The sequence below is a fragment of the Plectropomus leopardus genome, chromosome 9, assembly GCF_026936395.1.
Source record: "Plectropomus leopardus strain MGB_pleo_1.0 chromosome 9, ASM2693639v1, whole genome shotgun sequence".
Classification (NCBI taxonomy): Eukaryota; Metazoa; Chordata; class Actinopteri; order Perciformes; family Serranidae; genus Plectropomus; species Plectropomus leopardus.
The window spans coordinates 21,541,206-21,776,961 of record NC_142184.1 but is presented as its reverse complement, the minus strand read 5'-3'; the positions used below and the strand labels follow the sequence as shown (position 1 = coordinate 21,776,961).

General features: G+C 39.4%; 11 protein-coding genes and 1 long non-coding RNA gene across 17 annotated transcripts; 6 read left to right on the top strand and 6 right to left on the bottom strand.

Annotated features, from left to right (window-relative positions):
* Positions 1 to 902: 902 nt before the first annotated feature.
* Positions 903 to 31,818, top strand: kcnc4 (potassium voltage-gated channel, Shaw-related subfamily, member 4). Its single transcript, XM_042491640.2, has 5 exons — positions 903 to 989; positions 3,583 to 4,899; positions 21,779 to 22,715; positions 24,937 to 25,107; positions 28,818 to 31,818. The coding sequence occupies exons 2-5, from the start codon at positions 4,288 to 4,290 to the stop codon at positions 28,883 to 28,885; spliced, it is 1,788 nt and encodes a 595-aa protein (XP_042347574.2). The 5' UTR covers positions 903 to 989; positions 3,583 to 4,287; the 3' UTR covers positions 28,886 to 31,818.
* Positions 31,819 to 36,346: 4,528 nt separating this feature from the next.
* LOC121946735 (uncharacterized) lies at positions 36,347 to 69,931 on the top strand. The gene is made up of 5 exons (XR_006106037.2): positions 36,347 to 36,487; positions 40,506 to 40,603; positions 58,203 to 59,003; positions 63,434 to 63,611; positions 68,481 to 69,931. It is a non-coding gene; the product is annotated as an uncharacterized LOC121946735 (long non-coding RNA).
* slc6a17 (solute carrier family 6 member 17) lies at positions 52,089 to 78,676 on the bottom strand. The gene is made up of 12 exons (XM_042491460.2): positions 78,331 to 78,676; positions 72,733 to 73,147; positions 68,089 to 68,246; positions 65,504 to 65,630; positions 63,471 to 63,652; positions 62,603 to 62,713; positions 61,237 to 61,478; positions 60,923 to 61,115; positions 59,721 to 59,913; positions 59,472 to 59,631; positions 58,224 to 58,386; positions 52,089 to 58,072 (listed from the first exon to the last, which is right to left on the bottom strand). Exons 2-12 carry the CDS (start codon positions 73,031 to 73,033, stop codon positions 57,710 to 57,712), a joined length of 2,193 nt encoding a protein of 730 aa, XP_042347394.2. The 5' UTR covers positions 73,034 to 73,147; positions 78,331 to 78,676; the 3' UTR covers positions 52,089 to 57,709.
* Positions 78,677 to 87,001: 8,325 nt separating this feature from the next.
* alx3 (ALX homeobox 3) lies at positions 87,002 to 111,013 on the top strand. Of its 2 annotated transcripts, none has more exons than XM_088081481.1 (7): positions 87,002 to 87,148; positions 100,285 to 100,626; positions 103,012 to 103,166; positions 105,123 to 105,438; positions 109,610 to 109,884; positions 110,022 to 110,147; positions 110,288 to 111,013. In XM_088081481.1, exons 2-7 carry the CDS (start codon positions 100,602 to 100,604, stop codon positions 110,633 to 110,635), a joined length of 1,245 nt encoding a protein of 414 aa, XP_087937607.1. In that variant the 5' UTR covers positions 87,002 to 87,148; positions 100,285 to 100,601; the 3' UTR covers positions 110,636 to 111,013. The 2 variants fall into 2 exon arrangements, with proteins under 2 accessions (XP_087937607.1, XP_042348382.2); XM_042492448.2 differs by lacking the exon at positions 87,002 to 87,148 and adding an exon at positions 98,343 to 98,504.
* A 2,713-nt stretch (positions 111,014 to 113,726) lies between these two features.
* On the top strand, positions 113,727 to 124,324 carry rbm15 (RNA binding motif protein 15). Of its 3 annotated transcripts, none has more exons than XM_042492319.2 (2): positions 113,727 to 114,078; positions 118,899 to 124,324. In XM_042492319.2, exon 2 carries the CDS (start codon positions 118,960 to 118,962, stop codon positions 121,510 to 121,512), a length of 2,553 nt encoding a protein of 850 aa, XP_042348253.1. In that variant the 5' UTR covers positions 113,727 to 114,078; positions 118,899 to 118,959; the 3' UTR covers positions 121,513 to 124,324. The 3 variants fall into 3 exon arrangements, 2 of the variants coding, with proteins under 2 accessions (XP_042348253.1, XP_042348252.1); XM_042492318.2 differs by having other exon boundaries at positions 118,882 to 124,324; XR_015777517.1 differs by lacking the exon at positions 113,727 to 114,078 and having other exon boundaries at positions 118,796 to 122,959; positions 123,025 to 124,324.
* A 6,014-nt stretch (positions 124,325 to 130,338) lies between these two features.
* slc16a4 (solute carrier family 16 member 4) lies at positions 130,339 to 186,998 on the bottom strand. 2 transcript variants are annotated; one of them, XM_042491268.2, is made up of 11 exons: positions 186,360 to 186,998; positions 186,011 to 186,087; positions 182,800 to 182,938; positions 175,018 to 175,150; positions 174,286 to 174,418; positions 173,345 to 173,488; positions 173,000 to 173,161; positions 172,206 to 172,862; positions 166,552 to 166,763; positions 162,694 to 162,787; positions 130,339 to 134,053 (listed from the first exon to the last, which is right to left on the bottom strand). In XM_042491268.2, exons 4-11 carry the CDS (start codon positions 175,132 to 175,134, stop codon positions 133,845 to 133,847), a joined length of 1,728 nt encoding a protein of 575 aa, XP_042347202.1. In that variant the 5' UTR covers positions 175,135 to 175,150; positions 182,800 to 182,938; positions 186,011 to 186,087; positions 186,360 to 186,998; the 3' UTR covers positions 130,339 to 133,844. The 2 variants fall into 2 exon arrangements, with proteins under 2 accessions (XP_042347202.1, XP_042347203.1); XM_042491269.2 differs by having other exon boundaries at positions 186,011 to 186,084.
* A 1,137-nt stretch (positions 186,999 to 188,135) lies between these two features.
* On the bottom strand, positions 188,136 to 195,003 carry lamtor5 (late endosomal/lysosomal adaptor, MAPK and MTOR activator 5). The gene is made up of 4 exons (XM_042492553.2): positions 194,845 to 195,003; positions 194,693 to 194,754; positions 190,404 to 190,521; positions 188,136 to 188,576 (listed from the first exon to the last, which is right to left on the bottom strand). The coding sequence occupies exons 1-4, from the start codon at positions 194,877 to 194,879 to the stop codon at positions 188,516 to 188,518; spliced, it is 276 nt and encodes a 91-aa protein (XP_042348487.1). The 5' UTR covers positions 194,880 to 195,003; the 3' UTR covers positions 188,136 to 188,515.
* Positions 195,004 to 198,406: 3,403 nt separating this feature from the next.
* On the top strand, positions 198,407 to 201,026 carry prok1 (prokineticin 1). Its single transcript, XM_042491112.2, has 3 exons — positions 198,407 to 198,589; positions 199,869 to 199,994; positions 200,336 to 201,026. The coding sequence occupies exons 1-3, from the start codon at positions 198,407 to 198,409 to the stop codon at positions 200,453 to 200,455; spliced, it is 429 nt and encodes a 142-aa protein (XP_042347046.1). The 3' UTR covers positions 200,456 to 201,026.
* Positions 201,027 to 203,116: 2,090 nt separating this feature from the next.
* LOC121946912 (pepsin A-like) lies at positions 203,117 to 206,476 on the top strand. The gene is made up of 9 exons (XM_042491738.2): positions 203,117 to 203,225; positions 203,472 to 203,613; positions 203,777 to 203,894; positions 204,931 to 205,049; positions 205,154 to 205,350; positions 205,443 to 205,559; positions 205,641 to 205,785; positions 205,979 to 206,077; positions 206,178 to 206,476. The coding sequence occupies exons 1-9, from the start codon at positions 203,170 to 203,172 to the stop codon at positions 206,313 to 206,315; spliced, it is 1,131 nt and encodes a 376-aa protein (XP_042347672.2). The 5' UTR covers positions 203,117 to 203,169; the 3' UTR covers positions 206,316 to 206,476.
* A 504-nt stretch (positions 206,477 to 206,980) lies between these two features.
* LOC121946420 (uncharacterized) lies at positions 206,981 to 211,137 on the bottom strand. Its single transcript, XM_088081489.1, has 7 exons — positions 211,121 to 211,137; positions 210,919 to 211,039; positions 209,482 to 209,809; positions 209,174 to 209,300; positions 208,962 to 209,080; positions 208,812 to 208,858; positions 206,981 to 208,684 (listed from the first exon to the last, which is right to left on the bottom strand). The coding sequence occupies exons 1-7, from the start codon at positions 211,135 to 211,137 to the stop codon at positions 208,514 to 208,516; spliced, it is 930 nt and encodes a 309-aa protein (XP_087937615.1). The 3' UTR covers positions 206,981 to 208,513.
* A 259-nt stretch (positions 211,138 to 211,396) lies between these two features.
* Positions 211,397 to 224,128, bottom strand: LOC121947066 (zinc finger protein 335-like). 2 transcript variants are annotated; one of them, XM_042491951.2, is made up of 28 exons: positions 223,988 to 224,128; positions 222,223 to 222,416; positions 221,786 to 222,062; positions 221,581 to 221,658; positions 219,858 to 220,988; positions 219,573 to 219,758; positions 219,294 to 219,458; positions 218,905 to 219,163; positions 218,627 to 218,804; positions 218,429 to 218,541; positions 218,323 to 218,341; positions 218,070 to 218,186; positions 217,471 to 217,547; positions 217,109 to 217,269; positions 216,782 to 217,002; positions 216,575 to 216,674; positions 216,402 to 216,490; positions 216,024 to 216,280; positions 215,757 to 215,871; positions 215,471 to 215,668; positions 215,026 to 215,168; positions 214,745 to 214,884; positions 214,504 to 214,601; positions 213,525 to 213,611; positions 213,319 to 213,402; positions 213,161 to 213,220; positions 212,932 to 213,037; positions 211,397 to 212,120 (listed from the first exon to the last, which is right to left on the bottom strand). In XM_042491951.2, the coding sequence occupies exons 2-28, from the start codon at positions 222,412 to 222,414 to the stop codon at positions 211,999 to 212,001; spliced, it is 4,773 nt and encodes a 1,590-aa protein (XP_042347885.1). In that variant the 5' UTR covers positions 222,415 to 222,416; positions 223,988 to 224,128; the 3' UTR covers positions 211,397 to 211,998. The 2 variants fall into 2 exon arrangements, with proteins under 2 accessions (XP_042347885.1, XP_087938340.1); XM_088082214.1 differs by lacking the exon at positions 223,988 to 224,128 and adding an exon at positions 223,353 to 223,835.
* A 1,041-nt stretch (positions 224,129 to 225,169) lies between these two features.
* mmp9 (matrix metallopeptidase 9) lies at positions 225,170 to 230,102 on the bottom strand. The gene is made up of 13 exons (XM_042491877.2): positions 229,756 to 230,102; positions 229,236 to 229,474; positions 228,935 to 229,083; positions 228,676 to 228,804; positions 228,390 to 228,563; positions 228,088 to 228,261; positions 227,821 to 227,994; positions 227,568 to 227,723; positions 226,822 to 227,029; positions 226,600 to 226,733; positions 226,358 to 226,508; positions 226,032 to 226,135; positions 225,170 to 225,920 (listed from the first exon to the last, which is right to left on the bottom strand). The coding sequence occupies exons 1-13, from the start codon at positions 229,891 to 229,893 to the stop codon at positions 225,796 to 225,798; spliced, it is 2,055 nt and encodes a 684-aa protein (XP_042347811.1). The 5' UTR covers positions 229,894 to 230,102; the 3' UTR covers positions 225,170 to 225,795.
* Positions 230,103 to 235,756: the final 5,654 nt, after the last annotated feature.

Here is a 235,756-nt window from a genome sequence, read left to right as displayed (position 1 = left end):
TAGTTCCACTATTCTTAATTTAAAAAGTTTTCTCTCAGATATGTTGCGCCAGTCTCCAGGAATAATGTATAGAGTTTAATACTTGATGCTCTGGAGACTGAGCAGATAAAATAAAAAAATAAAACAAACAAAAACTACTAAAAGGGGATATTTCTAGTAAAGATGCTGGATTGCTATGTTCCCCATACTTCTATTTCAACCCATTTCTTTGACTGTGGTCTTCATGGTAGCCCATATTAAAAGTACCAAGCTATTTTTAAAACACAACATTTTATGTAGATGTCCCTTTTTTTGATTGATTGGAGTTTACTTTTAGGTATTTCACTTATATGCCCATTTCGACGTAAATACCAGTATATATTTCAGTAGAAAATATTTTACTTCTTACCACACTTGATGTATCTGAGAACTTATTTTGCAAATGAAAGGCTCTGCAAACCCACACCGGAGCTGTCAATCATCTGGCTAATTAGACCTCTAGTGTAAATTAGCTGAAGGTATGCTGGGTATTATGAGATGCCACCAAGCTGTTTAGACTGGTAAGAGGAGGGTGAGATACACTGTCAGTCAAGAACAGTTTGTAAGTACAGTACACATACACACACGCACACACACACACACACACACACACACACACACACACACACACACACACACACACACACACACACACACACACACACACACATACACATATATAGTCCACTTGTTCTTTTACTTTCAGTAAACTGACTTACAGTATTTTTTTATGATATCTTAATATTTACATTCATTAATAAAGCATTAGTGTACCTTTTTTGTATAGGAGTGCAGCAATGTTTTTATTTTTCAATGATATTATTTTATGCATTCTCAAAACCAAACCTGCCGCCTACATAACCCACAATGCAAGTCGACCGCCTACAGTTGAGTCGTCACATTTTCAGGTGTATTTGTAGCTGCTAAGGTAGCCTCGGGCAGTGAGAATACGACCAACCCAAAGAAGTCTGGTAAGATAACTTCTTTCTTACTCAAAACCCACATATGTTTTATTTTTTCATTTTCAGACTCGTTGTCTCCAGACACGACCATTTATCAGACTTTACACGGCTCCTTCAGGGGCCACAAACTTTGTACAAGTTTTTTTTTGCAGTAAGCTAGTAGCCTAACATTAGCCTAACGTTACTCCCAAACACCTGTAAACAGGCTTCAGTGAGTGTTTGATGCGTAAAATCAGATATTTCTAACAGTCAGTTGTAACGGAGATTTGAATTTGTTCATTTATTTATTCTGTCGTTAATCAGCTGAGCACTTTTTACACCATTGTTAGCCAAACTGAAGGGTGACATTTGACCAGCTTTACAGGACAACCAAAACAGCAACACATTAGACAATTCTTTGCCCTGACTTAATTTATTTTAATCTTTAATATTAAAACTCAATGGCTTAATCATGTAACTGACAATAAACATGATGAACAAATTTTGACATTTATTGGAAAAACATATAAGCTCTTTTTTTAACTGAATAAGTGCCAAAGGTGGGACCAGGTCTGTGTTTTGCTAGTCACAAGTAAATCTCGAGTCTGAGCACTCAAGTCAAGATCAACAAGTCCAGAGTTAAGTCCCAAGTCACGGTGGACAAGTCCAAAGTTCGCAACTTTGAGTTTTGAGGCCTAAAAAAGTCATAATGTGCTCTCTGCCCAATGTTATACCAGAGTAGGCTAATACATTAAACTTGCTAAAATGATGAATGCTTTCTAAAGCCTGTATTTACTCATCAAAACAAGTTTGTCTAAACAAGTGCAACTAAACATAATAATAAAAAAAGTTGTACTGACATTGCACTTTCATGTGGCACTATTAACCAGTACCACAACAGAATTACTTTTGTATGTTTCTGTCCTGTCTTGTTGTATTTAATTCATCTCATATTGCAAAAATGGCCACAACTTTCTCCACCCCACATTGTATTGGGAGAGGTATTAAGTATTTTTATGTCAAAAGGCTCAAGTCCAAGTGGAGTCATGAGTCATTGGAATAAAGTCCATGCCGTAGTGATCAAAATGCACATTTTAGAGTTGCCTTTTATTGAGAACATCCCAAGGCACAGCTGTGTAGTGTTGATGCTCTTTATTTTAATTTAATTTTATTTATTTGAAAATTTTATTTGAACATGGAGCATCAAATAAAAACAAAAAATAATGCAAACAAAAAACAACAAACAGCAACAAAGGATGTGAAAAGTTTAACAAAAACAGTCCATGCCCATCTTGATATGCCGCACTTATCAGGTGGATTGACTGTCTTGGACAAAGAGATAAAGAGAAACCGATTTTAAGAAATTTGTGATGAAAATTTGAGAGAAATATAGATAGTGAATGCTTGAAAATGTTCTTTAATTTCTAAATTGAAGCACAAACAAAAGTGTTGTTTTTAAATTTGTGTTTAGTTTATATAACTCATTTTTGCCCCAAATTTCACTCATTCCCCTTTTATTCTCATCGGTCTTAATTCTCTGCGTCTGAATGATTCACTGAACAGGCTGATCATGTTGTCACTGAAGGATCCACTAGGTGGCAGTATTAGTTTGTGCAGAAACATGACTCCAAACACACTGGAGGCTGCAAAGCTACTTGTTGGATCACATTTTGTAGCTGCTCGATAATAAAAACAAATCATGGGCTGCTCATGGAAATGACAGTAAAATCACAGCTGGATCTTTCAGTTGACCTGCTGTTGAAGGTTGAGGCTAACATTAATCTTAATATACACTTTGACGAAATGGCCTAATTTAAATTGTTAGTCTGTGTAGTTGTCATGCAATGAGACAGCAAATATTCAGCACAGTGATGTCCTTTTTTTCTCTATAGTGGATTTTTCTGTGTAGAGGTACCAGTGCTTCAGTCAGTGTTTGCAAGACCAGTATGTCACTTACCTTGTCACATGCAGAGTTGGACTTATGAATAACTGTGCAACAATCCCTTGCAATGAAAAATGGGGATGCAAGATAATATCGGCATGTCTTGAGTATCAGCAGATTTTGGTTTAAAAAGGAAATTTCGGTTGCTGGTTTCTGATGATATTTTTTTTATTGACAAAATGTACTAAACATCAACACAAATTTTATTTTTTTTCCTTATTTTGCACAATGAATGAATGTTACATTACACTGAAAAGCACTGTATTTCATGTCCATCTGCCGGTGAGCCATCATGATAAGTATGTGTAATATGATGTTTATTCTGCTACAGAAGAGACTTGATGATCACTTAATTTGGGTGGAGAAAAGTGGATTTATGGATATCGGTTATTGTCCAAATTAGTTGTTATATAATGGCATATCGGATTTAAATCCAATGTTGTGCACCCCTATTGAGAAAAGATACATTGCAATATAGAACAATTCACATTTTGGTATTTTATCTTTTTGCTATTAGTCTTTTAAACGGCTCATACAATCTTCAGCTTTAATTTTTTATGTGATTTTATTTATTCATTTAACCACACATTGTTTTTTTTATCATGGTGCAGTCAAACTTGAATATGTAAAATATAACAGGCTACAAAATTAAATTAAAGGTTGAACATCTCTCTCATATAGCCTCATCAGCCCATCCTCTCGCTCTGATTAGAGGGAGTTGTTCAGTAATGCGCCAGCCTCCGCCAGCAACCAAAGAGTTAAACCGGGGAGCCTGTTGTTGAGCGCACCATCCAACCGGGCTGTGTCGCTAAGGGAAGACAGGCTACTTGTGGAGCAGCAACAGATCCCCACCTGGAAAACAACCCCACATCTGGCACGCGATCTGAGCGCGAAGGAATATCTCTGCGCGTTATTAAATGCGCGAGCGGACCGTTATCGAGCTTTCTTGTCTCGCGTGGAGAAGGGAAAAGTTGTCAGGAATAGTTGTGGATTTTGGCGGTGCAGAATTTGGATAAGGTTTGTCAGAAAAGCTGGTGAGGAGTGACACGTTACTTCATCCTACTGTGCGTAATTAGCCAATTTTAGGTGGAAACAGCATTGTTTTCATGAGCAGGAGATAAGTGCAACATCTAGAGGAACTGATGTAAGAAATATATTAAAGGAAAATCACATCCAGTGAGCTTGAGCACCTGCGTTTTGAGGCGTTTGCTGAGTTTTGTAACAGGTGGTTTTCACTTTGACGCTGTCTGGCTGTTATTTTCTGGATCCATGAGACGCACGGGTCAATATAATGACAGGGGTCTGAAATTAGGGCGCACTTTGCGTTAATTTTGAGATTTTTGTTCGAGTGGACAGCAGTGTGTAACCGAGACAGACGGCTTCTCAATGATAAGCTCGGTGTGTGTTTCGTCTTACCGGGGGCGCAAATCAGGCAACAAACCTCCGTCTAAATCATGTCTGAAGGAAGAGATGTGCAGAGGGGAAGACTCGGACAAAATCATCATCAACGTGGGCGGCATTCGACATGAAACCTACAAGAGCACACTGAGGACTCTGCCGGGGACCCGCCTGGCATGGCTGGCAGACCCGGACCCGCAGGTCAGCTCTGACTCGGACGCTGCGCCCCCGAGTGCCGAGTTCTTCTTCGACAGGCACCCGGGCATCTTCGCCTACGTGCTGAACTATTACCGGACTGGCAAGCTGCACTGCCCGGCGGATGTCTGCGGACCGCTCTTCGAGGAGGAGCTGGCGTTTTGGGGGATCGACGAGACCGACGTGGAGCCGTGCTGCTGGATGACTTACCGGCAGCACCGGGACGCGGAGGAGGCCCTGGAGACGTTTGAGCCGCCGGACCCAGAGGACACGGACGACGACAAAGAGATGCCGAGGCGGTTTGGCATCGAGGACTGTCCGGACAGGTCGAGGGGCTGCTGTGAAGTTTGGCAGCCGAAGATCTGGGCCTTGTTCGACGACCCGTACTCGTCCAGAGCAGCCAGGGTGAGTCCATCAGCTGTTTTGTCCTCTGAGCTCTTTAATGTGCGCATGCAACTGAGACCATTAAACCTGCAAGATATTTAACATTTAGGAGACAGAAAGGCGCATATGTCCTAATCAACAGGTGTTCCTGTACTCTAAAATCTGAGTGATTGTTCGATTTGGTTGATTCTACTTTAAAAAAATCTAGAAAACGGATTGCCTTGACAAATGTAAGTATATATAACTTTTGATCTTCATTTACAGTACTGTGCAAAAGTCACAGGTTAACTTAAACTTTGTTATTTTAGCAAGCTTATAATGATCATGCATATAGTATCTCTTTACTAAAACACAACCGGAACATCAAGGAAATATGTATACAGTGTTAAAAACACAAATATTTCAGAAAAAAACAACTTCAACCGGCTTAAGATGCAAATATTTAGGGTGACCTCCCTTCTTACTAAGCATGTCTTGAACTCTCTTGGGCAGATAAAATGAGATTTACAATGATAATCTTTTGTTGTATTAATACCAGGTTGCATTCAAGACATGTCCAAAGCTCAATATTTATTGTTTGAGTCACCTTCGGTTATGGTTGTATGATTCCACATTCAATATTGACTATATAAAGAGAGAGAGATGAAACAAATGTATGGTGGCCTAAGACTGGCAATCCATTTCAAGGATTATTGCAAGCAAGATCAACTTGTCAGATTTTACAGTGTGCAAAGTTCAGCCAATCAGGTTAACCTTATTTCTCCAGTATAATTGACTCAGTATTAATACTGCTCTCTGCGTCCTGCTGAGTACGTCCAATCAATACAGGAAATAATAGGCAAGGCAAGTATATAGCACATTCAGTAACTAGGCAAGTCAAAGTACTCCACATTAGTGATGTCACAATACTGGATTTTGTGACTTTGATACAATATTTTGAAAGAATCAATACTTGTTACCATCTTTGTTGCCACAACAACGTATTATTCCTTAGCAGTCTCAGTGATATGTTACTGTTTTGATGTTTAGCTGTCAAATCTGAACATGATCAGGTAAGTGTAGAAAACTTCAGAGATTCAGTTTAAGATCCTGGCAACACCAACATCCATGTGACTGTGACTTTTAATTCTACATGCATGCTGGATTTCCTGCAGTTTCAAACATGTCTGAAGTTTCTGGCAGGTTTAGTTTAGGCTTAATGTGGTTCTTTATACAGAAACAATTTTTTTTTAGAACATGTCTGCTTTCTGGCTACAGTTCATTTCTTCACATCTGACTGTTTCCAGGAACAGACGTAGACTCACCCACGCATCTACCAGGGACTGAATTTCCACATCCTAAAAAGAGAAACACAAGAACACCCTCTTTATCACTTTGACTTGCTCACTTTTTTATCAACAGAAAACATCGAGCACAAACTAATTTATTTGAGTTGGTTTAAAAAGCACATAGTTAGTGGCTCTCTGTGTTGTTAATGTACCACAGATCCATTAAAAACATAAATGACTGATTTTGTGAATTCTGATGAGAGAAAAGTGATGAAACAAACTGAATACAAACTGATATTAGCACCAACCTGTGCTTCCACCTTGTGATTTTCCACCTGGAAGATATGTAATTATTTTTATTGTGCTACAAGATTAAAACACAAAAGCAGTCCTCCCACAAATAGCTCCTGCAGTCATACCAAAATCTCTACCTGTGCACACATTTCTACCATTGCATCATATATTGCCCAAAGTTAAACCCCAGACAGGTCTAACTTGCTGGTAGACCTCTTATAAACAAACTGGTCAAATCCAAATAGATGTACAGTATTTGGGGTTTGGGAGGGGTAATACAGAGGTAAGAAATACTGTCAACACCAATCACAGAAAAAGAGCACTAAAATTCAATTGAGGCCCTCTGAAACAAGTAATCAGTTCAAAATTAAGTTAATGACCAACAAAAATTGTGAAAAGTTATGATCTATCAGACTTATAAAACAATGTAAAGTATTTTTTTGTGACTGTCACTCCACACATTTGTTGTTTGGCTATAAACTAACTACACCACAGTCGCATAACTTAACATTCCTACTACAGCCAGGCTGTAAAGCCGTGTTCGGCATGATAACATTCTGCTGTCACAGTATTTACTGACATATTTTATATTGTAGAACAAAACATGAAAGTCTCTTAAGCTTAAGCTGACCTTATTTCAGGCATCTAACCAAAAACCCATTAAATAAATCCTCAGACTTTGAGATGAGGGAACTAGAGGTGCTGAAATGCTAACTCATTTCTGGTTTTTGGGACTTATTCCAGCATTACTGTTTCCTCACATTTAGGAAGCATGGAATTACTAAAAAATACTTAATAGTTGCCAATTAATTTTTAGTTTTTTTTTTCAACATAACTAATTGCTGCAGCTCAAGTTGTACTTAGACACAATAACAAATGTTTTATTCAGCTCTGACTTAATGCAGATAATACCTTTTTTCTTTCGTTTCATGTAAATAGCAGATTTTTTTGTTCTCACTTAAATATATGTTATGAAATTGTGCTAAAACGCTGAAAATAGAGAAAATGCTGTTTCATGGCAAAAATACAGTGCAGCTGAAGTGTTCCCACACATCCTGTTCAGGGTCTGCACTCAGAGGTCCTCAAAACACGAGTGTTTGAAAGGCTGCAGCAGTGTACATCCATGTACAGTAAATCCTGCTGTATATTAAACTGAAGCATGGGGTCCAATTGGCAGAAATAAATGCATCATCCATTTATCACAACTTAGAGAATCTTGATTGACAATGTGGAGAGAAACACCACTGCTCTAATATTAGCTTCTTTTTGCTCGTTTGTATATATTTTATTCAAAGACTGTCATCATGTCACAACTTGTTTCGCATGTATTCATGATTTTAACATACATGACCACCCCAAAAATCTAATTTTATTACAGTGAAAATGATATACTCCTATTTGGTTCATCAATAAAATAAATGATTTTGTTGTAAATTAAAATGAATTTGCCCTCATGTCGTCCACAGGGAATATCAGCCTTTTGTAAGCATCTGAAAGTGTGCTTTGCCTAATGGCTTTGCAACAAAAGCAGCAGAGTGCCTAATGAAGTAAACATGGAACCACGTATCGAGTGTCACTATAGCAGGAGTTGTCAGGCAGAGGGCCAGGAGCTTTCATCAGTCAAAAAAGAAAAATACATTTAGTCCAGAAAGAGCAAGGATGATGCTCACTCTAATTTCTGTTTACCCATTTGTGTTTGAGCTGAATGGTCTATTCAGGGGCTCCTGCAGTGTTGCAGAACTACAGTGCTCTTATTGCATGTCAGTCACAATACAAATAGTCGTATTTTTTTAGCCTCTCGTCCAGGTGGCATTTGCAGGCTGTCACTGCAGAACAGCTGACATCTCTGAGTCACAGCCGCCATCTGAGGATGACCGCGCTGTGCCTGCCAGTTCATCACGCCCGTCTCTCACCACTCAATATTTGTAAATGAATCAATCAGGATCTGGGAAGTTCTGCTTCAAAACCGCAGTGTGGATTTGAATCTGGAAGTGTGTTGTAAGAATTAGTGCGGGCGCTTTCATATTGACCTGGTCATAATGTTCTCTGTCCATTTCCGCTTCAGATGGTCCATGTATGCATGTCGGCTCTGTGTGCATTCTGAGAGGATGCAGAGTGCATTTTGAGGGACTCACGTTACCTTTATGGCCTTTATATTTCAAAGAGCCTCTGAGCTCATCTCAGGTAATGTAATTCTTGAATGCCAGAGGGAAGTTAATCTGTCCATCATTTCGGCCACATCCTCCTCACCATCAACCAAGACTGGAGGTGCAGCTCTGCGGAGGTTTGCACAGGAAGCCTTTATTCTGATGATGGCACCAAGCTCAAATCAAAGAAGTGAGAGGAACATATAGAGCTGCTTATACAGAAGGTACTAGAACAGTAATGGTGCTTTACAGCATGTTAGATTTTACATGAATCAGTGGCTGTAAGATTCAAGTGCTGAGGCTATATTCACATCAGATGAATTTTGTAGGTCCTCGTTGGCGATGCTCTGCGCCATGGAATTAATGGTGATCCTCTGAATTTTCCTCTAGTGGTTGACATGTCATGAGGTTGACATTTGTGGTTTTGATGTACTAACATGCCAAACAAAGAGGGTGGCTGCTAAACATCATCATGTTAACATTGTCACTGTAAACATGTTCGCACACATGTAAGTATTCAGTGCCAAAATCACAGAGCCATTTAGCCTGACATAACTAGGTTTATGTGTCCAAGGGTGTGCAAGTCAAAAATGATGTCATTATAGTGTTTCCCAAAGAGTGTCAGTGTATGTGGCGGTAGCTGTCGGGGTGGTGGTGGGGGTTTTGTTTCTTAATTTCTTCTATTTTTTTGGCATCTTTTAAATGCCAGTGTGTCCCTCTGTATCATCTCTCTCTAAATTCAAATGTTTTTGCTTAACTTTTAGGGAACAGAAAGTAAGGCATTATAATTAATATTTGTTGTGAATCTTTTGTAGTGTAGAACAACTGGCTGAAGTTTGACAGAGACATCAGCAGATCTTCGTTATGATGCTTTGCCGGGCATGTTCTGCAGCTATTATCATATCTGTCTTGTTCGTGGGCTTGTTGACTTCAGTCTGGACTCCACAAGTGAAACTGGTGATCAGATACATTGAGATCAAGTGAATGACTTTGCCTGTCTTTTGTGTTTGGCCTGACAACCACTATGGATGACCACTTACCTGTTGCACTGATCCTGCATTGGTCGCTGCATTGGTCCTAAATAGTCCTAAAAAATATTTAAAGGGGTACAATTTCTAATGTTCCCCAAATATGAACATGAGCACTCTCAAATGCCTTCAAAGCTGAAAGCTACACTGTTGACCTCATAGTGATCGTTTCACTTTTTTAACCAAACTACTAGAGCATGGAACCAAAACAATAAAAACACATCATCATTAACAATAGAAATTAGGAGGAAACAAACATGTTCTTTCAGTTTAAACACCCACAGAGCTCCATGACTCTGATAGAGTATGAGGATTTGTAATCTCAGTTTCATTACATGTGACAATTAGTCTCAAACCTAGACATTATTAACATTAAACTCAGACTAGATAACTTCCCCATGTGCAATATTTCATTAATTTCACTGTGCTGCTGCCTGTAATTAATCACCGCTGTGGTAATGGGCTGCAACTTGTTATCAGTGGTGAGCAATTAAAACTGCCTTTCCCACAGAAAGAGCAACGTATTTTATCCCACGTAGGGCAAGAAATCAATTTGTCTCTGTTGTGAGACCGAGGGATTGACTGATGTGGGATTCTTGAGGTCTGATGCATTTTATCTGGAGTCCTAATTTCCAATAACCTATCTGTTTGGCAGTATAAAATGCGTTTTTTTGTTTAACTTGGTCAGATTTTACATTAAAGTTTTGTATACATTTCTTACATTTCTTCTTTTTTGACATTTACATTGAGACTTATTAACCAGATTAGAAGAACTGGCAGGATTTTTGTTAGTTTATTGTCAAAATACTAGATTTTGCTTATATTGATGCATGTATAAAATACTGATATTGAGTAAAAAATGTAAAAAAGTCCTTTGTCTTCACTTGCAAAACAATGTCACCACATCTTCATCAAAACCTTGTTTCTTGTTTTAGGGCTGAATCAGTTAAAATTGATTTAAAACAGAAAAGATTGGTCAATATCTTTCAATACGCTCCTTTGTTCACCGCTAAATATGAAACTTCTCCTCACACGTCACATTTAGTCTTGGTGTGACACCCAGCTGATAAATAATAAAGGAGTGCTGTGTGCAGAACCTCTTATTCCTCGGGGCCCAGCTCTCATAGAGCTGACACCTTTCTCTGCTGCTCTGTGAATGGAACACAGGATTTGATTTTTCACACATCATCAAAGCAGCGAAGCCTCGTTAAGGAGACTGTGATAACACTGAATTCTCAGAGAAAGAGGCATGTAATCCTCCGTGATTATGTTGCTTGTTTATTCTGCTCGATTCCAAGCTGTTTGCTGAAAATAGATTGGCTGTGTTGCTGTGAGGTCAGCGAATGCATGACAAAGTATACACAGAGTTGCAGACTTTATTTTGCAGACGAAATAAAATCAATAAATGCACATTACAAAAAATATCATCTTACTCCCACCTAAACCAAAGAGCAATTATCAGCCGTGCGGATTGTTGGTATTTTAGCTGCAACTTAACCATCAATTGTTATTGTCTTCTTTGGCTTAAAAAAAAGGTTTGGATTTGTACTTGATAAAATAACGAATTTGATGTGGGGCATTCATAATGTATACAAATATACAAATTACAGACTATTTATCCTTTGCCAAGCAGATTAAATAGTGTTTTCATCAGCTCCAAACCTCAGCAGGATTGTAGAAAGTATATTTACATTTCACAGGGAAAGAAAAACAAAAAGCTTTGTTTACTTCTCTTTTAACTTAATACATTTGCACATTTGTCAACTAAGTGTAGTCATTACTTTTACTGGCTGAATGGATTTAAAAGTCTTTGACTGATGATCAGTGCTGAAGGTTCAATTGTTATTTTTCCATATGCTGAGATTTCTTGCTCCATTAAAAGCCTAACTAGGGACAGGCGTTGGGAACTAGCAATAGCTATAATCTCTATATGTGAGGCATCAGTTTCTTCAGCTTGTCTCTAGCAGGTGGAAGTTGTGCTTTATTTATTTGCATTGTCCCTATCAAATAAACTATTTAAAACATTTTTTTTTAAAACTATCCAGCCTACTTTGTTTTGAGACACTTCTTGAAGTTTCAGCACACTCTTACGCCACCAGACACACATGCAACTTTATTTTGACTGCGCATTTTTCTAGCAACTGTGTCTTTAGTCATATTTAGATTTTGACAAAATAAGTTACAGCTCAAGTTTCATTTACTGTCTTTTGTAGCTGAACTTATACAGTAAATTTCAAAGTCTTCATCAGGTTGGCATATCATCAGTTGTCATGGAGATGGCTCGGTTGTCTTAAGTCACATCATAACAGCTGGACGTGTACGGGGTGAGATTGTAACCTCTGTAAATGTTCAAAAATAGTCTCTGCTGTCATATGTAAATGGTCTTTCTCCGGTCGCCACTGATTCCTGAGTCCTGGTCGATGACCTTAGACCTATTATCTGTCTATGTTTCCACCACCTTTGGTTAGGTTTCTACAAGCAGCAGATGTTGTCTCTTGTCCAGGGTCTTCACTTCCCTGATGTTGTATGTGGTGCGCCTGTCCTGGTCTTAAAGGAATATGTTTTCCCCTCAAAATTGCCGTTTGGATATCAGTTACACACCTTGTGTTACGTTGAATTTGTAAAGAAAACGTTTTTCTCGCATACCTTCAATGAATGATGAAGCCAAAAATGGAGAAAATTCGTGATGAATTCAATTCATAGGCTGCCACATTTAACAACAGCAAAACTGTCAAAACATGCACAATAATCCAAGTCTCATTTATCATATACTCAGTACTTCCCAAACAGCCCTTTCTGAAAGCAACTGAACTGAAAGTTAAACTTACCTATGCTCTCTTCAAAGCCAGACCACATTTACATAAACATTTCATTTTAGCTCGCTAAACACAAGAGCCTCTGGTCAACGACTGCCTCAGTCACTTAGCTTGTTTGTTGATTTTAGTGTGATTTGGGTTTTTTAAAAGGTAGATTTAGATTAACACAAACGTACTGAGAGGCAGCAGTCGACCAGCAACTCCCATGTTCAGTGAAGTAAAAGTACTGTTTTTGTCAGTGTAGTCTGGCTTTGAAGAGAGTATAGATGTGTTTAACTTTCAGTTCAGTTCCTTTCTGAAATGATTGTCTGTTTTGCAAGTACTGAGAGTATGATTGGATTAATGAGACTTGGATTATAATACAACACGTTGTGTGAGAATTTATTTTGATATTGTTTTGCCTTTGTTAAATGCAGACCCCCATGAATTAGAGGCACGCAAAAAAAACAAAAAGTTTCCCTCACAAATCCAACGCAACACGGGTGAGTAATTGATATTCGAATGATCACTTGGGGGGTTTCATTTTTCCTTTAAGGATTCTCAGCATCAGCTTCTTGCTCTTGTTCTTCTCTGTGTAGGAAGGTCTTCACTACTGATATTTTATCCTGTAAGTGTTGTTTTATTGATTAGGCAGTACCCTCTCCCTGCTTCAATTCACTGACTGATAATGAAGGTAGATTAAAAATGAAAGTCACTTAACTTCAATAGCAGGAAATCACAAGTTAAAACTGCAAAAATGTATCTTGTTTTGTATCAGCTTAGATCCTCTCTGTTTTTCACTTACTGTTTCTGGTTGCCTGAGTATAAAGCTGTGAGAATGAATGACTTCCCCACAGACACCCAGGAGAGTCACAGCTGACAAGCTGAGTAGTGGACTTTAATTTTCCCCCGTCCTCAGGTGTACTGACTTGGAATCAGTGTGACATGATAAATTTTAAGAAATCATCGCAAGTGGCTGCTCTCATTGGCTTTGCAGCGGCTGACGGCTCAGAAGGCTCCTTGTTGTGGTTTTTGCGCGTAGCATGTCGGTGTTAGTAACAGAGTGTGATGCTGAACAGCTGGAGGTGATGGCTGTGGTGGGACTCCCCAGCTGCTACACACTGACGCACAGCCTGCTGCCCGTCTTGTCTCGCTCGCTCTTGCTCTGACTTTCCCAGCTGGGACTGACGGCTGTCCCCTGGGGGGAACCTTTGCTCTGTCTGCACAGTGACACCTGATGACCTTGAATCGATGTCTCTTTGGGCACCAGTGTTTAATGCTCACAGACTATTGCATCAGAAGTATCATCATTCATATAGATCAAGCACTCTTTCAGTGGGAGATTTATCGGCTGTTTATATGTTTTATATTAACAGTTTATCAAATATTTATTTCTAATATGATTCAGAGTGATGAACTCAGATAATTATCACAGACTCTGTGGTTTTCTTCAGCTCTATGGAAATTAATTGCATCATTGAAGTCATTATTGATCTGTCTGGCCTGTAATTTTACGGTTTAGGTTTACTCTCATTGTTCTCGTAGCGTTATTATCAGTTAAAAAAACTCTAAAATCCCTCTGTGCACTACCTGCAAAGCAGCGAACTGCAGACACAGTTAGCAACTAGGTGCTGAACATATAGGACCATTTAAGAGTGAGTATTAGACTGTTGTTTGCCATGGTGGACACAAACAAGACTACCAGTTCATGCTAATTTTACTCTGAAAACACATGTCAGTGCTGTGCTTGAAAGTCAGTCACTGCACGTTTAAGTAAATTACAGGTGAAAGTAATGTATGAACATGTAAATAAAAGGAAGGAAAGAATAAACATATTAACAAACACAAACATGCAGACATATAAAAGGAGTGGAAAGAAGTGCAAACTTATTAAACCCCACCCCTTCTCCATAAGTTATTGGGGAAGAAAATTGCCACCACAAGCCATCTAGTTCCATTATTTTGGAGAGACGACAGATATCTCTATGACGGATATCTCCAACACTCTGCAACTCACACCAGAACTATCTAGACTGATGAATGGTACTACAGGTAAGAGGAAAAATTTCCTTTTTGGATTTTGAGATGACTTTAGAAGTTAAATTTACAAGAACTGAAAAATAAAAAGCTCAGCGTTAACATTTGTCATAACACCAGCAGGCTCAGCAGACCAACATGGATACACTCTGAGGTGGCAAAGAGACATCATGGCAATTACTCCAACACTGACTGTGTTTAAAGTTCCCACCACTCAGCTGTAAACATGATATTGTGGTCTCACTTTGTGTCAGGCCTTAAATAAACCATACAAATGCTGCAAGAAGTATCGAACGAGACAAACACTTACAGACATGGACACATGAAAATAAGACAACAAACAGCCAGAAAGACATACACTTCACTAAAAACCACATTGTGCTTTAAGCGAGAGAAGTGACTGTCATGCAGCCACCTACAAGCACACACACACACACACACACACACACACACACACACACACACACACACACACACACACAGACACACACACACACACACAGAGACAGACACAGACACAGACACAAGTGTGAGGTGTCGTGTTATTGCTAGACTTTCATGTTGAGCCTTTTATGAGCAGAGCAAATTGTCCTTGTGTGTGCCAGGGCCTCCGGCACCTTTCCTGCAGAGGTGCCCCTGGCTGCAGATATCCGGGTCTGTTTAGTTCTTGGATAAACAGTTTGGCATTTGGGTAAACTGAACGCTGTCAGGGCCTGTCGGGCTCATCACAGGCATCTGAACAGCAGCAGGATGCACAGTTTTCATTTCGGTGCCTGCTGGTTTGTTGTCATACAGAAGGAGCTCTTTCTTTGTGATGTGTTCTTATCAAAGGCAGAAAAGTGTGATAATGTGTTCGGCTGTAAGAAGATTTTTATTTATACCCACTAACATGATTAATGTGACTTGGAATGAATAGATGCATGCGATAAATACAGAGAACGATGATGAAACAGCAGGGCGGGTTTTTAGAAATTGCACAATTCCTTTAGGCTTGTGTAAACTGAAGTGAGTTATCCAAAAAAACACAACATGCTGTGTTCCCACTGGTTGTTTAAGGGGTTGGAGGTATCGTCAACGTCCCATATGTTGCTTGGTGTAGCTCGTTGAGTGCTTATGCCACTAGTTGCTTTCACACAGAGATAGTGGTACAGGGTCATAAAAAAGTCCCCCCCTTTTTACACAGAAACAAACGACAGCAGCATCATGCTGCTCCAGTGTGTAATTATACACTGCATCGTGGCATCCCGCAATCAAAAGAGGCATCATGTCATAACACACGCATCAGCAACGCTTTCTAAACAATAACAAAGGCATAAAACGTCACAATCACAATCATTTACCTTCTATGTTATATGGCAGCTGATCTCATCCTTTGCTTGGAGGGTAAGGAGCTCCCAAATTCTCATTTTCCCAATTTGCGGACATTTACGGTCACTGTTCATCTTCTTTGAATTAGGCGCTATGTTAACACCTGCTTTTTAAATTTCTCGGGGTGGGTTGCACATATAAACAAGTGTTAAAACGTCACACCCACGGTCACATTTTTCTAGCTTTACATTTAACACAGACCTCATTTTGGGGCTGTTACTACCGCAGTTCCCGGCTTGGAGGCAAGACCACTCTGTCCCCCCTTTCCATGATTGGACGTTATATACAAAGCGGCGAGGAGCATAACGGCATGATATATCTGCCTCTAACAGGCAGTGTAAATGCAGCTACTGTTTCACAGAGGTAACCCCTTTCTGTCTACACTAGGGATGTCAGTTTTGGTAAATTTTGCTTTTGCAGAGACCCATTAACTACTAATCAGTGAATTTTTAAGGAAAAAAGAAGATGTGATATACAAGAGGCTTTTGTTTTTAGTTGCTGACATGTCTATTGGGGCTAAGAGAGTTAACAGTGATAACATAGTCAAATAAGGGGGTTTTAGGGGGGGCTTACTCACCAAAGTGACCTGGTGGGAGGCCGGAAGGTAAGCACAATATTTCCCCAACTGTTGGGTTGGGACAGTGTTAGTAGCGGTAATCGCCCCATGACAGGCTCCAGTAGCTCACTCCCACCAGACCCGGATGGTGCGTTGTGCAATAAACTGAAGGGTAGTGAAATTAAACAATAGACTGACATGTGTAACCGGTCAAAAATATTCTCAGTGGTTCACCAAGTGGTTTGGTTACGGACTGCAACAAATATAGGGAGTCATGCACTCATAATCACGAGAAAATCTGCACAGTTAAAATTTACTCAAAGTACTTGCATATTGGCACTGTTCTTATTACAGATAAAAATATGTCTGAGCAGTGATTTATTTCTGGAAGCTTCTTCTTAACTTTGTTCCTTCTGATGTTTACTTTTGGGCTCCACTATTCAGGTTATTATTCAGGTCCATTGTGCAACAAGTGAAGAACCCACTGTGCTACTGTGAAGTCCAGAGAGGATTGAAGAAAAGTAGCTTTGTCATGTCTTTATTAATTTACTTTGGGAATGTTCTTGCTGAGGTGCTTCAGCAGAGTCTGAACCCTCTCGTTTGGTGCAGCCCACCTTAATTATCCCGCACTGACAGAATATCTGGCTCTTTTGTCTGAATAGGAAATCATGGATGAAAGAACACAGTTTGCATCTGTGTGTGTGTGAGTGTGTGTGTGAGTGAGTGAATGTGTTAGAGAAATGGATTTCATGTAAATTAGTACTTAATTAATTTTGGGTGAATAAAGGCTGGTAAAACTCAGTGTTTTGTGCCACAGTACGATTTCAGGTGAAGACACCAAAGAAAATGTGTAGTCTGTTTTAGTGATGCAGGATTTAAAGACAGATTTTTAATAATGAAAACCTTTGCCCAGTGGTAACTAAGTAATTTATCTACTGAAGTACATTTTAGGCAGTATTTACATTTTCAGCTACTTTATACTTCTTCTCCACTTCAATTCAGAAGGAAAAATTGCTTTTTACTCCACCTCATTTATCTGACGTCTATACTCACTCAGTTACCTTGCAGATTAAGATTTTACGTACAAAACGTGACCATCTCATAAAATGTATTGTTACAGATTAAACACCCTAACAGTATATTAAGTAGATTGACTCTGTTTGACCAAATACAATTTGAAATGTAAATGAATCAGTAACAATAATCTAATATAATATTTGTATAAATCATTTTCATTTTCTTGTTTTCAGTTTTTTTTCTATCCATCCTAGCCACAACCCAAACAAGTGATTCTCTCTTCTTTGAACCCAGATTTAGAGCATCAGATTTCCGCGGTTAACTGTTGCCTGGAGATTAATGTTTACTTGTGAAAATTTTATGTACGTTATAGACATCTAAAATAAGTCAAAATCAATATATTATTGGGCAGGACAATTTTATACTCTCTGAATCTTGAGGGGGGTTCAAATTTGACTCAGTGTGTTCTGATCACGCCCCAGTTTTATTATGTAGTGCAGTTACAATACTTTGATACTTTAAGTACGTTTTGCTGAAATACTTATGTACTTTTAGTAAAGTAAGACTTAAAACGCAAGACTTTAATTTGTCATAGATTTTTTTTTATATTGTAATAATCCTACTTTAACTTAAGGAAAGTAGGTGAGTATTTCTTCCACCACCAATGTTGACTGAAAGACACCAACAGAGGAGAAAAGACTGATTGTATACAACCATTTTTCATGGTTACTCAACCTCAGCCACTGTTATGTGCTGAGTTAGTAACTAATTCAGCGGTGAGCTTCTGTATCTGTTAGTTTCTCTGCTGTCTGGCTTGTTTTGATATTAACCCGTGACTCAGCTCTTTAAAACACACACACACACACACACACACACACATTGTACACACATTGTACACAGTTGTCTCGGTAGTGTTCAGGGAAACCGTTTCCATGCGACAGGGGGACCTCTTAGGTCCTCCTGGGGCCGTGTTGAGGCTTCACGGCCTTCCCTCTCGTCCTGCGGCTCCTCTCAGGGGATCAGAGCTGTAGGCGGAGCTCTGCAGGGACGAAGCTGAAGAACGTTGTCATGGTAGAAGGCAATACATTATCAGGTGCACAATAGAGTACATGTGTTATACTGTATATGTGCAGTATTGCTGTTTTCAATATGGGCTGCTATTCTTCCAAATCTCTTAACTCCATAAACTGTCCCGTTCATATTTATTCTTTTTGTTCCACAGTGAATTAGTGTCCCCATTGGACATCTCATGCTTTATTTGTGTTTTCTAATCACAGACCCAAACACTATAAAGCAGATTGATATGTGAGAGGTCCCCGCAGGGACAAAGTAGCAGAGTGCATGCAAGGCGCAGGTACATATTTATCCAGCTGAAAGATTTGAAAGGTTGGAGAGGCATTACAATAATTTGTCCAGGCTTTAGTAAACAATAAAGACAGGTCGGATATTAGTTAGCACACAAACACAGACAGGCATGGCCATTGTCTTGGATCAGGTGAATGCAATGCAGCCACATCATTTAATTTACCTCCTATCTTTTGTAAAAGCGGTTTGACTCACTCCCCTTTTGGTTTGGATTTGTACTTTTAAGAAAGATCATTTGTTTTATATAGCCTATTGTATTTGTATTCAAGGGAATACTGACAGCAGTGTTTCACTCACTGAAACAACAGTACAGGTGACTTTTATGACTCAGCTCTTGTACAGAGTCTCTTATCCCTCTCTGCTCTGTGGCTCTGCTCGTCTCTTCACTTCCCTCTCCTCCACTTGTGGTCCGAGATGACACATGCTGTTACCAGATTAACCACAAAAAAACCCCCAAACAAATCATGAGACTGTTTTCTGTGTGATTTATACGAAACACAACTCACACAGTAACCCAATATTTGGTTTAGTAAGTGGGTTCACATGGTTTCAGTGTTGGGACCATGTGAGCGCCCCCTGCTGTCTGCAGCTGGCCTGGCTAATGGTTAATGGAATCACGTTTTCTCTCAGCATGATGCAGACTCTGTGTTCATGGGAGTAATTGGTTTGAAATTGGTTTGTTCTCTCAGAGAACATTGTCCAGGCTCTCCTGCGGACAAGGTGCTTTTTCAAATAGTAACAAAAAAGATATCTTCGCTCACTAATCTTAAAACTAGAGTGGCATTGGACAATCAAAGGAATGAATTATATCCTGGCAGGTAATAGGATGTCATGAGGAATCACACTGGCAGTGCAGCTGGAAAAAAGTAGATTATGTTTGATGGTCCTGGGCTGCATAATTGGTGCAAAAACCCAGTTGCTAGAATAAATGTAGGCATTGTATGTTTTTCAAATCACGGACATGTTATAATTGTATGTTTCAATTGTAACAGATATGTTGACACTTTATGTGTCTTGATGTTTCAGTTTTCAATTTTCATGTTGTGACAATGCTAACAATGGCAACAATGGCAACAACAATGCTAACAATGGCAAAAAACACTTGGCATGTTCCATACATACCATATCAAAGTGACATAATATAAACGCTAACTTTGTCTTTGTCATCGAGATGAAGGGGGTGGTTGAAGGCATGTCACCCAGGCGAGATGCCTGCGAAGCTGCAGCCCACTGCAGACAACAGTTCGAGACCAAGAAAAAAGGCTGCGAGTTAGCAAGTCATTGCTTTGTTTCAAGTGGGTATTTTTGAGAGACTTATCACTGTGTATAGAGTAGCTTTTAAAGCTTAAAAATTTGCTGTTTTTTATGAATATCATTGCCTTACCTGCATGGGTTGGTGGTATTTTAAGCCAAAACATGATCTTTTTCTAACTAGTGGTTTTTATGCCTAAATCTAACCACATGTTAACCACAGCATTGCTGAAATGTGAAGTATCAAAGTATCTGCTACATAACATGGAATTTAGCATATCCATGGTTTACAGAAAGGTTTAATATCTTTAACATTTTTTGGGCTGATTGTGTTGGCTGCCACGTTTGTTGCTCATTGGTCTCGAACACTGGTCTATCTGCTGCTGTCTGCTGTCTCGCCTTGGTGTCATGCCAACCACCATATAGAAGAGTTGTTATGATACATATGAGTGTATCATATCCATCATACATTACCAACATTTTATTCTGGCAACTGTGCTGGATGAAATGATAAAATCAAAAAGTTGCCTTTTATGAATTTAAATCATTAATGACGCTTGTTTGTTTTGGTTCCACTGAGCAAACATTTAAGTGTATTTTTTTGTATCTTTTCATACATTGTGACCTTTTTATTATTTAGACATGTTAGTTGCATGGTATATGGTTGGCACTGTCAGTCAACCAGCTCTGTGGTCCAGACTGAACCTTCTGAACAAATATTATGTTGACTGCCATAAACAGTGGTTCAGAGATTAATTTCCACCTGTGGTTTAAAACGTGGTAACTTTTGAGATTCCCTGATTTTTCATGTAGTGCCATCATCAGGTCAAAATTTATATTAGTTGAATACTTTGGTTTTCAAATACCTGCCAAACTAAAGACAGTCCTTTAAGACTCAGCTGTGCATAATGTTTATTGCTAACTAGCACATGTTAACATGCTTATACGCAAATTAAGACATTGAATATTATACCTGCTAAGCATTGGTATGATGTTTGTATTGGCAGGTTTGTAAGAGTGGTCTAAGTAACCCTCCTGCTTTGTATAGTTAGTATTTGGTATATTTGCATTGTATTCCTACATAGTTAGAGATAACTGGGTTCGTTTTCTCTGCTTTAGATAAAGCTTTGTGTAGTCATTTATTCATGTACATGCAAAACTTTACACTCAGTGATTTAATACAGTAATACTACATCCTGACTTTGATGCTGTCAAAGTTTGTGTCTTATCATATTTCTTTGTGCCTGACATAAGTGTTCTCATATCAGTGTTTTCATTTTTTTTAGTCTTTGCTTTCTGTCCATCAGCTGACACTCACTGCCTCCACCAGAAAATAATCCCTGAGAACACGCTGCTTTACAGACATAATTGACACATCCATGTCTTTTATTGTTGATGCTGTGGAGTTTGATAAACACAAGTCTTCTATAATTAATTATGACATGGATTGAAAAAGTTTTCTGGAGGCACACACCATGCAGCCTTTTCCAAAACGATACTTGATATAATAATTATATTTGTTTTTCAATGTATAATATAATTTATTTATAATTTAATAAAATTTTATTTTCCTTGTTTTTAACAACATAGCAACCGCAATGCAATCAGCTTGGAATACCAAAATACAAAAGCTTGCATGTCATGTTTTTTTTTCTTTCTTTTTTCTTAAATTTTTACTTTTTTTTGCACTCTTTGATGAATCAAAGAAGCCAATTGTGATCTGTAAAATAATATATTTGCTTATTAATTAGTGTGTTTTTTCTGTCTCATGCAGGGAGTGGCGTTTGCCTCTCTCTTTTTCATCCTGGTGTCCATCACCACCTTCTGCCTGGAGACCCATGAAGCCTTCAATGAACTGAAGATGAGGACGGAGCTGGTTTTTGAGGGCAACAACACATACGCAGTGCAGAAGCTAGAGTTGGTGACCAAGCCTATCCTCACCTGGGTGGAGGGCGTCTGTGTGATCTGGTTCACATTTGAATTTCTGGTGCGAATCATCTGTTGCCCAAACAAGGTGGTCTTCATCAGGAACACCCTCAACATCATTGACTTTGTGGCCATCCTGCCATTCTACCTGGAAATGGGCCTGAAGGGTCTGTCATCCAAAGCCGCCAGCAACGTGCTGGGCTTCCTCCGCGTGGTGAGGTTCGTCCGGATCCTCCGGATCTTCAAGTTGACACGGCACTTTGTAGGCCTGCGAGTGCTGGGCCACACGCTGAGGGCCAGCGTGAACGAGTTCCTCCTTCTCATCATCTTCTTGGCACTGGGGGTACTCATCTTCGCCACCATGATTTACTACGCTGAGCGCATTGGAGCCAAGTCTGATGACCCCACAGGCTCCAACCACACACACTTCAAAAACATCCCCATCAGCTTCTGGTGGGCAGTGGTCACCATGACAACACTGGGCTACGGAGACATGTACCCACAGACATGGCTGGGCATGATGGTGGGGGCGCTGTGTGCACTTGCTGGAGTGTTGACCATCGCCATGCCGGTCCCAGTCATTGTCAATAACTTTGGGATGTACTACTCGCTGGCTATGGCCAAACAGAAGCTGCCGAAAAAGAAGAAGAAGCACAACCCGAACCCAGACGCTCCAACTGACTTGGCCTCGTTTGTGAAGTCGGAAACAAACTCACACAGAGACAGCACTCAGAGCGACACGTTTCCACTGGCTGCTGAGGAGAGCATCAGCAGGAACCGCTCAGGTCAGCCCGCAGTTTTAAAATAAAGGGCCAGTTCACCCAAATTTTAGGAAAAAACATTTTCTCACTTTTTTTGTGTGATATCTAGCCACGCAGAGAGCTTTGGTATTATTTGCTCAAGTTTCCTGTTTTCTGATGCCAATTCAATATAGAAATATAATTTGTGATATTTCTATTATCATCATTGACTTATGTCAAACAGTAATGTCCCCTTCTGGAAGGACATGTTTGAAATTTTTAATTTAATTGTAATTTATATATTATTGATGTTATTGGCAGCACAAACAAAATTCCATTCTCATGATATACTACATAAGATGTTCCTAAAAAACATGTATAAACTCATACAGAAATAATCCGTCTCATTCATCACTTATGATTCACTAGTGGTGATGTATTTTTCTGCATAGACTCTTCCATCTGCCCGTATTTTCTTTTTTTCTGTGTTTTAAACATTTATGGCTGCCTATCCCCACAATGCTCAGGTGAAGTCAGGACTTTATACAACAGTAGCTACTCGGGATCCATGATAATATTGGCATGTTATCAGTATTGGGCGATATTGGCTTTAAAACCAAATATTGGAAATGGCCAACAGCTGATTTCTGCTGGTATGACAACCAGATATTTCTATTTGTTTATTCAATTCACACAGTGAATATGTTAAGAACATCAACCCTAAGTTGAAGTGTTTTTCTTATTTTGCACCTGAAATGAATACTACATACTTTGAAAAGCATTGTATTTTATGTCTCCATCTGCTGATGGGCCATCATGATCATAGTAATATGATGTTTATTCCGCCACAGAAGAGACTTGATGATCACTATAATTAGAAGGGGGAAAAAGTGGATATGTCAACATCGACATCGGTTATCGACCTACGGGTTGTTTTATGTCAGCATATCAGCCAAAAATCCCATATTGTGCAGTAGCAACCACATGCCAGTCTGTGAGCAGCAGGCATCCATGACACACAGTGCCAAAATAAAACACAAACACAGCAAGGCGAACCATCAAACTAGAATTAATCTGGGATAGGCTTTTACTTTCACTTTCTCTGGCAAGCGTGTTTACAAAAAGTAACCAACAATTCTTCTATAGTACACATTTAATTGTATTTAGCCAGAAATCTCAGACTACATCGACACTAATACATTTTTGTTATAAAAAGCATAACTGCTTCTAACATTTTGGAGTCCTTAAATGGTGACCTGTTAAAATGCTGTTGACCCTATATTAGTTTGGAAACTGGTTGTTTTAGTCTGGATGGTCTGATACAGAGACTGTTGTAAACGGTGACACCCACATTTGCTTCCTGATTGGGTCTTTTTAGTCATGACATACCAAACCAAAACAGTAAAGCTTCGCTAGCATTTCTTTTTTGATTTCATCCTTCTTGTGTGGGTAACGCCATGCCTTCCATCTGATAATGGATAATGCTCCTGTCCAATACCACGCTAATACGTCACTGTATTAGCTTTGTAATGACTATCCATCTAATTGACGCCACCGTGACCACCTTATACTCGTGTCACTTTTAGTAACCGTTGTACTTTGTCATTGGTTCAAGCAAAGAAATCTCCGATCTTACTTTTTGCTATCTATGTAGTATTTTCTTTAACTAAGCATCCAATCACATCACACTTCATTTTAAAATTGGCACAAAAATGTCCAGTTTACGTGAAATATCGTATTTTCAGGCAGCAACTAATTCTGAAACTATTCTACAATACTTGTCTGTGTGGACATTGTTTTAAAATGGCAATGGCAGACAACATCAACACCATGTGCATGGCTGAATGCCACTTGAGCTAAGTTAGAAAATGCTTTTTTTTGTAATTTTTTGAAGTGAAACTTTAAGATAATGTTCCTGTTAACTGAATTTATTTTTTAGGTTTTTAAATCTGACAGATTATTTTGTGTATCCTGTTTAATTAATTGATAATTATTTAATTGGTCTCAAGTCTAACAGAAACATAGCAGCCACTTTATTTCTACTCTTCTAGTTCCTGAGCCTTTTGTCTGACAGATGACCACACTCAGTCATATTGACAGTAACACACTGGGATCAAATCGCTCCCTATAACGTCTCAGTCAAATTGAATTTTGAATTGAAAAATACAGATTTTATGCTTTATACCCCTGCCTGTCTGGGCCCTCGAGGCAGTCTCAGTAAAAGCTTTGGCATTTACGTCACCGGGTGTTTTTGTCTTCCTGTCAGACTCCAAACAGAACGGGGATGCAAATGTGGCCCTTTCAGAGGAGGAGGGCTGCAGTCTGACCCAGCCGCTGTCCCCCAGTGAAAAGTGGTCCCTGCGCTGCTCCCGAGGGCGAGACAAGACTAAGCGAGAGGCCACCTGCTTCCTCCTCACCTCTGGAGACCCCAATACTGGTGAGTTACATCAGCACACACCTGAACATTTTCCACATTTTTGTTGCACATACCTGCTTTTTATCTGTATCTGTAGTTTCATTTAAGTTCTCTGAGATTTTAGTTCTCTTGGTTTTCGGGTATTTTGAGTTCCTTCACTGGAGCTCTCTGGAAGTTGAACAGTGAATTTAAAAAAAAATTCTATTTTTCAAGATCAAGGTTAAGCGATACATGCAACAAGATGTTCCTGACAGTTCGATTACATGTACTTAAAGGGATATGCTGACTCTTCATGAAATGGGGTTTTTTTTCCGCTAAGAGTTAAGACCCTTGCACACCAAGTCTGAAATGATCAAGCATTTAAAAATAAATACAGCTTGACATTATGTCAATTATCTTTACACACAGACTCCAAAAGTTTTAGAAACAGGTTTGTTTTTGTGTGTTTTTGTAAGCTGGACTCAATCAGTCACCTTATACATCCTGACCACTGACTGTCTTAGTCATTTTTAAAGGGACAGTACAGCCCAGCATCAAAAAACGTATTTTCTCATACCTGTTTATCACACTAGTTTATTTTGGCCATAAAATGAATAACTGGCTTAAATACATTTGAAAAATCTCAACAGTAATATCTCTTTTCAGAAATAATGACCCGGTTACTAATAATCCACAGATAATCCACAGACCTTGTTGTGAGCAGATTCTTGTAGGAACTATTTTCTTTCACTCGAACTAAACCTGCCAAACGTATCACAGCGCAGAAGGAAGTGTACATCTACAGCTAGATCTCTTAGACCCACTGAGCTAGCTAACGTTACACTCACAAGCCAGCGTATCCTCATAAAACGGTTTGTATGATATCCTACGAATTAGCGCCCCACGGATAACGTAACACACTTAATGTTAAGTTACATAATTAATGTAAAGTTACGGAGGTTTGGGTGGGTTTAGGAAAACACAGACATGGAGAGGACAGACCTTAGAATGGCTTCATTTCCACACGGTTTCAAACACTTGTCCTCTGGGGAGATTCCTTTTGTTTGCGACCCATCAAGTGCCCCAGCCTGCCTCCTATCTTGGCCGCTCATGACTGCTTCCCTCTTTACTCCTGTCAAGGAATTTGTCGCATGATTGCAGCCTTCCAAAGTACGTGGCTATGCACAAATTGGCTCGTCATTACATGCAATATGTACGAGTTTTGGTGCATTATTTTTTGTAGGAGAATGTATGAACAGTGCATAAGAAAAGCGTTCATTAGGACAAGCCTTTTGTCCATGAGTAGATGCACACTTCCTTTCGCGAGGTGATACGTTTGGCGGGTGTAGTTCCGTAAAGGGAAAATAGTTCCTACATGAAACTGCTCACAACAAGGTCTGTGGATTATCTTGAGTAACCTGGTCATGATTTCTGCAAAGAGACATTTCTGGTGAGTTTTTTAAATGTATTTTTTTGGCACTTTGAGCAACACACCATAAAAGCCCTATAGTTCCATTATATTATTAGATATATGTATTGTTAGATTGGAGAGAAGATAACTGATATCTTCAACACTCAACTCACATCAAAGCAATCTAGATTGATAAATAGCACTACAGGTATGAGGAAAAATATGTAATTTTTATTTTGGGGTGAAATATTGTTAACATGTAACACAAATATTCTGTAATTTTGACTATTTTAAGAGCCATTTGAAACAGTATCATAAATGCAAAGCTGCTTTTAGTCTTTCAATTGACATCCGCCGTCAGCCTGCCATCGCTCTCTGCTTGAATGGCCGCTGGATCTCACATCTGAGCTTCCCAAAGTACCCAAAAGCCCCTTGTGGGAAGAGGCTCTATATTTGGCAGTCATGGATTCATTCCTGGCGTCCTGAGCACACATCCCACTGTGTCAACATCCTGCAAACAGCCCAACAACACTGAAGGTGTTTTCCTGCAAAACTGCACTTTACAGGGATGTATTTTTCTACCAAAGCTCATTAGCACATCACTGTCGAGGAAAAAAACAACACATAAAAGGGGCACTTACTGTAGCTCAGTTCCTATGAGACTATATACTTCCCCCATTTTTTTGACAACCCATTACAAGTAAAGTGTATTTCAATGTGTCTGTTGACAGCCTCTTCAATCCCTGAATGTGTTGAGTGTTGTAGATTGGTGTCGGTTAATGGCATGTTGTCACATGCAGCTGAAGAAAAAAAAAGCCTGTTATATCTGTCAGATAAATTAGAAGTAGGGATGTTTGTGGACATGTTGTGATGCTCAGGGGAGGAAATCATCTGTCAAAGTAAAATCTACAGCCTCACAGTCACAGGGGCAAAGACACAAACACGGAGAAACACAAAATCGTCACCAGCCTGCTTTCATGCTGACCTCTCCAATAATACACCGAATTATCTGGTCAGCTCATGAAATTGCCGAGCGAGGTTTCTTCTGATCGCAGAGACAGAAACAACGGGAGGCTGAGCAAAGCCAGAACACCTCAAAACTAATCTTTGAGAGAGGGAGGAGGGGGTAATTCAATCTTGAGCCCTGTGTCTGGTGAGTATGTGGATAATGACATCCCTGTCTATTACAGGGGAATATCACACATACACAACACATTTTAGTTCACATTACCTACAAAAAGGCCTCAAGTGGACTTTTGCTGTTTTCCAACAGTTGGAAACTGTTCAAAATAAAAAAATACTGCTTGTGTCTATCCAACAAGCACGAGGCTGCCTCTGTTATCACAGCCATTTTGAGCTTGTTAGATGGAGATTATGACACAGTGGCTCTGCTCTTTAGCGCTATGCCCACAGGCGATGGCGTTGGGTTAATTTCAGGGTTACAGGATATAAGGTATGGATCATATTTTACAAGGGCAGTATGGCAGGAAGCAGAGAAGAGGACAGATGGATGCAGCAGGTCTGAAGATGCTCAGATGGTTATCAGTGACAGGAAATGGTCGCCCGCCCTGTAGTGGGAAGTAAAATGCTGGTGGATTTAAAGCGATTATGGTTGTCACTGGGAGTCTGCGACAGTGTTAACACTCACTGTCACAATTTATACATGCAAACACTCTCCCGGTAGAAAGCACACTGCCTCAAAGACATGACAGCCACCAGCTCGTTTCTTTACGATGAGTGCATAATGGTGTGGCAAACCGTTCAAGTGCTGCTAAGAGGAAGCAGCAGGCGGATATTCCGACAAGCGGAGAAAAGGCTTCTGAGCTTGGAGGAGCCTCAATATTCCCGAGTGACTCCTCTGGATGATGTTACTAATAGGTTTCCATTAACATGGGTGGTCGTAGCAAAAGCCTTTTGCTGGCTTCTGAAGTTTAGATCTAAAGGATTTCTCTCTTTCTGGTGGACAGGTAAAATATCAGTGATTTAATCAATTACCAAATACTACCCACAAAATGACCATTTTTATATCTTTCATGTGTTTTCTTGAATTTTTGAAAAAATGTTGTTTTTCTTGCATGTCTCCGGTGAATGGAGAATCCAACAAAGGCAAACATTCTTCAAAAATTTAAGTAAACTGGTTTCAAAACCAGTTATATGCGCAGCTGAGTAGTGTGCCATTAGTCCTATAGTGGCAGGTTCACAGCCTGAACAGGGTCAGCAGACATGTGTCATTAATATGCCAAAAATCTTTTATACTCCATGTCCATTTACCAGGTTTTTCATGCCCCTGTCATAGGTCACTGTGTTTCATCGTTTATTTCTCCTCTGTGTTTCCTAACAGAGAGCTGTAAAGACATCCTCGCTGCCACTGGAAACTACGCTCAGCCGGAGGTCACCACGCTGACCTGATGCTGATTAGCTAAGAAAAGGAGAAAGATCATGAACTCCTGGTTGAGTACACGTGCAGAGCTTCAGCTCTGAATGAACTGCATAACGGATTCTGTTCATTCAAGACAAGTTGGTTTTTATTTGTCTGTCAAACATCAAAAATCCTGTAATAGAAAATCAGTTGCGTAGGAGATTTAACATATGTACGCTCATTTAAATGTTACAAAACAGTTTGCATGTGTTGCATGATCTACCATATAATGTACTTTAGAAAGTGGCTACCATTAATATATCATTTAGTTGACATGTCGTAGCCTGTCCTAAAGGCCCTGAAGGCATATTTTTTCAATCAGCTTTGTTTTGTAACTGTCTCACTCTTCCTACTTTCAATGAACACATTTTCTGCCATCGTAGGAGCACTTCCGGTTAATTCACCTCACAGATTTCTTTCTGTTTTTTGTTTGTAATTTTTCCTGGCTTTTCTCACAGGTTTGAAGAGGGTTGGGCTCGATTACAAAATGTGATGTCATGTATGTAAGTGCGTCAGTCAGGATTTCACTATCAAGGACCACACTATCCACGTGTTTACAGTTTTATTAACAAAAAACTGATGTGCAAAGCTTGGACTGGTTGTAGCTGATCCGCTTTGCTGATAGCGCTGCAGGGAAGCTTCGACAGGACGAACACCCTCAGGTCCCAACAAAGAGGAGAAGAAGAGAGGGAGAACAGGGTGGGAAGGAAGGGCGAGGAATACGAGAGTAGAGCAGGAGGAGTGGGTTAAGGGGGAATTTATGCAGGAAGTAACACTGATGACGTTTTGGTCCTGCTCCTGGATCGGTGTCAGTTTTTATTTTTTTTCTGCATTTAGACACCGTTCCGTAGAGCATTTAAATTTCTAAAAGAGAAAGAGAAAATTGGTTTTATTTCTTTCAAATTGACAACAAATGTCACACAAACTGCAAAGAATTATTAAAAGGTGGCAAGGAAACGATCTGAAAATTAGTTTTTTTTGGGGGGGGGGATATATAATCAAAAAACAAGAGAAAAAATGTTCAGAAAACTATATTTACAATTCTCTTAATTATATAGTTACTTATAATTAGTTACAGAACAAAAAAAAACACATTTTTTTAGCACTTTTTGGTCTGTTTTGTTTGTTTTTATCTTTCTGCTTATTTTCAGGTCATTTTCTTGTAACTTTTTTGTAATTTTGCAGATTTTTTTTATATATCTGAATATATATATATTTATATATATATATATATATATATATATATATATATATATATATATATATACACACCTGTTTGGTTACTCATTAGACCAAATTGTCGAATGGAGCATTAGAAAGTCAAGCGCAGTAGAAAGTGAAACTTGAACTGTTCATTGCGCTGAGTCTAAAGGTGTGTTTTCACTTTGTCTGCAGCAGCTGCTCCTCTCATCCATCAATCTGTCCGCAACACATAGATTCGAATTCTGTGGGAAACACTGAAATCTGATCAAATCACGCACACAAAGTCCTGATGAAGCAGATAAGCTGAGTTTTGGGTTGTCAAGTCTTAATGAATTCTGCTAACTTTGGTTAGTTGTTATTGGTCAACTTTGTATTAAGTCATGAATTTGTAATGTTATAGAGGAAGACTTTTCATGGGTTTTAATCTGAAGTGAGCTGTGTAATTCATATGGCAACATGTTGCATCTATTTGCATGTTTGTTTTTTTCACCTTTGGCATAAAATGTACAGAAACCGTTTTTGGAACTTAAAAAAACAAAACAAAAATCATTTGGATTAACATCTTAAATCCATATACAATGTTAACTGTCAAGTGTGAATACCCAAATACTTGATAATATGGGATTTGTACAGCAAAACTGTTACTGTGAAGTAGGATTAGATGAAAAATTGAAGTCATTGTCTGGTCCTCAACAAAAACAGACACACAATCCTTTGTTGATCATCCGGTCTCTGCCTTCTGTCGTGCCACTACTTTTTAACACTGACCACGGGGACAACATGCACATATTCTGTTGGGACACAGCGTGGTATGAATGCTGCTCAGGCAACACATTGTTTGTAAATCCTTGTACAATAATAGAGTTTAACAAAAGAAATCAATGGAGCAGTATTGTCTCTCTGTGACATTATTCAATTGATACATCACTGCTGGTTGAGTCAGGACCAAATGTAGACTCTGTCAGACTGCATGGTAGATTTTTAGTACCATCATTAGTAAAAAAACACATACAGTGCAATGCCATCAGTTCCACTTGTGCCTCATGTTGAGTAATGGAGCTTAAATGTGTGCAGTGATGTAATTAGAGTTGTCGGATCTGTAGAAACCCTGTTAAATGTTTCCGTGCGGAGAGAAGCAGGAGTGTGGTTTCTTTCACTTGTGACTTATAATCTATTCCTCATGGTCTACCATAGTGGCCTTATGTTTAATAAACAAAGGGAACGTTCATTTCATCCTCATTAGCTCTGTTTCTATGCTGACCCCAGAGGTCTGTAATTATGTATAAGCACAGTTGTAGGTATGTAGCACAGTAGAATATTCTGGATCTTCTGTTCTCTTCTGTATATGACATGCTTAGCTGTAACCCAATAATGAAAGATTATTATTTTGATAATCCACATTTTAGCCTAATTTCCTGTTTTCCCTGTTGTGTTTACACTTGAATGTGATGGAGAAGCACACATCAGTTTCATATATCCCCATTATGGATTGTATCTGCAACTGTGATGGATTTTAACCCCAGTCCACCTGTCAGGTGTGTGTGTGTGTGTGTGTGTGTGTGTGTGTGTGTGTGTGTGTGTGTGTGTGTGTGTGTGTGTGTGTGTGTGTGTGTGTGTGTGTGTGTGCGTGCGTGCGTGCGTGCGTGCGTGCGTGCGTGCGTGATGTAACATGTAGGCATGTGTTTTTATGCAGAACTAGAAATAAAATCAATTTCCCCTCCTGGTGTTGAAGATAAAATCTTATCATTTCTACATTATGGAATCTGCATTTTTTTTTTCCATTAGGTGCTCAGTTCGCAGCTGCTGCGTCACCTACTGTATGGCTATTTATAGTGGTGACACGGGTGTAGTCTGGTGGTTGATCTTGTGCTCACTCAAAGGGGTGTAACAGCAGTCACAGCAGTGCCTGCTGCTCTCCTGTGCCACCATGATTATGTACTGAAGGTGTAGATGGCATACAGAACACATCACCATGGAGATTTGGGATGACAGGCAACACTAATTACTGCTCGGCTGCCTGCGTCTCCCCCTCCCTCTGTCTTTCACACGCAAAGAAACACCACTCTCCCTCTCTCTCTCTCTTTCTCTCGCACACGCACACGCGCACACACACACACACACACTTACGTGTACACACCTCAGCTCAGCGTGATCATTATTACTGTTGTTGCCCATGAGGAACGTTTTGATGTTCAGGGATGTATTGTGCGGCGCACTGTGGCGAGCAAGAGCGGGGGGCAAGATGTCAAGGTTGAGTCTATGCCATCAAGGCTGCATGAATATGAAAGCAAACACCATGTGTTCATACAAAAGCAAAAACCGTCTTTCAGTGAAGCTAAATGTGGACTGAGATACAGATTGGTCAGATAGAAGCGGAGCGATGAAGGGAGTTTGGCTGCACTGATATTTAAGGGAAAATCAGCCACTTTTATGCAGATGTCCAATCAGTGTTGATGATTAAATGTGGTCAATTAATGCAATTAATTCCTCAGCGTGTGCTATATTGAGCAGGGAAGTTTTTCTGCTCACAGACAGCATGCCTAGATTTACCAGGATGCAATGCACATGAGCTTCCTATACCTATAGCTAAAACATAGTGGAGCCTAGGTGTATAAGTTGGGCCTGTACAAACCAGCATAAACTAAAATGGCAACACTTTATTATTTTTCATGCATTGCAGCACAACACGCTTCCCTCCTGCCCTCCTTCCCTTTTTTTTCACCTTTTCACAATAAAAATTATTACATTTTACTAAAAGGCAACTCAACAGAATCGCTCAATTAGCTCTACTGTCATTGTTTGTTTCTGCAAACTACTGATGTGTTATATTTGTATGTTATTATGTAGCGGATATGTTCGAACTTTACATTTCAACAATGCTTTGATTAGGTTAAGGCAGAAAAAACACCTGGTTACGGTTAAAAGGCTCTATTCCCACTGGAAAAAAAAACAAGTGACAGGTCGCTAAAAAACACCCACGCCTAGTGGCTAAAAAGCCACTTGAAACACAGTGACTGGTCGCTAAAAGAGTCCCTTTTTTTGTTTGTTGGTCACAAACGGTGATCAGCAGCTTGGAGCGCATTTGTGGTTTGCAGAAGCGTACAATGCAAGCGTTTGATGACAAAAGTACTCGGTGGTTATCTGCCCCCTCTCTCCTGCTCATCTTTGTTGCCTTTTTTAAAACTCTAATGCATGGTAACGCAGAATGCATACTAATGCAGAAACACACACACGGGCCATGTTGGGGACTGGCGATGGTGACAGCATCCAACAAAAACTTCCCATGCTGAATTTCCCTGCAGCAGAATGGTTCAATTTCAGTTGACATCAGAGGGCAATTTGGGCAAAGGCACCACCAGTCGGTGTTTGCTCTCAGCAGCTCAGGTTCTTGAGGGTTCCTGCCAGCGGTACCCTTTGTATGAAATGCGGCCGCAACACCGGCCCCTCTACACTGTATTTCTTTGACCTTACGCTTGAATAAATAGGTCTCAATATACGAGTTTAGCAGTGTTAACCTGTCACTTTATAATTATAGAACAAAGTGCTAAAAGGACTGCTATTGAATATTGTGCAGCTGTTGTCTGGCACTTGCACATTTACAAAAATCTTGATTATTGTGCTATGTACTTCTAGAGATCTTAGAAGTCAATGCTTTTAGCAGCGCAAACAAAATTCCATTCACCTCCATTGTTTGATGCTGGAGGTAGAAATCTAAGAGATGGATATTTTTAAAAAATTGGTAAACAAAAATATCTGCATGGCAAGATACTAAAGTTAGTGTGAGGAAATGGTTGTTTTTAAAAAAAATTATTATTATTTTATTTAATTTTTTAAAAATTTGGCTGAATTGACCGTTTGATTGCACTGAAAAGCGCAAAAGTCTCTTTCAGTTTCACCTTTAGAAATTAGAAAAAAAACAATTCAAAAACAGTTTCAGGTCACGTGTTGGTTGTGTTTATTCCAGGTTTCCATTTCTATATTTCAAATCAAGCAGCAGCAAACAAGAAACATGTCGAGTTCTCCACACAGTGGATGTTTGGCAATTATTGATGAATGAATCAAAGTGTTTTACAGCTCAGTGTGTAGACAAACTGCTTTTAAATATGAGTCACTCCTGCCTAATTGCTTTTTTAAATGCCATGGTCATACATCACAGGTAACATCATAATAACCTGAAGCTCACATTACACTGAAGACAACGTACAATACAAATGATTTCCAGAGGGAAAAACCACCTCAGCAGTCCTCTTTAAACTGTTGTATGTCCCCTTGCTCAGAGGTGATAATTGCACAGCTGGATCCTTTGATTTGGTTGAATGCTGTATTTTGATGACTCCATCAACACAAAGCAACCAACATGCTAGAAGCTGATAGTTTTCCACACCTGAATAACTCCATTAGTGTAGCAGTATCTCCTGCTCAGGGGGCCCGGAGGAGAGATGATTGACAGATTTGCGGGGCTGTGATTCATGAAACGAGATGGCTCAGGCAGAAGAGAAAGAGTCAGAGCTGGAAGTCGAGAGAGAAAATCTGTCAGGGCTTATTCTGTCATCCGTGATTACTCCCTTTCATTGTTTCCCCTCATTCCTGTTTTTTTTTTTTTTCCTCTGTTGAAGGTTGTCATGACAATATTGAACACAGTTTCCATGGAGAACGGCTCAGTCGTTTCACCATTTTATTCACTGGTGTGACGCTGTGGAAAAAAGAACCATCTTGACGTCTTATCATGTGGAATAACAAACTTTCACTTATTTATGTATTTATGAGGATGTAATTAGAGAGTGGCCCATAACAGGCGATGCTAACTTTCCACTATACATATGAGATAAGAAGCTTCCGTTTAACATAAATTATGTATCATTACTGGACTGTTGCACCCTGCAAATCCTAGATACATGCAAAGTGAGCTTTAGATCAATATATTGAACTCACTTTGTGCAATTCATAATTGAAAAAACACTCCATTATTCTGTTTTATTAATAAGATAATTTCAAAGAGGTTTGGGACTTTTACTTTTCTCTCCTATGACAGAAATGATGTTTTAAAGCAGAATTCAGAAACTTCAAAAATCATAATGAAGCCGAGTCAAGAGTGTCTGAATCCTGAGCAAACACCGTCCAACACTTCTGGGAAGTTGAAATGTTCTGATATCAGCACTTAACCTAAATGTAATCAATACCTGTGAATTCTGAGTGACCTTGAAATTTTGTCCAATCATTGCAACTTTTCTGCTTATTTCACCAATCATTGTAGTCTGCATGAGTTTGACAAACTCATTTACTTGTTTCTCATTTTAAAGATGCAGACCACTTTATGAAAAGATGGATGACGCTTCTCCACTTACTCCCCCTGCGCACAAATGAAACCAAAATAGTGCCGCTGCCATCTTGCACCGGTGATGTGATTTGGAGCCAGATTTTGTGCAGTAGTGATTTCTGTGGTATCAAGTCTCCCTCCTTTTCACCTGTCTGACCAAGCACAAGCAGCGCCATTGATTGTGAGCACACCGATTGGCACAGCTGGAAATCAGGAAGTCAAACCCCGTTTATATGGCATCTAATTTAAAGAAAACTTGAACACGTGAAAAAAGTTGAGTTTTCATGACCTATACTACAGCCAGCCACCATGAGGCCATCAAGATGGTTTGGCTTTTGAGGAGCTGTCATGTTGTCCATCTTTATTTACAGTCTGTGATGCAAAAACATCTCATATTTACCGACAATAATTTATGCTAAAGACTGTGCAAGGGAATTTCCTGATATTCTGCCCAAAAGCGGGAGTCAAACTTACTTACACTGTGTGCAACATTGTGGTTGACAAATGCACTGTTATACTGCTAAACACACCAGAGAAGAGCAAAGATGCATGTACAACAGACAGGACAAATCATCATGATGGAGGCTGTTACATCCTCATCTATTGCAGGTGCTGTGTTATGTGGTGCGGAGAAGGTGGAGCCAAACTCAGGTAACTTTAAAGATCAGTCTTTATTTCAGGTCAGAGCAAGGAAAAGAGCAAACTGAAGATTGCACAACAAAATCACAGATCCAAAAAAGACTGAACTGAATACAAAGACTTAAATACAAACTAGTCTGACGTCAGGAGGAAGTGCAGCTGGAGAGAAAGGGTAGAGAAGCTCAGGTGAGGGGAATGAGGCGATTAGGCAGCAGAACAGGCAGGGAGCTGATTGGCTGGGAGTGACTGAGGAGCAGGGAGGGACTAATGAGGCTGATGAAGCGCAGGTGTGTAGATCTGCAAAAGAGGGAAAAGAGCACTCAATCACAGCAATCTTCCTATCAATGACCTGACTGAGGAAAACAAAGACAGACTAACTAATACAGACGAAAGGAGCCAGGGACACTGAGCATGACATGCTGGAAGAATCAAGGTGAGTTGGATTAAATGCGCTCAATTAGTGGTAACGTTAGTGTAATACAAACTCACAATGGTGTGGGTTTTGATTTTTAATATTATGCACAAAAAGTTTAAACTTTTTAAAAAATGTTTACATCCTCCCACAATTTCATTGCCAACAAAAGCCTGAAAATACTGCAATTATATACATTACAAGTTTTTAGAAAAACTGCCATGAAATCAGATTTATTTAGTCACAACAATCCAAAAATCGTGCAAATTCCTGGAGGGACTGACTGACAGGCTTTTTTAGTCCAGTTCCACCAGCTTCCTAGGGCTGGATGACACAGTGTGGTTGCTATGCAGATGGAGGATTGGGTCTCTCTTTTTTTTTTTTGTTCTTTCTTCTCTCCACTTTCCACATTCGAGGGTCGTCCCTATCTGGAGAGCTAACCTCTATTAGCCCTCAGAACTTGAGTGGATGTGGAGCCACAGGGGCTCTTCACTGCTGTCATTATGCAGAGCAGAAGATCCTGTGTCATGTTGTTTCTGAACTGAGCTCACAGCTCATTATCAGGGATGTTTGATACTCGTGTTTTTCACAGATCTGGTAGTTGAGTTCCAAAATGAAAAAGAAATGCACAAAGAAGGAATCTTCTTACAGGCTCGAATGTTTGACAGCCCTGATTATAAGACATAAAAGTAAAATATGAAATACTTCTATGAAAGCATAATGTAAATCCCACATTTCTGTGCCTTGTCGTTCAGTCACACACTCTCACCCTCACACTCTTGGAAGGCTCTTGGAAGCTGATTTTCTGTCTGTTTGCATTTTTCGGTCTCTTTGTCTCTCTGAGCTTTTCCTCTGTGACAGTCTTAACTCACAGCTGCTTGGCAGATGATTTGGTCCTTGGTCTTTTTCTGCAGGAAGATGCTTTCAAGTCATTTTCACAAGTCAAGGGTTTATTTTCTCAACATTAAGGCTATAAACAACCCATAAGGCACAATCTCTGTAGGAGAAACTCTCTCTGTTCCACAAGAATATCCGATATTGTGAAGAATTCATAATTGTCTGGTCCTTTATAAATATAATTTGCAGAAAAAATACTGTGTTAAATTCTGGCCAATGCATTATTTTTAGGAAGCTGATTTCGCCCTGAAGCACCATGTGTTTCTTCAAAAGTACACATGCACACAATGCACAGACACTACAGATATAATCTACTTAAGATATAACCTTTAATTTGACCTCATTATATTGTATTGTCTGTTATCAGACAGGATTGTCAACTGGTTGCCAGTTTCAGTCTAAAATTGCATCAACTCTAACCAATTTTAATGGGGGAGCAGGATTTGATTTTCCCAAAACAATTACGAGGGACCCTGAATCTAACGTAATTTAAACCCACACTGATATGTTGCAATGCCAATGTATCTCTTCTGCCGGCGATTTAAGAGTGAAGAAAAACAAACTACGATATCCGAATTCAAATGGAATTGATAGCATTGCTATACTGTCTGTAGTACTTGCCGATGTTAATACTCCTCATTGGTTCCAGGACAACACTTGACAACGGTATGACCACAATGTTGGTCCCGTCCTTGGCACTGATTGCCCCCCCTTCCCTGTAGCGCTCCTTGGATTGTTTTTTATTCTAATGTTTCAGGCGACGATGTCAGACGAATCAGTCATCTTGATGAAGTGGGTGGATTCAAAGATGTGAATCCAGGCAAGATATTGTAATACATGAAAGATGTCAATCAAAGTCAATCAGTCAGTCTAGTGCAATAAGTGTCTATATAATGCTAGCTAGCGATTCTCTCACTGAACCTGCAGTGTTTTATACTGCTGCTCTGGAGTACAATTAAAAGTTAAAAACTGTAATTAATCTCAGCAGTTTTGACCATCATTCTCACCTGCAATAACAACATTGTCTTCACCCAGTTTATTGAAGAGATTGATAGCAAATGTTGCTAAAAGCAGATAGGGTAAGAAGGCAAGCGGTAAAATGATTATCAGAGCTTTCCATCAAAAAAACAACAAAAAACTCTGTTAAATTTTTAGTTACAGACAAACTTCTAGGTTCAACTTTGACCTGCCATACATGCAAACAGTTTTCCTGTGCATTGTTAAGGATATTGACTTTGACTTTTAACTTTTAAATAAAACTGATAAAGATTACAGACAGCTGGGTGGCTGTGGCTCCGGAGATAGAGTAGGTTGGAGGATCAGAGGTTTGGTCCCTGGATGCACCAGTCTGCATATCAAAGTATCATGGGAAAGACACCGAATCGCTCTCTATGACTGTTGCATTGGTGTGGGACTGTGTGTGAATGTTTAAACTGAGTGGCATCTTGTATGATGGCCTTGTGTGAATGTAACATGTAGTGATAAAGTGCTTTGAGTGGTTGGAAGAATAGAAAGGCTCTATACCAGTGCAGGTCTATTTTTTGGGGGGTTGTTGTTTTTTGTCTTCCTGAATCTGCAATTACCTCTGTGAGAACAATGTTATCACAGCCATTTAAATAATGGTCAAAATCATGAAAATACCAAGCTGCAACAAACCAAAATCATCCTCAAAACTTTGACCAAAATATCGATTTCGACACTAACAGGGCATCAGATATCAAAACTATTAACAGCTGCTCACAGCCGTTCTGCCCGAGCGCATCTTGATCATGACCGTCCTAAAGTGAAAAGCCCACTGACCGTAACAACAAAACCCCAAATAATAAGTGGAACCAATCCAGCCCTGTGAGCGGGGATGGAGACGTAATGATCTGTGAAGAGCAGGAGAATTATTTCTCAGTCAACTATCCTAAAGGGAGTTTGCCCTCGCCACAGAAGCATTATGTGTTCAGCATAAGGCCAGTCTCCTGTGGGCCGCTAATGGACAACACTCTCTCAACACTCCTGTGCCCCAGTGTCTGTGTGTGTGTGTGTGTGTGAGAGAGAGAGAGAGAGAGAAAGAGTGGGGTAAAAAGTGAAAGCTCCATCAGCATTGACCCTGTTGGACAATAGATCCCACACGTTCCTCCACTCCTGCTGCAGCTTTCTCCGTCAACCTCCTTCAAATTAAGAACTCTGTAATCAGAAACAATCTGTGATCCTGTCTGATAGACTTCTGGTCTGGTTAATACAGGTCAATTTATCTTTAGCAGAGGATGGATCTAATGTGTGGTCACTATAACGTTTAAAAGTACTGATGAAGTTTACTGTTCGCAGCGCCAAGAGGAGGCCAGGAACAGCCATTAGGACACACAGAAAACAGCTGAGTCAATTACAAACAGCATCCACACAGAGACGTAAAATAATTAAACATGTTCATGAAGCCCAGTAAATTATTATTTTTTTGTATTTTTATATATCAAATCCTGGCTGTTTTCTGTTTAATTCTGCCGTCGAGAAGACACAGATGTTGCTGTTTCCACATGTTAAGGAGTGATTGAGTACCACACCCTAATTCAGAATCAGAATCAGAATCAGAATCTGGTTTTATTGCCAAGTACATTTACTTATACAAGGAATTTGACTGGGTGTTTTGCTGCAAATCAATTAGCAAAAAAGAAGAATTAAAAATATTGAATTTGAATTTTAATAGTAAAAGATGAGTATAAGTTGTCTCCATTGTTAGCCCATCCTTGGGTTAACCTCCTTCTGCCGGTCCCCGCCCTCTCCAGCTGTGTCTCCTTCAGCTAATTAGTTCTGTGTATATATACACCTTTGTTTTCTTGTGTTCCTTGTCAATTTGTGGTTAATGTTTCCTGGTGGTTTTGTTTTCTCTTCTTGTCATGGCTCAAGTCAAATAATTATTTTCTTCAAGTTCCTGTTGCCTCACTGTTGGTTTTACCTGCCTGCAGTGACCACGACAGGCCACTGTCTAATCCTATTGTAGCAACCTTATACTGGCTTCGGAGGCCTGTGAAGCTTTCAGAACGTGGGAAAACGCCAAAATGGGGAAACTGCAAGTCCAACAACAGTTGTCCTCAAAGTTTAAAGGGGGATATTAATATTCTTGTTATTTCTTTTCTTTTTTTTGGCTTTTCAAAAGCTAAAAACACAGGAGGAGAGATGATAGACTTTGCCGTGTGGGAGACCTCTGTCGCAGCTGAAACCTTTGAAGATCAACTGAAACACCTGTAGTCCAAAGTAAGGTGCTATCTTATGTTATCTTGATTCGCAAAATAGCAAACAAAGATGTTTGTATATTAGTAATAAGTTACTTTTGATTGTACTTCAAGTTTGGAAGTTGTATTCCATTTAAGGCTATTTGCACTTTGAGCAAATGCAAAATCAGTATAATTTGGTTTTGCTAGCAATGGGCTAAAACATAATTAAAGTTATAGGGCTGGGTTGTCTAAACTTTTTTGAATGGAGGGCCAAGTGCTTCTCACATCAAATGGCCTATTAAAAAAAACAAACAAACAAATGAGTCAAATGCAATTGTTTAATCGCTTAGTGAAAAAGTATTCAACTTTCAGCTGCTCCTGAAAGTGGCTGTTCTCACTGTCGAGTTTATGCCTCTTTGCTGTGGCCATGTCTGCTACCTACCATGAAATGTCTGCTCTTAGGTAACCGTTTGCTTGTTTACCATCAAAACAAATCAATTCTGCCTGTATAGTTCCTACTTGTTGTATGTCTACAACCTGTATGGAAGTCTTGCCATTGTGAGGTGAAGGGAAGAAATGCAAGGTTGATATTGCTTGATTGACCAATTTTGTATGGTAGGCCACATATAGTATTATTTTTTTAAAATATTTTTAAGGCCCTCAATTGGCCTCCTGGCCAAAGTACGGATATACCTTCTATAGGTTTAACACAAAACAATGTATTGGCATGCACAGGGAGGTTTTAAAATGTCCTCTTCTTTCACAAAAATCAGCAGACAAATGAGGCTATATTGTAAATTTAGCTCTCAATGCATATTGCAGGTCTCTCTGGCTTCTTCTCTCTGATAATTTCGGAACTATTATTCCATAAATTTGCTTTTATTTCCTCTGGAATATGTCTCATATTTATTGTACATTTTTCCTTTAACTTATTTCTTATTCATTGTAACATAATACACATATTTGTATTTGTAAAATTTCACATACTATAGTTTTATGCATTATAATGTAACGTAATGCGTGGTGGTGCTGGCTCAGGTGGTGGAGTGGGTCGTCCCTTGATCGGAAGGTCAGTGATTCAAGCCCCAGCACCTCTAGTCTGCATGTTGCTGTATCCTGGGGCAAGATACTCAATTCAAAATTGCTCCTGATGGCTCTTCTATCAGTGTATGAGTTTGTTTGGATATCAAAAAACAAAACAAAACTGAGTAGCAGGTAGCACCTTGTGCAGTAGCCTTGGCCAGCGATGTATAAATGTGTGTGTGAATACATGAATGTGACTCCTGGTGTGAGAGCCCTTTGAGTGGTCGAATGACTAGAAAAGCACTATACAAGTGCACGTCCATTGCATTCACATATTTTTATATTTTTTACAGGCTTTAAATACTTAGTATATATAATATATATTTTAAATATTTGCATAATAATGTTTTATATTAAAGCATAATTTACATATTTAAAATGTATATTTCTATGTAGGCTACCTTTTAATACTTTCCTGTGCTTTACATCAGAGGGGCTGTGACGTATCAAAAATTTGCCCCAATGAATAAAGTATTTCTGATTCTAAACAGTAACCAAGGTGCAGGATTTAGTGAATGGTCAAAAGGCTGATATTTACATATCATATGTAAGAATGTACTGTAGATTTTAACATTTAATATCAGATGAACTGTATGTTTTACCCATTTCATTATGGATATTTGTGAAATGAGGATATACATGTAAAAAGGATACATCAGTATTTCACATCACATAAAGGAATAAGCTATATATAATCTGGCATGTGTGTACGCACCTTTTACCTCTCAAGTTTCCTGACTACTGAACTTTTTGGTCGTGTTCCTGCTCTGGAAGTCCCAACAATCAACCTTCACCACATGACCCAGATGACTGGATTTGTGCCAGCGGCGGGGAAAAAAAGCTGCTTCTTCTGAGAAGCCGATCCCTCGTACACAAATATCTCCCAGGTGTATTGTGCAACAGTTTGAAAATCATGGAAACATCCTATATCCAGAACAAACTTGAAAAAAAGTCATCAATCACAGTGACAAGTGACTTGCTGAATGATAATGTTTGGGTGACATTTCAAACTGTGGCTGTTTATCTTTGTTTAGAATTTGGAGTTGACTAAACAGCAGAAAAGTTTATGAAACTTTGAATGTTTTCTGGACAGCCTCTCTTAAAGCTCTTTACTACCATTTAGTAAATTCATGTTGCTGGTGGATGAGATTCCTCTCAGACGGGAGGGATGTCTTGTGTAAGAGCTTGGCCATTATGTCTAAAGACAGGCAGGAAATAACACAGCCATTAGTAGCCATATGTGCATTTGCCTCTTTGCTATGCAAGTCTCTGAAATACTTGGTCCATTTAGATACCCATACAGTAATTTCCCAACACTTTGAAAGGCAATAATTAAAAAACAGAAAGAAGTGAAAAGCAGGAGTTCATGAATATTTATTTAGCTTTGTCACATGCTGTAAAGGCCTCTGTTGTAACATGAAAGACTCTTCTCTTTACAGTAACACTGCAAACATTCACCCGTACAGGACGTCATTACTAATGTACATGAAGTCTTTACATCTTTCAGAAATCAATGAGGAGTTGAAGAATGAGAACATGTGTTCTTTCTCAGCAGTGGTCTAATCAGTGCCCGCTGCTCTTCAGCTGTCATTTTAGAGTTGCACTCCAATAGAATGGCCGAATGAACAGTCATCCCTTTTTCACTGGGCCAGCACACACTAAATGGCTAATGCATTAGTGATGAGGCCTCCCCCAGTTAGGTGAGGAAACATAAAGGCGCCGCTGTTAGTCATCAAGGAATCATTGTGCTACCTTCAACTCACAATGCACACAATGTAAAGTTGTTAAATATTTGATATTGCTGTCTATTTGCTAATTGCAAGTGGGTGGATTATCTGACTTCATGAGATTGCTGGAGGATTTTCCAAAGTGAAAAAAAGAGCTGTTGGCTTGAGACTTGGACTTGAGTCGGAGTTACATATAACGGTCTGTTCTTGCAAATTAGAAACAAGAGTCTAAGGCCCTATTGGCAGCTCTGTGAGGCTGTACTCGGCAGGCCCCCAGGCTTTGAATCCAATTTTCATAGTGGCCAAACAATGGATATACATCCGTCATGTGTTGCCATCTGGCCCATTAAGACCTTTTCCCATTGACTCACCAAGCAAAAGAGACTGAAAATTAGTGGACAAATTTTTCACCTGCTTAATTTTTCATTGACAGTGCAGCCAGGGCATAAATAAATGGTTGATGTGAATGGCGAAGTTTTGCCTGTACACTTTCATCAGACTTAACTTAAAGCAGACTTTTGGTTTTGTCTTGACTCCATCTAGGAGTGTCTTAAATATCCTTTCTTGCTTGTAGCATTTCTTGCATACAGGCAAATGGCTACTACTTTGCCAGGTTTGGAACAATTGCACAATTACCATTTCTCTTAATGCTGAACTGCATTTTTTTTAAACTTCTGCACTGGCTTCACTTTTTAGCCATGGAGGCTGCCACTAGTTATTAGTCTCCAGTCATGTTAGCAGCTCTGTGATCTCATAGCTTACTCAGGCACAGCTGAGCTATTAATGTGTCCACATTGAGACCTGATTGAGATCCCATCACAGCCAACCTATGTTTATCATTGATTCCATAACCATTGTTCTTGTAACAATTGGCACAGTTGGAGTCCATGCTGAAGTTAGCCTCTTCAGAATCTATGATATCCCCTTCATCAGGGCAAAAATGGGTTGATAGCCGCAGCTTCATCCAGTCTAGTTAAAAGGGACAAGTCACCCTGCCTGTTACACTTTATTTGTAGTTGTTGTTGGCTTTTCTATATGCCAGATTCATGTGCTACAGTCAGGACCAGCAATTTCACTGCTTCATAAGTGATCGGTCGCAACATAAAATGCTAAATTTTGCCTATACACTTCAATTAGACCACATTGAAAGCAGACACTTGGTTTCTTCTTGACTCTGTCCAGGGGTGTCTTGAATTTCCACAGGCTTTCTTGCTAGTAGCTAACTGGGTAATGACTGCTTCTTCACTGGCTTAGAACAATGATGTGATTACTTTAGACTGTATGAATAATGAACATAGCTACTGTGACATCCCCCATTGTGTTGTGGATTCCCCTTTTGAGGCCTTGAGTCCAACATTTTGGCCAATCCCTTGGTTATTTAGAGCCAGAGGTGACCATATTTGGACAGGAGGGTGGTGCTATAGAGGAGCAAGGGATGTGTCTGACTCAGAGACTTTAGCAACATCTAACAGACATATTTCTGCTTGGAATTTGGATGTTTGAACATGGAGGACTATGGGGAATTACTCCTGGAGCCAGCCTCAAGTGGCCATTTGATGAACTACAGTTTTGGGCACTCAGACATTGGCTTCATTTTTCAGCCCCAGAGGTTGCTGCTTGATGATAACTCATTTCCACCCAGGTTGTTGTATGTGAACTGAAAGAGCAACTTTATTTACACGTGTTCAGTGATGTCAGAATGCACCCCTAACCACCTTGGGTATATTCGCATCTCTACTTTCATGTGATCAAGAATGATCCAATTTCAGTCCGATCACCCAAAATCGATTTTAATGCAAGGGTGTCAAAAAAGTCTGACAATATCCTTATACACTAAAGAAATAGCGCACAGCAGCAATAGACACAACTTGAATATACTTTTTCCATGTTAGCTCTTAAAACAAAATATTAGTATAACTATTACTTCTATAAACGTATTGCCTCCAACAAACTAGACATGCAAGTTCGCCTGCAGCATCATGTTTGTACATTAATCATCACCAGCTGGGTGATTTATTATCGGTGGTGATTTCCCGTCCTTCATTCACACCAACCTGCCTGGTGCGATCAGAAGCATCTGCGAGGCAGCGTCAACAGACGGATTCAGCATAGACCTGAAACCATAGCAACCAATGAGAGTCTCTATAGGAGCAGCTTCAATCAATGCTGTGATCAATGCAGCAAATCACGCTTCACAGTTATCCAAAGACTTACAATGTCTCACACCCCCTCCCACTGTGTGACAATGGTCTCCAGCTTATCTGTTACAGAAATTGAAAAAACGTAATTTCTGTGTGCATAGTTCACATTTAACACCTGAAGTCATCATTCAGCTGCAGCTCTTATCGGTGTGTGTATCACTGTTTTACAGTCACAAATCCATTTCTTGCAGCAAAATGTCATTTCTCACATTTTTGAAGCAATGCCCTCCAGGAAATCAGAGGCAAAGATCGCTCAAGTGGGAAATACAGTATGTCTGCCTTGGAAATTGGTGTGAGGCATCACTGTCACAGCCTGTGATAGTATGTTGTATTTTCAGCTAAGTGAGATCAATATCACAATATGGACTTGCAAGATTCCCGCCAAGTGCTGCCGGAGGAAATCTGAAAGAATGAACTGATTCAAAATTATTTCCAAAGATCCTTCTGCCTGCTGCCAGATCGCTCCCCACACTCATCCCAGGAAGCCTTGTTGATCCTTCCATCTGCTCAAGCGTCTGGCCTTTGCTCTTGATAAGCATGTTTAGTTTTTGGTGGAACGCTTCACTTTGTCTCTTGTAAATCCATCATTCAGAATTTTTAGGATTTCATCAGTGACACCAAAAGTTTTATAAATGTTTCGCTGTAAAAGAGGATAAAATACACATCACAAATTGAACTGCCAAACATTGCTGATACCCAAAGGTCTTTATTATTTTTTTAAAATTCTCTAATGAAATAGTGAATATGTTGTGCAAAAAGCATATTAATGGTGCACAAGGCATTTAGAGTATTTCCATTTGATGGGTTTGTATATTCACAGTGTAAACATCCCATAGCTTCAATGAAGAGATTTTAATTCAAAGAATCCTTTGCCACAAAAAAGGTGACATTTCAATTTGTACAGCAGCAGAGCTTGTTAAGTTTAAGGTGGTTTTCATGGCTAAAGCCCCATTTGCAAGGGAATAATATTACGGGGGACGTCTGGCATTATGTAGTAATTGTGACATTATGTAGTAATTGTGGAGATTATCTCTGATCCCACGTAAAATCTGCCATGTATGTTATTAAGTAAATATTTCACTGCAAATTACCTCTCATATTTCCCCAAACACAGAGGTTGTGTAGTCCTGTCTGAATCACCACCTCTGTGATTTGGGGTCGTCTTTAGTTTTTCTGTTTTCTCTGTGCCTTTTTTCTGAGTAGCAATAATGGACAAAGCTATTGTGACGTCACCCGTTGGTTTGTGAACTCACCTTTGAAAGTGTTCAGAAGTTTGGCTGTTGCCATCTTGTTTTTTTGGAGCCAGAAGTGACCATATTTGGGCAAAACCAAGGACATTGTCAGCAGACAACCTGTCAGTCAAAGTGGCTTGCCCTTAATAACTTTAAGCCTTAATAAAATGTAAACAGATGAGTTATATAAATTTTTCCTCCTGTACAGTTATTATGAATGTTGAAATTGGGAGAAGAGACCAAAACCATTTTTATACCAGACTGTAAATGTGTTTATTTCCGAATGTTGGGCATTTTAACATGGGTGTCTAAGGCGACTGACTATGTTTTGGAGCCAGCCTCATGTGGCCATTTGGGGAACTGCAGTTTTTGGACATCAATCTTGGCTTCAACTTTGAGCCGTGGCTGTCACTTGCTTGGCAATTATAAATAAAAGTTTTGACAGCATTTTGGGTGCATCTTATTTGCAGAAAAAGCAAACTCAAATCCATCTGAACATCAAAATCTTGAAAGATGATGACATGGATAACATGACAATGCGTGGGGGAATCGGTTCTGTTTGTTAAACCCACATTTAAAAGTAAAACTGCACATCATAGTGCTTTGTGGTGTTTCTGTGTTGTGTAGAGTTGTTAAAGACAAATCATATCTGGGGGATAATGACAGTAAATTTGTGCTTTTTTAAAACAATACCAAAGGAATATTTCCTTTGACTAGTACTTTTATCACAAACCCTGTAAAATGGTTACTTATTTAACCATTTGGTGGCTCTACAAATGTAGCTTACCAACACACAAAACCAAAAGATTCAATCTAGAGCCACCAGCCTTACAGCTACTTACAGGGAAAGAAAACGGCGAAACTGGATGTTAAGGGATTCAAACAGAAACACGTTATGAGAGTTCATGGGCAAATCTATATATTATACTTTTGTCTGTTTAGTCTACTCTCAAGACAGCTTGCATTTATCAGTGAAAATCACATGTGACCTACTCCATCTAAAAAAGGTTTGCTTTTGGCTTCTTTATAAGCTTCACAACAGATATTATTCCATAATAACACAAAATGATTGATGCAATCAGGAGGCAGTGTTTGTCTATGGGCTTGTTTGTTTACATTGTATTCCTCTGATGGATCTTGTGACCTCTGCTCTCCACCTCTCTTTTCCTGGTGCATTTTTAACATCTTCCTGTTTACCTGTGACCTTCCATCCTCAGAGACACAGATAGCTTTTATACAAAGGTGAATGTATTTGAACATTTCTAAAAGATAGGGGGAAAAAAAGAGTGTTGTTTTGTTGCACTTCCCATGTTCTGAAGGATAAGAAAGTTTTACATACATCAACAGCTGCTTTAACAAGCCTGCTTTGGTAAAAGGCCCTTGTTGAAAACAGTCATCTGTCTTTATTGTCTGTCCAGATATATTTCTGCCTCTTCTTTAATGCAGCTCCAGAGCAACTGAAACATGAGAGCTTCTCCTTTTTACAGGAAAGGCTGCAGTTGTTAAAGGTAGCTGGTTGTCAGCGGTGAAGCCACAGATGTCTCAACCATCTAATTGGGTTTCAGGAAGACAAGGTGCATTGTGGTCTAGCCAGGCTTGAGTGTGGAGAGAAATGCTGCTGTCCGTGTCCTCTGCTCTGAAGTTTTTTTCTGTGAGACAGTCTGTGCAGTGAAATCTTTACATGTAGGCAAACATTACTGTAGATTCGAATGTACAGCTCACTGTTTTAAATAGCTCTATGTCAGCTTTAGAAAAACAAATGCTCCAAGATAAATTTAGGTGTTCCTTAAAATCATCTAATTTCCTCCTGCTTTCCTTTGCTCTGCGTCAGATAATTGACCTCTCCAGCTCTCGCAGCTGTGCATGTAGCCCTCCACACAACTTGTTGCTCATCCAACAGGAAAAAACAAACGGAGCGGAAACAGCTGGCTCTCACGACCTGCTTTACCGGTTTCTCTGTCCAAACAGCCTCCCAGCTGATTATGAAAGAGCTGGCCAGGTTTAAAAGTTCTCAAAAGAAATTGATTTTCTAATAATGCAAGAGTACACTCAGGAAAAAAATCTCCATCCGGTGTTATTGTAATGGTTCAAAAACCATCTGCCTGGTGAGAGAAATTTCCATTTCCCTTCAAGAAGTCAGGTGACATAATAGAACGAGCAATAAAGTATGCACATATGGGAGGTTGTGATTCTTGGATGGGTTAAACACAGGATTTTCACCCAGAAGACTGGGGTTTGTGTCCTGAGAGAAAGTGTTTCTTTTTTTTTGTTTGTTAGTTTTTTTTGTTTCTGTATTTTGTTTTGCAGTTTTCAGTTGCAGTTTGGTTGTGATTAGGCAGCAAAGTCACTTGGTTAGGTGTAAGGCCATGACACGGCAAGCCAACATCAGAAAACTTGCAGCAGGAAAAGCCCTCTGTTGCATCGCCCTCACGTCGCAGTGTCTCTAAAGTTGCACAGGAACACAGCAAACCGACAGCCAACGTGTATGTTCTGCGCCTGCGTGAGAGGAGATTCCCCGTCATTGAAATTTGCAAACCTGAACACGGCCATGACGCTAATTTGCCAGTTAGTGAAAGAACAAAGCATATTAATTGTGACGTTTGTGATGAAATTTTTTGGTGAAGAGCTCAGTGGCTAAAGGAAAACAATCTTACCTCATATAACAAATTTGTTTTGACCACACTCGCTCTTAACTTTAGCTGTTTGTTTACACGCTGAGCTGAGTGGCCAATCAGCGTGATTGTTAGTGTTAAGTGGGTTGCTTTAAATCTGCATGATTGAAATTCTACGTGTTGGAGCTTTTGCCATTTTTATCCACTGAGCAGACAGTCAAAGGATTCAAGCTAACAACAGTTTGTTGTAAACATCTGTCCAACCTGTTGCCTTGTTACCTTGTGATGCTAAAAACAACCACATTTAGCTGAGATCAGGGTTGAGGTCTTTGAAGTAGAATAAAAAACATTCTCCACAGCATGAAATCAATGTCTGCCTTTCTACAGAGCAACATGTGACCTCCCTCAGTGACAATGCTGTGAGGGCTCAGTGTTGTTTGCACTGAGACTAGCAGGTCAAACAGTAATGAGCTGTCGCGGCTGTCGGGTCAGTCCTCTGAGCAGGCCTCACAGAAGACCATCTGGCCTCCGCTGTGGAGGCTGGCAGCAGCTGAAACAGCCATGTGAGAATATGACTGATGGATCTCTGCCCACGCAATCTCTATCTGCCAGGAAAATGCTGCTCAAAGTGTGAAAAATATCCCCCGACACAGTCTTTTCCTGGATCAGGTGGTGGAGTAGTGGGAAAATGGGAAGCGGCCTCTTGGCTGTGTGTGCTGTTTTTAGATAAGTATCTGTAAGGGTTCCTGCAGGTGGGATTCCCATTAATGCACGTGGAGTTAAACTCTCTGTGTGTATTATCAGGTCACCACAGGCTTTTTGTGTGTCTCTTGTACTGGTGGGAAATGATTTGTTTACAGGATACAGAATAGTGAGATATTCTTCAAAGTGCACCGGACAGTCGAGTCAAGAGAGGAAGTGTGACGCAACCTGGGAGACAAATATCTTGACATTCATGCACAACAATCTGTGATGTCCAAACCAGCACAACAGCATCCGTCTCTGCTGTATTTGGACTTTGAGTGCATGCTGTCCAATATCAATTAAAGTAATGTCACTATGTAGACTCCAAGATGGCCTGTGGGAGTTGAGGAGCATTTTATTAAATCCACTACTCAGCTGAAGCAAAGCCACAATTAGACTGGAATACTGATCTCGGTCGTTTTTCAGGCTGTAGTACATGAGGACACCAGGAGCCACGTGTGTAGAAACAGGATGTTTTCACACGTTTGTGACCACTGATGTTCAGCAAATGTGTCTCTTGTGTGACCCTGATGTAAATCTGTAATCTGACTGCATTTATATAAATTATGAGCCACTATGAGCCAGCAGGTGATGGACCTCTCAGCTCAAAAGAATGATGATGTGTCCCTGTCGACAGCCCATAATAAGTCTGCATTACGATGGATTAACAAGCGTGTGCAAGCTTTTCTTGGCAGGAGGCCCAATTTGTGTTAGTGCTCTTAGAGGCTGGATCCGTGCTGCAGAGCTCTGCACATGCAGCAGTTTATCTTGTGGCTGTTTGGTAGGCTAAACTGGACATGGCGCAAACCACTGTGGGCTACCAGTCCAAATTGCTGCGTCCATTTCCGACCAGCTGTCTGCCACCGCAGGACAAGAGATGAGCAATTCAGGCAATTTAGTTGTGGGAATATGTTAAAAAGACACTGCATGAATAATGTACTCGAGAGGTGGGGACTGAAAGCGCAGTTAACAAAATATTTCTTCCTTGCTATTGAATGACAATAGAGCAATTATTGATTTTCACTTTATCATTTAGAGTGGGCTAATAAACGTTCTGAAAGGCACCTGTAAACTTCATGTAAGTAAAAAAGTACTTCTTCCTGTACTGTTATAGCACCACCAACACCACTTCACACGAATGCTTTATGAATGCTTTTATACTACCAATTCACTACATTTTGGAAGCCAATAATGTACTTTTTAATGCACTAATTTTATTTGACAAAGGTAGTTACTTTGCAGATTCAGACTTACACAAAATAAAATCAACTAATAACTTTTGATGTATTACAATAAATTAAGCCACCCAGTAATATATAGAGTCATTTTAATGAGCTCCACCTTTAACATCTACAACATTAAAGTTTAAAAAGCACTGATACAAACACTGTATTACAGTCAGTGTCCTGAGGATGTATATGAAAACTGGCGTGTGTATTTGAGGAAAACTTATTTAAGTTGCTTATATTAAGACGGATGACATTTTTATCTGTTTTGTTAGTTGACACTTGCATGGTTTCTGCTGCTGGCTGACAAATTACACTCTTTTTAAACAGCTTTGCCGGCCCTTGCCATCACATGTTAAACTGTGCACCGGTGCACTGAAATTGAGCAGACTTGGTCTTCTCAGTCAGATCCATCCCATGCTCCTCCACAGCCCCAAATATGGTCACTTCTGGCTCCAAAAAGCTGAGATGGCAACAGCCAAGATGCTGAACTCAAGGCTTCATAGCTGCATACATAACTGCAGTCCACAGCTCCATCTATTATTATCTACAGTGTTTAGTCATTTTACCATGGATTATCATAAAAACGGTAACAATTTCACACCTAATGTTAAGTCATGTTAGAATGAACAAAACTTTGTCCTGATAAATCTATTGCATTTAAACTTCCAAATCCAAATAACTGAGACAAACAACATGATCTGTTTCATAAAAGTGTTTATTTTAATTTCCTGTTGACCCCATCATGTTTGTACAGTTCAGCACTCTCTTTAACCAAAAAACTTAACTTACTGTCTCACTGATATATTGAACATTTCCTGCTGATTGTGTTGTCAGTTTTGTGCTGGAAGCTGCTGCAGTTCCAGTGAGAAACACAGAGGAGAGATTGCTTACATTAGTGGTCCCAGTTCACTGTAACAACAGGAGTTAATCTACTGGATTAGATCAGCAGCACACAACACTGAGAGGAGAAAAAAACAACACATTTAAACACCAAAAAACTACATATACTCTTACTTTACACACACCCGTACACACACACACACACACTCTCTCTCTCATACTCACACACACACACATGCACACTCACAGTCACTCAGCTATTTTGATTGAACACAACCACACACTAACACCAGACACCAACAGACGCCAAAGTAACATTACCTACAGTACAAAAATCAAAAAATATCTCAAAATATACAATTATTATTTACAGCTCAAGTATACACCTTGTCACTCTCACTATAGATACTCAGTGTGAATTTATCAGAATGTACATCAATATGTACAGATTAAATACATCCTCTTAAATACTATAAATATAACTATGGGTTTGGTCACATAAAGACTATTTGCACAGCTAAATAAATACACTATTACTCTATTTTTGTTGAGTTAATCACAGTAAATCAACTGAGTTAACCTCTAGAAGTTGCTTTAAAGTACATAATGTAACACAGCGACACATGGACAAGACAAAGAGACCCTGGAGTTTTTTTTATTATTTTTTTTAAATAAGATATCTCAGATATCTAAATACCTTGCTACTGATCAAATTTGAACCAAGATAAGGTGGCTAATGATTTTCTACTGTGCAGAGGCGGAGACCTGCTGTGTCTGGAGTGGAGATGTGAGAACTCCTTGGCAAAACTGTGCATCATGTATTGAAATAAACCAGAGGTTTAAACATAAGGATGCTGTTTCCAAAAGACGATATAAACATGTTTAGATTGTGTTCTCTCCTCCACACCAGTAATAGCTAAGGTTTGTCACCTCTGACATTTCTCATGTATTTATTGTGCTACAGTACAAACTAATAGTGCAGTTTAGCTTCCGGTGAAGATGGCAGTGCATTCCCAACCCTGTCTCCAAGAAATTATGCTTGTATGTTCAAAACAGCTTTATTAATTTCATTGTTTTGGCGACGTAAACTCTGCCTGAATTATTTTCAGTTTCTTTCAGGTAACGAAACAATACATCCATGTACCGCGTGGCTTCGGAAAGGGGGTGGGGGGGGGGGGGGTTGGAAGAATGGCAGGTTTTTGGTTTTTGTATGCAGTTTGGTTAAGGTTATGGACGATTGTGATTTCTATTAAATGTTAATAATCAGAATTACCACTTTGTGCCTGAATGCCTCTACAAACCAGTCATGTTGCAGTTACAGTTTAGATCCATGTCTGTGAAAACATGGATGCTTCACACATATCCTTCTCCTGGCAGCACAGAAGATCTATACAATCAGCAAACTTCAAGGTGGACACCAAAAATTAGAGTCATCAATTCAGTATCTGACCAAATGTCTCCCCTTCTGTTCCTGCGAAGACGTTGAAAAGTGGCCAGAAAAATGTTTTTACAGAATATTATGATATCACAGTTGACTTCTGACCTATCCTATAGACATTTGTTTGAAACGTTGCCATAATAAGGGTATGAATTCTTGAGTTAGGGCCAAAAATCTTTTGTGAGGTCACAGTGACCTTGACCTTTGACCAAAAAATTTTAATCACTTCATTCTTGAATCCAAGTGGACGTTTGTGCCAAATTTGAGGAAATTCCCTCAAGGTTGTTCTTGTAGAAGGAGAACAGATGAGATCACAGGCACCTTGACCTTTGACCACCAAAATTTAATCAGTACGTCTGAGTCTACCTGATGTTTTTGCCAAATTTGATTAAATTTCCTAAAGGCATTTCTGAAATATTATGTTCACAAGAAAGGGGCGTATTGACAATCCAAAAACACAGCACAGAGGCATAGTCACAGAGTAGATACTTTTTGCAAGATTGCCTATTTATGTGGAAAACAAGTGAAATAAATTATCAGTGAACAGTTTGCTATGTTCACTATTAACATTTTTGTGCCTTTCACATTAACACTTAATTAATTTGCTTAGCATTATGTTTCTGCAGTTGTATATAACAGTAACTTCTAGCAGACAGGGCTGGCATTTCAGTGTGCAGACTTCTCCTCCAGTGATCCCTCAGAGGATGCAGAAATCAGACCATAACTAACATAATCTACAAGTTTCATCATCCAGTTCACCCACACTGGCTCTATTTTTATCTCATTGACTGGTGCTTACTCACCAAGACATCAAACTCCTTTGTGCTCACTTTCCTGTGCTTCCATAATGTGCTTTAACTCTCATACAAAGCTGCAGGTGATTACAGGTGAGCGCTTTCACCTGAAATATGCGCCGTTTGTGTCACAAGCCCATCGGCCAAAAAGATCTGGTTTCTTGTGCATTTTATCACAGTAGTTTTGCACAGTTTTAATGAGTATTCTGGTCGTAATCTGACTGTGACGTGTATACATGTTAGTCTGGAACTGTAATTTATGTGGACATCAGTATGAAAAGATCCCTTTGGTTTTCTATTGTTTTTGTATTCAGTATTCAGCATAAGTTCAGACTTTCTAAATGCTTCATTCATTCACAATTCTTTCTCTTTCTCATTCCCTCCACTTCCTGCAGTTGACTGATCAGTGGGAGTTCGCTCTTCCAGTTAACCAAAGTTTGCCACTATCTTTATCAATCAATCATGTTCACCACCTTCCTTAAATATATGACATCATGTTGGGGTCTAACTGCCAAAAGAATATTCACATTTCTCAAACTGATGTTCACATGTAAACATTCATTTAGCTCAGACTGAGTCTCTACTGACTGAATTGATATCGGTTCCACTTTAAGGGTACTGGTATTGGTACTGGTATCATTATATCTAAACAATACCCAGTGCTAATGAAAACAGAATCTTACAGAACATACAAATCTATGAAACACGCGAGGGAAAGTAGATCATATTAAGATGTTTTGTGGCAGACTAGTCAGGAATTAAATAATTCATTACTTCATACAAAAATATACCAAGCAATATATCACAGCTACTCTAGGCACTACTTAGTACTGAGAACTGCAGCCTGAAACCTGAGCAGATGTAAGAGCCATGAAAGACGTCACATGACCACATATGACAACAGCGTAGGCATGGGTCAGCACTTACATAACATAATATAGGAAGGACCTGGCAGTGCCAGCTAATGGCTTGGAAGCATCAATCAGCACTGATGTAATAAAAAAACCACATCAGCATGCTTTTAACGTACTAATATGAAAGATTATAATTGGTTAAAATGCTCAAATTTTAACACCAAGAAACCAGATGTTTTTGTCAAAGAGGCCTGTAACAAATTTGTGTTTTTTGTGCATCTGAGCCCTCGATCTCTCTCTATATAAATATTGCTAACCAATACACATTCTGTGACGGCATTCTTGAGATTAATGACAAAGATTTTGTCAAGTCTGTACTTAAACAACTCCAGGGTCTCTACCTAATTAAAGTGCTCAAGTGAATGAGACGAGACGTTGGTCCAAACTCTACACAGACGCACCACGTGATCGAGAAAACCAACTGACAAAAGCATAAGGCAAACAGACAACAGAGATGCTGTTCAGGCACCAAACAATGTGACTAACTGTGCTTCACACTACATCTGTTCAGTCTCAAGTATTGGTGATGTCTCAGGGAGGGGCCATTAGACAGAGAGGCTCCTCCGCTGGCCGGCAGAGACATCCAGTGGTGAATCTGCAGTATTACCACTTATTCCAAACATTAATATCACTGCACGTTTTCCACATTACACCCCTAAACATACATTGTCATACAGATAATACATAAAATAAAGGCTTTAAGTTTTCACACCTCAGTTCACAAAAAGACATCAAAGTGTAAATTGTAGTGCTTATGAAATGATGTCCGTCGTGGTCACAATTTTAAGGAATGTACAACAATTAAACCCAAACATCTTCCTCTCAGAGATGACGTATGATAAATCCTCGGCGCGGCATGGCAGTGAACATTAGAGAAATAGTCTTGTACAGTAAAATGTCTCCTCTGTGTATTGCTGCACAAACAGCTGTGCAGGTGGAGCAGACAAAGCAAGGTGTCCACTCTCATCTTCCTCCTCCACATTTCAAGAGGATCTGTATCTATGGTGCGTTACCACGGCTTCCCCTGTGTATGCAGCTCTATTTTTAAAGAGCCAGGGTCACCAAGAGCTCTCATTCAGCGGCAGACGACAACACGGACGCGTGCACACACATGCACATCTGCACAAACACAGAGACAATAGTCAAATTTTCCAGTTCCTGCCTAACACACACACACAGATGAGCATGAAGCCGCTCTGCTTATCTGTGCTGGTGCACTGCCACCTCTGTCCTTCTAAGGCGCTGATTAAAATGGAAACGCTTGATTAAAATGATTGATTCAAATGGAAAGCTTTGTCTGGACCAGCTGCGACTGGAACAGCACAGAGACGACGTTTGCAGTACCGCTGGCTCCAGAGCCTCGTTTGTCAGGAGAAAGGTTGTTTAAAAGAAAAAGTGCTGCTCTGTGTTAAGGCTCAGAGATGCTCTAAAACGGTGACGGGCGTCTGTGCTTCGGTGGAGAAGAAATGAAGAGGTGGAGAAAGTTTCCCCTCGTTTTTGCACTACTGCAAGTGTATATATGCAATTTACGGTGACATCTCAGACGATTGCACGACACATATGTACAGTATTCTACATTAGTGGGGAAAGGAGGGATAGAAGGAGAACCACAGTTTTACGACTTTGACTGGTTATTATTGCTGATGCATGATAGGCACGATAAAGATGTGTTTGTGTGCTTGTAACACTGTTTATCAGAATAACTAGTTACATACTGGTATGGATTCATTTCTAATCATTTTGTTGTCTAGGTGAGAAATTTTCTCAAACAATGATACAAATCATGAAAATATGTTGTTTTTTTTTTTAATCTGAGTCTCCTTCCATCCTGTCCCCACAAGTAACAAACCTCTACAACCAGAATGAGATGATCTCATAGATCTAGGAACATCCAGCTGTCTCAGAAATAACCTTCTCCAAACTAGTGAACACAGGGTTCAGTAAAGCATGTTAGCGTTGCACACACCTTAACCTCAACCAGAGCTTATAATGAAACAGCCTGTATCTAAATCCTCAGTGGACCTGTCTGAGTTTCCTGTAAAATGTTGACAGATGGAAAAATCGTCACCTTAGTTGGGACTCACATTCCGATGATCCCTTTGTTACAGCAGGCAGCATGGATCCTACGGTGGGAAAGAAGGGAAGAACTGTTCGTGAGGAGCACAGGGGCAGAAAATGGGGGATAGAGGGACTCGGCTCTGTGGGTTAAGGTGTGATGAACGCTGCAACAACCGGCAGTGGATTTTCTCTCCCTCTTAACTTCCTCTGTTCCTCCCCTTCTTCCTCTGTCTTCCGGAGTTTAGTAGACGGGAGGATCTATGAGCTCAGTGGATCATAGCTCAGACTCGGGCGAGCCGATGTTCTGGTAGCCCGTCTTGGTGCTGGTGCCGTAGTTGGTGTTGGTCATTTCCTGGGTGCCGCCGGGCCCCAGGTAAGCCCGGTGAGCGGGCATGGGGGAAGGAGCCTCGCTGGGGTTCTTGCTGAGGATAAAGCGCTGCTCGTCCTGCTCCTCCAGGTTGGAGATGTCCTTCATCATGCCTTTGCGGTAGGAGACGGACAGCTTGTTAGAGCCGTCTGAGATCAGGTTGAAGTGGCGGGCGATGAAGACGAGGGGTAAAGGTAGCATGGCCAGCACAATGAGGGAGTAGGCCATGCCTAACGCCCAGGGAGGGTAGCTGTGGAAACTCTCTGCACCCTGGAAAACAAAGCGTTCAGAAAGGAGAGGATGAAGAAAAAATGGGTATACAAAAGGGGGCAGAGAGGAGAAGGACAATAATGGAATAATTATGCAAGTTTAGTGGTTCTTTATTTCTTTCTTTCTTAAGATAAACAACAGCAGCACTGACCTCAGCCTCCACCCAGGCATTGTATCCTGCAGGACTGACGGCCATCTCGATGACGGTGGCGATGATGAGCACCACTAGGACAGCTGGTGACACGTACCTCCACATGTAGTAATAGAAGGAGTACGGCCTGAAACCAAGCATGTCCTCCAGGTCCTGCATGAACCTGCGAGGAGGTGAGAGAGAGTGTTGGCAAATGAGCAAGCACAGTACCATAATTCTGGGACAAGTTTAATCTAAAAACGATGAGCATCGTTTTGCCATGGTTTTAACGACATATTCCCTAAAAACAGCTTGCAATGGGTACGTTTGCTCTTGTTTTTTGTGTGTCAGAGGCGTTACCTAATCTGGAGCAATGCGTATACAAACTAAATTCTAGTAGATGTGTACTTATTGTTTAATTTTTGTTTTTATGTCACGCTTCCTTCGGCAATAAATGTATATTTCCCTTCCAATATAACCCCTTTGAATTTAACTGAATTTAATGAAACCCCCATGTATTAAATGGCAGTGTGACTGCGTATAAGTTCATTTCTGTTTAAATAAATGTTTTGCTACCATTTGTTGAGGCTGAAAACAGCCCAGGACTCCACCCATCGTTACAGTTATTAATTACACCTGTGCTGAATGTCTGCTGTGAAAAAGCTCTGTTGTTTGTTGTTATCTGTCCTGATTGTGTCCGCTCACTCACTTGCTACTCTTTGGATAACAGACATTCAATAGTGAGCAGTAAATTGAGATTTTGGACTCCTATGAATCATCATTTTGCATCATCACTCGCAGGTGAGTAATTTTCACATCTATGAAATGTGAGGCATTGAACTGTGAGTGGGATAGGTGCACATGCCAGGGACATGACTAATTTGTTCAGTTGTTTCAATTTTGAGAGAACTATATAGAGCATACATTTGCATTCAGGATCATGCACCATATATAGTAAAAAGAGGTGATTTTGGACAAGACTGAGTGTCTACAACCATGTTAGTGTCTCTGTGTTGCTGTACTAAGGCACAGTGATGTGTTGAGTCAAAAGCTAATGTGGGAATGCTAACATGCTCACAGTGACGAAGTTAACATGCTGATGTTTTGCAGAAAATGTTCCCTCTGTTTACCATCTTAGTTTAATGTTTTGGCATGCAACATTTGTTAATTGAAACTCAGAGTATAGCCGAGGCTGATATCATTAGATTCATCATCATCTGAGCTGCTACAATGGTTAAAATCATTTAGATTTTTATCTGGTTGAGTTACCTCTTAGTGCCGTAGATCCAAGCGACAGAAACGTTCTCCAGGATCACCACCACAGTGAGAGGCAAACCAGCTGAATAGTCATCAAACATGGTGACAAAATAGTTCCCTGAGCGCTGAACAAACAGCAAGCCTAAGAGGAAGGCGATGATACAGCAAGCCACTAAGAGACGGAGAGGAACAAAACAGCCAGTGAGAATCACATATACTTTAATTTCACCAAGAGATTTGAGAGCGGAGACATCACCTCACCACATAGTATTTCTTTGCGGATCTTGAAAGCATCCAGTATTGGCGTGGTGATGCCGGTCATGGTGCCGATCATGCTGCCCAGACCCAAGTTGATCAGCATGAAGAAGAACATGACTGACCAGAAGGGACTGGCAGGGAAATGTGTCATGGCCTCTGTGAAGGCGATAAATGCCAGGCCAGTGCCCTGAACCGCCTGGAGGACAGACAGAGGGAGGTGGAGGTCAAAGGTGGCCAATAATGGACAATGTGCTGAATGCAAATGAGTGATTCTGAATAGAAAATCACCCACTTTACTTCCATTTCTAGGGCCATTAATTTAAGTGCAGCCATTTAAGGCGATGTGCTCATCCAGAGACACTTTAAATGAGATTATCCTTAAAATTCATCACCAACATAACAGGACAATAAAAAAAGTATGAATTATCCCCTTTTAAATCACATAAATCACATTTATAAATGTGGATGGCCAAAACTCATTTTTATCTGTTCGTCAATTCCTAAAACCTTTCTCTCCTGTATAACTCATTTTGTCGCAATTTATTTTTTCACTGTCTAAATTTTTTTTTATTTTTGTAAAGCTCTTTGGAAGTGCTATAATAATATGGCATGGCAATATTCCTGTAACTTTTAAATAATCACTGGATGGTGATGACAGCTTCTTTTCAAACTACACAAAATATTGTGTATATTGCCTATGGTAATTCTATAGGTGCAATAATACTCCTGCTATGCAAAAAACAACAGACATGATAGAGGAATCTGGCTGCAACTAACGATTCATTATCGATTTGTCTGCCATTTTTTCAATTAATCAATTGTTTACTATATAAAATAAAATTTAAAAAAAGAGTAAAACATGGTCACTATTATTTCTTAGAGTCCGAAGTGATTGTTGCTTGTCTTATCTGACCAAAGGCATTTCATTTACTATCTCATATGAAAAAGAAAATCACCACATTTTTACATTTTTGCTTGAAAAATGACCCAAACAAGTAATCCATTGTCACACTGATTGGCTAATTATGGCCGCTCTAGAGGAAATTCTTCTTTGCTACACATCATGGTGTTTTTTAACTAACTCCTGTGTTATTTTTTATATATAAGGACAACTTTTGATGGCTTAACACACTTCTGATTATTCAGAAATACTCAGAACAATTGTATTTTTCCACATTCCAGCTTGTAAATTCTCCTCCTCTGACCTTGTTGAGTTCATCCTCGAGCACACAGGCATCCAGGCCCAGCTGGCTGAAGCTGTCCTCCTTCACTGTCTTAATGACGCCGTACATCTCTGCGTAGTCCTGGGCGGACAGGTGGGAGAAGTTGATGTGAGGAGGGATGAGTTCTTTGCTCAGCACACCTGTGTTCAGGTAGCCTAGAATCTTCTCTGCATTCCTGCACATGTAAAATAGTACATGTGGAGAGGAAGGACGTGTTAGTGAGTAAAGGTTGCAGGAAAAACAGCTGCCCAACAGATAATGGTCCGGAGGCATCGATTACAGTACGACACACTCACTCGACAACACACTTCTCGTTCATGACGTTGGCCTTGAACCCCAGAACAGCAAAAACAACTAAAGTGGCCAGGATAGAGGTGACAAAGTTGATGATGGAGACCAGTGCTGCATCAAAGTGGCAGTTGTTGTCTCTCTTGTTATAGCTGGAGAAAGCGATGACGCCTCCAAAGCCCAGACCGAGAGCGAAGAAAACCTGCGTGGCTGCTTCTCTCCACACCTGTGGCTCCAACATCTTCTCCAGCTAGAGAGAAGAAAGAGAAAAATTATTCATTTTATTTGGTGCCTTTGGAAACGTTGGTAACAGAATTTTAAAAGTTCAGTGTATATGTGTATGTGGCCGTGCAACATGTGTTTAACAATGTATCTTAGATGGTCTTTTTCTTTAATTTAATGTGCTATATATAACATTCAAAGGTTTTCTTTATTTCAGTCTGAGCCCCGATTGTCTGCACATGGCTCTCAACATGGTTATCACGTATCAGTGGTAGCTGCTGTATGAAATGCAGTGCAAGGGGGTCCTTAAAGAAAGTTAAAAGAGAGGCAGTTAATCTTATAATTAGAGTATAAGATAAGTCACATCTTCACGAGAATGAAGTAAATGGATAAAGTTTTTGTTACATTTGGCCTCATGTTTAGTGACTCCAAGTGGTACTGTAGAAAAGTTCAACTAACCATCGTGTTAGTGAGTTTGGCTTGTTGTGGTAGAAGGCGTGTCGTGTATGTTACAAATGACATGTGGCTGCAGCTATACATGTCCCAGGGCAGTGGAGATTAGCTAGCCAATGGGACACTCACACTGGGACTCACATTGACTGACATGTCAACCACAATAGCCACAGAGAAGCTCAGATTACAAAACACAAGTGTGACTTTCAGGGCGCTATACTCCACCATATCTTGTTTTCTGCTACATTAATGCTCTGAATGTGTATACAGCTCTTTTAAGAACTCATAATGCAATATTACCTGTGCTCAGCACACCTGTTACAGTATACTGAACTGACATTCGATGTTTACAAAATAATTCATATTCATGTCAAAGATGGCAAATAATATGGTAACTGCAATTTTTTTTCACAGTTTGAAATGATGCCACGCAGGTTCCATTTTTCTTTGTAATTATCTATATTCACCACTAGAGGGAGACTTCAACCCAACTCATGGCATCATGTGAATATTAATGACATTTTTGTTGGAGTGGCCTTGGTGGTAAATCAGCTAAAACCATCAACCATGGCTGAGCGGCTTGCATAGACAAAGTGCCACATATGTTACATATGTATCTGTCAGGCAAACAAAAATCTCCTCAATCCTGTTGACATCAGCTGGTTTTATAATTACTTAGCTTTCGTTTTTCTTTCTCACCTTTGGGGTGAACATGTGAGCGATACCGTCCACCGCTCCCTTCAGCATCAAACCTCGCACCAGGAAACAGAAGAGCACCACATACGGGAAGAGAGAGCTGAAGTACATCACCTTAGAGAGAGAGAGAGAATGAGTCAAGTCTATTACAGAGTGTTGCCATGGACACGCTTTTCTGAGGCCTCACACATGAAGGAAACTGCAACCATACACACACATACACACAGACATGCAAACACACAAGGAGTACTTCCCAAAACTGCTTTGTGTTTGCTTGGCACTCAATCTGTGAAATCTTACCAAATGTGGAGAGGACTTCTTGAGGTTTGGAGAGATGAGTCAAAAATCCTTCCTACAGCATTTCGGGGAATCATTGCAGTACTGACGATGATAATTGGATTACTACGTTTAGTGTTTAAAAAACCGTGTCAGACCTTGGCGATCCGTGTATTTTCCTATTGAAAATGTGGGCTGGATGTCGCGCTGTGGCGCATGAGTCACTCTCTGGATCGAGATTACAGGATGTTTTTGCAGTTGTTGCCAACCGAAGCATTTTCCATCTGCATCCTGAACCGGCCTTTGCTTGGTTCAGTTTAAGCTTATTAATGTTGCATGTGTCTCTCTTTCATAATATAGATGAGATCCAAAAATAGACTACTGCTGATGAGAGGCTTTAGCATCTCACCTTTGACTGAGGAGCATTAGCAAAGTGAATAAAACACTCAGTGATATGGAGGAATCATGGATTACAAACAGAGTTCTAAAAGCTTTTGTTAAAATGATTTACTGTGTACATCTTTATATGGCGTCTATGGTAATCTCTACAATTTGCAGGCACGACCCCTGCTGTAAAGTCACGGAGACCCCATACCTTCCCAGAGGACTGGATGCCCTTGATGACAGCGAGGCAGACCAAGATCCAGGCCACCAGCAGGGACAGGGTCATCTTCCAGTTCAGGCCGCCGGTGTCGTCGATGGAGCTGGTGATGTTGAGAGTCTGACGGTACCAGAAGTAAGTGGTGGCCGAGCTCTTCTCACACTCCGGCTCCACAACTACAACAGAAAGGAAAGGGAGGGACATGGAATAAACAGTGGAGTCTGCACATACACAAAATGAATGATGTACATCCAATTTAGTTCAAAGTGTTAACAGGAAAGTTGAGGTATTTCTTAAATTTTATCAGCCAGATAAATGTATTTGTAAATAGCCAGTGATGGAAGAAGTATTGAGTATATTTTGCTTAGTAAAAGTAACCACACCAAAGTACATAATCAAACTTAACTAAAAATTCAGGTGTATGAGAAGCAAAATGTACTGATGAAAATGCTAAAAGTAAGATAAACATCATGCAGAAAGGTTCCCTATAAAATATTGTATTCATTGGTTTCAGATGACTAATGCATCCATGTGCAAGCATTATCTTAATGTTGTTTCTTTTCAAACACAAAACACTGCGAAATCCTCCATCCGAACAACTTTTTAAAAGACCAATTGACTCAGATTCACTTGAGGTAAAAATTCTACCTTTTTTTTAAATTAATGAGAGTATTATCTCAAAATAATGAGAAAAGTTACCACAGAAAACAAAGTCTGCTCTTTATTTTCTTAATTAAAAGAAATAATAGAAATAGAAAAATAGCAGTTGTTTTTTTTCTCAAGTGAATGCATTATTTTTTGTGTGAAACAAGTCAACTTGCTTTAAAACGTTTCTAAAATCAGAGCATTTCAGTGTCTTTTTTTTTGTTTCAGCACTATTGTCTTTCTAATGTTAAGATACAGACACTCATCTATATCTGACACTCTTAAAATAATGGAATTTCGTATTAGAGAAGAGTTCGGTGAGAAATCACCTCACTGCATTGTCAGACTCAAATGAATGAAATAAATTACTGTCTAATTTTTGTTTATAGGTTTGAATGTAAAATCTTAAAGGTGCCCTTTGGAGTTTTCTTGAAAACAAACAAAATGTCTGTTTACATTCAGTGTCAAATGCATTCCCTTTTTCATAAAACATCTACAAAGCCAGTTTCTTGAATAACTGTTTACATCCATGTTTAGGACTGACGTGCAGTCTTCTTCTGCCCTGCATTGCTGTGTTTCTTGGTGCATGATAGTCACCTGTCGTTCAGTGGAATAGAGTGAAAACCATCAGCAGGATCGTGTATCATGTCATGCTTGTCTAAAGCAAAATAAGGATGCACTTATTTAAATGATGTGCCATAGAGCTTCTGGTCAAAAACTCCAGTGTCATTTTAAGCCACAATGTAGCAATTGCCTGTAGCTGTCAGATAAATAAAGTGGAGAATAAAGTTAAACAGTATAAAGAAGAAAAAAAATTAAGTAAAGAACAAGTACTTCATAACTGTATTTGAGAGGATGTACTGTACTGTACTGTACTACTACCTCTGCACGCTCCACAGCAACTCGCTGCATTCATAACCATAAGCAGAGCTGACATCCTGCCCTCTAATGTTAATATAAGCTGATGCCCTTTACTCTGCCAGAACCTGCATGCGCCTCCACCACAGGCTACCAGCTGACAGCCATTCGAGGTACTACTGACACTGCTGGCCGGGTCATACTGTCTGACATGCCTCGCCAACAGAGCTGCTTTGACTATGGAGACAGCACAGACACTTTTCTGTTAGCCTGCAAAGACACTGCTGCATGACTGCAGAGCCATAGCAGGGCAAGCTGTTTCGATGCAAAGACATGTTCTGCAGCTTTAAGCACAACCCTGTGCAGCACTGAGTAGCCTGTGTGTCTGCATCTGCTGAGATCCTCTGCTAAAAAAGGAATTATTGTGCAGGACTCTGCAGTATTCATTTTTCTTCTACAGTTTATGGGCACTTGGCTTTTGTCTGCACATCTCTGATACAGCTGCAGCTGTGTTGTGCACTCACTGGCTTGGGTTCCATTTCTCTGGATGGGGCATTCAGCCCAAGGCAGTGGATACTGGAAAGACTGGAAGAAATAGAAGATGCTCCAGCCGATAATCACATTATAGTAGAGGCCCACAAAACCGCAAACCTGAAGGGGAAACAGAGAAAACAGCAACACTTATCACTCCTAAAAATAATCACTACAAACAGCACAGGGGACAAGCATGCAGTTTGTAGAGGTGAACACCTCTTCTTGAGTCAGGGCACAGACGCTGAGCACACAGCTTAAGTCGGAGTGTGGATAAATTATTAAGCTGTTTGCTCTCAGCAGCAAAGGCTGGGGTCCTCTATGAGAAGGTATTTATAGCTGCTGAATCTCCCTCTGCCATATCCAGGCTGCCACACGCCTCACTGCCCCAGGCCAGGCCGCTCCCTCCCCTCTTTTGCACTTGATTGATGAAATCACTATTGGAGGGGCTGACAAACAGAAAGACTGACGCAGTGGATCACTGACCGACTGTTTTAGGCTGATGACGTTAATGGGACGGGTGCTTGATAGGTCACTTCTCCTGCAGATGATGAGGACAGATTATGACAGTGATCTGCACTGGTGTTTGCATTCTGCTTTCTGTAAAACATCAAGAGGAAGTAATACGAGCAGGCAGGGGGGAGACCAGGAGAGTGAGCTCGACAGCACGTTTGTTGTCTCCGCACATAACATGTCCAACTCTGAGCCGAGGAGTCAAAGTGAGAAAATTACTAGTTTGGATACAACATCAATCCAGTTGCATGGAGTTGGTGTTTAAAGGGGACATATTATGCTTTTCCTTCCTTTCTGTCATATATATATATATATATATATATATATATATATATATATATATATATATATATATATATATATATATATATATATATATGATGTTACAATGTCAGATATCTATATTAGGGCTGCCCCTTGACAGTTGGAGTCTTGAATCCTCAGTCGACTGAGATTGCTTCAAGTTGAGCAGTCATTTTTAAAATGTAGTATGCCTGTTTTGGTCCCAAGATTTTGCTGCGGAGTGAGTGCTCTTGACTTTCACACTACTCTTTGCAGCTGTGGACATGCAGGCAGCAGCACAGAAGGAGAGAGAGACCACATCTTAAGGTGAAGAGGTGGTGAATTTACAGCTCACAGCGAGTTACATAAACAGTCTATAGTCTACTAATCCATATTCAACATGGCCAAAGTTTCACATCATGAAGTAAATGCATATAATGTGTGTGAGCAAAAACCTCAGGCTCCAGACCACTCTGAACATAGACTGTTCTTTTTTCTTACTTTCAAGACAAGACACAGATCTCTTTATATGGTCATCTGCTCCAGGCACACTACAGCAAGTGTTTACTGCTACATGTAGCTACATGCTAACATCACTGAAACATTGAAACATGTATTTGTTTGTTGCTGATGCTAATTTCTTCCCAATTTTGGATTATATTCCTTCTGGAAAATGTCCAGTTGTGTTTAGAAGCTTCTATTGATGATTTTTCACGGTAGAAAGAGCTGCTATTCTCCGGTGCAGTTGTTCCCCAGCTGCAATGAGAGTGGAGTGACCTTGGATGTATAAAGACAACTGGATACAGCATTGGTGGCTTGATTTCTGCACTATAAAAGTACCCATTTTGGGGCTCATAGAGCAAGCACACAGACTCGCAGACTTTCGGCAGATAAGCACAGCTGAGTGACTAACTTCTAGTTTAACACTCTGCTAACTTGAATCAGGATAAAAAAAAAATATTTAAACACTGACCAATTAAAGCAGACTGGGTTTTGTCAGGAGGGGGTTTTAAGACCTAGGTGCTAAAAGAAGACAGACAGCTCAGACAGACAGTGAGTACAGGTGTTCCAGTATAGACAGTACTAGGAAAATAAAAGTTTTTATGAAACATTAAAACATGTAAACATGTTCTAGTTCAAAATACAAGTATGAACCTGAAAATGAGCATAAATGTTCTCCTTTAACTATTTTAAATACACATTTCTTCAAAGCCTGCTGTAATCGTATGTACAACTATTATGATAAAATGTTACTGTTTTATGTCACTTTTTAAAAAGAGAGAACATACTTTTTCACCAATAGGTTTATTGTAGGTGAATCAATCATTTATTAATGCTTAATTGGTTTGTGGAAATCTTCTGAAATTTTATTGTTATGCAGTGTCAGTGGCTGTCTAGGAAAAACGTGTCATGAGTCTTTCCACTAATAATAAGACATCAAATATTAGTAGGTCATTAATGACTCAGTCTTCCTCCTGCAGGCTGGCACACAGACACTATTTTCTTCCTAATATTAGGGTAATTTCTTGTTAAGTTGCTCATTTACTTCTTTCCATGTTTTCTTCTTAAAGAAATCAAGCCAATTAATTCAGGTTTCAAAGGGTTAACCAGTTAAAAAATGGGGACATTGTTAAAAGAAAATATTTTAATAGGAAATAAATAATGAAGAAAAACTGTTACAAAATAAGCACCCCGTCCTACTTCGGCAACTCTATTATGCCATGTCGTTAAGTGTCACCAGTATGATGAGTTAACTGGTTAGTGGGCTCATGTTGGCACTTACCATCAGACTGGAAACCCCGATGCCCCCCAGCTGTGGGTAGACATAGTTCCACACCCCGATGCTGCCACGCCTGATCCTCTGCCCCACTGCCAGCTCCAGGAAGAACAGAGGGATGCCGATGAGCAGGAGGAGAATAAAATAGGGCACCAGGTATGCACCTGAGACAGAGGAGAGACAGAGCAGAGACAGAGGAAGGAGGCATTACTGTCGTGTGTGCAGCTGCTTCAGTTATCTGAATGTGTTAAATCCATGTGTAGTGAAGGACAAACGCTCATTGTAACACAGCAGGAAGGACATTGTTAAATTCTCTCTGACAGGTTCTATTTTTGGAGTCTCTTTTATTATTCTCCACTTATCTAATTTCACTGTTTCCATTCCCCTCTCTTCCACAGATATAACCTTTTTTTGCAGAGGGAACAATGAAAAGAAGAGCAGCAGGCACTGTAAGACAACAAGTCACATCGAGCCTATCCAGCTTACGTCAGGACATGAAGGGGCTCCATGGTGACAAAACCATACACAGCCAGAGAGGACGAGCTCTCGCTGACGGACAGCAGGGCGGAGCAGCCTGTCTCCAGTCTAAAAACAAATGACGTTTGACTCGATCAAAAACACTGATCACGTCGTGAGTGGCTATTAGAGCTACAGCAGCAAACAGAGGAAACAAAGACAGGGACACAGTGTCGTGTTGCACAGTAGTATTATTATCTGGACCGTCAGAAGTGACTGTTGTGCTGCTGCTGCCTGCTTTCACTGATCTTTGATGTCTATTCTGAGCAGCAGATGCACACAACAGAGGAAATCAAAACGAGTTGGTGGTGAGGAGATCAATACATGGTAATACAGAGGATGATTCTGGTAATTTTAAATACACATTACCCTTTTCTCTGACTCTGATTTTCTGTGGTTAAAAATATGTTCTTGAATGCAGTATTTATGGCAGTTCCTGTTTTATTTTGAAATGTGTTCCTCTTGTGTTTAGTGTTATTTTTACTTCCTGAGTTTTCCCACTTGTGTTGATTATCTCATATGGTTCACCTGTGCCTTCTTTCACCTGTGTGTAGTTAGTAATCAGCCCTTGTGTATTTAAAGCCCAGTGTTTCCCATATTCAGTTGCCAGTGTGTTGTTGCTGCCGTTGTGTGTTCATGCTCTTCAGCCTTTTCCTCGAGTTTGATTCCCTGTTTTTTGGCTGCGCTTGATTAGATTTTATTTGATTTGATTTGTATTTGGAATTTTACAGCACAACACCACCCATGAGTTTCTTGACATAAACAATCCCAGCACAGCACTCGCAAGCGTTACTAAGAACGTTTATTTCCAAAGTGGCCCTCGATGTAAACAGTAAAGAATACATAAAAACATACATAACATTGCAAGCAAACAAATTACACCATAAACCTACTGATCCTCCTTGCAACTCCACGTCTATGGTTCAAATTACCTCCCTCAAAGGTGACGGATCAACCCTCCCCGCAAGTCCTCCTTAACATTTGTTTTAAAAATTGCTTTTGCTTGGCTTTGCTTAATATGCAAGGGCAGGTTGTTACTGTCTAGGGGAGATCCCAGTATGGACAAATTTGCTTCTTGCTGTTGGATTCACTGACTTTGTTTCTTGTGTAATTCCCTCAAACAGATTTTTCTGCCTTTGCTGACTGACAGATCTTAATGATTGGCACATTAAGGTCTGTGATCGCCAACAGTGCAGCAGCTAGAGACTATTTAAGACTGATTGAATGTTTGACTCATTTTCCCTGTTGTGCTCAGCCCTGTTTGTAAATGTAGCTTAGTTCATGATAATCCTTTTTTGCGAGGGTCAGCATCAAATAAAGAAAAGTCTATTAAGTCTCTGGCACAACGATCCTCTGGAATATAAAATGGCCAGATTTCGGTGACATTTCTGCAAATAATGAATGCTCCTCAGAGGCTAAATCCTCATGGTTTCAGTGAATTTCCGACCTTTTAATGAGCACATTTAGGGTCCTCAGAGGATAAGCTCTCTCTCCTTTTGTGCCTCCTGTCTTAATTCTTCCATTATTTCACAGCTTTATAAAGAATATCTAAGAATCTAGAACCTCATCTTCGTTTGAGTTGTTCAATTATTTTTCCAGGAAAGGAGGAAGGTTAGAGTGGTGGATGGGTCAAACACAACCTGAAACCTTTGTGAAACCAGCTGAACTTTAACTTATTTTAAGGTACATTGTGACCATGTTTCTTTTCCGAACCCTAACCTATATAATTTAACTAAACCTAACCTACATAGTTTAAGAATATAAGGTAAGGTGCTAATTCATTAGATATCATATGAACAGTTCTTTGGGCATAAACTGTTGTATGTGAAATTTATAAGATACACGAAACCTTGTAAGTGGATATGTTAATGTAAGAAACACTCGTGGGTCATATCAGAGAGCAGTAACAAATGACTTCTGTGGTTGCATGGGTCAAAGGAGCTTTTTCGGGATTGGTTGTTGTTAGTTTCTTTAAGTTTATTTTATGAAACACATTGACACTATCCTTCACCTGACTAGAAACAGTGAGAGAGGCAAAGACAGACAGAAAAAGGGGACATAATGGACAAGGGTGGACAGGAGACTGAGACATTTTGTCCTCTACCTCTGGAACAAACCCAGACAAGACAATGCAGCACCTCCCACTGAGTGAAAATCCAGTGGGGGATACACACTCATTACTGTACACACTGATTAAAATGATTCAGCCTTGTTATATCATGCATTTCAAATACCCTCTTTACACACACCTCCCACACAAGGCAGAACCAACAATGTCTGAAAGCCCAGGAAATCAGTATTTACTCTTCCACTTTCTCCATCTTAGTCATCACCGCCCTCTCATCTTACCATAAAACAAGTAAATCATAACACTGAAGAGATAAGGCTGAGAAACCTGCAAGAACAGCAAATAAAGACCAACCAGGACAATCTCACAACCCCCTGAGCGCTACCTCATCTTCCTGAGGAGAAATTATCACATCTTGTACTTGCTGACGGCACAAGTTCACAAAGTCGGTGAAATGTTTAAGAGGCTGCCCCTCTGACTTGCATAATTAGTTGGCTAACTGGTTGACAGGATGCAATTCATCAGAGACGAGAAGGCTGTGGCCCTGTCATCAGGGAAACTGAGCAGCACTTTCAAATGAGAATGATGAGTAAGGAGCAGCACGGGCTATGATATGAAAACCAGCAGAAGTCATGATGACATCTCAATCAATACACAAAAAAGAAAAAAAAAAAAAAAGCAGTCAGTCAAAAAGCTGTCAATATACAGCTGATACTGACTCACTCCCTAGTCTTAAAGGAATACTTTGAATTTGGGAAAATAATCGTAATTTTCATTCTTGTTCAGAATAAGATGATAGGACTGATACCGCTCTTGTGGTATTGACTGTCACTATACAGAAAATATGAAGCTACAGCCAGTCACCAATGAGCTTAGCATAGTGCAAAGACTGAAAACAAGGGAAAACCCAGCTGGGTACTGCCCATTTGACCAGAAGTCCATTTCTCTAACAGTTGCTTTTTCCAGAAAAAACAAACACCCATTAATCCAAAATCCTGTTTCTTCAAAAATACACACCTTCAATAAGACAGCTCAGTCACCAGAAATAATGCTCCCATTGTAACTTTCTATAAACCACAGGTACTTTACATTTAATACTTACATTATTTTGTAGCAGATACTTTGGACAGGCGCAACACTTATGTAGCTAAAACAAGCAGCGAACTTAAGCCAAAATTAAGCCAACGTGGAATCCAAAAACTGTTACTTAAATGGCCACTTGAGGCTGGCTCCCAAACAGACAAAATCCCCTTAGACCAACATGTTAAAATGTCCAATTTTACAGTGGAATTAAACATATTAACAGCCTGGTACAAAAAAAGTTTTTGTTCTGTATTACTAATTTCAACATTCATGACAGCTGAATGGGGGTAAATTAAAAAAGAAAAAGAAAAAGAAAAACAGGAGTCCACAAACCAGTGGTAGGTGACACAGTGGCGTTTGTAGTAATTTTTATAGAGTCTATGTGCTGAAACCGTCACCACACTGGTTTGTCCTTGGATGAAATGTTTACATACTGGTAAGAGCAGTTGGGTTAGTGTGGTGTGTTTGTTTGTCAGATACAACAACAGACACAAAATACAGAACAGTCTTACTGAATTGAACTGATGGAGGAAATAAGAGCTCAATCTGTGAAATCGCTACAGTATTTCATTCTGTAATGCGATGCAAATTAAGGTTTTATGGGACAATTCAGCAGTAAATTTCATGCCAATGACAGAGACAAGTGGGCATTCTCAATCAAATCATGTCACAGCAAACAGTTGCCAGACACAGATCGACTACCTGGACAAATGCAAATGTCATGCTCAAACAAAAGGATAAACTCAACATTGTTACATGCTAATAAGTTAACTAATCCCATCTGGCCACTTATTTCATTGAGGATTTTACACTATCAAAAAAAAATTCCCATCATTAAAAGCATTGACTCAGCACAAGATCTTTGTTAACGATTACTCAGCACCCTAAGGGGAGACATGCTCACCACGGGTGTCTCAATTATGAACCGACTTCCAAACACAGGAAGTGTTTTTACATTTACACAAGATGTCCTTCCACCTTACCTCCACCGTTCTTCTGGCACAGGTAGGGGAACCTCCAGACGTTACCCAGGCCCACAGAGAAGCCCACCTGGGCCAGGATGTATTCCAGCTTGTTGTTCCAGGCCGGTCGGCCGTCCTCGGCGTCTGGGTCAGGGGATGGTATCAGGGCTCTTACTGGAGCTGTAGAGCCAGGACTCAGACCCATACTCATCTGACTGCTCTTATAGTCCATGGGGTGCTCCAGGGACAGCAGGTCGGCCACTGACTCCGTGACCGGCTCATTGCTGTGTTCTCGCTGAGTCACCTTGGTGTTCTTTGGCATGGCTGCAACACCAGACCTCCTTCAGACTGAAGGTGGAGGAGACAAGGAGGAGGTGACTGATTGGAGGGAGATCAGGACGAAGCAAGGAAATAAAGTTGTGCTTTTTTCTTCAATCTGTGAAGAGAAATAGTGGAGACAGACAGGAAATGTAGATGCTTTCGGAAAATGTGATGTCACACAGCTTAAAAGGATACTATACAAGATTATTGGTTACTGTCTATAAACATGCTCACCAGCGAAAGTAAAAGTAAAAGACAATCGGTGCCTGGTGCTTAGGGTATCTGGTGACTACCATTAAAGCCCTGACCTCACCAAAGTGCTGTGGGGGTACACGCCCATAAACGTCCCGTAAACGGAAAAGAAGGGCAGAGTCTATACCCTGTCACACACTTTAACACAAATTGAGAGAGAATATTTCTGAGTATACATTGTTTTTTGTTGTTGTGTTTTTTTTAAAATACAACATAATATACCCTTAATTTTGAAATTTTAAATTTACTTTTTTTTATTTTTTTTAACTTATGGTTTACAACAATTAATTTTGACAACTGATTATTTCTTTGTCAGTTTTTAGTAAAAAAAAACTGACTTTCAAACTTTTCCATGATATTAAACAAAAAGCATTTTGGGGTTTTGAACTGCTGGTTGTACAAAACAAGAAATATTAATGCGTCAACTTGGAATTCGAGAAACTGCAATGATACTAGACCAAGCAATTAATCAAGAAAATAATTATATTAATCGATAACTAAAACAATAGTTGGCTCCAGCTTTCTACACAACATCACAGTAAAACCCCTCAGGGACGGGACTTGTGACCGTTTTCGCTCAGAATCATGTGCACTGCTTTTCCTGTTTGCTAATTGGTAAAGGGAGGGTCAAACTCACAAAAAGACTGCATGCCTTTCACAGTTGCTAGATCTGCACAAATATGACAAATTAGTATATTATTCAATGTATTTAATTATTGAAAATGAGTAATATGCACACATTTTGTGAAAAATTGACCCACTTTCAATGCAAATGAGCCTTATTTAAAGAAAAGATCAATTCACAAACATCGGTGCCAATAGCCACAGGCTTTTACAATGAAATTATTAGCATCTTCAGAAAACTGGTGGCAACTGAAGCTGAAGCTGTTATGCCCAGACTTTCCAGACTGCCAGAATTTTTGAGGAATTCCTCTCATCGGCCTGGACCTGGAGCTCATTATCTGGGTTTACATTTTACTGTAATGTGTTTGGATACTCTGCCTACATATAGTTTATATAGTATTTCTAACATAACAATGGCTCATTAGTTGAGATTCAACAATTCAACTGTTAAACTTTATCTTTCGATATTTATGTGACAATTCAAAGCCTGTTCATAAAATAATTTAGTTGAACTTGAATTATTCGCTTGTCTAACCAAATTATCTGAGAAATTGTAGGTATGTTCATGAATTGTCACACAGACTCAACAGATAATCTGTCAAATATCTACAGAAAAGAAAAACAGTTGAATTGTTGCATCTGAGCTAATACACAGTTAAAATGTTACACTCTATAAACTATCCGTGGACAGACGATCCAAATAAAGTGTTACCCTGTTTACTTTTTCTCTCTGCCATTGTTCTTCCTATTCTGTTCTTGCCACAAAAGGATTTTCTCCTTTGCCACATGGACAATTGCAATCAGATCCCCAAAAAATGGCAAATTGAATTCAGTTGCAAAACCTTATGGGTGTGTTTATAATAACAACAGTAATATTATTAGAACAACATCAATTGTGAATCGGACCCTGAAACAAAACAGATAGACTGTAATCAATGCAAAATTCATGTTGCTATAAGCAACCACGATTCCTATTTTGCCCAAGAGTGTTTTAAAATGGTAGTAAAATTACAGCACTCCGGAGCCATAAGTGAGGTATTTTAGTAATCCACTTCATTATGCTGAATGAGACAAATATTGAATTACAGTGAACTCACAGTAGAGCCCATTATACTAAAGTTGAGTCATGTGAATAGCATGAACTGCAGCGAGCAGCCTGCTGCAGCTCTCAGGAGAATACACTGCAATGAATCTAAAGCCTCTAACCAGCAGTGCCATCAGTTATTAGTGTCTGTATTTTTTTCTCATCCCACAACTTTGTCTGTGCAGGTTTTTTAAAGATTTCAGAAGCTGTGATAAAGGTGTCAAAGACTTCAGCGTCCAAAGTTAGTTTCCTGGTATGTGTCACATTTTTAGAGGCCCTTTGCAAATATAATCCACTAATAATCCTACAATCCCGTGTGAAGTTCCTCCCCCGAGGAAAACTTGTGTTGATGAAGTGTAAGAGCTACTGTATCAGAAATTATAGAAGCTCAGATTCTCCTGCAAAAATGAGGATTTTATGGTTATTGTTTTGGCAGAGGCAGTAAGCCAGCAAACATCCTGTCTTGTGATCACTTTGGTAAGTAGATAACAGGCCCAACAGAGGGCATGTTGATTTGGATTTTTAAAAAGTTTCAAAGCAGAATGATGAAGCAGAATCAGAAATATCAGCCTTCTTGTTCCATGCATTTTTCTTCTTTGTAAAATCTGGAGCCTACATTACCCACAACATAACTCAACCAGTGACAGTTCAGTCAAAGATATGGCTAATTTACCCCGAATTCATGTGGTGTCAGAATAAAAGGAAAAATGAATTCCCAACTGCGAAAATCCAAGTGAACACCCTCCCAGATCCGGACAACAACTGGGAAAGTCTACATAATTTTTGATACACAAGTTGCCCAGTTGACTGCAGATAAAAAACTTGGAAGATGAAAGTAAATATCCGGTTGATGGTGATGCAGTTTTTTTTTATTAATTTACATATTGAATGTAATTTAATTTAAGAAATGTAATTTGTAATATGGTATTATCCTTAGTTGATGTCCATGTAGATTACATAGAAAAGCCACAAAAGTTACATTATGTAGTGGCACTCCCCAAGTAGCCTGTAAACAGACTTTGATGTATAAAATCACAGGGATTCTCCTTAAATTTAAATCACCTCAGCTCTTTTATGATGCCGCAGCAAGTGGTTGATGTTGCGGTCGATGTGGCCCACCCACATCTGCATAAAACACTGTGGGAAAACTGTAAACACTGGGGACCTAATCCTTTAAAACTGAAATGGAAATTTGTGGCTGCAAGCATGAAACACTCAACATAACAAGACTATTGACCCTGTGAGACTAGTGTTTAAAAACAACATGAAAACAGTGTGAGACAGTTAGCATTTATGGTAAATGATGCAGACAATCCTGGTTAAACGTCAAAAGCTGCTCCACAAGCATGAATTAACAGAGACCACACTTTCAAGATAGATTTTGGGTTTAATCGTGAGTTATGAACGAGATCTGACTTTTCACTCCGACAGCTCCAGAGCACAGAATAGAAACCAGAGGTGTTTGATCTGAGGACAAGGCCTCTGATCTGAAAACAGATGCAGTTGACTGAAATCGGCGCCGAGCTTTTATTCACAGAGACTTCTGAAAAACGGTTGCCAGCCGGCTGGACTCGAAGCCCACCCAGAGGCCGCGCCAGCAGCACGCACATCACATTCCTCAAGAGTGGCGACGAGCCCCTGCAGTCACGACATGCAGCAGCTCTGAGGCGGAGAGCTCCACACTGATCCCAGAACAGTAGTGCACTTTCGCACAGCAGTCTACAGATACACAATACTGAGTCACCATCGAACTCTCGCTGAATGAAGTGTGAAGCAATGACGTGTGTGTTTGCAAACATTTTCTGGCCGAGCTGAAGAGTTTTTTTGGATTTGAAGGTGTGTAGTGGAGCTCTGACAGACTGTCCACACAGTGTTTTGCCCTACTTTTCTCATGAATGGAAATGTTGGTAAAGTTAGTAACAAACTGCCCCACTTACTACTTCTGGGTAAAGATGAGGGTCGTCCATCACACACACACACACACACACACACACACACACACACAGAGAGAGAGAGAGAGAGAGAGAGAGAGAGCTTCTCTCTCTGGCTTTATTATCAGTGGAAGTTTTCAATGTTGGAATAAAGCAGTCACTTTCAGAGTTCTACAGTGTGTGCTGACACAGATGGCACGTTACAGAGCCAGCAGGACTTCATGTACATACAGTGCAAGACAGTGTTACAGATTATGACTCAGTAATCAACCTCCTCCATCTGATGATGAGCGGCTAGAGCATTTTTTGTTTTGCAGTGAATAAAATGTATAAAGTGAGGAGTGTTTCGCAACCAAGGGAAAATTAATACAAAGAAAAAGGTGCAGCAGAGAGTGTATTTACCTTTTAAAGAAATTGGAGAGGTGATACCAACATGTGCAGAAGCCTCTAGAGGGCTTCTGCTGCATGCCCCTATAAGTATATATTTCCCAATTCTCTGCAGACAGTTTGGTGTTGATGATATAACAGCTGCACAGGTTCTCTGTTTCTCCAACAGAGATCCGCTCCACTTTTATCTTGCCTGGTTGCTAAGCAATGACTCTTCCTGCAAAACTGAAATCCCATCCCTGCAGCATCAGTGGTCGCCTATCTCTCCTCTTGCCATCTCAAATGGACAGACATGATATCCCCAGAGGGTCTGCTGCAAATAACATGGAGCTGCTGTGGCAGGAGGATGGATTGTGGCAAAGCTGGAGGTGATGCTCTGTTGTGGGATCTATTGCAGTATCAATCAGGCAGCCATCACAGACAGAGAAGTGTGTCATTGTAAAATATAAGGTTTGCACAGATGCTACACAGTCATGATGATTTACTTTCCCCCTAAATTGTGATTTGATCCTGAACAACGCAGTGATTCTGACAGGTGCGAAACAGCACCTGCATGGCCATGTTGAGGCATCCTTAAGACACAGACAGGCCCATAAACCACAGCTTGAGGGCTGACTGTATATAACCTCTGATGCGGTCAAGGTCAAATGAATCACATAATTATAGCAATGCGGGGATGCAAACAACACCCATAAAATTCAGCCGGTGTTCAGCAGCCCCGCAAAATTCGTCATATTCGAGACAAATCTGGACACACATGGCGCGGCGTCGTCAATCGCGGAGGATTAATGAGCGACGCTCACCGTCAATGCTGCGGCGAAACCACCATCTGTGAGGTGAGGAGGTGAAAGCTGACGTTTGTCTCTATCAAGTAATTTTAGGGTGTCTTTTTTTCATGGAGAGGGGTACTATCGCTGGTTGTTCGAGCGACTCGCGACAACACGGTTTACTCGTCACTAAGAGAGGAACACATCTAAATTGATCAAACTGTGAAAATGGCAACAAAAGCGTTATTCTTACCTAATGTCGCGTGCAGATCGGGTTGCAGCGTCAGAGTCAGCGTGACAAGTCCAAAGTGAGTACACGGTGTCTTCATTCAGCCTCCGTATACAACATCTCTGCACGCAAAGAGATGCGAAATCAGCCTCCAGTCACACAGGAGCGCATGGTGCGTAAAGTCTGACGCAGGAGCTCAGCGCCTGCCACAAGTTTGGTCGCTATAATAACTTTAACAGGCAATAGGCTTTATCGTTCTGCAGCTCTGTAAAATACCTGCTGGCACCGCGCCTCTGGTTTCCACGTGCTTGTTGGCTGTGTTGTGGGATAAATGAGCTCCCCATAGTATGGAGAAATTACTATGGCAAGTCACGACGAAGTCTGACGCAGGTTTGACTCACCCGCTCGTGCGCACGTCAGCAGTGGATCTAAAAAAAACATCTGCAGTGTTCCCAGGAAGATAATAAGAGCATCACACAGGTAGCCTGCAATAAGGTACATCAGACGAAGTGATCAAATAGGCTGCTTGTTTAAACTGTGTTTTTTTTAATGGTCATAATTCATTTCCTGCAGCCCTAATGACTAAATGACTGTTATTGTCGTTGTTGTTGTTTTTGTTATTATTTTTAAATAATAAGATTTGCACAAATAGTAGTCTACCACAAGAAACAGAGCTGTGGACTCATGTTACATGACTTGAACTTGAGTCAGACTTGAGTCACAAATTTGATGACTTTAGTCTCGACTTCACAAAATCAAAAAAGACCTGCAACTTGACTTGGAATTCAACACCACTTACTCAAAATTTCACCCCGACTTGAACCTTTGGACCTGACAATACTTCAAACCTTCCCCCAAGTCCAAAGGTTAAAAAATATAATATGTTATTTAAAGTCAACGCTTAATTCCCTAGATCCACTTTAACTGATCCAATCCAACCACTTCCAGTCAAGTTGCAAGAGGAAACCAGCATAAATTAACTTTACATTACTAAGCTCCAGTGGAAACAAATGAAGCCAAAGCTTATTCCGTTTGCCTCCAAAAATGACACATTAGTCAACAAGAATGGACTACCAGTCAAAATTTACAGACAGAGACACAACAACCTCTAACAAACTTGTTTTCAAAAATAAGTACACATTTTAAAAAGCATTTCTGATTTTTGGAAATTGTATATATTATAACTGTTATTTAAGTGGCATTACATTTGATGAAGAACACATTATGACTTGTTTAGGACTGGAAACGCAAACGTTGGGACTCAGGACTTGGCTCACCTGCCTGTCTTGACTTGGGATTTCAGTGGAAAGATTTGAAACTTACTTGTGACTTGCAAGGCGATGACTTGGCCCGCCTTTGATAAGATAAACCGTATAGACCGACCAGTTCATCATTACGCTACCGTGACATAGTTCACCTTCATTACAGAGGCAGAACTTGGTGTAAGTAGCTAATAGACATGTCAAAATTGGCTGTTGTGGCCTCAGTGATGTCGACTAAAATAGGTGTGAAAAGGCAGTGCTTCCTAATGGATGTTTCTCAAGTGTAGATAATTTACGGCACAGTCATTTTTCTCTTTGACACCAGCAATTTATCCTCCTGCCCCTGGCTCTGTACGCCTGCTGCTGCTCCACACTCGGTATCTTAACTCCTGGCTCACTGGGTGGCTTTTTATTTGAATTAAATAGGCAACAGACAAGTTTGCATGACCTTTTTCTGCTTTATGGCATGTTATTGCTCATCATTTTTAACTCTGGGTACGCTTCAGTTTAAAGTGTCAGGGAGTTATGAGGATCATGAGGATGATCCTAAAAATTTTTGGACACTCTAACTGGCACTGGACATCAATATCAGAAAGACGCTGGACTCTTCCATCGGACAGGCAGTTTAATTTTGGTAGGAAATGATAGGAATTAAGATAATTTAAATATGAATAAAGACTCAGATTGTGAACATATCCTGTGATGTAGTTTGGATGTACTTTTTGAAGTAGTTTTACTTTAACAAGTTATTTTTAGTATTAGTTGAGATGAAATTTAAGTGCTTTTCACTGTGAAGTAGCTTGTAGTTTAGTAAACCACAGTTTTTCCCCAACAATGGACACTATGGATGAACAGTGCAGGTGCAGTTTGGACAGAGGTTGTTCAGAGAACAGGTCATGGCAGCATCCTCCCTCTGTCACCACAACAAGCTCAGAGAGTGAAACATGAGGCGTCAGAAGGTGTGAGTCAAACAAGGACACAGAAACTGTTTGAGAGATTAGAGTATTTAGAGAGGCAGTGTGCTACTAGTGTGTCAGACACTGAAGGATATCCTGCAGTTTGTTTTCCTACTGATAACTTCTTGACTGTCATCATAGCGTAAGAATATTTTGTGTCAGATTGTCGCAGTGAAGGTGTTTGGTGATTAATTTTAAAACTGCTCCGGTTCTGACTGTACATCATGTTCCACTGTGTGACTTGTAACTTCTAGAGAAAATAAACATAGAGGACATCCTGACCCTGCTGTACGTGCTAACCCTGGGCTATTCTCTACGCATAATCACAAGACCCACCCCCCAACACACACACACACACACACACACACATAGTAGCACTGCATCAGCCAACAACACGTATATGCACAGTATGCTTCCTGTCTCCTTCAATTCACTCATGTGACTCACTTTCCAAGGGCTGACTGCTGGGATCAGTTGCCATGGCAACCGCCGATCATATGATGGTTACTCACCCTCTGAGCATTTTCCCTTTCTTTTCTATTTTTTTCTCCTCCCTCCTCTCTTTTGCACCTACCGGCATTTTGCAGCGCGTCTGTGAATGAGCCTCTGAATTAAAGTTCAACCTCCTTCTCCCCCTCCTCCTCGCTACAAAACACAACTTATCACAAGCTCGGTTCTCCTGCCTGTGGAGGTTCATAGCTTCTGATGTGTGATTCGACTCTCGTAAACACACGGTTTATCACACCTTTAAATTATGCAACAGGAGACACAATGTGCTCTGCCTCCTGTCACAGCCGGGATTCTGCTGCAGTATTACTCACCATAAAGCTACATGGATAACCACAGGTTATGTCTTTCAGAGAGATGGCATTGGATCATTGAGGCATACACTAGGGAAGGGGGAGGGAAAAAATCAGATAAATGGTGCCACAAGAGGAGAAATTTCACTCTCAGTGCAGCATCAACACAGCTCTCCATCATCACAGCTCTGACCTGAAACATCTTGACCTTGAGCTGCTTTTATATTTATTCGTCTCACACAGCAGAGAGGGTAGCTCTGCAGTGAGGCCCTTGGATCAAGCTTCATTCTTTTTACATGTTGTTACATTGGAGCACAGACTGGAGGGGTAATGAGCCATCAAACTGGGCTGTGATTTACTGAGCCTTTTATCTATAAGAGTTTGTGGAGTTGGACTGCTAAAGACCCAGTAAATAGATAAGACAATGGCGGACAGTGGCGCCCCCTGAAATTTTTCGTAGGGGTAGCCAAATGGGGCCCCTGAAAATCTTGGGATGGCACATCAAAACCAAAAGCCATATTTGAATATCAAGAATTTGATTATGTTGTTGAATTATGTAGGCTTATTAGAAACTATATCAATATGGGGAGTTAAAGAGTTGGATACAATATACTTTGGTTTGTTATTTTACAGTTAAAATGTCACATACAGTTAAAACCTAATGTGCATAGACCAATGCCTCATTCCTACTGCACAAAAACCTGCTAACACCTGCTAACATCTGGCTTTTTAATGCAATGAGAATGTGTACAACAATGTTTTATTAATTTTGAAGCCTAAATGCAATCACCACAAGTAAAGAGCTTATGTTTGGCTGTAGATAAACTACATTACAGTCGCAGGATTTAACATCCTGACCACAACAAGGCTGTAAAGCTGTGTTTGGCGTTATGACATTCTGTAGTCTCATTTTGCCACAGTGTATCAGGTTGTATAAGGGAAGCCACCACCACCACCCTGCCCCCTCATGGGAGAACGACTGGAGATGGACCCTCAAAAATAGAATCCAAGAGTGCACCATCAAATATTATTTTCTGTCCAGATGGGAACAGGTGGAAAAGATAATATGTTTCCCTTGCACATTACTCAATGGGATCTTATCATTCATTGTGAGCACACTGTGAATTGTGAATGGTGGGGATGTTTATATATTTGATAATATTGTGAGAATCTCATTCACCATCAGCAGAGCACCAGCCCTTATCTCCATTCTCAGGAGAACCAGGTTGCTAGGTCACAAATTAAACATGCTGATGAACACTGGCGGGCACAATCTGATCTGTGTCTCAGGGGGTGTTTCTGTGCAGCTGAGCCTCGTTGGCACCCACCATGCAACTCCCTCTCTCCATTCCCCCCTTCGCCTGTTATCAGTGGTGCAGTCTCAACTCCGTCAATGCACTGACACCTTTGCCTACGCTTCTCTTTGGGTGTGAGAGTGCTGCCATTGGAAAGAGACGGACAAATGAGGAGGGAGGGATGCTTCAGCTCATCCCTGGCTCAACTAGGTGACACTTTTCTATGCAAGAATAAGGAGAAAGAGAACTGTAACCACACTGAATCAGGTACAAAGCCAATAGAGCACATGAACCTAGTGCTGATGCAGCCGCACTGAAAAGGTGTTTTTTTTTCTTTTTTTCTTTGTATTTTTTTTTTTTACTAAAACTGTAAAAATCACTGGTATTACTGCAATGTTCCAGGACAGATATCTCATTCAGTATTCCTCCCCCTGCCCTTTTGATGTTTCCCTTTTATCGCCAGTCTCTGCTATTAAAGTAACGAGAGGCTCATTAGCACTCTGGTTAAGCTTCAGTCCTCTTCCCCAGATAAAGAAAGATACACAAAAAAGTCATGACCGCAAGAGGAGAAACAGGAGTATTGACACCTGTGATGAATGCGCAGCGGTGAAATCGATGGCAGATATTTGACCTTGGGACCACGTAATAAGCACAAAATTAAGCTGGTGATGCACGATGGGCGTGATGGTTCGAAACAAGACACCATGAAGACGACAATAGCATCTGACTCTTAGATAGTATTTCTCGTGGATCAGTAGAATAAGTTTGGTCAGTTCCTAGAGGAATAGTTAATAAAACATTTTGATGAAAAACAAATCCACAGGGAGTGTGAATTTAGTACAGAAGAAGCTTTTATGAGCTCAGAGAGGTGTCAGCAAAAATAATTCAAACACCTCAGTATCAGCAGAAACTTCAGCTGTACAGAGAAGCCAATATGTCCATTATTTAACATCTCTGACATTTACAGCCCTTCTCTACAGTTACGCCTTACCTTAGTTATCAAGGTGCTTTTTTTTCCTCCATAAGTTAGTTAACCCCACTTTTCACAATTAGCTTTTTGCATATTGTTGGTAGTATTTTCTGTTCTGGTTAGCCAGCCAGCTAACCTAGCAGGCTACCATACTGAAGAAAAGCACCATCAAGTTCATGAGGAGAGCGGTCAGCTGTACTGAGCTTTGAAGTTCGCTTTTGGTTCCTCAGTCACTTCAATATTTTTGGCAACCCTTTCAAACATCAAGTGGAAAGAGCAATGTTGAAAAAACCTTCAACAAAACATTTGAATGACATTGGCGCTTATACCATAGTGCACTGCTGTCTTGTGCTTCCAGAGAGCCAGAGTGTCAACGTAACCAAACTTACTAACACTGGGCTGCATCAAGCTGCATCAAAGCGTAGCAAATTCTTTATTTAAACACAAACGATGTTGCGTTGAACACCTTGTTGTGTTAGAAGGGTGCGCAGCCTTTTATCATTGCAGGGTTTAATTCACTTCTATTCATTCTTTTCATTCTATGCACACTGTTTCACATTGTTTTTAGGAATGATGTCAGCAGATTTAAATCCTATGAGGCTTCCCCTTTACTCCTACCTGTGCCACACCTACAGAACAGCACAAGAGAAGAGAGGGTAAAGATCCTGCGCTGATGGCGGAGGAGCTGTGGACTGCAATAACTCAAAGCACCATGCATTGGAATAAATTACAATAAAATATATTTTTCTTTTTTCCCAATGGTTAGCATAAGTTGCTAGATTTAGAACTAAAATTGTTGACAGGGTCTGAGAAGTTGCAAAATCTTGCTACATAATGTTTGCTAAGGTCTGAAAATCGGGCTAATGTTGGCGATGACCAACATTAGCTCACAGCTATCATCTAAGACACTGAAATGTTATTCAAAGTGATCATTACCCAAAAAAATTAATGTTTAATACTATTAAAAATATGTAAGTCACAAAGAGAACTCTGAAAATTGCTTTTGCTTACTGTTAACTATACAGCAAGTTTATTACCTTCACCTTCAACCTTACTGACAGAGTAGTTTTTCATTCTTAAATTAACGTTATTTAACTTTCCACAGTTTGCTAAGGAGGGCTGTGACACGTTATGTCGCACTACATTTTGCAAGTAGAGAATGTAGAGATTGTTTTTTGTTGGCTGAGTTCTTTATACACATTATGAGGGTTTCTTCAAATGGAGAATAAACGCTGCAAACCACTAATGCCAAATCCTCTGTTAGTGCTTTATGCCCTGTGGCAGCCCATAGCATGTGTGTGGGGGTGTGTGAAGAGGCTGCTGGAAATACATCAGATGACTTATCATGTCAGCAGGATTACCACATCGTCTATCTATCCTGCTAATAATATGTGATGAAAGTAATGTGCCATGTGTTTGGGGCAATTATAAAATAACAGCCTGATTGTGTAATTGCTTTGCAAAAGGCAGAAACTAATCTGAATTTTAATTTCCAAAATCAATGAAATGTGAAATGAAACAAATGTCACCATTCTTGTATTTAGTGTGCTGCGTGTCCACCAGCCGCTTTAACGTGACATTTGAAGGTCACAGTGCGAAGTAAGGCTCTGAGAGGGTTAAAGTCGTCCCAGTAGATTAATAGTGTGAACAGTGGTCATCCCGGTCTCTGCCCTCCAGTGTAACAGATGGCTGTTCAGACCCTGCTGTTTGAGGCTATACAATAAATAAAAAAAATACACAAACAATAAAGACTTCCCGCTAGTTCATAGATCGATGTGCATTCATGCTTATGCATAATGAAAACTCACTGGGCCTTATTGGTATTAATGGACCCTTATAGAAACAGCAAAACAATGAAGTGGGAGCTGTTATTTCTCAAATTCATGCAAAAACTGGATAAATGTTAACTCATATCATTTATTGCTTTATTATGCAATAATATAGAGCTCTGAAAACCTCCGTGCAGTGATATATGCCATTGTGCCCAGAGGAGCATTACTAAACACAGTGACATGATAAACCAAAGTCCCACAGACCCATTCAGTGGCCTGTAAAATGTCCACCTCAGACTGTGGACACTTCTCTGCCACCTCAAGATGACTAATCCACTGCGACTGGTGCCAGGAGGGCACCGCAGCGCTTAAAGGAGCAGAGCATGCACCGTCTTTTATGTAACGACATAAAAGACTGTGAACAAAATGTTTGCACCCTGGCTGCTGTGACCCTGTCAGCTGCGGTCTTGTCAAAAATCTTCACTCCCCGGAGACGACTTGGATGTGCTCATGTGCGTGTGTGTGTGTGTGCATGTGTGTGTGTGTTTCATTGCATGGTTGATAATTATAGTCTGTGAATCTGAACTAACCAAACACTGTTTGGTCACTATGTTTCTACTGTTTCTATTTCTTGGTTAACCAGCCTCGACTGCAGCAGGTGCTGCAGTGAAATTAAAAGAGGATGTAATGAGGTCTTTCTCTGTTATATTTCTCTAAAATCCATGTTATATCTGAAGCAGTTCCACTCAAATTGCCATAATTTGCCCCACTGTGCTGAAACTCCAGTGAATGTTTAGTGATATTTAAAAAACACAACATGTCATGTCTATATAGGAATGCAGCCTTGATTAACATTTTCTCACCCAGCTCCCTTGTCTATAGAAAACTTATGCAGTGAGGCTTATTTATTCATGGACAAACACCTAATGGAGACTTAAAGGCCACTGCTCACAAACATAAGGCAATGTGACTCATGTTCCCCTGCCTCTAATGCATCAGCCAGCAGCACTCTGAGGATTTCAGTGCTTAAACCAAGCTGCCCTGAATAAGAAGCCAGGAAACTGTGCAAAAAGTAGATTTTGTCTTTTCTTTTTTTAAATCCAGCTTTTGGGAGACGATCAAAAAATGCCTTGTAGTTCAGCAAACATCACTACATCTTCCCAAATCTTTGCAGTCTTTATGCTGCAAATTTAAAACTCGCCTGTGCGTGTGTGTGATTCTTTTTCTTGGTTTCACATTTCACACAGCTCTTAGTGTTATTTTGCATTTGTTACAGAGGCTTCTGCAGATGTCCACTTGTCACACTACAAGCTAATTCAAAATGGTTGCAATTTCAAAGCAACCTGACAGAAATTAAAATAAGTTATCATCTCCAAATTGTTGCTTACAGTGTAGCCTATGTAAATGCTAATAATCTGTCCATCACTTAGGCTATATGTACTCCCTGCCACATGTTCTACCTAAATGAAGTGTATAGTTTTCTCTCTTTAATTTTATTGTGTTGATCTGTTCTGTACACAAGACATCTATTGCATGTCAGGAGTAGATTTTTGTGCTCTTATTTTGAAGGCTTGTCTCACCTACGGACGTGAGATAATTAGGATAATGTCGCAGGTGTCTCATTAGCCAGTCAGCTCAGGAAGACGCCAGCACGCCGTTTTTTAACCACTTTTGTTTGTTTTACGTTTTCTGTTGTTACTTGCACATAGGTTTTTCGGGATCACCATCACTGATATCTTCAGACTGAACCGTGAAAATCAACCTGCTGCAATCAACATTTAAACACGGTAAAACACGCAACTCAACGCTCATCTTTTTATTGTTTCATGTGGAAAGCGAGTTGAAATCTCTGCTGGGTGTGTGTATGTGGAAACTATGGAAGCCATTCTATTAATTTATTATTAAATGAACATTTTTCTAACATTGTCAATCAAAACAAAACGATATAATCATTTTAGTAAAGCTGAAATGTTGCATTGGATCTCATTAGATTTCTAATAATGTGGCCCCTGGGTGTTATCTTTTGATGAAAGTTATGATTCTGGAGAGGCCACTGTGATATTGCTGCGCCCTCTACTGGATATAATTAAAGCAGCACCATATGATGTGAATTTAAACACCAACCAACATAAGATATCATTTCACTATAGTTAGTGTATGTCTGCAGTGTGAGCTGAAAACAAGGGAGGTGGTCAGAGCAAACCTCCACACGTTGTGTTATATAAAGGTGTTTGCTTTGTAGCGTCTTCCTGTTTACTGTGGTTTGTTTAGTCTGTTGTCCTACAAGATAAGCAAATGACAAATATTGATTGATTTTTCCACAGGTTTGCGCAATCAGTCTCATGTCTCAAAACGATTAGCACGGTAATCTCCTCTCCTCCCTCCATCTCCTCTCCGGCTGTCGAGGCAGGCTGCTGAGACCTCTGCTGTGGAGGGAGGGCTTCACGGCCATCTGGGCTGCAGCAGGGAGTGGCAACCAAGACACACATACAACCTCTATGTACCATCAGCAAGACACATAGTGGAATAAAAGCCTAATGTATGAGTAAAGATGACAGTAGAGGGTACACAAAAGCAAAAAGAAATCCATCAAAACAGCAAAAAAGATGTTTTATAGGCTGTTTGAAACTATGCAGCTTTGCAGAGTACCTAGCCTCAAGGTCTGTTGTGAATTATTGTGGGATGACAGCATGCTGCAGGCCTATGTTTACTTTAGGAACATGCAGCAAAAGGGTATTCTTAACAGTGAGCAAGTAGTAAAGTGTTTTCAGAGCAGCTCAATAAATAAACAAAAGCCTATTATGCTCCTCTTCAATAGAAGATGATTGTGCCATTAAAATCCTGAATTATAAGTCCAATAGCAGGGTGATGGGGGGCATAATGAGCATAAATGTGCTCACATACGCCACACAGAGGGATAAAGTACACATAGAGTACAGTGAGTGTGGATTTTAAAATTTGTTTGGTCACTGTACACCAGCTCTGGGCTTTACCACCGATGTAGCTGCCCTGCTCTCCAGCCTGAGTCCCTCTCCATGTTCAGATTCATGTCTTCATCAGTAACAAGGCCAGCAGTCACCGTGATAAATTCTGCTGTTGTTCAGACGCCCTCATACAGAGTCTGGCCGGCTGCCAGCTCCATCAGCAGACAGCTCTGTCTGTACACCTCCTCTTCTTTCTCTCTCTCCCTCTCCTGGAGACAAACGACCTCATGTCTGCCATCGCTCTGTGGCCACCATCGATTATCACTGCTCTTAGCCTCCCCTTGTGCCTCACTCTCATTTAATTCCGTGTTTTCTTCACACCCTATTTCATTATTGATTCGAATGCGGGGTGACAAGAGCTCGATGTCTCTTTTGCAGTGTGCTTTATTTATTTATTTTTTACAGCAATAGTAAAGCCTGCAGGCTAAAAGCAAAGATAATACGTGCAGGAGAAATTCACTATATATTACCATGCTTTTCACAAGCTGTTGGTTTGGCAGGATGGTTCAAATGATTAAGTAAGAGTGTCATACTTGCTGCAAAGATGCTTAACTTTGGGGTCAGCAGCATGTTGCCTGAGTTAAAATCAGCCACCGCAGCCTTGAAAACTGGCAACAGTCTGCCATTAAAACCATAAACAACAGAGTAAAGGGTGAAATGACCTGGTCATAAAATCTGGCTAGTCACTGGGTTTGATGTACAGTTCTGGGCTCTATAAAAACCGCCTTTGCTCTGAGCTCCATGGCCATTAGTGGGAATGATTATCGCCATATATTTCAACCTGTAGTCGCCTACTGAAGTTTTTAGGTAATAGCAACTCCAAGGTCTTGCTTGTGACAGTAGGGAAAACAAATGATTATTATAAGAGGGTAAAGGTAATTGGCCATAATTCACAAGGCCCACAAAGACTTTCTGGCTGTAATCAAAGCTGGTTTCCATACACTGAAGGTGCCTGTTTGACAGGCCGTTTGTCTGGCTGCATGAAGTTGTTACACTCCCGGCTCTCCATATATGTGCCAACTTTAAGAGAAAAAATTATTCTGACTTGCGTGGTTTTAATGAAATCATTTCACCAGTCACCACAATATCTGAGAGCATACTCAGGCTTCATAACAATTATCATTTACATGAGTTTGTTCTATATACAGGATACAGAAGTGAAATGCTGGACGAAGCATTCAGATCATTTATCCAAGTAAAACTGAAATCCTTTACATAGATACAGTACTTGATTAAATGCACTTAGTTATATTTAGAGGTTCAGACTACAGTCACATGACTTGGACTCAAGTCCGACTCGAGTCACAAATATGATGACTTTAGACTCAACAAAATCAAAATTTACTTGGACTTAAGCACAGATGACTCGGGACTCCATTGGACTTGAGCTTTTTGACTTGCAGATACTTGATACGTTTCCACAAGCCTAGAGATTAAAGAATATGCTATTAAAAAGTGTGCCACAAATCAATCCATCTCCTGAATCAACTAATGGTAATGCTTTTTATTAGCAGTAAGTCAACACTAAACTTAAACTGAATCAATCTGATAGCAAAGAACTCAAATTACGTTACTGAGCCCCAGCTGGAAAAAGTTCATTTTCCAACCAAGTTTTTTAAACAAATATAGCTACAAATGTAAAAAAAAAAAAAAAAAAAGGTGTGCATTATGATTTGTTTGGGACTCAAAACTCAAAACTTTAGAACCTGGGACTTACTTGTCATGACTTAGGATCAAGAAGAAATAATGCGAGGTCATTGAGTGCCATTTTCCAACAAATTCATTCTACCAAATAAATACTATTTTTTTTAAATTCACAGTTTTTGTAGATTTAACTACTGTTACTCTTGTTAAAATGGTGACTTGTTTAGGAAACTCAAGACCGTGTTGTCAGCATGGCATTACATTTGGTGAAGGGTGCATTATGAGTTGTCTGGGTTTAAAACTAAAGGTTTAGGACTTGAGATTTGACTTGATAACTTGAATGCAAAGGCTTAAGACTTACTAATGACTTGCAAAACAACTTCTTTGTCCCACCACTGATTAAATGTTCAAAGCTAAAAATTCTGATTACATTTTCCATTGTCATATCAGTACACCTACCAAAAATATACAGATATCGATTTTCACCTCAATACTGTATATATTATCATAAAGGCCTTAAAGTTGAAGACAAAGACTGACAAAAAAACCCATATATACCCTGATCATATATCAAAAACAGTGCAGTGATATAACCGTTAATCACCACTAGATGGTATCATTAATATCACTGTGCTGCAGGAAGTGACATAATCATGATGACTTGCTGGCTTGAGGCTTGAAAGTCCATCCACATTACAACATAACATCTCAAGCTGCATGTTGCACTGTGGGACAGGCTGTCTTGCTCCAATCCAGGATGTCATCATCTCCATACACATAATGCATCCATCAGCTTCCTGTGTCCTGTTTCAATTCTTGACAGGGCGTACACACTGATATCTGATATCAACTGGTATTCCAGCACTGAAGTCAGCGGGCCAGACAAAACAAACACTGATCTCTGGCTGTAACTATAGATAGCATGAAATTAATTTCAGCAATAGAAGTCGCATTACTTGCATGTGCAGGAAATCTATTCTAGCCTCCTAATAAAACAGCAAGAAACTACATAAAGCAAACAAAACTCTGCTGCAAGTCTTAAAAGTAAGGTAATAAAGATTTATAGCCGCTTTTAAAAAATATAGCACTTTGTTAAAACACATGGACACACACACACTTCAATGAACACAGTTTTCTGTTTGATACATAAAGGCCGCTGCTCTCTAGTCTTTTCCTCGGGGTCAAAGGTAAAGCCCTGACCTGGTGAGGCCAACATGCTCTTGTTAATAAAACAATAAACAGCAGTCTTCTCTCAATAACCCCCCAGTCAGCACCCTCGCCAGCAGTGTTCGCTTTCTGCACTTTCATCCCCTTACTCTTAACTCAAACTAGTATACAGGCATGCACACAGCTCACGCACATACACATGCATCTTTTTTCTTCTTCTTTTTTTTTACACTATTCCAACAGCAGAAATGTAAGGCTGATAATAATGATGTATCCTAAATTCTGTTTACTCATGGGCGCTAAAAGGGAGTTCAATAAGACTTTATTTACTCTTTGCCCACCATATGTGATGTTCCAGAGTGTTTGAAATTTAAGATCAGTCACAGAGGGGGGCCCCGTGGCTCCCAGGACACCTAATACTCTGCGTGCTCCAGGGCCGGTGAGAAGAAAAAGAGCACAATTGGATTAGATACCAAAATAGGGTCAGTGTTTGTTTTAATCAATCTGGTGACACAGGGAGCTCTTGAAAGCACCGGGCAGAGAGAGAGCCTGGAGAGAGAGAAAACGAGAGAAAGAGGAAGGGAGAGAGAGTCAAGGAGACAGATAGTAAAAGAGAAGGAGAAAAGGGGAAAAAGAGAGACGCAGAGGGCAGCCGGGGTGATTGGTCCCCAGGCTACGGCTGGATGGTGGAGACTAGAGGCTGGAGGGGAAGCTGTCTGGGGGGCGGCTGGCCTTTAAGAGTTCACTGTCAGGTCTCCAAACCAGGGGGACAGTGGTCACTTCCACTCTCCCAGCATTCGTCAAAATAAGCTTTGACATGCGGTGAAGCCGGTTTGTTTTCCACACAACACCAACAAATCATCTGACAAAGAGTGCCTCTGGAGAAATGAGCATCCATGAAATTGATGATTTATCTGCTGAAGATGATTTGGATCACCAGCAATAACAATTGCTTTGTTGGGTTTGTGTTGACGGGGATTCAAATGAAGTTGTTGCAAAAACATTTGAAATCTGAGGCCGGGAATGTCAACTGTCTCAGTCGGGGCTATCTGATTACCAAACGTTTGGGTAATCCTAGCAAACTGGATAAGAAGTTTAGAAAGTGAGAGTGCTGAAGCTTGTGATTGAGGATGATAGCAGGCAGAGAAAGATCCAGTGTAAGTGCAACGCTTTGGGCTTTTTTTCCATCTAGGTTGTTGCAAGATTACACTCCCTCGCCAAGTCAGTGAATTGTGGCTCTTGGGGAGCGAATCGTGGTTGCAGCTGACTAGACTTTCCATGGCAGGGCTTAAACTCTTTACTTGGATACACCACCAAATTTAAGATGTCAAAAATGATTTTCCTATGTCCTGGGACAAATTCAGACTGTACCCGGGGGGAACATATACTATCGCTTTCTGTGGACAGAAACAAAAAGAGCAGTCTTGCCCATAATCTGGGATGTCACATCTCAGCTCCATGAAGAGTGAACAGAAGTTGACAGAGAAGTCAATGGATTCTTCATCAAATAGATGTATTTTCTGTTTCATTACCAACCCCAAAGTCAGTCTCCAATTTATGTCCAGTGGAGCAGCTCCAGACTGTGGATCTAAGTGGTATTACAGATTAATGCTTTAGCTGTCTGGCCTTGCATGTTACTTGGTTATTTAGTTCTAAAAACCCTATTGAGCTCATGACATATATAAATACTTTTAATGAGTGCTATTTCCCTTTCAATGCCACCCAAGCACACTCCACTGACCTAAGAGTTTACTTACACATAGAGTAGAAGAATGAAAACAACAGCATCTAAAAAGTGCGGAAATACAAATTTTTATCAAATTATTTTTGAGCTATTTGAGTTTTAGTGTCTAGCATGCATTTTTTTTCTGCTGTGTGAGCATGTGCATGTTTATGTGCATGTCTCTATAAATAAACATTATATTTGTGTTGGATTGAGTCATAAGAGCGAGAGCAAGAGCGTCCCAACTCCATCAGTCCACTCTATGGTGTTTGGTAATGGTATCCCCTGGTCGGAAGTGCAAATCCAGCTGCTGCGAAGTGGCCATAAATTAGATTTTCTGAAACTTGGTGCAGACGTAGTCTCCAGTGTGTCGTTCACTGGAGCGCTCAAGCCCCACTCGCCAACTGCAGCTCTTATTATCATTACCTAAATCCCTTAAACTTCGCTGATCAATTGTCACATACCTCAAGTTATCTTAGTTGTGCATGTTTTTTTTGTTGTTGTTGTTTTCCTTCTGCAGGGCTTCTTCCCAACAAGTCAAGGCAAAAAGTTAGTTTCAGTTTAACTGGAACCACCAGTGGTGCAATTTATCTCTTTTAAAAAGCAGAGACATGTTGAAAACATTACAACTCATGCTTTTGCTCTTTGAGCCTAGAGGTTAGTGTGATGTGCCTGCTGAAAGCTTTTCCAAATCACAGAGAAATCAACTGAGTAAGTTCAGATTTTTGCAGCTGCTTTCTATTCCTCAATGTGCAGAGTAATTCCAAACAGTTTATTTTCTATCCAGCCACTTCAGCCCCCAAGGTCATTTGCTTTTTCTCTTTCTAAACAGGCTGAATTCTCACATGTCCTTTCTTGGTGGAACTCCACTCAGTCTAATTCGCTATGCTGGTCTGTTCTTCCCCTGCAGACTTGTGACAGGCTCGTTCAGACGTGTCAGAGTTCCTTAAATTTACAGATCTCATCTTTTGCCTGAGATCTGATAACAAAACAATAGTTCCAGCTGAAGCCTTTCACGCAGAGTACAGTTGAACATCCAGTGTAATTAATGAGAAATATGTCTTATTATCTCTTATATATTTTAGAGACTGCACAAACCTATTTTATGTGCAGTGCTTAAATGTCTGTGCATATAGATACCGCAATTGTATGTTGCACACGATAAAAGGAAATTTGAAAGCGGAGGATGAGTCGCAGCAGAGACAAAACACCAGCCACTATGCTGGCTTCAGCGAGCGCTGGGTGAAGTGGTGCATTGGTGTCTGAAGTGTCTGGGTGGCTGCTTGGGGGGTCATGCTCTGTGCCCAGGCCCTCAGGGCACCAGTAGCAGGATGGGCTCGAGCATCCGCTGAGAGGATGACCCCAGCTATCCCTGTGGAGTTTGGCTTGTACAGCTGTATCTGATTGGACAGGAACAAAGAGCTGCACTGCACCAGGGGGTTTGGCATTCAGCAGATATGAAGTGATTCTCTTAGACAAGAATCACTACTCTTCTCTCTCATACATCATTATGTTGATCTGTATTAATGAGAATTATGGGAAAAAATTAAGGAACATGAGTTTAATATGAAAACAGTGTTAGTTTTGTGTTTCTGCAAAGCAGACATGATGGGCATGAGTTTAATCTTGATTTTTTAACAGCAGCCTATAGGTGCACATTTCAGGAGGGGAAGCAGTGGACACGTCCCCATCAATATTTAGAATATGTGCATTTGTCTTTCCCATATAAACATTACAGAAGCAGAATACATTTATTTTGACAAAACCGAAGACATTTCCACCATAACATGGTGCAGAGAAGGTGAAAATTAGTGCATAAAAATTCCCCAGATTACTGGAAAAATAAAGTTTTCAATGCTCAGTATTTTCAGTCGGAGGACCCCTAAGTCTCCAGTTTAATATGTGCCCCTCCAAAGAAAAAACATTTTGTGAATTGAAATGTCCTTGGCAACAGTATTATTATGTGCACATTTTCAGACTTATTTATTGAATTGCAATGTTTTCTGCAGTCTTGTAGAGAAGAAGAATAGAGAACATGCTCTTAGCATGAGCCCCTGTATTGTTCATATGAAGGCTACATATAAGTAAATATATGAATAATGAGGAATCACAGTGAGAAAACTAGTTTTGGTCAGTGCATTGAACTTTTTGTTCCTGTTTCTCTTCACCAAACTATCAGTGTTCACCTGAAGTTTTGATGCTGATGAACTGGGGTTTTTTTTGTTGTTGTTTTTTAACCTATCCTCTGAAATATTCCATTACAGTCAATGGGCCTATGGAGATGTATATATTTATAGATCTAGCTATAGATCTACACGTGTGTTATTTGGGAGTTATTTCACGTTATATGGCGTTTATGGATCTGGAAAATCCACTACAAAGGAGTATCTTTCACACCTTGACTCATTTGTAAAACCCATTAGGTATCATAGTCCAACAAATCCTTGCCACACCGCTGATATCACGGGAGAAATATGGGCGCGTTAAATTGGTTGTAATTTTTGCAACTGTCATCTCTCCCCTCAGCTGAGCTCGCAAAACAGACAGATTTATTGTGAGGTACTCTGACCAAAGAAAAAAATCCTCATGTTGCTCTTCTGCGGACTTTCATAAGTGTTTATCCAAAATATAGCTGACAGGTTTCGTCCAAAAAATGTGAGAAAGATGGTGAGCTACCGGAGACCTCCTGTGTGCGTCAGGAGTTTTCTTATTTGATGCGCTGGAGACGGAGGCCGCTGCCAAAGCCGCAGGTCCTGTCTGGAGCCTCAGGATTACAGACCTGAGAGTGTGAGTGTCGTCTGTAACAATGCCAGAGCGATCACACACACACACACACACACACACACACACACACGCACACACACACACACACACGAATGTAAAGGCTCCGACTTAAGACTATTATCACCAATATAATAAAAGTACGATTTCTCCATCAAAGATCATGATTATAGTTTTGGGCCAGCTGTAGATTTATACTTAGGTTCACAGTTGTCAATATGCCTATAGCCTATAAAAAATCTGTCTATGCCTAGTCTGTAATATTGCATAAAATAAAAAAGCGCACGAGGGAAAAAATAGGTTAGGCTACTCCCTACATTTTTTGAAACGAAGTAGGCTATAATTTTGCAGTTTTGTAGGCTAATGGTTTTAAGCTTCATATGAACACAGAAAATGAGAACAATTTCACTTTATTGTTGGCTATTTCCGAGGGTTTAATTTGTTTAATTTTATTTTGTCTCGCTGGAGGCAATAATTAAACATTATTGAGCTATTATCTCCTCTCAACTTTCCGTCAACAATAATAACCTATTTTTTCGCTGTGAAAATCTCAATCAAGAAAAGTCTGATGATTTTTTATATTTTTTTAAGTTACCCTATTCAAATGATTATCTTTTGTTCGTTGTCTTGCTCTTATTCGTTATTACACAATATAAAGGAAACCGTAAGATGATTTGCGAAATTTCCAATCATGCAATCAAACATCAGGGGGAAAAAATCTCTCTTTCTTTCAGTCATCGCATTTCTTTTCTATTCCGGAAAATAATGCCAATATTAATCCGTACTACTAGAGATGTAACAAAAGAGTAGTTCATACGCCTGAAAAAAAACTATCTTTTATCTTTACTTTCTTTTATCCATTATTCTTGTTCCCCTAAACGAAAAAGACGAAAAAACAAATTGATAAGTAGGCTAATGCGTGTTAAAATCGTCTATTGGAACGACCAAATTAATAAAAGAGACATTTTTTGCTGTTACAGTACAGTTGTACGCACAGTTTTATTTTTTTTATTTTTACATACACTTTAACACTTTATGCCTCTTTATTCCATCTTAATTGCAAACCAAATTTAAAGCTATCTATTCGCTATTTAACTAACATTTTGATTGTAAAGTAACACTGTACAGCCGGGTTTTATGTTTTGAGTCGAATTAGCTTTAATTGCCTAAATTGGTTAAATTAGGCTATATTTTTATTCGAATGTATAGGTTACAAAGTATCTTGAATAGATACAGATAGAAAGGTTTAATAAATAAATGCTAGGACTATCAATTAAATATATAAAATAACAGAATTTGCTTATTTCTTTTATATTATTTAATAAAATCTAGCCCATTTAAATGTTTTTTTTTAATAGCCTTAGTCTAGGTCTACTATTCTTGACTGAAAACTGGACATCAGATTTTTTATGAGTGCAGGTGCTGTATGTTTTGATCCTGATGACACCTTAAATTTAGGCTACTCGTCGGAAACCCGCAGTGTCTGCGGGACAGGAGGACCTGCGGAGGTTCCTGTATGTCCTCTGGCTCTGTGTAATGAAAATCTCATGATCTCCAGTCGGTGAGATTTATCACTGGGTGACCACCTCTAATTCAATTCGAGACCTCGGGTCACGGACAGTGTTGGAGGTTGTTACAGAACAATTTTTAAAAGCCTGCCTTTTTAGTCTGGCTTTTAATCAAACTTTACGTATTTACTTATTGACTAGGCTATTTTTTTAGGCGTATACGTTGTTGTCTTTCACTAGTTGGATTATAACTTTATTATTTTTGACATACAGCCTACTTAGGCTATTACTTTACTTTGTGCTGTTATATTTTCATTTGCCTCTTATCTACTGTTTAGAGTATTTTATTCATGATTATTATTACTATTATTATTATTATTTTATTTTGCTTATTTCTTTATTTTAAAATCTGTCTTTCTATAGGTTTTAATCTCCTTGGTGTTTCCTCAATTGTGGTAGCGTGTCCTGACTTAAATACCTACTTTTGTTTTTCAAATCATAACGTCTTGCTGTTTATTATTATTATTATTATTTCTTTTATCCTTGTGCTGAGGCTGGTGTATCCTCGTGTTAGTAGTCTGTGTGTGTGTGTGTGTGTGTGTGGGGGGGGGGCACTTTGTATTACAGATTAGTTTAATGAAAAGTGCTATACAAATAAAGTGTCATTGATCATTCAATGAGATCATAGCCATTATTCACCGCTGAAGAGATCCCAATTAACTAGTTGCATTAGCCTACTTTATCCTCAGTATCCAAAAATAAAACCAATCAGAGGCAACATAAGTCATTAACTCAAACGATCAAGGCAAACAAATAGCCGAGAGTAGGCTATGCTCCTAAAACACTTTAGACTGTGCTTCCACCTCAAGGAAATAGCCCTTATTGACCATTTCTAATCTAATGTTATCTTTTTTTAACCTGCGTTAATAAAGATGATGATTAGGCCTACTAGCTGTTTGACTTCAGTATCTCAAGTTACCTAAAATAGACTGAATTAGATAAAGTGGGATTTTGATAGGCCTTTATAGCTATTAATTTGAACAATATAACATTTAATTTAATATTTGGCTACATATGCTGACAGTTAGCAAAAGCAAAGACCTCACTATAAATTTATTTTAACGGAAATTGCAGGCTATTTTTTAGTCTCCTCAGTTACGCATGCGTCACCGCCCCAACAGGGCCTCCTGTCTTCGTCAACAGTTCCCGGTCCGCTTTAAAACACATTTAAGGATTATTTATTTTTAGCTGTGGCGTGTGTCTGCTGTATCGGGGCCTTTAGCTGATGCGTCCAGATGGTTTTGCTAAGGTGCATGTTTACGGATTCCTGCAGATTGTGAGTAAGGAGCGAGGCGAGTCTGTCCTTCATTAGGAGCCAGTCCTAGCAGAGAGGCATTTATCACGACAGACTGAGCTTTCATAACCCAGTGTTCCCGCACACACACGCAGCATTTCTCTCGATTAGCTACTGTGTCGAGTAAGTCTCCTCTTTCAGCTCTCTGTTGCCAGTATAATAGAGGTTAAGTGCTCGTATTAAACTGCTAAAGTGCCAGCGTTGAGTTAGCTAGCTAGCACCTGTGTAGGGCCTTCAGCTTGTTGCTATGACAACCGAAATCCCAGCAATGTTGTTACAGCAAGTAATTGTGTATTTTGTGGTTGTGGAGCTACGTCCATTTTCAAAATTCATATGTGTTATTTTTACGGTCAAAGGCGGTCCAAAAATGAACAACTGAGTCCCAAAATCATTGTTAAAAATCAGTGATGTCACAGGGTATAAAGTCTGGAGCCTCTGTATGAACAATGAACTGGGAAAGATGTTAAAGAGCACCCAGGGAATGAATGAGAATATGTGTACATTTTCTGCTTCAGTACCAACAACACTAAGAAAGAATAAAGCTAATTTGGGTATAAAAAAAGGAAACAAACACTCTGTTTCTCCACAAAATTAGGCAGCCATTCACTGTCTGCAGAACAACTCCACACAGTATACCCAGTGGTGTAGTGGTGCCTGGAGAAGTGGATATACTATTAATTCAATGAAATTGGCTTGCAGCACCCTTCTGAATGTTGCACATAAGAGGGGATTTACAAGTGGATATACTCAATGTCAAATGAAAAAGTGGGTATAATCCATATACTCTCCACTACACCTCTGGTTATATATGGCAGGGAAACTTAACTTGCTTTACTTTGGGGCCACTTTTGCAAAATGACAGGAGGCCAGGTGCCAATCGCAGCAGCGCCATGCCTGTACACAGGGGCATTACTACGATTTCAGGACATTAGGGGCTTAGCTTTTTTTAATAAACAAGCTCTATTTTGATTATTTACATGTATTCTTGTAAATTATGTATAGACCCACTAAAAAATTTTTAAAAATATATTGCCCAGTTTGAATAACTTTATATTTATTCTGAATTAGAAAGTGGTTCGGGGGCCACCCAGCACCCTATCAGGAGCCAGATTTAGCCCACAGGCCATAGGTTGAGTATCACTACCCCAAATTTGACTTATTTGTTTGATTTTTGGCTTTGAGAGTGGCTCACATTCACAAATATTGAACTTTTCTAGGCCATTGAAATAACATCAGTATTCTTAATTTAGGTAGTGTTCCCCTTCAATTACGCTGAAAAACATAACTGTGTAGCGTAAAAACAGAGAAAACTGACAATGTGGCAATTCTCTTAGGTCATGTGTTGTGGGCTTTGTGAGCCTTAATGCTAGTTTTGTCTTGGATTTGAAATAAGTGTTCCCAATTTCAAAAAGCACAGTGACAAAGCAGCACACAGCGTGTGTTGCAGCAGAAAGTCATTTGTGATAAATCAACCATAGCTATGTCCAAATTTTAATAAACAAAGGCTGTAGCACAAGTTATTTCTTGTCTGTCTACAATGTCAAACATCAAAGTCCTTTTATTTAGCTTGAAGATCATCAGGGGTTTCAAAGAGAAGCTTAATGTATCATAGTCTTTTTATTAGTGAAATGAATATATTTTTTTTTCCTTTTCAATGTTTTATGCTCTGTCATTGCAGTGTGAAAAAAAAAAATCAAACAGTAAAACTCTAACCAAAGCAATACTTTCTACCATCTATTGTGACAAACTTTCTCCTTGACAGATTCGTACCCAGCTCATCTGGTGTGTTGTGGCTGTGGATCCTGACTTGCTGCTAACACTCACTGGGCTCCAGTGTGCTCTATGACGCCTCATACGAGGTCAGACAGAGGACAGCAACCCCACTTTCCATTTCCCTTTTGAAAAAACCTCAACCCCCATCCCTACAGCAGACCAGCTTAAACTTCCCAGAATGCACCTCTCCAGCCGGCTGACCCCAAGGTCGGCAGCTGTCAATCACATCTTCAGCTGGCTGTGCAGCTTCTGGACATAGACTGGAGGATGTGAGGGAGGCCTCTGAGAGGAGCCCTGGCTCTGCATATGGGATCATCTCTGTGCATTCATGGTGGGTAATTAAATTAGCTATCCTTCTCCTATTCTAATGCAAACCTCAGGTTGAATCGCCACCCTGTACGTGAGAGGAAAGGCCCCAGGCGGTGATAACCAGACAAAGACAGCCAGCTTGAATGAAGTACAGAGTTGTACTTCATTCTAGCTGGCTGTCTATGTTGGTGTTCCTCTGGCAGGTCGATCTTAATAACTTATCCATCTACATGCTGTTGGAGGATCCCACAGATTGTCACTGAATAAGGTCAGATTTTTGTTCACACTCCACACACATGACATTATTCACTTTTATAACACTACTTAATTATTGTTGAAGCTTAAAAAAGTAGGATTTATGTAATAAAGAATCCCAGTTTGGGATTCTAATGGTCATGAAAAACTTTTACAAGTTATGGAATTTCACAATCACATTTTTCCAGGCCTGGAAGAGTCATGTCATTCGTAAAAGTCATTGAAAGTTTTGGAAAAAGGCATAGAATTGTGTTGTGTGTAATGCAATTTTTACAGTTATCTTCTACGGATAACTTTCCATGTAACGCAATATACACTGTAAAAAGCAACTGTTTGTTTTAACTTGAAAAAGTGAGTGTCTGAACTGCCTTTCTTTTTACTTTAAGGCAATTTTACTTTCTGTAGCTGTCGACATAACGTAGCTCTATTATGCCTCGATGTGTAATTTTGTTTATCGTCACGTGTGTTTCCCCATTTTCATCTTGCATTCTGTCTCTCTCCTTATATACACCAGCTAGCTTAAAATATGTTTTTGACTCTGATATGTTTAAAAAACACAAGGCAAGTATGGCAAAACTTTTCATTTATTATTGGTCCTTGAAATATCATGACATTTTATTTAAATGTTTGGCCATGAAAATGTGTTGGGACCCTGCCAATTAGATTACAAATGTGTACAAATGTGTCTGTTTGTACACATGTAAGCCTGTGTATGTGTCATTAAGTTGTGTGTGTGCCAGAGAGAGGATATAAGGTGTAACAGGGTGTGACAAAGCCCTGCAGACTGACAGCCAGGTCAAGAGGATGTAGTGGAGGAAGGAGGGGTGGAAGTGACTCTGAAAGCCTGAGGGCTGCAGGGTGCACGGTGAGAGTGCAGGGTCACCTTTATCCACGCTGTCTGTGCCCAGAGTCGGGAGGCGGCTGACGGAGACCTGGGACTCCCAACAGGCTGAACTGATTTCCTGTGTGGGGTCATGCCCAGGACAGGTTTGGAGGACAAGGGTTTAGGACCAGGGGGAGCATTGAGTGGAGGTGGTCAGAGTATGGACAGGGAGTTGATGTTATTTTTCTGCCTTTAACTATGGCTTCTTTCCCTGTGTGAAGATTAAATGCACACATCTCTGTCTTAAGTTCATGTGCTTATTTTCATAAAGGACAATGTTCTATGGAAGTTGGACTTCCAAGTATAATTAAACAAACCACAGCACACCAGCGTCCACACAGACTCATAGAGGACTTTGATTCCCCAGCAAAGAACATACCCATAATCCTCCACATCTCATGCTCTCTTGATGCAGTATTCATATAAACACTGTTACCTGCGGCGGCTCTGAGATCATAGCGCAGACGTTCTTCCTCTTGCCCACATTTCTGGAATGCATTTACTCAGCTGGGTTCGTGAATTCAAGAGTGCTCTGCTGCCTCGGGCTACAGAGGACATGGTTGTCACGAGATTTGAGAAACATATCCGTGCCCCTCGACACCCCCCCCCCCAGCCTTGTGTACATCTTAAAAACCTAAACTCCCCTCTAACAGAATTATGAGGTTTTTAATGGTGGTCAGCCAGACAGTTTGATAAATGCTGGCAACTATGCGCAGGCTGAAGTTTGCAGGGATGAATACACTCAGAGTGTGGGAGGGTATGAAAGGTGGCATTGTGGTTGTGATTAACATGACAGCACGGTCTTTTTAAGCCTCTACGCTCTACTGACTTAAACATGTTAATCTAAGTCATGTTGCACATAAATGTCATTAGGCCTTATATCTAAGCTCACTAATCATTTTAAACTTGAAGGAGCTTTTCCTTTCCATGCACGCAGCCATGTCTTTGCAGTTTGCATCCAGGTGAAGACTGGAATTTTGATTTTGTTCATGACTGCACTTTTAGGATTCTCTTGGTAAAGAGAGGAATGAGAGTATTTGCACGTTGGAGTGAATGAGATTATCATTAGAATTAAAACATTTCCTTCTGTTTTATTAATGTCAATTTAGCTGCTTTCAGCTTTTCTCTATTTGTCATTTAAATTCTGGAGCTAGACTTTGTACAAATAATGATTTAAGCAAGAATTTAACTCTGTATTTCTTGTTACACAGCCTTTTTTCTCCTGCACTTGGATGTGTAACGTGCACTGTGGATACTTTGATATTACAGAGCTCAAAATGGAATCAAATGGAGCTTATGAGGCCTCCTGGCCCAAATGGACCTGGTGTTTACACACTTGTCCATCAGCTGAGCAGCGTGCGGCCTCAGGTATCCAGAGAGATGGTGAGATGTCCCCAAAATCAGCGGTACCGTGTCTGAACCTGGTAAGTGCACTGTGTTTAGACGGGGTTTGTCTAGATCAGAGATAACATGTCAGTTTCAAAAGCCTTTTATCTTTCTGTTGAGTCTCTTTCTGAACATTCAGTCAGTTTTGAGCTGCATGAATTAATAACACATCTCCTGCTCTGTGCCGTGGACAAAGTATATTTTTCTGTTTTTACTTTAAATGTCCTTATTATTTTTATATTGACTCTTATCAAAACAGCTGTCAAGTGAGCTAAGTAAAAATCCCACAAAGATTTAAGAATTGTATTGCATTAATTAAAACTGTATTTCACTGCAAGCAGGGGGATGTTATGACCTTCATAACTATTGTTTTGCTGTTTCCATCATTTCTTAAAGACATTCAGGATTATTCAGTGAAACCACAGGAAATCAGCACCATACTTTAGAGCTGAACGACAAGGAAACGGCGAAGTGAACTAATGTAAACGTCAGCAGACACATCGCTAACAAAATTAGATTTTTTTGAATTTATCTGTTCGATCATTATATTAGTGATAATCTATAACATATTTCTGCCTTCCATTAGTTTTCTGCGGTGTTGCGTTATTCTCAAGATTGTTGATAGAATAATCGTTTTGTTTAAATTAATAATTGTCGTTACAGTCTCCGAGTTTCTGGTTTTGCATTAAGATTATTTAGATAACAGACTCCAAAATCCAAAATTGCTATATATAGCTATGTATCTCGAAAGGATAAATGCGAAAAAAGCCGTATATGCCGTTATTTTTTAATTTTGTTTTTTTTTTTTTGACGAATGTCGACGCATATATGCTGCGTGTTTAAAAACAAAGACAGCGAAAATAAAAGCCCTTTAACGCAGTGAGTGCACGATTACAGAAATGATCTCAATGCATTTCGTATGTTAAGGCCTTTATTGTCATATTTAATAATTATGTTCACATATGGATTTGTGTTGAAATTATTAACCAGAGAAAGACTTTGGCCGTCTTGAAACTGATTTTCACATGCTTTGTAATTGCATTAGTTTTTTTTTCTTTTGATATTACATGAGCTTTTTTCAGTGGTCAGAAATGTGTGTCACACAACAGTGAATATGATTATTTGTAATATGGATTCTGTCCATGCCTTCTGATTTTCTTGTTTAGCGACAGAGGGGCACATTATTTTTATTGGCATAAAATAACGCATCTACATCGAATTTAAAAAAAAAACAACAACATATGAACCATTTGGTTTAATGCACGGAGAATCGTAAATGAAAAGGAAGAAAGTCTCAATTGGACAAAGAATATTAAATTAAAAACATTTAGGCCCGACTGCGAAAAATAAAATAGGCATCAGATAAAATAAAGTAAAACGAAATTAAGGAAGTACGATAGCTGGGGAAAAAGTAAATTAAAAAAGTATATAAAAAAGAAATAAACAGCAGATAGTGTCATTAAGGCATTTTGTTAAAAGGTATTTTTATTCGGGCAGTTATCTCTTTCTCTCTCTCTGTGTGTGTGTGTGGGTGTGTGTGTGCGCGCGCGAGCGCTGTCTGCTTCTCCTGTCCTGCTTGATTTGGTGATTAGGCCCATAACAATATATGAAATAGGAATTAAATGGTTAATTGGAGGGACAGAAACCACACGTGATTGAATTTTTGGCGGATTATATCAGACTGCTGGATGCTGTAATAGACACTACACGCTCACGCTCTCTCTCTCTCTCACCCACACACACACGCACACACACCTCTCTGTCTCTCTCTCCCCCTCTCTCTCCCACGCACGCACGCACACACTGCAGCCCCGGTTTCACGGGTCTTTGTTTCTGATCTGTTAAATCCCACCCACTTGACATGAACACAGAAAAAGAAAAAAAACTGTCTCTGTCTCGGGCGCCCACACTATCAGCGCCCAGTCGCTGTTGTCTATGCTGCCTGCTGGATCCGTAAGATGGAGACGGAGAGTTGTTTGCCTTTCTCTCCGCAGACCAGCAGGAGGACGCCAGAAAACTCTCCCAGACTGGAGCACAGCGGCTCCGGCTCCTTTCTCCCCTGCGATGAGCTGCAGAAACCCTCGCACCTTCCTCCCCCTCTTCCTCACCGCCTCAGCCTGCGCGGGGATCTGTATGCCGCTGCCATGGGGAGGTTTGGTGATGCTGCAGCGGACTTTACGCACGGCGCTTCATCGGCGAACCCACCCGCCTCTCCGTCCAAACACAGCAAGTTCTTGGAAAGTATAAACCAGGATCAGAAGGGGACGGCGATAAGCGGCAAACCGGCGTTTTATGAGACCAACTCGGAAGGTGAGTTTGAGACATTTTAAGTGATGTGTTAAAAAAAGAAAAGAAGTTAAAAAAAAAGAACAAATAATTGCCCAATAAATAAAAGCAGGCGCAACAGGAAAATCTTTAAAATATACTGATAATACTCATCTTAGCTTGTTTTTATGTCTGTCTGAACCATGAAAAGTATAATTGCTCAGCAATGCTCTGTAAATTTTGATAAGAGATATACTTGAGGCATAAGAAATTGTGCCCAAATTGTGCTGAAGACAATCCTTGCACTAGCAGTTTTTTTTTCACTAATTTCTAATGAAATTATGCTCACACTGCATAAAATAAGCGGGTGTAAATTAAAATTAATAAACTGAGAAATAAAATATGAGAATAATCTCAATGATTTGCCTTTTTAAATTTGCCTTTTTAAATTTAATTTTTTTAATTTATTTATTATAAAACATAAATGGCACAAATTTGGTGTATCCGTTTTTCCAGTGAGCCAGTTTTGTTTTTTTTTTTTGTTTTTTTTTGCAGGCTCTTTAAATATGTCATTTCAACTAACAATTATACAAATGCCTTGACTGATTTTTACTGGCTATGCCAATGAGGGTTAGTTGTGATAAAAATGTCAACAAGTTTTCTTTCACTTGGCAGCGCTTGATGTTAAGTAAGAGAGGTTAAAGGTCAGCATGGCAGCAAGTTGGGTGTGTCATTAGGCTGCTAGTCAGCCTTTTAACATTCAGCTTAATATTTCTGTGTTTTAGCCCTGAGCCTTTTTTTCAACTGTTTCTTATTCTCTTCATAAGTAAGCTTTTGTAATTTAAATACATCAGAGTCAACTTCAGATTTTGCAAGCAGGCATGCGCTCAAAGGCTGTCCCATATTAAAGCCCGTAAATGTCCATCTTGGGAAGAAAAGTAACGCTTGTATATGTTGAACCGAAGCCTGAAGAAATGATGTGGTCTTTCACTTTATTTATTGGTGTTGATGATTCTGCAAAGCAACAGAGGATATGAGCGCTGATAAGGTCTTTGTGATATCTGTGTCCAGAATAATATACAATGGCTTGATTCATGTTACTGCCAAAAACAGCCAATAGACTTTTTTTTTTTGTCCACGGTTATGATAACGATATCAGCTATCCTGTTTGAAAGTGGACTTTTATTACTTTTCTTTTAAATTGGGTTTAAACAAGACAAAGCATGTATGGTTCCTCTATCCTCTGACACACACACACACTCGCACACACACACTAATGCACTGACAGTTCAGTGTCGGTGTAATTTATTTTGTAAATTACTGGTTATGTTGCTTTAACTGAGTTTAAGGCTTTGCATGTATTTGCAGAGTATATAGCGTGTGTGTGTGTGTGTGTGTGTGTGTGTGTGTGTGTGTGTTTGTGTTTGTGTGTGCGCATCTACTCATACTACTCTTTGTGTTTTTGAGTTTGGGTTAGTTAACCTTCAAAGGCACACACATCTTCCTGTTTTGTCTATGGTGGGAGGAAAGTTTATTGATGGTGGGACAGGCCAGTGAATTTAAAACCCCTCGACCATCTTCACACTTTGAAGGTTTAATTAAGTTGGTAATATTATTTGCAATCAAGTTGCGCAATTGCAATAAGGAATTTACAAAATTTAATTAATGGGGGTGTTGATCTTATAAATTTTTAAAAATGCGGACTTACATTTTTCCAACAAAAAGAGTCTAAAGGTGTCTCACTATTTTTTAATACAAATAAAAGGAGTCAGAATGTCAGAAATACTTATTTTAGATTGAACACTTGAAAGTATGTTCATACCATATTTATGGTAATAAATATTGCTAAATTTTGGTTTACATGTGCGATGTTTCAGTGAGAGACTTGTTTTTTTGTCCATATATGTATGTCATATTTGCCACAATATATCCAACATAAAATGTATCCACGGGCACAATATGTTTCTTATTTTATTCATGCTCTCCGATATAGCGATATGCTTCACATCCAAATGCATCTCAAACCTCCGTAATATAAAATAAAATAATCTCTCACTACTTAAACCCTTTCGTGAACTCATCAGCACAAACTAAAATTCAAACCTTAATCTTTTGTTAGAGGGTACGATTGCTTCATTTTTAATTTCCGTCATTTTTATTATTCATTTTCTATACAAACAATAGCAGACTGATTCAAAATCAGTGAATTTTATATATCCTTAAGAAACAAGATGAAATGTGCTTAAAGACTGCACAAATTGAAAACCTCAAATATACAGAGCAGTTGGCCTGGAAGAAGTGCAGCTTAAATTTCTACCACGACTATTTCAGTGTCTTAGATTTGATCCCCTTGCTCACAGCATGATATTCCTACCTACATTTAGAATTTTTCCTCTTTTTGCCTCTTCCTGCATTTCACATATATCTCCTGTTACATTGCAGGCAGAGCGGATGTGGGTGTTTGACATGGTAAAAGCTATACAACGTCCTGCGGCCCCAGTTTGAAATCTTTAACAGAGAATATTTTCAGCATGAACTGCAGTGTGAGGTGGGATCTAATGGACACGAGGAAATTAATGTTGCAATGAAAAGTGCTCTCTGTTGGGCCCCATATTGAATTAGGAGAACGGCAAAGTAATGTCTCGGCTGCCCCCAGTGAGTAAGTGCCTGCAGATAGACGCAGAGTGATTTTGTTTTGGAGCTCGGGGATAAGCATAATGAATATGGACAACAACATCCAAACACTGCAGGAGGGAACAGCCCTTTCCATGGTCCGTTAACAGGAAGGGAAATAATGCTTTCAGATTCCCCTCACTGCTGAATGTGGAGGGCAGAATGTATATTATTTATTCAAACAATCATGTGCTTTATCAGATATAAATCTGTCATATAATCCAGTGCTGTATCCTAGTTTTTTTTTACTCTGCATGGGAGTAGTTTGAAATACACATTGCAGTGAGTTTCCTGTTGAATAAATGGATTTGTCTGTTTGGAAGGTGACCCCAAACATTACTTGTCTATATTTCCAAATGTAACAAATCAAATCTTGTTTTGTACTTATTGCCTTGTGGGTTTAATTCATACTAACTCACTGAGAGTTCACTATGGGTTACCTCAGCTAATCAAATTAAAACAGCTGTTCGCCTGAATTAGTGTTGTGTGTTGCTTTTCTGAGACGTCTCGCAGTTCAGCCTCTTGTGGTACTTTGGGAATCAAACTGAGAAGCATAAAAAACAAGCAAGAGATTAAGGGATTTTTTGACAAAATGTTTGATGTGATATCCTCTTAAATTTAACAGTTGTGTCAAAAAGTGTCAATCGAAAAGCTTACAGCTATGTCCAGGTGAAAGTGTGTTGCTTTTAAAGAGACTTTTTCTCTGGCATTGAAAATGGGAGTGGTTGGTCATTTAGTTGTTTGTGCTGCTGCCTTACATGCAAAGAGATATGAATTCCAGAAGCTGCCTTTTCTGTATAAAAGATTTCTCATCCTCGTGTTAGTGGGTAAATCCCCGTTTCTCTGTACTGTAAAAGGCTGCTTATTCCTTTTTGTGTCATTGCCGGTGTGCTACCCAATTATTCTGCAACCCTAAAAAAAAAAAATGTATTTATTTATTTAAACCTTTACTTAACCACAAAAGCTGTATTGAAATAAAAGTATATTTTTCATTTTTAAAAAAATTCAGGAGCTTGCTTGTCATGGTTGTAGATTTCAGGGGAGGGGGACACAGGGGATATATCCACCTCAATATTTAGAACTTGGAGATAAAAACATTAAGAAGCAGAAGACTTTTATTTGGAAGAAAATAATGATTTTTTTCCACCACAAAGTAATGCAGAAAAGGTACAAATTGGTGCAGAAAAAATCACCAGAAAGCAGGAAATTGAGTTTTTGACAGTCAACATTTCCTGGCAGAACCCCCCTCCCCCCTCCCCATCCCCCATTTCATACGTATCCCCTTCAGTGTTGCAACAAGTAGGCCAGTAACAACAACAATTGGTCCCAGACAAATAAAGTGAACAGATTACATAAACTATTTTAAGGAGCATCAGACATGAAACATGCTTAAATCTTAATCAGAAGTTGATTTTTTCAAAATCCTCCAAGGCAACCATCAAACAGTGAATTTATTCTGATAAATTGACAATATAAGAATATGCATAAAAATTGATATTTACATCAAACTGTCTACTTTTTCTGTGTACCCTCCATGTCTCAGTCAGAGAGAAAGGAGCTACGAAGACCATGGGCTATCCTGGTATTGGCACGGACTGTTGTGGCAAGCTGAAAGAGCCGGGCAGCGGTTTACAGGGGGACTCTATCGCCGACTCCATCGACCTATCGGGCAAGAACAAGAAGCGGCGCAACCGCACCACCTTCAGCACCTTTCAGCTGGAGGAGCTGGAGAAAGTGTTTCAGAAGACGCACTACCCTGACGTGTATGCCCGGGAGCAGCTGGCCCTGAGGACTGAGCTCACCGAGGCTCGGGTTCAGGTGTGTATTAGGGCAACAACCTCATATTTTACATCCTTTTCATTTTATAGCTATGAAACTGAAGAGAGTTTATGACCTGAGAAAGACACATTATCTTCTAAAACTTTCTTATTGTACTATATTTTTGTATTTAAAAGGTTTGGTTCCAAAATCGTAGAGCCAAGTGGAGGAAACGAGAACGCTATGGCAAGATCCAGGAAGTTCGCAACCACTTTGCTGCTACATATGATATCTCTCTTCTCCCTCGCCACGATACATACCAGGTAGGCCACTGCAGATCTCTCGTGTCATACATGCCGCAGCACACAAACTTGGTTTCTTTTTCAAGCTCACAGGAACTTTGCTGATATTGTGTCCTGATTTGGTGCTCATAGTAATTTTTTTCAAATGTCTCAATGTCCAGATGCAGGGCAACCTGTGGCCCGGGGCGACATCAGGAGGTGGTGGTGCTTCAGGTGCTGGCTGCGTCCTGGGAGCCGACTCCATCCCCTCGTCCTGCATGAGTCCGTATCCTCACCCCCACAGCAATCTGCAGGGCTTCATGGGCATGCCCGCATCGCCTAGCCATCCCCACCACCACCACCCGCCTCACCATCCAGGCATCAACGGCCTCTATTCACTCCACAGCTTCCCAGGAGGCCTCGGGCCCCCTTCCATCGAGGGGCCCGAGACCGACTACAAGCCGACGGGCCTCGTGGCGCTGCGGATGAAAGCCAAAGAGCCGGGCAGCATCCTCTCCTGGCCGACATGACCACAACAGTGCCAGCTCCCCATTATGCACTGACTGAGCCAAAGCATATTACATTCCTGACCCATACACAATCCCCGATGTACACACCCACCTCATATGACTCAAATAATTCCTCTTGACATTTATGTAAGCCGACTTTGGGACTTTTCACAATTCAGATGTTGGAAGATGAATTTCACGAGGACAACTTGAGCCTCTAGCACGACAACCCAGTGTATTAATAAGAACTTTATTGTTTCCAGTTTTAGTTTGATATCACAATGCTGAGACCAAAGAGGGAAAATTATTTAAGCATGTAAAAATTGTAATTATCATATTCATTATTGTTCTGTTTTTGTCTGTTGTGCTTTATAGTGCGTCCAGTAATAAAGGCCTCCATGTAAATCTTCTGTTTTATTGAGTAGGAAACTATTTGGGGGAAAAACATATTAAGAAAACGGAACAAAAGGATCTCAGCCGGAATTATTTTAGGCTTTGACATGACTTGTTAAAAAAGAAAAAAGATAAGTAAGAGAGCTAACCAAACGTCTGCGTCACATATTTAACTGGGAATGTGGTCGTGAGGCAAAAATGCTTCACAGGCTGTGGTTGCCATAAACACAAAGATTTCTGCTGTGAGGAAAGTGAGCTTCATTGTATTTAAGACGTGCACAGGGTACGTGTGTAGCCTACTTGGCCTCGCTTCAAGAGGCCTTCAGGTGGCACCTCATGTATCAGGAGCGAGTGGCAGGTTCATTAATGGAAAGCTAACTGAGCGACCGCACACCACTATCGATGATAAAGTAAAGAGCCTCCCACAGAAGGATGGCTTTGCAGCGAGGCATTCACATCTGGCATGAGCGGTAAACCTGACCAACTGAGTAATGACTTACAGTTTAGTAGGAGAAATTGGTTGTTACTATGGCCCACAGCATGTTGTGTTTGGTAATATTATCCACTGAAGCCAGTTTCTGCTTTTATTTATAAATGCTTAGATATTCATGTGTTGTGTTTTTAAAGAACATGGCATAAATATGTTCCTGTTGCACACTCAGTCTCACACTCTGAATGCATTCCTAATAATTGTTTTCAGGAAATCTCCTTGTTGTGCTTCACCCCAAACAATTTACTTCATTGTCAAGGAAACACTGAATTGCATGGTACTATCCCATCTGGTGTAAATTACTAAATACCAACATATTCATGTCAGATGTGCAAACATTTAAAATCTGTAAGAGATTGAGAATGTGACTTGAATTGAGAAAAAAGAACCAGTGGACAAAGCCCTTCCAAGCTCCACTTACTCCCCCAGAAATGTACATGGCTTACAGGCAAATATACTGGCTCTGCTTTCCCTTTTTGCTCACTCCACCATGACAGCCACGCCGGGGTGGATCAGCTGCCATTCCCTCAGTCTGTGCCGGGGTTTTGTGTGAGCCACTAACATGTGGTTCCAATAGAAGAATGCACAAACCCATCAGAAACACTTTCCACACCCACAGCTTCAAATTCCAGCCAGGCCCTGGGAGACGGCAGCCCTTACTGCAGTTACATAGTCCCCCTGATTAAATCCCAGATTAAGTGGAGAAGATAAGGAGACCTGTCAGTAGGGATAAGGGATTGAGGAGATGGCCATCTTTAGGAAAGCTGAAGAAATGGCAGATGGTGGATCAGTGCTCAGTTTTAATATTTGTTTTGAGATAGGGCACAAGTTAATCAACAAAAGAGGATACTCAACAGCTTGGTGAATTTGATATGTTAACTCTTAAACACTGTCAGGACAGTCATGATAGAATAACTAACACTATTATAAATGCAGTGTGGTTTATTCCACTTATAAACAGGACCAAAACTTATTACCTCATCTCACAATAGGCAGTCATAAGTTTGGATTAAGTTATCATTGGTTTTGATTAAGTTGTCATTAAAGTTACAGTGGTGTGTCTTAAGCTTTGATCTGTATTAGCCCAATATATCACGCAGCAGAGGCCTTACATGATTTGTCAGAAATGAAATGAAAAATGTTGAGTGCACAATGCAGGGGGAGGTTATTAACTTAGCATCACTCTGTGCGTAAGGGTCATTGGGTGAAGACTGTCACTAGAGCCTGGAAATTACTATACCCTTTGCCTCATTAATGGACAAAAAATATGATTTAATGCTCATTAAAATCTGTACAGCTGCCCGCTGGCCACTGTTCTGAGCTTTGATCTCAACAAGATTTATCTTGGCCTTGAAGTGCAACTATTGTGACACAACAGATCCTTTGATTTGAAGTAGCCTAGTCGAACAGCATTAACATGTCCCCCTAAACTAAACAATGTGGTAGCACAGTGCGGCCAACTCAGAAACACAGTCAAACAGTGGAGTGAGGTAATCTAACAACAGTCTGTCATGAAGTATTTGTCTGCTTCCAGATATTTACCAGTAGACCTTAATTTAAAAGTTTATCATCTACTGAACAAAACACTGTGAGTTAACTCTAAGTGTTATTTTCATAATCAGCATCAGAAATACTTCATTGACAGAGGAAATTGTGGTTCATTACAGTCGCTCTGATGCCAGCATAGAAAATTATTGCAAATAGAAATAGGTATAAGCACAAGTATATAAAAATATAAATGTAGATGTTGAAATACACTAAGAGTAAACACTTAACACAGTATGTAAATGTTTAAATATTAAAAAAGCATGTGTTGCATGCTGAGTATGTAAGTGTGTAAAAACATAAATGTAAAAAATACAGTAATAGACTAATATATATGAATATTTAAATTATAATGTGGATACTGTGCTGAATGTGTTATTTTGTTTTATTTTAGCACAATTCAAATAAATGTCTGAATTATAAATGGAGGGTAAAAAAACAAAAGGCCAATAACAGTAGCCTGATAAGACCATCCTAATGACTTGAGCTCAACATTTTGTTTCATATGGACCTAATACATCCATAATATGGATTAAGGGCTCTGATATGCACTCTGCCACCCCAAACAATTTAAATCCACAGTGCAGTCTAGTGTGGCCAATCAGGGATCCCCACTGTAGTTGTAAACGTCGGCAGCCAATCGGGGACCGTGTTATATCTGATGACGTAGCCCGCCGATGACGTAGGCGCCCGCGCGGCAAAATGCGCTAGCTTTAGCATTAGTAGAGTAAACATCGCAGTACGTGAAGTTAATTCAGTAACAGAGTCGATAACAAGAATTTAAAAAGAACAAGCGGATGCACTCGCGGCGTTTCTCGGAGGAAGTGACTTTTTCGCCGTGTTTCTGACTGGATTTAGCTACTGGCTCTGTTGGTGGTGGAGAAGATGTTTCCTGACCGGTACAAACACAGTGTTTACTGTTGTTTCGCCGCTGATTGATCTAATGGAGGAGCAGAAACGAGAGGCTGCAAATCTGGGGATCACAGCCATGCAGGTCACAATGCTTCGGACAGACAACAAGGACTCTAGTTACGAGGTAACCACACATATAAAGAGTAAACATCGATAAAATGTATGTTTTGACCGCCACTTACAACGCATTTGTGTAGTAGAGGCTAGCGTTAACTTCCCTTTAATACATCCACGGGTTTAACGCCAGGATTGGTTGGTGGCAGAGAGTCCAGACCAGACTGTATATAAAGATATATTTATGTTTATATACATGGTCCAGACTGATACAGAAGGCTAAGTTTGCGTCACCAGGATAGTTTTACCGGGCTAGGTCTATATACCTAAAAAGCCAAATAGCAGTAGTCTATTCTAATTTTGCCTATCAAAAGGCCTTGCATGAGTGGTGTGTAGGATTTAGGGGGATTTAGGCCAGGGTCGACCAATATTGGGTTTTTTTCAGGGATAATACCGATGCTGATTGTCATTAGTTAATAAGACCATAACAGATATTTGAAACCTACCAATATGCATTTATAATAAATACATGGACATCTTTCTGTCAATGTTAAGAATTTGGAATAAAACAAACTCCAACACAAAACTTTGTTCAAATGCCTTTAGCAAATGTTTAATCAAAACTTTTAATGTATCTAGTCAAGTGAAAATTTAAATTAAAAAAAAAAATGAATGAATAAAAATAACTTCCTGGAGTTTTACAACAGAAATGTTCCTCCCATCCTGACACTCTCTTTGCACTTCTTGATCAGACTAATTAATTTAATCTGTGATCATTAAAATAAAATGCCAGATGTTGACCCCAGTTATTGGCCAGGCAGATGATCTGTAGACCCCTTATTTAGTCACATCTAGCAGATTGCAGATTTCAACCAGCTAACTTCTGCTGGTTAGAAACTCTTCAGTGTTCATCTTTCAGGAGATTTTTTTTATTGGGAGCCAAATGATTTGCAGAGGTCTCTTCCTCTCATAAACAAACCGACCCAGGCATTTAAACCAGTAAAAACACTGAGTAAAGCAGTGTCTCCTTTAAAAGATCTGTTTATTCTGACACTGCTTGTCACTTGGGCTGCTAACTACAGCAGCTGATGCTAAAAAGCAAATGTCTCGAGAGCAAGTGATTGAGTTATCCGTTCTATGTGACTGCAAAAGTATGGCGGTGCAAAATGGCAGACTCCATCAAAGAGGCAGATATAAACATCATTTTGAGGTAACAGAAATACAGCAATTCTTATTTTCAGTTGATTATACACTACAGAAAACGCACTTATTACATTCCACTTCTGTCAGTATATGCCCCTGAATCCTGCACGCTGGACCTGTAATCAGGTGTTTGTGGGCAACATGCAGCCCAATTTGACCTAGAGTGGACTGGACCAGTAAAACCATTGCATTATAACCTACAGTTATCAACACCTCCAAATTGTCCCTTTCTGTTAATATAAAAAAGTAGCTATATTCTGAAATCATTCATCCCTTTACAAAACACATAACGTACAGCATAAGATTAAAAAAGTGCAGTTACCACAATACTCCGTTCAGTTTTTCCACACTCTGTCAGTCTGCTACTCACTGCCATTACATGTGTATTTTCCCATACATTTCCACATCCAACCAAAACTGGAAGCTACTGAGGAAACAGATGAAGTTATCCCTCAGCCTTACAAACCGTTTGCAAATCAAAAGTGTGGTCAGTACCTTAGCAATAGGGTTCCACCAATATTTTTTTTATATATACAGTATATGTACACACGAGGCTGCTGATTGACAATATTTTGGACCATATTCAGTGTCCCTAAATCGGTTTTCTTTTTTATTTCCAGAGAACTGTATTCTGGTGAGGGTTCAAAAAAAAGCTCTGAAGCAGCATTTTACCTGAAGTGGGCTACTCACTTTTTAACCCCTTAAACCTGACACTTCCTAACCTTCACAAGTGACTTAATATTAGGTGTGCAAAGTCACCAAGTGGGCCAGGTTTAACCCTTTGGTGGGCTTGTTCTGGCCCGCAGGGCATTCTTTGGCACCCCTGCCTTAAATCTATTCAATCAACCTACAATGCCTGACTAGGCAAATGGATGACTTATTACCTTTAAAGACTATTAATTACATTTTAATCTTTACTATTGTCCTACAATTAGGCCTATGACCGGAGTTTGCCAACTTAATACGAAGGAGAAAATGCATTGAAACTTGTTGATCAGCATCTTACGTTGTCCACATTACCTCGTAGAAGGGCCATGAGCCTGGCCATGGTCATTTCTGAGGATTAATTAAGGATTTATGTGCTCCTGTGTCTTTCGAGCTACTGTTCAAATGCTGCCATCTTGTGGTGTTAGGTCAAGTTTTAAAAAAGTTTCTCCATCCCTCCCAGCACCATGATAATTTCCCTCCTGCCATAAAATTTGAACATTATAGATATTTGGTGGGTGTACTGTCTATAATAGTTCGGTAGTTCGACAGGGGAATGATGAGATAAATTGCAAATCTCTAAAGACGTATTAACTTGGTGGTGCCTAAATTGTTACAGGCCACAGAATGTGATTTGTGCTTTATAATAGCACATTATAAGTAGGGATTGACAGATTTATCTGCCGATTATCTCGGCCAATATTTAGCATTTGGTGGTTGTCTGTATCAGTGTTTTATTTCAGTGATCGCAGATAAAAATTCATTGATGACAAAGTGTGCGTATTACACTCAACCAACACCACCGAAGGCAGTCTGTAATTCATGCAAAGAGAGTGTCAGCAGCATGGGAGGAACTTTTACTGTGTAAAATCTCAGGGAACTAATTTTAATCATTTATTTTTTAATTTAAATTTTCACTGGACTTTATTTAAAAAAGTTGCGGGGAACTTGCTGAATATGATGTTGAAAGGTTTAGTTTTGATAAAAAATTTACTAAAGGATTTTTTAGATTATCGGTTATCAGTCTCATTAAGTATTAATAATTGGCATCAGTATCTGCCCTGAACCAATATCGACCTACCCCCAGTTATAAGGGACTGTTCGTTATTTATGAGAGGAAAGGGAGTGGTGCAAAAAGGGGAAGGTGTGTCATATTTTTTTAAATACTTGGGAGGGATGCATGCTATTTTATTTTGGCTCAGAGGAGGGGCATGCAACTTTAAATGGCTGTATTTTGTATTTATTTTACCACCATTTTTTAATTTTGTTTTTTTTTTTTTTAAAGAAAACATGCCTTCCAAATCCCAAATTACACCATTTAACATAGCCAGAAACAAAAACAGAAATTATTGTTGGATTTTCAAATTCCTGATAATCCTTGAACACATTATGTGGGATTAACACTCACAAGTCACAAAAATAACTTAAACAAATCTAAGTTTACAGTAGTGATATTTCATCAAAATCACTTTATTTATTTAACATGTCTCATTTAAAATTTTGCTGAAAAGAAATAGTTTGTACTAACTAACCAGCATGCTGGACAAAAGTGAAAAACCAAGCCTTTTTTTTTCAAATCCAGAATTTTGCCTCCAACTTTTAACCTAAAGTATTTGAAGAATATCAGCTTTTGCCATCAAACAGAAGATTTAGAGTCCCACGGGCTGGACTGGACACGTTGATAAATTATTTTGTTCCTCAGTCTCTCAACTTATTAAATCACAGTATGGCTCTAAAGAGCCTCAGTGTAATAGTTAATGAGTAATATGTTGCACTACATCCACTTTTCATAATGTCAGTGGTGATATGTGGCGTTTATTTTATGTTTTTCTTGTTTGGTTAAGCATTGTTTGTATTTCTGTATTCATGTGCATTTATGTGAAACAGCCGACATCCTAGGACGCAAGACAAATTTCTGATTTATCTCTGGCAATGAAGTGAAATCTTATCTAAATCTAATCTACCGTAAAACTTCAAATAAAAGCCTAGTCCCAATTAAACATCCAGTCCTTTTTACAAGCCCAGCGTGGCAACATATTGTGACAAATAAAAGCCTGTCTCAATTCTAGGCCTGGTCTGGTTGCCATGAAGTTCAATTTTATTGAAGTTCTTTGGATGTATAAAACCAGGTTGTTGGCTACTTGCTGGAGATAATGTGAGTTAGCTGCTTAGATCTTGATGTTTAATTAAGATGATTAGATGTTTAAACTTTGTCAATATGGACATACTACTCACAATGTTAGCTTGGTAAGATTCTCCACAATTCAATCATTCAGTTCATTTTGACACCATGAGCACCAAGAAGACAGTATTACGGGCATAGTAAACAAGAGAGACATAAGAAAAGAGATTAGCTGATATAAAAGACTGTTTTTAAAAAAAGCTAAGGGAAATTGTATTTTTTTGTCTTTCTATTTCATTTTTTTGTTCTTTTTTTAAGGGATTATGGCAAATTTTTAGGTTATTTTCATGTACTAGGGTCATTTTTTATTTTGTTTCTCATTAACTTCTTCCCATGTTTTTGAAAAAAAATTTGCCCAGGTTACAAAGGATTAAATAAATAATTTGATTGTATTTCCCATCTTTGCTGAGCAACAGTCTTGTGTGAAAGGAATAGACACCTGTCTCAAATATAAGCCTGTGGAGGTCAATGATTTAAGCAAATAATTGCTCAGGCTATTGATTGAAGTTTTACGGTAATCTAAACATCATAGGGCATGTCTTTAAAATCTAAAAACTAATTTTATGAAAAAAAAAAACCCCACAAAAAAACAGTCACACCCCAGCCACCATAAACATTTGCATTTAAATGTCCCAGTGGATGATTGACATGCGCTTTAAAGTTTTCTGCCCACTCTTTTAACCAATCAGAGCGAAGGGGCGGGCTTTCACAGTAATCTTTACAAAATGGCGACTGTTGTTGTTTTGCCGCAGGGTCAGTGAATAAATCCGTTTTTCATTTCAGTAATTTTCTGCACTCAGTTGCAGAAACAGCACCAGGAAAAGCCCAGGCGCCCCGAGGGTCGGCTCCGTGTGGCCTGAGATGAAAGGTAAAGAACGGTCGCCGATCAAAAAACGCTCCCGGGCCTTGGACGATATTCGAGACAGGGGAGGATGCCACCCGACCAGTAAGAAAATGGGGGCTCTCTCGGTTTCCAGTGGGAGTAATAATGGAAATAGCTCGACCAAAAGCGACGGCGGCTCGACGAGACGGAGTCTGCTCGGCGATAAAAGAGACAGAGATTTCGACGGGCACGGTCGGACGGGAAATAACCACAGCTGTCAGTCCGCTGCTGCTAGCTCCGTGGGTAAAAACCACAGCCTGAGCCTGACGCTGGATTTAGCCTCACCGAGGACCACTTCACGCGGGGAGCAGCGGGTGCAGCCGCCCAGCACCGAGAGTGAGTACAAAACCCTCAAAATCAGCGACCTCGGCACCCAGCTGAGCGACGAAGACATTGAGGATGGACTTTTTCACGAATTTAAGAAATTTGGGGATGTGAGCGTTAAAATAAGCCGTAGCAACGACGAGCGGATAGCGTTCGTGAATTTCAGGAAGCCGGAGGACGCCAGAGCGGCTAAGCACGCGAGGGGACGCTTGGTGCTCTACGACCGGCCCCTAAAAATCGAGGCGGTGTACATCAACAGGAGGAGAAGCCGCTCCCCCGTGGAGAGAGACTTGTATGGAGCAGCGCAAAGCCATAGACATTTGCAGAGACCACTCTCGCCCACCGGGCTGGGGTACAGAGACTACCGGCTGCAGCAGCTGGCCCTGGGACGGCTGCCCCCTCCCCCGCCGCCCCCTCTGCCCAGAGAGCTGGAGCGGGACAGGGAGTTTGCCCTGTTTGAAGCCAGGACACGTCCGGCTTTCATTGCAGAGCGAGCAGCGTTTCGCGAGGAGGATTTTATATCTCCAGAAGATGACCAAAGAGCTAATAGGACGTTGTTTTTAGGCAATCTCGACATAACTGTTACAGAAGCAGACCTGAGGAGAGCCTTTGACAGGTTTGGGGTTATAACGGAAGTGGACATTAAAAGACCCACACGGGGACAAACCAGCACATATGGATTTCTGAAATTTGAGAATCTTGACATGGCCCATCGTGCTAAGCTTAGTATGTCTGGCAAAATAGTAGGCCACAACCCTATAAAGATAGGCTATGGGAAAGCAACACCCACCACGCGCCTGTGGGTGGGTGGACTCGGACCCTGGGTTCCTGTGGCTGCCCTGGCAAGAGAGTTTGATCGCTTTGGCACTATAAGGACCATTGACTACAGAAAGGGGGACACATGGGCCTACATTCAGTATGAAAGTTTGGATGCTGCACAAGCGGCATGCACACACATGAGGGGCTTCCCGCTGGGAGGTCCTGAGAGGAGACTGAGAGTGGACTTTGCTGACACTGAGCATCGCTACCAGCAGCAGTTTCTTCAGCCTCTCCCAATACCACCGTTTGACATGGTGGCTGAGTCATTTGTCCACCGCGCCACACCTGAACCTCTGAGGGTCAGGGAACGGACTCCACCGCCGCTTCACTTCAGGGAGAGAGAGCTCTTTCCTGGAGCCGAGTGGCCCAACCCAGCTATTCGAGATCGGGTACGTGCCTCACCCTTTGAGCCCCTTGAGCACTTGGAACGTGAGCGGCGAGCGCGAGAGCCTTGGTCTTTGGAGCGAGAGCTGCAGGGGCGAGAACCTGCACGCAAGCGGCGTTTAATAGAGGACGGACGCCATATAGACCACTCCCCGGACAGCACTGAGAGGACAGTAAGGCGTCGACGTGCTTCTCCAGATGGCAGTCCTGGAGGTAGCAGCAGAGACGGAGGGCGCTTCAGTGACTCAGAGCGCCCTCTTAGGGGCGAAAGACCCTCCCCTGTACGAGAACGCCACAGCAGCCTGGAAAGAGGCGGGGCTGAACGGAGACTCAAAAGCCAGAGTCTCTCTGACAAGGGACCGTCAAGCAGCGGCGTTTCCGCAGTTGGAGAGAGAAAGCGAAAAGCAGGCGATGGTGGTAAGGGGCCGGCCAAGCGGGAACGATCTGAGAGCAGTTCCAAGGGAGGCCAGCCGTCCAAACCAGACGGTACCAAACTCAGTCTGGCCTGGCATGGCATGCTGCTGCTGAAGAACAGCAACTTCCCAGCCAACATGCACCTACTGGAAGGCGACCATAACGTAGCCAGCGACCTGCTTGTCGAGGGCACAACAGGAAGGCAGGTGAGCGAGCTAAAGATCACTCAGCGGCTCCGTCTGGACCAGCCCAAGCTTGACGAGGTGTCCCGGCGCATCAAGGTGGCGGGTCCTGGCGGCTACGCCATCCTGCTGGCAGTTCCTGGGACCACAGAGGATTCATCATCATCTGACCCTGCAGCCTCAACTCAGCGGCCGCTTCGCAACCTGGTGTCTTACCTCAACCAAAAACAAGCGGCTGGAGTCATCAGCCTGCCTGTGGGAGGGAGCAGAGATAAAGACAACACAGGGGTTCTTCATGCTTTCCCTCCCTGTGATTTCTCCCAGCAGTTCCTGGATTCCTCTGCCAAAGCTCTGGCTAAAAGTGAAGAGGACTATCTGGTCATGATTGTGGTTCGTGGAGCATCTTAAGAAAAGATCAGAACACACTAAGTTCAAGTGGTGTTTAAAAAAAAAAAAATCTGCTGTATGTCAGTAACTATTGCATGCTGTGTGTTCTGCATTATGGGGTACACTAGTATGGTTCTTGAGTGTTTGTATGTTGCCATGTAATCCACTAAAAGGACAAACAGTGCCCTCCTACAAAACTAAAAGGATGTGTGTTTTTGAAGTTATTTTAAAGGGTGTACAAATTGCTCAAAAAGTCAGAAACCTGCAATAATTCAGTCAGAATACAGTAAAACCTAAAAAATGAAGAGCATTTGATGAAAATATTTCATTTAAGAATGAGAGATAAGTCATTTTAGAAAAGAAATGGTTGGGTCATTAACATGTTTAAAATCTTGGCTATCAGACTCTACTAAAAAGAAAAGAACCAGATCATTAGAAATGCATTGAGAGGACACAATAACACCTCCGATACAATAAAACCATAAACAATGACTTTGCAAGCTCTTATAGTGTTGAAGCCACACCTGTCTGACATAGTGTTAACAAAAGCTCATGTTTTTGTCTGGGCTATTATGAGTTGCCTTTGATTGTGTGGGTGTTATTGTGTCTACCTCCTATAGAGGCATTTCCATGAGGGGGATCAGAAAACATCCTTTTTCAAAGCTTTGAATTTCAGTGCAATGATGTCTTCTATAATCACTTGACGAATGGAGACAAAGATAAGCATGGGCTTTTTTGCATTGAGGGGTGTCCGTAAAGGTTTGTTGAGTTATTTGGTACTGTAGTGACAAAGCTAATTAGGACAAAGAACCTTGATAACATTTTAAGGTCAAAACACGTCACACAACTCTTCTCCAGTGCGCTCAGGTAACCACCCCGATGACCACAAAGAAGCTAAAAAAAGTTTGGTTAATGGAGTGTGTTGTCCTGCAGAAAAGGTGTGTGAAATGTATCTTACTCTGACACTGGCCTTCTTTTGTGTTCTCTCAAACTTGGAAAACATTTTGAATGTCACTAGTTAAGGCAAGATACAGCTCACACATTCAAAGCAGCAGTTGGTAATTTTTTATAAAAAATAACTGTCATATATGCTCAAAGTCTCACTATATTGACCAAGCACTAAATGAGACAGATCATCTGTGGAAAAAAAAACATACTTCTCTCCCTGCTCTATTGCTTGTAACACTTGTGATAGCCTTACAATACGTAAACAAAAAAAAACATTTAAAGCCTCTAGAGTCTCTAGCAGCTGTCAGTCATGTCAATCGCTGCTCGTGAACTGCAGTCAAACTGTTAAACACAGCAGCACCGATCAAATATGAATTAGGATTCTGTTACTGCATTGCCTGTTTCTCGCCTCAAATGTTTTCATAAACACAGCTTTGTGTACTGTTTAGCTTTTTAAAATTAGAAAGTTGGTTCAGCTGGTTGGTGGTGCTCAGTACTCCAGTTAGCTGTATCCAACATGGTGGCTGGATCACAGACTTTCTCATTTTACAGATAAACATTAAAATACATTTCTGAAAACATTAGAGACAAGAACTAGGCAATGCAGTAATAACATCGTAATTCAAATTTGATCAGTACTGCTTAGTTTGGCAGTTTGACCACAGTTCACAGAGCAGCTGATGTGATTGACAGCTGTGTGAGACACTCTTAAGGTATGATTGGTTGTTGCTGCCATTAGACACAGTAGGAAGAGGAGGAGTGACATGATTTTTTTTTCACAATCTGTCTCCTGTACTTCTTTCAGAATATAGTGGAAACTTCAGAAAATTGACACAAAGTTCTTTTAATTAAAGTTACCAATACCAACTGTAGCTTGAGGTCCCATGTGTTGTGAATTCTGTTTGAAAAATTACATGTCCATGTTCATGGTTTGGATTTGAGAGTATCTTTGATTAATGTGCTCCCTAAAACTGCAACGCCAAATTGCAAGATAGACAATAGACACAGTGCGTGTCCACTGGTAAAACTAAATGTGGAATACTAAATACTAACAGATGTGAAATTTTTGCCCACAGAACAGCCCATAACACAGTACGCATAGCATAGTAAAGCAAATACTAACATGTTTTTCATACTTTTTACTTTATATTTTCTTTTGTGCATCCCTTCCTTAGAAATGGTTGTGTAATGTGATCTATGAAAAACTACAGTAGTAATGGATAAAAAAAGCTTAGAGAGCTCTGTGTTGTTTCATTTATTGCTCTAAAACCAGTAGGCCCTAAAAGAATAATAATATTAAGTATCAGTTAAATGTTGGTACAAAGTAACAAAAAAACCTGCTGTTTGTTCTGTAAGTAGGTCTGTGTAATTTTAAAGTTTTATAAATAATTTAACAGTTCTGGATTAAATCAAAATTTTAGAGGTTTAAATTGGACAATATTTTGCCTGCCGACATGTTACCAAGGCCTACTTACTGTCTTTTGTTTTGCCATTATATGTTTGTCATGCAATAGTAACCCACCCTGACTTATAATTTGCTGAGTTTGGTTTATTTTGTTTTGAAAACATTAATATGTGATAGAACTGTTACATATGTGAACATCACACCCACTTCGACGCTGGACTCTTGAGGAGATGAGTGCAGAGCTGAAACCCTCTGCAGGGAAGGTGTTTGTGAGTCCTCGCTAATGAGGCAACTTTAAGTTGTGTATCCCATCTGCACCTGTGCTGACTTCTGTTTAAAATGGAAAATTGAGCAATGTACACTTTGATGTCATGGGAAAGGAAAATCCATAGAGCCCATGCGAAGCTGTTCACATACCTACAAGTGCATTTGGGCACTTAATGTGACCGATTATCAATAAATTGTTCATTTGAAGGGAAACATGTTTCTTCGATGGAAGTGAATTGAAGAAACACGCTGCCATGCCTTATTGTGTTTCGAAAGGAGTTTTCACTTGAAATTTGTTTCTGCACACGAAAAGGGAGACAGTTTGTTTAGCAACAGTGAAGACAGACCCACATGTCGTGTGAGGATCCCTGTTTGCTTGCAGGCCTGTTCTGAGCTCCTCAGTTGCCCATCGTAAATTACTCCCCCATGAGCCTTCTGTTATATCCTCGCCGTTTCCTGTTGGCATGTGAACACCTGATCAGGATGGAGGAGCCTCTGCTGCCTCTTGCTTACAGCCAGTTTGCAGTGTGAAACGGCGGCAGATGCAGACAGCGGTGCAGTTCGGGAGCCGAGGGCAGGAGCAAACAGCGGCATGGGCCAGTTTCCTGTTGTCTTCCCTGCTCGTTACTCTAAAGGTTTTTATGTGCCATGTTCCCGATTGTGAGTAGGAGCTGAGGAAATCCCATCACCGGCCGTCACACACTCCACTCGGGAGATTGTGGGTGACACCGCTTCGAAATTTCCATAACAGTTCAAGCTGTCTCACTGCAGAGGCCAAGCTGAACCACTGGGCTGATTTGTCTGTATTATACTTTGCCCAGTTTGATTTGATATGACTTAATGTTTGACTCAGGGAAGAGGATTGGCTCAGGAATATTGTTTGCCCCTCGTTTTTGTGCTCTCCTCTGATTGAACCTACTCCGAGGAGACGAGTGAAGAAGCAAGTTTGCTGTGCTGAAGCTGCGTTCTGTCGTCATCTGAGGTCTGCTGCAGCATGGAAACGAAACACCGACAGGCCAGATTGTTTTCCCCTTTTGACACTGCTGGAAGGAATCCACGCTGCGGACCCACACCCTCCCTCAAATTCTTCTAGGAGACCTGTTTATTTAGCCAGTGCCCTTTTACAAGTTTAAGGCCACTTTACACAGGAAAGAAAGTTTTCCCATTTCCTCCTGCCATTCAGTTTAGTCTTAGCAATGTGAGAGCAAATGCTGTGTGCTGTCTGAGAAGGACCCCTAACTCCACTAGAGAAACATTGCCATCTTGAGGACCATGGAGCTCCTGCTTGCCTCTCACAGTCTACCTGACAAATCACACTCATGCACACCCAGGCCAGAGCCGGTATCACTGCTGGTAAGGGTAAGGAGAAAAAGTGCTGCCCGTCAGGTCTGTATCGGTGGCTAAGGCAGCAGTGGTAAGTATCAAGTGTAAACACCACATGTTTTTCAATAACAAATGCAAAATGACACATTGATTTTCAGCCAAAGTCATTACAGAGGTTATTTCCGCCGATGGCGACTGGCACAAATTCAAAAGACATTTCTCACAGCAGATATTGTGTCTTGTCACAGTAGGAAAATCACTGTTATATTCAAGTGTTGCAGTGGGTGACAGTGAGCCAGGATGCACAGTAACCGGAGCCTAAAATCAGTGTAGCTAAATGGAATTCACTCTGTTAATTACAGTATTTACTCCTGTCATTTTCCTACTGTGACATGTCAACATGTTTTATGTGAAAAGGTCCTATTGTGTAAGATAGCAGGACCGTTCACTGCCCACAGTAACCCATTGCGTGCAGTAATGCTCCAATCAAGAGCTTGAGAATCAACAACCACCCAAAAAGATAAATTGTCCTAATTACTCAACATGTCAGTACCTTGGATAATATACCCATGCAGAGGTGCTTGTTTGCAGCAAAATTTAAGTTAAATGTTGATTTTTTTTACAGCAAACCTGCTGCAGCTGTTGAACCCTCTGCCTATAGGTAAGACAAAAACAGTCCTGCACATTTAGGTGTTTTTGCAGCCTCACTGGGGATGTAAATCAAAATGGGGATCACTATTGGTGACACATTGTTAGTATAGTCCACCTGCAGATAGTTTGAATATTGTATTCAACTGTTTAACTGTTTTGCTTGTAGATGTGTAACAGATTATAGTGTAGTATATGTAACAATTCATGACCATACCTATGCATTCTGAGAATAAATTTGTTGAACTTGAACTGTTCGATCAACCTGTGTAGCAAAGGTTAAGTGAATAGTTCAACTAAATTATTCTGATTATTATAAAATATTATAATTACTCTATAAACTATCTGCTGGTGGACTATACATGTAACATATTTCCTTACTGTTTTTCACTTTAAGATTTATGATGTCACTCAAGAAAAAGATAAAATAACTAGAAACTGCCGGAAAGGTTAATATGGTTAATATGACGTCTGTGAGAAAACTAGTCTAGGCTCAGTGATCAAGGCCCAATTGTTTGACAGCAGATCAGAAGCAGCTTAAAGCCACGGTATTCTTTGTAAAACATTTATTCATGTTGAGCGTGATCAGTAAGCCACTCATTACTGGTCATACGTTATGTAGATAATGTTATTGATCCTGCTTAAAGAAACCTTTATTAGGTTAGTTATTGTTCAAGCCTTAATAATTTATAATATATTCAGTTAAGCAAAGTGTAATATAAAAAAATAATAATGACAAATGAAAATGTCTTCTGGAATCAAACTGTAATTTGCATTAGGAGTTGTTAATGGCTATTGGACACGAATAATAACCTTTAGTTAATGAAACAGACAATATTAATGTGGGATTTAAAGGAGGCTCAGTCTTGGAGTTTATAAATCCACCACAGGCCACCAGTTTGCAATCAAAATGTAGCTTATGTAATACTATTCTGTGGCTAACAATGATTTAAATACTTCACTGACAGCAGTCTGCTTTTTAACACTAATAGCTACATGTGCAATTTATCAAACTGCCACAGTGTCAAACCAAAACCAGAAAGGCATACAACTAAATATTCACTCATTAATATATCGAGCAGCAGAGTGTTTCATGGAAAAGTGAGATATTAGTGTTTGTCTAGATGCACAAATAAAGGAATACTTCAGGGAAAACATTGAACATATTGATTGACTGATGTGGGACCACACTAAACAACAACAAAATTACATCAAAAAAATCTGTTTACTAACTGTCACACAACTCGTGCGGTTAAATCCAAGTCTCATTTATCCAGTTTTATGCTCAGTACTTCCCAAACATTTGTTTTCACTTAACAAGTACTATTTAAAACTGAACCGAAAATGGGAATTATCTGTGCTTGACCCAGACTCCACTGTAAAGATTTTTAGCAAAAATTATTGCAAAGTACTGAGCATACAACTGGATAAATGAGACTTGGATTATACTGCACGAGTTGTGTGAGTTTTTTTAAACTGATGTTTTGCCATAGGTTTGCTGTTTTTTAATGGGGTCCTCAAGCAATCAATTAACCAATATGTTGTGTTTTTCTGAGGAGATTTACGAGAGAAACCTTTTCTTCACAAATGACATGGTTACATGACATGACCAATTGATTTACAAATGATTGGTTATAAGGTGAAGTATTCTGTGTGGAAAATGGGCCCATTATACCTTAAAACAAGAAATTCTAAAATTTAAAAAATTATGTTGGCTATTTTGTGAAATCAATTGACCTACATCTGGAAAAATTAGGAAATTAAGTTATATCAAGAATATTTCACCAAATTTACTAGAAGTCGTTACTTATAAACATTTGTTGAAGTACCACATTGTAGTTTCATGGCAGTATTTGTAATGCACTTCAACATTTTGTAAATGTAAACTGGTGTACAATATAGCAATGTGTGATTACTCCAGTTCTGAACATCTTAAGTCATTATTTGTTCATGCATTACTAATAGAAAGATCACATGATTTAGAGTCAGACAGGAATCTATAAAAGCCACAGATTTTACAACTACAATTTCATTCTTGATTTAGTTATCTATGCTGATTGCAGTGCAGAAATTTGCAGTACGAAGCACTCACTTGGATATTGTGTCAATCAGCATTATAGCTGCAAATCAATGAACTGATAAGTTTTCTACTTTTACATCAATCAACTAATTTGATAATAGATTATTCCGTTTTAGTAACTTTTTAAGAAAAACAGCAAAAGATCTCTGATTCCTCCTTCTTTAATGTGAATATCTTTTTGTCTAAACATGCTCAAAAACTCATGAAACTTGGTAGTACGTCCGGCCTGGCGGAAAACTTTGTATGGGTGGTTTTGGAAACGGGCGTGGCAAAATGACTCCACAATGCCCCCTTAGGTGTAGCCCCAATGGCCAGTTTCACCTACAAAGTCTCTTGGACCCACCCCCCAAACACAACAGGAACTCGTCCATTCCTTAATTTCTTGCTCAGTTTTGGCAATTTCTGGCCTCATACTTTTGCAAACTTGTCCTACAGGATTAATCTAATTGACTTCAAATTTGGTGTGTCCAATATTAACCCCTTGGTGATGAAAACTTATAAAAAGTCTGTGCAAAACTTTTACGGTTTTCCTGTGGTACGGTGTAGAATTTTAATATTTTGCCTTAAAACAAGAAATTGTTAGTGTACATTGTGCTATCTGCCTGAAACTTTATAGGTTTGATCAGGGTCCCGTCCTAAAAACATCTGTATGACAATATTCACTAGTTGTAATAGCGCCACCTACTGCCAACAGGAATTGAAGTAGTCTGCAAATGATGTACACCAAGATGATGTGGAATTTATATGCCCTCCAGTGCCATCTGGTGGGCTAAAGTAAGCTAAAGGGAATGCCAAAAACATGTAAAGTGTTAAGAGGTTTGGCTCCGTGGGTAAATCAGGCGGTTAGTGTGCCTGCGGTTACCAGTTCAAGTCTTATCTGGGACAGGTGACTTTTTGAAGACAGCTGTCCAAAGCACAGAGCTAAAGGGAACGTCGAAAACATACAAAGTGTCAGTAGGGTTTGGCTCAGTGGGTAAATCGATGACGTACCTTGCAACGAACACTCACAACAGTTAAAAGACACACAATTGTCTCCTTGTCTTCTGAATTTTCCTATAGTAAATACTGAATTTTCCCTGCCAAGAACTTAGTTGATTATCGCCTGACTCATATATCAGTCGAGTTTTCAACAGATGTCACTGCAGATACTGAATAAACCATTTCAACACCATGTGACCCTTGTATCAGCAAAGCAGATCAGCTGATATTTTATTTGATTTATGCCATAAAATATCATTTGGCTGTAGATTCATACAGTTTAGACACTGATTGTGATAGTAGCTGCTTGTAAAAATTACCTGTCCTGGGTGAGGTTCAAACTAATGGCCTCATAGTCTGCAGGCAAGCCCTCTAACCAACTGAGCTAAACCTTAAGACATTTCAGTTGTGTTTTAAGTTGCACATCAGACTCTTCTCTGGGAAGCAGCCTGTAAAACGTACCTGCCCTACATAAGGTTCAAACTCAGCATTCCAAATAGGTTTTTTGTTTGAATATTAATTAACATGAAATTTTCATGGTTTGGATGACAAATGTACACCAAGATGACATGGAATTTATGTGCCCTCCACTGCCATCTAATGGGCGCTGGAAGTACTACACCAGGTTAAATCTCTCACTCTAGGGTCCAAACTCTCTGTGTGCATTATCTGACTTTCACAGAAATAACGACCGCTTTAGCTAGAGTTCACCAGTACCCCGACATACGTGGGCGTGCGAGGGCCCTTTGATCGCTGCTTGTAGCTTTAATTGACAGTTAGATTTCTAAAAATAATTGTTAACTTGAACTAACACACAGTTTCAAATCATTTCACTCTGAACTTCTGACTTGTTTACTTCCTACACAGAGTTCCAATGGACAGCTGCTGAAGCACCAGTATGTTTACAGGCCGCCCATCAGTTCTCTACTGTAAGTACCCTTTTTTGTTGTGATGTACAGTACATTAACAATCTGAACTGACTGAAAATGTTTTTTGTGTGTGTTTGTAAACCAAAGAGAAATAATTACAAGCATTTGTTGGGCTTAGTTTTAAAGCCAAAGTGAAAATTCATGTAATACAATAGATGAACCACCAACACATGTATTCACATCAGTGTGTCTAAAAAATGTGTTAATAAAACACGTTAAAGATGATGCTACTTGTGGGTGTTTTCCTTGCGGACAGAGAGAGACGTCAGCGTGGTACCAGTGCATTTATTGCTCTGAGTCGTCTGAGTCAAACGAGAACAGACTTGAGTCACATGTCAGTATATTAGCTGACAACGCACTGTTAAAAGGCTTAAAAATTATCTCTAAGGACTTTGAACAGGATATCTATGATTGGTTAAGTATATTTTCTAAACTATCAGTTCACAAATCCAGGAGCCAGAGTAGTGACAAAACAGTGCTTTACCCATAAATGCGTTTGCTGCAACAAAAATATAAGATCAAACACCATCAAACAGAACTTAGTTCATTATCAGTGGCATTTAGAAAATTAACAGACATACAAATTATTTCAAGATACTGCTTTAACATACAGTTCCTTAAAATATCCAGACAACTAACAAGTAAAATAATCCTAAACCCAAATCTACTTTTAAAGCATCAAATGCATTTCATAAAAGATTTATTGTGGTACAAAATATTCAGTTGCCCTCAGTCACAAAGCATACTGGTAGTGAATGCAACTCGTGAGCCAAAAGAGCTTTTGTGCATGACTGTCGTTATTGAAACAATACAAAGAGCCTTGCTCAGTATTGTGAAAGTGAGATGAGGGGGAATAATTTGGTACTAATTGAGACAGCATTCTTTGAGTAGAAGCTTTCCTCCGCCACAAGAGGGCAGTGTAACAAAAGCCATCCACACTTGGACGCTGGGCCGCCCTCAAGTAAACTCAATGATTGAATAATGGAGGGTCATAATGGTTTAAATAATATTAAAACAGTTGAAACTATTTATTTTCTTTTTTTTTTATACTAATAATAAGCTTCAAGTTGCAGGTAGGTTTCTAATGTGTCTTTGGCTGACATCACAGGAAAGTTAGTAAAGATACAATACAGTACCTTATAAGGCAGACAGTGGTGAAAAACAAGGAATTCACTGAAAACGCAAAATCTTCTACATAAAAAAAGAATCAACAACCAACAGACTCCCATATATAAACACAATACAATTATAGGTTGCATTGCCATTAATTGGCTGCCTGTAGGCACTGTAAAGGCTAGGCAACAGTTTCCTATCAGTCCAGTTATATGGGCAACATCATCAAAACATCTTTGTAATGCAGTTGGTCAGAGATTAACAGAAATACAGGGTCGACAAAATGACACTTAATCACAAACAATGACACAGAAAACCCTGCTATTTAGCAGAGCTTATCAGCAGTCCAACTGTGATCAATATATTTAGGAAACATACTTAAATCTTGACCAAACTGGCTTCTTGTTTCAGTAGCTGGTACCTTTGCTGCAGTTAAAATGTTGTGCAAGTGAGCTGTAAATGAAAGAAATCTTCTCTGTGTGCATTTGCATAGAACAGCTCAAAAATGACGAGCTAGGCGTGACATTATCTGCAGGTGCTGCCAAGTAAAACATAATGTGAATGTTATTAAAATGAAACATTACTGACCCACAAAAGGGTCCTACTACTGAGGTTTAATGATCGAAAGAAAAAAAAATGAACGAGAAAGTGAAGTGTGCTCTCTTGTATGCAAACTGCAGGTGCAAACACTGTATTTGGGTCAATCGCGTTAAAATGTGATGTGTATGTCAAATGATGCACTTTGTTGAAGTGTTAGCATTTAAAGGAGCTGAGGTGTCAGTTGTCAGGTGTTGGAAGTTAAGGCAGCTGAAATCTGTTTTAGTGTTAGGACTGAAAGCTTTTGACATTTAAAGGAGAAGTGCAGGGGCTGTTGAGGGAGGTTAAAATTGATAAGGAGAATTTATTAGACAAAGGGATCTGATTTTTTTAAAATTCACCAAGAGATTTTTTTTTGGACATGTTAATTTTAAGTTTGTTCTCTGTTATCAGCTTTTTTGTATGCAAGAATGTCATTAGCCTGGCAATGCAATACCAAATTGCAAATGCAAATTTTGCATTGAACCTCCCACTTAATTTTTAGTTTTCTAGGTATGTTATCCACACATTATAAACGTGATGTAGGTTAAAGCATGAATAATTATGAAGGGGCTTTAGAGGAAAAGATGTTTAGACTTTGAACATTCTGTTTATATCTTATGAAAAAAACAACTGAAGTTCTGAAGAGATGTCCAAATTGAGCAGAACATTTCGCAGTTTGAATATTGTGTCCGTCAAAGTATGTTGTAGTAGTTGATGGACAAAAGAAGTGTCCAGAATATTAATAATAAAGATATAAATACGAGAATGTGATTATACCTCTAAATACTTGCACATGCCATATAATCTACCCCTGTGCTTACAATAGTCTTGTTGGGGCAAAAGATTAAACTACTGAAGCCGTTGTTGCTTTTTTGCTTTGAAGAGCAGGTTACACTTTGTGTCTTAGAAGCAGGCTGCAGTTAAAGTTGGGGTAGGCAGTTGTTTTCTTGGCATTATTGGGTTAAAATTCTGTAATAACCTTTGAACACATTGTTATTGAATGGGACTGAGACATGACTTCTGCACCTCCTCTTGGCTCTGTTTTCAGGCTTTAGAAAATCTAGAGACTTTGGCCAATTCAAGGTCATTTTTAGGGAGAGGGCGTTGCTATTCATTATTCAACAAATGTTAACAAGTGTGCATGTCACTTTCGATGGTGAGGCCTGATTCAATAACAGAATATCCTGCAGAAATAGTTGCTAGCTTAGCATGGGCAACAATTGCTTATACTGCAAAGCAACCCAAAAAGAAAGATGGAATAAAAGAGAGTCTAACACCTACAAAGTGTTTCAGTGTTGCAAATAATTTAGCCTTCTGTTAAGTGTAGTCAGAGGCTCACGGGTTTTGCCAGTTCAATTTCATGTTTATGATGCTAATATAAGCTAGCTCAAAGCTGCAGGTGGAGGGCTGTATTTTAAAATTCTGCTGTCTTTCTTGCTCATGCCAGAAAACTGCCTACCCCTGCTTTAAATGGATGCTTGCAGTTAAAAGGTGTGATAGGAAAGGTCATGCAGCATAGTCACAAATTGGCCCAAAGTGCATACCAGTGAGTACAGGTTTACAGATACAAGTAAAGGCTTCCAAAGAAATCAAGTGAGAATTATTTCTTCATGGATATGTGCTTCCATTACCGACATTACAGAAGGATAACAGGATTTCAGGCTCAACTGCATAGCTTAGTTTTCAGCAATATTATGTGCAATGTAAAGGTACTGCAAAGTGATTGCAGTTTTGTTGTTGCATTTAGAAAACAATTAGAATAAGTTATAGTTGGAAAGCAGCTAATATTAAAATGTGTTGTGCCAGTTTGGATAAATGCACCTCTGATAAGAGTAGGGGGTATAATATATTGCAAAACACAATTTTGGCTCTTTAAAAGTTCAATCGCTCACCAATGTCCCAACTACTATATGTTCTTAGACATGTTACTCTTGTCTTCTCGGCCCCGTGTTACGCTCCTGCTGAAATTAAGGGTCACGCATGTCCCGACTTTAAGCTGGATTCCAAGGTCCAAGTTATGCGGGCCCATGGCAAATTAAGAGCATGCTGGTTCAAGATAGAAGGCCTTCCCTGGGTTTCATTCCTACACAGCGCCGTTCTGCAGGCGGTCGGGGGTGAAGCAGCCGTTGGTCTTACAGCTGCTTTCCGCTCTTTTGATCCGGGTCAGTTTGTTCCTGGCCTTCCAGCGCTGAGCCAGCGGCTCCATGAAAAGCGAGACAGAGGAGAGCAGATAGCAGAGCCCAGCCAGGTAGAAAGAACAGTCGTAAGTCTGAGTGTAGTCGTACAGGAAACCTGTGAAACACAAACAACATAGCAACACTGTAAGGGTGTCTGTTTAGAGGAACATATTTTTATATCAAGGAGAGACAAGCTGAAAAAGCATATTTAAAACGCTTATGTGGGGCTTTCATACAGTATCTAATTTAGGTGTGTATACCACTTTAAAAAGACAGAATAGTGTGTTGAAACAGTTGTTAAAGAAGTCATAGTATTGTACGTCAAAAAATTCAAAAAGATTTAGTATAGAATGTTGTAAAAAAATATATAGTATGCTTGGAACAGTTTACTTAACTCATTGAATAAAATGTAGAAAAATGTTATAGAATGATGTGTCGCATGAACTTACAAACTTACTTGCACTTATAAAACTCATAGTGGATTATGCTGAACAAAACTGTTAAAAGTCATGGTATACTATGTTGAGAAAGCATCATTCTATGGATTTTTAAAAACCTCATAGTATAGTATGTTGAAAAAACTCTTAGAGAAGTCGTAGTATTGTATGTCAGAATCCTACAGAACAAAAAAATCATAATATAGTATGTCAAAAAAACGTAAAAATTCGAAGAATAGTAAGCCGAAAAAAGTCACACTATAGTGTGTTGAAAAAAAAAAACAGGCCTAAAAATGTCAAACTATACTGTCATCCAAACTTGCATAAAAAATCATAATATAGAATGTCCTCCAAAACTGCATAAGTGTCATACTTAATTACGCGACCAAAATGGCTTGAAAATGTCAAAGTATAGTATTTTGTGCAAAAAAACATAAAAAATTAAAACTTGATATTATAGTATTATCCAAAATGGGATGAAAAATGAAACGTATAGCTCAGAGACCCGTTCTGACGACGTATAGTATGTCGTCCAAACCTCAAGACCAAAAATGATCCATAAAGGTCTTAGTATAGTATGTCATCAAAAATGTCCCAAAATGTCCCAAAAACTTCACAGTATATTGTTAAAAATGACCCAAAATGGCATAAAAACGTATGTCGTCAAGAATGACCCAAATACATCATAGTATAATATTTCTTTAAAAATGACCCAAAAATGTTTTCTGGACATATCATATTTGGACATTTTTTGCCATACTATTGTATGGCATTTTCAGTTGTTTTTTCGACATGCTATGAAGTTTTTGGCTGTTTTATCAACATTCTATACTAAGACGTGTCTCGACATGCTATATTAAGTGATTATCAGCTGTGTTTTGGACATGTCATATTTTGATATTTTTTAACAAACTATACTTTGATGTTTTCGGTCATTTTTTCGTTTTTCTATATAATGATATTTTTGGACTTTTTTTTTTTTAAATTCTATGCTTGACGTGTCCTGACATGCTGTTTTATGTGATCTTCAGCTGTTTTTTTGACGTCATATTTTGACATTTTTCGACACACTATACTATGATGTTTTCTGTTATTTTTTGGGACTGCTATATTATGATGTTTCTGGCCGTTTTTCAACATTCTTTACTGTGTGTGTCAATATGCTAAATAATGGACATGTCATGTTTTGACATCTTTAGTCATACTATATTTTGGCATTTTCAGTAATTTTTTCGACATGCTATACTATGACATGTCTCAACATGCTATGTTATGTGGTCTTCAGCTGTTTTTTGGACATTTCAAATTTTGAAAATTTTCGCCGTACTATACTATGACATTTTCGGCCATTTTTTCGATATACAATAATATGATGTTTTTGGTTGTTTTACAACATTCTATACGATGATGTGTCTCGACATGCTATTTTATGTGGTTTTCAGCTGTTTTCTGGACATATCATATTTTGACATTTTTCGCCATACTATACTGTGACATTTTTGGTCTTTTTTTTTTACATGCTATATTATGATGTTTCTGGCTGTTTTTACGACATTCTTTAATACCACGTGTGGCTGGTCGTTTTTTTCGACAAGCTATATTATGTCGTTTTTGGCCGTTTTTAGAAACAAAACAGAGCCTAAACTCTGACAGCTCCAAGAGTTTTTTAGGGGTAGACAATGGACCCTACAGACAAAGAAGAACAAATGTAGATGCGGTAAAAAATTCTCAACCAAGGGACAGATACTGGACCAGCCGGACGAAAATGAACTGAACGTCATTAATCTATCCAGTAAGTCCATATCACACACATGCATGCTTGCATTTAATACATTTTTAAATCATTAAAAAATTATTTCGGACTCTAATACTACAAGAATTTTTCAGAGGCTATAATACTGAATTTAACTCCTTTTCTAATTCAACCCCTCCCCAGGAGATGGTAAACACGTCCTGCCATCCCCCCAACGAACAGGACGTACTACCCATGACCGGTCCACCTTCTGTCACACGAGCCAAGACTCCCTTCAGAGGTAAATGCACATTTATTCTACCTAAAAGTCAGATACACACTGTCGTTTGGTGTAAAGGGATGTCAATATGATCTTTAATAAAAAGAGAGAATATAGAGTGACAAATAATTTGACAAAAGAACAATACCAACAACTTAATACCTTTAAGGAGGATAAATCTTTGGTCATTCAGAGTGCAGATAAGTGGGGCGCCATTGTCATACTGGATCGGGTCACATATGATAAAGAAGTTAATAGACATTTGCCAACACTGTATTTTACAGAAAGTTGGACCAAAACCCTATCCCAGATGAAAAGAAACTTGTCTATAACAGACTAAATATTCTCCTGGAACAGGGGGAGATCACTAAATCTGAACATACTTTCATAACTGTTGAATTCCCTATCATTCAAGTTTTCTACACTCTACCTAAAATTCATAAACCCTTCACAGACATACCCCCAGGTAGACCTATCATTGCAGCGATTGACTCATTAACGGAAAAAATCTCAGCCTTTGTGGACCATTTCCTACAACCATTGGTCACAGCCCTACCTTCCTATACTAAGGATTCTATGGATTTTATCAAAAATATTAAAGTTATACCGCACAGGGAGGAGCCACAACTACTGATAACAATGGGCACTGAATCCCTACATACCAATGTCCCTTTTGATGGGGGGCTTTCAGCAGCCAAACTCTGTCTGGAATGTAACCCTAGCACTCAATGTATAGTGGACCTTTAGTGGATTAGTGAAGTACTGACCTCTAACTTCTTTATTTACGGCAACAACTTTTTTCATCAGGTTTCTGGAGTGGCCATGGGCTCCAAGCCTGGCCTCCCTATATGTTGGACTTTTCTAACTGGAACTGATCTGCAATCATCAGGAGAGTCCCATCATGCAGTATGTATCAAATTTGAAGAGATATCTAGAGGACATTTTTTTCATTTGGATAGAACCTCAATCCTTATTACAAGAATTCCATGATTTCATAAATTCTATAAATACACATCTACAATTCACCATGTCGTTTGATGCAAATAGAAAGAACTTTTTGGATGTGCTAATAATCAAAGGAAACAACTGCTTAAAAACGGATCTGTATCGTGAATCGACATGTAGAAACTCTCTCCTACACGGTGAGCCACATCACCCTCTGTCTCTCAAAAAAGTCTCCCAATTTCCCCAGTTCAATCGGGTCAGACGGATTTGCAGCTCTGATGAGGACTTCCATATTCAGTCGATAGATTTGGTAAAAATGGTTACAAAGACTCTTGGATCAAAAATGCAACTGCCCGTTTCTGCGACTTGTCACAATCTGAATGCTTTGCCATGACAAGACCAAAAGAAACAGAACAGAGGACTATATGTGCCATCCAGTATTTACTGGTGGCCAGTGGCATTAAGACTACTATCAAAAAACACTGGCACATTATTAAAACCTATCCAGCCCTCAAAAACTGTTTCAAACCCCACCTTGTGTAGTGTACAAGAATACCCCCCCAACCTTCACAGCATGCTGGGGAGGGCAGACCCTCCTCCTCCGCCTCCATACTTCCATCCCCTCTGGCAACTATCCCTGTGGTCACTGCCATCAATGCCACTTTACACACAAGACTGACTCTTTTAACCATCCACATAATGGAAAAAAATCTAACATAACAGTGTCAACTCCTGTTCCACTATTAATGTAATATATATGCTTAAATGCCCATACAGATTGGCATATGTTGGAAAGACCACAAGACCTTTAAAAATCTGCATTGCTGAGCGTCGTACTACCATCAGAAACAATGTTACATCCAGCCCTGTTGCTGTACATTTCTCTGGGGCTAAACATAACACATCTGCACTCAGATATATAGGGATAGAAACTGTCAAACATCCACGAAGAGGGGGGGCATCAACTCTATGCTTCTGAAAGGAGAACTGTTTTGGACACATACATTGGGCACCTAAACCCCTAAGGGTTTAAATAAGGATTTTGACATCCGGCCATTTTTGTAAATTTGTAAATATGTGGGTACTCTATTGTTTCTCTATAGTTGTTGTTCTTTTTTGTTTTTGGTGTCTACATTCTCCCTATATTCATACCTATTAGTTAATTAGAGGCGCCCCTTATAGAGAGTATTATATGACAGCTGTTAAGCTTGAATCCTTTTGGAATACTTATTATTATGAGTTGCAAGTTGTTGTTTTGTGCAGATACACATGATATGCGCACGTCTTTTATTGTGTGCTATACTTGTCTGTTCGACACAGTACAATTATTGAATCTTCATATTGATTGTCAAATATATTTTTGCATGTATTCTGTGTATGTTCTAGTGTATAGACACATTTATTTATCAACACACATACTTGTGTTATACAGAGACGAGTATATGCTTCATTGAAGATGCTATTTCTTTTTACACACAATATATACTACTTATTCTCATTATGCTTTATGAGAACTGTATATTTGTATTTACTACCTCACCCATGATTGAATGACCTCAGCTGTCTTTGAGTCATGTGATTGTTGACATGTATTTAAGATGACGACTCACTAGAAAACTTATAAGTCTGAGGAAGAGCGTTTTGGTTCGAAATGTGATTTATTTTCCCAGAATAAAATCCTTTAAGGGGGGGGGGCTTCCCGGTGTGCGGACCTCTATTTTTTTCACATTTTGGCTGTTTTTACAACATTTTACGCTATGGCGGGTCTCTGCACGCTATTTTATGCAGTTTTCAGCTGTTGCTAGGACATGTCTTATTTTGACTTTTCGCCGTACTATAGCCTTGCCTTCTTGATCATTTTTTGAACATGGTGTTTTATAACGTCATGGACCCTTTTTACAACATCCCCTGCTATGGTGTGTCTCTGCATGCTATTTTATGTGTTATTCAACTGTGGTGTGTTCATTTTTTGGGCATGCCAAATGATAGTGTTTTGGGCCCTTTATGCAACTTTATCTGCTATGGCTTATCTCGGCAGGCTATTCTAGGCTGTTTCCAGCTGTTTTTGGGAAATGTCAAATTTTGACATTTTTTGCCACACTATAGTACTGCATTTTCAGTAATTTTTTTTGGACATGCCAAATGATGGGGTTTTGGCCCTTTTTGCAACTTTTTATTATATGACGTATCTTAACACACTATTTTATACTTTTTTAGGTGTTTTTAGATGTTTTTGGTATGTTTTTTAGATGTCATATTTTGACATTTTTGCCATACTATAGCCTTGCCTTTCCGGTCATTTTTTCAACATGCATTATTATGGTGTTTTTCATTGTTTTTGCAACATTCTATGCTATGGTGTGTCTTGGTACGCTATTTTATGCTGTTTAGAGGTGTTTTCAGCTGTTTTTGTGACATGTCATATTTTGAAATTTTTGCCATACTATAGCCTTGCCTTTTCGGTCATTTTTTCAACATGCTATTTTATGGTGTTTTTCATTTTTTTGCAACATTCTATGCTATGGTGTGTCTCAGCACGCTATTTAACGCTGTTTTGAGGTGTTTTTCAGCCATTTTTTGGAAATGTCATATTTTGACATTTTTGCCATACTATAGCCTTGCCTTTCCGGTCATTTTTTCAACATGCATTATTATGGTGTTTTTCATTGTTTTTGCAACATTCTATGCTATGGTGTGTCTTGGTACGCTATTTTATGCTGTTTAGAGGTGTTTTCAGCCATTTTTTGGAAATGTCATATTTTGACATTTTTGCCATACTATAGCCTTGCCTTTCCGGTCATTTTTACAACATGCTATTTTATGGTGTTTTTGAGTATTTTTGCTACTTTCAGTGCTATGGCGTGTCTCAGCACGCTATTTTATGCTATTTCGAAGTGTTTTCAGCTGTTTTTGTGACATGTCATATTTTGAAATTTTTGCCATACTATAGCCTTGCCTTTTCGGTCGTTTTTTCAACATGCTATTTTATGATGTTTTTGAGTATTTTTGCAACTTTCTTTGCTCTGGCATGTCTCAGCACGATATTTTGTGCTGTTTTGAGGTGTTTTCAGCTGTTTTTGTGACATGTCATATTTTGACATTTTTGCCATACTATAGCCTTGCCTTTTCTGTCGTTTTTTCAAAATGCTATTTTATGATGTTTTTGAGTATTTTTGCAACTTTCTTTGCTCTGGCATGTCTCAGCACACTATTTTATGCTGTTTTGAGGTGTTTTCAGCCATTTTGGGGAAATGTCATATTTTGACATTTTTGCCATACTATAGCCTTGCCTTTTCGGTCGTTTTTTCAAAATGCTATTTTATGATGTTTTTGAGTATTTTTGCAACTTTCTTTGCTCTGGCATGTCTCAGCACGCTATTTTATGCTGTTTTAAGGGGTTTTCAGATGTTTTTGTGACATGTCCGATTTTGACATTTTTGCCATACTATAGCCTTGCCTCTTCGATCATTTTTTCAACATGCATTATTATGGTGTTTTTCATTGTTTTTGCAAAATTCTATGCTATGGTGTCTCTTGGTACGCTATTTTATGCTGTTTTGAGGTGTTTTCAGCTGTTTTTGTGACATGTCATATTTTGAAATTTTTGCCATACTATAGCCTTGCCTTTTCGGTCGTTTTTTCAACATGCATTATTATGGTGTTTTTCATTGTTTTTGCAAAATTCTATGCTATGGTGTCTCTTGGTACGCTATTTTATGCTGTTTTGAGGTGTTTTCAGCTGTTTTTGTGACATGTCATATTTTGAAATTTTTGCCATACTATAGCCTTGCCTTTTCGGTCGTTTTTTCAAAATGCTATTTTATGATGTTTTTGAGTATTTTTGCAACTTTCTTTGCTCTGGCATGTCTCAGCACGCTATTTTATGCTGTTTTGAGGTGTTTTCAGCCATTTTGGGGAAATGTCATATTTTGACATTTTTGCCATACTATAGCCTTGCCTTTCCGGTCATTTTTTCAACATGCATTATTATGGTGTTTTTCATTGTTTTTGCAACATTCTATGCTATGGTGTGTCTCAGCACGCTATTTTACGCTGTTTTGAGGTGTTTTCAGCCATTTTTTGGAAATGTCATATTTTGACATTTTTGCCATACTATAGCCTTGCCTTTTCGGTCATTTTTACAACATGCTATTTTATGATGTTTTTGAGTATTTTTGCAACTTTCAGTGCTATGGCGTGTCTTGGTACGCTATTTTATGCTATTTCGAGGTGTTTTCAGCTGTTTTTGTGACATGTCATATTTTGAAATTTTTGCCATACTATAGCCTTGCCTTTTCGGTCATTTTTACAACATGCTATTTTATGATGTTTTTGAGTATTTTTGCAACTTTCTTTGCTCTGGCATGTCTCAGCATGTTAATTTTAAGCTGTTTTGAGGTGTTTTCAGCCATTTTTTGGAAATGTCATATTTTGACATTTTTGCCATACTATAGCCTTGCCTCTTCGATCATTTTTTCAACATGCATTGTTATGGTGTTTTTCATTGTTTTTGCAACATTCTATGCTATGGTGTGTCTTGGCACGGTATTTTATGCTGTTTTGAGGTATTTTCAGCTGTTTTTGGCACATGTCATATTTTGACATTTTTGCCATACTATAGCCTTGCCTTTTCGGTCGTTTTTTCAAAATGCTATTTTATGATGTTTTTGAGTAATTTTGCAACTTTCTTTGCTGTGGCATGTCTCAGCACGCTATTTTATGCTGTTTGAGGTGTTTTCAGCCATTTTGGGGAAATGTCATATTTTGACATTTTTGCCATACTATAGCCTTGCCTTTCCGGTCATTTTTTCAACATGCATTATTATGGTGTTTTTCATTGTTTTTGCAACATTCTATGCTATGGTGTGTCTTGGTACGCTATTTTATGCTGTTTTGAGGTGTTTTTAGCTGTTTTTGCGACATGTCATATTTTGAAATTTTTGCCATACTATAGCCTTGCCTTTTGGTCATTTTTCAACATGCATTATTATGGTGTTTTTCATTGTTGTTGCAACATTCTATGCTATGGTGTGTCTTGGCACGCTATTTCATGCTGTTTTCAGGTGTTTTCAGCCGTTTTTGTGACATGTCATATTTTGACATTTTTGCCATACTATAGCCTTGCCTTTTTGGTCGTTTTTTCAACATGCATTATTATGGTGTTTTTCATTGTTGTTGCAACATTCTATGCTATGGCGTGTCTTGGCACGCTATTTCATGCTGTTTTCAGGTGTTTTCAGCTGTTTTTGGGACATGTCATATTTTGACATTTTTTGCCATACTATAGCCTTGCCTTTCCGGTCATTTTTTCAACATGCATTGTTATGGTGTTTTTCATTGTTTTTGCAACATTCTATGCTATGGTGTGTCTTGGCACGCTATTTTATGCTGTTTAGAGGTGTTTTCAGTCATTTTTTGGAAATGTCATATTTTGACATTTTTGCCATACTATAGCCTTGCCTTTTCGGTCGTTTTTTCAAAATGCTATTTTATGATGTTTTTGAGTATTTTTGCAACTTTCTTTGCTCTGGCATGTCTCAGCACGCTATTTTATGCTGTTTTAAGGCGTTTTCAGATGTTTTTGTGACATGTCCGATTTTGACATTTTTGCCATACTATAGCCTTGCCTCTTCGATCATTTTTTCAACATGCATTGTTATGGTGTTTTTCATTGTTTTTGCAACATTCTATGCTATGGTGTGTCTTGGCATGCTATTTTATGCTATTTTGAGGTATTTTCAGCTGTTTTTGGCACATGTCATATTTTGACATTTTTGCCATACTATAGCCTTGCCTTTTCGGTCATTTTTTCAACATGCATTATTATGGTGTTTTTCATTGTTTTTGCAAAATTCTATGCTATGGTGTGTCTTGGTACGCTATTTTATGCTGTTTTGAGGTGTTTTCAGCTGTTTTTGTGACATGTCATATTTTGAAATTTTTGCCATACTATAGCCTTGCCTTTCCGGTCATTTTTTCAACATGCATTATTATGGTGTTTTTCATTGTTTTTGCAACATTCTATGCTATGGTGTGTCTTGGTACGCTATTTTATGCTGTTTAGAGGTGTTTTCAGTCATTTTTTGGAAATGTCATATTTTGACATTTTTGCCATACTATAGCCTTGCCTTTTCGGTCGTTTTTTCAACATGCATTATTATGGTGTTTTTCATTGTTTTTGCAAAATTCTATGCTATGGTGTGTCTTGGTACGCTATTTTATGCTGTTTTGAGGTGTTTTCAGCTGTTTTTGTGACATGTCATATTTTGAAATTTTTGCCATACTATAGCCTTGCCTTTTCGGTCGTTTTTTCAAAATGCTATTTTATGATGTTTTTGAGTAATTTTGCAACTTTCTTTGCTGTGGCATGTCTCAGCACGCTATTTTATGCTGTTTTGAGGTGTTTTCAGCCATTTTGGGGAAATGTCATATTTTGACATTTTTGCCATACTATAGCCTTGCCTCTTCGATCATTTTTTCAACATGCATTATTATGGTGTTTTTCATTGTTTTTGCAACATTCTATGCTATGGTGTGTCTTGGTACGCTATTTTATGCTGTTTTGAGGTGTTTTCAGCTGTTTTTGTGACATGTCATATTTTGACATTTTTGCCATACTATCGCCTTGCCTTTTCGGTCGTTTTTTCAACATGCATTATTATGGTGTTTTTCATTGTTGTTGCAACATTCTATGCTATGGTGTGTCTTGGCACGCTATTTCATGCTGTTTTCAGGTGTTTTCAGCCGTTTTTGTGACATGTCATATTTTGACATTTTTGCCATACTATAGCCTTGCCTTTTTGGTCGTTTTTTCAACATGCATTATTATGGTGTTTTTCATTGTTGTTGCAACATTCTATGCTATGGCGTGTCTTGGCACGCTATTTCATGCTGTTTTCAGGTGTTTTCAGCCGTTTTTGGGACATGTCATATTTTGACATTTTTTGCCATACTATAGCCTTGCCTTTCCGGTCATTTTTTCAACATGCATTGTTATGGTGTTTTTCATTGTTTTTGCAACATTCTATGCTATGGTGTGTCTTGGCACGCTATTTTATGCTGTTTTGAGGTGTTTTCAGCCGTTTTTTGGAAATGTCATATTTTGACATTTTTGCCATACTATAGCCTTGCCTTTTCGGTCATTTTTTCAACATGCTATTTTATGATGTTTTTGAGTATTTTTGCAACTTTCTTTGCTCTGGCATGTCTCAGCACGCTATTTTATGCTGTTTAGAGGTGTTTTCAGCCATTTTTTGGAAATGTCATATTTTGACATTTTTGCCATACTATAGCCTTGCCTTTTCGGTCATTTTTTCAACATGCATTATTATGGTGTTTTTCATTGTTTTTGCAAAATTCTATGCTATGGTGTGTCTTGGTACGCTATTTTATGCTGTTTTGAGGTGTTTTTAGCTGTTTTTGCGACATGTCATATTTTGAAATTTTTGCCATACTATAGCCTTGCCTTTTCGGTCGTTTTTTCAAAATGCTATTTTATGATGTTTTTGAGTAATTTTGCAACTTTCTTTGCTGTGGCATGTCTCAGCACGCTATTTTATGCTGTTTTGAGGTGTTTTCAGCCATTTTGGGGAAATGTCATATTTTGACATTTTTGCCATACTATAGCCTTGCCTTTCCGGTCATTTTTTCAACATGCATTATTATGGTGTTTTTCATTGTTTTTGCAACATTCTATGCTATGGTGTGTCTTGGTACGCTATTTTATGCTGTTTTGAGGTGTTTTCAGCTGTTTTTGTGACATGTCATATTTTGACATTTTTGCCATACTATCGCCTTGCCTTTTCGGTCGTTTTTTCAACATGCATTATTATGGTGTTTTTCATTGTTGTTGCAACATTCTATGCTATGGTGTGTCTTGTACGCTATTTCATGCTGTTTTCAGGTGTTTTCAGCCGTTTTGTGACATGTCATATTTTGACATTTTGCCATACTATAGCCTTGCCTTTTGGTCATTTTTTCAACATGCATTATTATGGTGTTTTTCATTGTTGTTGCAACATTCTATGCTATGGTGTGTCTTGGTACGCTATTTCATGCTGTTTTCAGGTGTTTTCAGCGTTTTTGGGACATGTCATATTTTGACATTTTTGCCATACTATAGCCTTGCCTTTCCGGTCATTTTTTCAACATGCATTGTTATGGTGTTTTTCATTGTTTTTGCAACATTCTATGCTATGGTGTGTCTTGGCACGCTATTTTATGCTGTTTTGAGGTGTTTTCAGCCGTTTTTTGGAAATGTCATATTTTGACATTTTTGCCATACTATAGCCTTGCCTTTTCGGTCATTTTTTCAACATGCTATTTTATGATGTTTTTGAGTATTTTTGCAACTTTCTTTGCTCTGGCATGTCTCAGCACGCTATTTTATGCTGTTTTGAGGTGTTTTCAGCTATTTTGGGGAAATGTCATATTTTGACATTTTTGCCATACTATAGCCTTGCCTTTTCGGTCGTTTTTTCAACATGCATTATTATGGTGTTTTTCATTGTTGTTGCAACATTCTATGCTATGGTGTGTCTTGGCACGCTATTTCATGCTGTTTTGAGGTGTTTTCAGCTGTTTTTGGCACATGTCATATTTTGACATTTTTGCCATACTATAGCCTTGCCTTTTCGGTCATTTTTTCAACATGCATTATTATGGTATTTTTCATTGTTTTTGCAAAATTCTATGCTATGGTGTGTCTTGGTACGCTATTTTATGCTGTTTTGAGGTGTTTTCAGCTGTTTTTGTGACATGTCATATTTTGAAATTTTTGCCATACTATAGCCTTGCCTTTTCTGTCGTTTTTTCAAAATGCTATTTTATGATGTTTTTGAGTATTTTTGCAACTTTCTTTGCTCTGGCATGTCTCAGCACGCTATTTTATGCTGTTTTGAGGTGTTTTCAGTCATTTTTTGGAAATGTCATATTTTGACATTTTTGCCATACTATAGCCTTGCCTTTTCGGTCGTTTTTTCAAAATGCTATTTTATGATGTTTTTGAGTATTTTTGCAACTTTCTTTGCTCTGGCATGTCTCAGCACGCTATTTTGTGCTGTTTTAAGGGGTTTTCAGATGTTTTTGTGACATGTCATATTTTGACATTTTTGCCATACTATAGCCTTGCCTTTTCGGTCATTTTTTCAACATGCATTATTATGGTATTTTTCATTGTTTTTGCAACATTCTATGCTATGGTGTGTCTTGGCACGGTATTTTATGCTATTTTGAGGTATTTTCAGCTGTTTTTGGCACATGTCATATTTTGACATTTTTGCCATACTATAGCCTTGCCTTTCCGGTCATTTTTTCAACATGCATTATCATGGTGTTTTTCATTGTTTTTGCAAAATTCTATGCTATGGTGTGTCTTGGTACGCTATTTTATGCTGTTTTGAGGTGTTTTCAGCTGTTTTTGTGACATGTCATATTTTGAAATTTTTGCCATACTATAGCCTTGCCTTTTCTGTCGTTTTTTCAAAATGCTATTTTATGATGTTTTTGAGTAGTTTTGCAACTTTCTTTGCTCTGGCATGTCTCAGTACGCTATTTTATGCTGTTTTAAGGTGTTTTCAGATGTTTTTTGTGACATGTCATATTTTGACATTTTTGCCATACTATAGCCTTGCCTCTTGATCATTTTTCAACATGCATTGTTATGGTGTTTTCATTGTTTTGCAACATTCTATGCTATGGTGTGTCTTGATGCACGCTATTTTATGCTATTTTGAGGTATTTTCAGCTGTTTTTTGGCACATGTCATATTTTGACATTTTTGCCATACTATAGCCTTGCCTTTCCGGTCATTTTTTCAACATGCATTATTATGGTGTTTTTCATTGTTTTTGCAAAATTCTATGCTATGGTGTGTCTTGGTACGCTATTTTATGCTGTTTTGAGGTGTTTTCAGCTGTTTTTGTGACATGTCATATTTTGAAATTTTTGCCATACTATAGCCTTGCCTTTCCGGTCGTTTTTTCAAAATGCTATTTTATGATGTTTTTGAGTATTTTTGCAACTTTCTTTGCTCTGGCATGTCTCAGCACGCTATTTTATGCTGTTTTAAGGCGTTTTCAGCTGTTTTTGGCACATGTCATATTTTGACATTTTTGCCATACTATAGCCTTGCCTTTTCGGTCATTTTTTCAACATGCATTATTATGGTGTTTTTCATTGTTTTTGCAAAATTCTATGCTATGGTGTGTCTTGGTACGCTATTTTATGCTGTTTTGAGGTGTTTTCAGCTGTTTTTGTGACATGTCATATTTTGAAATTTTTGCCATACTATAGCCTTGCCTTTTCTGTCGTTTTTTCAAAATGCTATTTTATGATGTTTTTGAGTATTTTTGCAACTTTCTTTGCTCTGGCATGTCTCAGCACGCTATTTTATGCTGTTTTGAGGTGTTTTCAGCTATTTTGGGGAAATGTCATATTTTGACATTTTTGCCATACTATAGCCTTGCCTTTTCGGTCGTTTTTTCAAAATGCTATTTTATGGTGTTTTTCATTGTTTTTGCAACATTCTATGCTATGGTGTGTCTTGGCACGGTATTTTATGCTATTTTGAGGTATTTTCAGCTGTTTTTGGCACATGTCATATTTTGACATTTTTGCCATACTATAGCCTTGCCTTTTCGGTCATTTTTTCAAAATGCTATTTTATGATGTTTTTGAGTATTTTTGCAACTTTCTTTGCTCTGGCATGTCTCAGCACGTTAATTTTAAGCTGTTTTGAGGTGTTTTCAGCCATTTTGGGGAAATGTCATATTTTGAAATTTTTGCCATACTATAGCCTTGCCTTTTCGGTCATTTTTACAACATGCTATTTTATGATGATGTATGATGTTTTTGAGTATTTTTGCAACTGTCTTTGCTGTTTTAAGGGGTTTTCAGATGTTTGCTGAGACATGCCAGAGGAAAGAAAGTTGCAAAAATACTCAAAAACATCATAAAATAGCATGTGGAAAAAATGACCAAAAAGGCAAGGCTATAGTATGGCAAAAATGTCAAAATATGACATGTCCTTAAAACTTCTGAAAACACCTCAAAACAACATTAAATATCGTGCTGAGACACGCCATAGCATTGAAAGTTGCAGAAATACTAAAAAACATCATAAAATAGCATGTTGAATAAATGACAGAAAAGGCAAGGCTATAGTATGGCAAAAATGTCAAAATATGACATTTCCCCAAAATGGCTGAAAACACCTCAAAACAGCATAAAATAGCGTGCTGAGACATGCCAGAGCAAAGAAAGTTGCAAAAGTCAATTACAATACTGACAGCTGTCACATCCAGAAGTTCTCTGATGACACAGCTATCGTTGGATTTGTGTCAGAGGGGGACGAGCTGGAGTACAGGGAGGTCATCACCTCCTTTGTCTGCTGGTGCGAAGAGAACCACCTGAGCATCAACGCCAGCAAGACAAAGGAGGTGGTGATTGACTTCAGGAGGAAACCACCTCAGCCTGCACCGGTGAATATCCAGGGCCTGGACATTGAGATCGTGGAGAAGTACAGGTACCTGGGTGTTCACCTCAACAACAAACTGGACTGGGCACACAATACAGATGTCCTGTACAGGAAGGGCCAGAGTCGTCTCCACCTGTTGAGGAGACTGAGGTCCTTCGGTGTGAGCAGGACCCTGTTAAGGACATTTTATGACTCGGTGGTGGCATCAGCCATCTCCTATGCTGTGGTCTGCTGGGGCAGTGGAAGCACAGAGCGGGATAGAAAGAGGCTGAACAAGCTGGTCAGGAGGGCCGGCTCAGTCTTGGACTGTCCCCTGGACTCCATCGAGGAGGTGGGTGAGAGGAGGATGTTGGCTAAGCTGACATCCATCATGGACAACCCCTCTCACCCCCTTCATGAGACTGTGGGAGACCTGAGCAGCTCCTTCAGCAGCAGACTGCGGTACCCATGCTGCAGGAAGGAACGCTACCGCAGGTCCTTCCTTCCATCGGCCATCAGGCTATACAACACCAGCCTGAGCCAACAATAACCTGGACTCACTACAATCAAAGGTTTCTGCCAGTTGAATCTTGCACATGTCACTTTTTTCTCCTTCAGTTGTATTTTAAAAATTGCCCCTGCCTAATTATCCTTACTACTATTTACTACAATACAACAACAGTGCTCCCTCATTCTCCCACATTCTTACCTGCATCTTGTTTAATCTGTATATCCTTGATTTTTTTCTGGTATATCTTTGATTTTTGTATTTAAAACCTGTACATTTTTTTTCTTCTTTGATACATGCCTATTTTTGCACTTTTGTAGATTTTATATTTTGAATATATTGATATTTTATATATTTTTTCTGTACACAAGGCTGCTGTGACAAGTTAATTTCCCACAAGTGGAATAAATAAACGTGTCTAAGTCTAAGTCTAAGTCTAAAAAATAGTCAAAAACGTCATAAAAAAGCATGTTGAAAAAATGACTGAAAAGACAAGGCTATCGTATGGCAAAAATGTCAAAATATGACATGTCCCAAAAATGGCTGAAAACAACTCAAAACAGCATAAAATAGCGTGCTGAGACATGTCAGAGCAAAGAAAGTTGCAAAAATACTCAGAAACATCATAAAATAGCACGTTGAAAAAATGACCGAAAAAGCAAGGCTATAGTATGGCAAAACATGTCAAAATATGACATGTCTCAAAAACACCTGAAAACCCCTCAAAACAGCACAAAATAGCGTGCTAAGACACGCCACAGCAAAGAAAGTTGCAAAAATAATCAAAAACATCATAAAATGCGATGTGGAAAAAATGACCGAAAAGGCAAGGCTATAGTATGGCAAAAATGTCAAAATATGACATGTCTCAAAAACATCTGAAAACACCTCAAAACAGCATAAAATGGCGTGCTAAGACATGCCACAGCAAAGAAAGTTGCAAAAATACTCAAAAACATCATAAAATAGCATGTTGAAAAAATGACCGAAAAGGCAAGGCTATAGTATGGCAAAAATGTCAAAATATGACATGTCCCAAAAATGGCTGAAAACAGCTCAAAACAACATAAAATAGCGTGCTAAGACATGCCACAGCAAAGAAAGTTGCAAAAATACTCAAAAACATCACAAAATAGCACGTTGAAAAAATGACCGAAAAGGCAAGGTTATAGTATGGCAAAAATGTCAAAATATGACATTTCCCCAAAATGGCTGAAAACACCTCAAAACAGCATAAAATAGCGTGCTGAGACACACCAGAGCAAAGAAAGTTGCAGAAATACTAAAAAACATCATAAAATAGCATGTTGAAAAAATGACCGAAAAGGCAAGGCTATAGTATGGCAAAAATGTCAAAATATGACATGTCCCAAAAATGGCTGAAAACAGCTCAAAACAACATAAAATAGCGTGCTGAGACATGCCAGAGCAAAGAAAGTTGCAAAAATACTCAGAAACATCATAAAATAGCACGTTGAAAAAATGACCGAAAAAGCAAGGCTATAGTATGGCAAAACATGTCAAAATATGACATGTCTCAAAACACCTGAAAACCCCTCAAAATAGACAAAATAGCGCATAAGACACGCCACAGCAAAGAAAGTTGCAAAATAATCAAAACATCATAAAATAGCATGTGGAAAAAATGACCGAAAAGGCAAGGCTATAGTATGGCAAAAATGTCAAAATATGACATGTCCCAAAAATGGCTGAAAACAACTCAAAACAGCATAAAATAGCGTGCTGAGACATGCCAGAGCAAAGAAAGTTGCAAAAATACTCAAAAACATCATAAAATAGCATGTTGAAAAAATGACCGAAAAGGCAAGGCTATAGTATGGCAAAAATGTCAAAATATGACATGTCCCAAAAATGGCTGAAAACACCTCAAAACAGCATAAAATAGCGTGCTGAGACACGCCAGAGCAAAGAAAGTTGCAAGAATAATCAAAAACATCATAAAATGCGATGTGGAAAAAATGACCAAAAAGGCAAGGCTATAGTATGGCAAAAATGTCAAAATATGACATGTCCCAAAAATGGCTGAAAACAGCTCAAAACAACATAAAATAGCGTGCTAAGACATGCCACAGCAAAGAAAGTTGCAAAAATACTCAAAAACATCATAAAATAGCATGCTGAAAAAATGACCGAAAAGGCAAGGCTATAGTATGGCAAAAATGTCAAAATATGACATTTCCCCAAAATGGCTGAAAACACCTCAAAACAGCATAAAATAGCGTGCTGAGACACACCAGAGCAAAGAAAGTTGCAGAAATACTAAAAAACATCATAAAATAGCATGTTGTAAAAATGACCGAAAAGGCAAGGCTATAGTATGGCAAAATCGTCAAAATATGACATGTCCCAAAAATGGCTGAAAACAGCTCAAAACAACATAAAATAGCATGCTGAGACACACCAGAGCAAAGAAAGTTGCAAAAATACGCAAAAACATCATAAAATAGCATTTTGAAAAAAATGACCGAAAAGGCAAGGCTATAGTATGGCAAAAATGTCAAAATATGACATGTCCTTAAAACTTCTGAAAACCCCTCAAAACAACATAAAATAGCGTGCTGAGACATGCCACAGCAAAGAAAGTTGCAAAAATACTCAAAAACATCATAAAATAGCACGTTGAAAAAATGACCGAAAAGGCAAGGCTATAGTATGGCAAAAATGTCAAAATATGACATGTCCCAAAAATGGCTGAAAACAACTCAAAACAACATAAAATAGCGTGCTGAGATACACCAGAGCAAAGAAAGTTGCAAAAACACTCAAAAACATCATAAAATAGCATGCTGAAAAAATGACCGAAAAGGCAAGGCTATAGTATGGCAAAAATGTCAAAATATGACATGTCCCAAAAATGGCTGAAAACACCTCAAAACAGCATAAAATAGCATGCTGAGACACGCCAGAGCAAAGAAAGTTGCAAAAATACTCAAAAACATCATAAAATAGCATGTTGAAAAAATGACCGAAAAGGCAAGGCTATAGTATGGCAAAAATGTCAAAATATGACATGTCCTTAAAACTTCTGAAAACCCCTCAAAACAACATAAAATAGCGTGCTGAGACATGCCACAGCAAAGAAAGTTGCAAAAATACTCAAAAACATCATAAAATAGCACGTTGAAAAAATGACCGAAAAGGCAAGGCTATAGTATGGCAAAAATGTCAAAATATGACATGTCCCAAAAATGGCTGAAAACAACTCAAAACAACATAAAATAGCGTGCTGAGATACACCAGAGCAAAGAAAGTTGCAAAAACACTCAAAAACATCATAAAATAGCATGCTGAAAAATGACCGAAAAGGCAAGGCTATAGTATGGCAAAAATGTCAAAATATGACATTTCCCCAAAATGGCTGAAAACACCTCAAAACAGCATAAAATAGCGTGCTGAGACACGCCAGAGCAAAGAAAGTTGCAAGAATAATCAAAAACATCATAAAATAGCATGTTGTAAAAATGACCGAAAAGGCAAGGCTATAGTATGGCAAAAATGTCAAAATATGACATTTCCCCAAAATTGCTGAAAACACGCCAAAACAGCATAAAATAGCGTGCTGAGACACGCCAGAGCAAAGAAAGTTGCAAAAATACTCAAAAACATCATAAAATAGCATGTTGAAAAAATGACCGAAAAGGCAAGGCTATAGTATGGCAAAAATGTCAAAATATGACATGTCCCAAAAATGGCTGAAAACAACTCAAAACAGCATAAAATAGCGTGCTGAGACACGCCAGAGCAAAGAAAGTTGCAAAAACACTCAAAAACATCATAAAATAGCACATTGAAAAAATGACCGAAAAGGCAAGGCTATAGTATGGCAAAAATGTCAAAATATGACATGTCCTTAAAACTTCTGAAAACACCTCAAAACAACATAAAATAGCGTGCTGAGACATGCCAGAGCAAAGAAAGTTGCAAGAATAATCAAAAACATCATAAAATAGCATGTTGAAAAAATGACCGAAAAGGCAAGGCTATAGTATGGCAAAAATGTCAAAATATGACATGTCCCAAAAATGGCTGAAAACACCTCAAAACAGCATAAAATAGCATGCTGAGACACGCCAGAGCAAAGAAAGTTGCAAGAATAATCAAAAACATCATAAAATAGCATGTTGTAAAAATGACCGAAAAGGCAAGGCTATAGTATGGCAAAAATGTCAAAATATGACATTTCCCCAAAATTGCTGAAAACACGCCAAAACAGCATAAAATAGCGTGCTGAGACACGCCAGAGCAAAGAAAGTTGCAAAAATACGCAAGAATATCATAAAATAGCATGTTGAAAAAATGACCAAAAAGGCAAGGCTATAGTATGGCAAAAATGTCAAAATATGACATGTCTCAAAAATGGCTGAAAACAACTCAAAACAGCATAAAATAGCGTGCTGAGACATGCCAGAGCAAAGAAAGTTGCAAAAATACTCAAAAACATCATAAAATAGCATGTTGAAAAAAATGACCGAAAAGGCAAGGCTATAGTATGGCAAAAATGTCAAAATATGACATGTCCCAAAAATGGCTGAAAACACCTCAAAACAGCATAAAATAGCGTGCTGAGACACACCAGAGCAAAGAAAGTTGCAAAAATACTCAAAAACATCATAAAATAGCATGTTGAAAAAATGACCGAAAAGGCAAGGCTATAGTATGGCAAAAATGTCAAAATATGACATGTCCCAAAAATGGCTGAAAACACCTCAAAACAGCATAAAATAGCGTGCTGAGACACACCAGAGCAAAGAAAGTTGCAGAAATACTAAAAAACATCATAAAATAGCATGTTGAAAAAAATGACCGAAAAGGCAAGGCTATAGTATGGCAAAATCGTCAAAATATGACATGTCCCAAAAATGGCTGAAAACACCTCAAAACAACATAAAATAGCGTGCTGAGATACACCAGAGCAAAGAAAGTTGCAAAAATACTCAAAAACATCATAAAATAGCATGTTGAAAAAATGACCGAAAAGGCAAGGCTATAGTATGGCAAAAATGTCAAAATATGACATGTCCCAAAAATGGCTGAAAACAGCTCAAAACAGCATAAAATAGCATGCTGAGACACGCCAGAGCAAAGAAAGTTGCAAGAATAATCAAAAACATCATAAAATAGCATGTTGAAAAAATGACCGAAAAGGCAAGGCTATAGTATGGCAAAAATGTCAAAATATGACATTTCCCCAAAATGGCTGAAAACACCTCAAAACAGCATAAAATAGCGTGCTGAGACACGCCAGAGCAAAGAAAGTTGCAAAAATACTCAAAAACATCATAATAATGCATGTTGTAAAAATGACCGAAAAGGCAAGGCTATAGTATGGCAAAATGTCAAAATATGACATGTCCCAAAAATGGCTGAAAACACCTCAAAACAACATAAAATAGCGTGCTGAGACATGCCAGAGCAAAGAAAGTTGCAAGAATAATCAAAAACATCATAAAATAGCATGTTATAAAAATGACCGAAAAGGCAAGGCTATAGTATGGCAAAAATGTCAAAATATGACATGTCCCAAAAATGGCTGAAAACAACTCAAAACAACATAAAATAGCGTGCTGAGATACACCAGAGCGAAGAAAGTTGCAAAAATACGCAAGAATATCATAAAATAGCATGTTGAAAAAATGACCGAAAAAGCAAGGCTATAGTATGGCAAAAATGTCAAAATATGACATGTCCCAAAAATGGCTGAAAACAACTCAAAACAGCATAAAATAGCGTGCTGAGACACGCCAGAGCAAAGAAAGTTGCAAAAACACTCAAAAACATCATAAAATAGCACATTGAAAAAATGACCGAAAAGGCAAGGCTATAGTATGGCAAAAATGTCAAAATATGACATTTCCCCAAAATGGCTGAAAACACCTCAAAACAGCATAAAATAGCGTGCTGAGACACACCAGAGCAAAGAAAGTTGCAGAAATACTCAAAAACATCATAAAATAGCACGTTGAAAAAATGACCGAAAAGGCAAGGCTATAGTATGGCAAAAATGTCAAAATATGACATGTCCTTAAAACTTCTGAAAACACCTCAAAACAACATAAAATAGCGTGCTAAGACATGCCACAGCAAAGAAAGTTGCAAAAATAATCAAAAACATCATAAAATGCGATGTGGAAAAAATGACCAAAAAGGCAAGGCTATAGTATGGCAAAAATGTCAAAATATGACATGTCCCAAAAATGGCTGAAAATACGCCAAAACAGCATAAAATAGCGTGCTGAGACACGCCAGAGCAAAGAAAGTTGCAAAAATACGCAAGAATATCATAAAATAGCATGTTGAAAAAATGACCGAAAAAGCAAGGCTATAGTATGGCAAAAATGTCAAAATATGACATGTCCCAAAAATGGCTGAAAACAACTCAAAACAGCATAAAATAGCGTGCTGAGACACGCCAGAGCAAAGAAAGTTGCAAAAATACTCAAAAACATCATAAAATAGCACGTTGAAAAAATGACCGAAAAGGCAAGGCTATAGTATGGCAAAAATGTCAAAATATGACATGTCCCAAAAATGGCTGAAAACAACTCAAAACAGCATAAAATAGCATGCTGAGACACGCCAGAGCAAAGAAAGTTGCAAAAATACGCAAAAACATCATAAAATAGCATTTTGAAAAAAATGACCCAAAAGGCAAGGCTATAGTATGGCAAAAATGTCAAAATATGACATGTCCTTAAAACTTCTGAAAACCCCTCAAAACAACATAAAATAGCGTGCTGAGACATGCCACAGCAAAGAAAGTTGCAAAAATACTCAAAAACATCATAAAATAGCACGTTGAAAAAATGACCGAAAAGGCAAGGCTATAGTATGGCAAAAATGTCAAAATATGACATGTCCCAAAAATGGCTGAAAACAACTCAAAACAACATAAAATAGCGTGCTGAGATACACCAGAGCAAAGAAAGTTGCAAAAACACTCAAAAACATCATAAAATAGCATGCTGAAAAAATGACCGAAAAAGCAAGGCTATAGTATAGCAAAAATGTCAAAATATGACATGTCCCAAAAATGGCTGAAAACAACTCAAAACAGCATAAAATAGCGTGCTAAGACATGCCACAGCAAAGAAAGTTGCAAAAATAATCAAAAACATCATAAAATGCGATGTGGAAAAAAATGACCGAAAAGGCAAGGCTATAGTATGGCAAAAATGTCAAAATATGACATTTCCCAAAAATGGCTGAAAATACGCCAAAACAGCATAAAATAGCGTGCTGAGACACGCCAGAGCAAAGAAAGTTGCAAAAATACGCAAGAATATCATAAAATAGCATGTTGAAAAAATGACCGAAAAAGCAAGGCTATAGTATAGCAAAAATGTCAAAATATGACATGTCCCAAAAATGGCTGAAAACAACTCAAAACAGCATAAAATAGCGTGCTGAGACACGCCAGAGCAAAGAAAGTTGCAAAAATACTCAAAACATCATTAAAATAGCACGTTGAAAAAATGACCGAAAAGGCAAGGCTATAGTATGGCAAAAATGTCAAAATATGACATGTCCTTAAAACTTCTGAAAACCCCTCAAAACAACATAAAATAGCGTGCTGAGACATGCCACAGCAAAGAAAGTTGCAAAAATACTCAAAAACATCATAAAATAGCACGTTGAAAAAATGACCGAAAAGGCAAGGCTATAGTATGGCAAAAATGTCAAAATATGACATGTCCCAAAAATGGCTGAAAACAACTCAAAACAACATAAAATAGCGTGCTGAGATACACCAGACCAAAGAAAGTTGCAAAAACACTCAAAAACATCATAAAATAGCATGCTGAAAAAATGACCGAAAAGGCAAGGCTATAGTATGGCAAAATCGTCAAAATATGACATGTCCCAAAAATGGCTGAAAACAGCTCAAAACAACATAAAATAGCATGCTGAGACACGCCAGAGCAAAGAAAGTTGCAAAAATAATCAAAAACATCATAAAATAGCATTTTGAAAAAAATGACCGAAAAGGCAAGGCTATAGTATGGCAAAAATGTCAAAATATGACATGTCCTTAAAACTTCTGAAAACACCTCAAAACAACATAAAATAGCGTGCTGAGACATGCCAGAGCAAAGAAAGTTGCAAAAATACTCAAAAACATCATAAAATAGCATGTTGAAAAAATGACCGAAAAGGCAAGGCTATAGTATGGCAAAAATGTCAAAATATGACATTTCCCCAAAATGGCTGAAAACACCTCAAAACAGCATAAAATAGCGTGCTGAGACACACCAGAGCAAAGAAAATTGCAGAAATACTAAAAAACATCATAAAATAGCATGTTGTAAAAATGACCGAAAAGGCAAGGCTATAGTATGGCAAAAATGTCAAAATATGACATTTCCCCAAAATTGCTGAAAACACGCCAAAACAGCATAAAATAGTGTGCTGAGACACGCCAGAGCAAAGAAAGTTGCAAGAATAATCAAAAACATCATAAAATAGCATGTTGTAAAAATGACCGAAAAGGCAAGGCTATAGTATGGCAAAAATGTCAAAATATGACATTTCCCCAAAATGGCTGAAAACACCTCAAAACAGCATAAAATAGCGTGCTGAGACACGCCAGAGCAAAGAAAGTTGCAAAAATACTCAGAAACATCATAAAATAGCACGTTGAAAAAATGACCGAAAAAGCAAGGCTATAGTATGGCAAAAATGTCAAAATATGACATGTCCCAAAAATGGCTGAAAACAACTCAAAACAGCATAAAATAGCGTGCTGAGACATGCCATAGCAAAGAAAGTTGCAAAAATAATCAAAAACATCATAAAATGCGATGTGGAAAAAAATGACCGAAAAGGCAAGGCTATAGTATGGCAAAAATGTCAAAATATGACATTTCCCCAAAATGGCTGAAAATACGCCAAAACAGCATAAAATAGCGTGCTGAGACACGCCAGAGCAAAGAAAGTTGCAAAAATACGCAAGAATATCATAAAATAGCATGTTGAAAAAATGACCGAAAAAGCAAGGCTATAGTATAGCAAAAATGTCAAAATATGACATGTCCCAAAAATGGCTGAAAACAACTCAAAACAACATAAAATAGCGTGCTGAGACACGCCAGAGCAAAGAAAGTTGCAAAAATACTCAGAAACATCATAAAATAGCACGTTGAAAAAATGACCGAAAAGGCAAGGCTATAGTATGGCAAAAATGTCAAAATATGACATGTCCCAAAAGTGGCTGAAAACAGCTCAAAACAACATAAAATAGCGTGCTGAGATACGCCAGAGCAAAGAAAGTTGCAAAAATACGCAAGAATATCATAAAATAGCATGTTGAAAAAATGACTGAAAAGGCAAGGCTATAGTATGGCAAAAATGTCAAAATATGACATGTCCCAAAAATGGCTGAAAACAGCTCAAAACAACATAAAATAGCGTGCTGAGATACGCCAGAGCAAAGAAAGTTGCAAAAATACGCAAGAATATCATAAAATAGCATGTTGAAAAAAATGACCGAAAAGGCAAGGCTATAGTATGGCAAAAATGTCAAAATATGACATGTCCTTAAAACTTCTGAAAACAACTCAAAACAACATAAAATAGTGTGCTGAGACATGCCAGAGCAAAGAAAGTTGCAAAAATACTCAGAAACATCATAAAATAGCACGTTGAAAAAATGACCGAAAAGGCAAGGCTATAGTATGGCAAAAATGTCAAAATATGACATGTCTCAAAAACATCTGAAAACACCTCAAAACAGCATAAAATAGCGTGCTAAGACACGCCACAGCAAAGAAAGTTGCAAAAATAATCAAAAACATCATAAAATAGCATGCTGAAAAAATGACTGAAAAGGCAAGGCTATAGTATGGCAAAAATGTCAAAATATGACATTTCCCCAAAATGGCTGTAAACACGCCAAAACAGCATAAAATAGCGTGCTGAGACACGCCAGAGCAAAGAAAGTTGCAAAAATAATCAAAAACATCATAAAATACGATGTGGAAAAAAATGACCGAAAAGGCAAGGCTATAGTATGGCAAAAATGTCAAAATATGACATGTCCCAAAAATGGCTGAAAACCCCTCAAAACAGCATAAAATAGCGTGCTGAGACATGCCACAGCAAAATAAGTTGAAAAAATACTCAAAAACATCATAATAATGCATGTTGTAAAAATGACCGAAAAGGCAAGGCTATAGTATGGCAAAACATGTCAAAATATGACATGTCTCAAAAACATCTGAAAACCCCTCAAAACAACATAAAATAGCGTGCTAAGACATGCCACAGCAAAGAAAGTTGCAAAAATAATCAAAAACATCATAAAATACGATGTGGAAAAAAATGACCGAAAAGGCAAGGCTATAGTATGGCAAAATCGTCAAAATATGACATGTCGCAAAAACATCTGAAATCCCCTCAAAACAGCATAAAATAGTGTGCTGAGACATGCCACAGCAAAATAAGTTGAAAAAATACTCAAAAACATCATAAAATAGCATGTTGAAAAAATGACCGGAAAGGCAAGGCTATAGTATGGCAAAAATGTCAAAATATGACATTTCCCAAAAACAACTGAAAACACCTTAAAAACAGCGTAAACAGTGTGCTGAGGCACGCCAGGACGTAAAAAGTTGCAAAAACAGCCAAAAACACCATAATAAGGCATGTTGAAAAAATGACCAAGATGGCAAGGTTGTAACATGGCAGAAAAAAATTAAAATATAACATGTTCCAAAAAACACCTCAAAACAGCATAAAAGAGCGCGCCAGGACTGGCCATAGTATAGTATGTTAAAAAAAAAAAAACAGCAATAAACACTATAATAATGCATGTTGAAAAAACGACCAAAAATGATCTTGCATAATTTCAGTCTAGATGTCACAACTAATTCAGTTCCTCACTGGTTTTAACCCCCTCATTTTTATTGTTGCTTCTTTTATGAGTTTGTTGTACATTTAGTCATTTTATTCACTTCATGTCTTTGCTGTATTCACTCTTTCATCATTTATCCATACCTATTCTTAAACTCACTTAGCCATCGTCTTTTAGCAGTAGTTTTGCTGTGTAGAGAGTAGTTTAATAAACCCTTCATTTATAAAGATGTTTTTGATTTGTGTGTATGTCTGATTTTAATGGGTGGTGCTCTGTTTTTAAATGTAAACTCATTGTTTCTTATAGCCGAAGCTGAGTCGCATTACTATTTACTACTAGTATAGTATGTCATCAGAAATTACCCAAACACATTATAGTATACAATATTGTCAAAAATGAACCAACATGGCTCAAAAATGTCAGGGCATAGTTTATTGTCCAAAATGACCCAAAAATGTCATAGTATGTCATCAAAAATGACCCAAAAACATCATAGTATAGTATGCCGTCAAAAAAGACCCAAAATAGCGCAAAAATGTCAGTAAAGGATGTCATCAGATATGAGCCCAAAATGTCAAAGTATACTCGGCCATCAAAAATGACCCATAAAGGCTCAAAAAGGTCATACTGCGGTGTTATCAAAAATGTATATAAAAAGTATTGTGTCGAAAAGTCATAGTATTGAATGTCAAAAAGTCACAGAATAGTATGTCAAAAAAGTAATTGAATATCATGTTGAAACAAATTTTAAAAAATCACAGGATAGTAAGTCCAAAAAGGTCATAGAATAGTATGTCGGAAAAAAAGTGTTAAAAAAGTATATGACGTATACTATGCCTGGTAGCTGTACTCTACAATACATTGTATACTTGTGGTTTTTTTTTTTTAATGTTTTTATCAACATACTGTACTCTTGACTTCTTTTTGACTTACTAAACTGACTGAGTGGATAATTCGACTTCCGGTTAAAACCTCCTGGATGTCTGGATCAAGTTATCAGATAAAAAAGGTGACCACACATTAGCATGTGTTGGAAAAGCTGCCTGCAGCGACCTGCAGAACAGTATTGGAAACATGATTTGTAATGTGAAACTGCTCCATTCAGTGTTTTTCCCAGTTTCAATCACCTTGTCTATTTGTTATGGAGAAAGAGGACCGAAACCCCCTCTAAATCTTACACACTTCACCTTTAAAGTTTCCCCTTTGACACACAATTTTATTTCTACATTCATCTACATTGCTGAATGGGGAGGGCTCACATTTTTAACATGCGTGACTTAGGTGTAAACTAGTTTAAGTGACTCACAACTGTCTGAACCAGATAAAAAAGCAGGTGTGACAGCTGTGGCTGAGACGGTTGGCCATCCCGAAGAGCTACACATTCAAACAGCAATGTTATCACAACGTGTGACCCGAACGAGGAAACACAGTTTGCCTAACGTCTGTTTCTTACTTGAACCGCAGGGATGGTAAACAAGAGCCACATGCTATTTCCGCACTACCCCAGAGAAGTCATTAGTCACGGTTCAACCCCGAAATCCATAAACTGCTCTGAGGGGATTGCCCAACACAGTGGGCAGGGACCATGTCAACAGGTTCAAGGGAACCCCCTGGTTTAACTGGGGCTGAACGTTACCTAAGGGAACAAAGAATGATTTTTCCAAGAAAGACGTCACGTTCACAAAAAAAATGAAATATGTGTTAATCACATGGAGGCATGCTGTACAAGTTTCAGAGCTACATTTAGTGAAAATAAAAACAGGTTTGATCCACACATCAGCTCATGTGTTGTGCAGGTGATTCATTACTTAGGTTTTGTTTTTCTAGTTGACCTAGAAAAGGTGCAGTTCATTAGAAGGAATCTGCCACAACCTGATGTAACAAAAACACAATGAGGAAAAACTGTGTCCAGATTAGAAACAGCTTTCTAAGACTAACAAAGGCAATCTGCCATCACTTAAACAAAGTGACTCAAAACGAGCCAGCCATGGACACACATTCACACAACACTGTTATTCTACTTGACTCACTTCTAGGCAAGATGAAATTTGACCCAGTAACCCCTGTATGCATTTTTGTCAAAGCAACCCCAAAGCCCTAGTCTGCATTGAGGGCTGCACCAACTAAAGGTTGTTTTTCTACTGTGTGTTTCAGTTTTCACACTCCATAGTGACTGCATGCACACAGACAGGCAGATACACTTGGAGGTACTACAAGGAATTCAGGGCCCCAGGAAAATATGTGCCACAACACCCCCTAAAATATATATGTTCATACGAAAAGATTATCAACCCCTTCACTGGTCCCCCCACTCACTCACTCCCTGTTTGAAGCTCTTATGGACTCTCTCTCTCTCTCTCTCTCTCTCTCTCTCTCTCACACACACACACACACACTTCAGACAGTAATGTCATGGCAATGATCCCATACATATGCAGTGCATATGTACGCATTTGTTATTGTATGCATGTTGAAAAGTGGGTTAACACATGTCTGACTGAAGGTTTTCCATGACATTATCCACTCACCTGCCAAAGGAGGTCCTGTGAGGCAACCAAGGCCAACAAAGAACATGGAGAAGCCCATGGAGTTGTTGAGTTTCTCTGACCCCACGAGATCTACCTGCAGAGCAGAACAACACATTCAACCTGAAGCTCTTTACACATTGAGTCATCTTGTTTCTTATTTGCATGGTGTTAAGTATTACTTTAGTATAATGTAATAAAAAAAAAGTTCATTGAGTTTAACATGATGGATTGCCTGTCAAAGAAGTTAGCCCAGATATCTGCAAGTTGATATATAAACTGTGATAAAAAGGTCCAAAACCTTAACAAGTATGGCAAGCTTTGGAAAATAGTAGGAGTGCACACATGACATGTAATAAATTGTCAAACACATGCAAGACACTTCTTGTTCTGACACCTCCAGCTTGATGATGAAGCAGTGACCTTTATCAAACCCAGTGACCTCATTTATGTTATCAGGTTATTCATAAGTGGCTCAACATTGTTCTTTAACATTAGTATGGGTTCCTCCAACAGAAACTCATAGGAAACTAAAATTATGCCACTGCGAACCAGTCAAGCAACACTCACAGTTTACATCCACGTCTGTGAAAACATGGACGATTACACAAATCCTCAACCCCTCAGGAAAATTTCGAGAAGATTAGTGTCATCAATTCAGTATCTGACCAAATGTCTCCTATCCTGTTCCTGCATTAAGACACTGAGCCCAACAAACAACAAAATCATTTGTGATTCAGTGAGTCATCCCTGTATTTCCAACGGCTTTTCAGGCTCAAACAAGGATGTTTTTTTGCGACCCATCGCTGTTTTCCAGTGGTGATAGTGCCATGAAAGGCTGTTGTTTTTTTTTATTGTCGCTATGTTTCTTGCTGAGACAGAGCCCCCGGAACCTGGTGTTTATAGCAGAAATATAATCTTTTGCTTACCCTAGCTAAATGTCTTTTGAGTCTAAACCTAACAACACATTAACCAAAGTGTTGTTGAAATACAAAGTTTCAAGTATCCGCTGCATAATGACTTGCATATGTATCGCATCCAAGGCTTGCTAAAATGCCAAAATCTCTCCCACAACTGGGTTAACATTACATGAGCTGCATACAATCCTGCCTACAGAGCTTACTTTACAGAGTCAATTGCCCCAAATTTGAAGAAATTCCCTCAAGGTATTCTTGAGGTATTACATTCATAAAAATGAAACCAACTCAAGGTCATAGTGACTTTGACCTTTGACCACTTTGAATTTGAATCAGTTCTCCATTGAGTCCAAGTTGACAAATGTGCCAAATTCTAAAGAATTTCCTTGAGGTGTTCTTAAGATATTGCGTCAACAAGAATGAGACTGACAAGGTCACAGTGACCTTGGTCCAGGTCAAGCCCAAGGGAGACATTCTCGAAATATTGCTTTCACAAGAATGGGACGGACAATTGAACAGAAAGACAACCCAAAAACATAAAAGCATAGACTTTTTAACATGGAATAAAAATGTCTTCCTACAGTTAAAAATTGGAGAGGCTAATGCTAAACTTGAAAGAGAAGGACAAGTGCAGTCAGGGGAGAATAACAAGAAGCTGGGGGCAATAACATTGAGCCTTTTTTCTTGTTTCCCTTTTACCAGTCCTATATGACAGCAGGTTTCCCAAACTCAGGTAGGCTCCAGTGAGATTGGTAACATTCTATTTATGACAATTATTTTGGCAATCCTATGGACCTAACTTGCCTTGACGCTCCAGGTATGATGTATGCGGATGGATACGCTCTGTAGCACAAGTAATGATCCGACGCAGATCAACAACATTTAATTAGTAAATAACATATGCCCGTCACAACAGCCCCACTAGCTTGCTGTAACTTGAAAAACAGCTAAGCATTTATTACTTTGCAGCTCTGTTTTCAACATTAACATTGACACGGAATTCGGCTCCTATACAAACCATAGCACAGTCCAAGCCCCATTAATCTAAAAGTACACCTGAAAGTTGTACGTATTGATATTGACAGGTTACAAGAAAGGCTTTTATTTTAATAACACATGGGCCCAATCATAATAATATATATAATAATAATTAATCATAACCAGCATTGTTTCTTTATAAAAAGGTTTTAACTGAAATCATTGGTGCCTTTTACTGTTCCTCAAACACAACAGGTGTAAGAAAACTTCACTTTGGGAGTGACAGCAGGTTACAGGCCTGTGTTTTGAATGTCTGGGAAAGGCTGATAGTTCTTGTCAACACAATACCTGAAAAGGGCATCTGCGATAACATCAGTACAGCCACGTGAACTTGCCAAGTGAAGCTGATGACAGCATTTTTAAGAACATGTTGATACTTGACCTACTTTTCAAAGTCTTTCTTAATAACCCGTTTCTCTGGAGAATAAGTGATTCATCAGCAGGCAGAGACAAGCTTTAATATTAATCTCATTTAAAAAAAACTAGTTCTACTGGACTTCCACTCACATTCAGAAAAAACTGATCCGTCAACATTCAGTCCCAGAGGCATGTCCTGCCCTTTGAGGCTGTGACATCGCCAAGTGAAATCACACCACATGTTCATCCGAACGTTTTTGTTCTCAGGTGTGATATGACCTGACGACACTGGATACTCGCTGACTTAATATGTTGTTCCACCCATAAAGACAGTTGGAAAACATCTCCAGCAGTCTGCTTCAAGGATATTTTTCACTTCAGTGCATGACACAATGACGTAATGAAGCCATGTTCTCATGGTACAAAAGTCCCCAACACACAAATACACTTGTTGTAAATTCAACAGATTAGAGTCTGATTACTGTAGGAGTCTTACTTTGAACCACATACTGATATTATAGTGAGACTGATGCTGGTGGGATTGTGTGAAAAGCATACTGTGCCCTGATCTACTGGCACCGCAGATTCTGCAACATTCAACTGCCTTCAATAATCTTTACAGACTTTCTAAAAAAAGTTTTCACTTGAAGTTGGTTCAGAAAAGCTTTTGCTTTCTGCCCTGCCGTGTCCTGTAATATGACAAGGAAATCATGACTCTATGTCTCTTTGAAGAAACACTTTTATGCTAAGTGCTGGATTAAGACCTTTCGGGGACCTTTGAATTCAAATTGAAGTTTGGTACCAGTTTATTTTATGCGCGAGTTCTAAATAATTCACTGTCAAATTCCCTGTCAAGAATTTTGCACTAATTATAGGGAAAATTGATATTTCCGATTTATTTGACTTAAGTTATACAGTTGTACGGAATTTATAAGCAGCTGTTGAATGTCCTTCAAAGAACTGCTCCATTTATAACTACATGCTGTGTCAATCCAATATTTTGGTCCAGACTAGAGTATTGCAAAAACTATGTGATAAATTGCCATGAAAATTTGTACAGCCATTCATGGTCCCCAGAGGAATTTTCTCAGGTGCAACTAGCAGGTTAAAGTTTTCACTTATTTTATGGAATATCTCAACAACTGCTTGATAAATTGGCACTTTTTTTCATTTCATATATATTAACTTTTAAGATCACTTTGCTTCTCATCTAGTGACACGATTCGTTCAAAATTTCAATATGACCAATTACCTTCAAGACCTTCTGCTTTGCACTCATTATTGGGGCTTGTACAATTGAAATTGGACCATAAGTCTTGTTTATTTTTTCACTGTCAACTTTATTCATTATGTAAAGAAACTATTTTTTATGTACCAATTGGACACTGTGTCCATTTCCCAACAATGAATACCAAATTAGTGAACTCCATCCATCCCAAGGAGCTTCTTCTGAATTTAAAGTAACATATCACTATCAACGGGACCTGTCAAGTAAAGCATTACCTATTATTCTTAATAGGGGCTCATTTTGTTCAGATAGACTTCTTACCAGAACAGGCAGCAGCAGAGCCATATATCCACCACAGAAGATGGCAAAGAAGACGGCATAAACCATCAGCAGGATGTAGGATGTTGCCAGTGGGGAGAGCAGGTTGACCAGGCCACAGAGGATCAGGTAGGCCTTGTGGTAATGGTATTTATGGAACAGGTTCCTGTCTGTCACCCAGCCCGAGGCCAGCTGGGCGATGGTCTCTGTGATACCTGCAACAGAGACAGGTGAGGTCTGTAAATGTCAAAGTAAAACTGTAAGATAAAGATGAGTCATGCAGGTGAGAGCAAGAGACTGAGCAATTAGACAAGTAAAAAGGAGACCTTTCTTTCTGTTTTCTTGTTTGTTTTAAACGTATGTGCGCAGAGCTCCTTGGAAAGCAACATTGACACAGAGTGGATTATCCTGGTCGTATAAAGTGAACTGTTTCTTTAAGGACAGAGTATAAGAGACGACTGGCAGACTGGGGGATGCAAACAATAAAATATTCAGGTAGTAACAGGAAGCTGCTCTTTGGTAATGGAGTTTTTGAAGAAATTCCAAAACACAAGAGCATTGCTCCCCCTCTTCACCTTTAAATAAAAATTGTTTTCAGTAATCAAGAAGCTTCCCTTTAGAGAATATATCCAGTCCAGCCACAGATGTCTTGTTACCGGAATAATATACTTAATAAAGCAGAATGATAATTAAACTGGGTATAAATTTGAAAATAATAAGAGATAATAAGAAATAAATACAACCCTAAAAAGTTTCTGTCCATGCAGATTGTTTGGTCCTAGCTGAAATACCTCAGCTATTAGAGGTATTGCTATGAAATTCTGCAAAGACATTCATGGTTCCCTAACATTGGTGATCCTCTGGCTTTAACTCTATCGCATTCATGAGGTTAACATGTCAGTTTTTTTAAGTGAAATATCTTGACAACAGTTTGATTGATTACCATGAAATTTGGGTCACACATCCATGTCCCCCTCGGGATAAATTGTAGTAGTGTGGCATTGTGAGTATTTTTGCATTTAGCTCAAACCACTGCTGTGCCTGATTCCTCACATAACACCTTTCCAACAAATTAGCTCTGGTTCTTAAACCGGCTTAGCTCAAGATTTTTTGGGCTATCTAGAGAATCAGCCAGCGTTTCCACTTTAAATCCATTTGTCCTTTGGTGTCAAGATGATCCTAGTGGAACTTCAATACAAATGCTGCGACAGCAGACCAGTGGTCAGAGACTGACAGTTATGTCTGCATCATAAAATGATGCTTAGTTACACAGAAAGAGTTAAATGTCAAAGTCAGGCAAGGCACTGCAAAGTGTAGTTCAAGTGCAGCTAGGCAATCCACGAGGGTATCCACCTCACATGCAGGCACTTGTGAGCGTTCCTTTAAGTCATGCAAGTATTTCATGTACTGCAAACAGAGCGTGGAGGAGGTGACTGAGTGTGTGTGTGTTCGTGCGTGCGTGTGTGTGTCAGGCAAAGACAGAATGCGAAAGAAGGGTGACACTGCAGCAGAACTAGGTCTGCATTAATAACAAACGTGATGTCTAGACAAGTCTATTTCGAGTTTGTTCCCATCCTGGAGAACGTTTCCACACACAGTGGGCAGAAATACATCCATCTGTTAACATCTGTATTACACTAGTATCATCCAGGCAAACTACTCATTATGCACTCCATCCCATCTGATTGATCGTTTGCTCCAGTCGGGTATGATGACTGAGCAGATATGTGCTGTTCTCTGCTGAGGTCAACTGGAACGCGATAGGCGGTGCAGAAACTGCAGTGGTGTATTGACCGCCGCAGGAATAGCTACAAGCAGGCAGCGCTGAGCCATTGATCAATGAAACAAACTGGTTCTATGCAGATCAGAGTTACCCATCCTTTGCTCAGCCTCTGCACCACAGCTGCACAGACTGCAGCCACTGGCACTCAGCTTGAACTCAAAACTGATGAAAAATGCTGAATATGGATGTTTGCATATAGTTTGTGCTACCAAGTGTAGTATGCAGACTTATTTTTATTATGAATGAAAGCTTCTTTACATAAATCAACATGTGGATGTAACTAATGACAATCAGTGACATCTTCTCTTTACGGCTTTGAATGAACTTCACATGAATAAACGATGAAATGCCTCGCCTGTGAACACCTCTGCTTTCCTTACATAACTCTCGAGTGTTCCTCTCCTCCGAGGTTAGAAAGATGACATGAGGCAGCTGTGCCGTGTTTATGTGTTCTCCTCTAGCGACCCAAGACAGTGTCCTGGGGTGTCCCCTGCTTGCATCCAGACGAGTTGTAAGTTTGTTTGTGTGTTTTAGCCTCAGCAGGTTTGTCCAGGCCTGCAGCTGTTCCTGTTCAAACTCAGAACACTGCGGTTTAAATTTGGCCTTTCCGAGTTGCACCTTAAGCCCACCGCATCAGGGACATTATTAGTTATCTCCATAGTGCTGACAGGTATATAGTAGGTGTACAGCAGAGATACTCATCTTGCTTTGCCTTGGGGCCACTTTTGCAAAATAACCAGGGGCCATGTTTGGGGTCAGTTGTAGCAGCCCCAAACATGTTTTTAGGATTTTAGGATATTTCTAGGATTTTATGACATTTCTGGGATTTTAGGACATTTCCAGAATTTGAGGACATCATCAGATTGTAAGACACTTCTAGGAGTTTAGGACAGTTCTTAGATTTAAGGACGGTTCTCAGATTTCAAGGCAGTTTTTGGATTTAAGGACATTTCTAGGATTTTAAGGAGGTTCTAGGACTGTAGGACATTTCTAGGATTTTAATAGATTTCTAGGATTTTCAGACATTATGGGCTTAGCTAGGACCTCTGTCAGGGCGTTAGGGGAATCTTCCACTGGCACTTCTTTTGATAAACAAGCTCTATTTTAATGCTGTTTTATGCACTTTGGCACCATGTGTGTACTAAGAGAACAAAAACAATTCCTTGTATGAATTACTTTATTTTATTGCAAAACAGAAAATAGTTGGGAGGCCACCCTGTTAGGGGCCGGCTTTGGTCCGCTCACAGTAAGTTAAGTATTACTGGCATACAGTATACGCATGCCTCTGGGCATTAACGGAATCATCAAGTACCATTTCCTTTCTTTCAAAGAAAGGGCATTTTGTCACCACATTAAAGCAAAAGGTTATAAAGGCATGTTGGTTTTCCCAGCTCCTCTAAGGTGGCACTTGGCTGGTCCTGTCTCCTCTTTTGTACGCACTGCCGCCTCAGTGCTCCTCTGCAAAGTATCAGCCACTTTATAACTGGACTCAGAACAGAATTGGGAGCCCCTCTTGTCATCCCGCCAAAAACTTTACTTGGTTAGCTGTTGCTTAGCGACTCCAGTACTTGTGGCTGAGGGTTGACGAGCAGGCTGACCCGGACGATAGTGGCCTCCTTCCCTCAGCCGAGTCAATGGGCCTCTATGGCAAGCGTTGGGTCGGGGGAAAGGGGGACACTGGGATGGTGGCTTTGTGGTGCGGGTGGCACCCTGTCTCTCTCGCTCTGTCTTTCTTTCTCCCTCATCCAAGTGCACGTGAAAAGAGAATGTGACAGAACAAACATGCCTGAGTCAAGAGAATCTGTCAGTCTCGCTGCGGGCTGGCGCTGATCACTGGCATGAAGCTTAGAAATCACAACACGGACTATAAGGGAGAATTCAGACATCTGTATGATCTGTTTTTTCTTACACCTCAATAGAAACACTTTAGAGATTTGTTTAAGAGCTCATAAAGCCAATTTGTCAGCTAATTTTAGCATACCCCCTGAAATTTTAAACAGCGGTGTTATTTGACACCAAACTTAGTTTTGGCTTAGTCCATAAATGTTTAAATCTCAGCTGTGTTGCTTGTGCAGGAGAGTGTTTTCTTGAGATCTTTCTTACATTTTCCTCCAGTTCCTCCAGCAGTGGAAGTGTCCAGCTGCTCATGCACACTTAAGCTGATAAAGGTAACACTGCATATACACAGACCATCTACATAATGTACACTTAAATGATGGATTTTTTCAGGACACCAAAATAATCCTTTTGACAATCTAAAACCATTTCTTCAAAAGCCAAAACATTGCTATATAATTCACACATTTAGATTTCATTTCATATTGATGAGATGTGATGTAAAAAAAATAAGAAATGTGACAAATGGTTAGCACTTCTTGTGTTACTATGATGACATTGCCTCTCATCCCCTCTCCCTTTAATGCATCCAAAGGTAAGTGATGTGACCACTTAAATGTAATTATCCTTGTCTAAAAGACATCTTTCTTTAAAGGTAATGCTATCTCTGTCTGCATTGGACTTATTACCAAGGGATGGATTACAAGACAGAAGCATGTAACTCATAAACACACAACCCCATCTGGAGCATTTCAATTATTCACCAAGCCTGACCAAGCACTCTTAAAGAATTACACGCACATGTGGTCGCTGGTCAAAATGTTAATGCTGTTTTCTGTTCATATGGAGTGGCCTCATCAATGGCATACTGCTGAACCCACCCGCTCTGGCCAGTGGAACAAAGTTCAGCTTTTATGTAAGCACATTCATTACATAAGACTGCAGAGTCTGAGCAGCTCATGAATTATTAATGCCTAGAAGTTGACTGAGGACTTTTTATTTTTTTGCATTGCTTCTTAAACCCAGTCTTAAAGCAACCTGGACCTCCCTCTGCACAGTTGCTGTGAATTTCCTGCTGAAAGTCACGTTTTAAGTCACGTTCAAAGGCATTAAAGGGACACTTCTCCCCACAAACCAACAATACATATTTTTCCTATTACCTGCTATGCCAGTTGTCAATCTGGATTGTTTTGGTGTGAGTTGCAGAGTGTTGGAGATATCAGCTGTGGAGATGTCTGCCTTCTCTCCAATATAATGGAGCTAGTTGGCACTTGGCTTGAGGATGCCATTAAAGTTTACATCTCATGCTGTCACAAGCACAAGCCTCTTCTGAGCTTTTTTCTGATCAATGATAGGTTGGAGGGTGTATTTCTGTTTAAAGAAAATAGTTCCTTTTATAAACTGCTCACAATACAGTCTGTGCATTATCTTGAGCAACTAAATCATGATTTTTGGAAAGAGCCATTGCTGTTGAGTTTTTCAGATGCATTTTTGATGCATTAAGTACCTCAAGCTGAGTGCCATCCAGGTCCTATTATATTCGAGAGAGAGCAGACATTTCTGTGACCGTTATCTTCAACACTCTGCAACTCACACCAAAGTGTAAGGCATATCTAGAATGATAAATAGCTCAGCTGGTAAGAGGAAAAATTACTATTTAACTAATTTTGAGGTTACCTGTCCAAAATATACAGTCAATTTAGTCAATGTCAGTCAGATTTATAGATATATGTCAGAGCATCAGGGCTCTTTATTAACTTTATGTTTTGCCAACATTTCAGACCGTCAAATGCAGCCTGGTGACTAATCTTGAAGATGGAAATGTGTGCAATACCTTCTGTAAGTCCACAAGTTCCTACTTTCAAGCAAATAAGTGCATTTAAATAGGAGAAGCATGCCTAAACTTGTACATTAAGCAACAGCTTGTTTATTTCCCCAAAGATGTATGTATGAAAAACAGTGTGCCCCGTTCCCCAAACGTCAAGCTATTCCTTAAAGGTGGATTATAAAAAATGTAGTTGATCAATGTGTGTCTCACCTGCCACAGAGATGATGAAGGAGGCGTCCATGGCATCGATGCCAAGGTTTCTGGCTCGGGCAGACAGGTGGAAATAGGGGATGAAGTAGGCAAGCTGGCTGAAGACCAAAGACCAAGTGTAGATACAAAAGAACGGGTCCTTCAGCAGAGAGAAATCCAGTACTTTGGCTTTTATGACGGTCAACTCACTCGGCGTGCTGGCATGCGAGGGAACTCCCACAATGGTGGATCCATTCATGCTGCCATTGAGCTCAGCTGAGCTGTCTGGAGTTGTGGGTTTACACTGACCCAAGTCATGGCGGGGTTCATGGCCGTTCACACCATTGAGGACCAGCCTGGTCAGTTCAGGGTTCACTGACTGGTCCTGGAGTCCCTGAGTACACTGGCCCCCCGTATTCTCAGTGTCCCCATGAGGGGGAAGAGGAGGAGGGGAGGGAAATGAGTCTGATTTGGAGATGCCATTGGATAAGTGAGAGGAACCATTTAAGCAGCTTTTAGTGTATTCCTTCTCTGAGGAGCTCTTGATTGAAACAGCAGGGCTCTTTTGAATGGGAAGAGAGGTAGGGTTTGACACGGGAGGCTTCACTCTGATGGGTCGCAGAAGCATCCCAGTGGCCACCAGATTCAGCATGAGACCACCGAGAATCAGCATTGCACCTGTGGGGGACAAAGAGAGCTCAAGACCCAAAATATCACCTGGTATATGTCCATGTATTTATTCTTGCAAAAAAAGGAAACAGGCTAACATACATTATACAGTGTGCACCAATCATTGACACTTTTGTCCTGCATACCTTGCCAAGCATACTGGTCCAGGAGCAGCTGAGTGAACGGAGCAAGGGCAAAGGTCAAACCCATCCCAGAACGTCCGATTGCATACGCTGTCGCTAACCTCTTTCGGAAGTACAGCGCTGTGACCACTGAGAAGGATTGGTATAGTAGTGCAAAACCAATTCCTGTAAGGAGTAAAAATGTTTAGCATCATAAGACTGTGTCTTTCAGAGGACTTTGGGGTCACAAGAGAAAAAAATCACTAAGAGATATGGGCTGAGATGTCCTCCTGCAGAGGGTGACCTTGGTTTAAAGTCATGAGGGAAACAGCAAGTTTGGATCACACTGGTTGACAGATTTCTACTTACCAACTATCACTCCCATGCTGATGTAGAGGAACACCACACTGTTGGCAAAAATGCTCATGAGGAAGCCTCCACTAACCAGAATTGCCCCGACGATGGAGGTAACCCTGGTTCCTACCTTGGCACAGGCTACAGAGGCAATGGGTGCTACAGAGGATAAAGGAGACGAGGCATGAAGATATAAGTTGGGTTTCCATCCAAATGTTACACAAATTACTACCCACTACTGTTAAAGAAATATTGAGAGTTGGTTCAGATAAGCAGTAGGTGGAACTTATTGTCAGAAGTCTGCAGAAGAGGCCGCAGCACTTAGAAAAAGCACCAGTCAAATCTCAAACGAAAGAAAACAATAAATGTGTAATAGCGGAGAGCACACTGGACAATGGAAATAGAGAGTTTTGAACAACTGATATTACAGCTGTGTGCTCTTGGAGGAGTTCTTGCCAGTTTGTCAAAAGCCATCCACCAAGACAAAGACAGCTTTCAGTGGCCTCTCAATTCTGGTATGTCATCCTTTATTCACTTTCCATTCTTTTTATTGCCATTTACCTTTTATCGATACATCTACTTTTCCATCTCCCCGAAAGGTAAAAACCTTTTATGTGATTTTTTTAAGAGTTTTTTTTTCCTTTTCACATAGCATTTTTTATGTACAAAATTAAAAAGGCATGAAAAGAGATGGATGGAAAACACTCCTAAAGATTTTTTTTTCAGTTGTTCAAAAGTGTAAACATGGAGAGGAAAAGTGGCTCAAAACAGTAAAAGCATTGCTCTCTTCCTACAGATTTAGTGGTGGCATGAAGGAGATAGGGGACTCAATTCTATAAGACAAACATCTTTGATATAATTATCTTTAATTATCTTTAGACCCAGTCTATAAATTCTAGGCAGAGCTGTGATGGGGATGCATACAATAGGGTTTAGGGTTTTTTTCACATACGAACCTCCAGACAGACGCAAACTTGACATGATGGAGCCGATCCAGCTGATGCTCTCTGATGAGCCTCCAAACTCGTCTTGGAACGCCACAAAGAAGATCCCAAAACTCTTCAGTGTTCCCATTACTAGAACATTCACCTGTACGCGCACACACACACACACACACACACACATACACAATGACTTGGAAAAAATGGGAAAGAAATCATTGCTGGCAAGACGAGGGAATCCTTTTCATAATGTTGTCAGACGCTTAGAACAACAATCTGAGCCTGTCAGTGGCAAAAACAAACACCTTTAGCGGATGTGAACTGACAGTGCATAATTGCCCTGCATAGATACATTGTAGCTTGTTTTGGCAATGCCGGCCGCAGCCTTCTGACTCAATACTGGACCAATTTTTAACACTGTTGTTGCCAACATTCACTTAGACACAAAAACATGGAAAAATAGGATTGAACAATTCTAAAGTTACCGTTTTATTACTGTTCTTGCTAAAGGCTGTAAAGAACACATATAAAGACTAAAGAAAAGAAAATGTGAAAATATTTAATAAACAATAATGACCTGAGACATTTTTTTTAAATGTCTGATTATTTTTTTATTATTATTATTTATTTTTTCATTTTGCTGCCACCATCCTATTGGGATCTCGTTAAGGCACTGTGCTGGTCAACAGCATTAACTTAATATTTGCATGTTAAAGAGATGGGGAATCAAAAAAAAGGTGGACATACCAGGAAGCAATGTAGCACCACCATCCAGCCCCAACCTCCATCTGGAGGGTCCTCATACTGGATCTCTTTCTCCTTCTCCTTCTTTGTGCTCATGGCATCCTTCCTGAACAGGTTCATGGTTGCCTTGGTTTCACTAGAAGAAAAAAATATCAGTAACTTTGCAGCCTCATCAGAAGCATTCAACACATATTTTAGCATATCAGTACTTATTAGGGATGTCCCAAACGGATCGGAAGGATCAGTATCAGGCCTGATCAACACATTTTTTGAGCACACGCCCCACCAAATCTCTTCTTTAAATCCACCCATCACAGGTGTCATAAACGGAGAGCACGATTTACAGCAGATATTCATGTTTAATTGTTAATACTGCTACTCCAATAATTAGAATGTTATTTCTTTCGTGTTCAACTGAAGCTGCTACACCACTTTAAGTGGAATTTCAATTTTTGCTGTTCATCTTTAGTGAACAAGTTATACTATAATGCTGTAATAAGCGGAACTGAGATAGATTTTTGGATTTTTTTGACTGGGAATATTAAAGTTCAGCTATAACAATTCTTTGAAGTGGAACTGTGATTATATTACTCATTTATAGTGTTCTGCACTTCTATTACAATGCTACACTAAGTGGATTTGAGAGCCATTTCTGAAGACATTTGAATTTGTTTGTTTACTTTTTATGTTAAAAAAAAACACGTCACGGTACAGAACGATCCTGTAAGAATGCTGTGGGAAACTTTGATGAATAGAGGAACAAACTCGACAGGCTACAGTCATCCTTACCTGAATACATTACTTCATTACAACACAAATTTGGCCAAAGAAGCTCTTGGTACAGGACACACATGGATATTATATTCACTCAGCCTTATACAGTGTATCTTACATCATACAGAATCACGTGTAATCATGCTACCTTAAAGGACATCTTCAAGCTCCTCATCTTATCTTTACCTCTGGAGCCTCTTTGCATCTTTTATGCCAAACTAAAGGGCTCTTAGGTATCTGAAAATACCAAACAAGATTATAGACAAATGATTTTGATGGTCACTCACATGCACAATATTGTGAATATTTTTCTCTGCCACAAAACATAAAGGATAGTAGACAGTATTGCTGCATTAACTTGTTAAGTCACTGAACTGTGAAACAGGCTGGTTACAGTACAGCTTAACGGTTACTTTTCCACCTCTTTTGCTCTTATTACAGCTACTGCTCTGGACTCGGTGTCTCAGCAGTGTTTACATTTAGTGTAAATATTCAATCACGTGTACCTTAAAGCTCACTCTAAGCACGTAACTGCATGTCTTCGCCATGATCTGCTAAAGTTTGCCTCACCGGTGATGACGTTTTAACTTTGTGATATTTCATTTTGTGAGCCAAAAATCCCCAAAGACTGTTCCAGGAGACGATTAAAATCTAAAAACCCTCTCACCTGCTTCGAAAGGAATGGACTTTGGAGACTTGAAAGCACGCAGTTGCTGTTTTAGTAAAATTTTGGATTTACTTAAGTTGGGTACAAGCACTCATAGACCATGATTAAAGTAGCAAAGGACTTTAATTCTGACAAAATTAAAGACATTTTCTATTCTATTTCTATTTCTATTCTATTCTATTCTATTTCTATCTAACACTAAATCATAAATTGCACAGATTCATACATAAAGATTTGCTAGAATGCAAGAACTTAAGTGTTTCACACTCATTATTTCCTGGGGGAGGACCCCCAACCTCCCCTGTTTTCTATGTGCCCCCCACCCCAAATGTTGAAATGAATGGATGCTCTTATAAGGACTTGAAGCCACTGTAATGATTTTTTCTCTCATCTCATGCTGCAACAGCAGCATTTTCCAGAGATCAGAATTATTTTACAGCAAGACAATACGCTGATGATGAAGATATTGCAGTTTGTACTTTGCTTGTGGCAGGGGGGTAAAAATTGATTTCTGAGTGAATTCCTAATTAAATGTTTTGTTAACAAAATGTCATGTATAGTGTGCATAATTTTCTGTTTTTTCTATATGTAAGGGCATATAGTATTTGTGTAACCTGTGAAGTTAAGCCGTAAAGACTGCAGCTTTGTGAAATGAACCTGAGCTCCTGCGGTGAGATGATTGAGGAACGACCTGTTCATGCCTGTGTTGAGAGCCAGATTTACTGCAGTGTGACCTTGAATTACTTTGAGCCTTTCTTGGAACAAGTTTCCAAAAGGATCCTCCTCCCAAAACTTTGACTTGTGTCTGCAGATATTTAATGAGATGTGTTAAAAACTAGGGACACCGCCTTGTAACTGTATGCCTCTGTGAACCAGACAAGTTGCTGTTACAGTTTGCATCAATTTCTGTCCAGACTCTATGACAGCTGATAATGCTTCTACAATTCTACAATTTCATTTAGCAGACGCTTTTATCCAAAGCGACGTACAACACAAGCAAGAATTTAGACTTAAGGAAAAAAACCCTTAGTAAGTGCAAAAAGTGCTTCAGGTGTGATTGGTCACAGGTATTGCCGTCTAGTGGCAGAAGAAGTGCTGCACAGCCCCCCCCCCCCTTTTTTTTTTGAAACCAAAGTAATAACCAGTGGCGATCTCAGCATCTGAGATTCAACAATCTCAGTATCACTACTTACGATGACAGTCAACATACAACATCACACAACTTTGTCAGTGCTAGATAAGTGCTTCAGATGTTGCTGCGAAAAAAGCTAGATATTCTTAAGTATGGATGCTTCACAAACATCTTCCCCCAAGCAGCACAGCAGATCTACAGTTTCAAGGTGGAGACCTGAGATCAGTGACACCAGTTCAGTGTCTGACCAAATGTCTCCCCTTCTGTTCCTGCATTATGGCATTGAGTAATGGCCAGAGAAATGTTTTTGAAGAGCATTTTGATGTCACAGTGAAGCTGACCTTTGACCTTTTGGTCATAAAATAAAATAACTTCATAATTTTATCCTATTAGACATTTACGTCGAATTTTGTGACAATAAGTGTATGAATTCTGGAGTTATGGCCAAAAGTGTGTTTTGTGACGTCACTGTGTCCTTTAACCACCAAAATCAGTCTAAGTGGGTGTTGCCAAATTTGAAAAAATTTCCTAAAGGCATTTTTGAGATATTGCTTTCACAAGAATGAGACAGATGTGAGGTCCCCTTGACCTTTGACCCCTAAAATCTAATAAGTTCATCCCTGAGCCCAAACATTTTGTGCCATATTTGAAAAAAATCCCTCTAGGCGCTCTGTTCACAAGAATGAGACGGACAGACAGACCCACAGACCGACATCTGACAGATGCACAACCTGAGGCTATTGCCAGCCTCAAGGTAGGAAAACATACAAAGCTTTGCTTATTCATGCATGAGCTAGGGTGTCGAATATGTACAAATAGATCAAATTCTTATGTATAGTTTTGGATGAAACACACTTCACAGACAAATACTGGTCAATATCAAGATTTTAACTATAATTAAGTTCAATTTTAAATTAATTAAACCTTTGCAGAGCTCACAGCAGGATGAAAAGGGTGGTGTTAATAAGAGGACATTAAGCAAACTCAGCTATTTACTGTATATATACATAATGTGTGTCCCAGTAAAGCATCTGCACTGAATCCCAAGTCAAAGAAGAACGTGCATTGCAAGTGAGCAGTAATGCACCACGGCTGACAACACAAAGACGAGTCAAGTCTGTTCAGCTTTAAGTTAAAAGTTTAAGGTTAACCAGAGAAATGCAAAGCTCTTGCTCTGATGCCAGGTGACTGCCACACACTGTGTGGTGTACCTGGAGCTGAAGATACACATGCTGTCCAGAGGGGACAAGCAACGTGAACAGGCAACGTTGTCCCAATGCAACGATAAAATAGCTATTATTATTATTGTCATTATTATTATGCTGTACCTGTAGCATAAAGCAATTTGACTGACGTACGTCAGGTCAAATACTGACCATTGACCAGGCAACAGTCTTAAATTGAAGAAATTGAGGTAAAACATGTCTCAGCCTCAGACACTGGAGAGCAAAGAGACCTTGAACAAAGTCTGAGAGGTAAACCTGTGTTTATTATCACCAGTTTTTTGTAGCCTGCATCACTAACTGGGTCCGACTAAGACATGTATAAGAAGCAGAGACCACATTAGGCAGAGAGCACAGAGCGGATTAAAAGGGGAATGAATTGGGCCAGTGTACTGCGAGGAAAGTATTTCCCCCCCATGTGCTCTACACACGTTGTCCTCAGAGTGTGGTTGAGTGCATGTTTGTGAATGTGCCGGGGGTCTGAGGGTTTGAGCGATGGGGGATTGGAGATCAGAGCTTTGTAGTGAGATATTAACACCATGTTACTGCACACTTCCACCACGAGTCTCTCTCTTCGACTTTTACTTTAGCTGCTTTACTTGGTCAATAATGTTCTCAGAAATCTGTCCCCATATGACACTATTTATGAAGCCATAAATTTAAAAAAAGGATGACCAGAGGAAAAGAAGTATCCCAACAACCAATCAGACAAACTATAAATTATATAAATTGATCTTTGAAATAATCTTAGAAACCAACTGCCTAAAAAAGGAAAATAAATAAAGCTACTAATCTTAATTTATGTTTACTTTGTATTTGAGTCAAGTTTGCTCAAAATGTAGCTGTATTTACTTAGTTTTGTGAATATGTTGCAACTTAAAAATGGAATTACCTTATTTTTTCTAAGTAACTTCAGTAAACAATGTCTGTCTGACTTAACTTGATAATGACAAACAGGATTTTCCCAATAACGAAGTTAATAGGAAAATACAAATATGACTGACTAGTTTGCAACCAGCAGAATACAGATATATAGCACATTTAACTTGGTTTACTGAAGTTGCTAAAACTTAGACAGATTGATTTAATTAAACTTGTAATTTACAAGTTGCAACAACTTCACAAAATTAGGTAAATATAACTAGTTTTGAAGAAAGTTAACAATAACATATAAAGTTATCATAAATTAGGCTAAAAGTAAAATCAACTTGTAGGATTTTACAGTGCACTATAAACAGATGTTTTCATCTTCACCCTCTGAAAGCCTGATTTGGTCCAAATCTGTGCATCGAATCCAGGCTGAGCAAACTCAAAACAGAAATCTTAAAGGGGCCCTGTGGAGTTTTATTGTATACAAAAGTGATGTTTACATTCACTGTTACTCACCAAAACACATTGTTTGTATCCTCCAGCTCTAAAAAATGTGTCAAGAGGAATTCCTTTCTCATAAAAAACTTGAAAACAAATGCAAATTTCATTTTTGGCAGCTCTCTAGAATAATACAGTCAGTGGTTTTTCAGTTCAAAAGATAAACTTTGCTGCAATAAAAGGGGAATGAAGAACTCTTTAAAACTTTATCTTATTAGATGAAATTGATATTCTTTTTAAATTGCTTTGGAGACATTACTTACAGTTTAAAAAAGTAATAAATCACAACATATTGCAAAATATGTGGTATTGCAATGCTAAACATATTGCAGCAAATTTAAAATTGCAATATTAAAGCATTGTGACCTAATTATCATAATAATATTGTATGACTGGGTCTCTGGTGATATCCATCCCAAGAATACTGTAACAATTTTATTGCACACAACAAAGGTCCATGACTTTCCAAAACTTTCAATGATTTTTATAAATTCCATGACTTTTTCAGGCCTGGAAAATAAGACTGCAAAATTCCATGACTTTTCCAGGATTTCCATGACTGTGGGAAACCTGATATTTAGGTGTGTTTCCACCAACTGTTAATCAGTGGAATTACTGGCAGGAATATGTATTGCATCACCCGGGTGCATGTGCGCCATGTGGGGACACCGCTCCATGTCTCTACTAGAGGTCAAAAACTCCACAGGGAACCTTTTACAAAAAGAATCGCTCTGCATTTTTGGGATATACGTCTATATGCTTTCCAGTAGTGAGTACTGTCCAGTACTGCTCCAATAGAAAAAAAAACTACTGTCTGTTATATAGAGAGAACTGAATGACCCCCTCACTGCCTCGACCACCAGCAGGAGTTGCCTGTGCAGTGACAAGGACATGATCCCTCACAGGCTTCTCACCTGTAAAAACTGCCAGTTGTGTTTGTTGGATCGCACGATCACTGCTTGAAACTGCAGTTTTGCCCCTGCACATCCAACCAACAGTTTTGTGAACCATATTTATTACATTCACATGTAAGAAAGGTAGTCCGATTATTAACACAAACAAATTAGGATCATAATCACTACTGACGTTCAAAAACCTTCAACAAAATCAGATTTTAAATGTAGTTATAGAGTGCTTTCAACTGCAGGAAAGAAATTCAGGCCAGGATTAAGCAAGATCACAGGGTCCTGAACAGGATTGCATCAGAGTTTAAATCAAAACTATAAGAGGTGGAAAAAAGAGAAAGAGTGACAATCACAGAAAAGCAAGTAGGTCCGAGATCAGACAGGTGTGTACCCCAAATTTACAAGAATCCTGTCTTTATACAAATAAAAAATACAAAATGTTGCATGCAACTTTCGTTTGATATGAGCCTAATAAATTCAAATACAAAAGCCCAGTTTGAAACTTCTTGGAAGGTAATGTTCATTTCACAAATTTCATTATAATTATGGCACAGCTATATATGAGAACACTCATCTATTTCTCTATGAAATTTTCAACACTATAAAATGACATTTTAATATTAACAGGCCTGCACTTGCATAAACAATGTATGATTTCACATATACTTAAAGATGCAAGCTAAGCTTTCAGAGCAGATGGGCTGACAGGCCTTTTAGGATATTGTAGGTTCACATTCTGTCTCTCACATGCCCAAATGTACATGGAAACAGTTTTCGGATGCTGTAATTTTTCCTCCTCACCAGAAAAAAAAGCTCCCTCATCATCAGGATCCCAGTGTAAGAGTCAAGGGACAAAATCCAGAGTTTCAGTTATCAGAAAAATCAAGTGGTTTTCTCAAGCTTTAGCGTACTATCCCTCTAGTGCAGCTCAACAGGGAAACAGGGATGGAATTTCACAATAACAAGACTGTAACTTTGGATATATCAACATAATTTGACTAAGTCATGTTTCAGCTAAACTTTAGGTTGCATATTTCCACAATGTGTGGATTTTGTCCTCTATCTTTACACTGGAATCAAACTGCCCTCATTTTGGCCAGAATGGACAGGAGACAGTGTTAGATATAAATACAGCCCCCTTCAGCATAGAGTGCTAAAACCCTGCTATTCTCCAGAATTCATGTGCAAAGACTGTAATCAAGGTTCAATGTGTCTCATTTGGTTACTGTGGTTGCCATTTCCTGTGACTCCCAACTGCAACTTCTTTTCGTTCTTATTATCAGTATCAGTTATCGTACGAACAGGACTTCTAAAAAGTAATACGCAGCATATTTTAGTTTCAGCATCAGGCCTGTTTATTGGTCAGGAGTCCTGCTCATTACACCTCAATTCTAAATGATTATGTTGCACAAGTTCAACAGAAAACTGTCGGTTTTCTTGATGGGGACAACTGAACTATTTTTAGGCAAACTAATCCTTAAAGTTGCACAATGTCACAAAGGATTACCAAATTGCCAAAGAAGGGAGTAAGTCCTAGATTTAATTTTCTAGAGCGAGGCATTAAATAAAATCATGTTAATAGCTAATTCAAATGTGTTCTTATAATAAATAATATTATAATATAATAATATTATAAATAAACATGCAGAGAAGGAATGACAGGTAACCTTGGTGTGGTAAAGCTGTTTTGCTTAAACTAATAGCTTGTTGAGTTACCTGTTTAATGCTGATTTGGTAGTTTGCCTGAAGGCTCTGGAGGTGCAGAATAAACTCAGTATCCTTATTCTCTGAGTGTCATTCTCAAGCTGGTCGAAGGGCACTTGTAGCTATGGCTGCATCAAGATCAGCTTTACACCTGCAACAAGAAGTGGATGATGATAAGTGAATTAAAATGGCACAAGAACATGAAAATTGGTGCAGGTGCATTCTCACATCGCTGAAACATGAAAGCACATATATGAGTAGCACCATCTAAATAGCAATCAACGTGGATCAGATTTCGTGCCAGCCATGCTGTAGATTTTGAGATGTTTCACAGAATCCATCAAAAGTCATCCCAAACCACAGATAAACCAACCACATTTAACTTCCAATCATCTGTGACAACTGCACTTATTTACATGTTCAAATTTTATGTGTGTGTATATGTATGTCTGCCATTTTTCCTTTTATTCTTACAATGAGGCATAATTAAAAGTAACTGAGTGCACAAGCTGTTAAGACATTTTGTCAACAAATAAAGACTCATAAGAATGTGGCCTGTGAACACAGATGCAGCAACGGTACCTCAGTCCGCAGTCTGACTCAACAGATGTGTGGCTCTAAGAAGAACATTTTATTTGGATAGCATTTGTAACACTTTAAAAGTGTATTAGCTGAGATTCAACAATTCAACCTTTTGCCTTATTATGTGGATGTTTAACTGTTTATCTATAGAGTGTAACAATTCATGAGCATACCTTCACATTTTCAGAATATTTTAGTTGAACTTAAACTATTTACACGACTGATGCAGTGTAGCTTGAATGAATGGTTAAAGTTCAACTAAATTATTCTAAGATTGTGAATGTATGTTCATGAATTGTTACATAAACATGTATAAACTGTACTATATAAACTGTACAAACACTGTATAAACTGTAGGTAACCCTTACGAAGAAAAAAAAATGCTACCAAATGTTGCTTTCTCTCTCTTTGTGTTCCCATTTTCAATAATGACTGATCACAAGTACTTTTAATTCCTAATATGTTTGGTAATAAAGAGAACCCACAAACATTTGTGTTTCATTCATAATACTAATACTGGTAATAACAAGATAATCTGGTAATTAATAATAATCATAATATTGTGTGTATTACTGCATTTTGGCATCACAAAAGGTGGTAAAAATGTGCTGTCACAGTAATCAGGCTCTTTTTGGCTCTTTGCTTTGTTTTAATCTGGATCAATACAGGAAAGAAGGTTTTGCACAAATAAGTAGGTCCAAACTGTAACAGCTACTCCAAATATTTCTCTCAAGGTTCACACACAGACATGCCCACAACTTGATCAACAATAGAATCTCAAACTTTATTACTGTTTTTGGAAATTAACCTTGCAAAAGTTTCCTAAAAGACAAGCAATAATCTCAAAAACATATCCTGCTTTCAGACAAGTATAAATCGAGCACTAACATGAATGTAAAAAATTAAAAGCGCCAATTAAGTCAGCCAGATGTGCCTCTGCTGCTGACCCCTGAGCTCTCGCCACACCTTTGCTGAGCAGGCAAGCGTTCACACCTGCAGAAAGTGGGAGAAACCCCCCTTTTTCGAAAGCTGTGCTTTGACAAATCTATTTGACTGCTTTTAAAGGTTTACTGGGTCAACAGATTTGTCCTGCTAATGCACAATCTGTTTTTGTTTAGTGTGCAGCATGACAGACAACACTTGCAAACAAACATGTATTTAAACTGCTGTAGTGGGAGCCTGTGATTGTTGTATCAACAGACACTGATGGACAACGCATCAAATCTTTCCTTCATTTTTTGGCTAATGATCATAGGTTTTAGGAGCTGACACTTCAAATGTCCGTTCAGACATGTTTTCAGGGCATATAATTCAAAGTTTGATATAGTCTCTAGATGTGAAATTACCTACATGGCGGCAAATTGCACAAACGACAAGTCCAACAAAGATCTTGCTTCCATAATAGTTAAAAATGTCACTCCAACTCTACAAACAAAAGTATCTAGTTCTTCATTATGTAAAATGAAGAAAAAGAAGTTGTTGAGAAGACAGTACATCTGCTGGCGTCACTGTAAATTTAGATGTAATATATACACACTGAGACCGCAGAACAATACTGTAAAATGACCCATTTCCCTCTGCAGCATTGTTGTCCTCAAATGCAGCCTGTAAGTTTTTCTTGAACATCAACCCTGCATGCAGAAAGTAAATGTAAAAGTTTACTCGGACAGAGGTGACTGGAGATGACAAGTCCTGTTCAGACTCTCTGGGTGATCAGCCGAGGTGAACAAGTGTACATGAATCCTAACAGGACAGTTTTGTAAAGTTGAACGGGCTAACCAGAAAACATGCTTATCTACCTACAGAGTAATGTTGTCAAAAAATATTGATTAATTGATAGGCTAGATATCAATTTTGAATGTCTGAGATTTGAGGTTTTGAAATGCATTAATTTAGTTGCAGTAGTTCCAACACTAGATAGGCTAACAAAAGTTTAATTTGTATTAGTAATTTTAATAATTCGTACAATGAAAAAGACAATATTTGGTGCCAAGGTTTTGATAAGATATTGCCACACAAAAATAAAAAGCCTTGTTGTATTTATCTTTTAATAAACATTTAAGTTTTATGCCCTTAATGTCAAATTTTCCCCTTGTAACTGATAATTTGCAAGTCATTGCATTGCAAGGTTAGAAATTCCAGTACTAGTACAACATTTTTAACAAAGTAAAAATATAAGGATTTTGGGCATGTTCCAACCCTGACAATAACCTGCCTTTGCGCAGATTTTGCAGTGACAGCTCAACTGGTATTCCCTATATTTTACTTTGTCAGCTGAACTTCTCTTTTGCAAGAAATTGCATTTATTCATTGCGCAATACAGATCAAAGAAGAAAAATTCTAAAAGTGGAGCTACTTGAATTACTAGTATTATTTTGCAGGTAAGTTTCTCTGTTGTTGTTTTTTCTGCTTGCCTGACTGTTTCATCCATCAAGACAATTCAAATTCACACCCTGGAGCCTCCAGCTATATGAGCACAGTCTCACTCCTGCTCTAAGTTTCGGGGAAAGGCAGACATCAGTCTCAAGGAATTGAGAGATTATGTAGTAAATGCAGGGTGTTTAGCTGAGAGCTTTTGGCTCAGTCCACAGAGGCGTACACAAAATCGTATTATTGTGGGTAGGAAACAGGGAGGTCTTACCGTGTGTAGCTGTGAGTGAGTTGTTATCTTCACCTCACAGGCCTGTTGCATTGTGGCCCTCAGTCAACTCAACGCTGCTGGGGAGGCAAGAAGAGGGTCGTTTAGAAACATGCCAAAATTCTAGCACACTGACACTGACACACTCACGTCAAGAGGATGTCATCTGGATGCCATGTGATAAGCAATGTACGTAAAAAGTTTTAAATCAAACGTAAGTCTCGAGGGTCACAGTGTGGAGAGTAATTTGTGCTTGAGGGGGGGAAAAGTTTACCAATTTACAAATGAATTAAAAAAATCAAATTAATAAATGCATTGAATTAAAAGTGCAAGAAAAAAAAGAAGTCCATACCTGAAATCTCCTCCGGTCCTCGACCCGCTTCTGCACCAATTTTTAATTAGTTTAATTTGACGCGTAATTTGGGGTTTTCTCGCTCCGGGGTTGTGTGTCCCAGAAAGGCGTGCGCGTCACCGGTGAGGGACTTTTTGACTGAGAGAAACTGCTGCGGGACCTTTATCTCCGAGGATAACCGTGCCATAACTTTGCCTCTATGAGCGAGTCCCTCTGAGTTGCACCTCACGTCTCAGCCTCAACATCGCTGCTCTGCTGAGGAGCCGCAGAAAGCAAAGCCTTCACTGAGGAGAGCCACGTGACTGAGACGTAGCAGTGAACCTCATCTGAGAGGGAGAGGGGGGAGAAAAAGCTCTGCGGTCAAAACATCAGAGCCACCGCAGACTTTACTCAGGTCCTGGTTACAGGCAGTGCGCCACCAAGACGTGCTGCTCTAACAGTTCACACCGCAGATAAGCAAACGCGTGCGGTGGACAGCAGGACGCGCGGGTTTTCTGACCAAACACTCGTTTTTTCTTCAACCAGATATAACTCAAGTGTCCCGGTGCAGATAAACCTGCAAACACCTGGGACTCCACAGTTACATAAAATACATGCGCGAGATCCTACCGCCAAATAAAGGTACAAAGTAACTGCATTTGTCCAAAATAAAACATAGGGCATAGGACAAAATAAGCATAGGACTTCTATTTTGAAAAAATAAGAGACATTTTTACATAAATTGGTGCAGGAAAGGCACAGAAATTCAGCGATATGCAGGAAATTAAGTGGTTGATGCCCCAACCACACGTTTCTATGGGGGCCCCTGGGCACTATATGAAAAAGGGGCCCACTACCTCTCCTACACAGGAGCAAAAGACTCACAAACTTTGTAGTGGTTTTGCCCCCTTTTTGTTGTTTTGCATGCTTTTGTAATTGTTGGGGTTCTCTTTGTGGTTTTTTGGCTTTAAAGCCTATTTTAAATCGTGGCCAAAAATGGAATAACACTGTCCGCATTACGTCACGTGATGCCATGGGGCCCAAAAGGACGTTTTTCCACAGACTTACATTGTGACAGAGATGTCTGTAAATCAGTGGATATTTTTTTTTAATATGAAAACCCCCGCAAAGTGACTATTTTTAATATCGAAATTTGAACCATTCAGTCCGATAACATTTTGAAAGTCTAGAAGAGCTGCACAATTAAATCATTTCATATCCATTAAAGTTAGCAGCGCACTTAAGTGGAAGTTAGTTGCTTGGCTGCACTCAGTTGCCGTAAGTCTCAAGTGAGCTTGCTCTATGGGCCCCACAAAGCAGCCCACAGAGCATTTTAATACCATGAAAATAGATTGCTTTTGGCTTCATGTGACTCTGAGCAACTTTGACTGGAATTAATGGGGCCAAACCTTCAACGCTGTATCCAGGTGGCTTTATACAACTATGATTGCTACATGTTCATTTGAGTGACATTTTGCAAATCAAAGGCCAGGGGGGTCCCTTACAACTTTGGACCCCTGGGCCTGTGCACAGTAGACCCATTCAGTAATTCATCCATGCCTGTTTTATGTGTCTTCCTCAATGTTCTAACAAAACCTTCACTCTTGCCGCCAAATGCGACCTCAGTGACTTCATAGCAGATGTAATTAGTGACTGAAAACTCTGAAAGCAATTTTTTAAAAAATATTTCTTGGATGAAAGTCATGCAGCTGCCAAAGAAAAGAAATTTATTAATGAAACACTGAGCAAAGGAAAAAAAAACAATGAATACTTAACAAGAAGAGAAAGTCAGCAGAATGCCGAGTTAAAGTTTATTAAGGGTTGTTTTTCTGTGCACGACTGACTTGGATTAAAGGATGTTAACAAAAAGCTTTAACATGGAATAAACATGATATAGAGCCAAATTTGTACGTGACATCAATACAATAGCATTACTGACACATTTGTGAATATATATTTATCTATTTAAGAATCTCACTCCAGGTGTTAACAAACAACACAGCCTGCTCTGGTTAAAATATGTGATCATATCATAAACACAACAAACTCCAGATTGCTTTTGCAAACTGAAGATTTTTCTCAAAGCTCTTTCAAATTTTGTACCTACACTCATGCGCCTGGTTATATGTACGTTTTTTTACAACAACAAAAAAAAGAAAACCTCCTCTGTGTCGTCTTCATGATGCTATCTTGTGAACGGCTACTGTGATGGTCCCATGACTTCTCACGAGAATGTTTCTGCAAAACAATCCAACAGAAAGAATTCACTGAGACAAACATTCACCTGATAAACAACAATCACACTGACAGAGATCAGTCAAAGCTAACATGTAAGAGGCAGATTCTTTTGGTGATATCTCTGAATGGCATGTATTGATGTTTGATAGATCATATCAACCTGTCTGTCATTCATCTCCAATATTAAGTGGTGGACCTGCACTTGTAGAGTGTTTTTCAAGTCTTACGACCACTAAAAGCGCTTTTACGCTGCCAGTCATATTCACCCATTCACACACTGGTAGCCGAGGCTACTGTACAAGGCGCCGCCTGCCCAAAGATACTTCGACATGCAGACTGCAGGAGCCAGGGATCGAACCACTGATCTTCTGATCAGTGGACGACCCACAGCCATGTAAACAATGCAGTTTGGGCATTATTGAATGACTGATCAATAGCACTCTTTAACCAAAACTCCCTAAGCAAGCATGACTATAACAATTCTTTTTAGTATCATCAGCCTCAGCTATAGTTTCAACCTACTAGAAAAACATATTTTTGTTGCACTATTTTAAAGAGACACAGACCACCTCATGACACCTGGATTACTGCAACAGCCTCTTTTCCTGAACCAAAAACCTATTGATTGTACAAAACTCAGCTGCCAGGCTTTGAATAATAACCAAGCGACGTGATCACATCACTCCAGTTTTAGCCTCTTTACACTGGCTCACAGTTTGTTTTACAATAGATTTTTAGATTTTACTGATTATTTTCCTCATGTCTAATCTCCCAGCTATATCTCTGACCTCTTAGTATCGTACACATCGATACGTACTTTGAGATCCTTGGGCATCCTTTGTCTGTTCTGAAGGCCCGGCTGAAAACTAAAGGGGACAGAGCGTTTGCAGACTCTAGAACAGGGGTCTGCAATGTTTTTCAGGTCAAGGACCTCTTAGATGATAGACAGATGGAGCAGGGATTCCCTACTACATATATTTGAGGAAAGTGAGTTTCACTTGAGATTTATCAGGTCTTCTTTCTTCTGTTTGCCTGTAGCTGCTATGTCAGCAGCAGTTGTAGCTTGAAATAATCAAGCAGTAATTTGGCGCTGATTTCCTGATTTCACTTGAGTTTTTTTATTTGAACTGTCTTTTATTTTCTTGTTTTCATCAGACAAGGTTTATCTGTTTTCCTTTAAAAGCTGTTGTTTTCATGACTTGTCTGTTTTATTTTGCTGCTTTGTGAAGCACTTTATCATAATGTTTTGAAAGGCACTTTTTAATTGAAGCTTACTGTTAATTTTATCATTACTGCTGTTTAAAAACAATACACATATAACTACAAATATTGAATTGGGGATTTAAACTCTACTTAAAACCTAGAGTCATATAACATGTGGTTTACTGGCCTGTCACTGTTCAGGTAACCGAGTCATTGATTTACTGTAATCCTGACATACCTAGAAAGCAACCATCAGACAAAGCAGCATCTACATTTACTTTGAGGTATAACATTAAAAGTCACTTTTTTGTAATAACAGTAGTAGTACTGGTGTCAGTCAGTTACTGATACCAATAAAGCAGATGTTTTGCAAAGTCCAGAGGGTGGCAGCAAAAGCACACAAATGAAAACAAGCTCCTTTAACAAGACTTGGAGCACTTTCTGAGGAACAAATAATAGATGCTCAATCTTTGATTCTGGATTGCCTTCAACCATTTTTCAGAGATTTATCGATCTCCTAAAGCGTTAATCAAAACCACTATAGACAGAACCACTGGGGGGAAGAAAAGTGAGGAGATGCAAGTCAGTCAAGCAAAAAAGACAGAATGTTGTGTCAGCGCTCACCCTGACTCAGACTCCAGGCATACAGTTGGACTGTCTGTTGGGTCTTTGGTGAGAGCTGCTGCTTGTTTGGACAAAACTGACACAACGCCGCCATGTTCATCAGACAGGGAGCCGCGGCCTGGTGATGGTGAGATATAAAAGACTGTTACTGAGCAGAACTGAAGACACTTTCTCCTGAAGAAACTGAAGTGCATCCGTAAACCTCTCCTCTGTATATATATCCTTTATCTAACCAGGTGAAAGACTCATTGAGATTTGGAATTTCTTTTCTAAGAGCAATCTGGCCTAGAGTGCAGCATAAAATGTAGTTACAAGAATAAATACAAGCAGACAAATACAACTATCACACATTAGATTCAGTTAAAATCCAACACATCTATCTATCTGTGATTTCACTGACAGTTTCCCAGAATTTTATTCTATCAACTATTGTAGAGATGAATTATTTTGTAGAGCTACTGTATATATTAGACAGTTTTTGTGTATTTAAGTAATCTTGTACTTGAAATATTGTAAATGAAATTAACGGAGACCCCAGGAAGAGTAGCTACTGTTTAAAACAGAAGCTTACGAGGAACTTAATAAACAAACGAACAGAACAGTCAAATACATTAATGTGCAATTTTAAATTTTAGCGTGCTATTTTTAAAAGTGACTTAAATTCCTCCAGTGGTAATACATACATATTTGCAGCTGCTAGGCGTTTCTCCTAAGTTGAAAGCTACATTTACACATTTACTACATTTCTACATTTACTTCCAACAAATTGCAAATGCCTTAACACACCTTTTCAAATGAAGAAGTAAAATTGTCAGCAATTTGCACAATTTCCAGTTGACTATATCATACTGATCAAAACTGATTGTGTTGCTTCTCAGTGGAAAAGTTGTTCCCTTCAAAACATGAAGACATAATATCATTGTGTAAGTCATCACATGCACAACAGTCTATTCAACTGTCATAATCTGTCAGGCAAGAAACATTTTAACATTTTGACCAGGCACAGTAATTCCCTGGCCGAGAAACAGTCAGGCATATAAATCAACGTAAAACCACCACTTGTTTTTAAGAGTTTGGCTTTTGTACAGATTAATCAAAGAAGATATAAAGTGTTAATTAGTGAGTTTTAGAGGTTTTGCTAACTTTGTCTTCCGGTTTTCTGTCTTTGTACTAAGCTAACTGGCCTGTCGATAGTATGTGTGAAATGTTCAAAGTTGTATTTCCATGTGTGTAGCTACTGCAGTTGAACTGGATATATATTCATACTAGTTTAGTTTTAATGCCAGTTGGCGTTTTACTCAATGTTCAATACTAAGCAGATTGCAAATATGTTTCCAAAATACATTTATGCCCAGATGTTACTTGCCAATCCAGGAGTGGGAGAAGAGTTTTTTGGGTTGCTGGCTGAAGAAAAGAGTTTCCGGTTCAGTCACTGCTGTGCAGTTCTAAGGATCCAGGAGGAGGCTGGCCGGTCCTGGTGTCCTTACAGAGATAGCAGTTCAGTGTTATCTCGTTTCTGTTCCCCTTGTGCCTTGAGAAGTTAACTGTGGCTTTCTAACTTCTGTAAAGTCTCTTCGGGCTTGAAGAGTAGAGCTGAGACAAGGCTGCAGCTTCTGCTGAGAGCTTAGCTGTGAGAGTGGGGGAAAGGCGAGCAGGTCCTCCAGACCTGCAACCTTCCTTGGGCGAGCTTTGGTAGCAAGAGCCAGAAGAATAGCAGATGCTTCCCTTCTTGGCTCAGTGACATGCTGGGTGGTCACCGTGGTGAACTAATCATGTCTTGAGATGAGTCCATGGCACAGGGCTGTCCCTTTGTTCCAGAGAACAGAGGACGTGCAGTCTCAGCCATCATGTCCGATGGAGCTGGACTCACAGGAAATGCCTTCACATGTCCAGTTAAAGTGGCTCAAATGATCAAATCATCTGTGCAGTCGCTTGAATCCCAACAGTTTGTTTCTCTGTAAGTTTAATTTATTGTTTTACGGTCCTGTTTACCAGGACATAAGGAAGGTGCTTTTTTAGCAAAATGACATCCATTTATGTTGGTTTCTTTTGGCCGGATGATGATAAAAACCTGAGTCATGCTTCAGGAAGGGGACTTTCATACTTTCATGAGAAGTCAGAACATTTTGTTTAAGACTGAGCTATAAAATAACCTGTAATTTTGCAATGAAATTAAATGGAAAGAAGATGTTTGACCACTGCAGCTGTAGTTTTGGTTTCTTGGAAACCAATGAGGATTAGTCAAAAACAAAAACACAAAAATAAATAAAATCAAACAATCAAATAAACTTTGTTTTTTATGTGTTCAAATATAACACTAATAAAAAGGGTGGGTAGATCTTTTGCATTTGGTGCATGTCATAGTTTTAATACCTCTTTTTTTTCATGTTAAATGTGATCACATCAGTCAAGACAGAAATTCACATGTGGAAAACAATCCTACAATGATACACCATTAGTAAGTCAAATAATTTTGAGGTATTCAGTACTGCACACACAAGGTTATTTCAGGTGACAGCGAGAGGGCTCTCTGCTCCGTTTCACTTGTTACTTATTGTTAGTGATGCTCACAAATGATTTCACTTTGTTATTTCTTAGCAGCAAGGTTACCAAGCGTGAACACGGTATTTAGCACGTTTTTCTCCATAAATTATTCCCACTAAAATGAGATAAATATGATAAGGAGGTTATTGTTTTAGTTGTTTTTTTGCCAGCAGGATTACAGAAAAATGACAGGAAACTTAGGGGAAGAGTGTAGCACGGGGCAAGAAAGAACGCATTCAATTTTACAGTTGATCTGGATGTCAGTGCAAATAAACAGATTAATTTTAACTTTTGTTTACATTGTGAGACAGAGCATCGGCCTCGGCAGAATAAATGCCATACATCTTAGAATCCAACAGAGGGTAGTAAAGTTAAACAGTGGCAAAACAGCCAATTGTACAACTCTGATGAATCCACATGACAGTCCAAATGTACAGGTCCCATTAGTCCTCTGAGAAGCCTACACATGTAGTTTCTCAAACTTCACACAGAAAGCTGTTGTAATACTGATACTGCGTTTTAACACTTGACTGTCCACACTTAAGAAAAGATAAAGGAATATTTTATTCTGCTAGCTGTAATGACTAGTTGATAAATGTATTTACCTTTGATTCACAAGTTTATTGTTGTTATGTGAACTGAAAACAGTTATTTTCATGATCAAATAATCTACATTTTATTTTCTCAAATAACCCATTGGTCTCTAACATGTAAACACATAGCAAAAAAATGCTAATTACTAGTTCCCAGATCCCATGGTGACATCTTAAGATGTCTATTTTTGTTTGTTTGTTTGTTTGTTTGACAATGGTCCCAACCCCAAAGATATTCAGTTTACAATAATAAAAAGCTAAGAACATTTGACTTTGTTCACATCTGAGAAGCTGGATTCAGTGTTTTTTGTTGGGGTTTTTTTGCCATTCATGCTAGAAAAATAACTTCAGTTTATTGATTATCAAAAGAGCTGTCCATCATTCTCCCGTCAGTCCCCTAACTGATTAATTGTCTTATAAGCTTAAAGCTAGACTGACTAGCCTGCTGTGAATCTGCTCAGATTGAGGGTCAAACACTTGAGTCAAGTTTGAAAGCTGCATATACAAAGACAGTGTTGTGTCCTTCTGCTGATATAATGTTCCCCTTTTCAGAGTTATTTGAGGAATTTCAGCTTCTGCCATGACACAGGAGGTTTAAATTTCCACAGGATCAATTAAACAGGTTGAGGGATTTGTTTATTCCTGTCTATCAACACATGAAACCAAAGTAGTTTCAAGTAACCTCAGTGCACCAGAATCAAACAGCGAGTGTAACAGGGCATGATTAATATGATGCAATACATGCTATTTTCAAAACGTCTGACGGAGTTTGTAGCGTTTGTTATATGGTTTTTTTTGTTGTTTACATGTTTTCAGTATCTGTATTTATGTGGAACACTTGACATCCGGGGATGCAAGACACATTTAAGTTTTTTTTGAGGGTTAAACTGTGTATGAAAAATAACTTCAGCTGCAGTTTTCAGCACAAGTGGGATGTTGTGCTTCTAAATATAGAAAACGTGGGGATTCAACTTAACAGCTGTCTGAAGCATTTATATTTGGGCTGTGGATGAAAACCATAATAACGCCTGAGCAGTTTACTGACTGATACTTTTACTCTTCCCTCAATCAAAGGCCAGTTTAATGTTAGCATCCGTAAGCAATATTTCCACTAAAACCTCATATAAAACAAGTAACACAGTGTTTTCTTACAGCCCAGGTTGTGTCCTTGTTGGTCCGTGCAGAGCACACCGACAACTGCTGGATTCTTCATGCTGCCGACAAGACAAAACAAGAGCTTTCAGTCGTCTTTAACGTCCAAATTATTCAAATAAAAACTAAAAAACGTTCCGGTATTAACTTACGTGTCATCGAGATGCTGTTCGAGGGTCGACTCCATGATTAATTCCCGTAAATAACTGGAAAAGTCAAGTTTTGTGTGTGAGGATTAGCTGTGGTTGTCTACTTTCTCAAAGCTTCCGGGAAGAGTCAGCTGACTGTCACGTGCACTACGGGACCCTGTGAGGACCAAACTACACAAAGCGCCGTTTAAAAAAAAAAAAAGAAAAGGACCAAAACACGTGACGGTAAAAAAGACTTGTAGACGTGTACATGTAGTGTTTTATTATGTGTTCTTACATGCATGTAATGTCTATCTGTAATGGTCTATACTTAAAGTACTGAAAGTAAGAAGAGATAGATAGATAGATAGATAGATAGATAGATAGATAGATAGATAGATAGATAGATAGATAGATAGAAAGAAAGAATACATTTGTTTTGCATGTTTACATAAAAAAATCTTAAAACTTCATTTACCAACTAGGTTATGTTTATATTTCCTTGGGAGATTTTAGATTCTAGCCTACTATCAGCATTTGATACATAAGCTTAATAAACCCTAGATGTAAATATTATTCATGGGTTCTTCATGTGGCTATATCCTCATTCATTAAACTCATTTTCTCAAATGGATTAGCTGTGAAATGAAACCTTTCCACTCTACATTTCCTCATTCATATGCCAATCTCTTCATCCCGGCCCTGGTGAGAAATGGATTTGGATATTCATAGATGCATGAATATAAAATTAGATTAGTTGAGTTATTTTTCCCCATCCTGAAAATATAATCTTTATTTATAATCCAGTTCCCACTTTGTTCTCAAGCATTGCACCAGCAGTCACAATCAGATGACTCGCTCAATAAGCTGAGGTCGCTTATAACAGTTTCAGTGTCACATGTTCCTCAGTCATAAACACTTATTTGGAGAAACATGAAGTTTTTGTTTAAGGCTCAGATTTTATCACTGAGAATTGAAATAATCTTTTGAAGCAAAATCATCTTTACCATACCATTTAACAGGAGATTCATCCCAACAGCCTGGTGCAAACATGATTCAGCATGATAAATACTAAAGCAACATAATGTGAACATAACCAATACCTATTGAACTTAAAATATAGTGTTAATATCACAACTCTAAAGTAGAGACCTTGTTTCTCGCTGTGTTTTATTGATGGATTTTGTGTTTTGTTCCAAAGTTAGCTGGAGGCCACTGCCTGGGCTCACCTCCCTGCATGATTTCTGTTGCCTGTCCCAAGACGGCAAGGCTTCAGTGCTCCTGCTGACAGGGCAGAAATGGGTGAATGTAATTATGTGGCCACTGCATTGGAGGAATCCATCACCTGCACAGCAGCAGGGTAATGTGCTGCTGACTAACCCATGGGGTACGCTCTCCCTCCTCTCCTCTAATCCTTCTATCTTCCCCTCACCTCTTTGCTCTCTCACATTTCTCTCCTCACAGCTTAAATCAGAGCCCGGATGCGTTCTCTGACAACCTGCTGCTCATCACTGTCCAGGCACCCACGTAGGCACACACACATCCAAGTTTATGCATGCAGAATAATTTACAATTCACACACATGATATTTTCTTCCCTTTTTAAACACCCACAAGATAGTACGTCAAACACTGAGCAAAGAATATTTAATCTTGTATGAAGGGAGGTTGGCATTAACAGTGGATCCCATTATTTGCTACATATGGCCACTTTATAACTTCAATAAATCTCCAAATGAACTGATATAGAGATCTGCCTCTGAGTCAGTGTATCGTCACCCTGTCAAATTCTGTATAACAGCTAATATAATTCAGGGACTCATTTATCATTTCTGTTATCCATCAAGGGACACAGCAGTTAATGAGCACTGTCAGTGATGTGTAGTGAGAAAGAGTGTCAAAATAGGCTCACACTTTTAGCATTGTGATTCATTTACTTTAGAAAAGAAGTCAGTGCAAATAGCAGATTAAAGTTCTAGTGGCATGTATTGGATGCAGAGGTTGCAGAACTGAAACGTCTCCCATGTGCCAATTGTGTAGGAAAATCGCAGTGACTGACACTAAAGTGCAAAAACACCATGACCTTATGCTGAGCCAGTATTTGATTTGTCCGCTCTGGGCTACTGTAGAAAAAAACATGGCAGTGCATGTGGAAGAGGTCCCACTTCGTAAGTAGGTATAAATCGCTCATTTAAGGTAACAAAAACAAAACAATTGTTCTTTTCAGCTGATTATAAACTAATGAAAACATGTAGTTATTAATATTAGTCACCATTTCTGCAAATAGATGACCCTAATTCCTACACACTGGACCTTTAATGAAACAATAATTAAAGAGGCGTCATGTTAGACCTGGAAAGAAACTGAACCATCCCTCAAAAAGACCAAACTCTGAACAGAAATAACATGTTTTATATCAAAGTTGATATTTCAAAATATGCACCAAACAAAGCATTTTAATTTCATAGGTCTTATTCTCTCAGTATGGATAAACTGCCAATGTTTAGCTAAAAATAAAGACAACTGGGGCTGCACAATTACTCAAAATATTATCAAAATCACAATACAGCCAAGAGCAACGTCCATATTGCAAGAGCAGCAATATTTTGATAAAGTAAAATGTGTCACAACACACCATTATAAATGAAGCACTTTAGTGCTAGAGAGATGCCCTGGCCAAAAAAGGCAACATTCTTGTTTGATACAGAGCTGTTCATACATAGATACATACATACATACATATATATATATATATATATATATATATATATATATATATATATATATATATATATATATACATACACATATATACACACACACACACACACACACACACACACATATTTATATAGGCTATATATATATATATATATATATATATATATATATATATATATATATATATATATAGGCTATATATGTATACATAGGCTATATATGTTACCATGGCAATGAACTGCAAAATTTCACCATTCCCACTAAAATCGTGATACAAAATGCAATCGCAACATGAGTTAAATTTTTTATGCATACCGTGCAGCCCTAATCACAGAGCTGTCACAGCCATCCTGGCACACATATCACATAATAAAATAAGGGGTATCACTTTCCATCCCGAAGCCCAGTTCATGAGTCAGCCCGTGGTAATTTCAATAAACTTGTTAAATGACTTTGATGTTGATTTGTCTTGTCTTTGGCAGACAAATAAATCTGGTTTTCATCGCACCTGTGCCCTTTTCCTCACAGAGAGGCATCAGATCCATTTTAGTTTATATGAATGTCATCACTTGTTGAGTTTTCCATTTTTTTTGTTAGTTTGAACTGTTTGAGTCATTGAAACTCTGCCACGAGCAGATGTATGGTCAGACCCTCTGTAAAAGACGAAGATGGACACATAGAGGGACGACTGTGAGCCTCCATCAGCTGTCATCTGGATGAGTAAGATGACAAAGCTTCTGAGGAGACAGGCAGAGAGGGCGTGGGGAGATCTCAGACATGGGGAGGGAGGGTTGGGAGGGGGTCGGAGGTGGATGAAGAGAAGGAGAGAGTGTGACTCCCCCCTCTAAGGAGTTCTGGGAACCTTGATGCCTGACTGGAGAGCCGGGGATTCAGTGCGAGGTGCAGGACAGACCGTTAACAGCTGTCGTCTAGTGTTGAGGGTCCTGAGAGAGTCCAGTTCTCCTGTTGCTGTCATGGGCTTCAGGGCGGTGCTGCTGTCCTCCCTGCTGGTGTCTCTGAGCTTGACCAGAGGAGCCGTCATCACAGGGGTGAGTGAAAGGTTGCTGCTGCACACTGTTTTTTAGTATTACATCAGTTTATTAGGTTAGACTTAGATTAGTTTTTAGAGGAGCGTCTAATTACTCTAAATTACTTCATTTGCTCTTTTGAGTAATGTCTAACTGAAGAAAAAAATACATTATTATCTTCTCTTTGTGTGATTGCCTTCCTTCATTTTAAAAGTCTTTTAAAAAACTGTGATTTTACTTCCTCACCAGGACTGCAACTAACAACTATTTTTGTTTTTGCTTAATCTGTCAATTATTTTCTTAATTATTCAATTAATCATTTAGTCCATATATGTGTAAAATAGAGACAAATGTCCATTATAGTTTTCCAGACACTGAGAGGACTTCTTCAAGTTTCTCGGGGGTTTTTTTGTCTGATCAACAGTCAACAACCCATGTGCAGCAGTTAATGTATGACAAGCCTTGGATTTTCTTGGAATTATACACCAAAGGGGTAGGAATAAATAAGGAAATACTTCTTTCTACTCCCTTTCACGCATATAATTGAGGCAATTGTGGACAGCATTTATTGTCTTTATTTTCCGTTTGTTATTCATAGGTTTTTAAATGCTGTTTTTGTTGTATTTTACATGTTCGGTAAAAAAAAGGGAACATCTATTAAACAATCATTCAAAAATATTGAATTTACACCAATATAAAACAGACAAAAGCAACAAATACCCAGAGAAGCAGCAATGTTTGTTTTTTTTTTTTTTGGTAAATTGCTTAAACAATTAACCTAATATCAAAATTGGCAATTTATTTTATTTTGATTGATCAATCCACAAATCAAATAGTTTCAGCATTAATTTTATATTGAGAAGCTTTATCTGCACTCTTAACATCTTGTCCTACACTGATTTTTTTCACATTGAAGCTTTTAATATTCAAAGAATTGTATATATGCACACAGCACAGTTCACATTTCTGGATAAAATTTGATTACACATGACTGACAGGGGACCACATCCTCCTCCGCTTCAAGTCCACTGGAAAAACGAGAGGAAATTATCTCAGTCCTCCGATTGATATTCATTTGTAAACTGATTAAGGAGATGACAGGCAAAGGATAAAATGGCTCTCACTGTAAGAACATGAGAGAGCATCTCTGTTACAACAAGTAAGAATGAATTCAAACATAAAAGGGTATCTCCATTAACATGAGCAAAACTGAGTCACTGGCATCAAAAGGACTCTGCTCGTCTGCCTCTTTTATTCTTTTCTGTCTGTCCTCCACCCCTCATCTCTGTCTGTCCTGCAGGCCTGTGAAAGAGACGTGCAGTGTGGGTTTGGTCTTTGCTGTGCTGTTAGTCTATGGCTGAGGGGCCTGAGGATGTGTGTCCCAAGAGGTGTGGAAGGGGACGAATGCCACCCCTTTAGCCACAAGGTGGGGAGAAATGTGATGTCACTTATCTTCCTCCATCACACACTCACACGTTCATACTTTCTCACCCACATTTCCTTTCTTCTTTGGTGGAAATTCAGATTATATCAAACTGCTGGCAGGTTGGCTAAAGCTTTAGAAAAGCTGCTGATAACTGCAGACGCTATCGATCTTCTCCAGAGTGAGCTGGCCAATCAGAGCCATACATCACTGTGATCATCTGGAGATGGCAACAATCACACACATCCGTCTCTTAAGTCAGACTTTTTAAGACCTGCACTTGTCAGCTCATGAAGGATTTACACTGTCAGATTATCCTTTCCCGTCTTCTCTCCCACATTCAGGTGCCCTATCCAGGAAAAAGGCAACATCACACCTGCCCCTGCCTCCCTCACTTGGCATGCTCAAGATTCGGTGAAAGCAAGTATAGATGCACTGATGACTTCAAAAACCTGGACTTTTAACTCAGATATTCAGACAAAGAAAGAAAACAGGAACAGCATCAGAGTGAAGAATTGACTAGGCTGTGGATCAGAAACATATTTAATCTTCACCAGCTGTATTCTTCATCTGTGTACTCTATGCACTATAATACTTAGTTTGGATTCTATCAATCCACACGTCAAGGACAGAAATGTCAAGAGAGTGTAATCTAAGCACAGCCACAGCAGACACTTTTTACTTAATAAAAACAAAGGTATTTGTGATGAATTTGAAACATTTGCTGGTTTGTTTCATGCTCACTTTATGTGAATTTATCAAGAGAAATGTATAAAATATGATTGTCAATAAAAGTATAATAATAACACTGTTGTGGACACGTGCTCTGTGTACGTTTTTTTTTTCATGTTACGTTTTTGTTTCTTGATTCAACATGATGTGTGTTATTGGCTGTCAAGTGGTTTTAATCACGGTCATGATTGTGATGAAGGTCATGTACATTAAGTCTCTAACCTTCATGAGCAAACTCATTACCCTGATATGTAACTGAACTGATGACCTGACTGACTGCCAAATATTTAACCTCTGCGGATGTGAATTAAAGGGCAGTTCCACCGCAACATTTCCATCACAATATTTATGCTGTATGTATGCCGTTTTTAAAGAAATTTGTGATCTTTTTCCACACACATTGTCTTTTGTTCTGCTGTAGTATCTTTGTGTAAGACATTGAATCCTCCCTGCACTGTTTTTTACAAGCAAATGATAAAGGTATATAAATGCGTATTATGATTACATATTGTTGTTACAAATATTATCATTATTACTATTAGTAGTAGTTGTTATAGTAGTAGCAATTGCATTATCATTATTTTTACTAAAATATTTTTTAAAAAGACAACAAAAAGGGTCAAATAAATTTAATGGAATTAAACACAAAACAATAAACCACCAGAGATATTATGATTTATGGCATCATTAAAGTATAATGACAGTGCTGGAATATAACTAGATTTCCTTATCTGAGAGGAAAAAAACTGTACTTTTTACTTCATCATATCAACAGCTGTAGTTACTTTGCAGACAAGGTAATAAAATAGAATTCTTTACTGTAGATTGATCTACATGACAGAATTAGTTTGACCAGTTACAATATAAAAAGCTGCTTATGCTTTAATGAATAATAGAAAAATAATCAAATACTAGGATACCTATAACACTGACGGGAGCCATTTTCTGCACAAAAAGTACTTTTAATGATGTTGTATACTGCTATTACTTATCTAGGACTTTTCCTCGTAATGGAATATTTTTACACTGTTGTATTGCTACTTTCACCTGAAAAAATGTAACAGTTTTTACAAAAATGTGCTTTGATAAGGGTTATTTTCTGTATTCTATTAAATATCACAGCAAAAACTGTTTTTGTGAAGCCAAATGCAAGCCATGGTTATGTAAGTAATTATGAATAATGATCTTTAATTTGGATTTAAAGATGAAATGGTATTTAATATAAACTATGTAAATATGATAAGTAATTAACTTTCCAATCAGAGTCAAATAGTATATGTTATATACTGAGTTTGCTGTGTTTTTTATTCTTTGTTCATACGTCACACCATGTCGCTGTGTCTTTGTTTTGCGTCCTACTGTTATCAGATAACCCTGCCCAATAAGTGACCTGAGCTCACACCTGTGGAAAGTTTCCATATCAATGTTAAACAGGATCTCCGAACACGAAATCTCCTGATCTACATGTCAACACGTTAAATGTGCACTCCGTTAAAGACTTATCTCAATGTGTTAGATAACAAAAGTCAATCCTCTGACACTTTTCCTTTAACAATCATTTCTGCTGAATTGACTTCTTGACTTACAGGAAATAAATCAACATTGCTGACATAAACATTAGCACTGTTACATTAGCATTACTTTTGCATTAAGTATATCTCTTTAGTACAATAAAACACAAATATTTCAACTACCAACAATCTTGTGGTGGGGTCACTCCAGCTGCAACACAGTGATCTGTGACTTAAAACAAATTTTGGCCCGGGCATAAAATTATGGGGACCATTGGCCCCTATCCTACCCCTTACGTGCCGTGTCCTTGAATGTACCACAACCATCTTCAACCTGAGCCTTCATTTTTATCTCAAATGCACACCTGTAATGTTTCATGACTGCATCTTTCATGGTTCTGACACTATGGTATTGACAAAATCTGTCCACACACAGATTTGTAAACACCTGTCAAAATATTCAGAACAGCCTCAGTCGTAGTTCCTGCTACAACAGTGGGCACCAGAACCACATTTGCCATGATGACAGGCGACGACTCACAAGGTGAAAACAAAGCCAGTCGTTGCAACATCATCGTGGCTCATAATAACAAGTGGTTGTTGCACAACATTAAGAATAGTGTGTCTTTATTCAAACGAAATACAAGCAACATACATTCAAAATCTTAGCCGCATTTACTAAAGCACCCCTAAACACAGAGTAAATTGTTGTTACAAAATATTTTTTAAATTTCAGCAAAAGTTTTCAATGTCCATTTGTTTAATGGGATATTTGCTTTTAGATAAGAGGCACCATATTGCATATTTCTTATCTCAAGCTGATACATGATATCACCTTATGCAGAAGGGCATTTTAGAGGCACAACCTTGATTTGTTGTATTTAAGGGTGGACTCTGCAACTCAAACTTCACTTGTCCAACAGTGAAGTGACACAATGAAGTGGCTCGTGGTCCTGTCAGCCCTCGTGGCTCTCTCCGAATGCTTCCTTAAGTAAGTCTGACTGGGTCGCTGGTTGAAAAGCAACCCGTTCATTCATTTCTTTGACATTTTACACCTGAATAGGCTGAAAGGCAATCTCTCCATCTACTATTCCTGAGGGAAAGTCTAAAGGCCATCTTGCTTTGAGCTATCGCACCTTTCGAACTTCAAAAAGTTCGAAGTAGAGCTTACTGATTTCTCCAGCTTATAAAGCTGCTGTGCTTTTTGCTGATTCTCTATTGAACTTTTTGTATGTAGGATTCCCCTCATTAAGGGAAAGACTGCCAGGCAAGACCTGCAGGAGAAAGGACTGTGGGAGGAGTACAGGAAGAAGCATCCATATAACCCCATGGTCAAGTTCTATCAGAGTGGAACTGAGGCCATGACCAATGATGCTGACGTAAGTCTGTTTCCAAGTTTGTCTCGATTTTTTGTCATCTTGAAAGAAAACATATCCACCTACTGTATGTTGCTGCAATATTTCAAAACAAAATCATACTCTGTGCTACATTTGAGTCAAACTCATGTTAATATGCATCTTTTAATGTGTCGCGTCCCTCTAGCTGTCCTACTACGGTGTGATCTCCATCGGCACCCCTCCTCAGTCCTTCAGCGTCATCTTTGACACCGGATCTTCCAACCTGTGGATCCCCTCAGTCTACTGCTCTAGCCAGGCCTGCCGTAAGTGTTAGTGAGATCAGGGGCGTAGGGCTTAGTTTCAATTATCTTCATTAGTAGTGCGTTTACGTGCTGCTGTGACAGCATGGGCTTGGAGACACAGTCATGGAGCTTCAAGTCTTTGCAAGGGCATAGATTTCATTTTAACACTGGGGAAAAAAACAAATGAAAGAAGGGGTCTGGGGTCTTCCCCAAGTAAAGTTTAAGTGTCAAACACTTAATTTGGGGAATTTTCATGCACCAATTTATGGTGGTAATGTCTTCAAAATAAACTCCTGTTACTTTCGTGTCTAACATCCCCAATAAAATTGATACCAGTGACTGAGACTCCCACTGCAACCCAGGCTGCTAAAAGTTAACCGATATGCCTCAAACATTTGGATAGTGTTTAACGTAATGGTGTGACATAATGAACTATATCTACCAAAGTACTCTATATAAGTGCAATCTTGAGGTACTTGTACTTAAATTGAATATCTTAGTTTTCTTGCTACTTTTTAAAAATGTATTTATTTCCACTTCATTAATTTGACAATTTTTACTTTGCAGAAAACTACTTTAAATACAGAAAATAAAATTATTTTATGAGATATATGTGCTGAAATGAATAAACAGATTGTTATAGATTAAATTACTTAACCATGCATAAATGAAATAAGTAGTAGCTCCACTTTCACAGGCTGCATGCATACATAGTAATGCAGCGTCAATAATAACGCAGCAGGTCAATAATAATGCAGCAGTATGACTGTATTACACTAGCAGGAATAACTGTGCAAAATTGTATCTTTGAAACTAAAGTACATTTTCTCCTAATAATTCTGCACTTCTACTTAGGTCAAACTTAGATTTTAGACATTTAACTTGTAATGCAGTATTTGAAGTATATAGAAGAAGATGTAATTACTTGATGAACAACTAGTAGAGTTTATCAAGTATAAGCAGAGGTACGACACTGTGTGCAGTTATTCCATGATGAGAGAAGGTCCAAGTTTTTTGGCATTTTCCTAAAATGCACATTTGCACCACTCCTCCACAGAGAACCACAGAAAATTCAACCCACAGCAGTCCTCCACCTTCAAATGGGGCGACAGGGCTTTGTCTATCCAGTACGGCACCGGCAGCATGACTGGGTATCTGGCCAGTGACATTGTTGAGGTAACCAAAGCCGCTGGAACAAAATGCATAATCTATTTACACTTCAAACAGGCATATAGCCGTGGTCTGTTGAACTGTGACTGACAGCTGTCTTGTGTGTCCAGGTGGGCGGCCTCTCCGTGCAAAACCAGGTGTTCGGAATTAGCCAAACAGAGGCTCCCTTCATGGCTCACATGTCAGCTGACGGCATTCTGGGATTGGCCTTCCAGTCCATTGCCTCTGACAATGTCGTGCCTGTCTTTGACAACATGATAAAGCAGGGACTGGTGTCGCAGCCTATGTTCTCCGTCTACCTGAGCAGGTACTGAAGCAGGGTGGAAATCTGGTTGGGAGCATGGGGAGCATTTTCCCATGCTGTTTAATTGTGACATTTGTTTTTTTTCCCTCTCTTAGCAACAGTGAGCAGGGCAGCGAAGTGATCTTTGGTGGTATTGACAGCAGCCACTACACTGGACAAGTCACTTGGATCCCTCTGACCTCTGCCACCTATTGGCAGATCAAAATGGACAGGTACAAAGGAAATATAAACAAAATACTAACTACAAACAAATTGTACAAAGCTTCCTGGCTTGACTGTGATTCTCCTTGCAGTGTTACCATCAATGGACAGACTGTGGCCTGCGCTGGTGGCTGCCAGGCCATCATTGACACTGGTACCTCCCTGATCGTCGGCCCAACCAATGACATCAACAACATGAATGCCTGGGTTGGAGCCTCAACCAACCAGTACGGAGAGGTGAGTCATGCAATCGACCGCACCACTTTCTGAACCCAGAGTAAACAGACAGTTTGTGCTCTGACGTCAACAGTCTCCTATAAAAATAATTAAGCAGGACTTAGTGACTTTTTTCAGCTGGAAACTTGTAAAATACCAATAAATACAACTTCTGCTACGAGGTATTCAACTGTGTGTGACGTTCTTCTCACAGGCTACAGTGAACTGCCAGAACGTCCAGAGCATGCCTGAAGTCACCTTCACTCTCAACGGACACGACTTCACTGTCCCTGCCTCTGCCTACGTCTCAAGGGTCAGTTACACCCCTGCCAATTAGTACAACACACACTTTTTCAAAAGTACAGTGACGATTTGGATGGAAAGTAAATGTATTTTCTCCTGTCTCTACACAGAGCTACTATGGCTGCAACACTGGCTTTGGCCAGGGTGGCAATGACCAGCTCTGGATCCTGGGAGACGTCTTCATCAGGGAGTACTACACCATCTTTAATTACCAATCTCAGTACATCGGTCTGGTCAAGTCTGTGTAATCAAATGAGTCTCCTTATGAATAAGCTATTAATGTGTATTTCCCTGTGGGAGCTTGTCTGATTAAGAATGACAACAAAAAAAATGTGCAAATGGAGATTGTGGAAATACATGTGAACATTTTGTAGCTGCCTTTGCATTAAATAGATTATAGCAAATAAAAGTATTCTGTGTATTGTGTGTGTGTGTGTGTGTGTGTGTGTGTGTGTGTGTGTGTGTGTGTGTGTTTATGTGGTGAGTGAAACAAAGATCCAGTGTCGCCCCCAAGGTGGGGCCGGCGGGCATAGCCCTACATCTTGCTGGCTCTCCTAATGCACCCAGAGAAAATAACTGGAGTCAGACATCACTGTTTTTTAGAGGCTTATATTGGATGGATTTCTGAATGGGCATGCCAGGCACGGGCACAGTGGCCCAAATAACCCCTCTTGCCTTCATCTGCAAAATATCACTCAAATTACTGTTACACTGTACTGACCCAGAGGAGACTTAAAAAGACTACAAAGACATGCAAAGGAACTGGGAAAGAGAAACAAAATTACCTCAAAGAAAACCAAATCCACAAAAAGATGCATAAAGACGACAAAGACATGCGAAACAACAACAACAAAAAAAGTAAAACCACAAAGTCTGTGTTTGATGCTCATATGTAGGTGAGGTGATGGGGCCTTTTGCATATCTGTGCCCAGCAGCCTGTTGTCTCATTATCCACCCACGCATTGGTACAAATCATGAACCCATAGCTTTTCTGACAGGGTGCTACATAGCACCCCTAAATTTTTTGATTGTAAGAGAAGAATTTGTATGGCAGTTTTCAATGGGTTCCCTTGAACTATCTAAGTCAAATTAGACTCTATGGGTATGAGTCCTCACTACATTGGAGGCTTTTTCCAGTAAGTTTTTTGATCCCTACAGTCAATGAACTCCTTCAAATTAAAACTGTATATTTGTATAAAAAAAAAAAAAAAAAAAAGTATAATGTATATCAATATGTGATTCCTTCACTCTTATATTGACATAGTGCTCAACTAGCCTGTATACAACTAACAGCACAGAATTTCTAAAATTCAGTTTTGGATATTTGGTTTGGTGTGCCACCCCTGTGAGAAATGTCTAAGGGCACCACTGGGAAAATCACACATCAGTGCAGCAAAAAAAAATCTCAAGTTTTGTGTTACATCGCTGCACAGAAATGTCACAGGAATCAGAGGCTGTTCCATCTGCTCATTCATTCGCTCTGAATTGAAACTTGACCTTTTATGGAGGAATACAATAAGAATTGCCAACAGCTTTTTTTTGTGTAAAGGAAGAAGAGGCCAAAAATAGAATATCGAGCAGCTCTCAGAATAGCCAGAGGGCTGAGTTGTTATCGAGAAGAAACTGATAAGGAAAAACACTGATATAACAAAAGTTAACCTGATGACATAATCTGACAACTCTGCTGCCGTTTCAACCCGTGAACTCAGGACTCAGAGAAAGCCACGTGGAAGCAAACACCAAAGTTTTGTCCTAATTTTACCAGACAATGTTCATGTCTTTAATCCACTATTGTTTAATTTCGATTTCATTTAGCATTTTCACAAACAACACATGCTATATACACTTAAAAGGTTAGTTTAATGTTTCAACACTGCACTGTCATAAAATTGGCGGCTGCAAAACAGACAAAGGAAAATTTCAAATTAAAGCAGCAGCAGATGATGATTTTTAGTCCCTAATATAGGTCAAGCTCGAAAAGTGCTGGCTTCTACATTTTCTTTATAAGGGACAGTTCATCCCAAAATCAAAATTACATACATTTTTCCTTTTAGCTGTAGTGCTATTTAACAATCTAGTTTGTTTTGTTGTGAATTGCAGAGTGTTGGTGATATCAGCTGTAGAGATGTCTGCCTTCTCGCCAATATAACGGATCTAGATGGCTCTCAGCTTGTGGTGCTCTGCAACTCACACCAAAATGATAAATATGATTACAAGTAAGAGGAAAAATATGTTTTTTTTTTATTTTTGAGTGAACTGTCCCTTTAATTCAACCAAACGCATGTCTTTGTTAGATCCCTCCTGCCTGGTGTGGCTGAGTAGTACTAACCATGACTAGTAAACTAATGTTTATAAGTAATATCACTGGGGTTCCCTTAAGAAACACTGGGGTGTAACAAAGAATATCAATCCAATTAAATACAGAAAAAAAAGCTTTTACATGTATTTACTGATGGATCGCCAGCGTGGAGTACTCCACCATCCCATCATGCTCTGCGTTCCAGGTTGAGTCAGGGGCTGCCGTTTGTGTATTGTGCACCCTCAGGTTTGCGTACACCTCTGTCAGTTTCTGGTGAGCTCTGAAGTCCACCGTTGTGTAGACTATGCCGCTTGTTTCCTGTGGGAGACACACTTTGTCAGAGACAGTGTTGTGGAGGAAGTCTGAACCATAAACATGTAATGTGCTTTCCAAAAACAAGTGACTATGAATCACAGACGCTACATGTTCCCTGTTTAGCACTCACCGGGGCCTCTTGTTTCTGTGACTCACACAGAGTTTCTCCATATTTGTCTGCAAAGAAAACAATATCACGTTTTCTCATTCCACAAAGATGCACAGTGCTTTTTTCAGACACCAAGATCTTTGTGATCATCAGTTTAAGAAAACTGCTTACCCGGCTGTTTACACTTTGCCTTGACTCTGCAGCAAACAACACCGATAACTGAAGTGACCAAAATCATCACTGTAAGGGACACAATGACAGCTAGTGGGAGGCCAAAACTCCAGGGAACTCTGAAGAGGGAATAAAATCATATCTTATCATCAGTCAGACTGCACTGTTTGCAGATTACGCATTTTCTGCTGCATTTTGGCCAGAGTGAATACCTGGGACTGTCACTGTGGTCCTGTGCCAGATGAGGACCAGTGGAGTCTGGCAGCGTTGTGGAGCTGTTGGGGGCTTTGATGGTCGTTGTCAGTAAAGGCTGAGACTGTCTGTGATGACCTGAAACCTCTGCAAAATGCAATATCGAATAAGTTTACAGAGTTTATGACCTTTGCAATTGTTTCTGACTTTACCAGGGAAAACATTAAAATATTATTTTGCAAGTTAACATTTATGTAATATGTATGTAATAATGAAGCATAATTCACATTTACCACATCACATCAATGAATATTATAAGACTGCTTACCAGATACCTCGACGTAGTAATCACTGTATATGCGGTTTTGAGTTCCCAGAACAATACATCTGTAATAGCCTCCGTCCACAAACCGCACATTCGATATTTTAAATTCTATCCAGCCATCTTTCTCAGTTTTTGTAACTCTTCCTTTCAGTAAATCACAGGTGAATCCTGCACTGTCCAGCAGCTTGTAGCATCCTCCTGGATAGAGTTTACAGCAGGATTTGTTGTAACTATTGTAAAATGAAGGGAAGGCGAGTCTAAGCAGGACGTGTTCAAACTCCTCGATCCTCTGCTGCCCCTTTGAATGAGGAATCTCTGCAAAACAAAATTCCTTATTAATGTGAAATTACAGGCACCAGAGAACAGAAAAATTTTAAATTTGGCTTCTTTATTTCTAAATATACCTAATAAAAGGAGCAAGACAAAGGAAAACTTCATCTTCAGTGTAATGCTCACTAAGGCTCATCACTTTGGACAGTTTTCCTCTCTTTTAGAGCATTTGAGGCCCCTCCTAGCTGAAGAAAGAGGGAAGTTGTCAGTTCATCAGCTGGAGAACACAGACAGATGTCCTCTTAAAAGACATTGTGGCATGCTTCTAATATACATCATTTTTAACTTCTTTGTAACGGTTTCCATAATGCAGATGTACAGATGGTGTACACAGGAGCAAGAGGGTATATGACCTAATAATATAGCTCTGCTGGTGCTCACACTGTCAGACGGATGTTGACTAAACTCTGTTCTTTTTGAGGTTGTAGTTTGTGGTATGCTCATACTGGATTACATTACATTGCTCATGTTTTCCCATCATTGCATCCCTCCCTGCACTGTTCTATTGCCAAAATGTTGACACATGCTGTTACTGTCATTACCACATTGTAATGCAATATGATAATCTCACAATGACTATAACATTGCATAGACTCATTTCTAACTGAAGTGTTCAAACAGATTTCTTTTGTAAGGACTTTGCTTGATGTGTCACTGCCAACCACTAGCATCCGAGGCTGAAAAATGAAACCACTCCCACATGGGAGTGCCAAAAATTGCAGTTCCTTAAGTGGCCACTTGAGGCTGACTCCAGAGGCAAATCAATCCCCATAGACCCTCATGTTAAAATATTGAACTTTATAGCAGAAGTAAACAACTTTACAGCCTGGCACAGAAAACAGTTTTGGTCTTTATAGAATTATTTCATATGGTCCATGGTCACTGCATTTCCACTAAATGTATACTATGCAGGAAGTGATGTCTACTTTTTTTTAAAAAAAAAAAGTGTCACCAGCAAAAGTGTGCTGTGACCATAAATGTCCCGTTGGTGTCAGCGTTCACCTTATTAAACACCTGAAGCAATCATGAAAAGCAAGCATGAAGAGAATGGAGCAATTAATTCCCAACAATGCGTCTCACTGTGGAGCATTTTAAGGTTATCTGCCTCACTTTGTCAAATTCAATCTCTAACTGCAGAGTGATCAACATCTGCCTCACCTGTTGCTCCTGGAGAAAGGCCCCGTCGTGCTCATACTTGAACTGTCCATCCGGGGCCTGACGAACAGAAAAGCTGTTAGACAAAACATTAGCACCTTAAAACACTGCATGTATCCATAAGTTAAGGTGACTTCTTATGAAGTAATACACTTACCTGTATGTGGTTTTCATAAATCACCACTACATAATCCTGAGGGATCAGGTGCTGCACAGCACAGCAAAATAATAAAATAAAATAAAATACAGAGAACATAGGGTGGAGTCTGCAGAAAAATAACCTCTTCACCTTTAGTGGGTCACAAGTGCTGATTAAGAAGGGATTACTTTTGTCTCATCTATACATTATTTTCCAAAATAAAAAAATCAAGCAAAGTTTATCTTATACAGCAAAACCTGGACATTTATGGACTTAATACTTGGAATACACAAGTATACACAAAGTGATTTATTTGGTGTCAGTTTTCAGCTTATTAAACACTTCACATCCACCAAATCCCCTCATCAAGGAACAGAAGACAAATGCAAAAGTTATGTACATAACAAAATTTAGTAAACACAATACTGTGGCTTTCTAACAATTAACTTTATCCTTACAGGTCATAAATAAACACTCCCTTTTTGTTTTATTCCATTCAAAAACTAAAATGTTCATTTTGATGCTGAGTATATTTTCTAAAACATGATATAAGCCATTTCATTTTCTTTGATTACATTGTCTTGCAAATGGAAGCAATTGAGGCACGTAAACACATCATCATCTCATCTTTAATAATTACAGAACAGACTAACCTTGCTAAATAAACTCTTAAATGCCCCTATGATTAAGTTAGAAGCAATGGGTGCAATAATCTGAATTTACAAAAAGTTGTTGATTTTATTGAACAGTGCGACCGCCTCCGAGCAGAAGAAACTGTGGAGGAGATTATGCTTAAGTTCACAGCCAGCTGAATGCATAAATAAGTTGAGGTCACTGTACTTGTCAGCTCATAGTGGTTTGTAGTGGGTTGCATCCTGGTAGGTTTAAATATCCACCTACTCGTCTGTGAAGGTAATGACATCATAGTGGATGCCTTGCTGCTGCAGCTGTTCCAGCTGTTCGGGTGTAGCTTCAGTGTAGACTGTCTGTGTCTGCGCCATGGCTGCATCTGCTACAGCTACAAGAGCAAAGATCATCCACTTGGTTTGCTGTAGATACTATTGGTATTCATCATAATGGTTCATGCAAGCAAATTTTACCTTTTGTCACCATTTTCCAAAGCGTCAACATTACAGGAGGCAATAATGTTTCCATTCATTACTCTGAGGTTTGAAATTTAGGTTTAAAATTTAAATATTTTTTATCGGGTAGATTTCATAAGTAAAGTCAACAGCTAAAAGTTGGGATGCCCTAATCTGATATTAAAGATCAGATGTGGAGCCGATCAAGACATTTTTTTTAACTTATCGGGATCAACTTTACTGAACCATTAGAGCCCAGTCCAATCCTTTGTTTCAGCTGTCACACAGATGTTTTTTTTGCAAAGTTTTCATGCATAGCAATGCAGAGTGCATTTAGAAAAACATAAAATAAAAATTAAACATTAAGGAACAGCTTTGGTGCAGGCTTTTTTGCTTTATGGAGTTATTCAGTTGAATAGCATATGCTCCAGATTTATTTGAATAACTTAAATGTACTTGAAGTGCAATTGCAGCTGATTATCTAAGAAAACAGATGTATCTGATCAGTATTGGCTGATGCTCATTGTTAAATGACATCAGGATCAGGGGCAAAAAACTCTATCAGGACATCCAAAGCTGAAAGGTCATTTTCAAACCTGCAAACTTGTGGTGTGTTTCTGAAAATGCTACGAGCAAAATCACAGCCAAGATGTGCAGTGAATTTGGTAAATACAAACAATCTAACAGTGTAGTGGAGGACTGAATATAAAACAAGTGAAGTGCAATCTGTTCCCTAAGAGAGCCAACCTGTGACAGCAGAGTGGGCAGCAGCCTCCATATCTTCAGCATTCACCATCTGTTGCTCCGAGCTCACCGGTAGATACTGGATCTGACCGTCATGACTCACAGCAATCTGAACACATCAAGAACATGGAGCAATTTAGTCCAAAAACAAACACCTCTCACTTGGGGCATTATAAGTTAATTGCCTCATTTTGTTAAATTCTTGAACTGTAGTGATCAACATCTGCCTCACCTGTTGCTCCTGCAGAAAGGCCCCGTCATGCTCGTACTGGATGATCTGTCCATCCGGCATCTGAGGAACAGAGGAGCCATTAGAACAAGACATTATTACCTTAAAACAATGCATGTATACATTAGCTTTGGGGACTTCTTATAAGATCATACACTGACCTGTATGTGGTTGCCATCAGCTACTACTACATACTCCTGAGGGATCAGGTGCTGCACGCCATCCTGGGAGATGATGTACTGAACCTGAAACAGGACAAATGAGTTGAGATTAATGCTAAAGAATATTGAGAGGGCTCTGCTTTAGATATATTTATGTTTCTGATAGTCCATTCCTCTCCTGGTAGAATCTAAAAAATGTCTCATACCTCAGTCACCTGGTTCTCTCCGGTCATCAGGTGCTGAACTGTCTGTCCATCGATGGTGGTTATCTGCTGGATGTATGTGCCCTCCTCCTGATTGATGTGCACATCAATGCATTTAGTTATAAAACACAGAGTTGCTACACACTGTATACAAAAAAACTATTTCCAGGGTTCCCACACTATTTTATGGACAAAAATTGATGACTTTTTTAATTACTTTTAATAGCATTACTTTTTTTCTTGCCCTACCTGCCCAGCATTTTTTCAACATATTATATTCAAACTCTTTTCAAACATAATTTCAGCTATATGGCATACATGAAGAGAGAGACAGCACATGAGGAGAAAATGAAGACATGTATGTTGACGGTAAACAAAATGTTACACATCGACATTGACAGCTGCAGAAAATAAATTTGTGGTTATGTTACATTGACTACATATTTTTTTTTACTAATTTCATGACTTTTCAAGGCCTGGAAAACATGATTAGGACATTTCATTACTTTTCCAGCTATTCCATGACCGTGGCGGGAACCTTGTATTCCAAAAGGAGTATGATAAAGGAGCTGTATCCAACATTCAGAACATTAATGTAGCAGCAAACTGGTATCTGCTATGCAAAGATATAGCAATGCAAGTCAGGCTACCTCTGTGTTACTATCCATGCAACTCTATTTGTTGTTGACAGTCCGGCCTGCTGTGCATCCACGATGGTGCATATGACTCTCTTTGTGAGTATCCGACTCACTAGCTAACCTGCCACTCTGCACTGCACTCATATGGCAGTAACCACTGATAAGCTAACCAATCCTACAGTGGTGGAAGCTTAATGCCCTCTCTCTGGTTCCCTCCTCAAGTTAACACTGTTAGCTCTGTCGGCACCATGCCATTTTGGCACTCTTTCCACAAATGTATGTTGTCACATACAGCTCCTGTAAATTTCAAGTACGTCCAGTATAGTGTGAAGGGATGCTGTTACCTGGTCTGATAGTGCCTGTTCTTGAGCTACAATGATGTGCTCCTGTCCCAGAGCCTGCAGCCGCTCTGGAGTGATCACGGTCTGATGTGCCTGTAGAGCTGTTAGACACAAACACATTAAGTTGAGATTTTTGAGACATGGTTTTACACTGAATGTGGCCTCTGTTTATTACCAGTAAACACATTTCAATGCCCAATACCTGATATCATTGATACATTTTTATTTTATTTGTGTTCCTTACATTGTAGCGTGGCCAGCGCCTCCTCATCACTGTTCACTATGATGGTTTGCTGAGATGTGGCTGTGCGGCTTTTGCGAGCGGGATGATCCTGATTATGGAGACGCTCCATGTGAAACTTCAGATGGCCATTACGGTTAAACCTGAGATATTGGGGGAAAAAAACACATCAGCATTGGCAGCTGTTCATTTCCACCTTGTGACCTAATGTGTATAAATATATTGAGTTCTAAATGTTAACCAAATACAAGTTTTATGATTATTTAAATGAATTACACTCCCACCTTTGTCCGCAAAGTTTGCAAGAAAACGGTTTTTCATTGGTGTGTGTCATCATGTGTCGCCGCAGATCTTTCTTGTTCTTGGAGGCAAAGCTACAGTTTGGACACTTGTGAGGGCGTAGGTAGGAATGCAGCCCCATGTGAGCCTAAGAAAAGGATATACATCAGGAAAAGTCAGTGTCAGACGAAGGGTTCAGGACAGAAATACTTTTAATATGACAAAAAAGCCCTAAAATACATAAAAATGCCTTTGAAATTACTTAAGAGTGTGGAAATGCTGCCAAGGTTTCTTTGATCCTGTTAAAACTTTATTGGATGAGCTGTTGAATATTAATCTGAGTGTCAAAATCTTAGGACAATTTATGAAAGCAACCCATGACTTTAGTAGATTATTAAGGTTTTTTAAGATAAAAAAAAAACAGACTTGACAACAGAGTTGAAGACTGACCTTGACCTCTGGCCAGGAAGTGGAGGTAAAATCACAGTCAGGACACTTGAAGGTGTTTGGATCCAAGTGTGCCCTCTTGTGGTTTTCCATGTCGGAGCGTCCGTGGAAAGACTCCATGCATATTCGACAGGAAAACCTCTTTGTGCTCATACCGGGAGAGCTCACAGCAGAGGGAGAGGCTGGAGCTTCACTGCTCAGCTGACAGAAAACAAAAAAACTCAGTCAGAGGAAGGATACCTTGTGTAGACCGATGTTTACATGCAAAAAATAGATCTATCACAGTTACCTCCACCTGCTGCAGAACACCATCAGGCAGTGCAGATGTAAGGTAGTACTTGTCACTTTTCAGACTCTCTGACCCGGACACTTCTGCAGCCTGAGAAGGACTGCTCTCTTCATTACTGCAAACACACAGTTTTAGAACATTTTGATAGCGGTTTAGAAATCATGAAGTCCCACATTCAATCTCATTATAGTTAAAGTTGTCATGTGACTGAGTTTTCAAAATTATTAGAGGACATCCCACTCTCCCACTTAAAGTCCCCACTATTACCTGTATCCAGGGCTGTGGATCTCTTCAGCTGCCTGTTCCACCACACTGAAATCGCCTCCACCCTCATAGGCTTCAATGGCGATCTGAGTGAGCTCTCCTGTTTCAGAGGTTGCTGCCTCGTATGCCTCTTGCAGCACCGTCTCACCGTTCTCAGACACGTGGAAGGTCACCACCTTTTGGGCCTGGCCCGGTGTTGTGGTCACTGTACTCCACGTGCCCTTTTCCAAAGCTTTGCCATCTGACTTCAGCACCGCCACCTAAGGAGCACAGTCAATTTTTACACAATGTTTCACACTTATTTACAAATTTCAAGTGGATTTTCACGTAAATGTTGCCTGCTAATGTAAAGTGAAAGTTTTGATGAGCCATTGCACCAACCTGTAAGGCATTTCCAACCAGTTCCCGGGCATTGCTCATATTCAGCAGCAGGTCGAGGGCATTCTGGGCAGATTGATCACTGGATTCAGCTGAGGAGCACAAGGAGGAAAAGTCAAATTTAGAAGACATACATCACCAGAAACACTGACTGATTCTTGAATGACAGGACTGACCTTGTTCATAGATGATGGTGGTGTTTCCCAGCGCATCCTGGGACACGGAAGCATTTTCCATACCCTGCATGGCTTGTAGTGTCGCAGAATCCACTGCAACCTAATAAAGGAGGGTGAAAAAAAACAGTTATCATCTCCCAGTGCCAAATAAACATATATCCAAATTGGGCCCAAGATAAATAACAAATAAAGCTCTAACTGACTCACAATAGTGTTCTGCAAATCCTGTGTCTCGTCATGTTGCTGTTTGAGCTCCTCTATCTGTTGTAGGGTGAAGAAGGGTTTGCGTCGCCTCCGGACAGGCTCCTCTGGGTGAGCCACAGACCACTCGTCAAACGCCTCAGGGTGGCGACACTGCACATGCAGACGCAAGTTCTTCCTGTGTTTGGTCGTGAAGTGACACATATCACAGGAGAAAGGCTTCTCCCCTGTAAAGGACAAAGTGTTAAGTGTTGCGCAGTTTTACCTTTATGAGGTGAACATGATAACATGTTTAGTATAAATAAATTAATTAAGTCTTCCTGCCACACTGACCTGTGTGTTTGATGGCCAGATGAGAGACCAGGAACTCCTCTTTAGAGGTGGAGTATTTGCAGTAGTCACACTTGAACGGCCGGTCATTGGTGTGGGACAGCTGATGGTTCAGCAGCAGTTTCTTGTTGTCACAAGTGTATTCGCAAAATTCACACTTGAACCTGACACATGCACATCCGAGAGTTATTCACTGTGATGACATCATCATTACTAGCATGAAACAACAAATGACTAATGATGATGCATTCAGACACATTCAAACCCAAAGTGCTAATTCAACAATTCTGTTACATGCATGTTTTTTTTAAATAAAGACTGACAAGTGACAAATAAAAGACATGGAAAAAAAAATCAGTACTGACTTGCTGTCTCCAAGACTCTGGATGTGGGTCAGTAGGTGCATTTTGAATGTGTACCGTTTCTTGAAGGATTTGCCACACTGCAAAGACAGAAAGGCATGTTCAATTAAATTTTGGAGCACTTTACAGTGGATAAAAAAGTCCATAAAATAATGCGTACACTCACTTTCCTGTAAAGATTGTCACAACAAAAATGTTCTATTGGGCAGGTAAATCATGTAATAGAAGGAAGGGAGATAAAATAAGTGTCTTACAAGGGTAATAATCTTCCCCCCAAATCATTATAGCTATGGACTTTTCCAGGAATATCTTCATAGGAAATCCTGAATGGGTTACCAGTCAAGTCAAGTCAATTTTACTTAAATAGCACCATTTCACAATATAGAGCAGGTCAAAACCATGCTCTTTTACCCACGTTAAACCATTAACCTGAATTATGTGTTTAAGTGAACAATATACTGTAAGTTTGACGGAGAACATGAAAATGCTTGTCAGGAGAGAACCGGTGATAACATATCTCCTGTATTTGTCAAATCTCAGACACAAATAAAAACATTAGTGGTCTCTATGTGCTTTTGAATTGTACATCTTTGTTATCTGACCTTATCACACATGTGTGGTTTCTCTGAGCTGTGCGTCTTCATGTGCTGGGTCAGTCTCTTCTGCATGGGGTAAACCCTGTGACACACAGGGCAGAGGAACTCTGACACCTTTGGTGCCTGCAGGAGTGAGCACAAAAGCAACAACATTGATTAGTCAAGTGACACAAAAGACACCCAAAACAAGCCAAAACAGGAAACAGACAGCAGCAATTCTGCTGCAACATTAAGAATGCATAATATCTGAATGTCTTACCAACTCAGTCTTTCTTTTCCTGTTGGACAGAAAAGAAAAAAATCATTAACAATATTTTAAAACTTGCAAAATGAGCTCTGTGTGAGGAATTGTGTTTGTTACTTACTTATCTTTGTTGTGCACTGCTGAATGGCGAATGACATCTTTCCTGTAGACACTTGTGTAATCACACTCCTCACACTTGAATGGCTTAGTGCCTTCATGATTGAACATGTGTTCCTGCAAAAAAGCCCGCAAGACTTTTAGGATACCATGCAAACATGCATGTAACCTGTATGGTGCGACCTGTTTTATTGCGACTGACCTTAAGTGACGACCAACGCTTGCAGCGATAGTTGCACTGGAGGCACTTGAAGAGCTCTGGATCATTGCCTTCATGGGAGTCTACGTGGAAGCGCAAATCTTCTTGAGTGAGGAAGCGTGAGCCACAGATCCAGCAGTTGTGAGGTCTCAGGAGCGGTTTGAGGGATTTATAGTACCGACTGTAAGATGATGAAGAGAAAGAGGAACTATTACTGTTGTAATAATACGCAATACTATTTGGAACACAAATTTCACACAAATTTAAAATTTGATGCTTACTTTCTATTTATATACTTCTTATACTTCTTGCGAAGGAAACGCTTGGAGGGTCGGCCACGTTTCCTTTGAAAGAACTCCTCCTCTGGCTGTGTGTTGGATGAGGGGTCTTTGTTCTCAGAGTCTGACTGGCTAATTGCTGCCTCAGCTGTGTCTCCATCACCAACCACAGCAGGACCATTGTTTAGCCCAGAAGAGCTAGCTTCTTCAGGTGCACTGGTATCTGCACTGACCCTGGGCTTCTTATGAACACTCTCTGCTTCTGTAACAAACCAATGAAAGACAAGGATGAAAACAAAGAAACCTAAAGTTGTGAGATTTATGGAGTCTCTCTCATCTATGAGCAGTGTTAGGCTGGATTTGTTTTTGCTCTGTCAAAACTGAAAACCAACCTTTGCTGTTGTAGCCTTCTTCTAAAAGGCTGTATTTCCTTGGACGGCCAACCTTGCGTCGAGGACGCCCTTGGGAGGAGGAAGAGATAGGAGGAGCGGGCTTCTTTATAATGGCAGGTGGTCTACCTTTGCAATCCTCCTCTGCAGGATTGTAGTCACTATCCTCTGAAAAAAAGAGAAAATGTGAATATTATTCTTATCTTTTGACTGACTCACTAATTCAGAAAAGCATAAACGCTCATCTGCCTTGGCGGTTTACAGAAAGTCTTCCTCACTAACCTTCAGTGTCATCAATAGCACCAGCATCCACAATATCATCCTCCTCTTCTTCTGCTTGTGGAGCAGCCTTCGCAGCCTTCGCCTTTGCTGCCTTCCTCTCTTCAGCTTCCTCCCTCTCTGCCTGGCGACGGGCAAAAGTTTCACTTTTAGGAGGCCGACCACGTTTACGCTTCTTTGACATGTCCCCTGAAAACCGAATATGATACCACCAAAAAAATGTCAATAAAGAAAAAATTCAAAATCCCCCCACATAACAATGACACATAATCAACCATACCACTTCACCTGCAGTTTTGAAGTGTTTGTCTCTCATGTGGTTGATGAGTGTGTCTTTAGAGGTGCTCTTGTATGGGCACATCTTACACTTGAACTGCTGTACAATCACCACTTCCATCATCTCCTCCAACTCAGCCAGATTTGGTGCTCTGTCTTCGGAGCCTTCTGCCACCGTCGATGTCTCCATCTCCCTGATCAGCCCAGCCTCATCCTGAGCCCCCTGGGAACCTTCAGGTTCCTCTTGGCTGGGCGAGCACTGTTGAGCCAGCTCAGGCTCTGGATTTGCGGTGTATGTCCCACTGCTGCTGATGTAGGGCCCAGGCTGGCTCTCGCTGCACTCTAACGCCTCAGGAAGCCCGCCTGAACCTGCCGTGTCTGCCAGAGGGTGGTCTGATGAGGAGCTGTCATCAGCATACAGAGAGGCCTCTGGACCATTGCTGCTTTCCATGTAACAGGAGTGTTGGGGCTGCTGTTGGGAGTGCTGCGGCTGATCTGGATCCTGGTTCTGCTCATCGTCGTCATCATCGTCCCTCGCTTGATACTGAGAACAACCTGGTTGTTCAGAGTCTGCAGCTGCAACACACTCCGCTCCATACTGTGCGCCATACTGTCGACTTGTCTGTGTCCGGTGGTCTGCACTACTGTCAATGTAACTGCGTGAATGATGTGGTTGCTCTCCATCATCCACCGCACACTCCAGATACCCGGCGCTGCACTCCACCACATAGTGGCCTCGGCTGGTAGGGTTTGAGTCAGCCCCACTGCATTCCACATATCCAGGCAGGTCCTGGTCACTGTTATCCCCGCTGTAGTCAGGGAACCCTGACTGAGAGCGAGTCTGGTCAGGTTCCTCGCCTGAACACTCCACATAGGAAGACGAAGACTCTCCTGTCTGGTCTGGGCCATCTGCACTGCAGTCCATGTACTGGGAGGGGTGGGAGTGCTGGGGCTGGTCAGGCTGACTGCTGCTGTCCTCTGGGTAACACGAGTGACCAGGCTGATCGTCGGGCTGGTCGGGTTCAAGGTTGCCCTGCAGGTCTCCCTGATCCCGACAGGTGGACGTGGGGCCTTCTACGAGAGCTTCTATGGCGATACGATCAGAGAGGGCCGAAGATGACATCTGGGCTACCATAGGAGCCCCTGTAGCAGAGAAATACATATAGATGGATGAAATATTATTTGGTCAAAAAATATTCCCATAATGTGTGTTATCAAGTTCAGTTGATTTTAAATTACTAACATAAAAATTCACTTCCTGTAGGACTAAAATAAAGTTGAGTCATGAGTTTATGCTAATAATTTTCCCACTCTATGAACTAATGCTATATGAGTCATGTCCCACCAGAGTATTACGTATATTGCTTCTATTACATAAACAGAGTTCCCACAAATTTCATTGACTTTACTAGCCCAGACATTTGTGTCATTTTTGCAATTTTTAAACAAAACATGCCTTTCATAAATTAAAAACAAACAAAAAAGAAATTGCTTTGACATTTGAATCACCAGAATGTTTTCCATAAAAATCGGCAAAAATGTTAAAGAATAAAAACCTCCAAAAATCTTAAAAAGAAAAAACTGCCAAAACTTTTTAAAGAAAACATGCCTTCAAAACTGTTTTTAAAAACAAGAACTAACAAACAGAAAGAAAGACAGACAGGATTTCCATCACCGTGGGAACCCTGTATAAACATAATCATTATTTTCTCATTCACTTTGAAAATTAACTTACCATCATCTGGTCCTTGTAATATCAGATACTGGGTTGTTTCTGCACCTCCATCTTCTGCACTGGTCACAGCTATGCAACCTATCAGAAGAACAGTTCACACAGGACAAGAAAGCTGCCACATTATGGTAAACTCATCAAACTGACACAACCTTAAAGCTGCTCAGCAATGATGCTACAATGGGAAGTGGAGTTTAAGTGGAAATACCATTCATGATATCAGGGCCGATGGTGGACTCTATGATCTTGTCAATGGCAGACCCGAGGTCTGACGAGGTAGAAGCAGTTGAGTCAGAAACCATCATGGCTCCTTCAGATGCAGCACTAGAGTGGACCAACACTTGGGCTGACTCAGACACCAGCACTGACTGAGTCACCGTGGACACGCTGGACACGCTGGTGGACTGGGCCACTGAGGAGGAGTCTGGGAGGTGGACTGATGAAATTCTGACGTCTGTACTAGAGCTGGTCTCTGGGATGAACACCTTGTCACGGAGGGGACGAGAATGACGTGGCGATTAAGAAACTTTTCTGACAAAAGCCAAACTGCTATATAAGGTTTTGATGCATGTAGTAAGTAACTGTTTTCTCCCTGCACAAAAAATGAAAAAACATCAGATTTTTTTTTTCATTGAAAAAGCTTACCACAAGGCCCTCTGAGCTCTGTCCCACATGGCAGTCAGACTCTGGGGCCTGTCCATGAGAGGCAGCAGCATCACTGCTGTCTGCAGACATGGCCTCTGATGACTCCATACCCATGCCACTTTCAGACGGCTCCTCCATCCCTGAGGGACCTGCATCGCTGCTGCTCTCCACCTCATTCTCCTCCGAATCCATGACTATCCACAAAAGTGAAACATTAATCTAAAGTGTGTAAAGCATTAGGCATTACTGCAAGCTCACTCTGTTCAAATGAATACAACTCATGTCTAGTTCTTTGGTTCCCTGCCTTAGGACAGCTCTGTTACTCATTATTGTTCAGGATGTTTGTACAACATTACATACTGTATTCCCAGCTACTTTGTCACTAAATAAACCACAAAGTATAGAACAACTTTTACAACAAAACTAGGAGTTTTGAGTCCAGCAGGCATCTTGGATGGCAAAGTAGAAAGTTTGTGAAACTATCTCTAATCTGAGGAAGATACTGTAAATAATACTTGAAAAAGTTACTCAAATGATCAGTTTTCTGTAAAATACAATATTTGCCTTTTTAAGGTTATTTTGTGATGTCCAGCGGCCATGAACTCTGACAGACAGGCAACCGACTGTTACTGTTTTAAAGTCACTTTGAGCTGTGAACAGTTTATATTTGGTGTGTCTCTATGAGACCTTTTACATGATCTGTGATACCAATAATGGGTCTGTACTACATAACAAATGGAGTGCACATGGACAGAGTTTAAAACAGCTACCTGGACAATATTTATATCCAAAGGGTTGAAAATAATAAAAGTACATTTACTCTGATATACTTAAACACAGTTGGGATGTGCTAACACTTTATACTCTCTTTATACTTTAATTCATCTCCACCCGATAGCTAAGTGAGTTTGTGATAATATGTACAATTTACTGATGCAGTTTGTCTGGACTTGAAATAAGTATTTTTCTCCAGGGTGTTTTAGGTATTTTCCAATATTAATTTAAGTAAAGGATGTTGAGTTAGTTAATCATCACAGTGTGATTAATATGTTTTCTGAGCATTTTTTTTATTTCGGAAAACTTGGAAACGACCGCTACGATGGTTTCTCACAACTGACGTTAGCATTTACCTTAGCCAAGGTCTACTTGGTAACTTAGCTATAATAAATATTTTCACTCGAGGACGTCAACGTTAATGTTAATGACCTAAATGTCTAAATGTTGGTGCTGAATAGTACACGCGTTGGCTGGTGAAGTGTGACTATATGTACAAACTGACTTCAGGCATGGACAACAGTAAAGTTATTTCGAAACTTGATGCCTACAGAAACTAACGTTAGCTCGCGATGTACCACAACAGCTAACGTTAGCTTTTAGCTGGCTAACGAGCATTGTTGTCAACTCGGTATTTTGTTCAATAAAGCTGCGAAAGACATATAATAGTCTCCTGGTGTTTTTGAGTGGTTGAGTGGATAACGCTACTGAAGCGAGAACTGTCACTGGTCTCGCCATGTCGACATTTTGGATGTTACGCCATTCAACACATCGCGTGCTAGCCGTTTTAAACGGGCCCAGCTGCCCTTCGTCCTGCCTGCTCCGCGGCGCCATTTTACACCAAACAGCGCCGTTTTACACTCAGGCATTCTGAGAGCTCTACTGGGGACCTCGAGGGCCTGAGCTGCGGCAGACCGCCCAAATGCTCTCCCTGAAGAAAATGAAAACATTTTCCCTCCCGGGTACTAGAATCTCCACGCTTTTTTCTTACCGTGTGTTTTCGAGTAGAGAGGTATCCTTTAGTGTAGATGCGCTAAATAGAACAGAAATTAGTAACCGATAATTGTTGCTTCATTCTAGTCGGGCGCCATGAGACTCTCCTTGCTTCCTGTCCGTGCAACCGGATCTTATTTATTATCTTTTTCGAAAACCACTCGTTGTTCAACCGAACAGGGATGTATTTACCAATTTTACCATTTTGTGTTTAGTAATCGACTGGCCGTTGTATGTTGTTTAACATATTTCAGTAAATGTGATGTTTGTAATCACTAAGTGGACTATTGTTTTGAGTGGAAGGCGTATTACGCAATCGGATGCGGAGTAATATGCATAGACTTAGGGCCGCTGTTTCAGGGGACTATTGATAATCGATACAGCAGAGAGTGATAACATGACATATTTAGACATGACAACATGTATGTTTTTGGCCGTGGATTAAAAATGTCGAACTTCCTTGTTATTTGTTTTGTTTCTCTTTTTTTTAACCTGTTTATTTTCTCATCTGCTTATTTGTATCATTTTTACCATTGTCAATACAAAAAACAATTGTTTCCTTTTTAAAAAAATAAATGAATCTTCAAAAAGAAAATCGCATTATTTATCTGAAACGAAAAAAAAAAACACAAAACGAAGTGACTCCCAAGCCACCCCTTACATGTAAATACAGTACAGTCCCTAACACATGATAGTGTTGTGCATGTGAATTTACTTTAGCCAGAAGTGTTAAAACTTTTTTTTGAATGGGTGCCAGATTAGATAATGGCAAAATACCTGGGTGCCAGCTGCTTCTCACATCATATTGGTTATTCAAAACAAAAAAACTGAAACAAATGAGACACACACGTTTGTCTTTTTAGTGAAAAGGTATTCAACTTTCCACCGCTCCTGAAATCGGCGGCCCTTGCCGTTGACTTTATGCTTCTTTGCTCTGGCAGGGAATGTCTGCTTCTAGGTTCATTAGTTTGTGTGTTTATTGTTATGAAAACACATTAGTTATAATGCAGTCCCTACTTGGTGCATGACTATAATATCTACAATAGTCTTGCCATGGTGAGGTGAAGGAAAAAATGCTAAATCTTTCTTGATTAATCAATATTGTGTGGTGAGCCACAGATGGCATATTTTGAAAGACAAGGTGGGGGTTTTAGTGAACTATAGAGACAGCTACTAGTGGTTATGTTCTCACAGAATGTTTATTGCATTGGAAGTCAAAACTTTAATACAAAACATATCAGTCTCATAAATAATTTCAGTGAAGGAGACATACATTGTCTTCCAGTGCAAGTAATTGGCTTTGAAGCCATTTTCAGAGATACACACATGTAATTATACAAAACAAATAAGCGTTAGGACACAAAAATAATATTAGATATTGCTATAAATACCAAAATAATCTAATACTGTTAAGAGTCTGAACCTGTCAGACATTAAGAAATTATTTAGCAAATCTGGAATCCAGATAACTTTTAACAATATTTTAATTGTGGTTATGGGCCTCAAATTTTAGACCACCGTAACCAACCAGTTCACAGATTATCAGACTGAGGGCAGCGCCAAAGATCACAACTGGCTTTGCTTTCCTCTGGGCTTTTAAGTTATTTTTAGGCCAATGCTGTATGTTATAAAATCAGCCAACATGAATGATGGCCAATTATTCACATCCCAGAAAGCACACACATCATATAACAGGCGCTATACACAAACAATGCATCTGATTTTTCCTGACACCTGCACAGGAGCGAGAACTGGGTGCTTCCACATTACAGACGATTTCCAGCTCATCCCTGTGTGTTCATGTCCTCAGTAGTAAGTGCTTGAAGCATCTGAGCACTTCAGGAGGTCATATTTCACATAGCCAACACGATCCACCTGTCTGCGGGAGTTCATACGCCAGTAGAAGCGGTCCCGGCAGAAGTAGATGTGACCTAAAGCATAAATATTGATATTTGAATCACCAGAATGCAACTTGGGGATTTTTACATGCAACAATCTTCAGTTATTGTTGTTCACTAAGGTCAGGAGATAAATAAAATTACCTTTGTACTGGAACACATCATGAGCATCATTGGGGACGCCACCAAAGACAGCATCTGTGTATCTGGGGTAGCCCATGTCAATTTTCTGGGCCTTCACGTCAAGCCTGTGTTCATAGCAGAGAATGTCATTTCAAATGGCAAAACAATAAATTGTCTTAAATCACAGACTTTGGTTATGTTGTAAAAAAAAAAAGCTAAACAGTTGAGTTGAAAACCACAGTGGAGGTGGAGTTTAACGGGCTGACTCAAAGGGCAGACAGGGCTGAATTAGAGCTGAAACACTTGCAGCGACAGACATCCTGATTTTATGTATAAATTTAACTCACCTCCAGTAGTTTTCTCCACTGAAGAGCAGCACTTTGCCCTTCCCCCTCTGCAGCGCTCCCTCCACCTTCTGAATGGTGTTGGGGAGGCCGAGTTTCTCGATGCTGCGGGGACCCAGAACACTGTTCCCTGTGTACACCCAGAATCGAGTCCCTATAGAAAGAAAATAATCATTAGAAAAAATGGTCTTGCACTTTGGCTTAAGTGTTAATAGTCCCTGACGCACTGTGTGAGGCTTTATTACCTGAGAAGAAGTACAGTTTCCTGGTCAGCATGTTCTCAAAGGCAGAGTCAATGACTGCTGGTAGAGCGGACCACCTCTCAGAAACAGAAAATGGTCCCTTGAGCCCTCCATTGCTGGACATCTTCCAATAATGTCTGTTGATCAGCACATGCAATTAACTTGTTAGCACTGCTGGTTTCTGCTTTTTGTCTTTTTCAAAGAAGAATGGACTGATTTGCTTACCCGTCCTTGAAGAAGTGTAGCACTCCCTCAATCACAGTGATGGTGTCAAATTTGGTCACTTTGCAGGCATCTTTAGTCGGATCCACAGGTCGTGTGGTGGTGGGTTCAGTGGGTTCATCTGTAGGGTCAGTCTCGTCAGGGTCAGGGTAGGGGATGGTGGTAGGGGTGTCTGGCTGAGGGGGGGTGGGATCAGGGCCTGTTCTGCGTCCTGGAAAAAGAAAATGGTGTTGGTTGAGTAAAAGTGTTGAGAAGTTTAAACATTTTAACATGAAAGATAAAGTGGTTACCTTGATCGCATATGATTTTGAGCTATCACCTCTTTAGTGTACAGAACAGCCAAAAGGCTAAATTGATTGGAATACTCAAACATATAGCAAGAAAGACTATTCTCACATTTTGGATCATTAAGGACACCATGGCACTGGATTGTCGGTACAAGGAGGTATTGAGAATACTCCCTCTGGAAAATTTGACTTTCATCCTTCATGACAACGCTGAAGGATTTATTATGGCAACACCGTGGACCCATCTGGACTGGATTTGGTTATGTTTCATTATTAACTGTAGAAGTGACTACAGCATGTCCTAGTAATTTCTTAAAAATGTTTATTTATTTATTTATTTTAGGTGGTGTGAGTGAAGTGGTTCTGTAAATATCCAGAATTTGAAGTTACTGTGCACAGAACCTAATTAAATGATCTAAAAAAACAAAAACATTTTGACATGATTTTGCATGATGACCTTACCATACAGATATTGAATGCCTTCGATGTCGTCTTTGTGCAGGGAGAAGTCTTCCGCGTAGGTGTACATGGGGTACATGAGAGCCTCTCTTATGTTGGAGTGGTCCAGGCCGAGGGCATGTCCAAACTCATGGGCTGCCACCAGGAACAGACTATAACCTGGAATACATACAGTTAAGAGAATTAATGAATTGTAAGGGTAAATACTAATACTTAATTTACTCTTCTTTCTCTGTCTTAAATTCATGTAACTCACCCTGGTCAGGACAGAAACCCCATTTCTTGTCGTCATCATAGCTGTCAGTGGTACCGCACCACAGCTTTCCATCTCCCCGTCCCTCACTTGTGCATGAGTCATACTCCTTACCCAGGAACTCAAATGGGAAGTGGCATGGCGCGCCGTCAGAATTTCCACCGATTGTAGTGGTGTCTGGCCAAACAAAGACATAACAACAACAGTAAGAAAACAAGCCATTGTAGCTGCACTCCATATTATTTATGCATTGTGGTTCCTGTCACTCACCACGACTGGGACAGAATCCATATTTCTTGTCGTTGTCAAAGTTGCTTGTGGTGGCACACCAGCGGTAGCCGTCACTGCGGCCCTCTGTGGTACAACTGTCATATTCCTCCCCCAGAAAGACAAAGGGGAAGACACACTCAGCTCCGTCGGCGTTTCCTCCAAATGTGTACAGAACTGTCAGAATGAGAATAAGGGGCAACGATGAGCGAGTTAAGCGAGTCAGCATGCCACAAAAGTAAATACCCTCATCTGGCTGACCTTTAACCTCTGATTCCCCTTGCAGAATAAATTGTCAAGCTTACGTTCACTTGGGCAGAAGCCGTATTTCTTGTCTCTGCTGTAGTCAGCTGTGGTGGCGCACCATGGCAGGTTGTCCGTACGCCCCTCAGTGGTACAGGTGGTGTAGGTTTTGCCCTCAAAGGTGAAGGGGAAGTGGCACATGGCACCTTCAGAATTCCCATAGCGAGTCTTCACAACTTGGATGACAGAAAAAAAACATTTAATGCAATAAACGAAGTGAACACTGGGGGGAGACAACCTCATATTAATTGTTGGTGGTGGAGTATTTTTTTTGTTCAGTGTGTTTACCTGGTCCTTTCCCCAGAGTCCAGAACTCATCATCGTCAAAGTGGGCATCACCCTGCACACCTTCACCAGGGGGATAAGCGTGGGCCAGAAGACCGTCCTTCCCATCAAATGGGTAAGGGTCTCCATGATCTGAATAGAAAGTTAAAGTGCTCATCAGTGTTTGATTTTAGACTTGTGTTAATCACAAAATTATAATTCAACTATGTGACAGCATCAATACGAAAAAGACAGATAAAATGACCACTGCACATGCACATACCGGCTTTTCCAAATGAAATCATGATGTCAGCTGTTCCATCGTAGAGGCGAGTAAAAGTCAGAGGAGTCACATCACTCCACACCTTGAAGGCTCTGGCAAAGGCATCATCAACCACAGAGATCTCCAAGTCTGGAGTGTAGTTAATGATCCTGCGGAGGAGAGCAGAATGACACTCTGCTTTATAATTGACTATGTAAAGTGAAGACACTTGGTGATATTTCTGTCATAGCTGCACTTTGAATGTGATGTCAGACATTGCAAAACATTAGAATGTCATCAAACAGTCTTTCTCTCAACTTACCTGTAAGTGACATCATTATGGTCCCATTTGGGGTCTCCAGCAAATGTTTTGTAGTTAGCCACATCAGGAACCCCACAGCGGGGCTGTTTCATGGCCTCCAGGGTGGACGTATCCAGCTGTCCCGTCTCCTCCAGCCCCATCTGCCTCTGCATCATCTTTAAAGCCTTTTCGGTGGACACCATAGATTGGAAGCCACTGCGTTGCACCGTGTTCATGTAGCCAAACTTCTTCAGATAATTCTGGCAGGAGAACATGAGAAACCAACATTAATGAGTCCAGGTGGGTGATTGTATCATGAGATGAGCAGAGCAGACTGGATCATTGCAAAATAAATTTAGTTTGAAAAACAACTGAATTCTATCCTCTCTCATATAGCTGGAATTCCGAAAATAATCATTTTCTTTTCATTAACATCATGATAGAGAGCTCTGCTCAGGTAATTACTTCACCACACAGCTTGATTGCATACTGTTGTGGGAATTTCAATCTATCAAGACAAAATGAACCATCTGCTACTCACTTCTGCCAGCTCCATATCAGTCATGTTTTTGAGGATTTCTCCTGGGAAGGTGACAAACTTGGACTTGAGGGGAGCGCTCCATCCGTCCTGCATGCTTATACCCAAAATTAAGCACACGGCTAAAGCAGAGCACCTCATGATGAGATCTGCTGTAGATTCCTGCAAAATGTGACAAAAATATATCTATATACACTGAGAGCCTTGCAGTGAACAAGTGTTCAGTTGGACAGAAAGTATAAAAAAGCTTCTCTGCTGACAATCAGCAGCGTTTCTCCTTCACTGCTTCCCTCTTTGTTTTGACTGGAGGCTCTTGTCGTTGTCTCTGCTTGGTGCCCTTCGTTGTGGACCTTGTTTTTATGCAACGTAACGTCTTAGTCACCTCACCTCGCCCCCGCCTATTACAAACCTCAACCCTCCCACTTACATCTGTCAAGATGTAAGTGGGAGGGTTGCACTTACATCTGTTGAATGGGCAGGGGGAATTTCCAAAATATCCACATTTAACTTTACCTAAGAGCTTGTGAGTGGTTTGCTAATTGCTCTTATTTGGACATATCTCAAGCATATTGATTTGGTTGCATTCATATTACGTTAATTATGTAAAGCATGCTGCCTGAAAACCAACATATTATCATCCAAGCAACAAATTTCTTTGAAAACTCTTAAAGTTGGTGTTCCGTAAATCATTAAACAACTGTTGTTGTTTTTTGTTTAATTTTTTAAAAAAGAAAAGGAAATAACCCCCCAAAAAAGAGAATAAACAAAAATATTCATATGCTAAGTGGCATCCCTTTAATTCATGCAAAAAGCTATTCTTGACTTGTTAATGTATTTTTACCTGAGAACAACACACTCATCATGGGACCAAGCCAGACACTTCTGTTATTTAGATGCTCAGTGTAATGATATAAAAAGTTTCTTCCCCTTTTAACATAAAAAGAGACTTGTTTCCTCTTTATCTATAATTGGATACTGAATAAACTGTCAAACTAGGTCAAACCTAAATGAGATTCTCATGAAAGAATGTCTGTTGTTGTATTTCCTGGGATTTACTTTAATTGAATGTTAAAATAAAAATAAAAAAAAAGATTTACAGCAAACATTTGGAGTGATTAAGAAATCCACTTGTTTTGACATGTGATTCATGGCAGCATTACAGCATTGTTTTTGGGAACTACCTGCTTCATCATCATTGTACGCAATTGCTGATGCAACATCTTTACTACCTAATACATTAGCATGACTTACACATCTCATCTAGAAATGATTGTTTCCTAAAGTTCCAATATTTCCCTCAAAGCATATCTTACTTATCTGTTTCTTATGCACATCTTTACATAACAGTTTGAACCCAAAACAACAAGGAAACAACTTTACTTGATAGTCTTATGAATAAATTCAGCTTTGGCTAATAATCTTGAGAGTAGGCCCAATAACTATGTGCAGTAATCTGCGTATGCTGGTAAATGTTGATATTTTGGGGTATGTGAGTGTCAAGGTGTTGTGGGTAAGAATGCGTCTCAGACAGCATATCATGACTCACTTGCAATCCCACATAACTGGCCAAAGCTGCAGATGAGGGATTTTTTTTTCAGTGAGCACACTGCTGACATCCCTTCTTCCTGTGCAAACATGTTTACTCAGTTGCTTGAAAATAAACAACTCTTTTTAACTGATGAGCCAAGTCAAAATACTCCTGTTCGAGCACATGTTGAGAAACAGTAGCAACAACAATTATTATATAAAAGCTGCAACGAAGACAGACTTTATTAATTAGGAGAGTTGAAAATAAATTAAGGAATACTTCACTTCCTGAATGACCATTTGAATGTCAATTAATCATCCCGTGTTTTCCTGAATTTGTTAAGTAAACTGGTTTTTTCTCAGATTCCTCCACAGAAAATGAGGAATCCAAAAACTGACAAAATTCTTGATGAATTGCAGCCATGGGTGTCCAAGTGTAACAACTGCAAAAAATATATGTCTACAAACTCACAGAACTCTTGCAGTATAGTCAAAGTGTCATCTCATCATCCCAGTATTTCCAAAAGAGACGACCTTTTCCGGGAACTGATTTGAATAGTGAAACTCCTCTTCAAAGCCAGACTCTACTGACAAAAGCAATGATTTTACCTTGCTGAACATGGAAGTTGTTGGTGCACCACTGCCTCAACAGTTAGTTTGTGTTATTATGTGACTTTGGTGATTTAAAGTGTGAGTTTAGATTTCTGCATGGTCAGACAATATCCCAAACAAACTACCAATCGAGGCAGTGGTAGATTAACAGCTCCCATGTTCAGTGAAGTAAAATTACTGTTTTTGTCAGTTGAGTCTGGCTTTAAGAGAGCACAGACAGATAAATGAGACTTGGATTATATTGCATGAGTTGTGTAAGAGTTTGTAAACAGATGTTTTGATATAGTTTTGCTGTTGCTAATCACAGACCCCAATGACTTTAATTCACCAAGAATATTCTCAGTCTTTGGGTTCCTTATTCACCAGAGGCATGCAAGAAAAATATTCATTTTAATTCAATGTAACACGCAGTGAGTAACTACAGTCTCATTTTCACTGCACAAAAAACCCAAAACAAAACAACAACAACGATAACACCTGCGAACATCTTGCTATTTAATGCATCTGGAAATTGTACAATGGACATTCACACCCAAGTCAAATGACTGCAGTAGTCCTGTGTGTGCCATCTCCAGTCAGCATTGATGGAAACAAAACACCCCAGTGAATGCATTACTTCAAGCCCCTTCACCAGCAAGATGAAATGAAGCACTGCAACTAATTACCATCAGTTTCCTCCTAAGCAGCACTAACCTCTCAATCCATGCTGCTTTCTACTGTTTACCTGTGTGCCGGCCTGTCTGTGACGTAGAACATTACACACCAAAAAAACAAAACACTCACACACAGACACACAGACACACACACACACACACACACACACACACACACAAACACACATAGAAAGGCATGCTTGTCTGCTGCAGAGCCGTGTTCACAGTTCTGCTCTACTGTCAATGGGAAAGGAGTCTGTAGCTCATTTTTGCTGTATCACAGCTAAAAATGTTTAAAAAGCCCACATAGGTGTGCTAATCTCAGTAGAAAAGGGGTATAATATACAGTCATTTGGGTGGTGAGGTATTCCTTAAATGGCACATCTGCAATGACTTGCCTTTTATAGTCATTTTGTACTATTAATGTCCTAATGAAGAGTTGGTGTAAAGTTTTAGACCTGCGGTTATGTGACGAAGGTAGCCTTCCTTATATTAGACTTCCTAATGTGGTTGATGCCTCACACATTTTCACACATACATCATTCATCCCCCGATGTCTAGCTTACTGTTGACGTGCTCACAAAATGTTGTCATATCCTCTTTGTACTTCCTATTTGTTTTAATATTGCATTTGTGATTTTAACAATGTTGATGATGGATCAGAGCATATTTATTTGTAGGGGCATTCAAAAACTTCAATTTCTTTTTTTTTTATACCTGTTGCCCTTTGCTGACACACAGTTTATATTTTCATTATCAACATGGTATTCTATATAACAAACCCAACACACTGTTCCTGAAAAACAGTGAATGTAATCTGAATGAACTGAAAAATGTAATTTGTTTTCAGTAGGTAATGACATTTGTAACAGACATTTGGTTAATACACAAAATAGAGAATATTAACTACAGTGTTGCATAACAAACATTCGTAATGCAGGCCTACATAAATTTTCTGCTGCATGGATTACATTTCATTCAGACTACAGCAGCTCTATCCATTCTCAAATGCACAAGCCCACTTTCATTTGTTGCAGTTTTTACGGTCATTCAGACACAATCATGAGGTTATTTCTGTTTATATGTGGCTCCTCAGTCGATCCCCAGGCCTCCTTTGAAAACATCTGCCACTGATTTTACATGGCGTCAAAGACTTAATGAAAACGGCTCCATGCATTTTAACAAATGCCACATTTCATTTGGTTTCGCCACTTTGCTTCTAAAAAGACGTCTGGCACAGAACCTCAAAAAATACACATTTTTTTGCATGGCATACTTCCCAAAATTGCCCTCAATCACAGTACAGCCTGTTGGCACACACCACCACAACTGTATGAGGTAGCCAACTGCGTCATTGGAGAGCTGGATAATATCACAGTATAGCAGACCCTCACAGCACACATGGGCGAGATCTTTATGATTAAGTTAGCCATGCAACAACAGAGCCATAAAATATCAAAAAGTCATCATTTGTGACTTGGCTCTATTTTTTCTGGACATGCTAAAAGATAGTGACACAGAGTTAAACTCCCTATTGCATGTCTCAGATATGTTGGCATTTTAAGGTCAGTAAACGGTCAGGGTGAAACCTCTGATGATGTGCGGAGAATCACATATGAAGCACTGTGTTCTCACCAAAACTCATTATGTTTTAAACGCAGATTTTCTTTACCTGGCCTAGATTTTTCAGTATTTACATTTCAGTGCTGTATTGCAAGTTTTGAGACTTTGTCCTTAATTACAACATGCCCTGTTTAGTTTCTTGCCTGCCTTGTTAAAGCAAACTGTTTATGTCTTATGGTATGTTTCTAGCAGGCAGTTATAAACGCAAAAATCACTTCCTGTCTGCCACAGTTGATGTGGTTCTTTGTCCAGCTTCCTTGTTCAGCTGCGTTGTGTTTTATGACGACTGGTTTGTTGACTTTGTGGTGGGACGCGGAGACTTTGCAACAACTGTGTTTGATGTGGAGGGAGCGTTCCCCATCACCACGTCCAGGTACTTTACCCAGCCCTGCTGAGTCTGCTGCGCCTTGCAGTTATTCTGGGAATGGTTTTGTTTTTATACCCCACTAAACTTTCTATTTATTTTGGCTTTCCAAGAAGTTTGCCTCTCTGTTTCCTTTGTTTTATTTTTGGTCACTCTATGTTCACTTCATTATTACAATAACAATGAAACTAAAACAGTAATGAGCAGCATGCTGTACTATCTCTTAACATTTGTAACCCTTTTTAACTTGTCAAGACACTGTGCATGCTTGTGGGTGAAATTGGCACACAAAGATCCCCAGAGCCCAACAAACAAATCTTATGACACAACCAAAACAAAAACTGATCAAAACAAGCAATTGCCAGTGCTGGAATCCATGCTGTGCCCTCCAAGCCCTCAATTGTCATTTATATAACAGCCTGTCTGTAATGAGTCATAAGTCTGCATGATAAGTTAGACAGAAATGATCCCATGAACAAACTTTAAACAGTTGCCATAAAGCTGTGTTACAGTCACATGAATGGGATCGTAGGAGCATAAGAGGTTGCAGCTTTGACTCATGTCTCCCTAGAGCATTACTTCTGTTTCACCAAGCACTTTGTCAAAATTGAGACAATTAGTCACCTTTGGGAATATTTTTGCTTACTGTGCTAACACTGCTAACAAATATTTCAGTGTCGGAATCAAACTATCTCTAGTGAGATAGAAAAGACTGATCACTATTTATAGTTTAACAAATAACGTAAATATTTCAAAGTTATTGATGCATTATAATGGTTTCTGATGTTGAAATTAATAGTGACAATAATGATCCTCAGAGTCCAGGATGAACAATACTAAACACTGGGTTAGGTAAAAGTAGGCCACTCCAATAGGACCGTGACAAAAGTAAATAAATAAACTAAACTAAATTCACTCATATTCTTCTGAAACCTTGTATCAGTCTTAAGAGTTCATCTGGTTCACATTATCACACAACAACTTTTCTCAATCTTGATGGGGGAAATGAAGTTCCACTACACTGCCAGGGATCAAAGCACACTGCCATGTCAAGCTGATCAAAGCTGTTAAAAGAAATGCACATCGCATAAACCATTACTGCTTATCGCTGTTTTCTTTCCCATTGCCCTGGCACCAAGTCTTTTCGGGGGACCGCAGACCAAAAATGCGCATTTCCTCTACTTCCACTCAGGTACTCTACAGGATTAGGAAACTTTGGTATACT

What these genes read in the sequence shown, in the direction of transcription:
- mmp9 (XM_042491877.2), bottom strand. Translation starts at nt 229,893, where the DNA reads ATGAGGTGCTCTGCTTTAGCCGTGTGCTTAATTTTGGGTATAAGCATG. An exon ending in CATAATGATGTCACTTACAG is followed by an intron (nt 229,084 to 229,235) that starts GTAAGTTGAGAG and finishes TCTCCTCCGCAG; the next exon opens with GATCATTAACTACACTCCAG. An exon ending in TGATGTGTTCCAGTACAAAG is followed by an intron (nt 225,921 to 226,031) that starts GTAATTTTATTT and finishes TTTATGCTTTAG; the next exon opens with GTCACATCTACTTCTGCCGG.
- lamtor5 (XM_042492553.2), bottom strand. Translation starts at nt 194,879, where the DNA reads ATGGAGTCGACCCTCGAACAGCATCTCGATGACAC. An exon ending in GAACAGCATCTCGATGACAC is followed by an intron (nt 194,755 to 194,844) that starts GTAAGTTAATAC and finishes TCTTGTCGGCAG; the next exon opens with CATGAAGAATCCAGCAGTTG. An exon ending in TGCCTGGAGTCTGAGTCAGG is followed by an intron (nt 188,577 to 190,403) that starts GTGAGCGCTGAC and finishes ATTGTTTTGCAG; the next exon opens with AAACATTCTCGTGAGAAGTC.
- LOC121947066 (XM_042491951.2), bottom strand. Translation starts at nt 222,414, where the DNA reads ATGGATTCGGAGGAGAATGAGGTGGAGAGCAGCAGCGATGCAGGTCCC. An exon ending in CAAACACTTCAAAACTGCAG is followed by an intron (nt 219,759 to 219,857) that starts GTGAAGTGGTAT and finishes TTCGGTTTTCAG; the next exon opens with GGGACATGTCAAAGAAGCGT. An exon ending in TCTGGCCATCAAACACACAG is followed by an intron (nt 217,003 to 217,108) that starts GTCAGTGTGGCA and finishes TGTCCTTTACAG; the next exon opens with GGGAGAAGCCTTTCTCCTGT.
- slc16a4 (XM_042491268.2), bottom strand. Translation starts at nt 175,134, where the DNA reads ATGAACCTGTTCAGGAAGGATGCCATGAGCACAAAGAAGGAGAAGGAG. An exon ending in AAGTTTGCGTCTGTCTGGAG is followed by an intron (nt 173,489 to 174,285) that starts GTTCGTATGTGA and finishes TATCCTCTGTAG; the next exon opens with CACCCATTGCCTCTGTAGCC. An exon ending in CTCTGCTGCTGCCTGTTCTG is followed by an intron (nt 162,788 to 166,551) that starts GTAAGAAGTCTA and finishes TCTGCTCTGCAG; the next exon opens with GTAGATCTCGTGGGGTCAGA.
- alx3 (XM_088081481.1), top strand. Translation starts at nt 100,602, where the DNA reads ATGGGATCATCTCTGTGCATTCATG. An exon ending in ATCATCTCTGTGCATTCATG is followed by an intron (nt 100,627 to 103,011) that starts GTGGGTAATTAA and finishes TTGATATTACAG; the next exon opens with AGCTCAAAATGGAATCAAAT. An exon ending in TTATGAGACCAACTCGGAAG is followed by an intron (nt 105,439 to 109,609) that starts GTGAGTTTGAGA and finishes TCCATGTCTCAG; the next exon opens with TCAGAGAGAAAGGAGCTACG.
- slc6a17 (XM_042491460.2), bottom strand. Translation starts at nt 73,033, where the DNA reads ATGCCAAAGAACACCAAGGTGACTCAGCGAGAACACAGCAATGAGCCG. An exon ending in GTGCCAGAAGAACGGTGGAG is followed by an intron (nt 68,247 to 72,732) that starts GTAAGGTGGAAG and finishes CCTCTGTCTCAG; the next exon opens with GTGCATACCTGGTGCCCTAT. An exon ending in TGGATCTACGGCACTAAGAG is followed by an intron (nt 58,387 to 59,471) that starts GTAACTCAACCA and finishes ACCTCCTCGCAG; the next exon opens with GTTCATGCAGGACCTGGAGG.
- LOC121946420 (XM_088081489.1), bottom strand. An exon ending in TAGAGATTGAATTTGACAAA is followed by an intron (nt 209,810 to 210,918) that starts GTGAGGCAGATA and finishes CACATTAATAAG; the next exon opens with GAATTTTGTTTTGCAGAGAT. An exon ending in TTACTACGTCGAGGTATCTG is followed by an intron (nt 209,301 to 209,481) that starts GTAAGCAGTCTT and finishes TGCATTTTGCAG; the next exon opens with AGGTTTCAGGTCATCACAGA.
- rbm15 (XM_042492319.2), top strand. Translation starts at nt 118,960, where the DNA reads ATGAAAGGTAAAGAACGGTCGCCGATCAAAAAACGCTCCCGGGCCTTG.
- LOC121946912 (XM_042491738.2), top strand. Translation starts at nt 203,170, where the DNA reads ATGAAGTGGCTCGTGGTCCTGTCAGCCCTCGTGGCTCTCTCCGAATGC. An exon ending in CTGCTCTAGCCAGGCCTGCC is followed by an intron (nt 203,895 to 204,930) that starts GTAAGTGTTAGT and finishes ACTCCTCCACAG; the next exon opens with AGAACCACAGAAAATTCAAC. An exon ending in TTCTCCGTCTACCTGAGCAG is followed by an intron (nt 205,351 to 205,442) that starts GTACTGAAGCAG and finishes TCCCTCTCTTAG; the next exon opens with CAACAGTGAGCAGGGCAGCG.
- kcnc4 (XM_042491640.2), top strand. Translation starts at nt 4,288, where the DNA reads ATGATAAGCTCGGTGTGTGTTTCGTCTTACCGGGGGCGCAAATCAGGC. An exon ending in ACTCGTCCAGAGCAGCCAGG is followed by an intron (nt 4,900 to 21,778) that starts GTGAGTCCATCA and finishes TGTCTCATGCAG; the next exon opens with GGAGTGGCGTTTGCCTCTCT. An exon ending in CATCAGCAGGAACCGCTCAG is followed by an intron (nt 22,716 to 24,936) that starts GTCAGCCCGCAG and finishes TCTTCCTGTCAG; the next exon opens with ACTCCAAACAGAACGGGGAT.
- prok1 (XM_042491112.2), top strand. Translation starts at nt 198,407, where the DNA reads ATGCCTGACTGGAGAGCCGGGGATTCAGTGCGAGGTGCAGGACAGACC. An exon ending in GAGGAGCCGTCATCACAGGG is followed by an intron (nt 198,590 to 199,868) that starts GTGAGTGAAAGG and finishes TCTGTCCTGCAG; the next exon opens with GCCTGTGAAAGAGACGTGCA. An exon ending in GCCACCCCTTTAGCCACAAG is followed by an intron (nt 199,995 to 200,335) that starts GTGGGGAGAAAT and finishes TCCCACATTCAG; the next exon opens with GTGCCCTATCCAGGAAAAAG.